The sequence below is a fragment of the Falco biarmicus genome, chromosome 6, assembly GCF_023638135.1.
Source record: "Falco biarmicus isolate bFalBia1 chromosome 6, bFalBia1.pri, whole genome shotgun sequence".
NCBI lineage: Eukaryota > Metazoa > Chordata > Aves > Falconiformes > Falconidae > Falco > Falco biarmicus.
Genome location: NC_079293.1, coordinates 9,080,223 through 9,368,580, shown reverse-complemented (window position 1 = coordinate 9,368,580; position 288,358 = coordinate 9,080,223). Strand labels below are relative to the sequence as shown.

At 40.0% G+C, this 288,358-nt stretch overlaps 4 protein-coding genes and 1 long non-coding RNA gene across 23 annotated transcripts; 2 read left to right on the top strand and 3 right to left on the bottom strand.

Moving 5' to 3' along the window:
• The first annotated feature begins 74,193 nt into the window (after positions 1-74,193).
• IRAK1BP1 (interleukin 1 receptor associated kinase 1 binding protein 1) lies at positions 74,194-86,756 on the top strand. 2 transcript variants are annotated; one of them, XM_056343978.1, is made up of 4 exons: positions 74,194-74,525; positions 81,150-81,215; positions 85,299-85,429; positions 86,441-86,756. In XM_056343978.1, the coding sequence occupies exons 1-4, from the start codon at positions 74,229-74,231 to the stop codon at positions 86,709-86,711; spliced, it is 765 nt and encodes a 254-aa protein (XP_056199953.1). In that variant the 5' UTR covers positions 74,194-74,228; the 3' UTR covers positions 86,712-86,756. The 2 variants fall into 2 exon arrangements, with proteins under 2 accessions (XP_056199953.1, XP_056199954.1); XM_056343979.1 differs by lacking the exon at positions 81,150-81,215 and having other exon boundaries at positions 74,212-74,525.
• A 500-nt stretch (positions 86,757-87,256) lies between these two features.
• On the bottom strand, positions 87,257-98,478 carry LOC130151559 (uncharacterized). Of its 2 annotated transcripts, XR_008822611.1 has the most exons (4): positions 96,970-98,478; positions 92,754-92,917; positions 90,769-90,879; positions 87,257-89,902 (listed from the first exon to the last, which is right to left on the bottom strand). It is a non-coding gene; the product is annotated as an uncharacterized LOC130151559 (long non-coding RNA). The 2 variants fall into 2 exon arrangements; XR_008822610.1 differs by lacking the exon at positions 96,970-98,478 and having other exon boundaries at positions 92,754-95,600.
• Positions 98,479-108,718: 10,240 nt separating this feature from the next.
• On the bottom strand, positions 108,719-228,038 carry PHIP (pleckstrin homology domain interacting protein). Of its 4 annotated transcripts, none has more exons than XM_056343973.1 (40): positions 227,385-228,038; positions 227,188-227,246; positions 226,968-226,997; positions 226,752-226,811; positions 217,028-217,178; positions 216,825-216,923; positions 206,025-206,185; positions 193,143-193,364; positions 192,442-192,542; positions 185,521-185,591; positions 184,618-184,718; positions 184,472-184,512; positions 182,555-182,653; positions 180,350-180,503; positions 179,270-179,404; positions 163,924-164,052; positions 158,662-158,887; positions 155,515-155,652; positions 154,266-154,449; positions 153,492-153,615; positions 144,752-144,892; positions 143,786-143,862; positions 142,847-143,078; positions 139,480-139,599; positions 135,922-136,029; positions 135,405-135,529; positions 135,120-135,202; positions 130,455-130,566; positions 130,181-130,242; positions 128,469-128,624; positions 126,446-126,566; positions 124,384-124,509; positions 122,303-122,375; positions 121,854-121,904; positions 121,416-121,565; positions 120,542-120,694; positions 118,335-118,498; positions 117,575-117,855; positions 117,090-117,251; positions 108,719-115,228 (listed from the first exon to the last, which is right to left on the bottom strand). In XM_056343973.1, the coding sequence occupies exons 1-40, from the start codon at positions 227,428-227,430 to the stop codon at positions 114,585-114,587; spliced, it is 5,472 nt and encodes a 1,823-aa protein (XP_056199948.1). In that variant the 5' UTR covers positions 227,431-228,038; the 3' UTR covers positions 108,719-114,584. The 4 variants fall into 4 exon arrangements, with proteins under 4 accessions (XP_056199948.1, XP_056199949.1, XP_056199950.1 ...); XM_056343974.1 differs by having other exon boundaries at positions 108,719-115,225; XM_056343975.1 differs by lacking the exon at positions 163,924-164,052.
• LOC130151378 (collagen alpha-1(II) chain-like) lies at positions 227,977-234,720 on the top strand. Its single transcript, XM_056343549.1, has 4 exons — positions 227,977-227,998; positions 228,049-228,393; positions 228,716-228,843; positions 232,318-234,720. The coding sequence occupies exons 1-4, from the start codon at positions 227,977-227,979 to the stop codon at positions 232,327-232,329; spliced, it is 507 nt and encodes a 168-aa protein (XP_056199524.1). The 3' UTR covers positions 232,330-234,720.
• Positions 234,721-245,410: 10,690 nt separating this feature from the next.
• On the bottom strand, positions 245,411-271,246 carry HMGN3 (high mobility group nucleosomal binding domain 3). 14 transcript variants are annotated; one of them, XM_056343991.1, is made up of 7 exons: positions 270,471-270,582; positions 256,401-256,451; positions 250,360-250,389; positions 250,177-250,200; positions 249,652-249,699; positions 247,283-247,352; positions 245,411-246,729 (listed from the first exon to the last, which is right to left on the bottom strand). In XM_056343991.1, exons 1-7 carry the CDS (start codon positions 270,516-270,518, stop codon positions 246,716-246,718), a joined length of 285 nt encoding a protein of 94 aa, XP_056199966.1. In that variant the 5' UTR covers positions 270,519-270,582; the 3' UTR covers positions 245,411-246,715. The 14 variants fall into 14 exon arrangements, with proteins under 14 accessions (XP_056199966.1, XP_056199962.1, XP_056199961.1 ...); XM_056343987.1 differs by having other exon boundaries at positions 246,240-246,729; positions 247,242-247,352; positions 270,471-270,571; XM_056343986.1 differs by having other exon boundaries at positions 246,240-246,729; positions 247,242-247,355; positions 270,471-270,554.
• Positions 271,247-288,358: the final 17,112 nt, after the last annotated feature.

Below are 288,358 nucleotides of genomic sequence, written 5' to 3'. Positions count from 1 at the left end.
TAGAAATATTGTTTGAAGATGACTTAATCCAACTTCTTGCTTGAAACTGGACCATGGCCATCACTAGTTCAGGTCTGCCACATCTTCGTCCAGCCACGTCTTGCAAAGATCCAAGGTTGGAGATCTGACAGTGCCTATGAGCCACTTCACTATGCTTCTGGTGAAGCAATTTTTCTTACAGTCCAACCTGATCTTCTGAACGACAACCTATGGCTGTTTCCCCTTGCTGTACTGTCTGGAACTATTGGTAAGAGTTAATTGGTGACTGTAACATGATTTCACTTACCTATCTATTTATTGTAAGAACTAAGCAGGAGCTCTGGGCCTGGGCTTCAGAAGATGAATGGGGAAGAGATGGAGCCACGGCAGAAAAATGTGCACAAATTGGAGAAGGAGGTGCTTTGAAAAGGAGCCCAAAATACCTCACCTTCAAAAACCTCCCTCTGAAAACACCACCTAGAGTGACTGCAACCACTGGAGATTTGAATAGAGATGCCTCTCAGACTATGCTATGGTCTTCTCAAAACACACCTACAAGCCTGTCAACATATTCCTTGCCCTTCTCCCATCTTTGGTGCAGGAGGTCTTATGTCAGGAGAGAGAAGTTGGGGAAAAAAAGTTTGCCAGTATCAGAGCCAGCAACTGCAACAACTCCAGAACAAATTGCAAGCTACTGTTTAGACTGGCAAAGCTGTGCATTTGATGTTGCCCAGTAGATTTGACTGACAGATTATGGAACATTGGCAGATTATGGAGCACGACTGAGGCTGCCGTGCAAACCAATGGTGGCAAAACTATTACAAAACAGAGTGTAGTTTCGTGGCGGTCAGGTATGTCCACAGGGAGACACAAGTCAGGATGCACAGGTTTGCCAGGTTCAGGGCATAGATGGTGTTAACAGTTTCTCCATCAGTCATGGGTTTTGGCATTAACCCTTTTAGCTCAGAGCTTTTTTCATGCATATGAACTATTGCATCAAATTGACAAGATGAAGAAGAGAGGTAGGACAGAGCATGCAGTGAGAGGCTGCTGGTACACACTGTTGCACAGCGTGCCAGCATTGCTGAGAGGAAAGAATAAATCACAGTGCTGTCTGGCATGGAGCCTGCTATGGTAGAAATACTCCTTCCCTGCCATGCCGAGAGGTGAGTACCAAATGCTGAGTCAGTTCCTGGTCTTCATATTCAGCATTTTGGCTTGAAACTGTTCCAGACTCTGCGACTTCAGGTTCAGGAGTCTTGTTGCAGAATGGCTGTGTGATCATGGCCATGACTCCCTTAAAGATCTTTGTGAAACAAAGTTAGCGTAAGTTAGCTGAAGCAGGCCTTGCAGCTATGCTGAGGCATGCTGATAAGGAAGCTGAGAAAAACACTGACCTTGTGCCTAATGTTGTAAATAACTTTGAGGAATTCGCGTAGACAAGAGAGGAAAAAAAAAAATATGTAGCTAGCTATCCGCAGAAACCGCAAGTAGGAGGACGTATGAAAATGTAACCCTTTAGAGCTTAGCCAACCAGCAGATGACTAGTAGGCATAATTAACTGGAACTGTATATAAGACATAATCGCGCCGTAATAAATCGAAGCTTGCTTTATCACTCATATTGAGTCGGCCGCGTGCTTCCCCTCGCTCGTCAGAGTCTCACATGCATCTGCAGCCCTCCTCCCCATACTGAACAGGGAGTTCTCAGAGTCTGCTGGCACTGGGTGTGCCACCACCTCTCCTCTGCAGCTCCTCCTCCAAGCAAACCCAATACGCTCCAAACTGCACCAGTCCCCCCTGTGCCTCTCCACCAGTCATCATCTCAAAGAAGATTTTGACACCTTAGAACAGAGGAGGGGGAAAAAGTTGGGGGGGGGGGGGGGGGGGGGAGGTGGAACCCTGTAGAAAATAAGGGGTCAGCAAGTCAATGTTTTTAAGAGCACTGGTGAAATGTGCTGTTGCTGCTCTTCTCTGTGAGATGTTTACACTACAAAGTATCAATCGCTACTGTCAAGCCTTAGGTAAACACGTCAAATTTCCCCATATGTATATACTCACTTACTATACGAATGCACTTTGATATTGTGCAAGTCCCTCTAAATTTAGCTCAACCTGGATAATTCAAAAAATATATAACAGGAAAAGTAACATTGCATCAGCCTAAATTCCTTTAAAAAAACCCTTATATCTGCAATCTGACATTGGTGCTCTTGCTGCAAGCTAATTCTACACATCAGTCAGTTGGGCATCAGAAATAATGCCATGTGATTTGTAGAATTAAACACTATAGTACATTTCATTTTGACAATACCTTATAAATACTCTTAGAATATTTCAGGCCCAGTGGAGACTCACAAATAATCTGACAAATACAGAGGAAAGGTTCATAGGAGATTTTTTTTCCCAGCCCTTTGGGAACATAAGGAAGAGACAGCCATCAGCTTTTAACCTGAATTTACCTTGTTCTGCCCAGCCGCATCAATAAGCTACCTGATTTCAGCCCAATGCTAGCATGAATGATACCAGCCTCATATCTTGCAATAATCAGATTCACCCACAGAATGCTGAACTCAGATGACACAATACTCACAGCCATGTCTTAATCCAAAATAATTTATATTTAAAAAAAAAGAAGCTATTGGTTTGGTTTTCTTTTCTCTTATTTCTAGAAAACCTGTCCATCAAATTTCAGCTGCTGCTCAGTGTTGTCTTCACCACGGGATGAGCAGCACAACATGGGAGGTGTCATTCGTCTGTCATTTCTAGACTGTATTACAGATGTTATGTGATTACAGGAGATCAAGTGGGTGAAATCCTGTTCCATTTCCCTGGAGGCTGCGGATCATCCTTATATAAGTTGTCACAGCTTCTAAGTTCTTCTCCTGCTTCTGGCTTTCCTCCTGTGCTGTACATGAACCTTCCATGTCCCCGGGATGAGGCTGCCCAGGGGTACCTTGTGCAAGGACGCTGTACTGGCATATGTCCCCTGCAGCCATAAGACATCAGGGGGAACAATTTGTGGTTTGTGGTCCAGATTCAGATTTCAGACATCTTGCACAGTGTTTCCAACACTGCAGAAATTCAGTGAGATTCTGGTGCTCTGCAGGTTCTCAGCAAGCCTTTATTAAGCCTATTCAAAAAACACCTTTAAGCATGACAAATCTGAGCCAAGGAAAAACAAAAGCCAAACAGAAAAACTGTTTCTCCCTTCATGAGCTCTCACGAGGAGCAGTTTCAGTTGTTCATGAAGTCATCCTAACAGAAGACAGAGAACACTAAGCTTTGGAAACCGGTCCAGCTCATCGCCTGAAATCCAGATATGTCCAGTGCCCATGGCCACCTGTACAGCTCCTGGCCCTGCTCCTCAGCTCACTTTCTTTTTCCAGTTGCATGGTGTAAGCCAACAAGCAACTTAAATTGGGGTAGATGCAGGTAATAGCCTGTGTCTCCCCACAACACACTCACATGTGTTTGCCTCCTGGTAAAACTAACCTGTCCCACAGCAGGTGGCAGGGATGTGGCCCTACTTTTGGGACAGTTCTCACATTGCTGTACCTGCCCTGAGCCCAACCAGCCCTGGCAGCAGATCACTGGGACCCTTTGTGTAACTCCATCTGCATGTAAATCACAGCCACCTACTGACATCTGCCCAGCTTGAACTAGCCAAGGGCAATTAAATCTGTGCAAAAAACAGAAACAAGGAAAGAAATAACAGCCTTTAAACAAAAGAGTAAATTTGAACTTGATCAAAGAACCATTAGTATGAAATCATTTCCACAGGAGTTATCTGAATTTGGGTCTGAAAAGACAGTAGGACCATCCTGACAGACACACACTTATGAAGGATGACACCTTTTTTATATATACATATATAAATACTTATATTTAATAATTAGCATAGCACTACAGAAGCAGTCTCAAGTGGAAAGTCATCGTTTAACTAATTTCTTGAAAAAAGTCCTTTCTGAAGCATACAAAAAAACCAAGGAATACGAGGAAATGAGGAATATGGGTACTTCATATTCTTTCTCCCCCAACATCAATTAAAGGATAATCCTGCCCATTCCCTTTAGTATCTGTTATGGACCCACAGCCATATTCATTTTTGCCTAGTCCCTTTTCGAAGCTGCTGATAACTTCTGCCTGCATTAACTCCCACAGCAACGGGTTCCAGGTTACTATTCACTACATAACAACACCATTTCTCTTATGTGCTTCAAACTGGTTGCTCATCAGTTTCAATGTCTTCCCCAAGTTCTTGTATTGAAGGAGAATAACAGTTCTGCATTCACTTTAACCACCACCTCCCTGATTTTGTAAACCTCAGCCATATGCCCCAAGACCTCCCCAAACCGAAGTCACAAGCTAGTCTGCAGCTTCTTCATCCCCTTACTCATTTTAGTGACCTCCCCTGTACTTTTTTTAAAGCCCACACTGTCCTTCTGGAGATGCAAACATGAAAACTGCCCACAGTATTCAAATTGTAGGTGCTTAAAGATTCTGTATAGCTGCAAAAAGAGGGTTTTCCTTTTGGAGTCAGTACCTGATGATACTCAGTCTTTTAGGGTAAGACAGGAAGGGTCCTTTCTTCTGTCTTCATACCTACAACAGAAAACTTGAAAACAGCTCTGTAAGTCTTAATTACTCATTCTACAATTTTTTTGTGTGTGTTTCATGATCTAGAAGCACATAAGGTGTAGTGTCTTTTAGCAGTACCTGTTTGTTGCCACTTTACAGGAATCTATCCTGCTTAGGAGTTTCTGAGGAGTTTCTGAACCCCTGTCACCCTGAATCAAACTGAAGTTTGGAAATAAAGCTTGTCTTCTTGTCCTGTGTTTTCACCACATTTGTGGTTATTTAGGCTAATATGCTTGACTTTGCAAATGAAATGATCTAAGAAACATGGCTCAGTAGACAGGTGGTAGCTCAGCGTGCCTCAACAACCCAGCCCCTCTGGCTCCAAACCTGGCCACATTTGGAGAGCTTGTCAGTGACAGAGAAAAGAATTAGTCACTTGCTATGCTTTACACACAGCCCATCGTGCAAAGAAACAGTCATCTTTTGTATTTTTGGCTCTAAAATGTTCAGACTCCTTTGAGCTAAACCTAAGATTTACTGAATAAGTATTTCTAGCTGATGCCTTTGTTGCACAGGAAGAAAAATTCAAGAAAACTAAAAGCATGTCAAAAAAGATTTAAGGGGTTGTATGTATGCATATATGCATGAATATGCAAATTCAAGGGGTGCAAAACTTTGAAAATGTGGATTTTAAGACCGCGTTTTGCTTTGCAGCAAAAATATTTGTGTTTGCAGGTCCAAAAGGATGTGCATCATTGAAAGTCACAGTAGCAATGAGAAGCCTAGGATCAACAATGGATCAGCCTTGAAGGAAAATAAAGTTATTCTCAAGCAAATGAAACAGTTAAGCTAGCATTTGATGTACAAATCTTTGAAGGTGTTTTTTCTTTCCTTCAGATTCCACCATAATTGGAGAACTAGGCATTAAAACCCACAATACACATTTCTATTCCTAATTTTTTGAGAAATTAGTTAAGCAATGATGGCTTTTCACTTGAGACTGCTTCTGTAGTACTACATGAGTTATTAAATATATGTAGGCATGGAGCATTCCCCCCCATAAATATTGATACTGAAGTCAGGGTGAAAAAAAATTGCCGGTTTGTGCCTTGTGTTTCATAAACAAATGCATTCATACTTGCTTCACGATTCTTGTTTTGCACTCTGTGGCTGAAGGCCAGGTATAAATAAGTTAATCAGATTATTAACTTGGCCTGCACTATGAATTACAACTGCACACAGCAAGCAGAACATCTGAAACTTGCCCTTCTGACCTGCAGAACGGCTAGAGAATTGGCACAGAAACTCAGAGGCAGGGGTACACTTTACAAGAGCTTTGAAAGTCAGCCAACACAGCAGTGCAGAGCACATACCTGAATCCAGTCAAGTCAAAATATTTTATCAGAAGCCCCTCAGGAAAGGCCTTCACTCCTCCTCTGACCTTTATCTCTTAGATGGGAACTGTCTCCAATCACTGATCCCTTTGATCTGTAAGAAGAAGCCATGACTATCATCATAGAAATAATGGAAGTATCACCTGGTGTGTCAGATGCTTTTGGTGAAGGCAAAGGAAGGGAGGATGTTTCAGGCAATTATGCATTGTCAAAACGTAATGAACATGTTTGAAAAGCAGACCTGAAAATAAGGCACTTGAAATAAGCCTGCCAAAAGAGTCAGAGGTTTAGTCTGAATTAATCATATTTGGCATCCCAGCAGCAAGACCGGCACATGGACTTGCTCAACATGTAGCTGTGGGCTTAGTAGTGGCACCTGAACAAAAGCTGCAAGAGAATGGAGTGTGGTGCTGGGACTGACCACTCTGTCATCGTAGAGAAAATGCAACAAGTGGACTGAACAATACAGCAAAACAGTCGTGATAATACACCACCCATTCCGCAGGTGGAGAAGAAGTAATACAGAGAAGACCAAGGAAGTCCAGAGTGTTCCTTCTCAGTACTTGGTCACTGGTCAACATGCAAGAGGGCTTAGCCATAGGGTCTTCTGCATCTCCTGTCCTCCTTCCTTGCTGCAGGGTGAGTGCTGGGAAGCAGTCATGGTGCAGCAGGTGCTTGGCATATAGCTTACCACTTTGCCAGTGGAAAAGGAAGTTACAGTTTGGTCCACACTGGTGGAAGTACTTATTTGCAAAGAGGGGCGGGAGCTAAAACTGGAGTCTAGAAGCATCTCATGGAGTCCGGAGATCATTAAAGCATGAGGGAAGACAAAATGCCTGTGAAGAATAATGGAACATTATTACAGCACATTTCAGCTTATTTTGTCTTTTCTTTCTGTGTGCAAGTTCTGAAAGACTTTACACTCTATGCTAGTCAAAATCACAGGACCTTGAGTTTCTGATTTACTACAGAGCCAAAACACAAGTTCAGTAGTCTTAAATGATAACTTTCAATTAGTTTGAAACTGAGGTAGGTTAGACTCCAGCTTTAAATAGTTTGCCATATACAAGCAAATATATAAGTGATTTACTGTGTATTGCTTTTATGATATAGCACAATAGTTGTGCATAGCACTTCGATATATTAAGTGAACAGTTCCTGCCTTATAATTTCATGCTGTAAAATGAAATATGTGTATATATAAATAAATATATGTATGCGTATACTTTTAAACACATAGATTCTAGTGCTGACAGCACAGAAGTAATGAAGTTGGTTTCCCACCTGCTTAAAACAGCTGTCAGCTTTGGCTGGTCTGAAAAAATCAAGAAAAATGCTGAAAAATCAGAGGCAAATTGATGACAAACCGGAATCTACACTTGGAGGAAGCAAATATGCCAGCTGAAAAGAATAGTTTCTGAATTCTTGTGAATGAGTTGCTAAATACAGTCTTAGTCAATTAACAAGCCATTCTTCAGTTGCACAACAGAGAGCACAGTCACAGCTTGCCTTGGCCCTCACATTACGGTGCAGTCTGTTTCCCAACACACTGCACGTGCAAACACACATGGGTTCTATCAGCTGCCTTCACTAAATGAATACAAATAGGCAAAGACACCAAAAAGGCCAGGGGAACCTGATCAGAAATTAATAGCTTAGGTCAAGTTACCTTCCAGCTTTCTTTCCAACATGCAATACAGGAAATTTATGTATTCCCTCACAGAAGAAAATTGCCTTTGATGGGTGAAATACACTCTATGGCCTGGTTGATTGCCTCCTAGCTGGACTCTTATTACGCCATTGTGAAGAATACCCCAGTCCTGGGTTCCTCCTACAAGTCCCTTTGCACCAGAAGTGTGTGGTGGGCTGTTTGCCCCATTAGAACCATAGCATCATCTAGGTTGGAAAAGACCCTTAAGATCATTGAGTCCAACCATTAACCTAACACTGCCAAGTCCACCACTAAACCAAGTCCCCTTGCAAACTCCCAGAGTAGCTGCACCTCCTCTGACACCACAAAATGGGCAGACCTACAATCAGTATTTCTTCTGGGATGAGAACATTTGTGGTAGTTCATGTCCTCCTTCTAATGTATGAGCAAACTTCACACCACTCACCCAGGCCAGTCCTTCAGGGAGCAGCTCAGATCCTTTCTCTGGATCACAATATCCCATATCCCACGATGTGACTGTGTCTCTATCCTGGTATGTTCCCAAGGGACAAGCTTAGCAAGCCCACTGCAAGGGCCAGGGAGAGCAAGACTTCTTTAGAGAGTCTTCTCAGAGTTTTCAAGGTTTTGGCCAGAGGTAGGACCCTCTGCTGTTCACAGTCTGGTAGAGCAAAGGAAAGATCAAACTAAAGTAGATTTGCCCTCTATCAGCTGTCAGACTTTTCAACATCTCCAAGCTATGCAGCAGTTGAACAGAAGTTTTCAGAAGGCTAGTAATGGATGTAAACATCTAATTATGATCAACACTTCTGAGCATTTCATCTCTGTATCCTCAGATCACATTCTTATTTCAGAGAGGTATGTGCTAGGTTTCACAACAAACAAACTGATGTCTAGTAGGAACTTTTCTTTTAAAATTAAGAACTCATGAAAGGAGGAGGACATGGCATAAACAGTTTAGTAGCAACAAAGGAGTAAAGAGAATAAAAATTAAAAGTTCTGTTCAAGGTTCTTATCCTGCAGACCTGTACAAATGTAAACAACAAGCAACCTGAATCAAAATTAATTCCAGACTTATTGAAGGCCAGCACCTGGGCAGTCCTCAGAAGATGCCATTTAGAGGAAAATGTAACATTCAGGAAATGTTAGTCTTTTCAAAGGAAGACTTCATCTCCCACCTAGCCTAACATTAATTGGACTTTCCTAATGAGGTCATGCCCAACAGTCCATAACCTTCTATCTTCAATATAGTTTAAACGTTCATTTGTATTTCAGTTCTGGCAGTGCCACAGAAACTTCTGCAAGCCTTTAACACAAACTTGTGAACAGTTTTAGAGTATAATTGTACCCATATGTTGTTCAGAACATGCCGGTAATACTTTTAAAACAAAATATGGAGTCCATACAGTTTTTGACATAGTATGTGGCTATGCAACAGGCAATGTACAAGTTCCAAACTTCTGTCTGCTGGATTTTTAAGAGATAGAGAAGGAAGAAGAGGAAAGAGAAGAAAGCTAATAGATATGTATTTTAGGTTTTAAAAGGACTCCAATTCATAGACACATGAGAGAGGAGTTCAGGATTGCAGAATGGAAAAGAAATGTAAGTTCTGCCAGATTCCCTTAATGTAAGTAAAAACTAAATATCCTTTTGAAGACTAGAGGACTTCCCTGCCCTCTGGATGCCTAACTACAAAAGAGTTTGGTTAATCAGTTATGTTGCACTTTTCTACTCAGCTGCATAATGATTCCTGTGCTTAGCAGAACAAATGGAGTATTTGCACTGCTTGAGACAGCACAAGCAGCAGGCTCACAAGCATGCGGGACTGATCCCTGTCTTACATATTCCTGTCACTATATGTAACATATATTGTTACATATAAAAAAAAGATGCAGGAGAGACCCTGCACACTGAACTTACTGCTTTGACATCATTTCTTATTCAGCAACTCTTGTAAGGTATATGAAGTGAGTTCCAGTAACTCACTTCCCTCTGATTCCTGAGCTTTTCCAAACCAGCCTTTTCAACAGGTTTTTCTCAGCAGCAAATCTGGATTTAGGCTTAGAAAATTAATTTAGTACCTGAATTATGAATGACAAGGCCAAGGATTACTGCATTAGCAGCAGTTCTAGCAGACAGTCTACCTACGAAGAAAGCATGTTGACATAAAGGGGAGAAAGGCACAGTTCCTAACCTGCAGCTTCCCACTGAGGTTGAAGGCTAGTTAAGGCAAAGCTTAGGCTAAGTTTCTTCTACAGGTGCTTCTGAATGATGATTCAGAGAACCTAAATTAGGCTCCAGGTTTGAATTACCTTCAGAGGATGCTCATTTCTCCACCTAACACAGCTGGAGTTTTGGGAGACTGTCCTCCTAAATCTCACACCTGGGCATGACTCCTCAGTCTGGTACTTGTAAAGAGCTCCAGCAGTTTCAATCATTCTCCACATGCGCTTTGCTTGGGTCTAGGGCAGTACTGTACTCGTACTACAGACAGTACTCCTTTCTCTAATGTGGGGAAGGAAACCACCCTTTGGCTCAGTAATTTGGACCCATGTATTTTATGCTGTTCATAATCTCTCTTGCCTCCCCGGAAACAGTGGAATTCCAAAGAAACTGAACTTCATTAATAAAGCCAGAATATTTTTTTCAGAACTGTCACCGAAGTGCATGCAGTAGGAATTGCAAATCATCTGTTACATGTCAGGAGATCTTGCCAAAATATTTTCAAAAATAATCATTTCATGGTGCCTGATTAAGGAACACAGTTTGAACATCCCTTTCCAAACACATGCTGTGCCTTTTTAGATATATTTTTTCAGCCAACTGACACAAGCTCCTCAGCTCTTCTAAGAAACTTCTCTACACAAAATTATCCACCCTTTCTTCATTGGTCATGTGCACTTATTGCGTACGTATTAGCTCTACCAATATGTGTGCATGACGCAATGCAGTGCCACACAGAGCAACCCAGACCAGTTCCAAAGAAATCGGAGAGATGCCCAGAGCTGCAATAGCTTGTTCTTTCCTCAAGATTAAGGCATGCAGCCTTGCAAGTGTCCTCAACGCTTTGCACCAGGGCTGCCACTCTGGCTGTGGTTCCCAAAGTAGATTATTCATTAAATCCTGTTGCATACATACCCTCTCCCCCTAAATTTCAAAGCAATGTTTTTTCTTGGGTGGAAACAAAATAGGTGGGAGCTGCCAGAATTCTGCAAAAAATATTAGGCCGATACTCATTTTGAGAAAGTGGTGAGACAAGAAATCCCATGGAAACAGCCTCCATTTAAATGTGGTAACTGGTGTCTTTATGCCCCTGGGGTAGTGAAAGCTTCTTCCTTTCCCACATTTAGAGGCTCAGATGAGGGAGCCAGACAGTGACATGATACTTGGAGCTGTGCTGCAAGAAGGAAATGTGACAGTGAGGCATAAATTAACACTAGAGTGAATAACATTAAATTATATCGAGAAATACTAACTTTAGCAGGCTGAAAGTTTAAGGCTGACATTTAGTCTAAGCTAGGAAGCTCCCTCTTACGCAGGGACAGTTGGGTTCCTTAAAGCTTAATACTCATCTCAAAGTAAGTTTCTAAAGTAAATGCAATGAATCACTGCCTATCTCTACATCAGCTAGAAAAAGAGCCTAGAAGCTACCAAAGCTGGTAGCAGATGTCTAAGGGGCTGGAGTCACGCAAGATGGACATACTGGGGGAGACAAGCTCCATAGATCGACTATTCTCTTTTTCTTCCCTGATAAGGACTGCCACATCTTTCAGATCTCTATAACATGGGTTCTCCTCTAAGACCCAAGACAGAGAAAAAGTCTGCCTACAGGTACCCTTCTGCACTGGAAAGCATCACACCTAAAGTCACTTCTTATGCAAAAGCCTTTCACTGAAGCTTCCTTCTGTCTTCTCTCAAGATGTGGACTGGACAAAGATTATATTTTATTTTCTATTTGCTTCCACCTGATTTCTATTCCCCACTGGTAAAATTTTACAACAAGGCCATTAATCAAATCAAAATTTAAATAAAAATCCAATTGCATTATCTTTTATTGTTTGTACTATTGCTCTCATAATGCTGAATAACTTTAATGATGTGCTTGTGTGCCACCAAAGGATACATTAAAAAACATCTCATGCGTGGAACTTCTTGTTTCACATTGAGCCTAGGACAGATTTTGCTGGATTAGGTATGGCCTGGTCTATTTTATTGCAGAATATTTCAATTTTTTTTTTTTTTTATTTGCTAGAAACGTTACTGATAAACAATTATTTTATGCAGAATACCAAACAACTATAGCCTTATACGTATCTATATAACCCAGTTATTAACACATTCATGAGGCAGGTAGAACACTTATGCATATCAATCTTTTTGCCAGCAATTTATACATTTTGAACAGCAGTGTTGCATTTTTCAATGCGAAGTCTAATTCTAAGGACTAACATCTTGTATCAGTGCAGTCAGAATTTTGCCAGTCTGGTCCTTTTACCTCTTTGCTTTCATCCACTTCTACATTCCTTTTGTCTTTCTGTTTGATACTATTAGCACTGAGATCAATCACAAAATTCCTGCTGAGAGCAGAAGGAGATGCTATCTTTGTGATGTCTAAATCCAATATTTGTCACCATTCTTCTCTAGACACCAGATGCAAGGAGGTGTCTGCTCTTCTAACTTGTCACTTTTAGACCTTTCACTGTTTAGGTCTTTTCATCTTTTCAAACAAAGAAGATAAGAATATAAACATGAAAAACTTTTCAAATAATGCTAACTTTTATTAATACCCTAGAATTTTTGTACAGTTTCTTTTTTACTCCAGATGTGTACATACAAGGTCGCATTATCGGTTTAGCTACACTAACTCCACAAGACAGAAGGTTAATTTCTCTATGGTTTTCACAAGAGCTGAGCAAGCAAAGTTCATGTTCCCTGGATATCTGTGGGTTTTCAGAGCGTATAAAATGCATCAACATAAAAATACATCAATATGGCTATAAAAAGATATCCAATTTCAACCCCTCAGTTGAGGAAAACCAACTTGAAGATTTGCAGATTTTAATTTGGTCTATCTCAAAACTCTTTTTGCCAAACAGCTCCTTTGTTACGATACTATGATGATTCCTCTTGAGAAACAGATTTCTCATAGTCTTCACACAGGACAGAAAAAATTACATTTTTTTCCTTTTAATACCAGCTCACTAGTAAAAGGGAAGTAATTAACAATCATGTATTCTTATACCATTTTTTACTGTTAAAGATGGCATGGTACACGTACAATTGCTTATCTCACTAAACACACTTGGAAAATCATTTTAATAATGAATACTTGCCACTGGGAGTTGGTTTTAACCCAGTTAAGAATGATAGTGGATGAAAGAGCAGCAATGTAAATACCATTTTAATCAAAACAACAGTTATAACTGACCTCTGCTATTTCACTGCTGCCATCCTCTTCCATGATATAGAAAAATAAGACTATTTCTCTGGTATTCTCACACCTAAATTTCAAGACCATCACTTCTAAAAGATAAAACAGAAATCTTTTCATTTGCTATTTTTTAAGTCAGCATTAACTCTCATTGTAAAACTGATGCTGCAGGAAATATGAAATTTTAAGCTGTCTTTTCTGTTGAACTAGTAAATTCGCACACAGTCCACTGAAGTCTTAAGTTCCTATGTTACCAGAGTTTAAGATACTTCTGAACATGGCAATCCATTCGTATGCATACAAACAGCCCCATCTTCCAGGTACATAATCTCATTTTGCAGAGTTAAACAGAGGTTTTCTACAGATTTTGTTAGGTTTACTTAGACCAGGACTTCTGTTGCATCCAAACAAATGTCAGAGAACCAGCCATGAAGCTGGTCGATGGATATGAATTTGATATAATTTGGATCACTGGAGGACTTTCCAGGAGACTGGAAAATTGCTAAGTGTACACCATTATCCCAAAGAGTAATCAGAAATAGAGGAATAATGTGATACTCAGCAAAAAGATGGGATCATTTAGGAATATATCAAACAACCTAAAACTAGAAGCAGAAGTAATGCCCATCAAGATGGTTTTAAGGTAAACAGCTCTTTATTAAAACCAGTTTTACTTCTCTGATGACTTACAAGATTGTAGATAGAAGTAATTACATAGACACAATATGTTTACATTTTATTATTGTCTGTGATTTACTATTATCTTCAGAGGGGAAAAAAAACCACCCAGATTCAGAGGGTCACTTACAACTCATTCACAAAGTCCAAGCACAGAAGATAAAGAAAGAGAAGACTGAAAGAGACTTTAAGATGTCATTTAGTCCACCCCCTGCCCGAATGCTTTGCTGTCCCAAAGTCTTTCCTGAAAGAGGTTTGTCAAACTTGTTTTTAAAACCTTTCACGATGGAGATTCCTTCAGATCTTCCATGTCATTTCTATCCAAGTATTCTCAGTCTTTTCCACAAGAGCAGATATCACCACTCTTCACCTCAGAGATCTTTTCAGTCTGTACATTTCTTTTTCTTGAATCTGGAACTTCAGCCATGTGAAATGAAACCACAGGGTTACACCAGACACAGTGTGCTTCCCTAGGAGGGACAGATGGATGAGGGGGCTAAAACGAAGACCACAATCCACAGGGAGTGTGTGGCTTTGTGTAGCACTGTCCTATCAAGATCAGCTTTATCAATCACAAATGTTCAAAGACCATAAGGCACACAAAAGACCTTATTTTATAAGTTGTCTTGGAATTCGGGCCTTAAAAAAATTAAACACTGGATTATTTTTGCTTACATTCTAATTTACCTTTGGAGTAAATCTGAGTCATGACTTCGAGTTTTTCACTGCAACCACTAAAACTAATAACTGCTTGTGGGTTGTTTTTTTTCTTTCTAAAATAAGGGAGTCATCCCCTGTAATGACTTTTTTCCAGGAGCAAAGGCTTTGACTGAAAAACCACTGCATAATTTGAAAACTATTGCTCCTCATGAAAGAGCTACCGATTTTGAAATGCAGTGCAGCTTTCCAGAAATAAGTGGGAAGCTGGAACTACATGGACATTTTATCAGACAGCATGAAAGAAAACAATAGCATCTCACACTTCTTAGCAGACGTGGGGGAGCACAGGCATCACTTGGCAACTGAGGGACTGAAACAGCTTCTGCGTTTCAGGGCTATCCGTTGCCTGGAGCTGCTCCAAATGTCACGGTTATTCACCAGCAGTGTGGGACCTGAGGATTTTCTAATATATCCTGGCCACCAGAAATCCAGGAACAAAGATGTGGACAGAGAGAGCCAATATCTCAGAAACAAGGGTGTATATTAAGCTCTCATCTCTATGCCTAGGGATCTGAGAAAGAGTTGGATTAAAAACAAATGGGAAGACCTCAGGAGCTCCTGCGGAAACACACAACATTTCAAAGCTTATAAAAAAGAAGACATTTAGTTGGCTGTCTATATTACTAGTTACATGTTCATACCCCTTCAAAAGAAACCAACCTCTAAACCTAACCTAATGGTCTTTTTAGTATACATAGTTTCTGAGTGTTTCTATTGTCTTACTAAATGAAACATGAGGTTTGACCAAAGCAATGGGGGGTACTGCATGAGAGTGGGGGCGTTGTACAATTGTCACCTCCTGTGGTGATGCATCTCGCTACCTTCCCTGGGGGCTTTATGATCTCAGGAATTCCTGTTAGGCCTTAGCCTCCACGTAATGAGTTGGGCAGTTAGGTGTCCCTTGACCAGCCTAGCAGCTCTCACACAGCTGAAGTGGGCAACTGCACTGGCTATACCAGAAACATCCCTCATCTGTGCAATAACAACACCTGCTAGCCTTGGAGGATTCCTTATCTGGAATATAACACCTCTTACAAGCCTGAAAATGCTCTTCATTATGGCTCCAAGTGGTACAGTACCAGTGTCAGTGGAATTCTGAGAAAAAAAATCATTAATTACTAACTCAGATTGCAGCCAAGACATAAAATTGCTGATGACTAAGGAGACAATCGTCTCCAAACATATAAATGAAGGTCCTAAGTGAGGCCCTTGGATCTCTCCTAGACCGCAGCGAGCTGTGAAGAGCATCTCCCTCTGAGTGGGACACCTCTCAGAACTTGCAGACTCCCAAGTTTGCAATACTAGGGGGACTGCCACCAAAAGCTGATGACAGGACCTGGGCTGATTTTCCTGCTTCTCGAGGCTCAATGCTCTGCCTATTAAGAAATTCAAAGACATGCTATGTGACTACTTCACTGAAGTCGAGGTGAATTTTTAATATGTATACCTTTGTAAATATACCTCTACACTTCTATTCCTTTGTGTCTGCATGTATGTGTGTGTGAACTGATTTAGTAACTTCATAATAAGTATATTACCAATTTTGAATCCATAGTTAAGCCACTTTTATAAGTTAAGTAAATTTTATTTGAATCCCTTTGTAAATGATAAATTAGTCAATGATTTAAGTGCTGCTGAAATTCTATGATCAGCCGTAAACTGTGAATATTCCTTATATCCTTTAAATATAAACCGTTGTCCAAATCTGAAACTAAGACTGGATCTAGCCATATCTAAGCGCTATTAAGAGTTCAGGAAGCAAAGGGGTCCATTCTGAACCTTTTGACTCAATGAGAGGGTATCCCTTACTCTTTTACATTTTTTAGTCTCTATGTAAATTATTTCAGCTTAATTTTAATTTGATTCTTCTTTGTGTGATTTGTCTATGTAGTAAGTAATAGAGTGAACTTTGCCATTGAAGTCCCACAAATTCTGATTAAAACTTTTGCACTCATACCTTTAACAAGTACTCTGAAAGCAACTTACCCTAAGCTACTCATTCATAACAGCCCCCAGCAGCTCTACAGCACTGAGTTTCATACAAAGTCACCACGTGGGACGACTAGGAAGAGGGCAGTCATTGAGCTATTACATTGTGGCTGTGCATGGTTTAATACAGTTTGACTGCCACATCAAAAATGCAGCTCATGAGAGATGCTAATGACAGGCTTATGCAATTCAATACTTTCAACTACAGTTTATTAGCTTGGATGGAATCTAGTAGGGAATAAGGCATTTTATCCTTTGGAATATATGGAAATAAAGGAGAAATACTATCAGATTGCCACCATACAGTTTTTGTGACCAGTCTGGGGAGACTCCCACCTATTTAAAATGTTAATACTTTTTTTAGAGCTCTCAGCAATGCTAGTGACCAAAATATTGGCAAATGGCTCCTAGGACATAAAAAGGGCAAGGTGGACTGGTTTGTATATTATTCCAGTGCTGTGGGCATTTAGCAGCCTCCTGAAGTAATTAATTATGATGGGGAATCACTTCCTGAAGTAATTAATTATGATGGGGAACCTCAAATTCTTAAACAAGCAAATGATTAACCTCTCATCAGCTGTCCTTGGAGTGCCAGGCTTCTCCCGGTTTTCCTATGGAGCCCCACTCTCCCAGAACACAAATACATGCACACGCTGTTAGCATGACATGATTGCCACAGAACTGATTTTAAAAAGCAACATGCAACACAGCCCACAGCAAATACTAGGAGACAGTGGGGGAAAAATCAGCCCTAGTTGAAGCCACTGATGTTAGCGAGTTCTTGATACAACACATTTGCTGAAACCGTCCACAATCAATTACCGAGACAGAAATGGGAGTGTGGAAAGCAACGGCCTTTAAATAACAGAGTGCTGATACACTTAAAACAATTCCTTACCTTTCTTCCTATGGGACAGAACCTCTTCAAAAAGGCTATATACAATTAACACTATATTTCTTATGGGATCCTGGGGGATTCTTTAACAAGCATTGATCACTTTTCATACTGTGGCAGAGTCCTGGTTAAATAAAATGTCTTTAAGGAATAGAAGGGTTGATACAAAATATACCTAACATCTCCCATTCAACAAAAAGCTTGTTTAACCAAGAACTGCTAGTGAAAGCAATGAGATGCACACAGGCAATGTCAGATTGCTCTGGCACTAACTCATATTTGCTGTGGTTCCAGCCTCAGGTAAAAGCCCTCAAGATTTAGGAGCATTATTGAGATTTTTGGAAATGCCATGCTAGCATTTCACACCAGCTTGTTTTCCCAAGTCTCATTTTCTATAGCTAAAGCCGGAGAGACTGTGAAAGAGCATATCTATCCCGGCCAGTCGTGATGCCACCTGTTGTCCAGTTCTGCCTCCATGCATGGAGTGACACCTGGCCAAGCCCCACATTTCAGCCACTCACCAGAGTATTCCCTTGGGCCTACTGACCACTGCACAACCTAGATTCACACAACTCATTTTTCTTCCCATCACACAGCTTCTGTCATGCATCAGTTGAAACCAGTGTGCAAAACAAAGACCAAAGAAAGAAAAATATTAAGGCTTAAATTTAAATCTGTAAACAATTGCCAAGAAATCAGGCTGACTATGCAGGGTGGATAACCTTAGAAGTATGATGCCTTGTGTTCACTTCTTTGAGTTACATCTTGCTTTAATAACCTGGCAAACCAAAATATGAAGGAGATACTGGCAAATTAACAGGTTATTTAATATTAAATTAACTGATAATTAATATGATAACTGCTCCTTTTCAGATACTACTTCTCTTTATAAGCAAATTCTTTGAATTTTCAGAATATATGATATTTCCAACCCTAAACAGTTCTCTTTCATCATTCAGCAGACAGGCCAAGTGCCTTGGAGCACAAGAGCAGGAAACCAGCACTACAGAATTCCCTCTCAGAAGACATTTAAATTTTATGTAATAAGCAAGGCCTATGACAAAAGTAAGTGTAATGTAATGTAATTGTATCATTTCTCAAAGTTTTGCATAATGACTTTCTGTTTCTAAATAATACTTCATTATTGGGAGTAGGAGAATGTAATTGTTCTCTGGGTGCTGCTGTTAGCTCCTAAGGGTACGATCAATCCTGCCGAGACATATAATTCATGCACTGTTTGCTTCTGATGCAGCTACATTTACGAAGGCAATGTAGTGATTAGACTCCTCCAGAATAAATGTGTCTATAAATCCCTGTATTGCAAATATTCACAACAGCTACATCCAGTAAAGGACCTGGGCCACTGGCATGAGGCTGAGGCAGAACTAACAGACCTCCAACCAAACCACATTTAAAATATAAAGAATAAAATCCCTTCCCAGCTATTGCTTAACCCTGGACACATTTATAAGCACAAGGCGCCCTCCTATCTAACTCTAGTCCATTCAATGCCTGAGGTGCTGCTCTGGCTCCTGCTCAGCAGGAACTGTCTGAACTTCTCGAACCCTCTTCCCACTTGAGGAAAACCAGAGTCACGACGTTAAATATCCTCTGCCATGATTCTGGAAAGATAGAATCTGATAAGCATTTAACACAGCATGAGCAGAGTTAGATGCCTTCACAAAAAGCAGCCGATGACACTCATAAAAAAACCTGGCTATTTTAGCAGTCAGCAGGTGCTCATGAGGGAAGATCACTCTCTGCAGCACTTGAAGCCAGAGAGGAATAGTGCCCTCAGCTACCTCAGGCTAAACATGATCCTAAGTAATGATCCAGGTACAAACAGAAATTACACAAACTGAACAAAGGGTAAGATTCATCTCTCCAAATTAAGACATCTGCATTGGGGCTAGCTGGAGAAAGATGAGTGTTTCAGGGCATAATTAATCTCATTTAAGGAATGTACCTAAAACTCATTATGTGCATCACTCCTTGGGATTGTTTTTCCCACACTGACTATAAAGGGAGAACTAAAAAGCTAAATCAGATACAAATGTATGCACTGCAGACTGCTAAATTTAGCTGAAATCAGTCTTGCACCAAACGTTTATTAATAATTTAACTAACAGAAACATGGATAAAAGTGAGTCAGTGCATTGTTTTAATATTATTTATGTTAGGTTGGACTGTGCAGAGAGCAGAAAGATTAAACAGAGATTGAAAAGGCATAAATCTTTCCTAACCATGGAGAAAATCTTATTTATGTATGTCCTTGTACACAATAATACCATCTTGATTTTCATCACATAAACCATTAATATACAGAAACTAAATTCTGAAGTCAGTAACTTAAAGAGAGTGGGAGCTTTGACAAATCTATAGGACTCCTGTAACAGTCCAAAGAGATTTTCACACGTGGCTCTGTAACCACTACAATTTTTATTGGGTTCCATGAACACTGTGAAGGAAACTTCCCAGGACATGAAGTTTGTTTCAGTACATTTCCAGATCAGTCTTGAAGAAGACTGGTATTATTTAGCTTACAGAAAGGCTGATTCTCGGAGCTTTCTTCCCATTTGCAGCCAAGGGGTATAGCGCTTACAACCATACTGAGTCGCTCTTTCCACAATGGCCTGTTTCCGACATGTACATGATTTAAGAAAAGGCGGCATATTTCCAGTATTCATGCAGTATCTAGTAGCACGGAACCTCAATCCCACATTCTCAGAACTGAAACTTAAATTTTCTGTTGGATGTTGTGGGAATTTTATACTTCAAAAGCAAATGAGAACAACATATCTACTTTAAAGAAGCACAGTATCGTTGTCCCATACACAACTCCTTGTTGACAGCAGTCTTCAATTTGGAATATGTCCTCACCCACCCCATGAGTCTCACTAATACATCTTTTGCCGTCTTTGGCACATGGTCTGCCTTCTAGGAAAGCATCACTGTCTTCTGAGTGTTCAATGAGCTGATACCTCAGACAGGCACATGTTGTAATTTTCATCCAAATGACCTATTTAAGGAGAGCCAAAGATGATAACAACCACAATGTCCCAGAGAAAAAAAGGCAAGAGAAACAGCAAAAATCAAGGGAAACAGTCAGTAAATACCCAACTGGGTTTTGCAGTACTTATTAGAAGAAATAAAGAAATCCTTAATTGAAAGAAAGCAAAACTCAGAGACCAGCACTCAGTTCATCTGTTTCATCTCTGCTTTTTCCCTGAGCACAAGCCAGCGTGACATAACTAATGTTGACTGTGTTGCCTATGGTCTTTTTTAATTACTCATATTTTAAGATTCATCTTTTCATTACCTATTTTCCCATATTAACCACAGTTTTCTACCTGGTTTTTTTTTTTTACTTTCATCTGCTATCTCCTCTTAAATTTAATTTTGTTAGTGGTTTTTTTTTCCTGCTCCAGCTAAGCACCACTTCATTTAGGTGTGTGCTCTTACATGTGCCCACAGCCCAAGTGGTCTCTCCAGCATGAGAAGAATTTGATTTCACAGCAGAGGCAGACCAGGTTCACTGTTGGTGGAAAAATGGGAGATGTCAGCAGCAAGAATAAGCCTGTGGGCTTCAGGCAAGACCTTGGCACCTCTCAAAAAGCAGGAGTAGACGACTGTCCGAGCAGGAGGTGGGAATAAGCTAAAAAAACTAGTCATAGAATCATAGAATCATTCAGGTCAAAGGTCAAAAGACCTTTGAGATCATCAAGTCTAGCCATTAAATTAGCACTGCCAAGTCCACCACTAAACTGTGTCACTAAGCACTGCATCTACACATTTTTAAACACCTCCAGGGATGGTGACTCAACCACCTCCCTGGGCAGCCTGTCCCAGTGCTTGACCACCCTTTCCATGAAGAATTTTTTCATAATACCCAATCTAAACCTCTCCTGGCACAATCTGAGGCTGTTTCGCCTTGTCCTGTCACTTGTTACTTGGGAGAAGAGACTGACACCCACCTGCCCACAGCCTCCTGTCAGGTTGTTGTAGAGAGCAACAAGGTCCCCCCTGAGCTGCCTCCTCTCCAGACTAAACACCCCCAGTTCCCTCAGCTGCTCCCCATAGAACTTGTGCTCCAGACCCTTCCCCAGCTCCGTTGCCCTTCTCTGGACACGCTCCAGCACCTCAATGTCTGTCTGGTAGTGAGGGGCCCAAACCTGAACCCAGGGTTCGAGGGGCGGCCTCACCAGTGCCCAGTACAGGGGGACAGTCACTGCCCTGGTCCTGCTGGCCACACTGTTGCTGATACAAGCCAGGATGCTGTTGGTTCCTTGGCCACCTGGGCACACTGATGGCTCATGTTCAGCTGGCTGACAGCCAGCACCCCCAGGTCATTTTCTGCCAGCCTAGTCCTACCTAGAAAGGCATAGACAGAGCAGGCATCTTGCCTATCCACCGTCAGACAAGATCTTCTCTTTCTGCTTGCTGTCCCTTTGCCTTTCCTGCCCCCTGAGGGTGCACCACCAGCTGAATCTCTCTGGTAGGGTCACCAAGAACACTACCTTCTCCCTAATCACAGCTGTCAAGTGCCACACTGAGCTTTGCTCTCCATTTCCCACACTCACGGCCACGTAGGGCACTACCTTGGGCCCCACACCAGCCCACCCTGGGGTAGGTAGGGTATAGGAGGTATATAGTCAGCCCCCATGCCACCTTGGGAATAATGAGGCACAAGGCACCTGAGGAGCCGGCACAGCCAGCTCAGCTATTCATTTCACAGGAGGGTGGGATGCTCCTGTGCAGCCTTCAGTGCTGTTATGGCCCTGATGCATATCAAGACTTCTCCCCTTCTCCTCTTGATGTCTCACAGCCACTCTAGCTTTAAACTAAACTCCTCCACACCCAGCCATAACCTTCTCCCAGCTCCAAACGTCAGTGGCACATTTGCAAAAAATTACCCAGGGAGGAGGAGGACTTAATGTATTTGACTCCCAGTTTGGCAAACTGGGCCCACTCAAAGCTCTGAGAAGTTTGCAGTAGTTATGTTGAGAGTCACCACCCACCAGCAGAAATGTAAACAAACACACTTATACAGCACTCGATAATCAAATGGCGGTAATAATTGCTCTCACCCAGCAGACAATAAAAACTAAAGATCTTGGGGGAAGACTTGTGATCCCCCAAGCTGTACTCAGTGGCGTACCCTCAAGCCTCTCGCAAACGCAACCACAGGAAGGGTAATTGCGCTGTGCTTGTCCAGATAAACGTGCTGCAGCCCCAAGCAGCACTCTGAAGACTTAGCCTCTGAGCTCCCAGGCAGTTATTGTCACTCCCCTGAAGGACAGGGAAAAGTCACGCTGGTGTCTGCAGTCCTTCCACTATCAGCAATGTACAGCAACTCCAGTACCACACCAGATGCAGACAGGGTATTTAATATAAATAAGAACCACAAAGAGACATGAAACTTTGTCAGCCTTCCCTGTCTCTCTGTATTGTGGGACTGCAGCTGAAGGAAGCTGAGGGTTTAACTACAGCAGGCCAGGCCCAGCCTTGAAGAAGACAGGCCAGGAGCCTTCCCCAGGTCCCTTCCATCCCTGTTTCCTATGATGGCTGACTGGCCAAAGTACAGCAACTCCTAAATGCATGTCTAACTTCAGACTCTAACCTCTAAAAAAGCCCAATTTAAAGTAGATAAGGAAATAATATTTATTAGCCTTCCTGTTAACTGGAGTATGTCCCCCACTTTAAAAAGAAGAAAAGATCTATTCACTTAACACTTCAGTGACATTCCTAAGCCAAGTTCAGACGCTACATGAGTTCCACTGTTTCCTTAAAAGTTATAGCGCTCGTACTTTTCACTAAAAATTGGTATTACTTTGTATATTCACTGGGATTTTTTATTTCTAGATCTCAAGGCCCTTGGCAAAGGTAAATAACTGCAAAATAAACCTTTGAAGGAGCTCAGTCCTAGCAGCTATGTGTTGTATGAGAAATTGGTTATGAATGTATAATTTAGGGCTTCAAGCAAAATTTTAAAGCCAGGTATAAATTAAGGATCTAGTACTGCTCTCACTGAAGTCTGTTAGAACATGACTGGACTCTAAATGACCACTGGAGGTTACTGTTTCCCCACAGAAATTCAGTGAGTCAAGCATTATGCTAATTCTTTTCAATTATTGAAGACAGGCTTCCTTAATATCAACATCTGCAAATTGCTCCCACGTATGGCAAGCTGTGTTGAGTACATTTTGGGGTGGCAGAAAGTCGGGGGCAGGAGTGGAGGGTATTTGATCATGCAAGCATAGAGATGCAGTTGGTGAAAGATTTCTTGCTGATTATTATTGTTGTTATTAGTATATGTATTATCCCAGGACCTAGAAACCCAGCGCTGACTAAGTTTCTGCCGTGTGAAGTGCTCTACAGATTGGAAATGCTGCTGTAGCCACCCACAGCCTTAGCAAAGAGGCAACAGGCCATTACAGGCAGATAAGAACCCATCAGACAATATTGATTGGTGTGATAGACAACAGCATCCACACACCAGCAACCTCATCATCGCCACATCCTAGCAGAAATTACAGACATGGAGGGCTATTTTAAGGGTAGATCCAAGGGAAGGTAATAAAGCTGTTTTGCACATGTTTACACAAGTTACTCTGCAGTGCGTTGGACAGCATGGGCTTTGTTGGTATACCCCTGAAAACCAGTCAGCAGGTAATCTTGACTTTCTGGGCATCTGGGGGTGGTGACCAACATCTTTAATATGAATGAGAGATGCCAGGCTGGCTAATATGACTGATTAACTCTGTTTTCAGATGTTAGTCACTGCGGGTACCTTGTATTACTGCTTTAATATGCCGCTTCATCTCAGAGGTTGTGAGAAGGTGGTTATTTTATGATAGATGTAGCATCAGTCTCCTTCACCCATATGACTTCTGTTCAGAGCTTGCTCAAATTCTTCTGTGCAGCACTGAAGAGCTTTAAATACTTGATCCAAATTGGGGACAATAACTGCTTTTTTCTGCCTCAATTGTTCAAAGGCAAGCTCTGGGAGTCAGGTGCTGCCTTTTAATATCCATTTGTGCAACATCAGTATGACAGATCTGGACAAAGGCCCCTAGAGACTTAGTACAAGTAGTAGAAACAATAATGAGGTGATTCTACCTCTCAAAATATCTTCAAACTGTAGACACAGACCATAATATTATAAGTTGTGTCAGGAAGAGCCTAATGGCGGTTTACCTACAAAAACCTGATCTTCTTCCTTAATATTGGCAGCCAGAGGCATCTAATGACATGTTAGAGGCAGCGCAACGAAAGAAGATCAATGTGACACAAAAAGGAAAAAAAAACAACCCAGTGGTGTGTGGAGAAAGTGTTCAGTCAAGCACAGGGGAAGCAGCTGCTTTGTCATCTGTAAGACTCTGTAAAATACCACAATCTGAAAAGAATAAAATAATTATAAAAATAGCACTCCATTTTCCTTTCTGTAAAGATTTGTCACCCTCACCATTTTCTCTTCTGCAAAGTTCTCCTTAACATCAAAGCCTTTTAACTTTAATATTAAAGTGACATATCACTTTTTTCCGCTTTCCTTCTGTTTGAGGAGGTGGGAGGTGTGGGTATCTGAACATTTTCTTTCATTGTTGGATTTATTTTCTTCAGTCTAAAACTGGTTTTGAAATTGTAAGCAGGTTTATAAGCTCTGGTACAATTTCAACAATGTTCTGTTTATTTAATAAAAATTAAAAATTCTGTGATTTAAATCTCTGTCATACTGTGCAAGGGCATTAACATACTATTCACAGCCGTTTCATTGAAAGCCTTTCTGCAGGTAAAGCAGGACTAGGCACAAAAGGAAGCTCACCTTCCAAGGTGTTGGGACTGGTTGTCTCCCAGACACCTTCCCCCAGCACGGACTGACATCCTCAGTTTGGTAGTAGGATACAGAGAATATTTCTCCTTCTAGTTGTCACTTTGAATCTGGGTGAGTTTGGCAGTCAGTAGTAACCATCACCTCTTAAACAGGTACTGGTCTAACACTGAAGGCCAGACTCTGCTTCGTATGAACCATTTTGTAAATCTTCTACCAGGACCTGAGTGGAAACCGTAACAGGTGAGTTCATATTTAAGGTCAATTCACCACTAAAGCACCGTTCAAGTCCTCACCCAGAAACCAAGGAAAATTATCCTGATGCAATGAGCAGTGTAAATGGCCCAGTGAATAAACTGTCCCCACTGGCAAATAGAAAACAAATGGCTTAACGAGGAGTATTTTTTATTAAAGGCAGAAAGACCAAATGCCTCTAACTGGCAGATAAACAGGGTAAAAATAAGTCATTCTCAAAGCATAAGTGTGATTTATAGTCTTTTCTTTCAGGGAGAGAACAGGCATGCCAGCTGGCTGCCTTTCCCCTTCTCTGCCAGCATTCACCGATAATGTGAGATATTACAGCTTTTCAATACCCCATCTCAGCTGAGCAGGCTGGTTGCACGTGGCTCCATCATCCACCACCTCCCATCAGTACTTTCCACTCCACAACCATGCGAGTGTGTTACCTGCACAGCATGGGGACACCTCTCCTCCTGCTTTTCTGGGTGGTAAAAAGGACTCGGCTTGAAGATGCCAGTTCTGCTTGCTCCTTTCTGAGCAGCCCATGAAATAAAGCAGATGTCACCCACCTCTGAGAGCAAAGACAGCTGGCAAATGGCCCTCAGAGCGGTAGGACATGCTGATGGCTTTCCCATGTCTCAAGAAAAGCAACCTCTGGGAGGGAGGCGAAGAGGAAGCAGGTGGGGGTGAAGGGAGAAATGGCACGTGGGAGTCAGTCCCCTGGCAGGAGTGAGAACAAACAATCACATCCAGATGCCCAAGCAGAGTCACGATGCTGAAACTTGAAAGGAAACAAGAAAACTCAATTAGTGTCATACTTTTTCATTTTTGCAGGTCTGGGAGTTCCCAGGGGAGTGAAAATGCAGCCTACACAAAGCCTAAACAATATTGTGTTTTATCAAGGGCAGAATAAAAAATAATTTAAGGATTCCTTGTTTCCAATGGGAAAATCATCCCTCCCTGGTACTACAAGTACATCTCAATAAAAAATGCTGCAACCGATAAAAGCTCATGCAAAATTTTGAAGAAATGATCCCCAAGATCCTTAAATATTGACTTTATAGGACTTAGTTCATTTATTTGCTGCAGAGAAATGTAAGGCTGATGGAGACAGGACTGGCAGGTTCTGAACCAGCTCTTGTAACACTGAAGAGTTCTCCAGAGTAAATAGCATCATTATCAATAAAAATGACATTTCATTTACTGCAGTTTTTGTAAGAACACCTATTCTGTTCACAGAAATTTGTTGTTGATTGGAAAAGCCAGCAGTTTTCAAAGTAGGAACAGAAATTACTTGCCCTTCTCTGTCCCTAGCATTTACTTGCCCCCTTTCATTTAGCTGCCTTGATAGCAAAATTGATTTAACCAAATTACTGTGCCTGCTCAGGCAGACACAGTAATAATATATTTATACGTGATATCAACTAATACATCTTGTATGTGCTTATACAGATTTAAATACATTTATACTTCTCCCACAATCACTGAGTAGAGGCAAGACTTCTGAATAAACAATAGCTATAGAAAGCATGCAAAATAGTTGGTAAACTTTCGTATCAGCTTCATTTTGTTGTTAAAGTTCAGATGAAAAACGTCTTCCAGGCTAATAACAGCCAGAAAAGATTTTAAGGTAAAAAATGGTGTTTTGATGATGGATTTATTTTAACTCCAGAGCTAGACAAATTTCAGAGTTCCAAAATGACACATTCAGTGGTTCCACTTTGACTGCAACCATTACAACATTGCTTGATCCTGTCTCTCTTCTTCTAGAGATAATTTCTTTTTTTTTTCCCCAAGCAGAACAAAAAAAAAAAAGTCTGTCTGCCTTTTTGTTCCACCTTCAGACAGCACTAAGGCAGTGGGGAATTGGCTTACAATGATGTGAAATAATCAATACACAGATTAATATATTACAGCAGAGCTGGCAATTATCAGTTGATAATGAAACTGTCAAGGGTTATCTAAGACATGTCCGGCCAGGCAGTCCAGAGTAATCCATAACTTTTGATTATCTTGTCACCAAAGAGTTTAACATGTATCCAATATCACATTAAACTTAGATTGTAAAACAGAGGCCATATGTCAAAGCCTCCTTAAAAAATTTCGTATTGAAATTTTTATAACATCTTGACAAATTATGCAGTTAATTTGGTCATATTTTCTTAAAACTGACAGCAGTGGCTGTTTGAAGCTCTAAGCGTGGAGTAACCATTCTGATCAAGATGAAAGGAGGAGCAGAGAACACAACTCACCCATTCCAGAGAATGGTTTTTCCAATTGCAATCAAAGATATCTAAGACTTCTTTGTAAAGCAGGTGAGAAACTTTTCAATTAATGGTTCCCACCTACCCAGTGGCAAATCTTGACTTGCTAAAACCTTTTGTAGAAAAGACTTAGCTCTGATATATTTCTTCATATTAAAAAAAAAAAAAAGGAAATGCAAGTTTTCAAACTGTACAGTTTTATTTGAGAAAAAAGTAACAATTTGTGTATTCAAAGTATATTGTTTTGAAAACTAAGCAAAAAAAAGAAAAATGTTTTCACCTGAGTTATGTGTTCTAAAGATTTGTAATCACAAACATTTGAAATTTTAATTTTGCATTGTAACCAAAGGGAATATTTTTGAAACTTGAAAATTCTCCCACTTGCCTTTTCCTTTTTTTTCCCACTCTGTCAATTAAGTTTTGAATAGTTTGGTTCAATGGGCATAGAAGTCACAGGTGGAGACCACTGTCAGTGTGATGGTTCAACACAGTCTCATCTTTTTTCTCCAAAATGAGTTTTCAGCAAAATAAATAAAATTTCAAAAGACAGTGAAGCTCTGCCATCTATTTTTTCTCATCAGCTTTGAACATGTTTTTTACCTTTTCTTCCACTAACATACGGCCTGTTTCCTATCTCTATTTTGATCTCTTCAGGTTTGTTAAAAAAGCTTGGCTATAAAAATACTACATGAGAAAAGTCAAATATCTGAGTAAAAGCTAAACTCAGCTCACCAGTAAGTTGCTGTGCAGAAGGAGTCACAATGCCCCTCTTGCTGAATCATTTCCATGAGCAACATATTGCAAACTTACCATTAATATCTTGAGACAGAAGAAAGTAATTACGGTAGCATTTTAAAGACACAAAACTTTATGGAAATTGTAGATATTAAATGTTATTATCTTACTAAATCTGAGAGCATGCAGGTTTAAGGTTTGTCCAGTGAGAACCAGAGACGTGTCCCCATAAACCTGATATAGTACAGCTTTACTGCCACCTTTTTCCAAAGTTAGGAATCTTATTACAGGAAGCACGTAAATTCATAGCTTCCTTCACTCACTTATCAAAGAATAAAGCAAGTCTTACTCTTTAACATCTTCTGCCATTTGGGAGAACACTGACAGCCAGTAGATTTTAATCTGGGTTTTCCAGTAAGAAGACACCTACTTGATCTCTTTTGATACAGCTTTTAGTGGAAATAGATGTTATGACAACAAAATCACTTGGTTTTATCTTCGAATGATGCCTTGAAAAAGATGTGATGTTAAAGTTTTATTTCTTAGCTGAGAGGAAAAAAAACAAAAATTAATGGGACTATTATTCCATAGTCAATCTGAGTCTAACTGTTACCTTCCTCTCTGGGTTATGACTTTCAGTTCTACCACCAATAAATTTCAGGTTTATTGTGGTTACAGTTGGGAACCTCAACCCTGTTATGGCTATTATCTCAATCTCACAATCCATTTGATACAACCTAATCCATTAGTAGTTATTTTCCCACTTAGGGCCACAGCCATTATTCCCCCCCTAATATGAGAACAGACATAAAAACAGACAGCAAAGAAAACTCAGGCGATAGACTCCACATTGCAGAGGTCATAGTCAGAAGTTTTCTATGCAATAAGTAGCATCAACAAAACCTAAATTAATCATTACTGACAGTGCAATAAATAAATACAAGGTTCAAACACAACAATGACAAACTGGGAGTAAAGAATAGTTCAATGTTTCTCCAGGGAGTGAGAAATTAAATGCCTAGCTCTGTGTGCAGCACAGCTGATGAAACTTGGTTTCCTGCAGATCCGTATCTCAGGACTGTGCTCTCCTCTGGACTCTCTGATGTCTAAGCAACATGATTCCACATCAGCTTCTGCCCTGACGGGCATGAACCTTCTGCCTTCTCTGCCTGACCAACTACCTTCACAAAGCTTGTAGGGGTTTATTATTTTTCTTATATTTTTACCTTTCTGACAAACTTGGATGAAATCAGCTCACGTGTTCAAAAGTTTGGGGCCAGTGTTGCCAGCACTGTGGACAACTGATCAACAGCCAGACAGACAAATGCACCATGTTTTCAGAATTCTCATTCACTCAGAAAAAAACAAGCTAAAACAAAAACCTGTCCTTGAATCAAAAATTGGACACATCTGTTACTTGCAGCATTAAATAAAGAGGAGGGCTGGGGGAAGAGACAAGCAATGAAGTGGGACTACACATAAAATGATCAAGAAGGGTCTCAAAGAGAGACAAAGACTGATAGAGATGCGATAGAGATTAGATACAGATATGGAAAAAGGGAACTAAATTCTGAGAAGACAAAGGTTGCAGTAGGAGAGGAAGAGGGTGACGAGGAAGGTAAGCTGGCTGATAAGGAGCTCAGGACCCTGTCTGGCCATCCTTGTCACAGCCTCCATCACGCCACCTTTCTTCTGATTTGACTTCAGTGCTACAAAGAGGCTACAAACCTGTCAATATCCAGAAAACAGAGCTCACAGATATCACTATACGGAACCCAGTGTGGGTCAGAAAATTACCCAAGGACAGACCGAAGCTCAAAATTGAGATATGGGAAGGGTCGTAGGAGTTATTTGTTTTTCCTGTTGTTTGCACCTGACACCTTCCAACTCGTGCTGCTTTTGATCTATTTGTGGGATGGGGAATGACTTACATGTCAGAGAAAGAGGTGAGGGAGGGAAATCCTCCACTTTCTTAAAAAACTGCAGAGCAGGAACAGCATGCCTGCGGAGGCAGAGAGCAGGAGAGCTGCTTAGCTGTGTGACATGCCATAGGAGGATACTGAGAGGGGACGGCCAGAAAACAGCAAGGGAACCACACCTGAGAGTTGGAAAAGAGGAAAAGTCCTACATCTAACAGAAAAAAAGCCCTGCCATGAGAAAACCCATTCCTTGGAAATGACAGCAGGAGTCTGCTTTCCAGCAGCCTGAAAGCAAAACTCTGACACGTTCACCCCAGAAATGGTCTGAATCACATTTGCTGAGAGCAAAGGAAGAAGTCTCAGGCACAATAGGTGCTGCTTATCCCTGAGCTCTTCTGTGACTCATCTCTTGGTACAATTTTTATCTGAATGATTCTCAGAAAACTTCTGAAGCTCACTAATGAAAAAAAAAAACCAACATGAAAAGAAGCAATGGCATTTGCCATTCAAATAACATCTCTCTTTCTTTGAGCTATTCCATGCAAGAAAAGACAGAGTGAGCTATCCACTTTCACTTACTGATAAACTAATATGAGTGAAGAAAGTAACAAATTATTTTTATAAACATCCATTCATTTGGAGTAATGGACTTTCTATGCAGGATATAAGTGTGTTTGAATGCTACCACGACTCACAGTGAGGTTAGAAGCACTGCCTCCCAGGCTGTGGTCCTCCAGAGTTTCTCTCTGGCTACTGCACTGTTCTTACCTGTGTTTGTTGCACTTGAATCAGAACAAAAGGGGAAAGTTGTGGAGGACTGGTAAATGACTGCCTCAAATCTAGCTTGTGTTAGTGTCCAACTGCTGGCCTGTATGAAATTAATTTATCTACATAACATCTCATTATCTCTTTAATACTTAAGCTCAATCTTGTCTAGCTGGGTGTTTGAATAACATGTAAATCAGAGTACCACCCTCGTTAGAAATGGGTCAAACTAATGCCAAATTCTGTATCACATTAAGTTTTCAGCAGGTTGAATTTTACGGCACAAATCTAGACTGGCTTCATTAGTACTTTGTAGCAGATGAGTAATTCTCTTCTACAGTAAGTCCTGATAAGCCACATCCAAATATAGGAGCCCCATTTCCACTCAGACAGAAATGTTGAATTCAGCCTGTTCTCCCATGGAGGGGGAGCATAAGAAAAAGCCCCTGCTTTCACTGTGTGATTGCTGTGGTGACAAAAAAACCGTCCATAAACCCTTCAGCAGCCTCAGCAGACACAGGTGAAGGTAAAAAAGGCTAGAAGTGAGCTCAAGCAGATCTCCTGGCTTTGCTCACAGAAAGGAATGAATGCAGTACTTACATCTGTGTCCTCAATGATAGGTAGGCACCTGCCTTGAACTGGACTCAGCAGAAGCTACGCAGATATCTATTTACCTTTGAGACTCTAACCCCTAAAGCTGTACTCAAGAGATCCTGTAAATCAGATAAAAACACAAACCCTATTTAAAACAAACAAACAAAAAAAAACCAACCCCCCCCCCCAAAAAAAAACCACCAAACTCCTACCTGTTCCATCCATCTGTAACCAAAATTCACTACCCTTGACCTTAAAGTCAAGGCTTTAACAGGGATTTGTAGATTGAACTAAATTAACTTTTCTTCTTCTGATGTAATCCAATGAGAACGGTGTCATTTGGTTCTGTGCAGCACACACGTACTCCGAAAGAGTTTTTAACAGAGCTGAGAAATCAGGCTTAGCCACACAATGTTTTCCCCTCTTAAAGTACATAAAAACCTTTGGCCTGGGTTGAGGCTTGGTGAGCTGCTGCAGACTTGCACCTCCTCAGTCCTCTGCTTGCCAGGACTGACAGCACCAACCTCCCCAGGTCACTCCTCCAACTGCAACCTGCCCCACATTATCCTGAAAAACATTCCCAGGACACGCGCTGAGCAGGGAATTGTATTGCACAGTCATGTCTCGTTTACACACAGCAGCTGTCCAGAAAACTTGAGGCAACTTCTGGAGGAGTGAGCCCTTTTGTGTTTGGGGGTATGACAAACCTCTCAAGCTTTAATTTCATCCTGCTCCCAGTGCTGTGAGGCTCTGAACTTCATCAGAAAATATGCTTATTAATGACTCAGCTTTGGGAACTCCAACTGATTTAAAGGAGAAAATGTACCCTTTGAAAAAGATCTGATGGGAATCTTCTCTTTCAAATCTCTCCTCAAGGCCTGCTTTTGCTGTGACATCCATCAGCTAAATAATGATCCTTCCACGTTAACAGCAGTCAGGGACAATCCACATTCCTCATTAAAGGTGTTCCCTAATGATTCAGAAACAGCATGCTGGGCCCACAGATAATTTATATCATCTTGTGATATCATCCTCACCTTCTTTTCTTCCTTACTGCCTCCTTCCTCTTTAAACTTCTTTGTTATATTTTTTACAAGATCCTGTCCTCCTCTAGTGCTAGGGCAGCATGAGATGCTAGTCAGATGGCACTAATCCGGCAACTGAAATTCTGCATTGATATCTTTGGAGGTATCTATATATACATACTTATATGCACGTGTAAATGCTCACAGGCAAGTGTGTATATATATATTCATATATGTATGTACACACACCTCCACACATACCCACTCCGTTCTCAGAAAAATTACCTGGAGCTTCCTACAGCAGAGCTTCCAAACACAAAATGATTCACACTTAATTTACATTTTAAAATCTTAAAAATCAAAAGTAAACAAGCCAAAATTCTCTTAAGTAAATTTTTAATGCCTGATGGGAAGAATATTTGGTTTTCAAAGGATATGAATTAGTTCCCTTAAATATATGTAATTACACTACTTGAGAAATGAAATATACTTAGCAGGATCAAATAAGAGATTACATCTGTCAGAAGAGCTCTCTTTAAGGAAAATGTTCAAACCCAAAACTTTTAATACTTTTTTCTATTGGAAGTCATACAAGATAAAACCCAACGTGTCATTGTTCTAAGTGAATTTTAAGTTACAGAATCACTTCTTGTTTTACTACCTCTACATACATTGAAGAATTGCTTACAACATGAAAGATGTTTTCCAATAAAGTGGTAGGTAAAGCTTGACAAGCTAAGCTGAAAATTGCTTTGGGCTATTAGTGCTAGGGACAGGGGTTGTTTATTGCTGTGGATGACAGCTAGCCCTCTTTAAAATCAGTTAGAGCTCAGCAACCATGACTTCATCCAGGCCACCATGCTGGGACACAAACTGGGGTCTCTGATTATGTGGCTTGAGTACTTCAACCAGTAACTGGTGCATAGAAAAATTAAACATAAGCAACAGTGAAATATCTGCTCATTACCACATTTGGGACAGAAATCTTTTGGTGTCCAGGCAAGTTCGCATGAGCAGGTATGGATGGATTCTGGCCTCATTGATACAGGTGACTCTAATAAAGGCACTGGTGTAGCTGAGAGCAGCTTTACTGGTTACGCAGCAGCTCTCAGTTCACTCACGAGCACAACACGCTGTTCCACTGGCTGCTTCCTACATAGAACCCAATGCAGCTGAGACTACAAACTTCTCCATTTGGATGCCCAACTTCACATGCTTCTTTAAGAGGCTGTCAGTGACTTTTCTCCGGTGCTGAGTAACATCTGCTGAGATTCATGCTTTGGCCACGAACAGAAAGGACAGAGCAGTGCAGCCCCAGCCCCATTAAGACCCCAGGTGGCTGCTCCCTAGGCTCCTGGTCCCAGCTTTGAACGCAGTACCACTCTTCCTCCCCACATGAAAGCTTTTTAGAGCTTTCACATCCAGCTGAATGCTACACCGATGGCAGATTATTTAGTAAGAGCAGCGGAGTGTGCCTGAGAAGCATACAGTCTGGGGGTTACAACAGAGATTTAGAAAGTCTTTCCAACTGCCTGCTCACAGCCCGGCACATGTTAGAGAAGCCTTACTGCTCACCACTTCCAAAGCCACCCCGGCACCCAGGGACTTTGCCCACCTATAGCACTTTCAGCCACCTGCCAGAAACCAGGAGGGAGGTAAAAGTAGGTGCAGTGGTTTGATACTATATGGAAGTTCCCTCAACAAAGCTGAATTCCCTAAAGCCTGAAAAAAACCCCACAAGTGAATTTCACACTGTGCAGATAACATGAAGCTGTCTCCTACAGGACAGACCTCTGTTCTGTGCTGCTCCTCAGACTCCTGAATAGCATTTCCCAAGGTCAGCAACAGCCTCTTTGTAAAGCTGAGTTATCTTAAACAGAATACTATGCCATAAATCAGAATATTATACTAAAATCTTTGCTGCTGGAAAGCACCCAGACATCTTACTATATACATCAGATCTCAGAACTGATCTGAAGGTGAGGATTACTCATCATCTTCTGTAAATCAGTTTAAAAAATCAGTTGTACCCAGTAAAAGGGCTTTTTTATTAGAAGACCTCGATTGTCACATAGATGGAGCAGGTGCTCAGGAGATGGTAGTTAAGCTGCCGTAGCTGAGACAATGTCATTGTCAGCTCCTGTTTCAAGCCATTAGTGGTATTCTGGAAACCACTATCAAAAGTACATAGCAGAAATTGTTGCAATATATTCAAAGATAAATAAAAACTGGAACAGCTGCACCAAGCTGATGATTTAAAAGGTGTGGTGACACAGGTTGAGGCGGACGCGAAAACACTATAGCCCCATGGCTGGGTTCAAACAAAATGGCCAAAGTGGCATTTATTATTTTTACATATTGCTTATGTATCTTAGATAGTACATGTGTCAGATGCTGATAGGCTTTCTGTCTTCTTCTTCTTCTTGCTTGCTATTTGCTGTTGCTGTATGTGCCCTATGCTGTGGTTCTAAGTTCCAGTTTTTCACATCTTGTTTACATACTTGACATTTCTGTGGCTGTCTTAAAGGTACACAACTAAGTCTTTAAAGTCAACTAACTCATTTTCAGACCCCTACAAAAAATATATAAAAGCTATAGAAATCAAGTGTTAGGGAGTTAAAGTCTGGGGAGAAGCTTGCAAAAGCTGCATAGAGAAAGGTCAAAGCTCACTTCTTTCCATCTGCCTTTATTCTAGTTGTCTACTTGCTTCTTAGGCCAGGCAGTGTATTTGTGGCTGAATCTCCTGGCTAAGCTGTGGATTTTCTTAAAGAAAATTTCCCTGAATAAAATCTGAGCTGGCATCTTGGACTTCCTGCACCATAAGTCACCCAAATGCCCATTTCCATCTCTAATGACACAGAAAATAGATGCTATCCAGTAAACTAGTTACCACTGTTGCTGAACTGCAGACCAACTCCAAGTTTACATGCCTGTACTAAATATTTTGAAAAATAAAAGAGTTCAAATACTCTGTTATAATATAGTAGAAAAGCTCCTGACCAGAATTTAGACAAGCTCATTAAACCAGACTTGACATGCCTCCAGAACAACATAAACCAAGTGATATTACAAAATATGTTCTGAAAAATCACTAACAGAAATTACTTCAAAATTACATTATCAGTGCATTTAGGTTGTAACTCTACTCAAACTAAATTAGGTCCCATTGAACAGAATGGCATAGATTCACCACCTTCATCTTTTATTTGCTATCTGCTAGAGTTTGGGTATTTATTTTTAATAATCTACAGAAGGGGGCAGATGTTAGTACTGGTAACTAGCAGGCTTTCCATATATCCTAACGCCCATAATTCAGCTTCAGTACTGCTTAAGTATTGCTTATACTGTCAAAAAAACCCCCAACTAACCAAACAAATAAACTGCCTCTGTTCTACGAACAAGTTCACCTGTGGGTGTGCCAGCTTCCAACTCTTTACACCGTAAGGAGGAAGAACCATCTCCTGGTCACTCAAAAGGAAAACCTCAAAGATTCTCCTTTGCCAGAGGGGAATTTGATTGGTATTAGGCATTCATGAGTCACACAGACTCTCACAAAATTCTTTCACTACTATCTTGCAGTAAAGCTACGTCCCCAGAGTGCATCTGCCTGCCAAAGGAGTAAGCCATAGGAAAAGGATTTATTTTATCTCCATTTAAATACTCATGTACAATTAAATAAATATGTGCCAAGCTCTGCCGCAACCGAGTACGCAGGAAAAGCAGCACAGTGCTCCCTGGGCACATATTGCTACAGAGATGGTGAAGAGCAAGCCAGAGCTGGGTTCACCGAAGTCCCTTAAACTGGGACAGGGATGAACCTGAAGTGTCCTGAAGAAGTCCCTGGGGTTCACCAGTCACCACCCTGGCTATCCTTTGTGTAGCTTATTTCACAAGGTATTGGGGGGGGGGGGGGGGGGGGGGGGGGGGGGAGGGAGGGGGAGGGAATCTATCAACTTGCAAAATCTGATTAAAGAAATCTAAAGAAAACTAAAGTTTCCATGTACCCTCCCTAAGAAAAAAAAATGCAATAAACGCCTACCATTTGGTGCAATGCAGTGTAATCCAAGGGCAAGAACTTTTGTTCTTCCGAATTATTTTTATAATGTCCCCTCTGCCAGGAATGATTTAAGAGCTTTCAGATAAAGGGATGAATTTAATCAGAGGCAGAGAGATCACCTCGAGTCTCCCTTTAGCTTCTTGAATAAAACACTCTCCCCAGCGCTCTCCAGTCTCTCACTGCTACACTCCGAAGTGTGACTTTAAAGCAAAGAAAATAATTTGTGTCTTAGTCTGAAGAATGTCTTTTAAAAATCAGGAGAGTAAACATAATTCCATTCAGTAGAGATGAGTTTGTCGACTAAGCTTTTGACAGCTTTAAAAGTGAAACTACCTTACAACAAGTGTATCCAATCTACTCCTCTGAACAGCTATTACTACATAGCACCACCATGCCAGCGGCAAGTGAGAACAAATAGTACCCCACATTTCAAAAATTGAAGTCTGTCATATCATTTTAGGTGGTTTGCATGTAGGAATTGCTACTTGCCATTGCCAATGGCTAATTGCAATTCGTATTTGCATGTAGGAATCCTCTCTCTAAAACTAACTAACACTTCTTCCAAGGCTAGATACAGAAGAGTATAACCTAAAAACTTAAACAAAGCCAATTTCAAAGGGATTTCAACACAAATTTCCCTCTCTGGATAGGGGAGATTCCTGCCAAGTCTCACCCACCAGGCAATTCCTTCTCCAGTTCTCGTAAACTCAAACTTGGTAAATCTATCAGTTCTTATTAAACTCAAATAAATAGGCAAAGGAGAACTGGAGCTCAGAAATCATCTGCAATTCCCTCCTTCAGCCAACAGAAGCAGCTGCTACAAGCGTATGTGAATGGGATCTTCTCTCATTGTAACGCTTCTGCATAGTTCCAGTAAGCAAAAGGAATCCTAAATATTGCAGGCTCCCAGCCATGAGTCACCCAAAAAAGCACTATGCTGGGTGGCCAGGGGCTGGGCGTGCACAGATCCCTTGGATAAGAGCAAGGATGAACGTGATGTGTCTGTCCTGTGCAAGTTCCTGGGGTTCATCGCACCTCTAGCTATTCTTCATGTAGCTTATTTTGAACACTGAGGTATTCTTTTCTGATCTACCAGGATTTTTTCACTCGGAGGTGCTTGATCTGGAAGGATATTTTGTACAAGTCTCCATAGTCATCCTACTTCTTACATACAAACAGCAGAGGAGCAGCATTGTTGGGTTAAGCTCTGATAAGGAAGGCCTCCGTTCACACAGCACTTATGTTTCCTGACAGTTTACGTTAAAGAGAGAGGAACTCGGACTGGCACGTGTTCAGGAAGTACTGGCCGGAGGACTGGAGAAATGGAGATTCATCTTATAAGGGGACCCTGTGACAGGACGTGATTGTGCTACAAATACTCCAGAGAGAAGACACAAGAGAAGAATTTTCCAAGCTCACAGACAGTGTTGGCATATGAAGAAAATGGTTACTAAGAAATGAGATTTCCAGCCATCTGGAGACCAAAGTTCTGGCACAGATTTCCAGGAAAAAAATACTAGGAACAAAATGAAAACCAAGTTTCCAAGATAGGGCTGGATGTATTTACAAAAGGGGATTATTTGGCATGGTTTCTCAGAAGAAAATCCACTTCAGTGCTATACCTGCTGCTCCCAAGTTAGGAACAACCTACAAACATTTCCAGGGAATCAGAGCACCTAAAGGTTGCTCAAGTAAACTGTTGGTCATGTCAGCCTTCTCCTATGAGGTGCAATAAAGCATTATATGCAAACAGTGCAACATACTTAAGAAAAAAATGTATCTGAACTATTTAAGCATGAAGAAGCAGACAAAATGAAATCTTCAAATGTTCTTTTAGGGAAAAGAGCTATCTACAGTGCACAGCACACTGAAGGGCAAGGAATGCAATTAGTGTTTGCTGCTGTATTTCAGAAGTCCTCAGCCATTTCTTCTTAGCGTGTAATTTACATATTAGTACTGGAAATGCCCTTTGTTTGTCCATTGCATTATCGCTCTTCACTAAGCAGGTGTCATTAATACATATAAATAAGGAGCTTCCACCTGTCTGCTGGGAAACACAGCCAGAAATTATTTACTAAGGGGTCATATTCAGTCTGTTTCATACTATAATGACATCTTTCCTTCCTCTGCCAAGCAGGCAGAAAAAATCCTGACAGCAGAGCTTGTACTGCTTACTGCATGCTGGGTAATAAAACACAAGACTTTTTGCTACGAGACCAACATACAGATATGCTGGAATTGTGCCCATGTGCCTCCTCAAGACATCACCTTGTACTTATGTTCTTTAGAAAGAACAAAAGTTAAAACTCAGCTTTTAAGAAAATCAAGGTTTGGGGGGCAAAAAGAAAGTCCAAGACAGTGACAGAAGCAGAAGCAGTGGCGAAGCCTGATGGCAAGGTTGGGCGATGGCTCAGCAGAGCCACAACCTCCTGCTGGCAGAAGATCTGAGTCACAGCAGCCACCTGAGTCCTTGGCACAGGCCAGGCTTTGGTCACTCAGTCAACAGTGAAGAACAGGATTAACTCCATGTAATCAACAGAGTGGATATAAGCATGAAGATTTTAAGACACTTGTCAGACTAAAGGTCCATTTGTGCCCGTAGCCAGTCTCTGGCAGAATCTATCAGCAGATGCTACTGCCAGGAAACATGGCACACAAAGCCCTGTTGACCACAGCTGATCTTCCCAGCAAGCAGGTGTTTGAGGCTGCTCTCTGCCAGAGTTTGTTCTTGATGGCCTTTCTTCTCCAAATCCATCTAATTCGCTCAACACATTTCTACTTTCACATCTGACACATCATACAGCAATGAGTTCCAGAGCTGTATTACAGGCTGTGTGGAAAAGTAATTTTTCTTGCTTGTTTTAAGCCAGATGTCGAACAGCACCATTACACTGCCCATGCTGCACAGGCTGTGAGAGACAGGGAGTGATCATCCCCAACTGAACTGCACCCGGTGCATCTCAGTAGTCTCTTTCCCAGGCTAAAAGCCATTACTCATTTGATCTCTCCACATGCAGAAGCCATTTCGGGTCTCTGGTTAACCTTATTGTCCCTCTATATCTTTTCTAGCTCTACCGTATCTTTTTGAGATTAAGGGATCAAAAATGAGCTCCCTATTCAACATCCCATATATGTAACAGTGACAAAGTGATGATTTATCATTCATTCCTTTCCTTATAACTTCTAACATCCTATTTGCCTTTCAATTATCATCAATCATTATAATGGGTTTTTTTAAAGAAAATTATGTATAACTTCGAATTGTTATGGCTAGTAGGAAAATTATCATTTTGCACGTATATTTGGGATTGGCTTTCCCAGGTACATTACATAAAGTATATGGTCCCCAGACTTCATCTGCTGTCTTTATTGTACAGTCAATTAATACCAAGAAATCCTACTAAAGCTCTTTGCAGCTGGTCTGAGTTCTGGCTATTCTGAAATATTCTGTCCCATCAAGGAGCAGTTGTCACCACATCACACACTCCCTTTCTCAGATCATTTATGAATATGCTAAACAGCATAGAGTCTGGGACTGCGGACGCTCCTCTCTGTTGTGAAATACAGGTCATTTACTTGTACCCTGTGGCTTCTTTCATGTAACCAATTATTGTTAGGTGACACCTTAATCTCACCAAGAGCTTTTGGTGAAAAGTATTGTTGAAAGTTGTTTGGAGATTTGTTAACTGCATCGCCCTTACTCACATGTTCTTCAAAGAACTAGAATAAATTTGGGAGGAACAGCTTCAGTCTAGGAAATCTTCTCTGACTCTTCTCCCTTATGTTGTATTTCACTTCTCTACTCTTTTCTGTCATTTGTTACAACTTCCAATAATTTGTCCAGTACAAAAGTAGGAGCTACCGTCCTGTGGTTCCTTGAATTCTCTCTGAAGCCTTTTGATAAAAACTGGTGTTACATTTGCCACTTCCCAACCATCGGAAAAAAAATATTTAAGCAACGGGGTGGAAGCAACAATTAATTTTTCAGCAAATTCAGCCCTGAATTCAATGGGTACATTCCGGGCTCATGCTGCCTGATGTCATCAGTCTGATTCTGCTCTTTCCACTGCCTTCTGTAAACACTCTTCTGGTGTCAGTTTATATTGAGCGAGTTCCTCAGACGTGCTTCCTACAAAGGAAGGCTTTATGATAGGACATCTTTCCCAATGAATGTCAATTAAAAGAATTCCTTTTAAGCTTAGTCCCCTGTTTTCACTGGGTTCCCTGTAATTCCCTTCTGCTGAGTTTGAGATGACAGTATCTTCATTTAAAATCAGCTACTCTAGTTCATACCTCTTCGTTTTTAGAGTTCTATTACTGGTAGAAAAGTACTTATATTCATATGGGGTTTTCCAGTACATATGAAACAGATTGAGCTGCCTATTCCTGTGTCTTATGCTTAAATATATTTTAATTCTTTTAATAATAAGCAGTGAAAACAAGGTTCTTACTTGGCCACACATGATCAGTTACACAGCCTCATGTTTTACAGTGTCCTATACCTAAGTGTAGGAAATACTCCATCACAGATCTTACAACCTCAGTGACAAAAGATAACAGCACAAAGAATAAATTCAAGACAGTTAGCACTTTTACCCTTCTGTAAATTAGTTGCTCCCCCCTCCAAAATAAACTGAATTTAAATTAGAAGGCTAGACTACATTATTTAGGCACAGTCTTAAATGCGGAAGGAAGATTTATGCTCCTGCTCTGGGTTTATCTTAGGTCTCTGAACACACAGCACATGTTCAATGTTGTATTTATATTGCCACATGCTGTGATTTGTCCTGCCTGAGAGACTTCAGGGAATATGCCCTCTGCTCATCTGCTCATCTGCAGTATTTAAGCTGCCATTTGTACAGTGAATCAGTAGAAGGGAATGAAAGCAATAAACCATCCTTTCCTTCTAAAACCACACCAAACACCTTGGCTGAAATTAACACCACCATTTCAGTGCTCACTTACATAAAGGAAACACAGCGTTATTTCTCTCCAATGGTACTTTTTCTTTCACAGATATCAACATCGGATATTGCTTTGATGATGAAGCTGACAAATGATCTCTATTCACAATTCAGCATCCCCAAATATTTGTCAGCAGCACTTCCTTCTCATTACTTGTAAGTAATTATTCTCCAGCAGCATTATGTCTAGACCTATTAACTCTAACGTCAATCTTATCCAGGCCTTTAAAAAAAACATGATGATGAGCTTTTCAGACGTATTTACGAGTATCTGTTGAGAAACTTCTGGATCTAAACAGGCCTACATTGATATATTGCTGTATAATACAAAGCATTTTTAATGTCCCCCACAAGAAGTCCATGTGGGACTGTTGATTCCGAGCTGCCTGCGGCACACAACCACCAAGCTGCTTAACCACCTGGGCACCACCCAGGTATCAACAACCCACAACTACTGTTCTGCTCCTCTCTTACCCTGCACACACCCAAGCAACTGACAACAGCAGTGGGGAAAAAAAGCCTGTATAGACACACATATATATACATGTATATGTATATGGCTCTTGCAACCCAACAACTAACATGCTGCTTGCAGGTTTGGCCTGAGCTGAATGAAGCCCTGAAGAAGATTTTCTCGATTATTAACAGAGAAAACCTCTCTTGAAAGCAAGCACGGTTTGGTCACCACTAATATCTAGTGTGTGCCTGCGTGCTTCCCAGGCAGCTCACAGGAAAAACCACAAAACAGCAGCACAACGCCAACATGAACGTCAGCAAGTTTATATAGAAAGAGTGCAGTCACTTGGCATCATGGGGACACAGGTTCAAGTGCTCACTTCGCCTGATGTGGGTCAAGACGTGCCGTGGGCCATACACATACCATGGTATAGTGGGCACCTCTGCTACCCAGCTGCTGGTATTTGGGAAGGAGAATCTCCTTTGCTTTATGAAGAACGCTGGTGTAACCGAGATAAACCTCCATGGGAAAGGCCAAAGGTGGGGAGAAGAAGGGCACCCATTCTCAGGGTCCCATCCCGCAGCAGCACAGGCCGACAACTGAGCTTACAAAGTTTTGAGAGGCCACAAAGTTACCACACTGACCAGCGCTGGCGAAGCAGCAGTACCAAGATGTCACACTTCAGTAAATTCTCCTGCAGATGTGGACACCTTTTTGTGACTTACCACAGTACAAAAGCTGCCAAAATCTATGAATCTTTCCAGCTATTCATCCCAGTGGAACTACTTAACACAATTAAAGACTAATTGCATGAGAATAGATTGCTTGATGAGGTTCTTAGACTAGCATGTTTCTGGTCAAGTCATCAACTGATGTAAATTAGCACAGCTTCAAAGAAATTAATTAAGTGATGCTGAAGGTCTGGCTCCTACTGTTTGTGTGTTTTAGAGGGAAGGTAATACAGGAAAAGAGATTTTGTATGAGAAAAATCTATCTCTACTAATATATTAGAATTCTTGTCAGCAGACTAATAGGTAAAGTAGGCTAGCAAGGTATAATTTATTTGGATTTTCATTAAATTATTTTTAAGGCTATTAAGGAAACTAATTAGTCATGGGTTAAATGTCAAACCTCTGTCCTGTGATTTGAAACTGATTAAAAGATACAAAGGTAGATAATTTAGGCATGAAAATGGTGAGAATTTAAAAGTAGCTGTAGAGGGGCAGCATTTAAGTTATTACTAAACAATCAGGAGATTATTTGGATGACACAAAAATGTTGCATCAAGTCTGAAAGAGGTTTGAGGAATTAAAAAGGATGCAAGTAAATAAGCAGATAGTTATCATTTCTAAGACAAGGCGACACTGGAACACCCTACTCTTAGCATGAGCAAGCACTGTTACCAGCTGTTCTGTTGTTAATATACCTGAAGAGCAGCTTAAGCAATTTAAAACGAGACTCAGCTGCAAAGTAGGAGAAGCCCATCTCCTTTCACAGAAAACATCAGTTTGTGTGGTCACTGCTAAAGCACAAGTCAACACTAGAATATCTCTTCTATGAAGAAAGGCTGACAGAGCTGGCGTTGTTCAGCCTGGAGAAGAGAAGGCTCTGGGGAGACCTTATTGCAGCCTTTCAGCACTTAAAGGAGGCACTTAAAGGAGGCTTATATAAAAGATGGAGAAAGACTTTTTACCAGGGCCTGTAGTGATAGGACAAGAGGTAATGGGTTTAAACTGAAAGAGGGTAGGTTTAGATTGGTTATAAGGAAGAAATTTTGTCCAATGAGGGTGGTGAGGCACTAGAACAGGTTGCCCAGAGAAGTTGTGGATGCCCCATCCCTGGAAGTACTTAAGGTCAGGTTGGATGGGGCTTTGAGCAACCTGATGTAGTGAAAGATGTCCCTGCCCATGGCAAGGGGGGTGGATCTTTAAGGTCCCAACAAACCTCACAACAAAGAGTGATGCTATAAACACTGTCATCTTGGCTTGTTTTACTTTTTAATACACAGCTGCTACCCAGGTGTTTATTCTGATAGTGTTATGTCATTATTATGCCTCTGCAGTGGTACCCTGCTGGCAAGCAGCAAAGAGACGAGTTCGCAGGGAACCATCTGAGCTAGGAGTCAGGAACGGGTCCTGTGGCACACTGACTGCAGTGCATAGTGATTTCCACACAGGGGACAGCCAGGTGCTTGGGTCAGAAGGAAGTCACAGTACCTTCTAGCCAGGTCCTCATGATATGGAGAAATAGTGCAAAATAGGGACAATAAACACCGATTGTGATTGTATATGTCTGCTAAAGGAGTGTAGGTGTGGTGATTGGTCACGTAACCATATAATTTTAAGGAAATACCTACTCTTCTTCATCTAACAAAGGGGCTATTTATAAAAAGGATGAAAAACATTCCAATGTTATCTAGAGATCTCCTCGCTAAAAAAAAACAGATGCTCGACAAGGACATGAATTAGCTGCAAACTTGCAAGACCAGCACATTCCAGGCAAAGGACTGATAAGCTAATTAACATACAAAGTGAGAGTATGCGGGGGGGGGGGGGGGGGGGGGGGGGGGGGGGGGGGGGTTAGGTAATGAATATGTATAGGCGTCAGTTGAACATTCATTTGTTTTAGTGTATAAATATGAGATGGTTCCTCACTTCGGACATGCGCGCTTGTGGTGGAGCGATCCCCCGTGCATCTGTGCGCAATAAACATACCTACTTTATAACTTTCGAGTTATAGAGTTTAATTCCGTACGTCACTCAGACTGAAGATACAGGAGGCCCAAATGCATGTCCCAAAAGTAATAGTGCAAAAGGCAGTACTGGACATATCACAGATAAGCTATTGTGGGAAAAGCTACAGAACTTAAATTATACATGAGTTACAAGGACGAAACCCTAAGTTTCTCCTTTATTTATAACTGAGCTGTAGGTAAGGATCAGGCTGTGCCTGTATGCCCACCCAGTCATGCCCAGAAGTATGCATTTGGTCACTGACTTCCTGGGTGGTCCATGAACTTCCCAGGTAGTCATCCACATAGATGAGATACTGGACTGGCTTTAGACAAGGGACTGACTTGAAACTGGGTGACTGACTGAACTCCCAGCACCTTCACAGTTAGGTGTTCAAGTTAGTGCTGCAGAAGCCCTCCAGCTGGGGCTTTTGGACACTTCTAGAAGCAGAACTGCAAGTTCCAGGCAGCTCCTGCTCTGCCTAGTCCAATCTGTGTGCTTAATTGGACTTAAAACACTTAAAATTGTTGCTTAGTCTCCTGGATGGGGTGGCTCCATGACTACCAGGCTGTTCCTGATGCAGAGGGATTGTGCTGTCCATATGGTGAGTAATTAATAAAAACTGTTCCTGCGGATGCAGAAATGGTTAAATAGGACAGTCTCCTGTACATTGTTAAGATAACAGTGATGGATGATGCATGTGCTGGAGTGGTCATGTAGGACCGTGGCCAGCTGGGTTAGAAGAACTGAGCCGAACTGCAGTCCAGAGAGTCTCACCCCATCCAGCTGAAGGCACTGTTGCAAAGACCTTTGCAGCACAGATCCCTGTCACCACTGGGCAACAACCAGCTCCTGTTTGAGAGACATCATTCTCCGCGACAGCATTACCCTAATGCAAGATCCCGATAAATTAGGGAACTTTTTAACCAACTCTGTGAGTGTCTGTGCAACACAACAATACTGCTTGTCATGTTGACACCTTTTTTGCAGCTATTTATACACCAACTATAACCTTGCTCATTAATTCAGAGGTGACAACTCAATCAAATGGATTGGCCACTAAAAGTTTCAGCTTATTCTATTTACGCTGGGCCACACTGTAACAGTATTTTCAACTCCTCACATTTTGCTTTATTTTTTTCCCTTCCAGGAACTGGTATCTCCCACTCTTACAAGAGGTAGAATACTCCAGAAAAAAAGTTGGTTTAGTTTGGTTCCAAAACCATAAATATAATAAAATTGACTGCCACATCCCAAATATATCATTAGAGCTAATGCAAGCCCACCACCAGGACACCCACAACTCCTATCTGAGACTATTGTTAAGTCTTGCCAGTGTTTTCCAGAGGAACATTCCCAGCATTGCTGCTGAGAGCTTCACGTGGCCTCAGCTAGAAAAAAGAAGCAAAGTTACAAGCCAAGGGCTTGTTTCAAATCAGCCCTTGTGTAGGTCTTGAGTTTTTCTTTCCTTCCTTCCTTCCTTTTTTTCTTTTTCTTTCTTTCCTTCTTCCTTTCTTCCCTTTCTTGCTTTTCTTTCATTTCTTTCCTTTCTTTCCTTCTTTCTTCCTTTTTTGCCCTTTCTTCCCTTCCTCCCTTCTTCCTTCCTCCCTTCCTCTACCTCTCTCTGCTATAAAATCTCTGTGGCCTGAACCAGAACCATTGTGCATCAGTTCAGGGAAACCCTTTGCAGCTGCAGGTGTTGATCTGGGAGAAGCAGTTGAGTGTAAAGGCAAACAATAGTTCTTTCAGCAAATTTTCTCATCACTATTTTACTCTTTGGGCACAATGGCTTCAGAAGATGGAGTCTTGCATACCAGCACTTACACACAAAAATTTGCTCCCATTGACCTTGAGGCATGTATATCTGCAGGACATGTATGGCATATAATAGCAGCAGTGCTGGGGGAAGTTCAGTTCAGCCAGTCACAGCTTACACATAGGTAAATGCATTTTATTAACTGTAAGTTTTCATTTTCTCTCATGGGTTCACAGGAGTCTCATATGACATTTTTCTAAGGAGAAAATGGAACTGAATAATCTTTAAAGAAAGGAACACCATATAGCTCACGATTAATTCGACTCTATAATATGCAGAACACAGGCCTGAAAGCCAATTTAAAATCTTCAACATAAGATCAAAAACCACTACAAAAGGATGCAAGTATTTTTAAAGAGGAATGTTCTCTTCAGGAGTCAAACTACTTCACAAGTTGACAGCTTTCTCTGTTCATACCCAGTAGCTTCTCTTTGAAGCAACTTTTCACATTGAGATCTGATGGAATAACTCAACATTACAAAACAGGAAAGCACTATTAATTACGCTTATTATCTTGAGGGTTACAAAAATACTGTCACAGACACAGATCTCAAGATATGCAAAACCTAAAAAAAATTACTAGTCCCTGACTTACAGAGATTACAGCTGATATATAAGAGAGCAAGTGGACAAAAATACACAGGAAAACAATGGAATAATAAGGGAAAAAATCTATTAATTAGCATCCTGTTTCATGGCGTCATATATAAAGAAATAGCAGGTCAACCAAGTATTTGTAAAATTTCCCTCTGAAACCAAAGTGTGGTTACATTTGGGCAGGGACATTGGAAATGGGATGCATGTGCTGTCAGTGCCTGCCAAATGCAGCCTCATCATCTGGGAACAGCTGAAGATGGAGAAGGAAGTAAAATCCCAAATTTAATCAACATCTACAAAACAAAAAGCACTGGTAAGTAAATCAGATGACTGAACCATGTGAGTGTAAACATACAGTCAGCCAGTGAGGGATATCAGCAGAAGAAAACTCTTTGGCGTTTTAACATTACTGTAATCTTGCATGCATTAGGTGTATTAACTTAGCTACACTGGAAATTGCAAACACATAGCAAACCGAAAGCTCAAGTTCTCCCTAAAATCAGATAAGAAGCAGTGTTTAGACTTCTCATTAGGCTGCCACACAGAAGTGAATTCATACAAAATTTATATCACATCCACGTATACATTTCTCTTGCTTGTTTGTATCCACTGCAGAGCACTCTGTGTATGACAGAACTTCCCAAGCAACAGGTGCTTTGCAGCCAACTCACAAAATACGATCCTAAGTTTGTGCAGAATGTGTGGTGAAATCATGGTCTTATTTCTTCGGTATTAGTTAACAACTGTCTAGAACAAAACACATGCTTGTGGTTGTTCATGACATCTATCATATCATAAGCCCTGCTCTGTGGATAAGTCAAAGGCACGAAGTCATCAAGAGACCCGTAGCAGCTATTTAGGTGTTGGATAAGAAAATTTTCACGCTCATCAGTTAAAAATATAAAGACAAAAATGTAAAGGAAGAGTAGTTTTTTTGACAGATAAAAAGAATGGAAACAATTGTCTGAACTTTACTTTTGTTTGTAGCACTTCTTCCTTTAGTTAAACATTAGGCTTGCAAATTTATTTTATTTTTTTTTTTAAAGGGTGCTGGTGCTTCAGAATAAAGGCATGATCTGGGGCTATCTCCATGACTCATTTGGTGGTTGGAACTGAACCTTATCAGATCAGCTGCCCAGACATGGCCTTGGAAATATGGGTCCTGCAAAAGACAGCATACCTTTATCCAGGTCCAATGGCATGATTTATTTGCTGCTTGGAAGGAAGGAATTGTTCAGTGACACTATTGCAGTCTGACTGTGTGACACCACGTGGTACTAGGAATAAATAGAGATGAAAAACAGCACCATGAATGGAAGAACAGCTAAAAGCTTCAGCAGACACACTGAAAAAAGAGGGAGAAAAGATGTGGAAGACATCTATATAGCATCTATCTCCAAGTAACATGTGCCAGAAGAATGGAAGGATTGTCAAAGGAGAAGTTTCATTCTGGCAGTCTTCAGTTGTGAAGTAGTGGAAGTGTTCCACAAGTTTTCAGTTCATTTCAGCAGATGAAACTACAGTGCGAAGGAACTCTGCCTTCTGTGCAAAAGTGACACTCCTGGCTGGCTGGCCCCAGGCTGGACACCCCAGGGGTGGGCAAGCTGGTTTGCTCTTTCCCAGGACCCCTGTCCTACAGAAACGTCTTAATGATTAAGTCAGTCCAATTCAATTTCAGACAACCTTTAAAAGAAATGTAAATAGCAGCCTTTTTCCTTCTGCCCCTCTGCCTTCTCCTCCCTTTCTTTCACATGTGCCAGAGCACGGATGCCTTGCTGTCTGGGACACTCACCTATGCGGTGGGAGGTGGTTTGAAGGTTTGAATCCTTTCAGGCGGAGAAGGGAATGGAGTTGCATCCCACGCAGAGTACTCTGCCCCCCTCAGAATTACACAATAAAGATTATATGTAAAGAAGACACTACTTTTTTTTTTTTTTTTTTTTCTGGTTATGTCTTACAGGAGATGACTGCTGCTGCACTTCTGAAGAAAATTTCTGCGGCAAACACCTTACTCCAGCCTGTCTGGAGGGAGGCACCTTCCTGGAGGCACAGGTCAGATGGCTGTGAGTCCAGGCAAGGATGAGGATGTGAGACAGAAGCTTATATTCCCAGTTGCTCCTCATAGTGATTAGAGACAACTTTCCCCTCCGAGTGCTGACCCTGGATCCCTCGTGAGGCATCCACCCCCTGGGAGGCAGAGGACCGGCACTGTAAGGCCCTCCAGTGCGGATCCCTGTGTGGCAGTAGGAACCTTAAAGCTGTGCTATACACAGAGACACTCGGCTCTCCAGCACCCAGATCTGTTGAGGGACCAAGGCTCATGTCACTGCATTGTGTCCCCTGGAGAACCCCTCAGGCTGGCACTGACAGACGAGCAGAGCATACAGAAACCTACGTTACTGCTGCTGGTGCCACATGGGGATTGACAGGATTTCCGTCACCGCTGGGGCCAAGCAGTTTAACATTCTTTGTGAGGTCTGTGTTTTCTTTCTTAAAAAATATTAGGATACTGACATTTGATGCTCCCTGATTTGCATAGAACTAAACTACATTGTGTGGTAATTTTTGCTTTGTTTTCTTACATATTATCTCTGTTGTTGCCCTAGTCTTTTGAGCTTTTCCATCTGTGCCCTGAGCATTAAAGAACTCACTGGGGTGCCACTTATCTTCATCTTTTTTTGACATTTTTTATATACGAAGTTCCCTGCATAGTAACAGGTTCAGTATTGTTAAAAAACAGCAGGAGAAAAACCCAATTAAATTTGCAGTTTTCCATAGAGCATAGCACAGACACAACATGCCTGCCAGTTGACTTGCTCTGTCCCAGCCTGTACAGGACATATCTATGAGATTTATCCCTGTGAGTACAACATCTCCCATTCCCTAAAATTCTGCTACCTTTCTGCAGAGAAATCTAAATAAAACATATCCATAATGGCTTTCTTCACCTCAAATATATATACTGAATTTACATGAAGGTCTAACGCTTCAGAAGGGTTTCCAGATTTCTGAAAGACACATATGCTTTCCATTGCAGCTTTGTTGTACATACACAGTCACTGCTTACCACATTGTTCAGGCTATTTCTCTGTGTAACTCCTCCATACATACGTAATCATTTTATTTTCACACATGCAGGAGGAAGACTGGACAGACATTTATTTTCACAGAACTGCACTCCTCCTTTGAGATCCCATCTGCACTTCAAAATCAATTATATTAAGTAACTACTAGTGTGATTTACAGCGAACCCAAACTGATTTATAGCAGGCCTAGAGTGCAATATGTTTCCCACCACTTCAGCTGTCCACAAGCTCAACACAGGGTAAGGAAGTCTTCTGCATTCCCTCCATACTCAAAAGAGTATTTCTTCATATAGGTGTCTTTCTGTTCAGTGATTCATCAGCATCTCCTGTTTCAGGATGGGCTGAGTCATTTTCTGGCTGTCTCTCTGTCCACTGATTAACAACCTAGATCACTTTCTTACTAAACAGCTAACTTCAAAGCAAATAACATTAGGACAGATTAATCTCACCCCCAATTAAATCATTGTTCTTCAATTCAGGTACTGTTTCTGTGTCAGGAATCACACTACAACATAAATCCTAGGGAACCTGAGTAAAGCAATACTCCTCTGAGAGTCAAGAGTCCAAGTCCTAGGTGTTAAACTGTATTCCGACAATATTTATGCACTGATAACTAGAAAGCAATTAGATGAAATGCATAAATAGTGATAGCAGTGACACCTTTCTGCGAGACTGTGGTTCTTACCACTACCCCACAGTGTCACGTCCTTTTTCCCTCGTGTCCCTGGAAGCTTCCATTCCAGTGGTCCAGCTGCAATGGAACAACTGCAGACAGCATTTGCTTAGAGTGGTTACTGACCCAGCAGAAAGGCACCTTCCATTTTGCCTAGCTGAGAGATGAATTATTATAAAAAGGAAAAGCATCTCTAATTACTCACCAATAAGAATATTAGTTTCCTATCCAAAGGCTCATTACCTGGTATCCATGAAATAGTTTTAGGCGGCAAATCCCACTTTCATCTAAGCATCAAGAGGATAGGGACACAGTGAGCCAGTTCTCTTTGCACAGGCTGTTTCACTGTATCCCCATGGGCCGTCTATTGCTAACACCAACCCTAGACGTCTAAGGGTTCCTATTACATTCAGAAGGAAATTAAGTACTTGCCATGAGCTTACAAACTGTATTTCCGGAACAGATGCTTAACATTGGGTCCAGTGTAAACATAATACAGAATCTGGGTGCTTGGCCTGTTCCTGAATTGCTGAATATCACTTCCCTAGGAGTCTGGAGACACCTTGTGTGGAGATCACAGATAGGTACTGATGATCCCTTTTGCAGACAGTAATTGCAAAATCCATGAAGGAAGCCATAGCAACCATATTTTCAATGGATTGACTTTTATTGTTAGATACAACATTCCTTTAGATGCATTATCATGTAGGCAACTTACTGATCCTTGGATTTTTAAAGAGAAATTTCCTTTGGCCACGCTGAAGAAAAAGCATAGGCATCCAAATTGATATGGATTTGCTCACTGCCCTGCAATAGATTCATAACATATAAGTGAATTTCTTTGCTTTTTAACTTAGCATCACTATTAGAAAAGGAGTTTGGAGGGTCTGTTGACTGGAGATCTGTTGGCAGAGGGAGGAAAAATCATTTTAATCCCTCCTTCAGACAGCCTACAGGCAAAGATTCATGAGAGAGACTTAGAAAATGGTGGTAATAAACCCTCCCAACAACCAGGTGTTAGCTCATTGCAGTACAAAGGGAGATTAAGGCATAAAATAACCTTTAATATGGGTAACATCCGAGGATCCTGCTGCATCAGACACAAGGTTTTCCTCCACTCTGCCTGGTAGGCAGCACCATTCAGCACAGTGGTACCTATAGCATCAGCCTAGCCTGTTCACTGGAAACAGCGAGATCATATCATCATTACCATAACCTAGATATTCTGCTCCTCAGCAAAAGCGGCTCCTGCATCGTCCCAGCTATTCTGCTCAGGAAACTGCAATCTTTCACCCAGGCTATCTAGCACATCACTGTTTTGTGCCCCGCGCACAGACCCTGAGCGTTGTGGGACATACAGGCAGTCATAACGGAAGGAGAAAGGACACCATCCCAGAACAAGCTGTCAGCCCACCACAAAATCTCTTAGCCAACAGAAGAGAACAAGAAGTCCTGAAAAAGCTGTGCATACAAGAAAATCTTCCTGGAGGTATCTCCTGAACAGGCAAAGGCAGAACCAGCCAGGATTGCTTGCTGTAAATGACACAGTGCCTTACCAAGTTTTCCTTACTTGGACTTCCTCTTGCTCCTGCAAACTTGATATAATATCACCTTTATTAACCCACAGCAGAGCTCAAGAGTGATGAATAAAATAGACCAAACACATAAACCTTTATTCAAACATCTGAATTTGACAATCTACAAATGAATACCATAAAGTATCTGAAATCAGGCACACCCACGTGGACATCGAGAAATCCCCACAGAGCAGCATTCCTCAACCTACAGTCTAGAAAGGTAAAATATACATTACCAAAGAAAAAAGGATGTTTTTCATATTATGGATTCAAAAGATGAGAATTGCGTTTCAAAGGCCTGAATGCGCTCCTAGCACAAGGGAACACAGCTCCTCTCACCTTCAGAAAGTGAAACATGCATTTATGCCGAAACCTTTCTTCTATGAAGCTGCTGCTGGAGTTATATCATTTGACTAAGGACACGAAAGCACATGAACCCCCATTCAATATTTGGGTGATGATGTGTGCTCACACAAATTATCCAGCAAACTCACTCCCAGCTTTTTTAAATGACAAGAAAAATGATGTGTGTGTGGGAATTTTATAACTTTAATATTCAGAAACCTTGTTTTGCAACTTTTACTCCCAGTTATTAACCCTTACAAACCAGGTGTATTTGCATTAGTCTGAGATCCAAAATTGAGCCACCAGAGCTGGTCTTATATCTACCTCACCTGCATTAAACCACATTGCACCTGCATTAAACTAATGCCTCAGCATAACAGAGGGCCTAAAATTCTGAACAGATCAAAATTATATATATAATAGATTTTTTTAACGTATATATTCATATTTAATAACATAGTTACTGAGATTAATGAACAGCACACTTTATTTAACATGTTTGCTGAGTTACTGGGGTTTATAAACCATCCAGGATCAGTTTCACTCTGTGTATTCACATTATTATTAAACTACGCAACTGCATTTCCCTTTGTGCTGGGGGTATGTGCGAGGTCTACGTTTGAATCACGTTGTATTTGTGGTTCAAATCCGTGAAGACACAGACACAAAGACAACCAGCCACAGTCGTTCTCCTTCAAACTATTTAAATCCTTTCACTGGGCACAACATGAACTACAGATTGTAGCTATACCAAAGGTAGTGTGGCAAAACCGCCCAGGAATAGATATAATTGTTTTACATACAATTATTTCTAGCTTCTTTATTAAACCTAAGGAAGAAAATGTGTATGTAATTTGCAGAGTTAAGTTTCAGAAATATGTTCTTTTTTCCTTTATATTTCTCAAGTCTCAGAAAGTGCATGGATTACGGGAAACGCCTGCTCACTGAGGTGAATCGGTAGCGAAAACCAACTTAAGAGAGAAGGGAAAAGATTATTTCTTCTTAATGACACATGAAACAGGATTTTAATTTTTCTCTGGCATTCTTGCTTTTGGCTGTTTCATTGTTGTACACAGATATCTTTATAAGCAACAAAGAATCATGTCAAGTTTATTCAGAACTGAGTTTATTATTCAAGCTAATCTTAAAGCTTTGGAGGTATCGGTGCAAGGATTCAAAAAGGATAATGAAAAACTGTTTTGATGATTGCCAGTCAAAATATCTTTGAAGACCAAAAATCTAGGCATTTTCTTAAGACAACAAAACAGATACAGAAAAATTTACCTTAATAAATTTTAACACTAAAGCATTCCCACAAATGCTTAAAATTCTGGCTAACCCAACAGAGAATTTCACTGAAAAGAAACGAACTTATTTTTATATTTGGCAAATGTTTTCACTAATAAGCATTTTGATTAATTAATAATAATATTTTTAAATATTTTAAAATACACTCTGGACTATTTTATTGTTATATGTATTTTGTTTTCACACTTTGCTGACAGTCCATATCAACTTCAGGAAGAAGCATGGCTTCTCATGGCTTCAACAGGCATACTCTGTGCTGGGTAAAAGTCTGGCTGGATGGCTGAGCCCAAAGAGTGGTGGTGAACGGAGTTACCTCCAGCTGGCGGCTGGTCACAAGCGGTGTTCCCCAGGGCTCAGCACTGGGGCCAGTCCTGTCTGATGTCTTCATCGATGATCTGGGCAAGGGAATCGAGTGCACCCTCAGTGAGTTTGCAGATGACACCAAGTTGGGGGGGAATGTTGATCTGCTTGAGGGCAGGAAGGCTCTGCAGGGGGGTCTGGACAGGCTGGATCAATGGGCCAAGGCCAGTTGCATGAGGTTCAGCAAGGCTCAGGGCCAGGTCCTGCACCTGGGTCACCACAACCCCACACAGCGCTACAGGCTTGGGGAAGAGCGGCTGGAAAGCTGCCTGGTGGGAAAGGACCTGGGGGTGCTGGTCAACAGCCGGCTGAACATGAGCCATCGGTGTGCCCAGGTGGCCAGGAGGCCAACAGCATCCTGGCTTGTATCAGCAACAGTGTGGCCAGCAGGACCAGGGCAGTGACTGTCCCCCTGTACTGGGCACTGGTGAGGCCGCCCCTCGAACCCTGGGTTCAGGTTTGGGCCCCTCACTACCAGACAGACATTGAGGTGCTGGAGCGTGTCCAGAGAAGGGCAACGGAGCTGGGGAAGGGGCTGGAGCACAAGGTCTATGGGGAGCAGCTGAGGGAACTGGGGGTGTTTAGCCTGGAGAGGAGGAGGCTCAGGAGAGACCTTGTTGCTCTCTACAACTACTTGACAGGAGGCTGTGGGTAGGTGGGGGTTGGTCTCTTCTCCCAAGTAGCAAGTGACAGACAGCACACGAGGAAACAGCCTCAAATTGTGCCACGGAGGTTTAGATTGGGTATTAGGAAAAATTTCTGCCCTGAAAGGGTGGTCAAGCATTGGGACAGGCTGCCCAGGGAGGTGGTGAAATCACCACCCCTGGCAGTGTTTAAAAAACACGTAGATGCAGTGCTTAGGGACATGGTTTAGTGGCGGACTTGGCAGTCCTGGGTTAACGGTCGGACTTGATGATTTCAAAGGTCTTTTCCAACCTCAGTGATTCTATGATTCTGTGATTCTATGTCTGTACAATCGTACCAAATGCCTTACTGTATTTTTTTAAAATACCCATAATTGCAGAATCAAACATTAAACATGTAACTAAAATAAAAGTAATATTTCTCTTTGTCACAGAGCTGGCCTTTTCTTAATAGATAGTACAGGTAGAATTTAATTTCACTTTCTACAACAAAAGAGACTTTAATTTACATATCTGATTCTCGAGAAGAATCTGTCTCCATATATATTTAAACAGCTGCCGACTTCAACCTACATTATGTCCCACCATAATGTTCACAGTATTTCATGAGCAGTTCTATTTTATTTTTTTTTTTGCAGTGATTTCTTCTCTTTTCTTGCCTCACTGTAACACTTTGTTCTCTCTCGGAGGGGGGTGGGGAAGACAGAGAGAAAAAAGTAGCTAAACCAAAGTCTGTATGTCAAGTGATGATCATTCCCAAAACAGATCATGTATGTCTTATCAGAGATGACTCCATTTGGACTGCTAATTTCATGAGAATTTTTGTTTGCAGTGAACCAGAATGTGTCACTTGAATGAAAAGATATGGTCCACTAAAAAGAACAGAATTTCTATTCTGATCAAATAACTTTATTTCGAAACTGTGTACAAAATCATAAATTAATTCAATACCCAAGTCTAAATTTTCAAAAGCATCTAAAGACTAACTATCTTAGTAGCCTAAATATATTTTCTAATTAAATTTATAAGCTTAAATGTCACAGACTACCAATGAGACCGAGGGTCCAGTATGAAGATTTTGGTCCTTAAAAATGCAGTATTATGGAAAACCTCACTATGTAACTGCACATATTTTTAGAAGCCAAGTATTTTTAATAATCCAGCTGGTAGTAAAAAAATCTTCTTTGAAAATGTGAGAAAAATTAACTCAGACAAACTTAGTAACCAAGCTGTCTGAACAAATTAGGTCCCAGTTTTTCTTCATCATGCAGTAAATAGAGGGTATGTTTTGTTTTGAAGTGCCTTCCTTCAGCATGAATGACATAACTATACCCTGTTCTTTACAATAATATGAGGAAAGAAATTAAATTATTTCTGTATGTATTCTCCTGAATAAACATTGGGCCAGATTTCTAAAGATTTTCTAATTTCTAATTTAGAAATAAAAAGATTTCTAAAACTTTGTCAGCCTTTTATTTCAACAGGAATGCATTACTTGGACACCACCTTTAATCCCGTCTCAAGAGCAACAGATGTGATATAGGAAAATCATATCTGAATTCATGCTAACTTATTGTTAGAAGGGGTGGAAGGAATAATACGAGATATTTAAACTATTCAGGAGGAAAACAGAGGTGCTGTTGACCTTTGAGCTGTATTCTCACTGCAAGTAATCTGACTAAGGATTTTATTCAGCTGGAGTTATTACTCTTGAATCAGAAAATCCTGATTTTTCAGAGAAAGGAGAATGTATCTCAGGTAAAATTAACAGCTACCTGTTTCCTAGCTTAGACTTTCTAGAAGCATAGTATAGACATACTAGAGTACCAGAAGGTGCCTTTTCAAGCCGGCAGACCTACCTGCAATACTGTCTTAATGGTTAGGAGGAGGAAAAGGGACAGACCAAGAAGGAGCAGTAGCAACAGCTACTTCTACAGATTCCCTTGACAGGGGTTTTCTGACTTTATCATCTAGAAGTCAGCTGCCTAAATGGCAGCTAGTCCCCTGGGCTCCTTTGTAGTCAAAGGAGAGAAAGGCACCTCCAGAAGGCAATTCAACTCATCCTGAAGTAGATATCTAAGACAGGTTCAATGAATCACAATCTCATTTCTTTCTTATTCCATGAAGGGAATGTGACAAGTAACTTTCAGATGCCCGAGTTTGGCAGGATGAATCCTGCCCTACTGTCATTTTTTCATTCCACTCTGAAACTTCAATTGTGGATTTTCTTCACCTTTGTGGTCTTTGGTTCTTGGTTCCCTTTCTTGACACTGCTGCCAGCCTTCACGATGCCTGACCTGACCTCACTCACTGGCCTGAGCTAAACCCACTGGAAGATCCTCCTTGCTGTGAATGATCTTTGGATCAGACCTTAAGGGAAAAGTAGTACAAGAGCAAAGGTGCTCATGAAGATTATTACAAAACAGCCAGCTGGTTTATTCCACTCTCTGAGGGAAAAGTTCTCCCTCAAATCTCCAATGTATTGATTAGCCCACTTCAGAAGGTTAGCAGCTTTTTGATCTCATACATAAAGATGTGTCGTCATAAATAATTTGATAAACTGCACCAAAATTGCTCCACTTGGCTGTCATTCACCTCTAGCCAGTAGAAAGACCAAGGAGAGAGAGGTGCAAGACTCTCAGAAATTTGAATTGCAAGAGTCTTTCTGCAACAGTCGGATGAAAAATGGACTTTCAGCCTGAATTCTAGAATTCCCTCTATACTGGAATTAATTAGGATTTTATTAGATTTGGGAAATATGTAAAGATGTTGTTGTTTGAATGTGTCCTTACTTGTCATCGAGGCAAAATCATATGACTAATTAAGTGATATTTTTCCCCTCTCCTGACAAGAGCATCAGCTGAGCATACAGACAGTCAACTGTTTCTATTATCACACAAAAATATCATAAGAAAGCAACTGTAGCAGAGGCTGTGTTCAGTGTCAATGTATGAAAATTTTCTCAAATTTTCCACCCTAAGATTAATGGCAAAGATTCCTTACTGAAATAAAAAATAGTTTGTGCTGTGCATCAAAATAACTCGTATCGTTCAGAACTGTGGGGAAGAGAAGCCTGAAGATAAAACAATCTGGAAAACCTGCTATCACCAAACAGAAGCTGTCAATCATGGTGCTGTACTAAACATTACAAAAAAGGCAAAAAATTGGACCCTTTGAGAGACCATCCGTTCTCTCTGCATATATGAGAAAAACAAAGCCGTTATACAGATAATTTACAATTTCCTTTTATTAACAGAATTATCATCGGAAGGCAGCTTTTATCAGAACATGAATCTGAAATCTGGAAATTTGTAGGTTATGGTCAAAAGTGGCCCACAGCTGAAGTGAATGGGTAAAGATGGGTAAACAATAAAATCCTAAAAAACTATGGAAGCCAACCTGAGAGCGTCCAACTCTGCAGATTCAAAAGGCTAAGAATAGGAATAAAAGGGTTTTATTGCACTTGAATTTGCAAAAACTTACCATATCAATAATAATAATAATAATTTTGTGTAGAAAACCCATCTACAGTTTAAAATAATTTCTAAGCAGACTGAAGGAAAAAAAATCACACTTTTAGTTCAGGTATATCTATCTACCAATGCATACGCTCCTATCCATCTATCTATATGAATGTATGTGAGTTAATCACACCAAGGTGAACTTCATTAAATCAAATTTTGATGTTCTTTACATAATTGAATCAAAACCCAGGGGTCTTTATCACTTTCTTATCAGAATTAACAGGATACAGCCACAGTAAAATGTACCATTATTGTAATTTTGTTATTATGCAGTGCCATGTGTTTATTATTATAATGTAAAATACCATAAATATGCAAATTTCTCAGTCCAACATGGCATTTAACACCAAATAAAAAATATTAGCAAAAGGAACTGGAAGTAATAAGTTACTTCTAAAGTTACTTTGTCTTTCTCACAAATGCAAAGTAAATGGATGATTTTAAATCTCAGACTGGACTCCATTTTTTCTACCAGTACTCTTGTAATGAATGTTTAAGTTTTAAACCTAGTCAAATAACTGTGAAGTATTTCTTTTGGTGTATTCATTGCCTTTAATTTTCTACTAATACATGTATAACTGTTAGACTACTCAGTTGCATTTTTAATACGAAGGTTCATTTTTTAGTGCAATATTGTGTCACTCCACGACATGTAGTTGAGTTTAAAAAGTCGTGTGGCTTTTCTCAGTAGAATAGTCCATGTCCTTTACAATAGATTCCGTCATCCCAGGACAGTTCATCTAGTCTGAATCCGTGTCTCCAACTATGTCCCATAGCAACTGTTTAGAGAAAAGACAAAAATACAGGGCATTAATAGAGTGATTTCTCCATGCTACACCTCCCAAGCAACCAGCAGAGTGCTTGCAACTCTGCAGGAGGTCATATCCAGACCCTGTCCTCCATTAATTTATCATAAAAGGAGTTATTAACCAATTTATTAATCCATTTAACCTAGTGTAAATGTAGATAACAGGTGTGATGGATTCCATATGTTTTGTTCAACATACACTTAATTCATGTTAATACGGCACACCTCTAGAGAATGACTGGGTCACATGAATTTGTTTGGAGAGGGAGACTGATCCAGCACTGGTATGACACTGAGGGGCAGTAGACTGCAGCATGGAAGAACATGAAAGAAGAAAGGAGAAAGGAGGAGAAGGAGGAGGAGGAGAAGGAGAATGAGAATGAAAACGAGAACAAGAATGAGAATGAGACAAGACCAAGAAGGAACAAGAGAATAATGCTCAGGAAGGGAAGCGTACCGCACAGCCGAAAGACTCAGGGCAAGTCTATGTTAGGGTGTTAATTTAGGCAGGAGTGTGCTTTTGAAGAAAATCTCAATTGTCACCACCTGGTATGCTTTGGTTTGCATCGTGGAGTGGTCTCCAAGCATATTAACTAGATTCCTTTTGGGTAAAGATAAATTGGAAGATGCCCTCCAATACGTCAAAACCCAACCTCAAAGCAGTATTCAACCTAGAGGACCACACCAGACTTAGTTCAAAGTACCGATACATAGTGTGGGCAGAAGGTCCTCAGCAGCAACTGCTCTGCTCCACAAATGCAGCTAGTAGCTCCCACCACTTGCCTATAAAGATGTAGCCTGAAAAACACCCCAGTGAAGCAGAGGCTGGCACAGCCACCCCTCAAAAGTGACAGTGACCAGAAAGGGCTCTACAGACTGTGCTACAACCCGTTATGCCTCTGAGTTGACTGAAACTGTGCTTGGAAGCCAGAACCTACCTTCAACACCTCATTGGGCAAGGGGAGATTTTTTTCTTAAGATATTTTTCTACTCTGCTTCACCTAGTCACTTTATTTTTATTTTTATTTTTTTTAAAAGACCAGTTCATCTACTTTTATTCTCAAAAAACTGTCTTTTTTAAGCTTACTATACGGAAATATTCTCAGCAGATCCCTTCTGGATCTCTGGCCAGTTTCAGATCCCACTACAAAAAATTACAAAGATACTTTCAAATAACGGATCATACAGGCCAATACTGATAATATTTATGACTGCAATCCCAAGCATACAGGAGCTGAAGCCCTCCTTTTTATCACTGAAATGAGAGTATAACCCATGCTTACACTTGGCCTGTGGATTGTTGCTAGTCTTCCCTCAGGACACTGGGATGACGCTTACTACAGCCATACACGTGACTGGCATTACTGATACAGAGCCCACAGATGGTGCATCATGGTCTACAATGCAGAGAAGCTGTCTGTGCCACACATGATCAAACACTGTACTGAAAAACATACAATAAAAGACCCACTTGACCTTCCCAGAAACATCATTGTTCAAAAAATGTTGCAATAATACCAATGGACTTTTGCTTTTTATTTCCTGAAACGTTAAACTCTTGACTGGAAGGAATCAGGTACATATGTATCACAGTGAAACAAAATCTTATACTTCAAAGATGAAAATATTCGTATCCGATGGTAATCGGCCTCCAGGCTTACGCACCAAGGCCTTCAGGGAGCAAGACAAGTCCACATCATCTTTCTAAATGCCAATTTTGTGGTTTGACCTCTGGCTTAGCTATCAGATAAAAATCACACGTAACCACCTAACTCCACAGCAATTACATTAGCACAGATGCTGAAAAGAAGCATTCTGTTGTGTGTAAGTCACCATGAAGTTAGAGAAACACAAAAACTTCTTACACATTCACTCTTCCCTGCTAAAACAAAGCTTAGGTAATATATTGCCAGTCACTTTAGAAACTATTTCTTGCTCATTGTTATTTTATGTTCATTTGTTTGATCACATAAAGCCTTTTTTGGTAAGTGATAAGTGCATTTATAAGGCACTTTCAGATCTAAGGATGAAAAGCACTAGCTAAAAACACTATCATCATTTCCACTGCAAAGGATTCAGAAAATCTTTTTTGTTTGAGAGGAACGTGAAGCGTACGCTGGGGCTATAGAACGTAGCTTTAAATACTAACATAAAGTAATTACTGAAAATGTCAACACAGATCTAATGAAATCATTGACACTGAGAAATTACACACCTAATATTTTGTAAGTAGCCCATACAGTCTCTTTTTTTAGCAATGCTTAAATTGGAGAAAACCTAAGACTCCAGAAATACAGGCCTCTCTTTTCCTCTAGCTTCTTTTCACATAGTTATCACAAACAGCAATTATATTCATATTCAAAACTCATTTCTCTGGCCAAGAAAAGGCAGCCATGTGTCTTCAGGTCATAACCCTGGCCTGAAAGGTTATGAGAAGACCCTAGAGCCTAAGTGCCACCGGAGCACCTAACAAAACTCTCCCCAGAGCTTACCAGCTCTACCCTCCTCGGGCTAAGCACAGCACCTAGGCTTTGGCTAGATCTGCCACCACAGGTCTAGGCCCACTATCACCAGTCCTCCGTGCTGGAGTTTAGCAGTGGATGATCTTAACAGCCTCTTGTTCACATTGCCTATGCTCCTCTAGGAAGGCTGTGAAGTTGTGTGTGCATTTACTGACGTGGTTGTTTCAAACTACTCTGTTCCTGTCAGCACATGATGCCATATTTGGCTAAATTTGCTAAATTTGGCTAAATTAGCTAAAATGCTAAATTTGGAGACATTCTCATACAGCACAGGTTAAAAAAGTATGAGCAGTGAATTTCAAGCACTTTCACACAGATGGCAATGCAGCGCAAAATACTATTTCATTTTCCCACACTCAGATAAGAAAGTATAAATGTCAAATAAACTGGAGGTTTTCCTCTGAGGAAAAGAAAAAAGCAAAAAAAAAAAAAAAAAGTTAGAAACTAGTACCTAGATGGAGCTCAGCAACCCCCATTTTGTCACTTGTTATACAATCGTTGTATTGCAAGCCAGTGGGTTGATTCACTGGAATGTGCCACTCCAAACCACGTTATTTTGCAATCTCTTACTGCCATCTTATGCCACTTTTGGTCACTGCACAACCCACAACATACTAAAAATTATCAGAGAAATGCTTCCCCACATAGAGCACTTCCTTTTGTGTTTGTCATCGTATCAGCTCATTATCACCTGGCCCTCATTTCTGTGCCTCCTGAACACTGAATTCTCTTTGAAGTTGATGAGAACTGAGAACCCTCAGCACCTTTGAGGATTGTGTTAGAAAGGCTAATAAGAACCTCTCCCCTTCAAAACTATTTCTTCAGTTGCTCATTGCTTTTCAAACATGTGGCTTGATTCTCATTTGCACTGATTGACTCCACGTTTCCCATTCCAGTACTGTGCAGGGACTACAAAGTAAATGTAGATAGGCCTGTAGTTTTTCTTCTGTAAAAGAGATGCCCATAAATGGTGGAAACGAATTCACAGTATATATACATTATTCACGCAAAAATAATTTGCAAAAATTGCTGATTTAAACAGCATTAAATGACGGAACACCAAAGGGAGTGAGGCACAGGAAAAAAATAGTGGTCCATAATGAGCTTTACTTTTAAAATGGGATGGGAAGGGTGGGGAGGAGGGTATCTTGCAAAAACTACTCTAAATAACATTTTGGACTTCTATGGGCGTCTTCTTTCTTGAATTCCACATCAAATTTCCCATTTATGAGTAAATGAACACTGCTGGGAACCTTACCACCTTACCAGCAAAGCATGAAAATTCAACCTAAACTCTAAGAGTTAAAGTGTTTTTTCTCCTTTTTTGGTCCCATCAACTCTAACAAATTTTCCACTAGCCGAGACATTTCCCCAGCACTGTCTGTGACAACCACTCCATTTCAGTTCTGCTCTAGACATTGATGAGAGTTTAGTAAAGTATCTTGTGGCTGACATATTAGAGCAAACAGATTAATCTCTCTTCCATTCCCTTCTCCCACTCAGTTGTGGTTTTGCTGTTCTTGTTGCTGCACTGATGAAAATTAAAATAGAGCTCAGCTTCTCAATACAGCCAACATAAACAAACCTTCCAAATTCTCCAAACCAGCAAATTCTACAATCACATTTTATGCCACATAAACTCTGTTTTCGTAACGTTCATTGATTTCAACCATTCCCATCTATTGTAGTTCCAAAGCACAATGTTGCAAGACAACTAATGTATCGATTTTTCAATATGTGCTACAATAACTGCTTTTAAACACACTTCAGCGATCACTCCCAATGACAATGCAATCAAATGAGAGTAACGTATACACTGCAAAGCATTTCATTGTTTGGCTTTCCGCAGTGCTGGAGCAATTCCTGTATCTCAATAATACATTTACAGGAGAATCAACTAACGCAGTGAACCCTACCATCAAAAGGTAGAATTATCTTCTATGCTCAGTTTCCTAAGAGACTAATGTTACCCAAAAAAGGACAAATTGATGTGATGTTCTCCACTCTCAGATGTCATTTGGTCCTTGTCACAACCCTCTGCTCTGTGGCATGCTCCAGTGTGGGAGATTCTAAAGAGTTATAAGTCACCGCTTTCTGCTTACTTGCAAGCGGAATGAGTGCAGAATCTAACCTTGAAAACTCCCAAAACATGCCAGATTGGTGTAAACAGAACCATATGGTTAATTTTACAATTATCTATTTTCCTTAGTGTTTGTATAACTCCCTGTGGTCTGTAATTTTAAACATAAGAGACCTAATTCACCATTTCAGGTGCAAAACATGGCCCCCACTGTAAAAAAGGGATACTAGAGTCATACTCAAGGTCACTAAAAATATTGGTGCCTTTTTTTTTTTTCCAAACCTAAACCTAGCTAATTTAAGATCTTATTACTAGAAAATATTTTTTTTAAAATATATTTTTATATATTTATTTATTTTATTATTTATTTTTAAAAGAGGAAGAGTAAATATAGAGAAAAGTGGTGTGGATTAACAAGGCCAACCTGTTTCTCACTGATAACACTGGTCTCCTGAAAACTGCAGGTAAGTACAGTTAGCAGATGCTAAGTTCAGCTAATATGAAATTAGAAAAAAATACCTAAATTTTTATGCAAAATGTGGTATCATAGTATCATAAAACCATAGAATGGTTTGGGTTAGAAGGAACCTTTAAAGGTCATCTAGTCCAACCCCCCAGCAATGAGCAGGAACATCTTCAAGTAGATCAGGTTGCTCAGAGCCCCGTCCAGCCTGACCTTGAATGTTTCCGGGGATGGGTTATCTATCAGTGTTTCACCACCTTCATTGTAAAAAATTCTTTTTTTTAGGTCTAGTCTGAAGCTACCCTCCTTTAGTTTAAAACCATTACCCCTTGTCCTGTCACTACAGACCCTACTAAAAAGTCTGTCCTCATCTTTCTTATAAGCCCCCTTTAAGTACTGGGAGGCTGCTGTAAGGTCTCCCCGGAGCCTTCTCTTCTCCAGGCTGAACAACCCCAACTCTCTCAGCCTGATATGACATATATGACATATTTATATGTGCTGCAGGGACAGAGATTATACTGAGGGGAATTGAACTTCAAGCTAGGTCCTAAAACATTACAGTACAGAGACCTACAATAAAATAACTTTCCAGCTTAACTTCAATAGCAAGCAAACACATACTTTAAATCACAGATGATGCATTTGTAAGGCTGAAGAGTATTCTACACATCCCTACGTATGTGTAAGTGCCCATGGAAATTTTTGATTAAAAAGTTTCATAGTACAGAGGGAAAAAAAAAAAAGTCTCTCTATTGCACTTTAAAAAATACAATTTTATTTTTTGGGAAAAAAAAAAACCCAAACCCAAACACTCAAGTCTTTTCCTATGACCTTGCAAGGCTTTTGAATTGATCCTGAATATTTGTTATTTTACATAAGAGTTTTTAAATGTTAGTCCTTAAGGGCTACTAACTACAATGCCAGTCTGCTCCACTTCACAGCTACTTCACAACTCCTTAAAAGTTTCTTTACAAATCAGTTGCCTCTACTTCTGAACTAATGTTACACTTAATAGTAACATTGCACATCTCCAGATGTCCAAGCATGCTCACAAATGTTCTCCTGAGATACAGTTTTCAGATAAAAGACCTCTATCTTGCTAGAACTATTGCCATTATACCATCTGCTTTGACAGCTCTTCTGTCATCCCTTCTTCTGGCAGTTGCTATGCATTGTCCTACCGTCTCTGCAGGTCTTCCCTGTTCCAATTTTTTCTCTGGCACTCAGCCTTTTTTGATTAGGGAGCCTCCAGAGCTCTTCAAAAGCATTTTTATAGGCAATTTTTCCTGTGAACGTCTCTTGGCTGACCTTTGAACTGTGATTTGGCTTTTCTCCTTCTGTATCACTTACATTTCCTCTAACCCAGTTGCTGCTGCAATTGCAGTGGCTATTCTAAGACTATGTTATTGAAATATAATTTCTTTAAATCTCAGTTACTAAGCAATCTACTCTGTGCATTTAGTTACTCATTCCCAAGTCACATTACACTACTTCTTCTGTTTCAAACCCTAGAAAAGTCTTTTCCACTAACCAAAAATAAGATCAGGAGACATAGTTCCCAACTTTTCCCCCCATTGACAGTTGCATGGTTTGAGGACTGGTCAGTAGGCTGCCTGATCAAGGTGTTCCAGTGACAGTAACTGCTGTAACAAGCATTTGCACTTGGGAGCAACCCAAGTGTCTGCCTGTGCCAAAAGTCTGCTGTGGACTTAGGAACAAAAAGACACCTTAGACACCCTTTGACAACAGGAACACCGTCACCTCTTCATTCGCGTTGTGTAGGGTGGTACTTGGGGCAGATGCTCAGGCCGGGAGCTGTGGTCACTTGCAGAGAGCCTGTCAGTTCAGGGAGAAAAGCTTTTGGTGGCAGGCACCTAACCCCTGCATTTAGAAACCATGCTGAACTGTCTTTTCTGCCAAAGAAATCGCCTCCAACAATATATACAAAAAACATACAGGAAGATAAGTATTAGGCAGTGAACACTGGTATTATCACTCTACAGCGTTTCATTCCAAACTGCGCCACTGGATATAGTCTGAGCACTATTCTAAGTCTTTAACACTCGGCTTAACTTTTCATAGGGAACAGGGTTAGGGTTTCTAGGGAAACCTCTTTTGCGGAAGGACATGAAGAAGAGAGTGGTAACATGGCAAATTTAGTCCTCCAAGATATTCCAGAAATGTGGGGGGAATCTGTAAAAGGTAGAGGTGAAAAAACACATCAGTTGGATTGAGTAGAGTGAGCTGGGAAGCAAACCCCACAGGATATGGTCAAAACCCAGGGTCTTCAAAGGCAAGAATTTGAACTCTCATCATGGAAAATCTGAGGGATAACAAATGAAAGCTTGCCAAAAATAGAAAGAAAACAACAATTTCTGTTGACAGTTCCAGTAACAACTTATGTATGGGGAAAAAAGCCTTGGGGAAAAGTTAGGGAGACATTTCTAACAGTTTCACTTACCCTTTTAAGGTTGTCAGTGTGTCACTATCTGCTTCTTTCTAACGTTCATTCCCCTGAGTACATGAAAGCACATGCTTGCTGTCAGCTGCCCTGGTCTGAGCCTCCCACCTCTGCTTCTTCTCATCCAAATTCTTGCATGTCACATTTCAGCTAGTTTCTGAATTAGCTACTCCCATAGCTATGCTTACCTCTCTTGCTTCCAGCATCTGCAGCTTAATCTTTGGATGCGTACATTTAAAACAAGTATCTGTTACATGCACCTTTACAGTTGTTTTGTATATTCATCGTTTCAGATCAATGGACATAATTAACAACAAAGTCATTAAGAAGATCCATAACAAAACCAAAGTTGCACCTTGCTGCAAATATTTAAATGATGCAATGTCACATACTGCAATTTTTTTTCTTTTAAAGATGAAGATCATCCAATGACCGGCCTAGGTTTACAGTGATCAGTTCTTTACCTTTTCCTCCACCAACTGTGTAATAGAAAGATCTCATCTATGAAAAACTATTAATTGATAGTTTGGGAATGAAAGGCTAAGGAAAGGAAATCTTCAGTCTGTGTATAGTCAAACTATTGATTTCCTTGATACAGGAGATTCAAATTATACAGTCAAGTCTAATAATAACCGCCTGGGTAACGTTATGAAAGCTAACATTTGTTGCATTGCATACCCGATTGACCTTGTGCTTCGAGACATTAAACTGTAATTTGCCCTGTTGAAAACTCCATGTCATGTTGTGACACTGGGATAGGTTCAGTATAGTTAAATAAATAAATAACATCTAAGGGAAAGAGTATTTTATAATTTTTTTAAAAAAATTCTAATTCAAGCTTAGACAGACATTTTTTAAGCATTGATTTTTCAGTCATCTATTTTCCATTGTGTAATTTCCATTACATTAACAAAAATGCGAGCAAGCAGACAAATTCCAGGAATAGGATGGATAAAAGCTGCCCTGGGGAAAAAACAGCCCTGGGCCCACACACTTGAGAGTTTAAGGCTTATTGACAAATCAGATCATACCCACAAGCAAAGAATAGGGTCTAAGAACCTAGCCCCAGAAAGAAATCCACTTGGAATGAAAACTCCTTTCCATGGCATTTTGAAGCTGGGACAATGGTCTCTGCAATCGGTTGTGAGAGAGGGAAGTGAAAGAGGTGGCGCATGGGGAACCTCGTCTGAAATTAAGGGACCGTTCATTAGCAGTTCCTAAGCACAGCTCCTTATGCTTGGGGAAAGAGGGAGACCACAGTCTCTTAAAGCAGTGTTTCTCCGTTGTTGCTGATTATAATTAAGTCTGCATCAGTGCATTCCTTGAATCTGCTGACAAAAAGGATATAAGCAAACAAGAGACACTGAGGACAGCTAAGGCACCGGGAAGTGAAAAATATCTCTAATATCAGAGGGTCTTTTTATAAGTGGGTAGCCTAAAATCTGCTAAGGACTGCTTGAAAAAAATAGACTTCTTAATTTCTAGCCTCTTCTAATCTGCATTCTCTGGTAATCTAGGTGGCATGTAAATTCACCTTTGTTTTACCAGTTGGAATAATTAATAAATAGCTGCCCAAGAACAGCAAGAGGCTCTCCATAACAAAGTCTTTCCAGCAAGACAACACAGTCTTTTAAAACTCTCTCAACTTCTAAACTCTGAAAGTTGTATGGCCTCTTATGGAGGTCAGGACACAGGGATTTCTTTTGGTAGTAAAATCCAGTATTCTGTAATTCTCCCCAATTATACGGCTGCCTCCACAAAGCTCCTTTAAAGTGTTCCTGATGAACATGTAATTGCTGTAATTGCCAGGTTCCTGGTGGTGAAATTACAGAGGTATACTGCCTTGTTAAAGAGGAGTATTTGTGGCCAGTCAACATTAAGATGTTTAACAGTGCTTATATATGAGAAGTATACATCTGTGTTCATTCACAGTTATTGTGAACTTCTAAGAAAATATAAAATTATAGACCGGAGAAAATATATATTATTTCCTTCATAACTCATGAAAGCTCAGATGACATTTTAAATAACAAATGGAGACTTAGTATTAAAATTGTTAAGCATGTAAATTTTAATTAAGAGATGCTTATAGTATCTTAAATTACGCCTTAATTATCAGATTCTACAGAATTATGATCTTTAAGCTATGAATTTATTTATAATTTATTTTTCATATATTGCTTCTTTCAACACATATTTTTTTAGCAAAGATTTACTGCTTACAGAGAATAATTCCAGGCCATTTCCTCACAAATGCAATACTGAAGACTACTTCAAGGACTCATTTAGCTTTTCTGTAATGTTCGTACTCTTGAACAGGGACTGTGACTTTTTTCACTTTTAGGTGCTGCTGAGCTCAGAACATGAGATATTTCAGTGACATCTAGCACAGAAACCAGTTTTAAATCTTATTTCTACTAGTCTTAACCTAACTTTCTCTCTGACAGCTTTATTAATAGCAGTATGTTCCGTGATTCAGTTGTGAAGAACCACAGAATCTTAACTAATTTCAGTAGCAACTGTATTAAGTTCTTTACAGTTTTACAAAAATGGTCAATAACAATGTTCTGATGGTTTTTGTACTGTTGGCTTTCAACCAGTACATTAAATCAACATCAACAGGTAGCTGCAGTCAGAGAACGATTTCATTGCTCACATTATATGTTAAAGTTGACTTAGAAGAACAGAGTAAAAAAATCTCCACTTTTATTAACAGGACCAATTTAAAACTAGAAGTCAGATCACATCTGCACCCAGCCAGAGTCAGTGGTTTTGTACAGTTACCTCTAACATCACTCTATCTTGTTCAGGAGGAAGCCTGAGAGGAAAAGAATCTGTGAGATGCTGAGCTGTTTAAAGGAAAATAAGATGTGATGAATCCATCCATATTCTCCAGCAATACTGCCACTTCCCGTACTTGGGCTGCAAATTCTGCTCATTGGAGTGTGTCTTTCAGCAAGCAATATCTAGAGCAGAGACTCACTGATTAACCTCCTGAGCTATGGAAATTGTTAACAGCCCTTGGAAATTCTGCAGGCAAGGTCAGAGTGAGAAGACTGGAGACATTGCTCTTTCTCTATAGACCTCTATGTTGTTACAGGGAAAACCTCGTTTTTGCTTTAAAATTCTCATCAATCTCACCTTCTGTGAGCTCTAGTATGTTCCCCTCAAGCTTCAGCAAGTCTCAGTTATTCTTACCAGTCCATGAGTGGAAAAAAGCCTCCTAAGGACACATATTTCCTTAAAACAGACTTCACAGAAATCATTTAAGTTCCACATTAGCTCCACCTTACCCAGTAAATTTTGACCTTGTAAATAAAATACCAGCAAGGGCAGGGCTACTAGATTTGTTCTCTCTTTCTTCCATGCATGTTTCTTCTTAAAAAATTTTAAAAATTCAAGTAAAACTTTAGAACTCCTTGGTGATCATTATTAAGAATTCAGTAATTTAGAACTCTGACAAATTAGGTTTAGATTTTGAGAGGGATTTTCTATTTGCTCAGCTAACCTTCTCAATTTCGAGTCTCATATGGGTTCGAAAAGGTAGCAAATCTGGCTTATGGTGGGTATTTATTTGCCCTACAGAGTGGTTGTGAATGCCATGCAAGAAGTGGGTGACTGACCGACTTTGCCTAACAACGTTGTAAGGAATAACCAGGCAATACATAGATATGAATAGGGCGTCCATTCATTAAATGTTTTACAGTACGTCAGCATCTGAGACACATGACAGAAAGACACCAGTCACTATGGCTACTGCTAATTGTCCTTTCACAAAAAAGAAGCTTTAACAGATTTCTGCCTCACACACGTTCCAAACCTCAAAAATCTTACCTCGCTAAATAAATCCAGCTCCATTGCTACAAATCATAAGCAATGTAGCACTTTACTGCTACCAAACAGAAATAGAACCAAACATAAAACCATCTGTTTCCTAAGGAAAAAAAAAAAAACAACCAACAAATCCCACACACAATTTAGCACCTTCTCCATCTCTTTGCAGTCTGTAGTTAAGTCTTCAATGTTTTAATTCAGCTGTAAGTTAGCAGAATGATATTCACAATTGAATTAGCTTTTCCAACTCTGAAACAGCAGTTTATTCCACCATTTTAAAAAATACCTCCTGGTCAAACTGCAAGTCAGAAAAAGCTTATTTTGGCTTTATATTCAAATTCTGAGTGACAGACTCTCGATATACTTAAACTGGAGCTTTGCAAAGTGCCCTTAAAGAGTGCAAAGTAAATTCAATAACTTTAGCTATTTTTTATCCTTAGTGTATGATGTTCTTATAGCACATGCTAATTACTCAATAACATTTGACCTTGTTTCACAGAGAAGTATTTTTCCATTGATTAATTTGCGTCTAAGGTAATTTTATAACTGGCCTTAGAAAAGGTCTTCCCGGATTCACCCAATTAAGCTCATAATTATGATATCTTTTTGAAATATTTCTGTTTCACTGTTCCCAGAAAGTCAAAGATCATAAAGCATTGATTCATGAAGTGTATAACACATAGGAGATTTCATTGTATTTACATATATACATGTAGCCACTCCAACAGATTTTGTTTGATACAGGCTGTCTTTCATTAAAAGGCAAATCACTTTTAATAAACAGCTAAATCAGAATAGTCTTGAACAAACAAAAACAACCTGGAGAGTACACAATTTGGCTTCATTACATTATCCAACACTTTAAAAGTTGTATTGATGACCTCCTGACAAGCAGCATTAAAAATGTGGAGGGTCTCTATTAATACTGTTACATATTTAAGGAAATACTCTATAAACATATTGGCTAAACTAAAAAGAGTACATACTGCTGCAACAGACTACTTTCAAAAGCATCTTTAACTCCCTATTTACTGAAAAAAAATATTTCTGAGGAATATACATTTATAATTGCCTCTACTAATTTTCCTTTTATATTTTATTTCCTAAAGTCAGCAGTGCCCAGAGTTCATTCATGTAAGCTCTCAAATTGATTTACGTTAAGTGAATAAGCACCAATATTTCTGGATTCTGTTACAAGCTTCTTCTGTGTCTTCTCATATCACTTTGATCAGTTACACTCAAAATTTTAGGTGTCTCTACTTTTGGTTATTCATGCTGAGAAACACGGAGTGTCATCTCCAGAGGTAATGAATACCTATCAGGTTCAATCCATTTAATTTGAAGCTTTAAGTATTCAACAAATATGGAGAGAAAAACAGATTCAAAGGCAGAAGCCTCAAAAAGTCATGAGGCATGCAGAAGTCATAGATACCTCTTAAGGCAGATGCGATATTAATGATGGGAAAGCAAGTTTGTACAGAAACTCACTAATGATGGGACATGAAGCATGCATCACACCAAGCAGATTAATGAGGGGGAAAAAAGACAGGGCTTCAAATCACTTAATGTTTCTTTTTCCTGCCACCTCCAAGGAATTTGCATCTGACTTGTAAAATCAGGTCTTGATGTCTTTACGTGTCATGTTTTTACCTAGAAGGAGATATAGCAGTATTTATCTGTACCATGTCACGCAGACTTTCTGATGGCTGCAACATGAATTCTGAAGGCTGCAAGACCTTGTATAAGCATACAGTATCATCAGCTTCCAGCCTCAGTGCCAGATTCCGGATTTCAGGTAATCAAAACATGTAACTGCTGTAACATGTTTACAAAACATGTAAACAGTGATGATGTATCCAGAGTCCTTTCCAAAAATCCTCATACAAATGAGACCTGACATACAGAGCTAGTTCACTGAGCTAGCCATTTCAGTCACTTGGACAGGCTGGAGAACTGAACGGAGAGGCATCTCGTGAAGTTCAGCAAGTGGAAATGCCAGACCCTGTGTCTGGAGAGGAACAACCCCGTGCACTAGTGCACGCTATGGCCTGACTGGCTAGGAAGCAGAAAAGGACTTTGGGGTACTGACAAACAACAAGCAGATCATGCACCCACATGGCAAAGCTGGCCAACAGCATCCTGGCCTGGATTAGAAGCGTTGCCAGCAGGTCAAGGGAGGTGATCCTTCCCCTTCTTTCAGCACTGGTGAGGCACACCTAGAGTGCTGTGTCCTGTTCTGGGCTTCCCAGTACACAGGAGATATGGACATACTGGAGAGAGTTCAACAAAAGGCCATACAGATGATGAAGGGACCAAGGCATCTCTCCTGTGAGGATGGGCTGAGAGAGCTGGGACTATATAGCCTGGAGAAAAGAAGGCTTAGGGGGAACCTTATCAAGGTATATAAATGCCCGATGGGAAGGAAAGAAGACAGGGGAGTCAGGCTCTTCTCAGTGGTGCCCAGTGACAGGATAGGACACAGACTAAAACACATGATAACTCCATATGAACAGAACAAAACTTTTACTGTGAGTGCAGTCAAACACTGGCATGGGCTGCCCAGAGAAGTTCTGGAGTCTCCATCCTTTGAAACATCAAAACTCAAGCAAACATGGTCCTGGGCAATCTGCTCTGGCTGACCCTGCTTGGGCCAGGAGCTGGAGCCCCTCTCAAGAGGTCTCCTCTCACCTCAAGCAACCTGTGATTCCCAGAGAAGCCGAACTGCAACCCTCTGCAGAGGGCATCGTTAGCAGGACCTGGCCAGCAGACATTAGCAAAGCCGCCATGAGTGCTCCAAGACCCCCCCACAGAGGACCAGCAGCACTGACCTTAGAATGGGTTTTAACCACCCCTGCCACCAGCAGAAGCCATGCTGCAGCACCCCACCGCCCAGCCCTCCCTCCGGAGCCAGCCACTACAGCCCTCCTCCTCACACCCGCAAGTTGGGCCAGACGTTAACATAATGGAAAGATATGATAATAGGTCAAAAACGGTAGAAAAGGGACTGCTTTTCCTCAGAGGACGCGCACCCACACCTCGCCTGGCCCAGCCGCCCGCCCCAGCCCCGTTCCGGCGCCGCCGCAGCCGCGCCCTCGGAGCCCGCCACGGCCGCGAGCAGCCTCGCTCTGGCAGCCGGGCGGTGGCGGTAGGGAGCTGAAGGGGGGCGTCACGTGGGCGCCTCCCAGGGTGCAACGGGCGCGCCGGCGTTGGTTGCCATGGTGCCCGAGGGGCCCGCCGCCATGGCGCTGCCCGCGCCGCCCCCCGCCCGCGTCTTCGCGGAGCTCGTCCCGGCCCCGGCAGAGGCCCCGGCCCCGGCGGGACGCAGCGGCCCCCCGGCGCTGTCCGGGCGGGAGGTGCACGTAAGCGGCAGCGCGGAGCTGAGCGCCGGGCCGGACCGGGCGCGGGTGTCGCTGCGGCTGGGCAGCCGGAAAGGGGCGGCCGGGGCGGCGCGGAGCAGCGTGGCCCGCCGGCTGGAGTACATCGCCCAGAGCGCCCGCCAGCGCGGCGTCCCGGTGAGAGCCGCTGCCCCGCCTGCAGCGCCGGGCGCGGGGTCCTCTGTGGGGCCGGGCGCCGAGCGGGAAGGCGAGCGGAGGAGCGGGCGGGGCAGCTCCCCTCAGCTGCGGGGGGCGGCCGGCACCGCCCGGTCGGCGGGGGGCGGCCTGCGGGGTGAGGTGCCTTCCTGCGGCCGCGGGAGCAGGGGCGGCCGGGCGGGGGCCGCCCGAGGGGACGGGCGCCCGCAGAGGGGCCCCGGCACCGCTGCGAAGGGCGCTGCGTCCCCCGGCCGGGCCGGCGGGAGGCAGGAGTGACGGGGTTTGGGCCTCCGGGCCTCCGCCCTGGGAATGCAGCGGCCGCTGCGGCACCGCTGTGGAACCCTGCCTGACTTGGGGAGGTTGCGGCTTTGCCAGCCTTGGCAGAAAAGGTGGAATGGAGTTCCTCGGGCTGACCCAAGGGTTGCTTGTTTTGCGTCTGAAAACCATTCTGCTTCGACTGTTTCAACTGTTCATGTAATACAGCATCCTCACGTGATGGAACTGAGCAGGGGTACACAGCAGCATAACTTAACCTATACATGTGTGTGTCAGTATAACTATGTCCTTACCATAGCTTAGTGACAAATGCCAACAGATCTTCTTCCTCTCTTTTTTTTCTTGTTCCACTTGGAGAGGTATGAAAAAACGTAAGATGTGATCAAGATAGCTGAAGTGATGGGAGCCCCTTGTGGCCTCAGAAAGTTCCTTTACCATAACAAGGTTTTTTTGGCCTCAAGAAGTCATTTTATGATGGTGAGAAAGGCATTGTCCTACCTTTAAGGCCTTGTCTACATTGTAAATGCTCCATAAGGGTGATACTTCTTCTAGCAATTGTTCTGCTGATGCTTTTTGGATTTTATAAAACAGTTTTAGACGGCGTTCCACACCTAGGACTCTTGAAGAGACCAAAGCTGATCTTTGGTGGAATAAGTGGTTGCTTTTGAAAAGTTACTTACCATTGAAGTTCCCCTGAAGTTTGTGCCTTTTTAGTGTGTTCACAAATGAGCTGGAAAGAAGGGAGATGACGGAGTTTGCTGTCAACACCAAATTACTCAATGTAGTAAAAAAGGAGGAACTGCAGAAGGGTTTCATGATACTGCATGATGTTACAGTGCAATTCAGTGTTAGTAAGTGCAAAGTAAGAAAGTAAGCTACTTGGCGTAAACAGTAATGTGGGCATGCAACATCACTGTAAGCACATCTGAAATGCTGCATGCATTTGAAGATAGGTGCTGACTCCAACTTTTTTTTCCCCCCACAAAATAGGATGTACGGTTTTCTTCTAGAACTGATAGTGATGATATCTCTGTTTCTGTAGTAGCTAAATAAAGCATTTGTTCAGGAATAAAGAAGGCAATAAAAAAGACCCCTTAACCCCTGGTTTAAAGTCTCGTATTGCAGTTATGGGACTAGATGGCAAGGACACATGGAGGCTGCTGGATATGTGGGCTAGGTCCATGATCCTGCTCCCTATGTTTTTCCTGAATGCATGGCTGGGTGTGTGTTTGTCACAGGGAGCACGATTCCATGGCCATCAGAATGACTTGTTCAGTCAGAAATGGTGCATTTTTGTATGGGATTACAGGTTGAATGCCTTCAGTTTCTATTAAGTGAGTTAACAGGATTTTAAAGTCTTGTGAATTTTAAGAGGAGGAACGGGAGAAGAGAAGGCAACTGCTCATACATTTATTTTTATTAGTAGAGGAGACAATAAGCTTTGTACCCAATATTATGGTGAGCTATCATATCAGGGGGTATTTTCATCCTGACTACAATTAAATAGCTCTTCAGAATGTGGATAGATTAGATAAGGTAGTTACAGATATTTACCCTACTGTGAATCTGAATAACCAACTTCCAGTTTTAGCATGAGCCTTATTGAATTAGGATAGTATGGAGCATTTGACATGGTGATGGCACACAAAAGGAGTAGGCAGGATGTTAAGTAAGTGAGCATGTGTTAGATGGGCTGTGCACGCTGCTCCAGGGTAGAAAAAATAATTGCAAAATGAAGTATGACCTGGACAGACAAATGGTTTTATTTGGCTATATGCAGCTGGTTCTGAACTGTAATGGGAGCAAGTAAGCGGCGGTGGTGTAACCTAGGCGGAGAGTGGACTGTCTTTATGATGTGAGAGCATTCAGTGTCTTATTATAATAATTTCATAGTAATCTTTTGCTGTTTCAGAGGTGCCGTGCATTAGAGAATGGAGATGTTCTTTCTACTTATTTGAGGGACTGTGAAAAGCTGCTTAAGTGGTGGGTTTCTCAGTGTTAGCAAAGTGTTAGCTCTGGGGAACTCTGAGAAAAACAACATGAAGTTACTTTTTTTTTTTCCAGAGTAGTTCCCTGTGGTATAATTTTTAGTGCTTTGTTCCATCCAATTTTAAATCACTCCACTGCTGGAGCTTTTATTTGCCTTGTGGCTTTTCTACTAACAACTCTCACTGCTGACAATTTGTTCTTAACTGCATTTGCTAACATCACTTGTAGCTAATACCATTCTAGGCCACTGTAAAATTAATAACTCTTCACAATCTCCATATGGTTCTAGTTGTTGCAAGCTTATCTAAGGCCTCTTTAGAAATCAGCTGCCTAGTCTATATATTTATTTTTAATTAATCTGTAGAATAATTTCCTTAACGCTTGTTGTTGCTATTGTAGGAAGTCTGTGAGATCAGAAGTGCGTAACCTCTGCAGCAGCAGGAGCTTGCATTAGCAGCTTGTCAGGATGCCTGGGGGCAACACCTAATTTCCATATATATTTACACAGGATTTTAATCAGAAATAGATGCACATAGTAGCATTTATTTATAGAGTGCTGTAAGTATATGCAGCACTTCAGAGCACAGACTCTGCTTTGAAGGCTGCAGGGAAAGTAAAAGCAATGGGGAAACCAATCTCTTACTTGGTCCAGCTGCTCAAAAGTAATGTTTTTTCTTTTTCTCTAGAAGAAAACTGGCTTTATATTTACCACCCATGATTTATTTGGGGAGTGGTGTGATGATGACACTTGTTTTCTTTAATCACTGTATCTAACAATTGGCATTGGCCATCTTGTTTAAAAATAACTGATAATATTTGTCATACTGATCAGCGTGTCATTTAACAAACTATATCCAGTGATCTCTGGCTTAAGAGTTTGTACTGGGATATGTAATTTGATATATGTGCAAGATTCTCCATAATTCAAAACTGTTATTTAGGAGTCACAGTTATGGATGCATATCCATACAGTTGGTGAAAAAGAGATTTTTACGTTTTGCTCACTCAGTTGCAAAATCTTGCAATTTCAATATATCCTTGAATAAGAAAGGTAGAAACCTGCGTAAGTCCTCATGGTTTTTAGACTGCCACATATTTTAAGAAATACCCCCAAAGCATCCTTACAGTTGCTGAGTACAAATCTGCTTTTTACCTTTCTTAAAATAACTGTTATGTATACTTCTGTTATTTCTTGAATGTATGTTAAGCAGCAGAAACTTCCTTGCTGTAGATTTTTAGGTCGTCATTCTGTTCCTCTCATACCAAACAGAACAGGCAGAGTGAGGCGATGAAAGGCTGGAGCAGAGGTACCCGATGCCCAGCTGGGGTGTGCACTGACGGTAGGTGCTGATCATCCTTAACTGTCTGGGGATGCTACGATGGATAGACTGTTAGGAGATATGACCATATACCAAGACTCTCATTAACCATTTATTTAGTACTAAGAACAAAAAAGCTATATTCAGGTGGAAGAAGCTAATTCTTTTTGTTGTTGGAATATATTTTTCTTAATGTGAAGCTATATTGGCTATATCAGTGCAAATGTACTGCAAAAGTAAATAGTAAGGTAGGTTTCCAGGTGTCTCCAGATTTTTTTATTTGTAACTACACATACCAGTGTAACTTATGACAACAGTGCATAAGTGTACATTTCCAAACTATAAACGCTTTCCCTTACTAAGGCTGGTCTGGTGTTGCATAAAAAGGTCTCAGTTTTGTTAACCGCGTAACCAGGAGCAGAACATACAACTTTATCGGCAGATAGGCTTTTCTCATACCTTATTGTTGTATAGCTGTCTCCTTGAAGTGTGCTTTTGCAACTTATCTCTTTAGTTTTCTCCCTATTCTCTTCTGGGGAAAGCAGCAGTCACTCCTGTAAACAGTGATGGTGTTGTGAGGGTGGCCACAACGGTTCTGTGAAGATATGGTTCAGGAGTAGTAGATAGGTAGGAGGAAGGGATATATTGTTGAAAAGAAGGAAAATATAAGGCAAAGCACAGTTCTAGACTTGATATTATAAGCCCAATGAGATATTGATTGTCTTTTGCATTTATTTTTTTTTAGAGTACCTGCAGCAGTGATCGATGGTTTATGTCACTGTTGGCTCAGAAAATAGGCTATATAAGCAGAATGGAAGTGCGATTCTGTTAACTGCTCAATGGCTTCTGGAGTAATTGAGTTATCACATAATGATAATATTATTTTCATTTAATTTTCCTACTGTGATTCTTGGCCCACAGATTTAGAAAGTGGAGACTTCTATTCTATTCCAGAAGTCCAGAATACCTGACATATCAGAAGTGTAGCTTTGCTGAAGTCACACTTGAAACTATTTTTCCTGTGGATATTGCAATCAAATGGATAGTTCCTCAGCCAAAATATGAACGCTAGACATACACAGTAGGAAAAAAAGACTTTTGCTTTTGATGTAATTGAAGTCTGGATTCCAGTTTAAAATTCTCTTGTCACCTACCTGTTTTTTCCATTATCTTTGTCTAAACACACTCCCAAACAGGAACAAAGTTTCTAACAGAAGATGTATCACAGGAGGCCACCTTGTTATGAATTCAGCAATTATTTCGTCCATTTATCTTCAATAACACATACAGCTACTGTCAAATCTGGTGAGATAAAAATCGGCTATGAGGGAAATTTTAGAATATGTGGCACAAAATGACCTTTCACTCCTATTGCATTGATCTTGCAATAGCTCCCGGAGCCACTGGGTGGCACTGTCCTTAAATACACAGGCACCTTGTGGAGGGCAAAATCAAATCGGAATACTTGGATCCACTCGGCATGAAAGAGAACTTTTTTAAAAAGGATTCACGAGTGGGGACAAGGGAAAGCAAACACATTTTTTCTATGTTTACTCTAAAGCATAGTTATTTCTGTAAAATATGAATTGTAGAAGAAAGCTTTTCTGTGTGGTTATTTCTATAAGATATGTAAGAGCTCTAGAAAAAAAAAATCTTTCTTGTCAGTTGTAATTGGATTCTATCATAAATAGTAAGATTTGCTCCATTTTGTAAATTAAATGAGTTGCTGTTGCTGGACTGACTTGATCACTCTTTGGCAAACCTCAGCCACCCATGCTGCTGAAGTACCTCAAACCTATGACTGTAAAAGGGGAAATACAGGTTTTAGTGACTAACTGGCCCTGGTCCTCACACTTACTAGAAGAGATTATCCAAAAATAGGACTGTTGTGCTTGAATTTGAGTACTGCCAATCAATCATAAAATTGAAATGTCAAAATTTGTTTCTTGTAGCCTGCTGTGCAATGGTAATTATGGATCTAATTTCCATATGATATTTTAAAAGGAAAATGCTTCTCATGATTAATGTAATTTATATAAAACTGATGCATGCGTGCTACATGATAAACTTGGAGATTTCAGTCTCTGTAGGAAATATTCTGACCTAAAGCATCTTTTGAAATGTGTCAATACTGAAGGAAAATACTGTTTTCTGATGCAAATAAATTTAGTAAATAAAAAACTCTTTCAGTAATTATAGAAGGGTTAGTATGTGCTTCCCTACAGTTTTTGTGTATTAAATGAAAAGATACATTTACAGTTGTAAACTCTGTGTGTGTGTGTGTGTGTGTGTTGTGTTATAGTACTTTTGCAATAAATTGTTAATCCAAATTGTTTACCAAAGAGGGGAAGTGGGTGAAAGAAATGTGGTTGTTAGACTGCTAGCAAGCTGGTCAAATATTCAGATGTAACTGGAGTTATTCTGTATCTTAGTTCAGTAGCTTATATACCAGTCTTACAGGATTTGCTAGTGCTCTGTGTAGCCATATGTTGAATAATGTAGCTGCTGTTAATGCAACAGTGTCACTGGTGGCATAGCCTCTTTTAAGGGTCACCATTGTGCCAGAACAACCACTGCTCAGTCATTGTTCACATCACCTTGCTACAAGCCACTACTGTCGAAATATCTTAACATAAGGGCCTGAAAAGCACTTTTCACATACTAACTTTCTGGAAACAATTGAAGCATCTAGTTTTTTGAACCAGGTGAATTTACAGTTACACACTGAGACACACAGCTTCTAGCTAGCAGTCACTTGTAAGACCTAATTGTTCTCTTCAAGTGAATAGCAGTGAAATTACATTATAGAACTACTGTATAATTTACTTTAAAAAATGTCAAGAATTCTTCAACATCCAGCTAGTTTTTAACTGAAGAGGTTAGCTTAGAAAATTCCTAATTTCTGTTGCTAAGTCATAAGTAATAAGCCAAAACAGTTCAACTTTCACAGGACAAAATGTACATACATTTCCAACAGATGTTTAATTTCTGTCTTTTAAGATATTCTTGTACTTTGTTTTAGGAAGAAAATATGACTGTAACAGAGGATTTTAGTAGAGTAGAAAATACTTACCAAATGGAAGCAGAGGTATGTATTCAACTTAACCAAAAATAATAATAAATAAAAAAAACCCAAGAAATGTAGCGAGGACCAATGAAAATCTGCATACTCTCTTTCCTCCTGCTGAGGAGTAGGTGCTCTCTTCATTAAAGGCAGCATAGTCCAAAGAAACTATTGGAGGACTGCAGTTTAAAGCAGAGTTCAGCAGCAGTCTTCTGTTGTGTGCAGATCTTGTGTTCTGCTACTGTAATATAGAAAGAATTCTTTTCTTCTAAGATGGATGTGTGCTTTTTAAATGTCACACGATGCTGCGGAAGGCAATACTTGGTTCTGGAGCTCCTCAGTTGTCATTCTGTGGCAGTATAAGCAAGCCCAAGATTCTGCACTCTCCTGCACCCGTAACCCTTCCTGTCTTCTTGCAAGGAGTTGTACTTAGGTGGATAGGTCAGTTCAGAAAGCTGCTCCAGTTAATAACTTCTTGTCTTTCCAGATTAGCTTTTATTTTTTCCATTATTTTAGCTCCTTGAACTGGAGGCAATGCAAGGCAGAGGACAAGACTGGATGGGAGACAACAGTGCTGTGGCAGCCCTAATCTAGATCTGCTTAAGCCACAGCTGAACAGCACCTGGACTTTGGTCTATTCTACATGACTCTGCCATCAGCTTGCTGCAAGTAAAGCAAAGCTAATTGTTTCCTAGGTAATTGACTTGGACTTCTGTAGGTAAAAAGTGCTGCTAAATAATGTGGGAATAATCCTATTTACTTCAGAAGCAGCTTAAGGGAGTATATTTTTGCACCTTTGTGCTATAGTAGGAAATAAATGTGCTGGAAACATTCACTGAGGGAAATGTTGTGTTTTCAGCCAGTGGATCTTTTTAGAGCATCAAACTTTAATCACTACCCAGCAAATTTACAGATTCTTACTAAGTAAACTTGGAAGCCTGTCATAAAATGGTAACTGTTTCATAGAACTGTTATTTACAGTCTCCTAAAACAGGGTTCAGCCTCTTTAGTTTGCTTGTTTTAAGGCATATTCTGATCTAAATAAAACTAATAAATACAGGAATAATTCCGAATTTGGAGAACAAAATTTTGGGTTTCAAAATGAGTCTTAAAATACTTAAATAGTATGTATCAATGTCATGTTTTGAGTGACTTTAACTTCGTAATGTAGACGCCTACTACCATGAGAGCTTAAATAACCATGTTTTTTAGATGAGCTGCACTTAACAATTAATAAAATTATATTGAATTATCATTTAGGCTACAGACAAGCTTAAGGTTACAACTTCAGTCTTAAGTGGTAACTTAACCAATCATCTCCCTTCTGCTATTAATTTCAACGTACAACGTTGAAAGCTAATTACATAGATTTAGTGTTCATTTGTAGGCAGCTTGGACCAGCTGTAATTGCTGTTTAAAAACGGTATGGTTGCCTAGGACCTGAGTGTCAGAACTTGAAAAATCTAGCCATAGTACTGCTGTTTTGGCTGCCCTGTGCACTTAAGTTGGTTGCTCTTTATGCAGAGATTAGTTTCTCCTTGCTTCTCCCTTTATGTATGTACTTGTTTCATTAGTGCAGCTTCATAAACCAATGAAGTTCCATTGACCAGCATGTTTGCATACTTCAGCAATATAAATTAATTTAAAATTAACTTCTGCTTACTTCTTCACTAAAGAATTTGCCGTTATATTTGTATTATATATGAAATCATGGAAGTAATGCATTATTTCATTCTGCAAACTCTTTGTACCATTTGTGTACTGTAAGAGTTTTTAGAGAACAGAAGAAATTCCCAGACAAATAGCTATTTTGAAGGTATAATTAAGAATTCAGGATATGCTTTCAGCTGTAAGGAGATAAACTTTAATTCATTTTATAACAAAGGAAAACATGCAGAAGAAGGAAGTTGTGTATGAGATCACAAAGCTCTAATATCTTAATCATAATAAGTCATTTATTGCATGACTGTTTCATGGGATGAAGATTATGTTGGTTTTGTGTATTTCTTAATACACCTGCCTCCTTATAAAGCATAACTTCTTGTCCTTTACAGCCTTATTCAAACCTCGTAATGTCCATAAGTGGTTTTGTATACCCACATATTACTTTTTCCACACTTTTTAAACCTTAATCATAATTGAAGAAATTGAAACACAGCTTTGCATTTTAATGCTCAGGTATCCTCTGTAAATGTAAGTGGAATTTATTGGATAGCTCTCTAAATGAAGACTGATTTTTAGGAGGAAAATTCAAAGTTAGTTGTTTTTTGCCCCTGAGGGTACCTGATTACTTGCTGCTGCTTTAACAAAGTTCCTGAGTGCCCAGAACTGCCCCAGCCAGAGCAGCTTATCTCTTGCTTAAGACCCACAGTTCTTTTGTTTGGTCATTCTTTTGTTTCATCCCCTTGGGGGAGGTAATCTTGTAAACACAGCAATCTGGAAAACACTATGACAGTGCTCATAGTGAGACTTTCAACTTTCCACAAAATACAACTATGACAGTTTCCTGGCAAAACAGCACAAGAAGATGTATGCTTTTTATATATGGCAAGAACTCCCACTGAAGAAAGAAATCTAGGTTTAGTTTCATCTTCAGTCTTTCAGAAAGTGATCCAGTCCCCAAGTTACCGGTAAAGGGCATGCACCTGAGATGAAGATGCAGACTTGGTAGAGTTTTGCACAACAGGTATGACCTTTTGTCCGTGTAGAAGATGGAATTGCCCTGCCACTCCATCTCGGTTAGTTTTGAAGGCCTTAAGCCCAGTTTTGGCTCAGCTGTGTGAAGAGCTACTGAGTCAGTGCAAGGATTCAAGCCAGGATGAGGTACATGTACTGCCTGAGAGGCTACCAAGGGTAGCAAGGCGTGGGCGTTAATTGCTCTGTGATAACTGTCAATATCCATTTTTTTTGCCTTACCCTGTGTATGAAGTAGCCCCCTCATCTCTCACTGAGAGATTCAACTTCCTTGAATTATCTCATTTTCCACAAGGTAACTCTATAGTATGCACAGAGGAAGCTACTGCACTGCAGCTGACGTGCACTAACTTGGATTTCTGTACCATATACCTTCACTCGGATGGATTGCTGCATGGACCGCAGCAATCACAGGGCTGACTGAAGGTCACAGGGGTTGGCAGTGGAATTTTCTTTACCACAGTTTTTTTAATTCCCTTCCTATTGAACCTGTATTATTTTGCAAAAAGAAAAGAGTCAGGGATAGGCGAGAAGGGGAGCCTGACTTGGTGATGGCACTGTACGAGGAAGTGAAGATGAGGGTTTAGTTCTTCTAGAAAGGATTTAGGACCCAAGATTCCTGATTCCTGAATGCTGCAGCAGCTCGGCATCATTGCTTCATTCCTGGCAGCTGCACTATGCCACAGAAAAAGACTGGCTCCTGCCTGGAAAGCTGCTGCCTGGCTGGGGAAGGCCCTAGGGCTCTGGATCCAGGGCTGATAGTGATGCCTGCTTTGTAGCACTTGGGAAAGCACTTGAAAACCTGATGCATCTCTATTTAATGCTTATTGCCAGAGCCACAGACAACTAGATGTTCAAATCGTTTTTAATCCAAGTCTGAAGTGACCAGTTCTCTGTAGGCACTGAAGTCAATCTGTTCAGCCCACTGCAAGCTGGACTGGGCTAGGCTTCATTTAATCTAATAGTTTAGGTTTCTTGAACCTGATATTTGGAATTAAAATATAATTTTCCTTCCTGCACAACGTTTCCCACATAATTTTGCTTGGTCTTATGCATAATTAACATCTAGTAATCTAAAAAAGGAAAAACGAGGATGCATCTAGTCACATGTTCCAAAGAGCACATTCATTCTTCAAATTGCCTACATACCAAGAATGCTGAACTTCCTCACAAAAGAGCATTTCTTAATCCTCAATTTTAAACCATTTTTGTGAACTTCTGTTGCAAACCTAATGATAGTCTCTAGGGCTATATAAAAGTGTTCTAAGTAAATAAATGTTGGAATTATATACAGGACTAGTAAGTTTTATGAGCTTGTACGTTATCTGGCTTTATACTGATCTAAATACAAGTGTTGAATCATAGGGGGAAAATGAAAAAAATTACCTGTGTGATGTCTGTGTTCACTCCCAGGTCTGTATTGTATTCAGCGATTTTGGAAAAATGCAGAATGTTTGCAATCTACTCATTGAAAAGTTAGGAACCTCTGTTACCATCAGTCCACCTCATTTCTACCATACACCAGAAGCCATAGACACCCTTCGGTAAGTTCTCTCGCACCACAAATTTTACAGCCTCAGATAACAGTTGATATAAATACATTATTTATACTGTTTGTAATGGGAGCAAATAGGTTTTTTCATACCTATTAAAATTCATGTTCAAAGATTTCAGTATTTGTTTTAAATATAAATTAACGCTGTTCAGCCCAGAAGATAGAGCTTGTGTCCCTGTGCAGAATGTAATAAAAAATATTTTCCCAGTGATTTCGATTGGAAGTATAATTTGCTGTGAATGTTAGGTCAACAGAATTTGACTTTGGTTACATCAGCACATGTAGATTTAATTTGTATTTATTCATGCAGGTACAAGCGTGTTACCTAAGTACCCTTGCCAATTCCCATTACTCTTAGCTGCTGACATGATCTGAAAAGAACCACGTACAGTGCTTGCTCAGCATTGAAACATGCTGCTTTGAAGTTCACAGTCTTGATATTTTAGGCATTAGCTATTCAAAGTCCTGCTTTTCCCATTGACATTAGTGGAAGGAAGAGGGAAATCTAGTCTTGGCTTGGGTTTTGCCTCTTTAAAGGAAAGAATTATGCCTGGTCCAAGAAACAAGCTCAACTAGCTGCTGCTAACAGTTCTAGAGATGTCAGAAGTGTATCTCCAAGGTATCTATGCAGGAGTCTGGAAATCAGACCAGTGATTTCCAGTGATCAGACCAGGTTGAACAGGTGCCAGTATGCTTTACAGCTGGGCCACCCAAATGCCTGGAGCAGAGGGTGAACTCTGGCTCAGCATCACATGCCAGATGCCTGCAACATGTAGGTGTTAGCAATGCTTGGTCGTAGCTGATGAGGATGCTGACATTTTTTCCACACGCTCCCCCCTCAAACTCCTAAACAATCACTCAGCAACTGGGGGAAGGCGATGTGCCTCACAGCTACGCAGTTACAAAAGCTGAGGCATTAAAAAAAAAACCCCGCTTGGCAGGGAATACTTGTACATCAGTTGGCCCTGCTTGTTATTGTGCTGCTGTTTCTACCTCTCAGCCGTCGAGTATGTGTCGCTGCTGTTGGAAACACGCGGCAGAAAGCTCAAGAAGTCTGTCGACTGTTTGGCCAGTCATTGGGAAAACCTTTATTAATAAGAGAAGAAGAAACAAAAGAATGGGGAGGCCACATAGACAGTCATCTGGTGAGCTCCCCAGATTCAATGACTCTGCAGGAAAGAATCCAGAATGCTACTGCTTATGCTTCTTGTAAAGTGTTTGCTGTCTTTGAGATAAAGGGAAAAGAAAACAGAAGAAACAAGTTCTTGTAGAAACTCTCAAATCCTACACATTTTCTTAATAAAGTTTTTATGCCTCCTTTGGGTTTTTTTTTTTTGTTGTTGTTTTTACTTTATTCTTATGGTAGCAAGTAGAGTTAAGAGAGAACATTAAGAATGAAATTCGTAGTGAGCCAAAGTAGGTTTCTTGACGTATCTGTCCATATGCAAAAATCTAGATTAACTCTTCCTTTGCATGTATCATGTGAAAGCAGTGCAATGCGTGTTTTTGTAGAGACAGCTATCAAAGTATTGAAGGATTTATTTATAACAGCTCTCCCCAGAAATATTTTGGTTCCTGTTGGCCTTTATTTAGCTCTATTCCCTAAAATTAAGGTTACCATTAATTGTAAGTACAGTTCTTAACTGTTTAGTTTCTTCCTCTGCCCTCTGTAAAAGGGCAAGATGTTTGATGTGCAGAACCTTTGCTATTCCTTGCTGAAGCCAGGCTATATTTAAACCAAATGTGGAAGGAATTTAATGCCTGCCCTGAGTTACAGTAAACTGAACATGCAGTATGTTTGCTTATAATGAAATTAATTACTCAAAACATGCTTAGCAATGTTTTATTTCATCATAGGAAAAAAGGTACATGAGTTTTATCCTGGTATCTGTTTGCTCAAGTTTAAAAAGGAAGTATGTTTTCTAAATGTACTTTACATGTACAAACACTTAAGTACATCAATCATGAGGCTAGATTTTTTTCCCAGCCATGGCTGCATAATGTATTTTGATCCACCATATCCACTGAAATAGGCTTTCCTATCGGGGTGATGCACCTGAGACAGTATTTCAAGTTGAATAAGCACCAGAATTAGCAATTAATACAAACTGATATTTAAAAGAATCATTAACTGTAGTGACTTTTAATTTTTTGAAAGCTCCTGATTAGTTTTTAAGAGCATTTTATACATAGGGATACTTCAGTGGGATTTTCTATGTACCTTAACCTAATTTATGTCAGCAGAACAGTGCTTCCTCAAAGTACTCCACAAATGTTGAACATACCTCATGAGGTATGACACACTAGATCTATACTGGCATTGATGTTTTAAAATCAGCACTGTTTCTTACTGAAGTACTTGCCACCCATTTGTTGCTGATAGACCTTTTTTTTTTTTCCAACTGGATCAGTTACCTAATCCAATTAGGCAGCAGGAACAGTAAAGAAGCAGTCAGAGAAATGGTGAAGACACACAAAGTTGATGGCCTTAGGTACCACAACGTTCAGCTTGAAGATGCAGATCCACAAAGGGCAGTCCCACTTACGTGCCTTGTCATGATGCAGAAAGCCTGCAGTGAGTGGGTTAGAACTGGCAACTGTGAAAGGGTTAGGACAAGTGTAAACATTTTCTCATCAGTCTCAACTCTTCAGGAAATTACTTTGCCTATTGTGATATAGGAAAGGCTGAGTGAAGGCAATCCACAGACCTTCTTTTGATCTTGAGGTATAGGCATGACTCACCCTTTGTAACTAATCTCAACTAGACAGTTTTCAAATACCTGATTGTGTGAGCCTGTAACCATCAGTTCCCCTAATAAACTGCGGGGAGAATACCAGAAGCAAACTGGTATCTAAAAGGCTAGTTTACACAACGTAAATGTTTAAGGTGAGGTATCTGTTTCTCCCCATGGACTATAAAGGTAACTGTAGGTAGCCAGCTGACTGACATAGTAGAAGGCGCATTTTTCAGACACATAAGTTAGAGTGGTCAAAATCCAATTTTAAATAGTTGTGATGCTTATCTGGGACAGCGTAGTTCCTGCTCCTAGGTTCAGGCACATTAGCACATTTTGTATTACAACCAGTGGCTAAAACAGAAACAAGGACTGGAACTAAGGCTTCTCCCAGAGAAAAGAGGTAAGGGTGTCATACTGTTCGGCCCCACTGATTGAGAGGATCCTTTATGTGCAATGGCACAGTTCCAAGAGAGAGCATGGAGAGTCTTCAAGCCAGCCTAACTTAGACAAGTCCTCGTGGGGTTCTCCTGAAAGGCAAAAGATGCCAATTGAATCTCCTCTGTTTGACTAGACCAAGCATCTCCTGTTAGATGAACGGTTCAGCTACTTGCTGTTACTTTCAATACAGATACTGCCACTATCCACAATTTAAAAGGCATCCACAATAGAATCATAGAATCATTTAGGTTGCAAAGGACCTTTGACATCAAGTCCAACCATTAACCCAGGACTGCCAAACCCACCACTAAACCACATCGCTAAGCACCACATCTACACATCTTTTAAACAGCTCCAGGCATGGTGATTCCACCACCTCCCTGGGCAGCCCGTTACAAGTGAAGGACCTGGCACTGAACCTTGTCGAACCTCATACAGTTGGCTTGGCCCATCAGTCCAGCCTGACCAAATCCTTCTGCAGAGCCTTCCTGCCCTCAAGCAGATCGATAACTGCCCTCCAGCTTGCTGTCGTCTGCAAACTCACTGAGGGTGCACTCAATCCCCTCGTCCAGATCATTGATAAGGACATTGAACAGGACTGGCCCCAGTGCTGAGCCCTGGGGAACACCGCTTGTGACCGGCCACCAACTGGACGTAACTCCATTTACTACCACTCTTTGGGCATCCATCCAGCTTTTAATGCAGTGTAGAGCAGTACTGTCCAAGCCATGAGCAGCCAGTTTTTCCAGGAGAATGCTGTGGGAGATGGTGTCAAAGGCTTTACTAAGGTCCAGGTAGACAACATCCACAGCCTTTCCCTCATCCACTAAGCAGGTCACCTTGTTTTAGAAGATCATGTCAGTCAAGCAGGACCTGCCTTTCATAAACCCCTGCTGGCTGGGCCTGATCCCCTGGCTGTCCTGCACGTGCTGTGTGATGGCACTCAGGATGATCTGCTCCATAACCTTCCCCAGCACCGAGGTCAGCCTGACAGGGCTGTAGGTCCCTGGATCCTGCCCTTCTTGTAGATGGATGTCAGTCTGCTGGGACCTCCCTCGTTAGCCAGGACTGTTTGTAAATGATGGGGAATGGCTTGGTGAGCTCTTCCACCAGCTCTCTCAGTACCTTTGGGTGGATCCTATCCGGTCCCATAGACTTGTGCATGTCTTAAGTGGAGCAGCAGGTTTCCTCCTGGACTGTGGGGTCTTCGTCCTGCTCCTCCTTGTCACTGTCTTCCAGCTCAGGGGGCTGAGTACCCTGAGGGTAACTGGTCTTGCTGGTAAAGACTGAAGCAAAGAAGGCAATAAGTACCTGTCTTTTCCTCATCCTTTGTGGCAATGTTCCCCCACCCCCCTATCCAATAAAGAATGGAGATCGTCCTTGGCCCTCCTTTTGCTTCTGATATATTTGTTAAAACATTTTTTGTTACCTCTGAAGGCAATGGCCAACTTAAGTTCTAGGTGCACTTTTGCCTTTCTAATTTCCTCACTGCATAACCTCACTACATCCTTATAGTCCCCCTGAGTTGGAGGACAGTACAATAGCACTGGATCCCTTGCAGAAAGCCATTTGTATGTGGCATATATGCTTGAAGGCTGTTTTCTGGATTAGTCTCTGTCTAGTTTAAGAATGAGGTGCACCTTGCATAAACTAGAAGTCAAAAGCTACCCAGACCATGATAAGCACATCAGAATTTTTGGCTCCCACAGAGTTCCGTCTCCAGAGAGGAGACATTCAGTCTGGGCAGCAGCTGAGCAGGAGCTGTTTGAAACGCAGGTTTTTCAGAGTGGAATTGAAAAACCAATACACTTTGCTAGATTCAGCAGAAAGAGATTAAATGACTTGGATAGGCCAGTGAAATCCTAAAACAAAAGTCCATGTCTGCAACAGCCTGCACGTAACAGATGCCAAGTCTCTAAAACACTTACGAAATTAGGCAGTTGGATATTCTGAAGTAGGCAGTGCCTGGGTTTGGTCATTTACTGTCTTCCAAAACACATACTTGGAAGTGCAGCAGTAATTTGTTTATCTGCTTTCTCTACTAGTTTTCACTAACTTTGCAAAATAGATGGTATCTATTAAGTCAAAGGTCAGCTAACTTCTAAATACAGGATAACAAACAAGTTGCAACTGAATCAAAAATAAATACTACCTCTAATCCCATAATAATTGCTATCTTTTCCTCAGGAATGTAAGCTGTAGATTTGCCAAATCCATTTGCTTTGTTAATTAGAATTCCACAGCTAAGACTGTCTTTTAGACCCTGCAAAAAGAGAAGGAAAATAAATAGCCTCAAGGGGGGATGATGACTAAAGATTACATTATATAATCAGTTAACTCTCACTAGGCTTAGAGAACCTAAATGCACTCAATCTACACATACAGCAAGTTCATTTTTATGATCTTACCAACATCAGTTTGGAAAATTAAATATAAAGCAATCAAAACTGTAACACATGAAGTTCTTGGCATATCTGAAACATTTTTTGAGAGTCACGATTTTAATTAACCTTTTCTCCCATAGATCTTGCACAAAACATGACTTGGAATATCCCTGCTTCTTGTATAGAGGTTCCACAACAATTTGTTAGTCACCCTTCTTCCGTCAGAAGCAGCAACAGAACACCAGAGAGAAACAGGCAAATTCAGAACACAATACCACCTCTGACAATCTTGGTCTCGATCCTGGACAGAGCTAAGGCAACTTTTATGTATATATAAAAATCTTCCAGCCAAGAAAGAAGTGTAGCTTCTTTTTTACAGTGCCTGTCAAAACAAATCATGGTCCAGGGTTCTGCCATGCTCACTATTATCCATAAACATTCCTGGCCAAGGTAGCCCACAATCTAAACACAAAGAAGTGATGGATGGATGAATACAGACAGATAACTGGAGTTTATGAAGCAGTTAGTATTGATCAATGTGACAGGCAGTGGCCTCTGCTCAGCAATTTAGTAAAGAACTGAAAGTCAGAGAAAGGCAAGGAAAAGTTGGGCTGAAAGCCTGGCTAATGCTGAGAGAGAATTTGCAAGGACCAAGCTTAGTAATTGCCTTGTAAAGGTCAGAAGGCATTTTGCATAGCTGACACATGTAACATGATAAGCAAAGGCAAGTTAAAAAAAAAAAAACAAAAAACAAAAGACAGACACTTAAACCACATGTCATCACTATTGAAATTAGAATAATAAAGATGAACACAAGGTCACTAGGAGAACAGAACAATATACGGTACATAAAAAGAATCAGAATGCCTGATGGGAAATTCATGGGTGTTCAGTTGGTGACAATACTGAGAGGAGAAAAGCAAGCAAGGATGCAGGTGTTTTAGAAGCTGAAGCTGAGTGGCAGGTGGATAAAATTACAGCGGGGAAGGAACAAAATGCACAAAACAGGACTGAATGTCTGCTCACAGCTGAACATGAATTCTCTGCTACAGGCAGAGTTTCTAATTTTTTCTCATTTTCAGTCCTCTTTGACTAAACGATTAGTGCCTTCCTGCCACTTAAGCAGCATGTCAGCAGCCAACCCACAGGGTATGCAGCACTGTATTATCAGACCAGCACTGTCAACAAAGATTTAGCATCTGATTTTTACATACAAGGATTTAGGCTAGAGAATTTCAAATCTTCAAGAATTCTAACTAAAATATGTTTTTAAATAGATTTACATTCCAGGTATACAGACGCCCCAAAACATTGCTTTCTAACGGAAACTGATTAAACACAGAGGATTACTTGCATTTCTTAGGTGCAATGAAGATTATACCATTTATGGATGATCAAAGATTTAACAGCCTCTCACCTTTACTAACACAGCACGACAAATCCATTCAAACAGTACAGGTTGACCCTGCTACTTTAAATACAACACTGCGTATTAAAAGTGAGTAATTTTAATTCGAGACATGTCTGGTACAACCCTGACCAGCGAAGCTTAATCAGTGGTGCAAAAACAAAGCTCTGCTGGGAGAGCAGCACAGAAACAAAGGAGGTACCACTCAGCTGCACAGGTGATACGGGATTCTTCAGTATTTTCCATTAGGTTAGCAGGCAGTCTGTCTGTAGTGTTTCTGAGGGGTTTTTAACCTGAGTTATTCTGTGTATGTATTAATAAAGCAAGATTATAATAAATTCAAACCTGGTTTGCTGGAGGATATTTGTGTTGTAGCCATTTTTCTGGAGAGTTAGCTTTGATGTCCCATCCAACAATGATTCCTGCATAGCCAAATCTTTTGTTACCTATTACTTGTCCCACACTGATCTGAATATATTCAGGCTCTGGACTGTGAACATGAATTGATTCTAAAAGAAAGAGACTTAGCAAAGTGTTTGATCAAGTGCATTAAATGTTTAAACAGAAAACCTTCTGACTTCTGGTAGGAGAGAACTGGCAGTTAGATTAACAGGTGTGAAGTAAACAAGGGAACAGGTACTTTGCTTTTTCCCTCAGAATATTACTATGATCTCTGACAAAGCAGCATCCACTAAGGAAGGCATTTTTCTCTTTGTATGCCTTCGATATGACATAGAGGTCTTAACAGAGTTTTGGAAAGCACAAACACATGTACGTACTGACAATTACTTAAGGCTTACATACAGTATTTTACAGTGCTTAAATATGCTAACTGATTTTGCCAACAGTTTTTTCCAGTTTAGGTCACAGAATTCTTCTATTCAGTCTGATTGCAGGGAAATTTTTTCCAGGAGCAGACTGAAAAACTCTTGCTTTCTCCTTTTAACAAGTTGATCTACGTCAGTTCATTTGAATCAGGTAAAAGCCATATGACTGTTTCATATAGCATAGGCACTCAGATCTATTCAATAAAATAGATACACACATACAGTATATCATATTGATACTGTTACACAACACAGGGTGAAAAGGTCTTGGGTTTTACATTTTCTGTTTTGCTTACTGAACATTATCAATAATGTTGAGAAAGCAGGAAAAAAAAAAGACTACCATTTACAAAGTAAGTATGGAAATCCACTATGAAAGACCTTCTGACCTTATAGGCAACAATATCACAAGCAAAATCCAAAAGGATTGCAAAGACTAACACCTGCAAAACAAAAATGGGTTTCTGCTTCACTGTTGCCACTTGGAATTTTCTCTGTCGAAGCAATTCCTAAAACGTAAAAGTAATAACCCGAGATTCAAACAAGTTCTTTAGAAACTAAGTTTTAGGATAACTGACCTTCTGATTACTACTATTTTAAGCATTCGTATGAAAAGAGGGATACTGCAAAGCTTTTGATACAAAATTCTTCAAAATTTGAAGCCCAGATAAGAGGTTTCCATTAAAAGCACTTTTAAGGTATACACAAGACAAAGGGATTTGTTCCAACAGAAGAGTGTGAATCTAATTTCTTTGGATGTGTAACTCTACAGTTGCATTAGAATTTTTATATCAGAGGAAACCTATTTATTTTATACAGGTGAGCAAATATTATTCTGAACTCTAACAGAGTGATTCTTCAGTATCTTTTGTAAAATCCTTACATATTGGTTAACACTGGTATGGCCAAGGTATCTGGCAATGAGTCCCAGCTTAAAGCTGCAGTAAGTATAGCTTTTCCTTCTGCACTGCACTGAATTTCATCTGAATGTAAAGGGTGAAGGCTAGGAGAAGGACATCTTTAGAAAGGGGAAATGGCCTCTGTTTTTCATTGCTCTTGCAAATATGTGTAAAGAAACTAAGCAAACCAAACATTTACTGGGGGCGAGGTTTCAGATATTCCTTCTGCTGGCAACGTAACAGGAGTAGTCTATGAACAGATGTATTTGGGTTAACATTCTCCATCCATACCAGTCAGCGGCCCATTGATGCCAAAGAACTATAGGTTGGCCTAGTCTCCTTCCTCTTTTATGGTGTTCACCACCTTCCCTCTTTGAGTCTTACTCCCTTCAGCCTGCCTGGAAGAAAGTAAGAGCAGGTTCCACAGCTGTGCAAAGAATACTTCTTTAACAGCTCTTGGTTTTGCTCAAGTCTGTAGGAAGACTTAAGGCTGCCAGATACCTTTTAATGCAAACAGGAATGGGCAAATATCCTGACTTGTCAGACTACATTGTTGAAAACAGCAGCTAATAATGGTAGGTTTGGAAGCTCTCAAATGTCACTGTATTTTTAGGATAACCAATTCTTTATAGTATAAGAAACTCAGAAGACATATCAGCTCAAACTATATACAGATAATCAAAGGATCGTTTGGTCTTTGAAGGGTTTATCTTTAGATATTCCTGGAGCTTTCCACAAAGCTGCAAAGCAATTTATAGTGAGTCTGAGAAAGGCAGTTTCTGTTTCCCTTCATACACCATTACCCTGGGTTTTCTTGGGGGCAAAACTAAGTCTGAACCTTCCACAGTTCAGAGGGCCTGAGACCCTCAGTTGTTGTACATGGATCAACAATAAAGGATATTTGAAGGTCCAGACAAGGTAAAACCTTTGCAGTATTTCTACTGTACAAGAATTAAATCTCACAAACAAGCCCTTTAACCTTCCCAAACAAGTCCAAGCAACAGTCTTCTTAAATTGTCATATATGTAAATGGGTGTAATTTTACCTTTTCTAGACCAACTCATTGTCAAATGTTCAATAATCAAGTTTTCCCTTCTTCCTAAACCCGCAAGTTTCCTGTCTGTGTTTTCCAGTTCAAGTTTTCTTGAACTACCACAGACAGCGTAAGATGTCCATCCCATGTTGTAGGATCTGATCCCACAAACATGTAGCTCCTCACAATCATTAATATGGTGAATTGTCCTGACTTCACAATCAGATAAATTTGAAGTAGAGGATAACATGTATAGAATTACTGCCATGATTTACATTTAGTTTTGCATGGAGTTCAAATTGCATGTTTGTGTAGAATATAGGCACACGGTTTTCTTAAAACTGGTAGAAAGTCCCAAATAATTCTCAACAAGCAAATGAGAGACACTTCATTACTTATTGTACCCCTACAGCATACCTTCCTGTTAAGAATAAATTTCAGACACGGCCTCCTCTTAAGTGTAGACAGTATGTAACACCCTGCCTTGTCTTTGATAGCCACAGCTTTAAACGATCTGCACACGCATCCAGACTCAAGTAAGATTTCGTAAAGCTGCTCCAAGAGGCAATTATTCATTAGTAGTAAAAATGATCATCGCGTTGTTTTAAAAACCTTCTCTAGTATTTTTATATTCTTTTTATTATTTAAAACTTTAAGGCTTTGCTTCTGTAGCGAACAGGAAAAAAGAGTCAGTGACCAAGAACAAGTTCTCACGATTAATATCAAGACTGCAAATGAATATTCTTTCAATCATCGCTTGTACCAGCAAACTGTATGTAACTTTTGGAAAATGTCATTTTTCATTACAAGGTTGCTTACTTTCTGTATTCAGACCATAGGAATTGCTAAATTGCAACAGATTCTGCAGTTTCAACTGTTACTTGAGAATAGCGAGCATGAGATGTCAAAAACGGTGCATGTAATCAAAAGACTACAGCCTAAACATTGCTGCATAACTCTAAACAGTTAGTAGTTGACTCATACCATGAAACCTGAAAATTATTTAAATCTGGGTCTTTATGCACAAAGTCAGACTTAGCTCTGTTTTCATCAGGCCAGTCTTTTGCTCTCATTACGTCACGTATTTGAGATCTACAGATGAACCATACAACCAACATGCTACACAGGCTGCACTGCTAAAACAGCCACCAAAGTCTCTCTTCGCATGGTTCACCTTCAAGATACCAACATTTGGCAATGGTTACCACTATCAAACATTTAGACCTGATGCAGTATTCTCCACTTTAGATTTGGAATAGATGCGTGCAACCCTGTCAATACATAACTTTTTAATTCAGATAAAAAACAGCACTACTTACTTCATTTTGTGACTGCCTTAAGTGATTTACTAGTAATGAATCTTTGTTGGTTAAGAACTCTGTACTGACTCACACTATGCAAAAAAAAATAAATCTATCTCAACAGCAAGTGTCAAAAGGTAATGGAAAGTTAGAAATAATCTTACTAATCAAACATTTCATTTCTCCCTTTTTAAAGGGACATAACCCATAGCAACATATATCATAATGTCCAAAAGCAGAATGAAATTAAGGCAAAGTGGAGCCCTCATGCAGATTATACACAGGTTTTTATGTGAAGAAAACAATGGTGGTTGTTCAAATTTTGAAGGACATCTTTAAACGACTAAATACAGTCACATTAAGGCACAAAAAAGGTATGTTGTTTTCATGTAGGAATGGCCAACGCGTCCCACCCACACTCCATCTTTCCAGGACAACGTGTTGTTGCAGATGAGAATGAACTCCCTTATCAATAAATACAGCAGGGAAGCAGAGACTTACAACTTTCCTGTTATTTGGATGCACTGCGCAGAGTCTGTTCCGTACCACTGGGATATGAAATATTGTGCAGGAAGCACAGACAGCAGCACGCAAATCCGCAGAGCTGCAGCTGCATTGATGTGAGGCATTCCAACAGGTTTCTTCAAAGAAACTTCCCGCTCTCCACTCTGAAAATAGGAAGAAAAGAAAAAAAGGAGAGACAAAAACCATGGCCATCAACTTGGCTAGCCGTGTAGTACTTAAAAGCTTCCTTCAGATTGTTCTGTTGGTTCACAAGACGACATACGATCTGTACACGCACATTTCAGTTACAGCCAGAGCACACGTAAATTAGGCCAAACTGCATTAAATTTGAGCATACTTACGCAAACTAATAGAATACTAAAGAAGGCAGCTTCACAAGACAAAACAAAAACCTGGATAAGTGTTATACAGACATCTCTTTCATCTGGAAATAAAAAAAAAAAAAAAAAAAAAAGGAGGAAGCAGGAAGTTGTATGGGTCCAATTTGCAATAAAATGCTGCTTTCCATGAACAAAATTCATCATGCTGCTTTATTGTGCAATTAAGCTTATTAAACATGTCTAACGTATCAGATGGATATCTATTTAGATTCGGTGATTATTGCACATATGAGAGGACTGAAGGATTTTTCTTTCAGACCAAAGGTACGCGTAACATCATACTAAGGCAATAACAAAGTGTGCCACAGTCCCACCACTAGACTAGAAGAGGATTTGACTCCACCATTCATTCCGACAGGCACCTGCCATACCTGACCAATGCATCAAGATATTAATTCCTCTTCCCTCCTTGACCATCAAATTAAGATACTCACCTTCAGCAAAGGAGCACACTGACTGTCTTTCTACATCTACAAGGGTTTTTCAAAACAGAACTAAGACCTGCTGAAATTTGAGAGTTGTATCTTTTACACAAACACCCTCAGAGCGTACAGGGTTACTGCAGCGTGCAGCCAGTCACCTACAGCCACCCCTCTCCGTCCTGTAGCAGCTACTACAGCCACTGCTCTCTAGTAGAGCACTCAGCTTGCAAGCACAAGCAATCGTCTCCATTGTTTCTGAATCCCTTCTAGCTCCTGCTATCCTAGTTTACATAGTTTACAACGTAACTTGGGTGATGTAATAAATACAGTACCTGTGTACGCAGTAAATTAATTTGTGAAAACTGCCTGGCAAAGGTAGCAGAGATCACAAGGCAGTGCTGAAGGAGGCCCGAAGAATATTGCCAGGAATATGAAAAAATCTGTGTGTGCAACGAAGCATTAACACAAGCTCCATTTCTCCCTTCTGCGTTACCTGCTTTAGAGCCAACAGCAAAGAAAAAACCCTCCTCCCGATTTTAAACGTTATCAGTAGCTGTACACCAAGAGTGCTTGCTTTTTACCCCTGCATAACGTGGGGTCAGGTACCAGTCCGACACAGCAGCCATCCGCACCCGGCGGGGCTGGGGAGCGGGGCGGCCCCGCGGAGCGATGCGCTGTGCCCCAGGCCAGCCCTGACCCCGGCCCAGACCCCAAACCGGCCCTGAGCCCAGCCCTGAGCCCAGCCCAGCCCCCACCCCAGCCCCGAGCCCAGCCTGGCGCGCGTCCCTCCTGCTTCCGAGCGCGCCGCTGCGCGCAGCGCGCCGGGAGGATGCGGCAGCCTGGGTAGATGAGACAGCCTGGATCAAAGCTGAACCCCACGGAATCAAAATACTTTTGCGCATACGCTGAAGTACCCGCAAACCCCTCAGAAAGGGGCTGCGCCTTCACCCCCGCCGGGAGCCGAGCGCACGGCCGAGCCGCAGCCCCCCCCGTGCCGGCAGCGCCCATCGCAGCCGGGGGAAGCCGCCGAGCCCGCGGGGCGGTAATCCCAGCACAGAGCCGGGGGCGCGAAGCCGACCGGCGGGCAGGTGAGGCGGCGGGGCGGGCTGCCCGCTCCCAGGGGTCGGCGCGGCCCGGGACAGCCCCGCAGCCCTCCCGCCCTCAGCCCTCGCCCCGGCGCCGCCACACTCCCTGCCCCGCCGCACCGCGCGGGCAGCCCCTCGGCGGGGCGGCGCGTCCCGCTCCCCGGGCGGCGGCGGGCGGGGGCGGGGCCGAGCGCGGGGGGCGGCGCGGGGGGCGGGGCGGGGGGCGGGGCGCCGGCAGGTAGCCGGGCCGGCGGCCATCTTGTGGCGCTGAGGGGAGCGGCGGGACGGGCTGCGGGCGGCAGCAGCGCCGTAACGCCTCAAACCGGGCCCAGGGCGCCGAGCCTGCCGCCCGGGGCGGGGGTACCCCCCCCTTCAGCCCGACTGGGGGCCGTCCTCCCCGTCCGTGGGTGGGGGCAGGCGTTCTCATTCTCAAAACAAAACGAAAGAAACACCTGGGTGGACCTCGCACCCTTATCCTTTTAAAGGAGATTATCAAGAAAGAGACAAGAGGTGTGTGTGCTCGCAGGTTAAGTAAATGATATTTGAAACTCCCTTACTTATGTCTTTTTTTTTTTTTTCCTCTGAAGATGGTCAAGCACCTTTGACCTAATTCTCTAGTGCGAAGTTCACAGAAAAGGCATCACATTTTAACATAAACTCTTAACCCAGCCTCACAGCTTACCTCTAGCCACCCAGCTGGTATTTCAGAGAGCGCTTACGAGTGGTCCCTGGGTCTGGTTTTGTCCCAGATGGATGAAGGTGTAGCTGAAACAACAGGCCCCTGCGTAGTTTTGAGAGCAGAGCCCTCCCTCTGGGCCTGTGGCTGCCCACCTGTTGCACCAGGGTCGAAGCCTGTCAGTGAGTCTCCTCTTTGCCAGGGATTTCTTTGGTGTAAATTCAAGGGCAATCAGATTTGTTGATGACACCCAAGCCGGAGCGGGAGCAGGCAGGAGAGGCTCGAACTGCAAACGACCCAGAGACGTTAAAGCAATAGCAACGTTACAGGCAACAAGAGAAACTCAGCAGCAGCAAGACGTTGAGTCCTACTGAGCAACAGGAGATGTTCTAGCGTCTCTTCTCAATTATCAAGCACATCTCTGTAAAGGGCAGTACCATGGGGGAAAAAAAAGGGGAAATGTTACTCAACAAGGTATGGTTCAATAGCGTTGCTTATTTTTCATTGTTTTTTTTCAGTAACATGTCAATAGTTACACTTTTCAAATGGAAAACTTCAGAAAATACTTTCTCCTGTAGGCACAAGCCAAAAGCAAAAATGGCTCAGAAATAATTTGAAAAATGCAGGAACTACAGCATGTGATGATACAGACTGAATACCTCCTGCTTTCTGCTGTGGATAAAATCAACAACATACAGGACAAATAGCGGCCCACTATGCAATATTATTAGCCAGCTAACAAGTCATTATGTCTCTTCTTCATTGACAAAGCCTGTAGTGATAGACAAGGGGTAAACTAAAAGAGGGTAGATTTAGTCTACATATAAGGAAAACATTATTTTTTTTTTGCGATGGGGGTGGTGAAGCACTGGAACAGGTTGCCCAGGCAGGTGATAGATGCCCCATCCCTGGAAATGTTCAATTCAGGTTGGACGGGGCTCTGAGCAACCTGATCTAGTTGAAGATGTCCCGGCTCATTGCAGGGGGGGTTGGACTAGACAACCTGTAAAGGTCCAAAGGTCCCTTCCAACCCAAACCATCGTATTATTCTGTAGTCAAGGAAAATCATGTAGCATCTCCTACACTTGTGTCAGACAGCAGAGGAGTGGAGTGGTGTTGGCTTTTAAGCCGAGCACGTTGGCTGGAATACTTTGACTTGTTGCTTGAGAGCTGTCTCGAGCAGTGGTTTTGAGCCCGGGGCCCATGAAAAGCAAGCATATCAGGAGTTTACATGCAGCATCCTGGGGCACGCAGGGAGACAAGGATAATCCATTTTTCTAGTGCATAAAGTACTTTGAAATCCTGTGCCTTGGCTAGGCAGAAGCTAAAGAAAAAACATCAGGATCTGGCACTACTGCTTTCCCTTCTCCATTGCTTGTGTTGCCACTTGATGTTCTTCCTTTCTCCTGTCATCTCAGGGTCTCCCCGGTGCCCTTTTTGCCCTGGGGACTGACTGACTTTGTCAATTTTAAGGCTGTACAAAGTTGATGAGGGGTTGGCAAAAATTACAGTAGCGATTTCAAGACAGCACTGGTGGAAAATAAATCATGTGGGAACTAAGCAGCCAGGCTTGAGGTTTTGTTTGTTTGTTGAAGGATTTAAACCTGTGCAACATGTCAGGTATGCCCAGTTGAAAATTCACATAACTACTGACCTAGACAAGAAATACAAATTTAATCTAAGAAAAAGATATTTTTAAAACTTAACTAATCAAGTTGTTTCTCTATAGATAAAATATAGTAGAAATATAGTAGGAATAGCTTTAGTTGGTAATTTAACTGTTATTCTTCAACCCAATTAAAATTTCATTATAGGGGGAACATAACAGGTTGTGTTTTCTGAAGGTGTTTAGGAATAGCCTGTCACAAAGGCCTCACAAACCATGGCCACGTCAATCCAAGAGAAGGTGCCTGTTTATCCCCTACCTTGCCACTGCGATAACAGAAGAATAACTTTAGGACCTAAATAGGAAAAATGGAAAGAATTTATTTTTTCTAGGAGCCCCACTTCCCTTCCAGCCCAGACAGCATCAAAAGGCAAAGCAACTTTGAATAATAGAAATGAAAGACAGAGGGACAGAAAAGCACTTGGTGTCTGGAGAGCCTTCCTTCAAGTAAGTGCTTGGTGCCCAGACTGTAGTGAACAAAGTTTCTAGCATTTAAATGGGCTAGCTAGGTCTGAAGGTAACAACTCCTTGAGGAAGAAGCAATAGAGGGGTTGAGGTGGTACTTTGGCCGTTACTTGAATAGAGAGAATTTCCTGCAAGACAGCATATTCCTACCTGGTGGTAGAAAGGTTATCTGTGCAGTGGGAAAGTCTCTCCATACATTCATTACATGAAAAAAGTTTAAAGTTATCAGTGAGCTGGTGAGGAAGTTCCTCAAAAAGGAGCATTTGCAATTACTTTGCACGTCTATCTGGCTCACATTCGAATTCTCTGCAGTCACCTTCTGGGCAATGAGGGCCTGTCCAGCAGGGAAGGAGCAAGGCTCCCACTATACATATGCTTATCGACTTTTTCCCTTAAGGAACAGGCACATCACCTCATGTCATGGGCTGAACTGTGAAAAAACACCTGTGACCTGACAGCGTCAGTGGGGTGTCAGGTGGTTGGAAAGCAACGTAAATCCACACACTTTTCTGGGAATGTTACATGAAGTGGTGCTGAACTAGGTTTTTCTCTCTCAAGTCTTTATCTGTTCTGGGCAATGGTATGTTAAGATTGCTAAAGTCAACCTTTTTATTGTCCTGGACTAAATATGTAACTTCTCAAAAATTAGAAAACTTTTTCTTACCTTCCCCCCCCGCCTCCCCCATCATGGGGACAAAACACATCCTGTACCATCATAAAGATCAGATGCTGTTTTGCAGGATTCTTGTGCAGAGAAAGACTGAGGAAAACAAAATTAGAATAATTTGCTGAAATAGAAACCAATCAAGTTAAAAAAAAAAATGGCAAACCAAAACCCACCAAACCCAAACTTGTGACTCAGTGACAGCAATTCCAGCCTTACCGTTCTGGAGGCACCAGAAGCCAAGCCAGTATTGCATTTACCGTCCCTCCAGTCTCGCTTCTCTGCTGCCTGCAGTTCACAGTTGCAATTCCTGGCCAAGTTTTACAGGTTAGGCACGATACCAATTGAGCAGCAAAACAGTTTTTATGAAGACAGAGCTACAGCTTTTCTGGTGGAAGATCAAGTTCCAAAAACAGGAAGAGATATTTAAAGTATGCATTCCACACAGGCTTAGCCCCAGTAGAACAACAGTTGTCTAAAAATGCTCCAGCTGCAGCACGTAGGGAAGCTAAATCAGGGCGGATGGACAGAGCCGTGGCTGCAGCTGGAGATGAGCCTTTAGGCTTGGCTGCTGTCTCACCTTGAGTGCCTCCGTTCAGCTCTACTTCATGTAATTTTTCACCCATAAGAAGACACAAGCCAGGTAGTAAAGGAGCAGAGGCTTAAGGATGCTCTTTGCATTAGTAGAATTGAAATCACATGTGCCAGAAATGTCTGGGTAATGTAATTGCTAGCGGGCCTGGCACTCAGCTGTGTCCCAAGATGTTGGCAGTTTGCTGGATTGTCATTACAGCGACACAAAGCGCAAGCTTAATGTGCTTACTCTTCACCTTTTCTTCAGCCAGCCCCGTCCCTACATCTGCCGCTTTCCCTTTTTTGTCCCGCTAGCTGGTAGGGCTGGTCTGAAGCGCTTGCCCACTGACCTGAGTTGCAACCATTCTGAGATGCAGTCAATGCTGTGATTTGGTCATCTGTCAACCTTAAGATAAAAATATTCCTGCATCCTGTCTTGCCTCTTTCTTCCTCACCTCTAGGGTTTGCATCTCAAAAAATGGTTAGCTCAGATTTAAAACTCAGATATAACGTTAAGCCACGCTGAGACACTTGGATTTCTGTGGTGCCTAAGTGGGTATGAGGAATTAAGACCACTTAGAAAAATGAGCGTCAGCACCAGAGAGCTTTCAGACTGGAGCTGGATCTCTGTTAGCTTAAGGTATGCGAAGTAAGGAACCTTTCTAGATGCCTTGTGGTCCACAGCAATTTCCTATTTGCCCCACACAGCCCAGCACAAGGAGAACGGATTCTTTGCGGCCACCGTGGCTGCTTTTGCATCTCACCAGCCCCGGCTGCAGTGGAGGGACCTAACCACTCACTCCTTTGGGTGAAACCTTGGGAGCCACATAAATAGCTGGTCTCAAGGTGCGACTCAAGCAACTTACTACTGAACATTAAGACATCTTCCAGAAATACAAAGTAAATCAAATGGCAAGATGCTTCTGTTACAAAGCAGGTTGCTCCCCATGTGCTTGAGCGGAGGTTTGTGGTTCAAGACCCAGACAGGAACCAACCCTGTGTGCTCTGCTGTGACAGAGCAGGTGGGCAGAGGAAAGGCTGAGATCCTCCTCATTCACTGGAGAAGCACGAGGCCTTGGTACTGGTCTGACTAAACGGATCTTCACGGTCTGATTTGCACTGGGATTCTCGACAGGATCGCAGTGGTTTCCCTTTTTACCAGGCAGCGGTTACTGCAGCGGGAGCGCTCCCCAACTCTCATGCCACAGCCGGGCCGCCATGCAGCCAGTCACGCAAGAGCCCCAGGCAGGGCAAGCCCGGGCCACGAGGCAGCCCGAACGCAACCCTGTGGTTAGTGCAGCCTGCTGGGGGGGAGAGACCTCTTCCCAAACCACTTCTGTTTCATCCTGGAGAAGCCAACACAAAATGTGTGAAGAAGTTTTGAGCACCAGCTTCACCTGCCACTAACTGGTAACTGAGACAAACACCTCTGAGGGCTGCAGTGGTTAAATATTAAATGTCTCACATTTTCCCAAGGAAAGCACGTTCTTAAAAATTCAAGGTGGAGAAGCCTGTGCAGTACAGTCTGGATAAGATCTTCCCAAAGATAAATGCCGGATGTTTTTCAAGCCCAGGGTTTTCACTGTCGCTCTGTCCCTGAAGAACTCTGGAGTTCTGTGCTGCTGAATTTCATGCAAGTTTAACCAGACACACTTGCATATCACAGCACATACCAGCCCCAGAGACTTTGTACAGACTCTTCTCTCCCCCAGAAGAGAGGCACACACAACACACCCGCTCTGCAAGGTCAGGAAGGCGTCGGCGGTCAGAACTGCTTCTGGCTTGAGCAGGCTCAAGCTGAGCTCAGTGCTCCACAGAAGACCGCAAAAGTGGGGCTGCGAGTGCCCTAAAAAGCGAGGGCAGCTTCAGTCTTTGCTAAAGCAGGTTGTGTCAGTGGTGTAAGAAACTCGTACAAAAATGACTTTGCCCCATTGCCTAATGACATTTTGGGTCCCAGAGTCCTGGACTTGGATGGGACCAGCTGCAACACTGCTGTACTGTGATCTCTTTAAGGAAGGAAAAGTCCTTTAAAGGTCTTTTAGTTCCTAAAGGTTTTGATGTATTAGAGTACCAGAGAAGAGAAAAGAAAAATCAGAAGTTTTCCTGATGTGTAAAGGGACCCTCAGGCCAACTGCTCACGAAGCAGATGGGTTTTGGATGACAGATGACAGCTAGGGGTAGAACGACAGATGTCAAGAGCTACCATCCGTTCGGGGTGCTTGGAGTTGGGGGCAGATCCCAAGTTTAGGAAACTATTTATTAAATAGATGCAGAAATTTTCTTGCATGCGAAGAGTCACATGTTTTCCACCATTCTTTTTTTCCATGCAGAAACAAGAACTTCCAGACGTGCAAAAGATCCAAATTTCTCTTCCTTGGTAAGACAGGCGTATTTTCACAGAGCTGTGAAACGGGGATTACCAAGCTGTAGAGAACTAGGAAAACTGGTTTCTGTCCTTTAAAAATTCTAAAGAGCCTCTTTTATGAAGATGGATTTCTCCATAGACCTGAAAGAATCAAATCACATGCACAGAGGGAAACTGGAATTCTCAACAGGTCTGTGAAACCTGAATAAGGGAAACGTTACTCAGCGCACTGTGTTTCTGCCATGAGTCTTCCCTGACAGTAACAGTTGCCGAAGGAGGAGAGAGGAGGCTTAACAGGGAGTCAAGGGCACCAAGACAAGTGCAAAATTAAGGTCCAAAGCTCACAAGAAGTTTTGTAAGAATCTAAGTTTTGTAAAAAGGCTAGTGACAATGCTACGCAGACTGAAGCATTTTCTTGGGACACTTACAAAGCCAGAGAATTACAACTTGATAAATTAGCGTGTAAGAAAAAAAACCAAAACACCACCCTGTCCGAAAGACAATTTCAGGTGATCTACCTTTCTTAAGACAAAGCTTCTATGACTTTTCTAATCACTTTTCTAAATAATTAAACCTCTTATTTCCCTTATAACTTTATCAGAAGAGGTTAGTATTAACACACATTTTACAACCTCAAACCCTTAACAACCACTTAAACAGAACAAAAGTTCTGAATTCTAGATTTTTAATCCTTCCCAAAGTACTTGTACTTGTTCAGATTAACCGATGTCAGTGAAAGACGGCAACAGTAGAGTGCACGTACACTCAACTTTTCGTGTTGAGATTCTAGTTGGGTAAAAAATACGCAGTGTATTGAAAGGTGCTGGCATGATCACTGAAGTGTGACTCTTAAGTAATTTTGTTCTGTGAACGTTCTCAAGTTAAAACCTTGGTGAATGGGAAGGTTTTGACAGCTGTGTTCCATTTCTGAGCAGTTCACAGAAGCTTACACCGCACTCCTTAATAATAAAGAGAATTCAAATTTTGAATCAGGGTGCTTGAATATGAAAAAAATAACCCCACTAGACTTCTCCTCTGTAGAATGTAAATAAAGTAATTCTTTCTAGTGTTTTAGCCATATTCTAACTAGTTTTGCATTTTAAGTTACAGTCTTTACTATTTTGAATATCCTTGTTCAAAGTAAAATTCAGAGACCTGCGACAAAGCACAAGTTAAGTTAATGTTAACTTCACTTGTTAACTTGTTAACTTGATAAGGCTGGCAGGCCCTTGAATATTAACATTCAGTTTGAACTCCTGCCTTCAGGAATACGCCTCTGCAGAAATTCCGTGCTGAACGATTACTTGCCCTTGCACTTGTTTCCTCTTTCTCCTGTGTTTGTGGTTTGTCTGGTTTTGGTTTTCCCCCCACCGATGTGCCTACAAGCTAAAGTCAAGTGAGAGGCAGAGGGGACCAAGTTTAGGTAAAAACTGTCCATTTCTGAGGCAAGACAAGGAAGCACAAAGGAAGTCTGCATGGCTGATACCAGATTGGAAACAGCATTCCTGAATTCTCTGCCCTCTCCTCCTTTCAGGACACACAGATAACTTCAGTGGGCGAGAGAGGATTTGTAAATCCTCACTACACTCCTATAAGAGAGTCAGTTAAGCCTGTTGTGAATATTATCTAACACAAGATTTCTGTGAGCTAGAAAAACCATCTGACATTTTGGGCTTTGAGTTTCCTGCCCACATTAGTAAAACCCTCAAAAATTCTATTTTGCATACCAATTTTGCATACAAAACCTCACTTATCATTGTTTAAACTCCAGTCACCTTCTATGTTGCTTTGCTTGTGTTAGTTCTCTGGCACTTGCTTTATTTTTCACATGTACTTCAAACAGAAACAGTGATTAATTTTTAAAGCCATTACAGTTTGCTCAAGTCTTTGGGAAAAACGACAAATGCTCTTTTGCAAAGCTCACATCGACTACCAGAGCAGGAAAGAACACAGGTTTTGGTACAAGAACTTTTCATTTTGAAAACAAAATGGCCACCTTCAGCCGTCATACATAATTTCCTTCATTTAACGAGCACTATGAACTAACAGGAGTAAATGGTATTAACAAGGTAACGAAGCAGTAGTCCTGGCACAGTCAGCATCTGCCAGACACCAACATTTCACAGCATCTGTCAATCCCAAGCAGTTCCTACTCAAAGTACAATAACCCCAGTAGGCCTCAAAAAGGCACCTGTCACACGAGTGAGAACCGCCATACAACGGCACTTTAAGGATCCTGTACAAAGTTCCACAGAAAAAGATCTTTTCAAAACAAAAGCGATCATGAACTGCTTAAGACTATTCACAGTAACAAAAATAAAACCCCGGACCTGGGGTGGCTCGTTTTTGGAAGAGCGCACCATTACTGCTAGAGTACTGTAATACTGAAGATGCATGTGCAAACAGAACTACCACCTCTAGTACTACGCAGAAACAGGGAAGGAAACGCGTTGCATTTCGAGTATTTTAGAATTATTTCTCTCCAAGCAAACACGCCGATTACTAGAACTCACACAGATACTCTTGACACAACGGATTTTTCCTCGTATGCCAAAACAAGTCTTGCTTTTGCCAGACTCCGTAGGGGACATGTCTGGAAAGCTACTGGGAACTCAATTTGTTCTGCTATGACCGTTTCCCGATCCCACTACTCAGCAGCACACATACCTGCATCTGTGAGGTGAGTTAAGGGTTTCTTCTCTCTCTCCCCTGTGATTTCAGGTAAGGTGCGTAAGGAGGAAAAGATCATCTGATAAAGCAAGTAACACATGAAATTAAACAGGATCGACACGGTGCAGTATTTGAAACAGCAAACACTTCTTTTGTTTTCTATCTATTGAGCAGAAACACGTAGATATAAGCAAACCAAACGCACACCACTGGGAAAACACATCCCGTCACTGCCTTTTCTGTGCATCACCCATTCAGGGCAACCAGAGTGCAGACCTGTACCGCTACATGCAGGGAGGCGGGGGGCTTCGCTCGGCTTAGCTGCTTTTAGCTTCTGCTAGAGTTGTTGGGAAGCAGAGATTTCCACGTAAACTGGACGTAGCTCTGGTCCAAACAGCTGTCACCTGAACAGGGGTGGCTCCTTGGAGGATGAGGAGCACCCTGCTGCACAGGTGACAGTGAGCCAAGAGGACTGGCAACGTGGCGTCTTCAGTGCCACATGCCAGTGCCTTTACACTGCCTCCAGAACTGCGGGTTTCTGTGAAAAACCCTACAAAATAGCAGATTTTGAGCTCTATCAAGCTGTGATATCAAGCTTGTAGTTTCGCCTGTTCCCTCGTAATACACTATATACCATACTACCACGTAAAGCTATACCATATTCCACGAGGAATCAAAATGAGCCGATTTTAGGCTGTTTCGAAGAACGCATTAGCACTTGTCCCATAAACCGGTACATTACTAGATAGAAACACACACTGTTGGACAGCTTAGAAAAACATGTTTTCTATTTATTTAAAAATAAGTTTGTAGTTACTACATTGCAGTGACAGTAATTCTTACACATACATTCTAGTTTGTATAAAAGGATTCAAAGTATTATGCATCAAAACTAACATAGAAAGTGTCCACATAACAGTAAAGAAATTTCCAATCCATATGTACAAAAAGAAAGGGCACTGTTATCCTGGTGAGATACTTCAGGTTATAACATGATAATCTAGATTTCTGGAAGGAAAAAAACCTTGATAAAGCTAAAGAATTATAGTTTTCAAAACTGTTACTCATTACATACAACAGATTCGTGTTTTACATAATTCTGTACAAAATAAGCGTAATTTTAAATCTGAAAATGTGTCAGTTTCAAAATTAACCTTTCTAGGTCATTTCCTTGAAGTTGAGCTCCGTTCTATACATATTTAAACATTATGACAGAATTTAATTCACACAAGATCATTATCCAGTTGTCCACCACACTTCTGCAGTTTCAGTATGGTCCAAAAATGTAACTTCTGTACGGTCTCCGTGTATTAGCAAACCAACACACACAGCTGTAAGCACAGAGCAGGACACGTACGTCATACAGGCATGTGTACACGATAGGTACTCCAGATTTCTTTCTACTCCTAATTTGTACGACCTCATTCTTGGTTCTTTCAGGGTAGAAATTCATAGTATAGTACTACCTTCCCTCCCTAAAATATATTGTTTGCATTATTTGAAGTTAATTTCCTGATGTATTTATCTGCATTAAAAGGATCCAAATGACTACTTGCCTCACTACCTACCGCCTAAAAGCTAAATTTATTCACCTTTATTTTATTGCAGCATATAAGGTTTCTCTATAGATGCCTCGAGGCTGTTATAACCTTGGGAAAAGGAGAGGAAAAAAAAAGCAGCTAATAATTTTTTTTCTGCCATTTAAGATGTCTTTTAATCTAGTCTTTCTGGTGTGTTTCCTCCTCTAACACACCGTAAAAATGACACAGTGAATTCCCACATTAAAATTAGCAAAAATGCAAGTGCACCTAGAGATTAGCTCTAGTTTAAAAGCTACCTGTTATTTCCTCCAGACACAGCAGAAAGTGTACAAGCCGTATTCCCGATTCAAAACCAGGAAACTCTGTAAGCTGTCAATACCAGATTTGTTATTGGAAACACATTGTCAAGCCTTGGCCAATTTTATGAAATTTAATACACTTTCCTCTGCATATGAACAAGGATGTATATACAGCAATTTACAGCGGAAAACTAACAGCCCTTTTATCGGTTGAATACCTAGGTCCCCTTGGAAACCAATCTGTTACAAGTACTGCAGGGATAAAAGAAAATATATAATAATTTTACACAGTTAATTTGTCTTCATTAGGTAGTAAACAGAAAATGAGCTTTTGCTGTTTCTAAGGTGACTCTACCATCTGTATCACAGCACATCTGTAGCACTGTTCCAGTTGTATTTCACTTCTTGTTAAACACTCAGCTCTTAAACAACAACAAACCAACCCACACCCACCCCCCTCAAAAAAAAAACCCAAAACCCCAAACCTTTGAAAAAACACTGTGGATAAAATATACTACTTCAGAGTAAGGTAAGGACTTGGGACACAGTGTAACTATTGTGGTATGGCTGTATCTTGATTGACCAACAATATGTTAAAATTATCTCAGCAAGATCTGCATGCTTCAAATCAAATGCGAACGCTGATGAAAGCGAGCTTAGGAACTTCTAACCTCCCATCTACTACGAAGTGCAGGGTGAAAGGGTCCCGTCCAGTTAAGCCTATTGCTTTTATAGAACCAGCCAACCATTTAACGTGTGCCTAAATTCAAATTACACGCTAAAGCATTTACTTGTAGTCCTTGATCCGACAAATGTGAGCAAAAAGATTTAACAATGTGGTGTAAAAATTGTAACAAGCTTGAAGTTACTGAATGGACAGACTATTTTTTGTTTTACGTAGTCGTTTTTTTGGTAAGACAAAAGCCTCTGGGCACAGAATCAGAACTGGTCCTTGAAAAAATATTTGTACAGCAATACAGTAAGTTGTCTCTATACTACAATTTATTTTTTTATAGATATTAATATTATCCTACGTGCTGCATCAGGGTCCTTTATCAATTAAGAGTTTTACAAATATTAAGCCATAGTAATATTTAACTCAACCAACTCAATCTTACAAGTCTATCAACAGACTGGTCACATGTACAAACCGGACACTGTACAAATAAACATATGTAAATCTATATCACAGCAGTCAAATCACTGGAGGAAGACATTTTTCCGTAAAGTTGTATCACTGGTCATTGCCGAGTGACAAAGAGCTCTAGTTCAATATTGACAATAATGAACACTACAGTGGTAAAATTGAAGTTCAGTTCCCAGGGAACACACTAACAACAGAAACAAAGCGGTTAGAGCGTTGTTAAGTATGTAGGCACAGGTACAATGATTTCCGTCAAACATTTAGAGCACACTGGTATCACAGAAACAGAACTTATTTCCTCATCGGCAGTTAGGGAACACACTGCTATTAAGATACCACTCAGCGGTATATACCAATTTTAACGTTTCCCAGTATAGAGTAGAAATACCAGAACCATATCCTCATATCCACGTCAAATAGAAATGAAGTTAATGACTTAAACTGTGTTAATTGCTGCCAGGTCTGTAAGATCGTTTGCGTGTATGTGACTATGAACCTATGTTATTTACAATGCAAATGTGAAACAAGCACATGAGATTTTGATACTCCATTTTCTGAACCAGTTGTTAGGTATTTGCGATGGCATTATAAAACATGCATGTAACTACAGTTCTTAAATTATTTCAGAACACTGACCAATAGTTTATTGCTCACATTAAAAAACTTAAGACTTTGTAATCAAAAGCTCCTTTTCTGTGTTGATACAGTATATTACAACAACCTCTAATAACACCTTTTTCCCCGACCAAAATGCACAGTCTGATGGTGACTAAAGTCTCATAAATAAAGTTTGCAACCTAGTGAAATTAAATTATAAAAATATAACTTTTAAATAAATCTGGTATTCATTTCTAATAATTTTCTAGCGTTGCTTCTATAAAAAAATTTGACCCAAATTATCCACTATTTATTTTAAAAGGAAAAACATTGATGTGTCTAATACGAATTAAAAAATTACTGGCTAAAGTCACCGATATTACTGGGTGGGAAGCAGTACCCATGTTCTGCAAGTAAGGCCTTCTATTCTCATAAAATTAAGATGTACAATTTTCTACTTACTGTTAAGGGAACACATATTATTTCAGGCTCCGAAACTTACATACAAGGTATTTTTGATATATAAATATATACACAAACATGCCATATAAAACATTATTACAAATGGAGTAAATACAGAAGTTCAATTTTAGATATAATCTATTTCATATATTACAATGCAGATAACATCAGGAAATTACACATTTTCAAATGATTGCCTTCATCAGTGAGACTTGACAAAATTAACAAGTAGAATCAATTAGCTGTGAATTGTGAAGCTGCATTGCAACTGCACAACCATAGCTTGTTATCTTATCTCATGTTTAGTGACACTGTTTTAACTGAATGATAAAGAAGTATTTGTTAGAAAAAAATAAATATATCAACAAATGAAATGCAAACTAATCCCTGCTCCCCAAATTCATATCCATAACAATTCAAAGAGGATCTGGAAAACATTTTCATCATTTTTTGTAGCAAAATGCATAATGAAAACTAGGTATGGTGGATACTAATTTGCTCTCCACAGTAGCATATTTTTATTCCCCTTGGTGCCAAATACCAACGTTCTGTGTTCAAAAATTTAAGCTTTTTTTGGTAACAGAAAATAGAAGTGTGAAGAATCAGACTTCAAATAAGTATACAGAATCTGTGCAAATTTAAGGTCTTAATTCTGTATGCCCTCCCTTCCAGATATTGCAGATGATGTTTGTAAAAAAAAAAAAAAAAAAAAAATCAAACACAAAACCAAAAAACAAACAAACACCACCCCACCCCACCCCAGAGTTATTATTAACTAAGGGTGTACAGATTTGAGGTTTCATTTCAGGTTTATTTTTTCAACTAAGTTAGATCACACACACACACACACACACACAAAACCAAACCAAAAAAAAACCCCCCAAAAAAAAACCCAAACCCACAGAACTTTCACACTATCCAAACCTGCAAAATAATGTAAACCCAGAAAATTTTGGTTACATTTTTGTACCATACCAGATCTCAGAAAATATGACTACTTCCGTATTTTTTTCCTTAAAACTGGACAATACTTTTTTTTAAGTGATAGAAAATGGTATTAAAGTTTGTTTGCAAAGGTATAAAATAACTAAATGTACCATAAACAAATAAATAACTGCTTTTCTTTTCCAGAGCAGTACATATAACAATACATTCCCCTAAGTCATATAGTTATCATTTACAATAGACAACTTAATTTTACTAAGGATGCAAGAAATAATAGAATACAAGGCACAATCATTAAATGGAATTTTTCTTTAGGGTGTATATTGACTTATGTCAGCGTGATATACCATAAAAAGTGCAGAAAAACACAATGTGCAATGAGACCACTGTATAAAACATGATTGCATAAAAAGTGATTTGGCCTTTTAACCTTAATAATTGAAAATAACCAATCTTCCCCTTAAAATTAAACTATAAAGTATGACATTTTAAAATTTATTTTCAATTCTAGTGCTATCTAAAAAATCCTGAAAAAAATTTATACCTGGGTAATATTTTATATGTATGTGTTTATGTATATACTAATATATACACATACACTCTTCTTTGTAGGTCATTTTAGCCTCTTAAGCATGTCTAAAGTTGTAGAAACAACAATCAATCTGGATCAGAAAGTAAACATCATCATTCCATACCTGTCCTGTAATTTCCTTGAATCCTTTAACCAATTATACATTTTGTCTAAAACATCTCTGTCAAAGGACCCCACCAGTGCATTATTTTCTACCAAAAGTACCAAAAAGGATACATTTCAGAACAATGTTAACAACTTACTATTTAAAACAATACACAGCTTTTATCACTGCAAATGGTATGCTGTACTGACACTCAAAAAGAAAAAAAGGCTTTCCACTGCACTGATTCTCAGTCTTTGGCACAATAAACAGAGATTTAGTGATTGATACAAGAATCAAGGTCTGAAAAATTAGACATTAGTCAAACTTTTTCCAATGTGGATATATATATATATTTTGTTTACATTTTTGCTATGTTTGGCAGAACTTGGATAAACCAACAGCCTGTGCTAGGCTCCTTTTGCAGTTGAATGTTCCATCACAACTGAAATTAAGCGTTTTGAGATTTAAGTTTGGTATTTCTGTATTTAACAGAAATGTAAGTGAATTACTGCCACTGTTTGCCAAAATCTGCCTTCCTAGGCAAGTTGACTTTACAATCAAAGTGTACCTTGCTTGGTCAAAAATAAGACTTCCGTTTTCAGTTTGTGGCATTAAAAGTTCTATCACCTTTTTTTTAATTGTGTAGAGATACTACGCGCTACTAAAACAGAGTAGTTCTCAACTCTGTACGTCAGTCAGAAATTGCTTCAATTACTCTCAACTGTGAACAAAATGACTGTTGAAATGCATAACCTATTTGGAGGGCAATAAATAGCAAAAGTTTAAAATATATATTTCTTTCAAAGAATGTTCTTTCAGTTTATTTTTTGCTAGATTTTTCTCCCCAAATCAGAACATGTTCTTCTAACCCATAATAGCAGCAGGGAAGCAGAAGTCTGTTCTGCTGTTCCTTAACTGTACCTGCTTCATAGCATTCTGAAGTAAAACCCTTGGTAAAAATCACCAACCGATTAAATTAGCTTTTGCTTTTTCAGTCAACTTTCGGACTCTGCCTCGGCTAGATGTTCCAAAAGTTAAGGAGGTGTCTTCGAACAATAGCTGCCGTTGCTCTTCCTCAGAGTCATCTTCATTGTAAAAGGCTGTCCTCCTACCCTGGTTTCTAGTTCTCATGTGAGGCTCAGAATCTTTAAGCTCTTCAGAGCCCTCCTCCATAGGCTCATCTATCTTTTTCCTCCTGCTTCTCGTTTGCATTTTTACATTTGCAGGAACTAAGAGGTCCGAGCCTGGCTGATGGGTCTTTATCTTCCTTTTTGGCTTTCTACCCCCACGGCCTTTTTTTTGTAACAAGTCTTCCTTCATATTATTTTCAGAAAGAGAATTGCATGCGGTAGAAGCAGAGGCTTCTTCTGGTATATCCCTTGCAGTCTGGATTGTATTCTGCTCTGCAACCTTTTGCTGTTCAACAATTTGTAGCTTTTTTGGTTTTCGGCCTCTTTTCTTGTGCACCACTTCACAGCTACTGTTAGTCGTCTCCACCTTCGGTTTCCGTCCGGGACCTCTTTTAACCGGAGGTTTCAAAGGCTGTCCTCCATGTCCGTTTACCTGGACGCTTCCTGATGCCAAAGCGTTATTCTTGCAATCTGCTGTAAAGAAATGAGAATAGATACCACGTAACAGATTTGCATTTACATTAATTTTCACACTGCCTTAATAAAACTCTCACTAAAATATCTGAACGGATTCACAGTGATTGCCAACCTGTCAAAATCTAAGAAGCCCAAAGTAGAGCTCAAAAAGCTTCATTCCAGTGTGCAATAAGGACTAACTTCTAGTTGAGTTTAGCTCAAGGTAGCTTGAAGGGGGGTTGGGGGGGTGGGAGAAAAAAGAAAAAAAAAAAAAGAAGAGGAGGCAGGGGAAAAGAAAGAAGAGAGGGAAAAAGGGAAGAGCTCAAGTGTTTTTATTCACTTATATGCCACCAGTGGACAAAACCTCCCATTTGGTAGCAGCAGCAGCAAAAAGTTGCTCAAGAAGCACTGCTGCAAGGATCAGGAATGCTTCACAGCAGGTCTTCTCTGGAGAAATCAAAAAGTTTCTTTCAGCCTGAGGTCACATCCCTTATAGCTAGTTCATTAGACCGCGGTTGTTTCAACAGTAAGTGAGGAAAAGGGTAGAAATGTGGGAGACTTTAACAACAAAGTCTGCCGTTTGCACACGCTCTGACATAACAGATGCAGGATACGAGGTATTTGCTTGGAGACTTTTACGGGCTAAGCGAGAGGTACTCAACTGCCTCCGTGGGACACGCCACATGGAGATGTTCTGACACCACAGCCCTGGCCTAAAACGTGACCAGTAAGAGACTCTTAGCCAGCTCGATAGTCCATCCAGTCCTTTGACGGAACATTCATGGACAGCTCCTGCTGCGTTCAAGTGTGCCCTATCGCGCACTACAAGCACAGGCCTCTACTGTCGTGTCACTGGACGTGCAGGAGAGACGGGATCACGTCAACAACCCTCAGATACCCCTGACATGACCAAACATCCAGTTTGTGGATTTTACATGTTACATTTTATGTAACAGGTGCATATTTAGCCATGTAATGTGGTAACAGCTGAGAAAAGCTTGAAAGGAATGGACAGATGACTTAATTTATTAGACCACAAGGTGCTTTTTCAGAAGTGAGAGAGCACAAATAATCCTCAAGGAGATGAGAAGTACAAGCAAGGAGTAGCCCGATTAATTATGTGAGGCCCAATTTGCAGACCACTGTTTCTCCACCTTCATAGAAAAGATGTTTAGCGGATCTAGCTGCTTCACAGCAGCTTCGCAACAGTTCAAAGCTCCTTCATAAACAGGAAAGCGTTTATGACTAGATCTTATTTCAGTCTCCACAGAAGCTTTGAGTTTTAAGGCATCCAGGCATCAAAACACCAGGCAAGTTCCCGTCAGAAGATTATGTGGAACTAGGTCTGGTCAATCCATACAAATATACTAAAGACAAACCGTAAACACTGCACAGTTCTATTTTGCTGAGGCAAAAAATGAAAGAACAAAAGGCGCAGCTGGGATGCTCTGATCTTTATGCTCATGGTTGTGCAGAGTGTCATTACACTCAGCATTCACTGACCCAAATATAACCCACATCAGTTTTATTAGGTAAATCCCACAGGGTTTGAAGTGTGACCCCGCAGAAGTCTATACTGGAATCTGAGCACTCATAACATGACCCTTGTAATAATTTAAATGAAGGTACAGATACGTTAACGTATCAAAATTGGCTAGACAACGCAGTTATCACCCCATGGAGATGGTGATAAAAGAATACTCAAAACAATTTATCAAGAAGGAAACTAACTGTGACTGAGCTGTTCCGTTAGCCTTCCCTATTCCACTAAATCACACTGCATACCGTTTCCCCACTCCCAAATTATGACAACTGAAGTGCAACACAACAGCCACAACACCAGTAACTGGGGGTAGGAAGTTCCAAAGAAACTCTGTACCTTGTTGATTAACAGTGGAAGATTTTACTTTGCGCTTGATTTGTTTCTCTTTCTCAGGATTTTCTCTTGTGGAGTTATTCCTAGTGTTATGACTGTAATCAGACTGACTAGGGATTGACACAATATTCTGGTTCTTGGAATGTTTGGTTGAATTCTCCAGTACTAGAAGGACAAAAAGGAAAAAAAAAAAAATCAAGTTAAATACTTTATACCACATTCAATCTTATCTGGCTAAAAAGGAAGTCACGTTCTACTATAAACAATCAATTTAAATCAGCGATCTAGAGTGAGAAAGCTTCCTGGATAAAACAACATAGCCTGACTTGTTCAGTTTTCCTCTGAGAACCTCAATGGCACAGCAGCTTGAACACAGAACCAGTCTTAACTGAGACAAGTTTGTTCAGATTTCCAGAAAGCTGGTTTTATGTTTAAAAACATTCACAGCTTAAAAAAAAACCAAAACCAATGAAAAATCCCCAACTTGCCTGACTTTCCTGACCCTGCAGTAGTAGTAGACTTTGTAATTAAAGGCTTTATTGTTAAAGGCTTTGCTCCTGAAGAAGTAGATGGTTGCTCTGTAACAGCCACATCTGTTACCCCCCTATTGCTTCTAGTCCGCACAAGGGAAGAGGTTTCAGCTGCTTTTCCATTCATCTGAGGTGGAGCGTGTCTCGGCGCTGTTGACCGTGCAGGTGCAGAACATGAAGAGGTGGCAGAAGTTTCTGCCTTCAGATGAGGTTTTATTAATCTCCTCTTCCTTTCAGGGCTGCAAAAGGAGTAACAATTTGCATCCTGGAATGCCACTTTTTAATTGTACAAGAATAAATAAAATTAAATGCTAGCGTCTGAGACCGGGGGAGTAAAACTATCATCTCTGCATGAAGTATGTTAAAAATACGACATTTGCTGTGGAAATTCATCTAGTTGTGAGCCTCTGAGAAGTGAAACTTCACAATCAATGCTACAGTTATTTGACAAAGCGTGATGCAATCACTATCCTAACGATGCTGTTTTACTGTACATGTTCAAGAGTTATTTGAATTTTAAGCACTTACACTAGGACAGCTCTAAGTAAAGTTTAAAACTCTTCCACATCATAGGAACTTGCATGTCAAAGCTATATCACTCTGCAATATAGGGAATAGTAAAGGAAGTATTAAGAAAAAAAACCACACTACGTTCTGCTGTTTAGGTATGTCAAACTTACGCAGCATTTCAAGAATACTGTAAAGGAATTAAATGTACCTGGATGCCACACTACTGGAAACTGAGCTGCTTCTACTTCTTTTTTTCCTTCGTTTCTTTATTGTATTTCTTTTATGAAAGCGTAGGGCAGATTTATAATCCGATAAAATAGAACTTATGTGTTCTTCAAAGAAAGCAGAAAGGCGCAAGCTCATGCTGTAAATCTAAAAAACACACACAAATTTTATATTTTTCCAAAGCATCATTTTTACTTATCATTGAACAACAGCTAGAGAAGTAAGGACAGTCTGCCTCAACAAATTTCCACTAATCCGATGTGTAGGTTTACTTTTAACTATTTTCATGGTTTTGAAAAGTTTATATGCAACCTTCAGTTGTAATATAAGGAAAAAAATAGAAAAGCCACCTAAGGTCAAGAAATAGAATTTACTTCTGTATTAAGTTGCATTCTTACATCTTATATTTGAACACCAGTCTATTCCTCTTATGGATGAACCGATACTACTGTTAAATTGGTTGCAATAGGTACAATAAATGTACCAGAATTATGCAGGTGCACTTCCCCTCCCCCTGCCCCTCTAGCCTTGGATGATTTATAGAGACTCCGCCTCAGTTTAGATGACAACTAGTTACCTCAGCACAGTTGCTATTAATTCCGGAAACAAAAAACACAGAAGTGAACTGTCTATAGATACTTTCAGAGGGGACACAGCACCTTCTTAGTGTATGAAATACAAAGACAATATTAAACAGTTTAAACTGTCAGAGTGCCACAACAAACAGTGTTACAGATTCCGCATGCATTACTCAAGAGGACATCCAAAGAAATTTCACAAGAAAAATATGTAAAAAGCTATATAAAAATATATGTCTAATGTGCCAAGGAAAAAACAAGCTGACAGGTTTAGGATTAATCTTCAAGTAAGCATCAGTGATGTAAAGTAAGATGCTAAATATATCACTGAATGACAAGTCAGAGTAAAAACATCAACGTTCAACAGCTCTGCTTTACATGCACTGAAAGTACATAGGTTTCGGGGTATTAAAATTCTTCATGCCAGAACCTTCCACTTCTACGTAAAATAAAAGAGATCTACAAGTTTACTACTATACCAGCACATTTGGAAGAAACATGAAAAATTACAAAAATGACAGAAGAATCTGTGAAATCAATCACACAGAGCGAAGATACTCTCAAGCATTCCATCTTGGTTTGAGGAATCACATCAAACCATGGAATGGGTTGGGTTGGAAGGGATTTTCAGGATCATCTAGTTCCAACCCCCCTGCCATGGACAGGGACACAGAGATCAAGAAGAGAAAGAAGAACCACAGGAGAATCCAGACCTGCCCAAAAAGCCCTGCCCTTTGATGCAACTGAAAGACGAGAGACTGATTCTTAGGTAGCCCCAAAAGGTAGTGGGACAGTCTATTACTGACCGAGGAGAGATCAATCACTGGTCAGTCCTTCTTGCTAGTCACCTACTAAGGAATTTGGCTGTATGTTTTAAGACAGTAAAGTCCTGATGATTAATTTGCTACTTAGAACAGCCAAACATAAAAGCTATTAATAATTCGAGTCTAACAACTTACGAACGAAAAGCTACGCAGAAGCCTTGAACACGCTTAAGTATACGTTTATAACTTTCACTGCTAACAGATACTGCGCCTGCAAGTCAATTTGAGAGAAAATATTATTAACTCTAAACCACTGGCAGGGCGTTTCAGTAGGAGCTCAGTAAGAATGGCTTTGCAGGCTCGTGCTTCACGTAAACAGTTCTGTTGCTCAGAAATCCCAAATGCTTCATTACAATCTCACTGCATACTGGTGAACAGCACAGAATTTCATTACCCTCTGCTCTCTCCACCTTGGTATTTCAGCTTTGGGCAACCTTCAGAGTGGAAGTGTGTTGTGTTGTGTGTGTGTTTGAAAATCTAGTTTCTCAGTTAAATTCCACTATTGTACCCACAATCATGCTTCTACAGATGTCTCCTTTAACGTGGCTCTCCCTTTAGGTCCGCTTTCAAATATTATCTTTGAAACACACTTGCTGAACATCAGACCTTTAGGCATTTAAACAGCATACATTCCTTTCCTTTAAAATACAAAGCTATACTACTTTCTCAGAAATATTAATATTTGAATATAAGAAATATTTTTAAGTAATCAATCACACGGTTTCTGTCCTTTATTTTCCAGATATAAGTATTCTTTCAGATAACAAGAAGAAGAAACTAAGTCTTACCCTTGATCTTTTACTTGGTGTATAGGCCTTGGAATTGCTGAAAATAAGTCTCACATCCTTACATAACTCCATCGGTGACTCATAGTTGCCAGCTTCCAGTGTTTCTCTAACAGTAGCAAAATCCATAGGAGTGTCAATAATATCTCTATAATCCTGTTAAGAAATAGCAAAGCAACGTATTACAGATCTTTTTCCCAAGTCTTAATGTAACATTTTCATTAGGATGCATTTGAAAAACCTGTTTAAACCAAATGCCCTCTTTAAATAGGTATGGAAGACTGCTTAAGACATTTTGCTTTTTTCTACTCATACATGACAACTCCTCATAGACATAGTCAACAGGACTGAAGTTCGAAAGTAAGTGATACAAGATTTAATTCATTTTCTAAATAGATTTACTGAAATACAGAGTTCAAAATTTTGTGTCCTAAGGGTTTTATTACTGACACACTGTCATGAAGATAACCATGATAAGAAAGTGTGACTACAAGCTTTCTGGGTGACTTAACAGCTCAAACTTGTTACTAAGACTAATAATGATTTTACAAATTAGCTTTAAATTATGAAGTTTGGGTATTTGAATATGATGAAAGGCTTAGCACATCCCTGATGAAACTTGAGCAGTTTCCCAAACGGACGTCTGACAATTTAGGGAAGTAATATTAAAATAATCAAAACTCCACAGGCTTCAACAGGACCCTGTTCAAGCCCATGACAGTACTTTTTTTCTAGGCTATGGAAAAAACAGAGGAAGTTCTGCTGCCTGAAGTTTCAATTAAAAGAGTTGGAAAAATGGTCACAGTTAAAAAAAAAAAAAAAAGCCAACCACTTAAGAACTAGATTATAACTGGCCTTCCCGTTCCAAAATACTCACTGGATATTCAAGTAGGTCCACTGGTTGTCGGAACGGTTCTGAGTCTTCGCACTGAAAAATGAGATTTAGCAGCTCCTGACATTGCTTCTTCCATGACTGAATGTCATATGACTGAGCTCTATTACGTAGCCGCCGCTTTGGCTGATGATCCTGAAATGACAATATTGTCTGTCAGCAAAAAAACTAGCTGTTTTTACAGAATCTACTGGAAAAGGGACCCTGCAGGATATAAATTCTAATTAATGAATTCAGAACATGCAGCAGCACACATAAATGCTTTTACCTTGAAGAGCTCAATAGAACACATCACTAAGTTCAAAACTTGCCAAAAGCTGACATTACAGGATTAATAAAAACAATTTTCAGTTTTACATTCCTTTGTTTACAAATGCATTTCCAAGTATTTATAGCATTATAAACCATTAAAAAAAAAATTACCTTTCTTTTTCTAGTGGAAGTTCCTGGCACGTTTGTATCTTTCTCTTCTTCCTTTGAGCAAGATAATGAGTCGCATAAAAAGGTTAAAAAAATATAAGCATACATGAGTAGGTGAGTTCTTTTACACTTCACTTATAAGTTGAGTCTTTACAGTTCTATCCCTGTCCCTCTGGGAAGCATTTCAAGTGACAGTCGGTTTTGAGAACCTCTCAGAAGTTTAAGAAGTTATCTAAATTCTCCAGCAAACAGTTAAAGCTCACTGCACTGAAGGGGAAGAGGCTGGATTTTTACCCAGTTTCCCAGCTGACAAAAAGAAACATCTCATTGACAGAAAAGTACACCCTGCTCCCTTACAGTGACTGAAAACAGCACTTTCGTATCTAGCAGGACAGACAGAGGTCCTCTTTCCCCAGCCTATCAATCCCAGTATCCAAGACACAACCACTTACCTCCTCAGAGTCAGACAACACTTTCTTCTTCATTGCGTTGTATAACGGGATTATGTCATAGCAACTCTGGTCTCTGTGTAAGAAGAAACACACGCTAACATTTATTTTCCATCTTCACCTATGGAATCAACTATTATTTTTCCAAGGATAAGGAAAATGTTTATGAAACCATTCCCAAATAAAACAATAAAGTGTTTAGTTCTATATGAATGCTAAAAGGATGGTAGTAATAAGAAAAGCTAATCTTCTGTTCACAAAGCTGTAGAAATATTATCTGCACTCTGTAAAATATAGAGCATTTAATAGCGTCACTGTTTTAAAATTAAAAATTATAATCTTTTACTACGAATTTATTAGCATTAGAAAAATCTAATACTATACCACATAAAGGGTTCTGGGGCCCATCTAGCTCTGTAAGAAGCACTTAGTGGATTTAGTGTACAAGAAAGCGATTTAATACATTAGTACCCACAACGTAAGACACTTGAAATGTAACGTTTATTTGTGTAAGGGCTAACACTGTTGTTGTATAAACCTACACAAGTATATCTGCAAAATAAACACCGATTTTCAATTGTATAACACAGCAAACCCCTACACAAAAGGAAGTCCAAAGGTTTTCTACTATGTAGCAATGCGAACCACCAGAAAAAAGGAATAAAGACTCAGCAACTCTACAGTGGAATTGTAATCCATAAATAACAGGCTACTGTGCTTATCACTGGAGCAGCTGGGGGGGAAGGTAAGACAAGGTCAAGCAACACACACCCCACCCCTCATTTTCTGCTTTTTAGAAGACTGAGGTAATTTAGGTAACTAAAGGCTCAGTCGTCTCTTTCTGAGCCTTAGATTCTCAGAGGCATCTAGATACTTCACTCTTGCTAGAACCATGAAGTTTGCCTTCCATGGTCTAGGTCTTCTACCCTGCAGTTAGAACCCTAAAAATCCCAAAGCCAAAAAACCAAGCCCCATCAAAACCCTCTGGGATTTATATGCATTCCTAGTTCACTTAAGTGAGTATATTAATAGACACAAGCTATAGGCCATTATTAAATAAGAATATCCATGTGTTGCGCTAATTTAGCTAAGCCAATTAAAAACAGACACTTTGAAAAACCCTGAGCTGCTTAATTAATCAGAAAAAGAAACACGCAGGACAAAGATGTTAAAGAACAGTTAGTAACGGAGAAGCCCCTTTAGATACATGCCTGTTCCTAAAGGTATATTTCACCAAAACTTTTAACATCTGAAGAAGTTAAGTATTTTTCACTGTCCAGCCAGTACCAGCAATCACAGGTACTGAAGGTATCAAAGACTTAGGTGTGGAGTCAAAGTCCTAGATTTCCAAATACATAATGCAATGCCAACGTGCTTAAGAATACACAAAATAAAAAACAAGATTCAATTCAACACTAAATTAGAGAAACTAAATCACTAAAAATGTTATTTTTGTTAAACTAATGAAGTACCTTGCTGTTTCTAAAAGGTGGGAACAGCAGCATTCCCTGTGTACAAGTAAATCAAAGTAATGGACATAGTAAAGTCTTTGTACAAACTTTGGGTCTGCAGATGTGTCAACTGACTCAAATCTGAAACATTTCTCACTGACTTTTTCTACAGACAATAATAAAAAAGAACATTTGAAAGACAACTACTGTTTCTGTCAGCCACAAAGCTTCCGGTTTAGATTTTGCATTTTCAATCACATTATAAAGACTTCGGAATTAAATGCCCACAATTATGTTAACACAGGCAGTATTCAAACTCAGAATTAGAACTCCTAACTTACCTATAAATATATCTATCACTTCATGAAGATACTCAGACCCATTTTTATCATTTAGCAGAAAGTCTCTAAATAAAATGCCATGCCAATCTATGCCAATCAACATATTGTAAAATTTCATCTTGTTTTGCAAACTTATTTCTTCATCAATATTAGCTTTCTTCCTTTCTGCCCCAACAGCAGACAGCAGGTTTATTCAAGCTGCAAAACTACGTCACTTGAAAATTCAGATCTGAAAAGGCTTAAATACCTTGGTAAGAGACAGGAATAACAACAGACCTACTAAGCAACTCACTTTATGAAGTGTAGCAGAAGATCTGTGACAAATTTGGCAGATTTGACAATAGGACTTCCAGGTTCATTAAATGTGCGAGTATTATGTTCTATGTACCGGACTTCCCACATTAATGAAGAAAGGCGCCTGTATATGAAAGGAGGGACGGGGGGGGAGAACACGACTTCATTTCCAGCAATGTCTATGAAACAGGAGAAAAAGCCTTACATTCTTCTTCCAATGTACTACCCCATTGACCGTTTTTTTACATCACATCAGAAAACATGCACACTTCAATATGTTGCCCTACGCGACCAGCAGAAGGGAGCTTCCTTGGGCTTCCTGCTCTTACGTCCTGCAGGAACTTACACAAAAGGATTTAAGGATACACAGCTGACACTCCTTGGGATAATCCAGCTGTGACACTTCAGCTTTTATTATTCCTTAACCCACCCTGTACCACCTCTGAAGTTACAGCTGAGGATTAACAAAATAGTTATAAAGATTCATTAAAAGTATACATTTTTCTGACAGATAGACAACGACCAGATTTCCTCACACAGGTCTGATTTAATGACCTAACTATAGAATAGTCACATTATGAAAAATTACGCACAAAAGCTAAAATAACTGAAAAAATCAGATCCAGATCTTAAAAAAAAAAAAAAAAAAAAAAGAGATAAAGATAATAAATACTATTTCATATAAAAACTCTGACAGCACAGAAGTCACAAATATATGCAGTCTTTCATTTTCCTACCAGCAAAACATGATGTACAAATGTTTTGCAAAGTTAAGCCGGGGATCATTTTAACAAGTGTAGTGTAGAATAACTGTTTAGATGCAATTTAATCATGTTTATGGCCCCAGCATTTAGATCTATACAATGCCAGCGGTGACTGGGAACGCCCATACTTTTTGTCTTGTTTTGCATATTTTAAAAACACACAGGAGGCATGCTAAGACTCCTGGTTCAGAAGAGAAAAAAAGTATGTTTTAAGGTAAGCCTCATGAAAAGCTACCAAAATCACAAGTGATCTGAACAATCTTTCCTGCAGGAGGTAAAAAAAAAATTTCACTGGAAACCACAACACAAAGTGGCTGCTTATTACCTAACCAGGCCTTGGCAATACCACAAACTAATAAAACCAGGTTTACTGAAAAAGTATACTGATTATCTAAAATAACCGCCTAACTTTTTTAACAAGAGAAACAATCCAGCAAAACATCCTCATCACTTCTGATTGCAAAGCAGTACATTACAGAAGTGAAAGCTGGTTTAACTTTTATCACACAATAAACATTGGAACAATAAATGTGCATTACTGCATTATGATGTATAAATGGCTTTTTTGAAAATGAAAAAGTGATTTTTCATTTAGAATTCAGTCTTCAGTTAGTACGCATAAAGTCCTACAAATTAACTTTGAAATTTGGCCCAGAACAAAACGTTAGCCATGTTTATTCAAAAGAAGTAGAAGTAATTTAAAGGAGCATAATACTCCTAACACTGATATTTACTGCAAAAAAATACAGCAATTAGAATCATAGTTTAGGAAAATGTCGGAACAGTGTCAAAAAGTTTAAACTTATCTTTATTGCTATCCAACAATTTAGAATTTCAAGACCAGTAATTTTAGAAACTCTCTTCTGTGTAGCTTCTGAAGTGATAATGCAAAATTTATTTATTTTTTAAAAGCACAGTAGGATAAATACACTCAATATATTTCTAAGGTTCCTCTTACTAAAAAAAAAAAGATTTAAAAAAAGAAAATAAGTGGAAACTTAATCCTTTTGACTAAGAGTCATTTTACTGACCTAGTCTCTGGTCCTGCAGTTTGAATCTCACATGGAACAAGCCATTTGCATAAGCAGGAATCTGAATGCCGCGTAATTCTAAAATACATTTTGGAGATGTTCAATCCTTTTAAAAGTTTTATAAAAAGGAAGCCTAGCTCAAGGATAGAAGATGAGAGCACACACCTGTACCCATCTCCTAACTGGGTATTTATTACAAGACAAAGAGCTACCAAAAACTACGGTCAGCAGTATTTCACAGCAGGAACTGAGACTTGGATCTAACCTGTAAAATCTGCTTTCCAGTCTTTGTTTAATGGTACTGAGGTCTGTGGGATACGCCACAACAGTGCAATACATGGGGTAAGCCTGAAGATCCACAGGTGCCACGAATGCAGAAGCAATATCTAGACAGAATGAAAAAAAACCCCAAAATCAGTTATATACCACAAAAGCCCCTTAGCAGTTTCAAGATTCATCCCCTGCAACATATGCTCATGTTTGAAACGCATAGCACCTTCCCAAAACCACCACCAACTAGATATTCCAAACAATTTGTGATACTCTACATATAGAAGTGCTTGCTGAGTTGCAAGTACAGTCACTGCAGCAACTACCCATTCTGATGCGCATGAAACACCACATTCCTCAGATATGCAAAATATACACCTTTGAAAAGCAGATTCAAATGTATGAATTATACATATATGAAGACGTGCAATTCAGTATCGTTATTTACAACACAGGCTCATTTAATTTGGTTTTGTACTGCCACTCTCCCATCTTCAAACAAAGCAATGCGTTAAAATTCTTACCACGTAAGTTACAGGACTATTTCAATCTCATTAAGATATGGGGAAAGCCCACACTCCAAATAAAAGTGAAACACAATCTCCTGTCCCTACCGAACTGTAAAGGAGCCTTCTAAGACCAATCCACCATAATGTTAGAAGACTGCTGAGCAACTTAAATCTCTGTACCTGCACAAACTTGTTTTTGTTTTTTTTTTCCTTCCTGTGCTTAGAAGTCTGAGTGCTTAGGCACATCATTCTAACATTTCATAACTCAGGGGAAAATACTGGAATACAAAAAGACAAAAAAACCCTTTAATGTCTCTCTCAAAAGCTTTTAAGAACAGGAAATATGCTGTTGCTAAACAGACTGCTCCTCTTCTAAAAGCTGTTTACTTATGAATGTTCCAGCAACTGCTACTTTGTACCGATACGCACGACATATGCTCTAGTTAAATCCCAAACTAAGCAGTATGCCATACAACATAATGCAAAATGTAAAACCATTACTCTTAGACAACACAGTGAAAATAACTAAAATTTCATTTCCTCACAAGCTTTTTAAAATGTAATTCTGTAAGCTGGATTACTGAACTGTATAGATACTTCCTTCCTTCTGGAAGCAATAGGAAGCTGCTTACGCAGCATGACACTGAAGAAGCCATAATGTGGGACACGTCAGTACCAGAAATATTTCGAGTGTTAAAGAGTTTTCTGGCTTTTTAAAAATGTGTCTTACCTTGCTTTATTTAAAAAAAATCAGTTAAAAAAAAACCAACAACTGTCTGTGACAAATTATATATATAATTTATGACCATTGTTACCCCAGAATTTGAGTGCTGACTTAACACAGTTTGCTCATCACAAAATATACAAAAGACTTGAGATTCAGCTTGCGTTTCACTGATGGACCTCCACCTCAGACACTCATCTTTGATCATGTAAATGTGGCAGTGATGTGTTAAACGTTTTAACAATTACCTTTTCAGAAGCTGCCTGTGAAGAGTAATTGCTCTACAACCAAATAGCAAGTGCCTTTTCATACGTTAACAAACTACTTTTTCCTCAGTATTTTGCACAACTATGGCAATGTGGGGGAGAAAAGGAGAATTAGAAAAGGGGAAATCTACACATAGTTATCCATTCTCTAAGTATGTAAGATGCCCCCCTCCATCGGCCTGTAATATACTTAATATTCTGTTCATCATAACGTTTGCAGTTTTAGCCCCCACAAGTCATTCTGGGGGCTAAAGTAAAAAATTAAGTACTTGGTTTTAGCATGTAAAACACAAACCCCTAGCACATATATGTCAAATTATCTACCAAAACTCAACAGTTACCTTTGAGAACAGGAGAAAATTTAGGTTTTATATGTACTCACTGAGAAAGTTTTGTTCCAGCTAATCAAAAGGTAAAAGATGTGTTTTATCACATTCGGTTTTGTAATTTCAGAAGTACAGATGAGCATAGTCGGAAAAATATAACAGGAAAACATTTCCCATATTATTCAGGATTTACCTAGAGTCATGAGCTGGTTTATCCCTGCAATAACTCTGTCACACTCCTCGTCTCGGGTCCTGGAACCCCACTCTCCATCCAGAGGTTTGTAGAGCAGCGTTCTACGTTCGTCATCTGTTAAAGGAACACTAGTTCCCAGTTCTTCTGGAAATACAGCTAGAATGTAACACGAAAACTAAATAAAACATAAATCTTTGTATCTTGTGTAATACATATACCCGTAATTCAAAGATGTGTAACATCATTTTACTAACCAAAACAAATGCGTAGTTCTTGATTTGCTCAAAGACATTTTGGACACATCCAGTATCATTTCTGTATATTGTTATATGTTAAATTTAAATCCTCACAATGTAGTTTGGTGTACAAGTCTTCCAAGAAACAAGATTTACCTTCTTCCGAATAGCTAATTGTAGAATTTATTTTAGAACCAACCAAGACACTCCTTTACCCCAGTTAGTTTGTGTTTTGTTTTGGGGTGGTTTAGTTGGGTTTTTTTTGTTTATTTGTTCTTGGCTTTTTGTGTGTGTGATTGTGGTTTTGGTGGTTGCCTTTTTTGTTTTTTTTTTTTTTTTTTAAAAAAACCCAAATTCTTATATAGTTTTGGTAACGGATGGTCAATGATTTTCAGATGGAGCTTAAATGACTTTGATATTGATGCTAAAACACTCTCCAGGCAGTGGTTCCGTCTTGTCACGGTTTGTGACACGTGAGGTCAAATGCCAAAACCAGAGCTCCTGAGCAAGCAAATTAAAAGTGCCGTCACCCTAACATTCTTCAGGACCAAGCAATTTTGCCAATTTGTAATGTAACAGCAGATTTTCAGTGTACAATGCAAAATGCTCCTCTTAAACTTTTTTTTTTAAAGGAAAGTGTAAAAGAAGTTAGTATTTGTGGATACAGCAAAAAAATAAAAGCCACAGGTTCAAGTTTGGTTACCTACCTATTTTAATTATTTTAGTCATGTTATCACTTTAGTGTCCGTATTTTACTTATGAAGAGATACCCATTAAAAGATGGGTTGAACTGAACTGAAATGTTGAAATGAACACACTTACAACTTAAAAGAATTAAGAATGATACATGGTTACTTATGAGTGACAATGTTACTGAGCGTTTCCTAGAAAACACAAGGAAAAAATGCTGGTTCTACTTCAAAAAAAACACCTAAGTGAGACCAGAAGAAATACCGCATTCTTGTCTATGAACCGTGCCCAAGCTTTGCTGTCCACTCTGCAGCAGGTCTATCTGCCACACGTGCTGGGCCAGACACGGAGTAAATCCTACTATTACCAAACTATCTCACAGGCACATGTTGCATCTTCAATGCACCGAACACCTGCAGGCGTGCTGACAGGGCTCAGAGCAGCCAGCTTCCTCAGGCTGAGGTTTATCCTCAATCCTCCCGAACTGTACAAAAAGTTAACTTTAACTGTACAGCATCTGTTACAAGTTTTTCTAACACTTCTGCCTACTTCTAACGTACACTTAGTTTGTCTAAGTATACTGCACGTTTTTCACAGTTCTTTTATCTTGATCTGCTTTTAGTTTAATAATTGATTTTAAAGTGTTCTTCAAATGCAACTGGTTTGTGGGCCTTTCCCCTATTCCCCAAGAGAAGCAGGATTATTTAAGGTAAAACCATACAACTTTTTCTTTTTTCCTTCTGTAAATATAATCTTAAAGCAAATTATGTTATTAATGTACCATACCATTACTTGGTATCAGCTCCATGTCCCAAGGGCTCATCTTCTCAGTATCACCGTTGTCCCAGCTTAAAAATAACCACATTTAAATTATCTACTAATACTGCTTCAACCACGTGATTATTTAATGTTTGTAACACAACATAACTTATATACCACACAGTATTATAATAAACTGGACAGTGAGATGCATGACTGAATTTAATGAAAGCAAATTGCTCAGTCATACTTCAAATGAAATAACTAATGAAAATAAAAGATTGAAGATAAATTTGCTAACCAGACATTGTAGCACTGAAATAAGCTATCAGGATAATCAGGCTGAAGAGGTTCCTGGCTTTCAATTGTTCCAAACCACCAAGCATCATCTATCACTGACCTGAAACGATCACCTAGGTGAGAACATAAAATAATTTTGTCAATACAAGGCACCTTACTCCTCTCAAGAAAAGCAGATTTTACATACCTTTGGCTTGATCTTGAATACAGAAATCCTTTTGAACACTTGTAGCATCAACAGGCAAACATGAGTCATACTCAGTTTAAAAAAAATATTATTAAATTATTTCTGAAGGCTGCTTTTGAACCAAAATAAAAGTTAACATGGCATTAAAAAAAATTATCAATGCTTTCCAAATCTATCTATATATTCTTTATATATGAGTTTATTTCTTAATTTCACATGAAGGGTAAGACACTTCAATGTTACAACATTAGGATTCAAATCTGCTTGCATTAAACACTACATGCTACCTTAAAACAACTGAGCACCATGACACTTTTGTATGGAGGGTATTTTACATGCTGCTGAGCTCCTCCTCCTTAGTTTCTGAGGGGCTTTCTCAGCTACCCAAATGTAACTCAGAGGCTCATTCCCTTTACTATGCATGCAATCTGACTGATAAAAGAATAAAATTTATTAAAGCTTCTTCAAAAGGTTAGCAAAGTAATTTACTATGCCTTTAAATAGTTCCACTACTGCTAAGTGTTCACCTAGCTGAGAAAAAAGGTCAGAAGCATTATTAAAAATAAATTACACGTGAGAATATGTGTATTACATGCCACCATAAAGTCTAACATTTTCGGTAACATGCCACAGAATTTAGAAACAATTTTTAGTGGAGTATTCAGGTCACTCAATACAAGAAAAAATGTAACTTAAGTCTGATATTCCAAGAACTGCATGTTTTTGCTTTCATGGGATTTGAATATACACACACTTTCTCAACTGCTGCAATGTTTGTTCTATTTCAATATATCCACATTCTGGCCAAATGCTTCCTGCAGTTGTCTGAATTAATAGGAAGTAAATACATTCTCAAAAATGTTCTGCTTTCCTTACTGCACTTTTTTTTAAAAAAGTTAACGGATTGCAAGTAATTCCAGCACAATTACTTCTAGCACAAAAACTTCCATTAATAATCCTAATTGTGTTGAACGTAATTGAACCAAGTATACAATAAATATCTGAAATACAAGTCCAAAAATGTAAATAAGGGCCAATACTTTATTTTAAAGGACTAAATTATCCTGAAGCGCTCTTAAAGCACAGTCTCCCAGTATGGCATTCCCAAGTGATCAGTTTTACAAGGGTATGTGAGTGGGTACAAATGTGAGTGACTTCATGGGCTGAACATTAAGCAGATCAAAACCACTTAAAGGAGCGTATACTGGCAGCCACTTCCAATTTCTCAAGAGCCACAGTGTTCCTATGGACAGAATGCTAAAGCCGAAAACATTATTGAAAAAGCCCACAGAACACTTGCCTGAACCACCCTTTTCTAATGTGCTCTGTTACTTCATCTATGCAGACAGTAGACCAAAAATTCTTAGAGAAGGATTTAGCATAATTTTCTAGAACTGTGCATCACCAGATAACACTAGCTTGATGAAAATGTAAAATGTATGTTGAACTTGAAGTGGCTGCTGTGTAAGAGACAGGTATGTGCACCTAAGACATACAGCTAAAGCTGCAGGAATCCCACTGGAATAGCTTTTAGCCCAAGTATTAATTTTGTAGCTGAACTGTAAGACAAAAATATGCAATAAATAGTATCAGAGTAGAAATAAGAATCTGTCACTTCTCAAACTTTATAAATTTGTTCTTTCTGAAAGGATTCATATATTAATATACATTTAACATGAAGTGATGCAAATATCATAGATAAGTAACTTCCCTAAAACAAAAAACCTGAACCAAACAACAAAAACTCCAAAAAAACCCCATGAAAACACCAAGGATTGTTATTGGTTAAAAGATCAATGTTTTAATGATTTAAAGTGGAGTCAGAAAATTTAATATCCAGTAGCTCTCCAAATAGTAGCTATAAAAATATTGATTTGTAGGCTAAGTGCCAGAAATCACAAAGGAATAAAAAAAAATAAAATAGTAACAGTAGTCCTGAGAAGACAAACCAGCAACTGCATGACATGAAAAAATATACCAGCTTGTTGTTGATGAAGAGCTATGGTGAAAGCTCAGACGACCTGAGCATGTCAGATAAATCTTGGGGATTTCAGATTCATATGGTTAAATACTCAGGAACAGTTTCATGTACAGTTTCTAAGGCATTTCTCCTGACCCTGGCAGAAAATATGATCTATTTTCAAAGAACACTGTTATATTGTGATCCCCATTGCAACAAAACTGTGCATGACTTGTCCCAAGTACCTAAGCATACACCAGTAATATATCCAAAGTATCAACTTAGCGGGGTAGCACTCTGGCAGGCACCTGGAAGAGCTGTTAAGAGCTCCAAAAGCAGTGTCTCTGCTATTTCTGCTGTAGCATCTCATGCAGTCCCAAAGGAGGACAGTGTTTCACCATCCAAAAGAGGAACTGAAGAATGAAGTCTAACACACACTTGTCAGTTACAGGCTGGCATTAGACACTATTGGCCTGAAACTCACATTATTTACATTGAAGGCTTGATAAAAGGTTCTGGCTCTTTCAACACCTTTTGCGTAGCTCCGACTCTTTCCACACTGCAAGTTTCTCAAAGTACAGTTACCAGCCCAGGAAGGAGATGATACCTGTGCTCAGTCTTAAAAGCAGCGAGGGTAACATTACAAAGTCCCTCTACTCCTGGATCTCTGTCATGATGGCTGACAGACGACTTCTGGCTAGGCTGTTCACGGACAAGGTACAGCAGTCATTCTGCTGCCGTGATCTTGTAGGAAAACATGTTTGGCATGGCAAAGGAGGACAAGACCACAGATCCATAACTACCAGGAAGGAGCAAAGCTTGGTGACATATTAGTAGATGTGGACTAATCTTGTCTCTTAAGGAATCTTTAAACTGAAATCACCTTTAAAGAAGAAATGGAGGTTTACATTTCCTATTGAATCAGAAGCCTAAGGTCTTTACCGAATTCCCTACAGAATTGAAGACTAGCTGTCTTTTTGGACAACATAACAAAGTACGATATCAAACTTATTAATTTATACATCTACTGTTAAGGCACACATCCCAAGCAAGGGTATCATGATACATCAAAGGACAGGAAACCAACTCATCTTTCCTGGCAGAAAAATCAGGTAAGAAACAATAAACATGGTTTTTAACATCCAGCTGTGCTACTTCTTCAGGTGACTTAGTTACAATGAACTTAGGAGAGGACAGCACTTTGAAAGCAACAAATACAGACTAAGGAGGCAGTATATTTGCAGAAATGTATGTTGTATCGGTTGTTTCCTCAAGGCAATCAGATACACATCATGTTTTTGCATTAAAATCCTCCATTCTCCTATATGCCTGAAGTGGCAAGAAATGCTGGCAAGTCAACTGTGTACATGCGAGCCACAGCTCCTGATGGAAGAACCGCAGGAATCGAGCTGGTACAGTTAATCACTGTTACATTACAGAAAGAGTATTTAACATTGAGACATGCTTAAAAAAAAAAAAAAAAAAAAAAAAAAAAAAAAAGGAAGGCTATCCATTTCATTTTCGGGAGCATGTCACTTCACAAAACCCACTGAGATACTGGAAAGGACTTAATGGTGCCTATCATTCTGCAAACATGGCATCACATACCAATTTCTCTCTTAGGGGAACAGTGCTCATCCTGAATTCTGAAGCATCAGTAACACTTGCTTAATCTTCTAAGTTTCAGGGACGATCTAAGGCTGTTCTTATGAATGAGAACATATGTATTTCTTGACCTCTTGAAACAAACCACCATATTAGAGGATCATTTTGTCATAATGCAGCTTTCTCTCCCCCTAATAAGATTTCATTGCTGAGAGGCAATCGTTGTTATCATATGGAAAACATGACTAGGAAATAGATCTGACTGGAGGACATTCCTGTCATGGACACTCTCCGATATCCAGAATTTCGAAATAAGTAAGCACAGGGCAAAGTAAAATGAATCAGAAAACACTTCCACATCATGCAGCAGTGAATTATAATTATATACACTTCAATGAAGGTAAACCATATGGGGTTTAGAACAGAATTCAAACAAGTCTAAAGAGATGGGAAGGACATTCTCTTGGTACAATCCAGAGATCAAAAATTTCAAATGGCGGGGAAAGTTCTTCCTTATTTCCAGCAGAAATTCATGGGAAAAAAATCTAGTAGCAATGCAGTTGTAAGAGGGCCTTCAGTCAAAAAAAAAAAAAAAAAAAAGAAAAAGACAAGCAATATATAGGCTACAATAAGTTATCAGTTACCAATAAACACCGTATTTCTAAAAGTATTCTTTTCCTCTCTGCAAACATATAACTGAGAATTTTCTTTGCACTTTTTTTTACAGATAACATTGTTTGCTGGCTGTAGCTTCAAAGCAGAACTCCACATCCAGTGGACAGAGGTTATGATCAGATTTCAGCATAGCATTAGGATTTATTTACCGTAACCTATTCTTAGTAAGTTCTCATGAAAATAAGTAGACACTTAAACAACAAAAAAACCACACCACCACGCCCCCTGCCACAACTCACCTATATTCCATCGTCTATGTTTTGCATCATCAAACTGCTGCCTCAAAACTAGGAAATCTATGACATCTGGCATATCATGGTACCTAATTACAACAGAACACACAACTATTAAGCGGTAAAACAGCAAAAGCATAAAGTTGAGCACTTACATAAAAAAATTAACACTCCGAATTCAACACTTCAAAAGCAAAACCTCAAATCATGACATTAATGGGATTTTTTAAACTTTCAACCTCACCCCCTGCAAGGAAGCCCCCAATTTGAATATAATATTGATTTCCTTACTTCATGGTGAATGATCCTCCAGTTAGTTTACCCGTATCAGGGTCAAGAAAAGCTAGTTTAAGACAGCAGAGAGTAGGCAATCCTACTTCATACTTAATCCCAACAATTTTCATTAGCTCTTGCTCCTGGAATAAACAAAACGTTATATACCACCACTGAAGTTAAGCTGATAATAACAACTTTCTAAAACATGAAAATATGGATATACTGAAAAGACATGTCTAAGTTCAGTACCCAAAAATTAATCTTTCAAAACAAGCTATTATTTCACAATGTAACTTGTCTGAAAAATATTTTTCTATGAACTGTAACCACCTCACCTGCTCAAGCAGATGCAAAAAGGAGTACAGTTTAAGGTCTGATTTCATTTGACTGTTACACTAAGTTAATATTTTAAGATCAGAAGGAAAAACTAAGAGCACAACATTAGAAACATACTGTATCAAGAATCTTCTTTCAGTTTAGTTTTCAAATTTTCGGTATTAAGGTATAAACAAAAATGAGAAAGAAGTCATACCCGTAATTCCATTTTATGCCATGGTTGTTTCTTGGGATTAATACTATATATTTTGTTCTTCTTGGCCATTACCACATATGCTTCATGACCTTGTCGGAAATAGTAGACCTAAAAGTGAAATGTGACAGTTAGAGACTTCAATGAGCTGTAATGCTAGCATATCACCACCATGCAGTGTATGTCCTTTCTATTTTATCATTAACTTTTGCCCACTCTTAAGAACCTGTTACTTTTGCAGGAAACCAAAAATTAAACAGTGAACAGTTAAAGCAGGTATAATAGAAACATTTCCAGAAAAAGTAGGAAAGATTTAGAACAATTTTCCCTATGAGCAAAATATCCTAAATCACTCATATGAGACCAAAATCAGATCAGTAATAACATCTACTTATCATCACACTATAGAACAATTCAATGTTCTCCACATATATATACACACGCACATCTATACAGTAACATGAATTCCACTAATACACCTGGTTATTCATCACTATAGGACAGACCTAAAAAGACAATGAAGTTTATCTCTAAATTCTCTGACTTATCATATCTTTTTGGAACAAGAAATCCATTCTAAAGGAAAATTCAGCTGTTGTTACTGTCCTGGTAAGTTCTTGGTGTTCGGTCCCACACCACCAAACAAACAGTCTAACAGACATGAGCAAACTGCAAATAGACATTTCAAGTGCTTATTAAAAATTTTCAAATCCTTCCACTATAAATTCCCATGGTTCAGACATCTAGAGTCTATTAGTTTTATTTTAATCCTGTTGTATATGATACCATGTGGATGAATGGTTTTGTTATAAACCATCACCGTAATGAAGTAGTAAGCCGAAAACCTTAAACATATATTCAAGGAATGCATCTGAAATGTGAAACATTCCTTGAACTAATCAGAACAAAGACCTGATAAACAGCTGTATTCTAGGTATGACGCATTCCAAATAAATGAACCCTCTTAAAAGCGCCCCAAGCAGTAAACATGGGGTTTCCATCAAGTAGGATGAGGGAACAACAGCTTAAATATAAAGGCCTAGCAAAAAAAGCAGAGTGAAAAGCCCTCAGTAAGTTTTAAAATACATTTATAAAATTAAACACACTAATATTTATATTTCCACATGCTTTCCAAAACCATTGTTTTTATAAAATATTATGAACAAATGTCTGTCAAATTTCTACATTAACAGTTACTGAGCTTTCTTAATGTCACATGGCAATTATTTTATTTTTAAATGAAGGACTCAGTACCATAATTTTTTTATGTTTAGGCTACCGAGAGACAGATCTAAAATAATGCAAGTTTAAATTACACTTGCGACGTTGTCATAATTGTTTCCTGTGCCTTCCAGTGAATCAAAACAAAAGAATCCACTCAGTGACACAGGCTACACAATTCCTCCTACGCTAACTGCTTCTGCTGAACCTCTGTGTAAACTCAACCCACTGTTTACAGACGTGAAACATTTTTATTTTGTAAATGGCTCTAAGCATTGCATCTTGTCAGAAGAACAAATTAGAAAGATATATGTGGAAAAAATAATTTATGCCTTTTCCCAGGAAATTATATTTTTAATCTTGATAAATTCCTGCTTCTGCATGTTGTAGTTAGTACCCAGACAAAAACTGTTCTTTATTGTCTTAATGGCAGAATACTCCAATGAGTATGTACTGTATTTTGATAATCAGACAGGGAAGTTGCAGTCCCATCTCTCTGGTATGTTTCCACTGTTCCTCAAGACGCATAACAAAGGTCTGTAAATAGCAGTATTCAGAAAGGGAAAAGGGATGGTATGTGCTATTCTTATGCACCGAGTGTAACTAAATAGAACACTACTGTTTCTTCTTGTTTGCACAGCTGTAAGAGAACAAATTTGAAATATCTCTCCTCCCAAATCTTTATAAAACGTACCAACCATCCACCAAAATGTCCAAAGGCCACACAAGACCTCTTCTCATCACACTTTTCTAATTAAACTGATCTATTTCTGTGGGTCTCAAAAGTAACTTTCTAAATGAACAGGTTCTTTTCACATCTTAAGCAAATCTGGGGAGGGCAAGTATCAGAGATGGAATTTTTAGACAGAGCAGTGTGATTACAAACGTACTCTCTATTGGTGCAACTACTCCTGCCTTCTAGGCACAGGACAGAAAATTTCCTCTTCACCAATATAAAAAAAGCATTTTTCACAAAAGGATACAGCCTACTTAGATATTCCTAGTACACACTGCACATGCTATTCAGCAGGTGCCAAATCAAATACACCAGTTTATCTTACTAAACTGACACAATGTTAAAGTCTCCTGAGCAATATGGTAGAGATAAATCCTTGGCTGCTTCACTGTATCCAGATGGTATCAGGCACCAAATATATTTATTTGGACTTGATCTTTTGAACAGTATCCAAAACATGCTTTCTGGAGGGTATAAATACCTAACCATTTTCTCCAGTTGCAACTCTCATCTTGAAGTGCTCCTTCCCTCCCTCATGAGCAATGCTGATGTCATTTTTGCATAGCTGTGCTGTGAACTGCATCAGCGAAGTGATCCAGTAAAAACAGAACTGCTTGCACACGCAACCTCTGCTCCTGATCAAGTTTTGAAGGTGGTGCCTACAAAAAGCTCTAGCTCAGGTCCAAATTTAATCAACTTTGCCACCATATCAAGGATTTCTCCAACTGCATTCTGAAGGTATGAGCAACACGCTGCTCCCTGAAGAGCCAACAGACTGCACGTTACAGCATAAGCCAGCTATTTCCTCTTATTTAACCTGAGGAGATTTTAGGAAACATGCACAGACTCTCATTTTCAAGACTGCCTTCTATCTGATACTCCGTATTCATACAATTCACTGTAACGTTCACATGCTATATATTCCAAAGTAGGAACTGGTGGGTGTTCTTTTGTTATTGTATTTCAAGACATCTGGGCCACGTTTCCAGAGTGTTTACAGTCTAGTTCATATAAAATACACATATGCAAAACTTCTCATTGTTTCCCGTTGTGAGAGATCAGCAGAAGTTTTCTGACATCAGAAACACAAGTGAAAAGGACAGTTCTTCTTCAGAACAAATAAGTTTCAAAAAACCCAAAAACCAAACACACACAAAAAACACTCTCTCCCCCCAAGCTTTAATTCCTGGATTTTACTTCAACCTCCAAACTGAAGTTTTGCAAACAACTTAAATTCATATTTGATTTCTTACCTATTCTTCAGCGTACAAGATGCTCTACAACTAAGGACTATTTTCACTAGATAAAGTGTCTCACACGGCTTGTGTACACATGTCATAAGGAAATTAACAAAACAAACGTAGTACAAGAAGGAACGTTACTGCAACAACATGGAATTAAAAGGAAGTCAAAGCAACACTGTGCAGAATATTTTTTAAGTATGGGAAAGGCTAAAGGAAGTGAAAGCAAATTTTAGCCAGATCAATATTTTGAAGAAAATGCAACATATTCTGCTACTAAATCTCTGGGAAAAAAATGCACAGATGAAAAAAGGCAAAAACAAGCTGAAAGAAGCAAGAACGCAGAGGGAAAAGCTACAATACCTCATCCCCCATCTGTGGCACAAATGGGCACCGACGAGGAACAGTGTCTGTAATCCATGCTGAAGGCAGCCATTCTTCCAGTGTCAAACCATTTTCTGCCAGAACTCCTACAGCCAGCCTCTGAAGAAAATACATACAGAAGATTAATAGGAATAAACTAACATGTGAGTAAGTCTTGTATTTCGGGAAGTGTTTTATCAAAATCAATTGCCATTTCTTAAGTATATTTAATGTAAAAAGGAAATTATTACTAGTGTGAAGATAAATCTTACTTAACTGCTCACAGTAACACCAAGAACAAAACCATTAATAATCTGAAAAGCTAAGTGTTTTTTTTAGTTTGATGGGTTTTTTTTTAGTTTGTTGGTTTGGGGGTGTGTGTGCATGTCTTCTAAGAAAGACTGAATTTATTAACACACTAATAACTACGCCTCATGCCCAAAAAGATAAAACTGAAATATGCCGTTTGATTTAACCAAATTCACATGGTTGCCTCGGCCCAAAGACACTACAACTATACAGCTGCCTCCAACCAAGGAATGCCACAAAATGAGGGGGAAGAGATTAACAAACATAAACAGAGGTAAAGCACGTGGAAATGACCTGGACTGGGTACGTCCAGGTTACCTACTTTTGCATTTACTATAACTTGCTGTGGAACTGCATTTGCAGACTGCACATCCACATCACGTATTTGTAAGTAACAAAGCTCACTGCAGTTGCTGGTCTTAGGTGCATCACTGCATGTTTGTGTCTAATACGACAGATAAAGCTGGCTTCTGTACAACCACTCAAGCAAGGTTGCTTTGAAATTATCACCAGAATCTTGCGCACGTACAGAAAGCAACTCGACAGTTGTACAGAAATCCACTCCATATAGCCACTGATGGAAAAGACTCTGCATCCCGAGACTGCAAATGGGATGCTCCAAGTGTAAAGCCATTGTACAAATTCAACTTTGTTTCTGCTTTTTTTCAAAAATGGGAACTACTTTGAGCGCACCACTGGAGCACCAGTGGGCACCGCACGAAAAAGCACACACACAGTTAAGAACAAAGAAACAAACAAAGAAAAAAAAATTGAAACAGAATCTCTCCATTGCAATAAATCACTAACACAGAAGTACCTTGTGGATTCTGAGGTTCAAGCAGGTCTGTCTTGTGAAAAACTGATGCACTGCATCAGAGCAAAATCTGTCTAGCTTATCGGTGAATTATGGGAAGGTAGGAAGAAACAGCCTTTAAAAAGAAAATCTTCCCTTCTGTAACTTCACACGTTAATCATCAGTTTAAGACCCTCTGGAAGCCAAGCCTGAACTCAGCTGATCGTCAGGATGAGACTAGTCCCAGTGACCTTGTCTAGCCATTTCTGAAACTCTACTAAACCCTTTAGTAATTAGTTCCACAACCTGATCACATGCTCAGGCGGTTTGGGGTTATTGTTTGCTTTCAGAGGGTGGGGGTGGAATGCAGAAAGGGCTTTTTTTGGAGCTTTGTCAGTGTCATTGGGTGTTAGAACTCACCATAACAAAGTAAGGAAAGGAATCATTCTGCATTTATTCATTTTTCTAAAACATTCATAGTTTTATAAAAGCTTTTTTATGATACCTCCTCCAAACTCTCTCTCTTTTAAGAATCAGCTTCTTTGTGTCTGCCCCAAAGAAAATATTCTGTACCCTTTGATCTTCCTGGCTGCTCCTTTCTTGCCCTTCTTCACTGCTGTACCATTTTTTAGATTGATTTTTTGGTGGAGGAGGGTTAGAAACGTAAGTACTGTTAAAGATCTTGACAGCCTATGCATTAATAGAGAAGAATGAAATTCTTTCTCTGCTCCCTTAATTCCTTAGGTTCTGTGCCTGGCTACAAAGATCGTCAAAACATCTTTTCTCAATGGAAAGCCATAATTTTCATTCAGGTTCAGAAATCAGGAAGAACTTTTTACCAGTAAGGACTGAAGCTCTCTGCCCAGTAAGGAAGTAGAATCTCCACCACAATAAACACCAAAGACAAACATGTCAAGAATGACAGGTATAATTAATCCTACCTAGGCGCAGAGGGAGGATGGATGATTTTCTGACATGCCTTCCAGCCCAATATTTTCTTGTGATTCAAGAAAGGAACAGGTCATCTTTAAAATCTGAAATATCTAAATCTGCTATTTTTGTAATTGAAGATCTCCTGCACCTTGATAACTGAAACCAAAATGGATGCAAGATTCCCAAAACACTCAGTGCAGCTTTAATCTAAGTGGAAATACTAGACTATCAGCCAGTCTTATATTTTATAATAAAAAGCTAATGATAAAAAGCTAATGTAGAGATTTCAACCGCTGAAACCTCCTCCACCATTTATCTTCCTGATTTCATACCTTATTCTGGTTTAAAGCTGTGTAAACACCAAGACACTATTAGTACTGACACTACAACCAATGACTGCCTACAACAAACAAAATGCCTAATCAAAGCGTAAACACTACCACCTAACATCCTGCATATTATAGCAAAGATTCACAGCAAAGCTGATACTATGCCAACCTGCACATTAAAACAGCTATTTTGTCAGTCTACCTTCTAATGAGAGCCAAAACACTGAAATAACAAGCTTAAGAAATGCTGAAGACTTCTGATCTTATAAATAAAACAAATACAGTTATTTAGTTACTTAGATGGTACTGCAAAAATAGAAGCTATGAGCTTATAAACACAATCTATCAGATAGACTGCTTCTGGTCTCTGTAAAGAAAGAATGAAGAAACAAAAGTTCTCTGATCTAACACTTAATTAAAAACAAAACCAAACCAAACCCCCCAAACCACACTGAAAATAACAGAAGTCACTGAAAATTTCCATGTACTGATCTAAACTGGAATAACATGGTTATATTAGAAAGCAAATAAAACACAGACAACAACAAAACCCTGATCAAGCGAAATTCCCCTTGATGGAAGTATAGCAGCAAGCATAATGCAAATATACACATGGAACTGATACAAATGAACGACACGATTGTGCAGACCTAAACGAAACTGCAATTAAGCAGGGAGACAGTACAGCTGAAGAAATACAGGCATGTGTTATACCAACACTCAACACACATTCATAGAAGGGAAGTTTCTGGTCTGAGAAAAGATGGGTGTTAATGGCATTAAAAGTGTTCCTTAAGAGAAACACATCTTATTTAGAATGCGTATCATTACAGCAATCTATTATTTGACTTACAAGAGTCAGTAATTACCATTTATGATGAGTAAAAGTCATGATGTTTTCAAATTAGACAACATTAAGTTGCATACGCAACTGAATCATTCATCTAAATCTTTCTAAGACAGCAGGAGGGAGCATTCCTGCAATAGACAAGGAACATCTAACCTTTTGTTTTCTCTCTTTGGGTTTCCTCTTCTTTGGTGATGTTGATGGTCCATCTTTCTCCTCCATCCCTTTCTTCTTTTCCTTTTTAATCTGCTTCTTTTGTTTTTCAGGTCCTTCTTCATCCTCTGAACTACTTTCTGCTTTCTTTGTTTTAATTTTAGGAATTTTCTTTGGTGGTTGCAAATTGATTCCTGCATCTGCCGTCCAGTCAGAATAATCACTAGAGTAGTCACTACACAGGATGTAACAACGAAAAAAGAAATTCAAAACCAAAAGTTAATAAGCAATTCAGATTTAATTGGATTATATAATACAACCCAATACAAGATTACAGTCCAGATGACTACAATACTTTAATAGTTAAAACCAATGCCTAAAACCCTATATTCTATCTACAATTTAAATGGTATTAAAACAAAAGCCTTGGTATCACCCAGTTTAGCAAGAAGCTTAACTCCTAGCATCACCAGAAGTAAATACACTGTTCACTTAGTCAATTCCAGATGTGAAACTAACATTAAGAGTCTGGATACTGTTCTCAGGGCTTCTGGTTTTGAACAGCTTTGAAGAAAAGTTAGCAACGAAAAAAATCTGCTAAAGAAACAAAGGATGGGTTGAAGCTACCTCAATCTTTGCTCTCTAATTTCAAACCAAGGGTCAGCAGAGACAATCACACAGCTCAGACTGACAGTCACAATAAACTGCCACCACATGCCTATAAGCGTGCACGTGCCTGTAAAACCGAATCGGAAACAATTCTGCTTCCAGCAAACAAGGATGAAACCTTCCCTAAATTTCAATTAGTAAGGTAGCTGAAAATTAACTTCCATCTCTTCTTCTAAACATGTACAAATTTTAATTATTCATTAACTGTTTATGGAGAAGATTGTTTACGATTTATCAGCAGGACTTTTCTTTGTAAGCTATACTGTCACTTACCTAGAACTGCCATCACTGTGCCATGCTCTTTCGTCATCTTCTGACGTTCCACCACTGGCAACAACTACTTCCCCTTCCTAACAAGGCAGGTGGGCAGGGGTGGTGTGCAGAGGGGGAGGCAGGGAAAAAGAAAGCATTTTCTTTGGAACTCAAAAAAGTTATAATAAATGATAACGATTCTTCTAGGCTTTGTATGTGTTATAAACATTTAGCACTATGAAAGCTTTATATTATTAAAAAGGCATTTTAGTTTGCAGATACTTTAATGGACTTAATTAAATGAAAAGAAGTAAGAAAACACTATGCATGGACAGATGCACAGTGTAGAGCAGTATTTTTATAACATATAGCCAGGGGAGACTTAAGTGCTTCTCAACCTCCATGTAAAAAGGCTAGCTTATCTTTTGAAAATTATTTCCAGTCCTTTTAATGTAGTATTCCCATATCTTTTAAATCAATATGAAACAAAACCCCAGTACAAACTTCATATACTCTTACTAATCTTTACTGTAGCTACAGAAGCACAGAACGGTTGAGGGTGGAAGGGACCTCTGGAGATCGTATTATCCAACCTCCCTGGTCAGGCAGGGCCACCTAGAACCAGTGACCAAACTGCTACGCCATGTCAACCATACTGATTAGGCTGGTAAATATAGGGCAGATTTATGCAGATTTATTTAGATACTGCACACACATACTTTGCAAAATGCCCTTACAAACGAGCATTTCTCCCTCTTATCAATTACTTTTTAGTCAAAACTAAACACATAAACAGCATGTCAAAATCTAATTCGACATCATTTTTTTAAAGAGGTGAAAGAAAAACCACAACAAAAAATGCAACATGAGTTTCTCCTAGAAAGAATGTTCAATTAGCTGACTAGAAACAATGTTCATTTAGCTGAAGCAGGAGCTTAGCAAGTAGAAACGGAATGTATAAGATTGCCTCATGAATAAGGATCTTACATCTGAGGAACTATGTCCATTTTCTAACTCCTCAGCAGGCCTTGCTGTTTCTTCTACTGCATATCTCGTACGGTAGTTGTGCTGATTAGCTTGCTGTTTTCTTGAGTCGCTAGTGTCTAGTAAATGATCGTGAGAATGATTCTGCAAAGACACAACAGTCAAAATACATCATTTTTTAGTATACGTTTTGTTAATACACAGACAACATTTTCTTTAATAACAGACTTCAGGAAGCAATTTTTGCAGTAGCAAAAAGATGCAAGTTTCAACATCACAAAATTCAAAACAGGCCGCAAGTCCAAAACTAAAAGAGTTGCTGAAGAAAACACTCCACATGCATAGTTGAATATATGGACCAAGCAGTTCAGTATATTCTGAAAACAAATAAAAAATCTTTCTGGATATAACAATTTGTTTAATCTTTGACTATTTAAACTCTTAATTCTCTACAAGGTACACATCAGTTAACTACTGATAGGCTGCCAAGAGCTTGTAACAGCTCAAAATTACACTAAACATGGCCATCAGAGGAAAGGGGACTCTTACAGAGAACGCCAGACTGTGATATTTTGGGACTGAGGGGTCAGATCTGTTAGAAGAGAGATCCATACAGTAATATATCCCTTAGCATACTGAGATGACTGTCTCCATAAAGCCCTTTAAATGGTACAATGATGCACAAAGAGTTCAAATGAATGAGTCAGTTGGAAAGAATGTGAGTTCTTGTGACGCTCAGGAGAATGAAGTCTGCAATTAAGAAACACTTCACACTCCAGCATTAAGACATTTTGTTCCTCCTGTAGAATATACATAATGCAAACATTTTCTCTCAACACGAAGTGTCTAATCCTGTATTAGTCCCCAGCCCCCAGCAAAAAATCAAGAGCTATGATCTCAATTTTCTGTGTTTTGTGCTAATTTTTCTGGTTTGCATATTCAAACTTTAGCCTAGCTCAGATCCCATGAAATAGTTTCTGGACACATTCGCAGGTGCCACAGAAAGAGGTACACTTCCCCAGTGCTCTCTTTTTTCCATAAAGGAAACCTCAGATATCTAATAGCTGCTGATACGGTTGAAGAAACAGTCTGGGAGATGAAGAAAGCAGAACTGGAACAAACCACAGAAAAATATTAATATTATCAGAGCCTTCTAGTAGGGCAGACTGCTTGTACCTATTCCTCTTGGATTTTCTTCCTTTGCAGGAAAGAGATGATCTTTCCTGTCATGTATAATGAAAGTTGGTTCATGGGGTTAGATTTTTTCTCATTAAGGAAAAAAACCCCAACACAACACACTTTTTGGTGGAAACTGCTAAAACTTGGCTAAGCAGCAGTAGGCAAGATTTGGTTTTCCTTACCACAATTTTCCTTAAAGTGCAGAACTCTGATAGCTAGAGCTTTTCTCCTATCCTGCCTGTTAGAAAAAACACACCTTTTTCAGCCGTGACTGCAACGGTTCAGTAGGGCAGGCCAGCACGCTGCTCTGTACAACTGCATTACAGTTCTCACCAAAGCACACAGGACCAACACGAACTGCTCTATGCTCTGTCTAGTAAGCGTTGTGTTTCTGTTGTTCTGACCAGTCATTTCAAGGTGGGGAAGCTACCACTGACAGTACTGCTACCAGAGAAACCTCTCGGGGAACTGCTCAGCAACTGGTAGCTTAACATTACCCAAGGCTTTTGAGACCTGAGGCATTCCTTCCTCTGGATTCAAACTGGCAGCACATACCGGACCTCAAGCTGCTCTGACCTGACCAGAACAGCTCTGAGGCAGCCCTAAGACTAGCAGCTGAGCCCGGCACATAGCCTTCTGGGGCTGCTCGCTTCTGGTCAAGCTCTCAAGATTCATTGCTGAAGCAGAGAGGTCACAAAAGCCAGCATTACAGCAACTCTTCTGCTACTGAAACGCGACTTTCTTGTAAAGCCCATCTGCCTCTTAGCATCATACGAAACATGGTATGAGGAAGCACGGACAACAGAATGGAAACACGTAAGCCCAGTGAAACAAATTTGTCAAATACCCTTCACAATAATGAGGATGTATTTTGCAGAAGCTATATTACAGTCCAACTGTAATGCTCGTGTCTTTTCTCTATAAACAGAAGTCCTAAAAATTCACATCCCCATTTCTACTCAGAGATGAGATTTCTCAAATGGTTATTATAAATGTAGCTTTTCCCTATTTACACCAGAACTTTGAGCAATCTGGTCTAGTGGAAGGTATCCCTGCCCATCGCAGGGGGTTGGAACTAAATGATCTTTAAGGCCCCTTCCAACCCAAACCGTTCTATGATTACTAAGGATCCTTAGAAAACTGAAGGGCTTTGCATTACTCTTTGGGTTTGGAAAGTGTTAACTCTCTTTTGGCAGTTCAAAGCTTGTGAACAAAAAACACCCCGCGACCACCACAGCCACCACTCATTCCCCTCCAAAACAAAATTTTTTTTTCACAGAAGCAAGGAACACCACTGTAAAACTACTGGGCCATAGTACTGCCAAAGGGTAACAAACTACTTTGGGAAAGATGCAATGCCAAAACAAGAATGAAGGGAAAAAAGCCAAAAACAAAATCACAAGTAGTTATCCGTAAGTAACAGAATGACAGAATGATTAGAGTTGGAAGGGACCTCTGGATGTCATCTCTGACCTCACTGCTCAAGCAGGGACCAGAAAATGGACCATGAGGTATGTATCTTCCAGATCTTGCAAAAAAAATATATTTTATCATCACTCCTATTCAACACAGCTTTGCCAAAATCTGATGAGAAGCTGCAGGTCGGGCAGATCTTTATTTACCTGGGGCGGGGTGGAGTCAAGTGTGAAGGTTTGACTAAAAAGATGAAGTATTATAAACTTTTTCTGACAGAGTGGAATCTATCACCAACATGTTCAACAACAACTGAGAAACACAGCTGATGGTCTTTGTCCCCATCCCCAACATATATCCCTAAAGAAAGAGCTTGAAATCGGACTCTCAGCTGTAATGGGAGGCTTAGAAATAAAGCCGAGATAACCTATGGTTTGATGTTCAATCCTCACTTTCTCTCTTTCTTGATACACTTTGATGAACAGTCACGTATGCTGACAAGTGCCTTGTACCATATCTACAGCTTCCAGTTAGTATCAGCACATCTATAGATACATTAGAAATTACAGCTGCTGTCACAGAACAGTTTTTCTGCAAAATACAAATAATGGCATTTCCTGCATTTGAGAGGAATAGATACAAACACGTAATACGGACACTGCTGAGGGTCTTTGTAACACCATTTGTGAAAGATGAAGTGGAAACTCAGGGGTATCCTGACAACTCAGACCACTGCATTCTGCTGTCTTTATGACCCTGACTTCACTGGGAAGCACAACTTTGCTGTGCTTTCACACAGGACAGCAGCAATTTTGGAAAGCTTTGGCTGTAGAAATTTCATAGGATTTCTTCATCAGCAGCATCTACTCTTTATCTGAACATGGTTCCTCCTTCCTTAAGGTAACAGAAATTAGCCTCTACTACAAAGTTAAACAGGGGCAGGACACAAGCATACACCTAGTATCACAACCCCAACATTAAACAGATGCTCACAGCTTCTTTAAAGACAAAGAAAGGAAAATTTGGCTTTTTTGTCTGCACATGCTTTTCACAACATTACATTTGAAATGTTATGCTGAAAAAAATCAATCTGTCAAGTAGCCTATAACTGTTTTTATTCTTGAGTAGATACACTATTTAAATTCTTCAGCCCAATATTTACCTCTGAACTTAAGCCTGTCCTTATTCAATTTCAGTCCTTATTTTTCTGGAGGGAAACTTTTGCCTTACCAAGGTCATTAATACATGCCTTTGTCCAAATTTAATGTTCTCCAATGACCATGAGTTCTCCCCAGACATAAGTACAACACATCCCCCAAGCTGCTAGTGCATAACACAGTTTTTATTTCACGGACTGGCTGAAGTTGGAAGGGACCTCTGGAAGTCATCTTGTCCAACCCTCTGCTCAAGCAGGGCCACCTAGAGCCAGCTGCCCAGGACCATACCCAGACAACTTCTGAGTATCTCCAAGGTTGGAGACTCCACAGCCTGAGCACCCTGTGCCAGTGCTCAGTCACCCTCACAGTGAAGTACTTCTTTACGTTCAGGCAAAACCTCCTTTGTTTCAGCAGTTTGTGTCCACTGCCTCTAGTCTTGTCATTTTCTCTTTGAGTAAAGAGCATCCTTCCATATTCTTCTCAAGTCTGGAGCAGTGCTTGTCATTACTGTTTTTACTCTTACCACACACAAACACACAGATTTAAGATATGAGTGAGAACTGTTCCAAAAGCAGTGAAGATAACGGACACTAAGTACTCAGTACTAGTCTCTCGGGGTTTAGATTATTTTCCTCTTAACATCTTGCCAATTTACCTGGAAGTAGCATTTAAGTAACACGTAAGTGGAAAAATTACTAATTTTGAGGAACACAATGAAGCTACCTTCAAAAAAACCCAATGCACACATTTCTTCTCACTGGTTTCTGTTAGTTTACAATACAGTCGCACCTGTCCCAACAGAGGCCTATGCTTACTTTTGTCCATTGATAACAATCTCCAATCTTAACTCTTTGAAATTTCTGCTTATAATTTTCACTTAACAGTAATTAGAAATATTTCCGGTTTTGTCTTTTTCTTTTTTACTAGATCACACACCACTTTAACCCTCTAGCATACAGAAATTTCACACTATTTAATATTTATTAAAATACTCTGTAATCCCAGTAGTTTAATAAACTAATACTCTAATTACTTGGACAGGGAACATTTATCTAAACATGTTGTTTATCTCACTTCTCATCTCTGGCACGCTCCTGAAACAAAAACCATTTGAAATACACTTCCACTTTGAACATTCAAAAATTACAATGCCACAGTCTATTCTTTGTCACTGAGGTTTTTTGTTTGTTTGTTGTGGGTTTTTTTTAAGGATTTCTGTTTAATAATCAGAGAAAACCCTATCCCTCACTAATGACTTTGAAAGTCAAACTGAGGTCTTCATTTGACATGCAGACCAGCGATACTGAATACTATTCAGGTCAAAATACCCAAGCTTTTGGGTTCTCCCACACAACTCTGTTAGCCCCTCAAGCAATCATGGACAAACACTTCTCAGTATGACCTGTGTCAAATAAATGTAGGTTTCCTAACTTTAAATATCAGAATGCTTACATGACTTCTTCCATCTAAGTTGCAGATATTGTTAAAGAAAAGACTGAGCTGTAATAATTCTGTACTACTTTTAACACACCCTGTAATGACCATGGACTAAAAATTAGTAACAGCACTTTGGAATCTCCTCAAAAAGTAATTACAGGTGCCCTGTCTTCTTCCTTACCAACCTACACTTTATTTAGCTTGTAATCCAAAATGCTAACATTTGCTCCTGCCCTCCTTTTCATTTTAATTCTGTATTTTTGACTCTTTTCAGTTAGAACAGAACAGAAGAAAATATTATCGTTATTATATGATCAGAAGTGATAAATTTCAGAAGTTTATACAAAAATTAGCATTTCCTACTGTTATGAATAAAACTGAATTTGCATATGAGGAAAAGGTTTTAATACAAGCCCTGTTTACTCCGTTTCCAGACCAGCTGACAGTAGAGTACAATGACACACTTTCTAGAATTCTTGATGCTTTAATCTTAGGTCTACAGATCACTAGAAGACAAAGTTTTCCCCTGTATTTTGTTTGAGGATTTCCCCATCTCCTCTAGATCATAAATTCTCTCATTAAACCCTTAAGACTTCACTATACAACACAAAATAACTGCATTCTCACAACACTACTGTAACATAAATTACAAGGTATCAGTATCAAAACCAATTACATGCACTCAAGAAAAGGAAGTTTTACACAGTACTTTCCAGTTCTATCTTCAACTGAACACAGCTTGTGTTTAAAGCCACACAGTCACTATAAAGAACCGCAACAGAAGAGCTGCTATAATTCAGTTACTAATTTCTATTTTAAAAACCACTAAATTTATCACACAACAGTTTCTGGAATGCAGTCAGCCTTACTTCTCTTCCCAGGCATTTATTTGATTTTATTATGGACACTACAGAAGATGACAATTCCAACTCACCATTCTTATTGCTCAGACACTACTGAACAAAAGTGTTGCTGATGCTAACCATAAGCAACAACAAAAATCTCTGCAATCTGAGCAGTTTATTTAACTGGCAGATTCAATCACTTGGGATCAAGCACCCTTTTCTTCTTGCAAATTTGCTTATTTAAAGCCCATTTGATACCTACTCATTTTTTAAACCCTCTGAGATTTATCTCAAGGTATTTGAATTAATGTACTTCTCAACAACCCAAGTACTTAAAAAAGAGACACACATATGGAAGAATATGAGGTTTTTGTGCCGAGATGACATAAAAAAGTATCCTGTCGGGTTTAAGAAGGATTTATTTAAATGTTCTGAAAGCATTACTGAATTCAGCAGTGATTTCTATTGGAAGTTTAACTGACATACTCAAGTGCAGAGACCATGACTGTCTGCTTTTGCTGTATTTCATTGGGATGAAGGTGGGAAATAACTAAAGGATTTACCAAGTTACCTCTCCCTCACATTCTGGGCATCAGAATCCATATCACAGACCCTCGATGGACTGAGATAAACAAAGGACACATTCTCTGGGTAAATAGGAAAATCTTTCTTCAGTTTCATATAAGCTAGCTGTTGATCTGAAGGATTTTAAGAGCATAAAATCCACAATGAAAATATGAGTCTCAAAAGGATCCAGTGCTACCTGTAAAGTTTGAAGACTAAAAATTCCTCCGAGAAAAATTTTCGAAAACATCCGTATTAAGTTTCTTTGTTCAAAGATGTAATAAAAGTAATTGCTGAAACCAAAATGCTGGACCAACTAGCCTACTCTGCTAGTTTTATGTCCTAGTGGTATTTTAGGAAAACTGTAACCCAATTAGAAATGTAAGGGTAAATTGGTAGGAACTCACATTTTCAGGAAGGATGCTTTGACAAGGCTGTAGCTAAAGGAAACCTCTGCCCCCTACACCCTCAAAACAAAAAAAGAACCCTTGAGCAGTGCATTTAATTAAAGTAAATGAAAGTCTATAATTCAACACTAAAATATATCCTCCCAAGACAAGAAATGTTAACATCTGAATTTGTGAGGCCCATCTTCTATTATTCCCAAGAGAAAAATAGGAGTTACCAAGATTTCTGATGTCCTGGTTATTTCATTAATAAGCCCTGTCATGACCATCTCCAAAACTCTAAGTGGCAGAGAGTTTCTTCCCTCTATGTACGAGAACTGGAGATATACTGAAAAAATACTTGTTCACTTTATCTGGGCAAACATACTTGATGTTGGTGACTGCAGCATTGAAATTAGCATTCCAGTACCATTTCTTAAGATAGCAATGCACACAATTTCAAGACAAGAAATTAATTTAAAAAAAACCCTAAGAAATTTAATAAAGAAATTGAAAATTATTAGGGAACTGTTTGGGGGTGGGGGAGCATTTACCTCCCTTCTTTTGAAAGTGTTACTTTGCTCGAGTATAAAAAAAGAAGCAAAACAGAAACCTTCAATTTAGTATCAAACAGAAACTTGCCTATCTCAAATGTATTCTTCCTACTGCATATAAATTAATTAATCATTATTAAAAATACACAAGCACTACTAAGCACCTGAAGTTTACTTATTTCAGATTGCTTTCGATCTTTGTTCCCTTCCTCCACAAGAAAGTAAATAATAAACAGCACAGGCATTAAGTATGGTATTCTGATAAAGTTAATAACTGCAGTCTTTTGTACCCTTTTTCTTAATACTTCATTTTTTCATTTTTCCACCTTGAACCTCATAAGTGATTCTTACTTTAGTGGACAGTTTGCCGGCATTCTTGAAGGCCTGTTACTTTACTAAGCTTCTGATTGAGGGTCGAACAGTCTCATCTAGAATAAGCATACTGCAAAACCCAAAGCATGGGTTCTCCTCTACAGTTGCTTAAAATTTACTTCCTTTATTACAAATTATAGTTATTTAGCTAGAAAAGCACAGATGAGCATGTGAGATGCATAGACAAAACTGATTTCTAACACGCAAGATATAACCCAATTTTTTTAAATACAGAATATGCAACCTTCACATTTTCTTACCAGGAAACATCAAGTCAATTATGACAATTTCATTACAACCATTCCATTCCCTTCTTCTTCACCTACCCTGTTTTATTCTTTTCTGGAATATGTACTTCAGCTCTAGCAAAAAGCATGACTTAAAAATGCCCCATACAAAACCACAGTATGATTATTAGGGTACCATAAGAGAAAATACCCAATTCTGTATTTGGAGATTGATTTAAACATGTTAAAGTTAATAACTGTGACTTGAGTTTTAACTGACCCTTTCCACGGAATAGTATATCAAACAGCAGACAGGAGTAGCAGGATGTATTGATAAACAATGACAGGCTCCCTACAACTAATCGTGTTCCTAACACCAGATTTGCAGGGCTTCTCACTTAGCGGATTCTAAAACCAATCTCCATTGTTTATTCAGAACACCGTGAAACATCGGTACAGACACGCTTCCTCGTTCTGGAGAGGTAAACAATTCCTGTACCCCTGGTTTTAAAATTCAAAACTGAGAAAAGGAATGTAGATTTACAGGGCCTAACACACTGAGTTAAATTTTACACTTCTTTGTGTGATAAGATGTAAGTGACTATTTACCTTAGCGAAAGTAGGTATTTTGTTTTCTCTTTGAATGTGACTCGTTACATGTTTTCTTTTCTCTTCTGATCGATACACCCTTACTTCTTCTTCTCCCTTTGCTGTTCTCCATTCTTCCTGCCTACTGAAAAAACGAAAATTGAAATGTTAACCTTAAAGCAAAATACAACTGAGAAGATTTATTCCAAATCAAGGAATAAATGTTCAACAATTATAACATTCTTTGAAGAACAGTTCTTCTCTTTACAGTCTAAGATTACAAACTAAGATTTCCATCTTATTTCAGAAAGCTGGAGGAGTTAATGTTTGATTGTGGCTAGTAGGGTTTTTTGACTTATGGATGTAAATATTCATCACAGGAGTCAATTACTGAACAAAATAAAGTTCCAGTTTGGAAATCAAAATTCATCTCAGGTACCTAATAGATTAGGTCAGTGTCCCAGCCATAAAAGGCCATATAATGGCAAGAACAAATGGACTTAAAACACACTGTAACTCTTATCCTGCAAGCCAGAAAACACTGAGGCAGCTAGATCCCATTGCATATACAAGTCAAATGGTCAGGTTTTATTCACAATACTTCTGTAATTCCAAGATTTTTCAAGTTACATGCAAACAGCTGATTTCAAACTGAAACTGATATTTACAAGAAATTGAGACCACAGTATAGATAAATACCACACAAATAGTTCTATGACAGTATAAATTCCAAACCAGTTCAATTTAAATAAGTTCACCAAACTAAAATTCACTGTAAACTTGGCCTATGTTTACCTGGCCACACCAGAAGACAGTTCAGGCACTACAACTCTTCGACTCCAAGCCACAAGGTCCCGTTCAGTGGCTATTTCACTTCTTGGTGCGTTGCTATGCATCTGACGCACACCTTCAATTTGTCCACTACGTCTTAATCCTATATTTGGTGGTGAATGTACTTCTGAGGTAGAACTTACAGATCCTAAAAAGTCAAAAAGTAGTATTTGTACTTGATCTGAAATTCTAAGGGAACCATTCAAAAAGAAGAACTCAAAATGAAAGGAAACTAAGGAAAAAAAATTTACTTAACCTATTACTTCAAAAGAAATCAAATATTAACTGAATTTAACTACTCCAGCAGCTTCTGTAGTCACCACAACACACACTTAAACAGCTACTGGGATGCAGTACTGTTTAAAAATTCACATTGAAAAAGAGCAGATGTATCAACAATCTGAAGTGAAGCAAATGTTTCACTGGTTTGCTTTTCTTTAAAAATGCATTTGAAAATATTTATGCGAAGCTGACTTGCTGCTGCATTCCAGATCCGTATTATAAAACAGTGAGCAATCTCACTGAACCAGTGTATTCCTTGAACAGTCTTCTACCTTGAAAAAAAAGTGAAGCCACAACACTGGAAATTGGGAATCCAAGCTGTGAAATTTACAGACAAGAACCTGAAATGGTCAAAAGATTAAGAACCTGAAACGGTCAAAAGATTAAAAAACCCAAACAAACCAAAGCAAACCCACACACACTCAACAGCTTTCAAACACCTACACCGTAGCAAAATTTCAACATTTTTCCACATCTTTCCACATACAAACTATTCTTGCTTACCCAGGTGGATTTGCAACCATGACTTTTTAAGTGTTGAAAGCTACTGTGTAATCTAGAACAAGATACTGAAATAGCTGGACTGAGAAATAAGCAACTCCTTCCTCTTTTCTTCCTCCCATTTCCTCATTTGACACAATTCAGATTTCAACCAAACAGATGGCCAACTGCAGACTAAACAGTAGGGCAGTTACTTCTAAGGGAACACAGTTGCTACAAGTTCCCTGACTGAGCAGACAATAACTTTAATAGATAAATTTGTAATGTCAAGAATCCTGAGATTTCGCAGAAAGATAAAGAGATGAGAAAGCTCTATTATGTTCTGTAGTTTCACATCTCCTTTTTAATAGTTCAACAAAATGCACAAATCATGCACAACAATGTGAGTTTTCCAAGTCTTGGCTACAATGCCCATTGCCCAGTAACTTACCTCTGCTTATCCGGGTGGTACTACTGGTTCCCGCCTCCCCAGAACGTCTCTGGTCCTGCTCTTGCTGAAGTCTTTGAATCATGCTATCCAACGGACTGATCTCTTGATTTGCTTGTTGACTAAGAACTTGATTCAATCCTGTGAAGTGAAATATACAAGAGAACAACACACAAACGTTGATTTGAAGAATCAGATGTTACAAAGAGTTCACTGAAGTTTTAGCTTTGAAATTTAAAAATACAGCATAAACACATGTGTAAGCATGGGCTAATGCGTATTTTTGTAACAGCCATTTTTTAAACAGGATTTTTTCTTCTTAATATCTTGAGAGCATTGTATTCGCTGGAGCAGGGTCAAGATGATTACACGTCACTCCTAATAAAAGTTTACATTTGATTAAGTGTCGGCAAGTCACACAAGCATGATACAACTGCTGTTTGTCAGCTCAGTCAATGTAAATTGTTCAAATGCATGCTTAGCCTGCCCCAAATACATTACAAAATACTTTAGCATAAGCGCCAACAGAAGAACTACATCAAGAAGGTCTAACTGAATTAGAAAAGCATTATCTATACTGAAGAACACTAAGCAGCAAAAATGCTTGATGGAGCTCCATGTAGGCATCAAGATGACAAAGGTTAAGTAATGCTAATTTTCTTTGGTATGTAAAACAGCCAAGAAACCCCCTCTGGGTAGGTCTCTTGAACGAAAGACAGGAAATATTTCACCGAAGTGACTGTAAGGTGACAGTGTTTCTGTGCAGCACGCAAAATACACAGCATGTAAGCATGAGCAACACAAAACCTCTTTTCATACTCACAATGGTCACAAAAAAATAAGAGATGTATGGAGAAAAAGGCAAGGGTTACAGGACTGGTTTGAAAAAGAAGTCAGGTACCTCCACATGGAATAGTTAGATGGTGGAGTGGTGGGAAGCTCTGATCAAGAGAAGCAGAACTTGCAAAACTTTGTAACGAGGGATGACAATGTTCAAAGAAACAAGCTACAGAAATAATTTTTCCAGCATGATTCCAAAGAGATATCACAGTATAAACTGCACTTTGCAAGATCAAAGAGAAGATATTACAGTAATTGTGCTATGAAATGAAGAGCTTTGATTATGTGGCTAGACGGAAGCAGCTCTCTTAATAGATGATGGCATGCAGAAAGAGCATAAAAGATTTAAGATAGTGCTCTCAGGGTTTCAAGGTTATTGTAGTCAAAGTCAACTTCGCTAAAGCAGCAGAAGCTTCAAATCATGGTATGAGCTCTGGTATAACCACAGCTGGATGTTTTCTGACTCATGTAGTGAGACAGTCCAGATTTGTTTGGTGACCTCACGAGCAGACATACTGCCTACTGAAAACAATGAGAAATACTACAAATAACCCAAGAATGATCTTAAATAAGGAGATTGCTACCTAAACAAAATGAATGGGGTTTTATGTATCTAGATTGTGACATTTTGCCTTGGCAAGTAAGAGCAAGATTTTTAAACAACGAAATAATAAAGACACTGGTATGTATTTGATTTTTGCAAAATATCTGGTTTAAAGGAGCTTCATGTACACCTAAGCAGTAAACCAAGCATGACTATCTGTATTTCCCCTACTCTTATAAGCCCCTACAGAAAACTTGACAAAAAATAAACTGTCAGTTCTCTGAGGGAGATCTATCAAATCCCACAATAAAGTTTCAGAAAGAAATGGAGCTTCCTTAGTGGAAGGGAACACAAATACATGACCACAGTTTAGCTCTGCATAAGACTGAATATATTGTTCCTAAACTGTAAAGAGGTAGAAAAATATCTTCCCTCTATAATCTCTCTGGCTCTCTGCCAGCCTGGTTGATGGCTTCCTGCTATTAAACAAAATGCTATAGACATCATCTTCCTACAGGTAATCATGTGTCATGCAGCCACACCATTAAACTAAATATTGTTGGGTCTGTGTGCAGAGTCTGACTTGTTGCAAGATATTATATTGGAGAATATTCCAGGACATTTTCTAATTTGGAGAATTTCATAATGTCATAGATCCATGCTGTAACTGCAACAACAAAGTAAAATCGCATCCTTCCTTGGAAACTGAATTTAGCTTCAAGCCACTAACTAGAAAGTTAAAGATAAAGCACAGTATACATTCACCAGAAAGATTTTTCTTCTTCCTACAGTTCCTTCTCAGGTAGCATTTCTTCCTACAATTTTGGAGGAAATATAGAAATGCTCCTTACAAATTATTGTGTAAGTATTTGGTGGCTGATAATCCTCAGGTCTACAAATGAGGATAAAGAGATCTACTGGTAACTGCACTGTCAGTTAACCCTATTGGAACATCTGACACATCACAGGCTTAAGTATGGCGTACGTATAAGCTACCGTTCACAGGCACAGTCGGTTTTTCCCGGTTTTCAAGAATATCCAAATACTTAACAATGCTTATCTTGAAATCATTTAAAGCTACTATCACCAGTCACTGTTTGCTCATTTATACTAATATTGAACTAGTGACACAAAACAAGTAGGCATCGTTTTTACACCCCCACCCACGGTGGGCCACATCCAGGCAGCTCCCAACAGCCTACCATTAGCCCAACATACGCACATTCCTCCCATGTTGTAAGCATGGAGAACACAACTTTCAAGGAACTTCCTAGATTTTGCATCCTCAGCAACTCTTTAGAGTTCTCTAATCAAACTATCAAAGCTTAAGCTGAATGACTGCTTTCACTTAAATAGGAAGAGGATTTTGCATGTTCCAGGCGTCCTCCCATTTTGCTCTTCTTGTAGGTATTACACGTTCCAAGTGATCTGTGGAAGAACAGTCTGTTTCCTAGGTTTTCTGAAGTAGGAAGTCTCACTCCAAAGAGATCACCCGAAAGCTCACTCAGCATCATACACTGTTCCAATAATTAAATGAGCTCCAAGCCAACTGGTATTGTTGCACCAACTAGTACTAATTTGGTCAATGACAATACTGTTAAGTGAAAACGTCACAATCAATCAGTGCCAAGGACATCCCAATTCTTCCACACTACATGAACTACTATGCCCAGAAATGAAGAAAAAGGACGAAGCAAGAGGGAAAGTGTAGAACACCTGGAAGTAACTAGATAGGCTACTGTGTAGTGAAGTGAAATTTTCCATACCTGAAGATGTCACTCCCATCTGAGGAATAAGCTGTTCCTCCCTGCAGTTCTCACGACCAGGAACTAGTCTTTGATACCTTGCAGGATGAGGGTTGCCATCCACATCAACCAAAAATGGGGGAGGCATAAGGTGTGGAGCCTGCTGTGTCTGTTCATCCAGGACAAAGTTGTTGGCATCACGGATAAGGGGCCGATAATCACTATGAAAGAACATCTGATCTGCTATCTGTAAACAAAGTTATTTTGTAATTTTTTTAAGAACCTATTACAAAAAAGCATACAGAAGATAACTGCCAAAAGTACTTTTAACAATGTTACTTGTGGTCACTTTTGCAAAAACAAGGTTATAAAGTGATCTGTTTACCTCAGTTTAATGGGGAAAATTTAATGACTATGATTTTTTTTTTTTCCCCAGTACTACTTTTCTTTATTATAGCGCAAGGAGAATAATCCACATGTTTGAGGGTCGGGAGCATTTAAAGACCAGGGGAATAGGGCAATATTTAATTACTTGCAGACATTTGACCAAACACAGCATGGGCTTATTAAATAATTCACAAATTTTCTTCTATACTCTGAATATATTAATATATATTCTGGTAACAAAAACTGTGTCACAGACTTATGAGCTATGGGTGCAGGAACAAGAGGAGTAGAAAATATTTATCGCAGAATGTTATTGCCAAATGTTTTAACAGCAGCAGCCAAACTTATATATTCCTATTACAATGCTAGATACATGAAAAAGTTCCAGTAGATAAAATAAAGCTGATCTAAAGTTGAATTCTTCAGGCTTAAAGTTGTCTTTATTATTTCAGTCCACCTGCTCGTAATTTATTCTAGATGACTTTCCACAGACGCTCAAGACTGAGGATTTCCTTTATCCAAATAGTACGTGAAAGGGCTTAAGTTCCATCTCTCACTGGCACATGCACCTCAGTGTCATGCAATCAGAAAGGTACTGAACCGCAAGGCAAAAAAGAGAAAGAGAACCAAAGACAAGCTGACATGACTACTACACATCCCAACACTACCTACTTACTGGCAAGCAAACCCTTTGGCAGCTCATCTACTCAGTTTAACTTTGAACTGAAAATATAGTCATAAAATCATCATTCATGCAAATTAGATTTCCAGTGCAATATAAAAACAATTAAACAACTAACTCAAGGCATAGATATCTCCAAAAAGTCTTAGGTGTTAAGAGACAGGTATCAGGAGCACGGACAGAGGAATGCCCAAGTTGTAGAATTTACATTTCTGAAGAGCATGCTCTAACATGACCAATCCGTAACATAGTTTGCAGTAACTTGTGATGCAGAAATCAGTAAGGCAGAGGTTATACCACCTACTCAGAGGCCTGGGCTCTCAGTGACAAAGGTCTCCTGTCCTGGACGTGAGAATAGGAAGGAAAGATGACAGCAAACATCTATCAATTACAATATCACAAAGTGCCTACATGCGGCCACATGAGGTAGATAATTTTTTTTTTAAAAAAAATACTAGGTAACATGGTATCTGTACCACAGAAAAATTCAGAGAAGTAACAACTGCAAGAAATTGGAAAGATGCATGGAAAGATGCAATAGCAATGATTTAACTCCAGGGATTCAAGTGGTTACCCTTACGAAGTATGTATGGACAAGGTCACGTCCCACTGCAGTAAGAAACCCCGACTGGGTAAAGTCTTGTTGCCAGATTCTCTGTTAAGAGAGGCTGAATGAGAAAGATAAAAGTACTTTCGTGTGTCTGAATGACAGAATCAACACCTGTTCAGCAACTTTGACCCTTCAGCTCAAATAGCTCAAAATGATAAAGGCATAGGTCCTAGAAGGACTTAAAATTTTCCCTAGAATCGTAACAGTAGAGTGTCCAGTACTTTCTTTCACCTAGTGTCAATTTTCCTATTAAGTATTTCTCACACTAAGAAGATATTTCAACAGCATGATCATACAGACTCTGAGTTTTAATGTGCTGTGATTTGGTTGTATGGTTTTGTCTGCATCCCAGGTTTTGTAAGCAAAGGGAACATCTGAAAATTCTTTTTGAGATTCACTGACCTCTACCAGAATAGTCTCTGGTGCAGTATCATGATGGAGTGTGCAATTACCCTTTTTGTACTCTGTACTGCAATCAGACGTGGTAGAGAGAATAAACAACAATTTTCTACTCCACAAGGGAGGAATGGCATTTCGTGGAAAACCCAGGCTCAGACCAGCTCTCAGATACAAGACTGGAATGTCCCTACTGGAACCTGGGGGTAGCAGCCTTGTCCTCAGGCTACTGCAAGTCCTGAGAAAAATCAGAAGATTAGATGTTTCAAAGAACCTTAAATGGTTATGTTCAGTAGACACCCAGTTACAAGTAGTAACAACCAGACCTACTTCTTGATATACTATTAGAGATCAGTTTCATGACAACAAGAAGATACGACACCACCATGAAGATGTGAGTCCTCTGAACACATGGCTTCACAAACCCAGCCGGCAAAAGCTGTCCACAGGATCTGAGCTCTACAAATAACACTCTCCTTCAGTAACTACACTGCACATTCAAAATCCTCAGTTTCTCCGAAGGGGCACACCTACACAAATGCAGAGATTTTTCCCCACTACTGCACTAATCCACCACACAAGAGCTGTGAACTTGCAACAAAGAGCTGTGGTTTGGGCAGTTCTCAGGGACAAAAGCCTTTGCAAACTCAGAGATCTGGTCCAATCTAAGAAATACAATCAACAGAAAGGTACCCTCACGCTTTAGGACAGTTAGGCATTCCTGGACAAGTTTCCACCTAAGCATGAACTTCTGAAATGCACAAGCACTGTTGACAGTGAGCTCAGCTCATCTCCAATGGTCTTCACACACACAGAAATTTCAGCTGAGCTTGGCTCAAGGCCCCCTTAACTGGGTCAAATAACAAAGGAGCCCTAAAAAAGCAGCAAATGTAGTCTTCCCCCACACACACTGAAGAATTACTTCAGAAAAACATTTATCATCAAAAAAAGAAAGAAAGAAAAAAAAAAGAAAACAAACCAAACACACCCCATCACCTTCATTGTGGCCAAGATCACACTGGGGAAAGAAAAGCCTGCCCAGTGGTTCCAGTCAAGCAGGAAATACAGATACTACCTGAACAAAACATGCAAACCATACACGTGGAAAACCAAGAGCTTGCTCTCTCAGCACATCTAACACCATCTCAAGCTGTAATCATTGTCCTGACTGCAATTCACAAATACAGCAATACAGGACAGGTTACCATACCCCTTTTTCCTGTACAAGTAATTCCCTGAGACAGATGGAAACCACTTTAAAGCCAAAAAACTGCAGCTCCTACCAGAGCATATTCTCGCAAGGTGTCTGAAAATAAACCCAAGTATTAGGGCAGTGGTGGTGGGGAAGGACAGAAAAAAAGAACACCTATTCTCCAGCACCTACCTACCTACCTACCTGTAGTTACATTCTTCTATAGATCAGGTCAGACAAAAATAAAAGAAGAGATGGAACCAGACAAGAAAGAGATCAGAAACTTCCAGACTGAGTTTTCTGAGAGCTGAAGACTGAGATTAAAGAGGTAACAAATGCAAATCCTAATTGCTCCCATTTCTTCTATGGTCAAGAATGCCAAGATTACCACTGGCACAGTAACTGCTGGAGAGGATCATTTTAAATCACCCAGTAAGTGACTAATTTTAAACATAATCTTTTCTCAGAGGCTGCAGCAACAATCCCAAGAGAACAAAGGGTCTGTAGTTTTCATTCTTCAAACAGATCTAATCCTTCACAAGGTAAATTATCAAATGGCAGCGTATAAGAAACTCCTGGTGTATCACAGTAAAGAGGGGAAGGCTCAACATTTCTGAGTGGCAGAGGTCTATACACTTCCAAAATGACTGGAGAAATAAAACCTGGATTAATCAATGGACACAGTGAGAAAAATGTTTCTATTACAAAAGACTTTAAGGTCTGGAATACTAAAAAACTCTGAAAGTCAAAGACCTTTAAAATTATCTAATAATCCTGGTTTTCCTTGTTGCGGTGCCTCTGCTCATTTGTTTTCTTTGGAATGAAAGGGGAAATGCACAGCTAGCAATAGCTGCAGGACAGCAACAGCAGCCAAGTACCAAGTACTTCAAATCATAGTTGAGAGACAAGGAGAAAAATATAATCCTCAATATGCAAATACTGCTGTAACTAGCATCAAAAAAAGAGCTGGAAGACTAAAAAAAAAATAATATTTAAACTCCTTTTGCTCTCCCTCCTTCAGGACCCTCTGTGTTGCTATTTGCCAAAATGCTTTCAAGACCAGCTTGAGTCCAAAGATCCAAAGCAGGAGGCAAGATCCAAGCACTTCACCAATAAACTTCCAGTATCAGCTAACAGAAGCAGAAAAGAAAATCCTGGAGAAGATATGTCTGCTTAAGTCTTAGAAAGAGGGAGAAGAGACACACCACACCTCCTGCCTCGGTGGTAAAAGAACTAGGACCTTGTGGGCACTCCAAACCTGATAACCTGTATAGTTCATAGGGCATGTTCCTCCACAGAGAACAAACATAACACCACATATCTATACACTCATGAGGGTCTGTGGCAAGACAACCATGCTTAGAATACATAACGTAGACTATGACATTAGAATAAAGATGTAATATTTTAATCACCCAATATTGGTGGAACATTGCTGTGTAAGCACCACAGCATCCGTGACAGGAGAACTTCATTAGCAGACATAAAATCGTACCACTAGAACATACAGTACATTTGTTGCAAATGTCTCCCAGACTATGCATTGTTTAAAAGCAGATAGCAGGAATTAGGTTTTATTACACCTCTCCCACTCTTTTTTTGGTCTTAGTCAGAAACCAGAAAAAATTTTAAACCAAAATGTTTAACTCTTGTTTCAGTTCCACTGCAGTTTATTCACATTATTCATGTGGACCCATTAGTAGACACTTTCAGCCTTGTCACTTAAGAAAATAGACAGTGACTGGGTAACTTTTTAAATGTTTTGGGTGCTTTGTTTTGTTTTTCTTAAGGTTGTTTTTAACTTCCCATTTAGACAGTACCTTAATAGCATGTTTCCATAGTTTAAAACAATACAGTGAAAGTAAGCTCAATGTCAACAACAAGAATCTGAGACATTTCATATTAATGGCTCAATATTGTGTTAAGACACACCCTCTTGAAATGAAGCTCTGAAGGAAAGTTTGCATGAATGCATTCAACACAGACAAACATTTTGATTTTCATCTTGCACTGTACCTTGTCATATTTGCTACTGGAACCAAAGCCAAAAATCAGAAGGTGACCGTGAGAATCAGTACATGCAAAATGCTGTCCATCAGGAGAGCACTTGCAGTCAAAAACTGCACCATGTCCTTGTCCTTCAATCTGAAATACATCAACATACAAAATAATTAAGTTACCAGAAATAAATAAATTTCAATTATGATTCTCAAAACTGTGGTGCTGATGTTGAAATTTATTGTAAAATCTGTAAGACAGTATACTGCTAGATGGAAGTTACTTTAAAACAGTTTACTTTTTAGCTATTCACTTCTCAGTGAATTTTGTAATAATGCTCATGAAAGATGCCAAATTGATAGTAGAAACTGACAGACTTTATCCACAAAGCAGGCACAGTATAGGAAGTGAAAATAAAAGCTTCCCCTTGAACGACCTGCTAATGAGCCTAACCAGAGAGCTGGGTCCAGTTCAGGGCTTAGTCACTACACCCTTTCAATCCTCTGCCTTTTTGCTAAGCTAGCCCAGTAGCATTGGCTGCTGTGGTGTTTCAGAACACCTGCCTGCTAGAAAACGCACTGACATAAGGCAACCCACATTACACAACTTAGCAACTGCCTGTTTCTGTAATTCCTACTCCTAATTTATTGGAGTGGGGGAGGTGTAGATTTGTGTAAAAACTCCACTTTTTAAAGGAGAACTGCAAAGATTTTAAAAAAGGAATTTTTACCTGATACTCATTTTCTGTTTTCCAGTTCCATTAAGCCAGAACAAATGGGTTTTTGTTTTTCCCTGCAACCTGTCAATCAAGCAGAGGTGACCAATCACCACTCTGAATTTTCACGTCTTCAGCACCTCTTCAGAAAGCCCCTTTCTATTCTCCCCAGCAAAGCACTTTTGCATTTTCTTTAAAGAGACACCAAACAAAATTCTTCCCCTAGCTGTGGCAGGCCTATATACCGCCAGAAAAAACAATGGTATTCAGCCTGCAGACAGTAGCACTATGCACTTCTGCAGCACCTTCCAGAGGCCATCAGCATTATTTTAAAATGTTAACGAACCAAGCCTCAAAAAAACTGTGAAGTAGGTACTGTTCTCACTATCTTACAGGCTGAGCCAAAGGCAAGAAGTCTAAATCTTTTGCCCACGGTCTTACAACACACCCGCACCCCTGCACACACCCCCCAGTGGTAGAGGCTGCTACACCTATTACCATGCTCTCAGGTATTTGATAAAGGTCTTTCTTACTGCAAGTACTTTCCATAAAAGTCAAATGAGTTTCTGGGTTAGCAAAAGAGGAACATAAACGAATCCAAGTTTTATGTTCTATTTTGACCATCACTCCAGAAGAAATGAACAGAAGCATCCTATAGAAAGAGATGGAAAATAAAAACAGAGCTTCAAGCGAGTGGCACTAACATCACAACAGCTAGGAATGCAGAATTAATTTTGGCTAAGCAAGATCCAACAACCAAGGCAAAGTTACAACTTTGTGCTGCTTTTTTTAATGTAGAAGGCTCACCGTATTAAAGGGAGACAGTTTGGGGAGGTAGGTGGAAAGGGGAAGGAAATTCAGCCCAAGAATAAGCTTTGCAGATGTGTAATAAAAACCTGGAAAAGGAGTATTTACACAGAGATTTCTAGTCCCTTTCCCTTTTTCCAACAAAGGAAACATTAAAGTATCAAGCTTCCTAACATCCAAGTCCTTCATAAATAGAATTTCTGGGTTCTACTAGACCCTAAGATTTGAAGACTTTTTGTTTTACAAGGAAAACAAGCCATGTCGTAGGAAGAACTATTTGCTAACCATGGCGAGAGGGGAAAAAAATGAACAGAAGGAAAAAAATTAAGACTAATAAGATGATGGTTTTTTTTAATCTTTCCCAGCAAGAAATGGTTTGGATGGACTATTTTTAAGAATCCCCTGGGAATTACAAGGGTCAGTTGGATGACACTCCCTTCTTATGTAAAGGAAACAAATAGTGATTGATTATTCAGTGACTAATGCGGTGCAAATAGTTTTACTCTGTAAGTGGCCAGAAACTGGTCTAGAAAATGCTTTTGGAAAGGACAGCAATAAGGCCTTTTACTACAGCCCCTCAAGTCCTACATACAATTACTAGGAAATAAAGATCCTTAATATTCTAAGAACAAAAATTACTGTTGGGGATAAGCTTCCAAAATATAATTACTATTACAAATTAAAGAGCAAAGCCTGCCAGAGTGTGCTATACCCAGTAGACTTTTTCTTTAAACAAAAATATTTTGGGATTAATGAATGACACTTTACAATGGAATTTCCTCAATAATAAAGCTAACACTGAGGAGTTGGTCATTTGGAACAGAAACTTAAGATGCAAAAGGGGAAGCGGCAGTAAATCCGTGAAGCGTAACTTCAGAAAGCTAGATAAAGGACTTGAGCAAGAAGGAAGCTGCTTTCCCCACCCCATCCCTTTTAAATCGAAGATGCAAGAAATATATGAAGACCGTACCCCAAAGAAGATAAAATGGTTACTTTGTCTGGAACCTTCCCCTGCTGAATAATGGGATACCAATGGTGAAGAGACATTCACGAGAACAGAAGAGGTACTGGTCAATTAAGAGCTGTCCCAACAAAGGGCCGCAAAGAGTGAACATACTAAGACACTGCTGGTAGCAAAGCAAGTAGCAAGGATTCTTTGACCACAAACAGGGAAGAACCAGTGATGCTATACAATGAGGACTAAGTTAAGATTACTTTCAGCCTCAACCCCAAGAATTAAGCTATTTGCCCATATTTTCACTAGCAAGGGAACAGGTGGACATTGTACATCACAAAGGGAGGAATGTTGATAAAACAGAATGAAAAAGGGAAGTTACTCTTTTCCTCTCAGTTTTGAAGACAGCTTATTGTTCTCCCCCAAACCAGGGAGAACAGAGCTGTGAAACTAGTACACAAAGTAACATGTCTTAGATCCATACAAAAACAGAGTAGTACCACCTACAGAGAGAGAACTAAATAGTAAGCCTTTCTGACCTGTTCTCAATAGGTAGCGTAAAAGACTTAAACCCTAGTTTTTAAGAAAAGTAAAGGACACGGGAGAGAAAAAAAAAAAGGGGGTGGGGGTGGGAAATCAAGTAAAATGAAAACTAATCAAGAGTAGAGAGTACCAGACAAACTCAGCAACTTTCCTCAGTAAAGTAACTGGTTTTTTTATACCAAGAAAATAATAGTTCATTCAAACTAGCTAGATTTCATAGCCATGACATGGCACGGAAAACAGTTCAAATGGAACAGACTGTGATTACTAGGAGAAAATGCAGAGTAGGTACACTTGCTAAGCGGAGGATTAACAGTTACTGGTTTGGGGAAGACATACAGAGTTAAAAGGATGTTACCAGTGAAGTTCCTCAAGCCAGGCCTTTCTGTTAGTGACATCAGGGAAAAAAAAAAAAAAAAAAAGAGCCCATTGATGAAATGAACATTAGGAAATCATCCACTGAAAACAGATTTGGAACACAGCACAAATTATATTGACTGAAGCAATTAAAAGCCAACAGGACGAAATGCAATAGCCCGTGAATCTAGTAAGATTATTAGAAAAAACTTACTAACACACTTACTGCCAGAAAAAATAATGGAACTCAAGTCTACACACAGTAACACTGTGCATTTCTATCACGCCTTCCAACACAAGTTGTCAGCACTGTTTAAAAAGACAATGAACTAAGTCTCTACTAGCCTGAGGTAGGTAACATTCTCTCTCATCCTTCACATTAAGGGACTGAGGCATTAGTTGCAAACACAGGAAGAAAGATCACTGTGTATTCATTGCAATGCGTCACATGTAATGCAACAACAACAACAAAAACTATAATCCTAAAATATACCAGAAGTTTATCCAGAAGAGAAAGAGAAAGCACATACATGCTAGGCAAACAGACAACAGTAAGAACAAACTCTTCCAAAGCAATACACCGTATTTTTTGCTTCCCACCTTCAAGATAAGTAAATGCTAACTGGAACAGCTAACAGAGAAATGTTTCCACTCATCATCATAATGGAAAACCTAAGAACTCTGGTTCTTCACATGGACACTAAGGGAAGAGGACTACTTTGCACACCTATACAGAAAAGACCTTTAGCAGGAAGAGAACTACTTTACTTTTAAATGCATAGGGACAAACAAAAATTAGTTACAAGCAACATTCAAGTCTGAAAACTAAAATTTAATGCTATCAATCACAACAATGGTATGCTAGAACAACCTTCTAAAACTAGCAAAAAAGCAAAGTTAATTAGCTGTTACTACAACATTTAACCTTTTTCACAAGTGAGGAAACTACATCATAGCTGCTTAAATCAGTCTCCAAGTATTCTGAAATTCCTTTGCAGGTTTATGTTCTCCTTTGCTTTAAGGAACAATCTCCAATGACAGCCTGCTTCCATGGTAAGTCAAAAAATATCTACAGACCTTCTGCAAAGTTAGAAGGGGTTGCTGCAGATTTGTAGGAGTGGAAAGAACACTTGAATTTTTAAGCCAGTTTAAAAAAAAAAAGAAAAAAAAAATCAAAAGGCTTCTACACTGCTTCCAGAACAGTAACAAAGGATCAAGTGGTGGGAAGAGGACAAGAAGTAATTACATTAAGAGTAAATACTAAAAATGTTTCTATCTTCTCACCACCCAAGTAAGTTATCCATTCAGGAATGTTGTACTTGCCTTGAAAAATAAACGTATCAATGAAAAGATCTGACAGATCACCCACCCTACAGATGCCTGAAGGCTATATAAAAAGCATTTACAGATTTTTTTTAAGATTTTTTTTTTTCTTAATTAACAACCTGCGAACTCAGTACTTGGCCTACTAGAGCGTTATGCTGGCTTTGCTTTTCAGGATCTGCTCTTCTATACTATTCAAAGGCGGAACCTCTCAAAAATTTCAAAAACATTTCAGTAGGGCTACACACTGACTGATTAAAAAATAACACCTCTATAATCTTATTCTAAGTCATTCTGTATTCAGATGACTACAAAACCTGATCTAAAAATACAATCCCATACGATCCCAGCAAAACTGTAAGTCTCTTCAGACTTTATTAAACGCCACAACATAAGAAATAAAAGTTTTTAAATCTTTAGTTAATACTGGAGATGACAATACTTTGTCCATATGAGCAATCAGTATGCCTTTTGGACTTTAGTCAAAAAAAAAATCACCTCATATGGCAGAAAATCCATGCACAGAGCATTCTGCTGATCTGTCCTAGACTGAGTCTGATCTTCCATGTACTTCTTACAGGGATTCCAATTTTTTGTCATGTCATTAAAACTAATCAAGTAGTTGCCAACAAAGATCTAGGTAAGCCATGCAGGTTTATTGATTAACAAAAAGAAAATAATGTTTTAAGCAATATGGTATCAATGTTTTAAGCAATATGATAATGCCGTTAGAGCTTCAGAGTTTGTAAGTTTGCATTGGAAACAGAAGTAGCATTAGAAAGTAAGGAACTGCATCACACACATCAGTGAAAGACCTGACCTCTGAAAATGGGGCAAGAAAAACATTAAGATACACAGACATAAGGAGGCATCAGCATAGGAATTGCCTGTAATGAAGTGTCCAGTCAAAGGTAAAAATTAAGGCCAGAGTAAACAACCAGCTCTCTGAAGGAGCAGGAGAACACAGAAAAATCCCGACTACAACTTAGTAGCCTCTGCTTGATTGACAATTTGCAGGAAGAAACCCTTTTGACCTGAATCAGTTGATGCTGTGACACTGACAGTAAATTCTAAGCAAAATAAGGACTAAACTGTACTAAAAAACATTCAAACAGTTATTAACAAGGGATGTGTGTCCCCAGATTCATAAAACCTAGACATCATTGCCATTACAAAATACATTACTACTATAACCTCCATGGGGATTCCCAATTTTTCTCACTGATTTACATAAAAACCTAAGATGTAGGAAGAGGGCAGAGAGACGGGGCAAGGAAACAACCAATATCACCGCATCCAGGTGGTCCGATTCTTGAACTGCAGTGCAGACTCTCCATTAACTTCAAGTAGGGTCACCATTACACTGTACAATTTCCACTGTAGAAATCAGGAAAATTCTTACGCGCTGCCTGAAGTTGACCTTTTTATGGTCAAGTTTTGTATATGACAATTTTAGTCACCGCTTATGCTAATTGCTTCAAATAAATCTACAATATATCCAAGGCTCACAAACCTAAGACAGTGTTTCTATAAAAAAATTTTTCAAGAGATACATTGTCAGAAAGTTGTGTGAAATGTCTAAGCTTGAAAGAGGACCATGCAATGCAACGACCACATACCCTATAAAAATAAATAAGGGCCCACGTGGAAAAAAAGGCATAGAACCAGGAATAGTACCAGATAGTTTTACATTAATGAGACAAGCAGCTAGCTACAAGACTTGGGGACATAACAAGCAGTTTCAGCAATCTTGTCCTTATATCTCAATGACTATGTGGCTTGAACTTTCAACCTTAACATCAACATGTGGGTTTTGAGTTGTTTGCTTTTTTGTTTGGCGGTTTTGGTGCTTTTTCTAACATAAAACATGTATCATCATTTACACAGATTAACTAGTATTTGGCTATGAAAAGGCATATATTCACCATGGTAACTTCACACAGCGAATGTAAAAAAAATAGTATGAAAATATCTACTTGCTTCAAGCTTTCTCACTGGATGTGTGACAGGTTTTTTATTTCAAAAACAAGCTTAACGTTTTAATGTAACTACTGCTTTGTTGTGATACATATCACTACATTTCCAAGAAGCATAACCTGTTTCATTAAGACACCTATTTGAAATAGCAGCACTGCTTTAGAGCTATACAACTATAACCATACCAGAAGAGGGTGACCTTACAAGGTAGGTTAGTATCTGCTTCTTGACTCTCTCTGCTACTCCGTTTGGTTTTCAAAGACAATCAAATGAAATAAAGGAATTTCAGAGAGCGCCTTCAAAACAAGCCTATCACATCCACTTTTTGTATCCTCAGCCCAAGGCTTCTCAAGAAAGAAGCAACCTGAAAAAGAAAACTAAGGACCGAAAAGAGTCACTTTTTTTTTCTTTACTATAGCACCCTTGTAAGAGCTTGGGTCTGAACTTTTAAGACTGGTCAGAATACCAAGAGACCAAAAAATAAGTTTGTGAGTATTCACAAACACATTCTATTCTTTTGATCACATGAAAGCATTACGTGCTTTTTCACTGTATGAAAAGTCGTAACACAGACTAATGAAAGTTACTGCAGCAGAGTAAGTAAATAAGGTTTTAATGATCATCACATGATCCTTCCAACACATCTTTTCTTCTGCCTAGTTCTTCTAGTGGAAACGTAGAAATATGGTCATGCTGTAATCCTTGAAGTCTGAAAAGCAGATGCTGGACTCTATCTTCTCAAGTACAGAGACAGAGATCTTTCAGTGAAGTAAAATTTTTGTTCTTCAGAATACCTAGACATAACCACTACAGCTTTTCAAAAATGTCTGTTAATCTTCATTTTCATGACTGCCTTGCTTCAGGTACCTAATACAGATAGATGTACAGAGATCTAAAATTAAGGAAATCTAAAATTAACTGATAACAAATTTTAAAGTAACAATATATAGTCCTTTCTCCAAAAATAAAGTAACACTGAGAAAAGCATCATATGTGCTTGAAAACGACGTAAACAAGCTGTGGTATTTCTTCCCTTTTCAGATATTTTCTCTTTAATTTGTGGTTAAAATTAAGTTGTTTGCTAAGTAGCTGGTCTCAACTCTTGCTAAGAAATTCTGGCCAGCTTTGTCAAGTACAGTTCTGCATTTTTATATTTCAGATAAAAGCCCTGTCCCATCAATTTTGAAAATTCATTAGAGGAGCCAACCCAAGCTCCTGGTCAAGTTAGTAAGACAGTGTAAGACATTCAATGCTGTGCAAAAGAAGTCATCAATTCTACAGCTAAAACGTTTGCAATTTGATTAACATTTTTACCCTCCTGCAAGGCTACAAGTTTGGGATTTTTTTTTCTTTTGAAGATTATTAACTTCTGCAGTATTTTGCTAAGTCCAACCAAGAATACATAAGCAAAAGATCAGCCCACAGGTTTGTTAGCTACACTGTTAAAATAGCTTATGCCTGCTGGTACTATACATTCAACAACACTTTATACTCAAGGACTTCGAAAAGTTTTTCAATATAAAAAACTTTAAAATTGCTGTTCTCCTGTTAAGGTTTACATTTAAGTTTTGATGTCCAATATAATTTTGCACATATTGCAATCTGATGCAGTATAATGCTAAGCCAAAAAAACTTCATCTTGCTGAAAAGTTCCTTAACTATTTACATAAGGTTCCAGGTAAGATGTCCTTTAATCTCTGAACTCCAAAAAGTTTTGTCCCTGTTTTTCTTTTAGCTGTCACAAATTTTCTTTAGAAGAAAAAAGAACAAAAAAGGAAATATGACTTTGTTTATGCAGTGAAATCCAGACTTGATCTTAGAATCTTAAGTAATTTGCTTCTGGGCTGACAATTTTAAATTAAGTTGGACAAAATCACGTAATACTAAATTCTTATTTAAGTTGCAACTGCAGACCTTTAAATTATTAGAAAATTGACGCTTTTCAGTTCAGCTGCTTACACTGTACCTGTTTGAATGTATGGTTTTTAAAACAGATGGAAGAAACCAGGCTCATGACACTAGCTAAATCTTTTAAAAAGCTACTTAACATTTTGTGAAATAAACAGAGAAGTGTTTAAGTTCTTAGTGCATTTACAAATTCATATTTATATTCATATTTTAAAAGTTCACATTTAAGGTCTACGTTTCATCATCTGTTGCTAATTAACTAGCATATTGGAAAGAACACATGCAAGTTACAAGCTTCCTAGTTCTGGATACCATGCTTATTTACATAAACTGTAAGTAATGTATTTTACATGACAGTGTGGGACTATTCATCATGAGCTTCCAAGTGTCTAGAACTAAAGCAAACAGGTAGGATTCTGGTACAGAGATCTAAATGAAAATATGCCTCAGTTTAAAAAAAAAAAAAAAAAAAAAAAATCACAGTTTTTTTCTAGTACACCTGAAAATCTGTAAGAAGCCTCATCCTACCTTACAGCAAGCAACTATCAAAGCAAACAGCTATCAAAGATGATGTTGTCCTTCCAGGTCACAATGAAAAAGCATGTCTTAGCCCCAGGATGAGAGTTTTTTTAAAAAAACAAGTGAAGAAATGAAACCATACCCCGTAACTTCTCCAACACCAATGCAACAGGCAGGCCAGCTTCTCCTTCAGGCTTTGCAGACTTTTTAAAGGTGCTTTATGGGGTTTTGTTTTTCTCTTTTTTTCTGATGGTTCCATAAAAGTGGGACAGAGGGCTTAAGAACAATACACACCAATTCAAGCAGTAACAGTTACACTGCTATCAGAAATCATCCATTATTTTTGAAGTACCAATCTGGTTTCCAGGGCAAGCAACATTTACTCAGTGACACAGATGAGAACAATGGTGTTTCTGAAAGAGATTAAAGCTTTTCCTTCACAAAGGTAACACAGTTGTCATTTCAAAGGAAGATGAAGGTGGGAGAGGAGGAGAACAGGTTTGGTGAGGAATTTTTTTTTTCTTCCTCCCCCTCCAAAAGAATCAGAGGGTTGCTTCAAATCACTAGTTTACAGAGCTTGAGTTGTAAAGAATTTCTGAAATATGCTCATGGTATTTCTATATGCTCTGATGAAATGTGCTTTGGCATTTAGGAAAAGACTCATCATCAAATTCACAACTGCTGGAGATATATAATGTGACCTTTAAGCGTCAAAGGCTTAGGTGGCTTAGCCTTTCAGCAAGTCAGATAAAGTCACAAAGGTAGGAGGATTTTGAGGTATTCAGATCTGTGAATTTAATACAAGATCGTAAAAACATTCTTTTTGTATCAGTATTTCAAAGCATTCTTCAGAATATGATGAAAGGACTAAGGCCACCTTTGCACTGAGTTCAAAGTGGGCTCCAGAACTGCCACCCACCCACAGCATGTTGAAAAGAATGCTGCAGTGCGTGACAGTGCTCTGAAAGGCTGTCTTAGCACTAAGGTAACGTCACAAATGAACTCTTCACAACCACTAGGAGGAACACACTAAGATTACAAGTAAGCAGAAGTCTGACCTTAACAGGCATTCAGGCACACAGGAGACCCCTGAAGCGCATGAATCCCGTCAGACCTAAGAAAGCCTAATCCTGGCTACAGCAAAGCCTGACTTTCAAAAGATGCAACTTGCAATTGACAGTCAATCCGGTAAAACTTAAGAGCAACACCTAGTTGTGAAAGATCTATTGTTCTTCGTTTTCTTTGGGTTTGTTTTTTTTTTTTAAATCTGTCGACCAGAACCATTTTTTTCTTTAAAGGCATCAGTATTCCTACTTGATTAATTTCTACATTACAGAAGAATTTCTTAAATGCCGTACAGGCTAGTCTTTATCAACTAATACACAAGCCTCCCAGTGCAACAACTTCAGTGTCTACTTATAAAATCTGCTGAGTCAGGTATCAGATTCAGGCAAAGCAGTTACATTCAAAGATACACTACAAAAATCCAATATTCTACAGTGACAAAGATTGTAAAAATGCTTGTTCTCCCCTGGTCTTTCATTCTTACTACTGTAGTACAGTCTTCATACTTTCAATGGCATACTTTTAAGAAAACGAACTCACTGTATGTTCCTGCAACTGTTCATAAAGCTATGCTGTAAACCAGAAGAGAGAGAGTGCACACACAGAGCTACAGGCCTGTACATATCCTGAAATCTTTTAGGAAACTTTTTAAAATTTTCTTCTACAGGGCAGCAACATTCATACTGCAACATTAGCTTTACCACAGGAGAAATCTATACTCTTAAGGCTCCAGGCAGCATGCCTTTTGCAGTCTGAATCAGCAGAGCTCAGCCATATGAGGCACTACTCAAAGGAAAGCATGACTAAAATAAACTACCTAAGTCCCGAAAATAAAAATCAACGGCAGCACCATTATACCACAAACATGTTTGGGGTCAGACCTGAGGAACACCAGTAGTTAATGTCCAAATTGCAACAAAACAAAAAACCAATCACCAATCCAAGCCAAACCCCATGCATCCACCTAACATTACCAGACACCTCCTTTTTGATCTGCAAGATTCTCAAGTGTCTGTATTTTTCTTTTACCCTTCAAACATTCTCAGAATTGAGAAACTTCTGCTTAAAGCCTACAGGAACCATAAGTGTAAGGCTAAGCTGCAGCACATACCATCCAAGCGTCAATGCTGGCATTCCTAACAAACCAAGTGTCAGGTCATTAAGTAGAAACGTTGTGAGAACACCTGAAAGAAAACAGATCCTATGACAACAACTGAGTGGGGTACAGTCTTATAACCTAAGAAAGTACTAATTCTGCAAGTTCAAGAGCTTGCCTGAAGCTTGAAACCCAAGGTCATTTCTACAACTTTCTGATTTACCTAAAACATTATTTCCATACCCAAGAAAACCAGCCTAGCACGAGAGCCTAAAACCATAGGATACAGATGCATGCCTCTTCACAGTGGCATAACTTCATGAGAAAGTTGGGGAAAGGTCCTGTCTAAACATTTATAGCTAGGATGCCCTCCTGGTTAAGCGGCAGATGTTGAACTGAACACCTCGCCACTGAGGGAAGAACAGAATCTAGGTCTTGTATTCCCAGCTCAATATTAGTTAAAGCAATCCCAAAAGATAAGCTCCACCTGCTCCTGAGTTGTCCTTTTAGGAAAGCAGGGACCAACCTCAGTTACAAAGTGCCTTACCACACAAGGGATGCAGACTGCAAAGCCTCATTGCAGCTTCGAGTAAGAAACTGCATTTCAAATATATCTCTATGTACATTATCATACAGTGGCTTTCACTGGACAGCCCACCAGGTTTTTTTCCCTGGATCACCCACTAAGACACTTTAATCTCATACACTGCTCAGTAAATTGAGGATTTAGTAGGATACTGCATTCTATGTTGGAAACTAAGGACTTTGGTCCCCAATAACTGAGGTGTCACAACAGCCAAGTCCTTTGGTGAATCTAGGCCCTGCGTAATGAACCACAATTTAAAAATTTACAAGGGTTTGTGCCATCTTTCTGTAGCAAAACCGCTATTTTTGTGAAATATGTAAGATCTGAAACAGTTGGCTGCAGCAACCAGGTTTATTACCCTGTTTCTTCAGAAGTTTGCTAAACGCTTATTTGTACCTGGGAAACACAGCATGTGAAACTGCCCTGGTATTACAACACCAAAGCCACAACCTCACTGATTCCTTGAGAAAACAGATACAAAAATACACTGAAAACATTTTTTCATTAGCAGCTGTGTAAAGACAGGACTGGCAGGGATATTACACAAAACAAATACCTTTATTTGCACATGCAATTTAAAACCATGTAAAGACTTATTTGCTGCATCTCAAAACTGCCTAAAAAGCTTTAACCCTCTCACACTCTTGATAGTTCTGTGGCACATTTCACCCTCTGGGGTAGTGAGTCTAGCTGACTCTAGTCACTGAATTCAGTCACTAAACACAAACCAGTTCTGAATGCCCATGAACTCAGACACTGAGATATGCAATACTTACAGGACCAGATCAAATGAAGTGAAGACTCCAGGTGAAAACATGAAATATATACAATATATACCTACTTACTGAGATTAAGCCCATGTGTGTAGACAGTCACTTACGGGACTAAGTTTACTATTGATTATAAAGACCAAAATCTGGCACACAGACCAAAGATGCTTCAAATTTTGACTGTGCCAACCGATTTAATAGTAAATCTTAAGTTTAAAAACATGGGAGAGAATGTTCTACGGGACCACCAGAGTCTTCTAGTGGCACCTATCTGTAACCAGCAAGGCACAAATAAACTGATTCCTCTATTTACATTAAATACATACCAAAAAGTGTATTTGGTTACTACAGCTTGGCAATTTCACATTCACTGACTGGATTAAAGGAATTAAGTTGCAAACTGACTGACACTGTTTGCATCTCTCAAAATATGTATGTGTGTGTGTGTACATATTTGATTTTTTTTTTATGCTGACAACAAAGGAATTGGGGGGGCAGGGGGGAATAACTTAAAGATAACCAACTCTACCTTACAGATTGGCCACAAGGCTTTAGATGTACCAAGCACTGCATCTAGGATGGAAATACCTGACTGGACTATTATTAAGCTAAGAGTCGTCTAAGATTTTGCTAATTCAACCAACAACCCCAAGGTCTGCTATTTTTTTAAGAAGCTTTTGTTACAACAAAGTCATCCACTGCTAGTTCTGGTACCATAGACACTGTTTTGTCAGACAACAACAGCAGGAGGCTCTTGAATGGTAAAGCACACCTGTCATGTCATTCAACTCTCAGGTTTGGTTCCTCCAGATGATGTTTTCTGTCTGATCCAAAAGAACCCAATCTGTAAACATTTCCCCATCCACTGAATACAAATACAAATACTGTTTTTCAGAAGTATGAGATGACATGTTAAGCAAGTCAATGAAGGTAACAGCAGTTACCAGAATTTAATAGTAGCTAACCTAATGATGTTCCCAGTTGATATGCCAGTTAGGAAACTGGGAGAAGACTAGCTCTGTATGTATTCATGCCCTCCCATAGTAAACCAGAACACTTAACATTTGCAGCTGTGCAGAGGTGCCTACGCCATCAACTCTCATGGTCTAGAAGCATCTCCCCCCACCTCCCCTCAAGTCATTTAAGAAAACTTGTAATTTCCACCCATGTCATTTGAAGCATCAGACATCGAAGACTGGCTGGTGAAATATTCAGAGACTGTAGAGAGATGCCTCTCTTGCATACCTGGCTCATGACTTATTCATTGGTTTGAGACAAACTGATTGCCAGATTTACAATTCTCCTCACCTCACACAGCAGGCAGACTTTCTCACATTTTTCTAGCATGAAACACTAGCTGCTGAGATCTTCTGTCTACACATTTCTCTGACTCCAAAGATCTTAAAAAATGTGATTTTTACCCTTTTTAGGTGTTTGTGTTGCCTTGCGCTCTTGAAATAAATATTTAAGTCTTTCAGGGGGCTGCCTGACATCACAGGCATCCATAGTTGAGATTCTGATAGCCCTTAAATGGACTTGCCTTAAAAAGAGCAGATGAGCTCAGTCTCTTCTGACCTTAAATTCCATGAAAACTATCAAACATCCATAGTAAGTAGGACTGGCAAAGACAACCTAACCATGCAAGCAGAACATACACCTCAACTGGTACAGTGAATAGCACTGTGTGACAAAGATTTGTACTCATAGCCCCAAGATGATTGTCTCAGATTCTTCATAAGTTCAGTTACAGAAATCAATGCAGAGGGAACAATACAGAACCTACGTCAGTGCTGAAGGAATCTAGGCTGCTCTCTTCCCCCATTAAGCTTGCCATAATTTCCTCAGAGACTTTATGAGCTGTATGGTACACTGCACATCTCAAAATCCATCTTTAGGTTCAGAGTGACCTTTCTGGCTTGACTTCATTTCCAAATGCCCTTTTTTTTGTGAGTACGTCTATAGCAGGTCTCCACTTCAGATGATCTTCTTTATGCTGCTCTCCAAGACTGCCATTCCACTATGGCTTAAAGTCTGGATGAAGCCCATATGCCTACTCTCTGCATTCTCAATGATTCTTCATATTCTACAAAGACTTTTGTAATTTTCTCCAGGAGACAAAGTCTGAATTGCACAACACATTATTAATTTTTTGAGGAAAAAGATACGTACAAAGACCCACTTAATATTAAGAAACAGATGGAAATACCTGTTGCATCCATCTTCCAGAAGAATTAGTTTAGTGCAGAACAGACCAAATTTGAAACCTGCATGTGGAGAAGCTCTACACAGAAAGGCTGACAGTATGGGCCAAGGCAGCATACAACATTGCATGAGATCAGGTGACTCCTGAAGAGCTTTAGCCAGATTAAGAATTAGTAATGCAAAAATTAACCAAGTTCCACCTTGGCTCCCCAGGCAGGAAACAGAGCACTAAAGGAGGGTCTCTGTCACCCTGTCTCTTACGCATGATCTCTGACAATGTAAATTAACACTCCAATTTCATGTCAATGAAGCATATAGAAAGATGACACTATGAAATACAGCCAAAGAAACAACTTTTTACATTTTACAGATTTAATCTTTGCCCCACTAAACTGAATAGGAATTTCTCTTGACTTCACTGGATGCAGGATCTTGCCCTACACACATATGCATGCTTCAAGATGGCCTACATAAGAAGGTACTAAAAGCAAAAAGTTTAGAAAGATTGCTTTGGCTTATCTGCATAAAGCACAATAATTACCATGTTGAAGTAAGACCGGATTTTGACCCCTCTTGCCAAATCCCAAACTATGACATTTCCATCATGTCCAGCAGAGAAAAGAACTCTTGGATCAAATGGATGCGGTTCAAGTACAAACACTTCATCTTCATGTCCCTGAAATTAAAGATATAGCCAGATGAACCAGAGGACTGTCTGAAATACTTACCCAGGAATTCAATATGGTAACACTAGCAACTGTAACTTTAACCTACGAAAGTGTCCAGCCAAGAACAATCCCTTTGACCACATTTCCTTTTTTTTTTTTTTTTTTGCAGCAGTGTGTTATGCTTTTCTCTTTTCAGTTGCAATTTTAGCTTCCTAAGAAGTATGTCAAGTATGTCACCTTCACAAATATGTCCCAATACTTTCGCCATGATTTCAAAAGATCAGAGTCTACAACATTCAGTGGTTTCGGTCTTAATGCTCCACAGATTTAAATTTATTTAGGTGGAATAGCAGTTAGGGATTTAATTTAGACTCATAAAGAATCAAATATATAACTAAAAGTTAGATATCATCTCCAAAATTAATCCTACATTTTAAAGTTTTGCATGAAACATTTCCGTATCTAGCAGAGCATCTAGCTGCCTAGAGTTACCTATTCTCAGTTAAAAAAAAGTATCAGACATTAGTAAAAAACGTTGTTTGATTTATTCTACCTAGAAGACTATTTTTTTTTGTACTCATGGCATGACTAGGTTGCAGAACTGTCTATCTGTGCCTGTTTAAAACAGAGCACATTTATCCACTGATGATATTTCAAAACATTTCTCACATTAAATAAAGGTAAAAAGAAACAACTGTTTCCTTCTCTCCTTCAAGGAAGCACTTTATGGAAAAGAAAGGCCAAAATTAGTTTCAGACATCTTGAACAGCAATGCTTATTTGCAACTTTAAAGCTTTGTTTGCTAATAAGCAGCTGTCAAGACATCTCTATTACAGTTCAATTATCCAGAAACGTTTATTAAGGGAGTTTTCAGACAGAAAAAAAACATGTAAGGAAGAATGTATACGTGAATTCTGCATTCAGGTTTGATAAATGAAGATGGAACACCTTACCATGAGAATATGAATGAGCTGGCCAGTGAAAGAATTCCAAACTTTCAGAGTCATATTATTTACTGCAGTTATAACAGAGTTGTCATGGCGGTCCCATGCCACCATGGTCACTTTCAGCTTTGTGATTTTATCTTCAACTCCTTGTAAACTTTGTCTAAAACAAAAGAGTGAAAAGTTTCAAAGCAATCCTAATTTGCCAAAACATCTTTATGTCCCTAACAAGTGAAAACACTTTTGTATTTTGCTTTATTATCAAAAATAGAAGCATCAAGTCTTCAATAAACTAGAGCAAAAAAAGATGTTTTCCACTATGTTCACATACAACCACAAAAGAACTGTAGATACTTAAACAATGACTATAGGGTCCTCCTAATATCTTAAAAAATAGGCTGATCAGATCTTTTTCCAAAAAATGCCCTCTGATACATGGTCTAACCCAATTAAATTTGATAGCTACAGTATTTCTTGTGACACCTGAAGAGCAAAAATTGAAACTAGTCATTCAGTGAACAGTAATTTGTCCTGGAGAACATTTGCAATGAGTAGTTATAAAAATGGAGAGAAGTATTTTGATACATTTAAATGAGTTAAATTCTCAGGCTATATTTAGTACTATACCACCACTCTTTCCCATCACTAATAATAATAGTGCTTAATTTTGCATGTATTTTATGTTTATCCCTATGAAACCCAAAACCTAGCCATCTGTATTATTATCTATCCAAATACTCCAAAAATTACATTTTTGTCAGCGTGGTTTAAAGATGAGCCACCATTGAATTCTCTAGCACACCAATTTCTGGGGAAACATCAACCAAATGCAACAGTAGTATGTTACCACTACGTAGGCAGACAATACAGAATCTTCTACACAGTAAGCACTACAATACATTACACAATAGTATATATTGTACAGCCCAATAATAGAAAATGTAGTTATAGCCAGATTCATTTCTAGATTCAATGCAGAACCCAGGAGGCTTTGTAAGCCGAATTCACTCTTTCCTTTCAGTGCAGCGATTTCATTTTCTTTGATAAAAATTGTGCTTGCGCAGAAAAGATCAAATTTGGAACTGCACTTATCCCTCTAGTCAAAATGACAAAACAGAATTCAGCTAAGGTGCTTTACTGAAATGAGCAGTTCAGTTTCTCAAAGAAGCTCAGCATTTGTGACCACAATTGAGAAGAATCCATTCCTGTTCTTTCCCAGAATGAGTTCAAACGAACAGTTTTTACAGGGGGCATTTTCATGGGAGAGTAACTGAGCATTCTCAAAAGTATCAGTGTTTTATACACTCTTGTCCAACAGTTCTATATTCATGTTTTGTTGAATCTGCCCATAACTGGCAAGATACTCTCTGATCTAACTAATTTACAGTTTATTTAGTCTTCTCTTCCATTCGTCTCTTGATCTTTCAGACATCTGTCCACAGGATTACTCCTGAAATAATTTTTTTTTCCTATTAAATAACATCCTTCAAACCACTCAGTATGATCAATACAGGGAAAAAGGTTTATCCTTTACACCCATTATAAATCTTTCTAATGTACGTCAGTTGGAAAACATCTCCTCTGTGCCAAAATAAAAAGGTGCAAAAGCCACAATTCCTACCAAGTCATTCTCCACCTTCAAGCTTCTTTTGTTGCTTGTTTTAGTGTACAGAAGTTCCTCATACCTACAAGATCTTTGTAAACTCTGAGGTTGTTTTAACAAATGAGAACCAGTTACAGAGCATGTGATTTATTTGCTCTGGCATGTGGTTTAAAAGAACCTAATAACACTTTTCTGGGCATGAAGATTCCACAATATCTTTAAGTATTACTAAAATGCAAATAGTCTCAAGAACAGACCTGACCTGGTTTTCCTGCTCCAGAAATAAATACCTATGTAAAAAGCCACATAAATTTGACCTTTAATGTGTTTGGAGTATCTTTTATTCTTTTAATCTAATCAAAATACTAGTGGAGATATTACCAGGACAAGCTAGTTTTGCCCGCTGAATATGTAGTCAAATATTTGTTTTCATTGGACTTCAAAAGCTAGACAAGCATATTGTGCATTTAAGCAATAATAATTTAAGAAGGCCTTTTCCCCACGCCTTATTTTTCCTTTTTTTTTTATTTTATTTATTTTTAATAAGTCAGCAAATGGTATCTATAGCCTTCAAGTATCTATTTGACAGCAGAATATTTTACATCACTTACCCTGCTGGGCGAGTAGCCATATCTAACAAAATGCTTTTCCATTCCCTTCGCTTAAATTGCCAGATTCGTGCTGTTCCATCACGGCTTCCACTCACAAATCTAACAAAAGGGGAAAAAAGTTACTCAGAGAGCAAAGGCAAATCTGTACAGAAAAGATACTTGAAAATTGAAGTTCCAGAATTTAGAACTCAAAATAATAGGAAGTTAGAAGAAACAGTGTCAGAATGCTGTATGACTGGTTTGAGGTGAAAAACACTTCTCATAACAGGCCTGCAAAAAGTGGAACCTGCTTCCCTATCCTGAGCCCCTTCCAAACTAACTGTACTTTGATCTTTGGTGCACCTTGCTGAGTTATGACACTGCTCTGGCACAGGGACACCGTAACCCAATGAGCACTCTAAGAAACTCAATAATTCTATTGAGAGCAGCCCTGAGGAGATGGACATAGGGGTGCTGGTGGACAAGAAGCTCAACATGACCCTGCAACATGCGTTTGCAGCCCATGATGTATCCTGGGTTGCATCAAAAGCATGGCCAGCAGGTTGTGAGAGATGATTCTCCCCCTCCACTCCACTCTTGTGAGACCCCACCTGGAGTGCTCCATCCAGCTCTGGCGCCCCCAACAGAAGAAGGACATGGACCTGTTGGACTGACTCCAGAGGAGGGCCACAAAGATGATCAGAGGGCTGGAGCACCTCTCCTGTGAAGACAGGCTGAGAGAGGGTTTTCAGCCTGGAGAAGAGAAGGCTCCAGGGAGACTTCATAGCCGCCTTCCAGTACCTCACGGGGGCCTACAGGAAACCTGGAGAGGGACTTTTACAAGGGCATGTAGCGATACGACAAGGGGGAATGGCTTTAAACTGAAAGAGGGTAGACTTAGATTAGGTATTAGGAGAAATTCTTCCCTGTGAGGGTGGTGAGGCACTGGCACAGGCTGCCCAGAGCAGCTGCGGATGCCCCATCCCTGGGAGTGCTCAGGGCCAGGCTGGATGGGGCTTGGAGCAACCTGGTCTGGTGGAAGGTATCCCTGCCCATGGCAGGGGGTTGGAACTAGATAATCTTTAAGGTCCCTTCCAACCCAAACCATTCTGTAATTCTATGAAACTAACCCTGTCATGCCAGGTAAAGCTAGGGAAGAAATTTAAGGAGTAAAAATAGCTTGAAGGGCCAGCAGAGCCCTGCAAGAAGTACAGACATGATTTTAAAAAAACAAAACCTACTCCCAATAAGCTAGCGCTGTCATGACGCTTATCTGGAGAAGTGTTTCCCAGCTTGAGATTCTCCCCCACCTTTTTCTTCCCCCTTTTTGGGATGCAGGTGTAGAAGGAGGAGAAAGAGGTAGGTGGAGCACAATGAAGCATGGCTAACAACTATTTGTATCATAATAAGTGTACATTAGAACATCAATTAAATGAAGTGTCAGAAACATCACAATAAACTGTTTTCTTTAGCACCCTTCAGATCCAACATCCACAACTTAAAGTGGAACATTAAAAAAAAAATAGGCCAAACAAAATATTGTTAGATCTAGTCAGGTAAGTTTTCCTGTATCCAGCAGACACTTCATTTAATTGAAAAAAGGTTTTAAGTGTTTAAATGTATCTAAAAATGCACATATTTTATATGTGTATATATATTCACATATATTTCTTAAGAAGAAATTTCAAGTATTTTTATGCTCCTTGATTTTGGCAAATTGAAGATACTTTAATCATCCATTACACTGAAAACAACTGTAAGACTGAAGAAGCAGTATTATTAAAAAAAAAACCAGTGAGAATCCAACAGTTATACATGACTTTACTGCATGAACCTCAAAAGAGAAAGCATTTTTTTTTTTTATGTAACTAATACCAGAAACTGGTATTTAAAAAAATTCAGAAGTCAAAAATTAGCTCTGAATAATTAAGTGCTTACCTGCTACTACTATTAGAAAACTGAATGCTGTCAACTTTGTCCTATATAAAACAGTAGAAAAAGAAAAAAAAAAATCAAATATGATTCCAAATTATCTGAATTATTATTTTAATCAAATACATATGTAATTTTTAAAAAGTATTTACAGTATGAAACTCCAACTCTGATATCTTCTCTGGCTGACCTGATCCAAAGAAATAAACCCTAATGATGTGATCTGTACTCCCAGTGGCCAAAAACATTCCACCTAAGAAAAACAAACAGGTAAGACTTAAGAAAAAAAGGACAATCAAATGTTATTACAGTATTTTTAAATGGCTGTAACATCAAATACTTAAATTTATTTCCTTAAATTTATAGCTGTAACTCATGTCAGCTATGACTGTAACTGACCTTTAAGTAAAAAACAAGATTAAGAAACTTGAAAGTTTAACTGGACTTGAATTACCTCACATTTGCTGTCAGATAAATATGCTTCTGCAGACATACCTCAAAGATTAGCTAACTACAGTAATTTGTTTGTGATTAAGTCCTTGGAAGGGGCTCAATCTTAACAAAACCTGAATGGAACTAGGACTCCAGTACACTTTCTGAAAATAAGTTTCGGTCATTTTGACATTTCATCCCATTATTTATGTTACATTCTTCAATTGTCAACTCTGGAATCAACGAAATTCAGACCATGAAAACCTAGCAATGAACGCCTTGTCCCAATTCCTATAAATTCCACCTCAGATAAAGCTGACTCTCAGAATCACTCTGAGAAAAAGGTATACATCATGTTTTATAAGACATGCAGTCACAAGAGACACACTTTCAACATTTTATATTTAATTCTTTTAAAGAATTGCCGTATCACCAAGTGTTAATGTACAGATTCTGAATTTCTATTTTAAGTATTTGGGGGGTTTTAATAGCTACTTTACCTCAATTACATCTTATTAACAAGAAACATGCTATAGTAACTGCATCACACTTCATTTTACTCTCCAAATGACTTCTTACGTTGATACAAGGGAGAAAAAGGGGGCGGGGGGGGTAAGACGTACCAGCACTAAAAGAAGAACAGATCATTTGGACTCCAGGCCGAGGGCGTTCTGTAAACTTCGCTGGCCTTGGACTACAAATAAAGAAACAGTTAAAATTACTTCCTAATAGGGCTTAAAAAAAAAAGTATCTTAGAAATAAAGCACAGAAGGACAAAATTAATATGAAGGAACAGATGGTTGCCCATCCATAAACAATTTTATGTGACTATGCTTCATGATCTGATCTTTAGGAAACTAAGACATCCAGATGGACTAAGTAATCCATGTATCAAGGAGAGTTGCATCACAACTTAAATCCCATTCCTCTCTCCCCTCTAACTTTGCTACATAAAACAACTCTCCTTAAGTCACTGGCAAAGCAGAACAGAAGACACTAGAGGCAGTTGCCCATGATGTTCAGTTTTAAACCACTGGGTGTACTGGAACTCTGGCTTTCTCCTGCAGCACACAGCTGCTTTTACAAGAGAGAAACAGAGCTTGGTGCTCTTTATAGAGCACGATACAAAAGAAAATTAAATAAATTCAGAGTTCTTCACAATATTAGAATATACTGGTTTCTTCAGAAGACACGTATTCTTTGTGGGCTCATTTCAAATAGTACCCAAAGAATGTCAGAACAATAGCTAGAAGACTAAGGAATTTTACTTTATGGCCTGTGCTTTCTTTTAAGCATTTCAAAAATTGATGTGCAAGCAGAACTAAAGCTTCAACAGATTTGGCACTTTAGAAGTGCATAAAACCAAAACATATCAGTTCTGGTTCTTCAATTATTACTTCAACTCTGCTCATGCACTGCAGCAACCTCAAACCAGTAGGTGGTCTTGCATAGTATGCCATCTGCAATCTTCACTCAAAGAATAAACTTACTAGAGAACAGCAGCATTACACCCACAAGTGTGATCACTAAAGATGTGTTTTAACATAGAAGAATGCATATTCATAAAGTCTCCAAAATTTTCTCTTTTAAAAGCAAAATGGTCCATAGAATTCATTTCAGCTGAAGGCAGATGAGTAAGAGACCTTTCTTCACTTATCAGCTATTGCTATCTCAAAGAAAGCAGTAAGTATTAAACCTTAGTGGTGCCTATGCAAAGAATACCAGTTAGAAATCTTTCTCCAAATGGCCCTTTCAGTATAGGCTGCCTCTGTGAACTTTCCTCTACCAGTTTTAAGGTAACTCCCTGCAGACTCATGACAAGAAAACTTCACCACAGCATACACTAAACAAGACAAAGATCTAGTCTACGAAACAGTTGTAACCCTTTCTTAACTGAGATACTAACATAAAAAGAACTATCAGATTATTCAATATACAGCTTACATAATTTGGAGAAAGTGTAAATAGATAAATAGGCTGCTGTTTTCTTCCACTGTGGTTTGTGAACTCTGCCTTTGGAGTTAGGACAGCTGCAAAACAGAGCAAGTATGCACTTACATTCTAGTTTGGATAAAGTTAAATTCTCCAACTTATGTCTCTCTAATGTGTGTTATTGTAGGCATTAGGAGACATAAGATTACGGCACTCTTTTACAATACAGCAGACTCTGGTCTTTACAGAATTACCTGGGCAATCAGTATTTCTGGGAAGCAAGGAAAGGGGACAAAAAGCATAAGTTCTTGCAACATACAGAAACCAAGCTAATTGCTTCACTTTACAAACACTCTCAATCCAGTTACAACGTGGCTGGAAGGCACAAGGATACCTTCACAAGTATTCCACAGAGAGGTCCAGAAAAGCCCTGGTACACAATTTTCCTCCTGGAGGAGACCTGTGTTAAGTTCAACACGAAACCAGAAATGAGAGGGGCTGCAATCAAAAAATAACCTGCACTCTAAGCAGCAGACAAAGAAGCAAGTTGGTCTATGCACCCCTACTAAGGGACACACTCACCCATATAAACATCTCAAGTTCATCTTCTTCCAAATGCAGCAACAGTGCAGGAATGGTTACCTAATCCAAGCCCTGCAGACTGACCTCACTCTAGACATGTAGTGGACTCACGTGAAACTTCTTCCCAGAAAACATGATGTGATATAACCTTTCCAAATTAAGTCTTTGTTCACAAGCTAATGGACAAGGTCCAGCATATCTGAATTCTGACATATAACCAGCCCCTTGAACATCAAGTGCCTTCTGCTTAAGAAAACAGGTGGGAAGTATCACACCACAGTGATGCTAATTGAGAAAGCAACATCTTGTCCAAAACAGGATTGTCAAAATCACCAGCATGTGGTTTTCCTATGTTTCTTTCCTCCTTTTAAAATTATGAGGGAAAAAATAGAAAAGAAGAAAAGCAGTGTAGTAAGCTCCTCTACACAAATCTGTGAGACTGTTCTGCTGCCTTGTTCATATGGTCTGCCAGTAACAGACTAACACTGGAAGCCTATGATCCAAACACGGCAGAAGAATAACAAGAAAACTCAACATCTTTCTCAGAGAAGATAAATAGACAAATATTTCCCACTGCAACTAATTTAACTTTGATGCATCAATCACTTATAATTTCTCCTCTAAACTTAAATTCTTCAATTTCTGATCAACCAAGGCCGATCTTGTCCCTTCTCCCTACTGTCAATGGATACAGAATCTGACTCTTGCATCTTCTCTCACCATCCAGAACAGTAACAGGAGACTAAGGGGAAAGTCCTGATTGCCTAAATTTCTAATTGCTTTCCCATCTTGTGGGCCACATTCCTTGACTTCCTTGCCTGCAGCAACAACCAACCTTACTGTTCATCTAATTAGAAACCAAATTAACCTACCTGGAATGTTACTGCTTTTAGTCATACATGGTAACTGCCTGGTCAGAAATCTTTTCACTGAAAGAAGAACAGCACACAGAAGGCTCTTCTAGTACTGAAGAACATGCTTCCACACTAGTCACAGAAGCGCGTGAACAAGGCTGATTTGAACTACTCTCCTTTGAACAGTATGAGAAATTTGAGGTCAGCAGTGTCAATGTCTGTGTTGCATCCTATAGCACCAGATCTACTGTAATGTGTCCTTTTGCAGTTTTATCAAAACAGAGCTCTTATCACCAAGCATCTCCTGTCTGGGCCGTATGCATGACCCAGACAGTGAACATGCCTCAATTACAAGGTTATCAAAAAATTGGGAAACTAATGTGGGAAGCCTCTAATTTCAGAGATACTATTAATATTGCAGCAGAGCTGCTGGCAAAGCTGAATACAAGGATTTTTGCGATCTAAGAATGAAGCTAACATTTGCAGAGAGAAAAAAACCAAACAGAAAACAGGACTGGGATAGGGCACTAGACATTAGAAGGCTTAAAGGATGTCAAAGTCCATTTGAATGACAAATAACTACAGTTTTCAGGTAGCGAGTTTTCCAATTTTTCATGATCTGCTGAGATAAATAAATTGCTCTGTCATATTTTGATCTTGTAAGTGGGGAATAAAGAACATTTTCAAGTTTCCTCATCTCCCAAAGATGATGACAGGGAAAGATTCTCTTCAGAGGCAGTTCATCCCAGGAGGGACTAAGTCCAACTTCAGTTAAAGACAAGGAGTTGATTCAGTAGCCTTAACCATCCAAGCTGGGTTCCATGAAAACAGTTTGCAGTGTAGTTAAGAACAAAACTATTTTTAATTTGAGAGCACACTGAACACAGTAGTGTATCCAAACATTGCCTTTCCCATATTTCATGAAAAAGTTCAGCAAAGTACTTACTGCTGGCACTGCCAATCATCTTGAAACTACAATCAACCACATGATCATCATGAGGCTGCCCAACAGCTCATAATCTTAACTCAGTGCCAGACGATTCAAGTAGTGCCAAGTATAAAAAGTAGGGGGTGGGGTACAAACACGGGGCTTTTTTCTTCTTTTAAGCAGCTGACATTTCAAGACTTCACTACCGGTTTCCATTTAAAGTATTGGATGATTTAGTAACACACTTTCATCGCTGATGGCAATTGTATTCTTGAAGGGCAGGCTGCAGTCAAGCTCAGGAGAGTCAACTCTTAACTTAAGCATGTGACAGCACCCTTCACCTGTAACTACTGGGATCTTTGGATCTTGAAAGCTCCCATTTCTCCTTCTTGGGGAGTGATGCCAGTAACCAAGATGTAGTGCAGCAAGGTCAGACCCTAAGTATCTGTGGTAAGAGATCTTTTCTCTGCAGCTTTGCTCCACTTCAGAGTTACTGAACAGAAGCAAGCCTGTATTTTTTACTATAGTGATAAAAGTTCAAACTTCCCACCCCACCAAGTTATTCTCTTTTCCAGATGGCCTACACAACATGTTTTTGAAAACAAAACCTCACAAAGGCCTTAAGAAAAAAATTAACAGGAATCTTTCTTTCCTTCGATGCTGTTATATCGCTGACACTCCTTTTCCTCCAGCACATTACTGAATGGATGTGGAGGGAATCTGTCATGTTTCCATAGTTCTGGAAGCAGATCTAAAGGTATAAGGAAGCACAATCACCTCACCAAAAACTGTTACGACAATGTACACCAAGAAGCACTGTCCATACAACGCAGCCTCCCTGTGTATTATTACACTGGACTCTTAGTTTCCCATTAAACTTTTCCAGTAAACTAAAAGTTTACTGGAATAAGCAAGACAATCTCAGTCAGAAAAGTTTACAGTTCAACACATGAAGTAAAATTTCCTGTAACTAACAAATTCCCCTGAATTAGTATACTGTTCCATTCAGGAAGAGCTACATTAAGGCTTTTCTGGCTGTCCAACTATTTTGATATCCTAAGTGGCATACAGTTACGTTCCAGTCCCAAAAGACATACCTGTTTATTTACACTTTGCCAGATTTTTATCAAGTTTTAGCTTATATCAAAAAGCATCAGTTACTTCTAACACCTAACAGCATTACTAAGATCAAACAAAAATTTAAGACCAGTATCTTGCCTCCAAAGTAGCTAAAACTGGTTGTGTAAGAGCAGAAACTGTACACCGTAATGCCTTTTAGTATCTTCATATAATGCATAATACCCTGTGGCATGGAGTTTCATAACTTAACTGCGTGTTTTGCAAAGAACCATCTCCTTCCAATTTGGAATTGGCTACTGAATACCCAACAAGCAATTACTCATTATACGCCCTCCTCAAGACACTCATGACTGTACATGTCTTATCTTCATGCATTCGTCTTTTTCCAGACTGAAGAAACGCAGCATAAAGGGTTCCTCTGTCTTCTCAAACACAACATATAAAATCCTTCCAGAAGGGAAAGTAAGGATGGTACAAATTCCAGTTCAAAATTTACTCTGCACTCCATCATTAAGCAGCACTGGCATGACTTGGGTTACCAGACCACTTCCTTGCTATGCTGCATGAGACAGCTGAGCTAACCTGTTTTCTCTGCACCACTATCTGATCACATCTGCTGTGACTACTTATATATTGAAAGCATTACTCAAAAAACTTTTAAAAATTTAATATTTGGTGAGTGTATCTTACTGAAAATTTTTATTCTACATTTACATATCACCATGGAAAGGAATTAGTTGAAAATCCCCTACCATAACTGATGCCAACTTTCTCAGTCCCTAAATTTTACTTCAAGACAAATCCCCTCCAACTCCATGATTCATCCAATCATTCATGACTTCTAAACACTGATCTCCCAACCTTATATAGTATAACTCACTTAACTCTCATGGATTCCACTATTCTCCAATGGCAGAATTTGCTTCAAAATTCCATTCCATAAACTCAATCTTTATTTAGGAAAGTGGGGGAAAAAAAAGAAAGGAAAAAAGTGAAAGAGAAACATTGTGGGCTCAAAAGTTTTACAACTTGGGCAGATTAAGATTTCACCTTGTCAACAAGAGCTCAGACTTAGAGACCTTATGAAAAATAAGGTGGTGGCAACTCCACTCCTTCACACATTAAAAGTAAGCATGTAAGCCATCTCCCCCTTTTCTCAGCAAGGAGGAGTCCTACTTTGATTACAGCAAGCACCAGGCAGCAGAGGATTAACAGCCTGAGAAGCAGCTTCATCTACAGTATCAAGAAAGAGCCAAAATGCCCAGAGACCACCACAACAGCTAAGGTCCAGACAACCAGAGAAGTACCTAGGCAAACCCAAGCCCTGCATAACCCTGGCACACTGCAAGGAAGAGGTTCTAACAGCAATTACCAAAACTACAAGAAAACAGAAACCTACCTGGCCAGGAGAATATATCCATAAGAACACATCTCATCCCCAGAGTGAAACCGCTAATGATTACTGAAACAACTATTTCCAATATTAAGCTACAGCTGTTTTGTGATAAAGGAAAAGAAGGAGCAAAAAGCATTTGAAAGCTATTGAACAAGTTCATTTTTAAAAAAACTTCTATTTGAGGGCACTGACAACATTTTTAATATCTTATACTTTGAAGGCAGTACTTCAGGCTCAACTTCAGCCACCGATACACAGCTCCCCAAGAATTCCGCCTCCTACCACATTACAGTAAAGAGCAACTACGAAAAGGTAATACAGACAAGGAAAATCATCAAAACCACCCTATTCTAATTTATACTAGGACATTACCATATCCTAAAACCCCCTGGATCTTCATGTCTAAATTACAATCATTTTATCAACATAAATTTTATTTCATTTGGGACTAAGAGATGAGAAGAGAACCAAAAAGCACCAACTTTGACATTATATTTTTTTAAAAAATAACTTTTTTACTAAATTAACAGAACTGCAACAAAACTAGGTATACAGTTACTTGCTTCAACCCACAAAATGTTGTATTATCAACTCAGTCTTTAAAAGATAAGCAAGCAAGCTATGGCTACATCAGAAATAGATCACACCCAATAATCACACAGCGAACCAGCCAGTGAGAAGTTTTGTCTTAGTCAAATTTTTCTCCAACATTTGTACATCATTCTCAATTACAAAAAAATTTATAAAATTAACAAATAAAATAGCAACCAACTTTATTTTAAGGGTGCCAGCATCCCACAGCCAAAAGCATATTGTTCCATCTGCCCCGGTTGAAGATAAGTATCTCTTTGAGCCACTGCACAGTGGAGAGAACTGGGGTGGGGAAGAGAAAAAAGAAAAGCTCTGCTGTTAATCTGTTCCAGATGTGCTAAGAAGTTCCTCAAGTCATTGACTTCTCACAAAAAAAAAAATAAATCAAGTATCGAACCATACTTAAGAAAACTAAATTGTAATGAAGACCAAAATAACACAATGCTGCTCAGAGTCACTCTCTTCCTTCAGAACAACCCTCCTGGGTTACTTGGCAAAGCACTCTGGATTCTCCCTCCCCACAACCCAAGTTGTGCAACAGCATGCAACTTGAAACAAAAATAAACCAAAGTATTCAGCAGTGACTGCAGTTCTTGCTCAGTGGACCTGCAGTCAGAATCACAGCCTGGAAAGGAACGATACTTCAAAACAGAACTGCCCACGTGCATCATGCAATTTTTTTGAACAAGGATTATGTCTGGCATGTTTCAAGGGTCATGCATTTTGACAATAAACACGTGTTATTTCACAATGCATACTGTGAAAATTCCTTCTCACTTCACAGGCACGCAATTTTATTACACAGAACATTCCTGGGTGGTTCCTTTTTCAGTCAAATTATGTACTTTATTGCTCAGGTGAGCTTGCAAAGCAAAAACCTACCTGCAATGATGTTATAGATGCACTGTGGCCCTGCAGAACTGCTAAGGGTGCACAAGTTCGAAGGCACCAAACTCTGATCATTTTATCACAGCTTCCAGCAGCTATCATGGTGTTTTCGTAGTTCACTGCCATGTCAGATATTTCAGCTGCATGCCCTCTCAGGGTAGCCAACAACCTTCCATCATCTGTTGCCCAGATTTTTACAAGGCAATCATCTGATCCCTGGAAGGTAGAAATTTCAACCATACCATTAGCTGTTGATGTTACAGTTAACTAACACAACGAACTGAAAAACAGAACTAGTAGCATGTGCAGGTAAGTATCATATGACGTGCCCTCCCGCCCCCGGCTTTTAACACTTTTCCACACTGCATTCAAAACACAGGATTACATTAATTCTCAACAGTATATACAAAGCATGATGTGTTTGTAACACAGATCACAAATCCTACAGCCAAGTTGGATTTATGCTCTTCAGTAAGACGCTTTTCCCAAAAACTCTAGCACAAACCAGAGTTGCAACATTAAAATGAAAATTTACATTAAACATTAAAATGAATCATGAATTGGTACAGTGTTTGCCATTTAGCATTATACCCACTTACGTTCCTTATCTTCGTGCCCTATCAGCATTAGCAGTATACTTACCACAGTAACAATGAGGTAAAGAGCCTGCATGAACAGCTATTCCGTTAAGTCGAAGTACTATAAATCTGCTTTGATACTCACATGAACAATCACCAAAATGATCACTCTTTCTCAACAAACCTCAGAGGCTTCACCTATTCATATTCAACTCACATTTAGCTGGTCTTCCCACATCACTGTAACAGCTGCTTGCCTGTATACAACAAACTCACAGCCCTAGCAAAAATTTCCAGACTCAGTCCTTCATTTTTCATTGCATTCCTGCGCGTCCCTGAAAGTCTGAATATCTTTGCACCTCACTCAGCACAATAATATCTGAACACTGCACAAAGGCACTGACAGCTGAGATTTGCTGGAAATATTTCATTAATTTGCTTAGGTTCAGAAGCAATACAAAGCTGGATGTTGGATTTTAACATCTGGAGCACTGATCTGCTCTGGACACATAGAGGTGCTGCAGCAAGTTACAAAGTGACACCACTGTTATAAAATTTCATCCGTTTTTTCCTCTTTCATCTATTTACAGTGTCTTTGCACAAGTTTCTTAGCATTTATTCTTTGAAGACAGTCAGAAGGCAGGGCAATACTTTCCTCCACCTTTTATAAAAATGGTATCCATTCGGTACAGGCACAAACAGCCAGATTTTTAAAAGACTGGTAAGCATTCAGTGAACGTAAGCATCTAACAACCAAAAGTCTCAAAAAATATTTAGAGGCTACCACTACTATTTTCAACATCGCAGCTTTTGTAAACAAGTGACGCATATTTTCCCTACTTAGTACACTCCTTAGTCTACATTCACATAACTATAGAAATCCCACACTGCCACAGCTCCATTCAGCTACTGTTCTGGGCAGCCCAGTCCCAGGACTCCAACACCCAGCTTGGGAAGTGCTCACTGACACACACACTATATGTGACATAGAGCTGTCCCACCAGTGCTAGGCAAATGCTCCAGGAAACACTTTCAAAAGAAACCCAGATACATACTGCAGCTATTGGAATGCATAAAATGATTCAGAAAGCTTTTTTTTTCCTCTCCTTTTTTTAATAAATACTGACTAGCCTGTTCACATTATGTTAATACTGATGAACAATTTATTTTCTTAACTTCTTTTATGTTACTGCTATAAAAAAAAAAAACCAACCAACAGTCCTCTAATTTAAAAGGTAGCTAAATTTTACTCATTACATTAGTTCAGATTTAAAGCTAGTACCCGGGAAGAGGGGAACAGCATACCTGCAGTTACCTAACAATTATACACCCATTCTCATTTGTAACAACACCCTGCAAACCAGTCAACTTTCTCAGGCTTATTTGTTGTTTAGTGAACAAGTTGTTTATGGCTCACAGCCAGTTACGCACAGCAGTTTCACTCTTCCTTTATTATTTATATCAATTCTGACAAGACACTTATCTCTTTAACACAAGAGACAACTATAGCCCCAGTTTTTTAAACACTAAAAAGAAAGCTGACTGTATTTACATACATTGACAGGGCACATGTTTCTACAGATCACAAATGCAGGTTGCTTCTCTACAGAAGCAACACATCTTCAGCATCAGTAAAAAGGCTACTTTGGAGCATTAGTAACATTTTAACCCAGCAGAACATTTTGCAGGGGGACTCCAGACATGTGAAATCAAGGTAACTTAAAACTTTACTGTGTCATTGATTTCTGGAGTACCTTGGTAGGTAATTTTGATTTACCAGTTACCATGCTTTTGCTTTTCCTCAGGTGGGCATGACTTTAAGGCCATAACTTGTCTTTCTTCCCAACCCTTCAACAGGTGCAGCCATGAATGCAAAGATGTGGGCAAGACAACTTCTCCCATGCTTCCACCTCAGAATAAACTTCCGAGCCTCCAATTAAGATTGTCAAACAAATTCTGACATTGCATACTCATTTTAAACAAGTACTTCTATTAAGAGAAGGTCCCTCTTCCCTCAAACAGAAAAGTACAATTTGAGATTTCAGATTTCTCTTTGGTCCTCCATGGACACCAAGTGTGAGCAATCAGCGTTACAGAAGAGCACAGCTCTTAAATATTTAGCCTCAATACTCAACAAAGGACTGCTCCCTTGTGCAGTCTTGGTTAGTTATAGCAAGCCAACAGCTAGTTTCTACTTCAAAAACTTGGTCATAAGAGTGTCTGTTGCAGGGACATGTCTATTTGACAAAAGAGATAGTAAGGGAGCTTGTTAATAATTGTATTTTCTGCCTCTTGGGTAAGGAGAGCAATGGTACATATACTATCTCTACTTATACATAAAACTTCCATGCTGAGATTCTGTGGTACATGCCTACCTTCTCTTAGCTGCTAAACTGCTACAGTGCCAGCCCAGGGAAAACCACCGAAGCATGCAGAGTTGAACGGCGACAGACAGAACCAGAGAATCACTGAGGTGGGAAGGGACCTCTGGAGATCGCCTAGTCCACTCCCCCTGCTCAAGTAGGGTCAGCTAGACTAGGTCACACAGGATGATGTATCAACAATGCCTGTAACCTTTTGTATATTTACTGAAGGTACTCAATGTCCCATCACCAAGGACCTTACGGAGAACATTAAAAAGTACTGGCTTCAGCACCACACCCTGTGGTACCCCTAGTGACTGGCCTCCAGCTGGGCTCTGTGCTGCTAATCACAACCCTTCAAACCTGGCCATCTTCACTCTCACTGTCCACTTATGCAACCTGTACTTCATCAGTTTGCCAGTAAGGATGCTATGGGAGACAGCACTGAAAGCCTTGCTGCAGTCAGGAAAAACAACATCTACTGCTGTCCCTCATCCAATTAGTCATTTGATCATATAAGGTTATCAAGTTGGACAGGAACGACTTCCCCTTCGTAGATCAATGCTGATCATGTTCTTACTGTTAATATGGTTGGAAATAGCTTTAAGGAGGGTTTACTCCATCACCTTCTTAGGTGACAGATGAAAATGAATGGTCTGTACTTCCCTGGAACAACCCTCTTGCCCTTCCTGAAGACAGGAGTGACATTTACTCTCTTCCAGTCCACAGGAACCTCTCCTGATCATCATGGCCTCTCAAAGATAATTGAGAATGGCCTCACAGTGTCACCTGCCAGTGTCTCTCATCAGGTCCCAACATGGTGTCATGGTTTAACGCCAGCCAGCAACTAAGCACCACTTGGCTGCTCACTTACTCCCCCCCCCCGTGGTGGGGTAGGGGAGAGAATCAGAAGAGTAAAAGTGAGAAGACTCATGGGTTGAGATAAAAGACAATTTAATAAAATAAAGCAAAAGCCACACATGCAAGCAAAGCAAAACAAGGAATTCTTTCACTAGTTCCCATGGGCAGGCAGGTGTTCAGCCATCTCCAGGAAAGCAGGGCTCCATCACACATGACAATTACTTGGGAAGACAAATGGCATCACTGTGAATGTCCCCCCTTTCCTCCTCCTTCCCCCAGCTTTATATGCTCAACATGACATCCTGTGGTATGGAATATCCCTTTGGTCAGCTGGGATCAGCTGTCCCAGCTCTGTTCCCTCCAAACTCCTTATGCATCCCCGCAGCCTCACTCACTGGTGGGATGCGGTGAGAAGTAGAAAAGGCCTCGACACCATGTAAGTGCTGCTCACCAGTAATGAAAACAGCCCCTGTATTATCAACACTGCTTCCAGAACAAATCCAAAACATAGCCCTCCATACTAGCTACTACAAAGACAATTAAATCTATCCCAGCCCAAATCAGCGCACATGGATATGCGGATGGCTAGTTCATTTAAATATTCCCTAGCCTGATTCCCCTCCACCAAGGACAAGTCTTCCTTGCTCCACACTTTCCCTCTGGTCTCAAGGACTTGGGACTCCTTAAGACAAGTCCAGCACTAAAGACCGAGGCAAAGATGACAGTCAAGCATCTCATCTTTTTCCGTGTCCTCTGTCACCAGGTCTCCTGCCCCACTCATCAGCAGGACCACATTTTCCATAGTCTTCCCTTTGCTGCCCATATACTTCCAGCAGCCATTTGTGTTGCTCTTCACAACCCTTGACAGATTCAATTCCAGGCTGTCTTCAGCTTTCCTAACCCCATCGCTGAACTTCCAGAGAGTGGCTCTGTATTTCTCCCAAGTTATTTGTCCCTGCTTTCACCTCTTGCATGCTTCTTTTTTGTGTTTGAGTTTTGTCAGGACCTCACTGCTTATCCACACAGGCCCCCTGCCACCTCTGCTTGCTTTCCTGCACATTAGGATGGATCATTCTTCAGTCTGGAAGAGATGATACTTAAAAACAGCCAACTGTCCTGGACCCCTCCTCTCTCCCCCCAACCATATCCCACAGGATTCTTCCAAGCAGGTCCTCAGACAGGTCAAAATCTGCTCCTCTGAAGTCCAGGGTTGTGATCCTGCTTTTTGCCTCAATCCTTCCTCACAGGATCCTGTCCTCAGTCACCTCATGGTCACTGTAGCCAAGACAGCCCTTGGCTTTTACATCCAAAAACAATTCTTCAGTTTGTAACTAACAGATCCAGCGAGTGTCTTTTGTTGTCAGCTCCCCAGTGACCTGTGCCAGGAAGCTGTCATCAGGGCATGACTGCAGAAACTTCCTGGATTGCCTGCATGCTGCCGCATTCCCCATCTAGCAGATACCAGGGTGGTTCCAAGTCCACCAGGAGGACTAGCAGAGGCTTTTGCCAGTTGCCTGAAGAAGGCCTCATCTACTTCTTCCTGATCAGGAAACCTGTAGCAGACAGCCACCCCAATGTCACCCACATCGATGGGCCCTTTAACCCACCCATGAGCTCTCAGCTGGCTCATCACCTGTCCCCAGGCAGAGCTCCATGCATTCCTGCTACTCTCCCACATGAAGGACAACTCCCACTCCTTGCCATCCTGGCCAGCCCCTCCTAAAGAGTCTGTATCCATCCACAGCAGCACCCCAGTCCTGTGAGCTATCCAATGCCACTTCACTTCTTTGATCCCAGTAAGACTGTACCCCTGCAACTACCCACAGAATTCCAATTTCTCCTGCTTTTCTCCACATAGTCAGGCTGATTTCTCAAAGCGTGAAAGCCTTCCCCATAATACACTCCACGATCTATGTGCATACACTTTGGGGTGGGCCCTCTTCAGCCCTTTTTGTTGTTTTCAGGGGTTTTACCATCTATATCGCCTCACATTCTTTGCTTACCCACCTGGTCCACTGCTTCTTCATGTGACTGTGACTTCTTGTCTCCCTCCCACATCTCTCCTACTCTAACACTCTCCTCACCAGGCTGGTCACCCTGTTGAGAAAGTTTACCCCGTATTTGCTTCTTATTCTCCTTTTCACAACCCACAGTATCCATAACAAAAAAAACCTTCCCTCTGCCCTGCCCTCTCTTAGCACCTCGACAAGTCAGAAACCACCAAAGCCCTTGATAAAGTGGTTCTAATGGTAAGTTACTCTGTTAATGCAGTTAAAGGATCCAAAGAAAAAAAGTACTCCATAGACAAAACTGCATGATAATTGGATCCCCCCTTTGTTTTTACACCAGAAGTTCTAAACCTCAAGCATGCCATTGCACCTTACTAACAGGCATCACTCTCCAAAGCTCTGGACAGCACCACAACTCTTTCCTGAGCATTAATCTTCAATTTTTCCAATTTCCTTGGGGAGTTTCCATAAAAATAAATAAATTGGAGCATTCTAGCAGCAAGTATGAAACAGATTCTGTAATTTCTCTTGAATTCATCTAAGCTAGGACTTTGGTAGTCATTTTAACCACAACACAGCAACGTAAGTATGTATTAATCCAATTATTCAGCTTGAACCTCAGAAGTCCTCCTGAATTACCTTAGAACTTCTTCAAAGTGTATCCTCGCAAACTAATAAGCATGCGCAGTCTTTGGTCTTTGCCCCGTCATTTTAGACTGCATGAATATGAAAACCAAGTGTTCGATACTCTAACTTCTGTTATTCTTTTTCTATTAAAAATTTTATCAAACCCTTGAAATGACCATTTCCTTCTAGATCTTTTTTTTTCTTTCAGACCCATTGAACTAAGACTCATTAAATGAATAACAATATTAAACAAATAACGCAGTGTTATTTGTTAAAAAGAAGTTTAAATTATTAGCTCAGTCACTGAATGTTTTTGACAGTCATACACACACAGGCTAGTTTCACTTATAGCTTGATTTAATTCACTTCTACTAAGTTGCTGAGAAGCTAAAGGAAAAAGAAAGGAAAAAAAGTAGTTTCATTAAATGAAACTACTATGCATCTTAACTCTACTTTTAGCTCAGCTCAAATACCTGTATGAAAAGAAAGTAAACCACCTTCAGGAACAGGTTTTAATTAATAGGTACAACTTGGGGCCTTCCAGTAAGACGCTTACCTACCCAGAACTTCTACAGGAAAGAAGAAGATTCAAGGACCTCTTAAATTTAGTGGTTTGACTGCATTTAAATATAGTTGTTAGCATTTAATGCTTTTGAAAAGGCTGCAAATCTCACTCATATTGAATACCTTGAAAGACGCAGTGTTATTTGTTAAAAAAAAGTTTAAATTATTAGCTCAGTCACTGAATGTTTTTGACAGTCATACACACACAGGCTAGTTTTACTTATAGCTTGATTTAATTCACTTCTACTAAGTTGCTGAGAAGCTAAAGGAAAAAGAAAGGAAAAAAATTTGGTAAACAAATTCTGTAATGCGTACTTTCAAATCAATTCCAATGAACAAGTTAACATGGCTTTTCAACAGAACTAGCAAACTTGCTGTTTAGGGCTTTATAAGCAGTTTAGAGAAAAAAAGGGTCCCTTTTTTCTTCTAAACTTTGCTTATAAAGTTCTAAGCAGATTCCATTTTAATCTCTTTGCTTCCTTAAACATACAAGCACTGTATAAAGCGCTCAGATTTGGGTTCCCCCCCCCCATGTTAACTCAGTAAATTTCACTAACTGTTCCTGTGTTTCCAGATTCAAATTTGCACTTGTGTTACCTAACGCATCAAAAAGGTTCAAACTCTACATCTACTTGATACAATTTCTATCTGAATAACAGTATCAGCTCATTCCATCCTACTGTTGCCACAATGCGAGACTTAAAAGTATGAAGAAGCTTGTGCATTCTCCTCAAAAGTGCAGTTGCCACCAAAAAAACCCCAAGCAGCACATAGGGCGGGCGGCGCATGCGTGTGTGAAACAGAATTGCTCAAAAAGAGACACCTGAAAGTAGAAGGGAATAGGGAACCCAGAACTTCCAAAATACTAGAGGGTTGAAATCGCTCAAATGTGGATTAATCTCTTTCTCAAAGCAGTACACACATGAGAATAGAACTAAGCCATTAATATTAATTGCATCACAGTTGAGAAACATCAAACCCATTTTTCTTGGAGTTGCACAACTTAAAAAACCCCCAAAACCAACTCTGTCTACAGAGCTATACATATGACACAAAACATGCTTCTGCAATTCTCACGTTGTACAAATCAATATTATGAATAGGCTACTGACTTCTCAGTAAGCTTACAGCCTGCAGCCATTTTACTGGATGAACAGATAGTTCAAAGCATTTAAAAAAAAAAAAAAAAAAAAAAAAGAAAGAAAAAAAAGTAGTTGTCAACCAATAAACCAAACCCTGCATTATGAGACCCCTAAAATGCTGTTTCAGAATGTAACTGATGGAGAGCAACCTGCTCATAGACAACTAAAAGGTGTAAAATGGTCAGAAAGAGAAGAACAGCTAGTTCTGGAACCTAATGCCACCTGGTGGGTTTAGTAACAGCAAACCAAGGGAAGATGATCACCAAAAAACAAGCCTGCTCCCTACCAGTTGTCTACAATACCACTATAGAGGCATGTGTTGTACCTCTCCATTGCAGAAAAAAATTAAGACTGTTAGCAAATCTCAACAAGGAAAAAAGGAAGAGAAAAAAAAGGAAAAAGAAAAGACTAAGTTAAAACTGTAAATTCTGTAGCATCTTGGCAAGATAACAGTATTAAAATCCAAATAAATTCATGGAATTCTATCTGAACTGAATGTGACAATTCACAACTCTTAAAATACTCTTGCAGTTCTGCTAGCAAAGGCACCAGCTTATACCGCAGCTCATGTTTTCAAGGTTGCATCTACAACTGCTATGAATTATGTGCCTATAAAAAAGCATTTTCTCAAAAGTGAATCCCAGAACAAGTTCAGCACCAAGACAGAACTGATGTCAGCATTGCCAAGGTAGAGTAAAAGTGCTTCACTTTCCTACAATTACACACATTTGTGGGCTGAAGTGAAACTGCAAAGAAATTTACCAATTAATCTTGGGTGGGAAATCTTACGCAGAGTACTACACAACACTTCATTATTCCCTAGAAGGAGTAATGTCAGAGAAGACAGGAAGATAAAGGTGGGGGACACGGAGTTGGCCATCCTCCTTTGCAGTCAGAAAGGTAAGCAGTGCAGGAACCAGAGAAGACAACGCTTTTTTCTATTACTCTGTGTGGGTTCTGCAAGTCACATTTTTCAAGAGATCCAGAATACAGTCTCAAAAATAATTAGGTTTTCTTCAATGATGGCCAATAGGCTGTGTCTTTGCAAGTAAAGATGCCTTTAATTGTAATTAATTAAAAAAATCCAAATTACCAAGAAAACACAATTTGTGTATTAAAATATTTTTATATATCTGGGGGGAAAAAAAAGGGTAAGAGGTTGATCTTCAGAAATCTCTTGTGAAATCCGTAAAACGATACAAATAGAATCAGTCATTGCATGACCTTGTGGTGGACTGACCCTGGCTGGATGCCAGGTGCCCAAAGCCAGACAGGCAACAGATAACATAATGAAAGGTTTGTGGGTCAAGATAAGGACAGGGAGAGATCACTCACCAATTACTGTCATGGGCAAAACAGGCTCAACTTGGGGAAATTAGTTTATTACCAATCAAATCAAACTAGTGGAGTGAGAAAAACACTCACCTAAATCTTAAAACACCTCCCCCCACCTCTCCCTTCTTCCTGGACTTAACTTCACTCCTGATTATCTCCACCCCACCACCACCCCAGCAGCACAGGGGGACACGGAATAACGGGGCGTTTCATTCAGTTCATCACACATTGTCTCTGCCATTCTTTTGCCCTCAGGGGGAGGACGTTTCACAATCTTCCCCTGCTCCAGTGTGGGGTCCTTCCCACAGGAAAGAGTCCTTCATAAACTGCTCCAGTGTCAGTCCCTTCCATGGGGTGCAGACCTTCAGGAACAGACTGCTCCAGCACGGGGTCACAGGTCCTGTCAGCAAACCTGCTCCCGCGCGGGCTCCTCTCCATGGTCCTGCCAGGAGCCTGCTCCAGCACAGACTTCTCATGGGGTCACAGCCTCCTTCAGGCACATCCATGTGCTCTGGTGTGGGGTCCTCCACAGGCTGCACGTGGATATCTGCTCCACCATGGATTTCCACGGGCTGCAGGGGACAGCCTGTCTCACCATGGTCTTCACCATGGGCTGCAGAGAATTCTGCTCCAGCAACTGGAACATCTCCTCCCCCTCCTTCCTCACTGACCTTGGTGTCTGCAGACTTGTTGGTCTCACATAGTCTTGCTCCTCTCTTCAGCTGCAACTGCTGTTACACAGCAACTACTTCCCCTTCTTAAGTATGTTATCCCAGAGGTGCTACCAGCATTCACTGATGGGCTTAGACTTGGCCAGTGACAGGTTCATCTTGGAGCCGGCTGGCATTAGCTTCATCGGACATGGGGGAAGCTTCTAGCAGCTTCTCATAAAAGCCACCCCTGTAGCCACCCCCGCTACCAAAACCTGGCCATGCAAACCCAATACAGATCTACTAACTAGCTAGCAGGAAAACTGCATAACATCCTGTTTTCACTGCCTTTAGGCAAACTTCTTCCGAAAAGCATCTTCTTCCTAGCAAAGATAACATCTTCCAGAAGAAAATGACTCAAAAATGTGCTGAGACCACTTTCTTTTCCTTTTAATTTGAAGCAGAACATAAACAGAACTTGAATTTAGAGGCTTTCAATCCTTCAAGGGTCAGGAGGAAAAGGAAACAGTTACAATGCATCTTCTAGAACCAATTTTAAACCTAAACCAACCTCTTACCTAGCTAATGTCACAGAATGCTGGAGGCTGTAGAGTAAAAACAGAACAAGAATGATTCCCTATCGATGCATGCAAATTTACATGCCGGCAACAGATGTGTCTGGAATGAAGTTTTTTATCAGGAATTCTTAGTTCTATTTACTACACTAGAGACTTTAGAAATTGCAGTGGTCTAGATTGAAAAGAATTGGCACCATTTCATTATACAGACACAACTGCAAGGCAGTTCATGACTGTTTATCCACTGACTACATCACACCACCTACAGCAACTTGGGATTTTACTGGAATGTGGAATACAACCCATTGGTTTTCCATTTGCCAACAACCACTGAAACATCTAAACAAACAACACTGGATTTACCTGAGAATGCAGAGGTAAGAAGCTCTGCCCCAGGCTCCCCAAAATGAAAATTCACTAGTCACAATTAATTTATATGGCCACTCTATTTAACACTAGTTTGAAGTAACCATGATCTCAACTGAGACCTTCTTCAAGCAATCATACCAGGACACCAGTGCATCTGTCAGCAAAGGACTGCCAACAAAGCCCTGGGGTTGCAGAAGCAGTGTTGCTCCCCCCATTTTAATTCAGGTTCTTCTGCTTTTCTTTTGGAAACAAACTGCTGCTACTGTCAAGACAATTCATCTCTTTACTCATTTTTAAAATCAGACTGCAAAAAGCAAGCAAATGTGCAAAAAGGAGTGATCACTGCAGATGCACCCAAGAGGAAGTTTAGTTAACCTCTGGAAAAGGAAAGGTTTTAGGAACATGGGAAAGTTTTAGGAAAATGAATAATCGGGAGACCTTAACAAGGAGTTCTACACACTTCATCTACAAAGCACAAACAAGTTTTTACTTAGAGGTGAACAGGGTGAGCACAGGTGATTTTTATACTTGGTACACATAAACATCTCTAATCCATTCTGCTGTATCACATATAGAACAAACTCACAAGAGAGCTCTTTTCCTGATAGGTTAATCATGCATAAACTACAGGTCATAAGAATTTAATGCCTATGACTGTTGAGGGACTTTGCTTGTCAATGATGGCTAAAGAAGTACAAAAGAAGTCTGCTATGCCTGAAGTAAACAGGTGTTCAAAACGCTACAAGTGCCCCATTCCTACAACCACACATGCTTCCATGCAACAAAGCAAAACGTATGTGAGTGAAAGGGCAAATTATATTTACAACCACATTGAAAGAACTTTACAAGTTAGGATTGCAATACATGAAGTAGAACTGAACCATAATTCAAGCAATGCAGGTAGAAGTATCTACCATGTCAGAAAGGACACAGCCAAGCTCCTGGATCCACAAAGGTATCAATTACATCCAGTATTTGTGGCAAGGAAATAAATGCAGCCAAACTGTCCCAGACTGGCATGAGGTATGTATTCATGAGATGTTTGGCTCTACTAAAATTGACTACTTGCCAAGGAATTGAAATTACACTCACATCTATCTGGTTTTATCATTCCCATTCCTTGGGAAACCTGCAATTTCAGTCCTGACTTCAGACACCTATCCAACATTACTTTTTTAACAACAAAACAAAGGCAAATAGTTAAAAACATTAAGAACACCGGTACAGAAACATTCCTGGGAACTCATGAAGACAATTCCTTGTGACCCAACATATATTACAATACATAACGTGAATTTTCAGCTAATTCCTTCAACATGATGTACCAAATCTAAGTGTATCATCAGGCTGTTAAACTTAGTAGTCATGCTTTAAATTTTAAAAAAGTTAAGAGAAAATAGTCAAATAATCTTTAATTACACATTGATTGTCCTGCCCGACTTCCTAATGAAATTCTGTGTTGGTGGTCCATTCTTTTACTTATGTTTTTTCTAGAAAACACAAGTCCAGAGGAAAGAATCTACATAGGGCAATTCCCTTCGACTGAAAATAACCTCAGTTTTCTGACTGAACCACATAGACCAGCAATCACCATCACATCCAGCCTTAAGCCATGTAAGCCAAAACTATTTTAACATGCAAACCAGCATGGTTATTAAAAAGCACATGAGCATTAACAGTAATAAAGCATGTATGTCCTCTTGATACATAAGATCAGTATATTTAGTTTTTAGAAACAATTAGGTGACTTGCTATCTATACTTAAAAAAAAAATAAAAAAAATAAAGATTTTGTACTTACAGTAAATATTCGCCTGCCAGTCCGATCAAAAGTTACACAGTATACAGAAGACAAGTGTCCTAAAATTCGTTTGTGCATCTTCATGTGTTGATAGACTGCAGTTGGAACAAGGCGTTCAAGTCTGTACTTTCCATTTAGTTTTCTTGAAAATAGGGTATCCACTACCAAACAGGGAAAGAAAAAAGGAGACACGGCATTTATATTGGGTTCATAAACTAAAACACTTCTCCAAGATGGAAAGTTTATGTCAATACTGTACCACCTGCTATATGAAAAACTTACTATAGTAATTGCCTCATTTTGCCGTAAATTAGGGAAAAATACATACAAAAGTAGCCTACAATATAGATGAGCAAAAATATGTCAAACTAAAGCAGAGCAAAAAGATGCAATACAACTTTCAAGCCCAAATGTATGCTTCTCACTTTATACCTAGTGAGAGAAATTCAGGAAGACTGAGGCAGCTTCCATGGAGGACTAAACTACCTCACATTTAACAAGCATTGCTATTAACTGAAGAGCAGCAAACATACAAACCTTCTCCAATGCAACTTGGTTTTTTGTAGTCTACAGTTAAACATTTATCCACCACTTGCAAGACAGTAGTATTTTTAAGGATATTGCTACCCACTACAGCTAAACAAACAAAAAAATGCCAAACAAAAATTTACATACAAATTTACCCAAATCTTACAGAAAATTCTGAATTTGACTAACAGAATCTTGTTCAAAGAGTCTGCAGTAATTTTTTTCCAAGTTTAAAAGACAAGAAGGTCCAGGAGCAGAAATCTACTTTGTTTTAATAAAATGGATATCTTTCATCAAGAACTAAAGCTCCATGTTAATAATTTTAACCTGCTACTCATGCAACAATAAAGCAACAGAGTATAATGCTTACATGCATGGATACATAGACATTAGTCAAACAGTTCCACATATCATTATTAGATCAAAGAATGGCAACAGTGATACATTTTATATTTCACAGAATTGTGATAAAACAGGTAATATAATCAGATTTCAAATTTCTGAATACATGAAAAGTAAAACCTTAGATGCCCAGCAATGCCCAGAGCACTACATACACATGAAAACCAAGAACTATCAGTACCAAAAGAGGCAGTTAATACTTTCATTACTACTCTGGTTAACCATTCTTTATATGTGACCAAGGTTACATCTGTACTAGTGAATTGAGCAGGACCAGGGCAGGGGTCTGGGCACTAAATCACAATCACTCCTTGGCATCAACCGTGAAACAGCTACAAATGTCTCCAATTGCTTGGGTTTGGCCCAGACCAATCAGACACTGGCTCACAAGTCAGTACAGGTCAAACTACATTAAATATGCAAACTGGTTTGTAGCTACTCTATAAGGAGCAAAAGTACTCAGTGGTATGGATAAATGCCAAGCCCACTGGCCTCAGGCCGTAAGAACAGCCCTGAAACTTTTCAGTTAACTGCCTATGCAGCCCAAGGATTCAAGGAAATTTTCCCAGGTCAAGATTCTTTGTGAACGAGCAGGACCATCAGCTGTGGAGTGAGGCACTTGTAGTCAGTTCACCACTACTGCCTTAAGGCTCTGCCATATCCTCTTCACCCTACTGTTACACAAGAAAAAGAGGCAGTTGCATGTGCTTTATGACAAAGATTTTCCTTGCCAACAGTCTACTTTAGAACCACAGGAAACCAAGACTAGTTCAGTCACAAGATAAATCTAGTTTTGGTTTCTGACAGATCACTCTACAGTTAAAAAAACACCAAAAAAACCCAACCAAAAAAAAAATTCTCAAAAAAACCAAACCACCCCCCCTCCCACCACCAAAAAAACCCAACAAACCAAACACACGCATACACACAAACAGAGTAAGGAAGGTCTTTGTCACAACAATAAAGTGAGCTTGCACGATATCTCAACCTACCCAGAAGTTACCTTTTGTTTGATCTTAATGTAAGATGGAAATGGTAGTTGGAAATCAGCTTCTAGCAATGCCTTCACATGAAACCACAGCTCACAAAAAGGGGAAAAAAGCTTAACAACAAAGTTTACTTTGCAAAGATGTTCTGTCAATATATCAAAACTGTAAGCAGACTCTTCAGGATAAAACAACTGATAACTTCATATAAGCATGTAATTTTTAATATACATCTGAATTTATGAAAATTTTTGAAGTACTTTTAAAGTACTTGAAAGAAATTTCAAGTTTGGGATTTATTATTTGAGTTTTGGGTTGTTTTTTTTTAAATCACTGAAGAAGGGTAAGTTTACCAGAATCTAAGACAGTATTTCTGATGATACTTTTGCTGATGTGTAGTAGTAATGGGCAACTTGCTCCTAGTTCACACATCCCTGGGAAACTCAGCAGGTGAAATGCCCCTTGTCCAGTAACAATCAACCTACTGAAGGAAATAAGAGGCAACGCTGTGATACTGGAAACAAGACGACTGGGATCTATTGCACTCTTTGGCCTTGATTAAAATTTGAAACATAAAAAAAAATAATTCTAAAACTGGTAAAAAAAGAAGGTGACTTAAGTGATTTGACATGGAAAAAAACAGCATTATAAATTGACATTATAAGGGAAGAAAATTTTTAACTAAGATCATGCAATGCGGAGGGGGAGAATCAACCTCCCACAGGTTTGAACACTGTCCATAAACACAAAATTTTTAAAAGATTTCTTCAAAATGTTTTTCTTGTTGGTTTTAAACAAAATTTTCACATCCACCAGTTCTTCAGTATATCCTTCTATTTAACTACATTTCTATTTACTCTCATTGACTTTGCCCAGTGATCCAGCTTGATTTCTCCAGCTGACCTATTCCCACTTTTTATTCCAAACACTGAAAACTCCAATGTGTCACCTGCACACTTTGCTAGCACAATAGCCTTCATTTTTTCCTCCAGAGTACAGGTAAAAATCAAAAATAGCTGTGTCTCAAAAATAAATTCCTGCAGCTGAACAATAAAATTGTTTTTTCTGGTGCAAGCCAAGGTGAGAAAGGCTACCAACTGTTAATAATAATGACATTGTACTAATTATAGGTCTTTGCTTTTGTAACAATTGTTAGCCATACCTATCTTCAACACTTGTCAGGCCTTATGTGGTCTCTAATCTATTTTTGCTTGGTTTTAACTGGATTTGGGGAAAAAGTGAATTTAGATCCCCTCTGACACCAAGTCTAACATCTCTCCTTTTAGACATACTAGCGGTTTTCTGTCTCTCGTTAAATTTTGCTTGGCCTCACACGAATGAGTCAGTATGAGCAAAGGTGTTAATCACAGGACGTGTGATAAGGTGTAACAGTTAAACAGCTGCAGTGGGAGCCACAAACCATACATAATATGCAAGGGAAGAAGGATGAGACTATCTCAGGAAGGGTTAGAGAGCACTGGCTGGGCCTTACAGCAAGTCAACCAACAAGAAGAGAAGAAAGTTTGGAAAGAGGAGAACAACAGAATAGAGGTTGCCTGCTCCTTGCTGGAAGGGCAATGTGAAGTCGACACTACACAGGAAGAACTCCCATCCAGTGCCTGGCCAACTAAGGATATTGCTATTTACTTACACTTTACATGCCTGTCTACTACTCACACTTAAGTTCCTGCTTTAAAAATAATTAAAAAAAAATTAAAACAAACATAAAAAGCAGATGTTACTAAATGGCTGTTGTGCAACACAGGATGACAATTTACCACTTCCAAATGACATTTTGGTTTCAAAATCAGCGTTCTTCGTATTTAATGAAGCTAACTGATCAGCAGAAACCAATGCCTGAGAAAGGCGCCTACTTTGTTGATGAACATTGAAAAAAACTCTTTGCCACAAATTTTAAGTTGCTATCAATTGTTTACCAGCTGGTTCCAAACAAAATTAATCAGCTTCTGTTTTTTAGATAACTGGGCTCATCTTCATACAACACGACCAGCCTCAAAGATTGAAACGGTCTGCTATCACAGAATGGTTCAAGTGGGAAGGAACCTCCAGGGATCAGCTAGTCCAGCCCCCCTGCTCAAGCAGGGTCAGCTACAGCAGGTTACTCAGGGCTATGGCCAGCGAGGACAGAAAATTCACAACCTCTCTGGGCAACCCATGGCAGTGCTTTAATCACCTCTAAAAAGTGTTTTCTTCCATTTAAACTGAAGATCCTCTATTAAAGTTTGTGTTCGTGGCCTCTGTCCTGTCAGGAGGTACCAAAGAGAAGAGCCTGCCTGCCTCCATCACACCCTCCCATTTATACCCATTGATAACACGCCCCCGTGCTTTCTCTTCTGAAACCTAAACAATCCCAGTGCTTTTGTATTCTCCTCGTATGACAAGATACCTCAACCCCTGCATCATTTTACTAGTCCTCTGCTAAACTAGTTCCAGTCTGTTCATGTCTGTCTTGTTCTAAGGAGCCCAGAGCCAGACCCAGCGCTCCAGGTGTGATCTCACCTGCACTGAGGGGAAGGAGCATCTTTGACTTAGTGACAATGCACTGCCTCCAGCAGCCCAGGATGCTGCTTGGTTTGTGTGTGCAAGGGCACATAGCAGACTCGAACATCTGACATGTTCAACACCAGAACAGCCAGCTTGTTCTCTGCAAAGCTGCTTTCCAGCCCATCAGTCCCCAGTGTCCACTGGTGCATGAGGTTATTCTTCCCCAGGGGCAAGACTTTTGCACTTTTCATTGTGGAAATTTATTAGATTCCTGTTAACCCGTTTCTCCAGCCTGTCGAGGTCCCCCTGAATGGCAGCACAGACCATGTGATCTATCAATCACTCCCAGTTTTGCATTGTCTGCAAAACTTGGTGTTTCATCATCCAAGTTACTAATGAAGATGTTGAATAATACTGGCTCTAGTATCAGCCCCTGGAGTACACCATTAGTGACTGGCCCTCATGCCAGTCCCTGGAATTCATTCTGCTGGTCACAAGCCTTTGAGCCCAGCACTTCTGCCCATACCAGTTTGTTAGTGAGAATGTTACGGGAGCCATATTACAAAGCCTTGCTGAAGTGAACAACATTTACTACTGTCCCCCCATCCTCCAAGCCACTCATCTCATTTAAATGGCTGCCAGGCTAGTCAGGCATGACTTCTTCATAGATCGATACCAGCTATTCTCAGCCACATTCTTGCCCTTCATGTTGGTTTTCAGGAGTACTTGCTTCATCACTTGCCCAAGGACTGAGGTGAGGAGGGCCCATCTCTAGTTCAGCAGTCTCCTTGTTGCCCTGCTTCAAGACAGGAATGACATTTGTTCTCTTCCAGTCCTCAAGAAGCTCCCCTGACCACCATGAACATTTCAACAATAATCGAGTGAGCTTGCAATGACATCAGCCAGCACCCTCAGCACCCAGCAGTAAATCCTACCAGGGTCTATGGACTTCGGTGTGTAGTTTGTTCGAACATTCCCTGACCTAATCCTCCTCCATCAAGGGAAAAGTCTTCCTTGCCCCAAACCTGGTCCCTGGTCACCAGGGCCTGAAATTTTTGAAGGCTGGTATTACCAGCCAAGACCTAGGCCAAGAGGGCATTGAATACCTCAGCTTTTCCAGGTCTTTTGTCACCAGGTCCCCTGCCCCATTCAGCAGCAGGCCCTATTGTTCCTTATGCTGCTGACAGCCATGTAAAAGCCCTTTTTGTGTTCCTTCATGTTCCTCACTAGATTTAATGCCAGAAGAACTCTGAAGTTTGTTACTGCAGAATCACAGAATGGTTGCAGCTGGAAGGGACCTCTGAAAATTACCTAGTCTAATAATCCTCCTTTGAAAGCAGGGTCAAATATAACAACTTGCTCAGGACCTTTTACTAGAGTTAAGAAAAAAGAAATAAAGAAAGTGGGGTAGGGTGAGAAACATGGGATTCTTTACCCAAACCTTAAGCTCTAAAGGTAAGAGTTTAATTCATTTTTCTGTAAAGGCCACTCAGGAACCTACACTGTGAATCGAGAGTTGGGCTTTTAAGACAACTTGATGAAATGGAACTGTTAAAACCTTAATCTGGAAAAACATACATCTCTGAGTCAAGATCACTCTATTTGTTTGGCTTCCTTCAGAACAATTTAAAAATCAAATACATATGTAAAGCTGATGAAGGTAAAGGGGTTGGAGTTTTCAGCAGAACTTAAAGAATACAGATTTTCTCACACTCAAAAAGAATGCAACAGGCATCAACAGAATGCCTTCAAAGTTTTAGAATGTCTCTCACCCCCCACCCAAAACGGAACAAGCAGTTCGAAGAAAAACAGCAATGTGTAAAATGGAGACAAATTTTGGGGTCTGAAACACATGGCAGTATTAGCTATGATGATCATCCTCCCCCCCTCCCCGGCCTTGGCTTTCTTATTTTAGTTTTATCAAAGCGACCAATGCCATCACGTTACTGACATGGTCCTGGAATGTGAAATATACCTTAAAGATGGGGGATAGTAATCTACTTTATCCACTAGTCAGTGATAAATCTGATTTAATTTTGTACCAATTTTAAGTTACAATTTAAAAAAGCACATGTAAAAATCATTATGGCTTATCTTTCATTTTATTCCTTTCTGGAGTCATGTTTAACTCATGGAAGTTCTATTCTGAAGAACAGATTCCACCTTTGTTCCCCTTCCATTCACACAAAATAAAGCCAGATTTAGAAGACACCTGGAAGGACACCTAATGAATATACTTCACTTACGACTCTTACCCATACTGAATCAAGTTTTATTAACTTGAAAGGCTAGAAATGCCTTTAATGAGTGCCAAGGCATTCAGAGCTGTAAAAAATAAGCTTTTTGAATAAAAAGAGACTGCTAGACTCCTTTCACTCCTCAAGCTAGTACAACTAAATGTATCAAGCACTCAGTTTTAGGTTGTTGAGGGCTTTTTCCCTTTCTGTAATGATGTCCAAGATCAAAAAAAGCAACTTCAATTTACTTCTACCTTCCTACCATTTTTCTGTTCAACTTCTGAACATTGTGCAGTACTTCAAGTCTTCTGGCTTACAGATGACTGTCAACCAAGTGAGTGGTTAAGCTAGCAATTGGACCAACCCAGAACTTGCCTCTAGGCATTTAATGAAAGTAAATGTATACTGACTTCTTACTGGAGCATTTCTGAAAATATAAAAATTCTATGTACATCTATAACTTCACATATAATATTAATTTGCCCAATGAAACTAACTGCCAACCCTAACAAATTCACAGAGATTGGAGGCGAGATGTTTCTAGAGGTAGAAGGTAAAAACAAATGAAACTATACAATCTCAAGCATTTCCAAACTGTTCCCTGACTTCAATGCAATCCCACCTGCTTCCACTATATATTTACTCAGTTTGTATTTTATTCAAAGTGTAAGTTCTGTAAGACTTCTATAGCTCACTTGCTCTTGCATAGCAAGTCATTTACTTTAGTATAATTCGCTTTAGACTTGAATAAACATGTAAAACAAGATGTTACTTTTACACAGTTCCTTTAACACAAGGTGGTCTTTCAGGTTTTTTACTACAATTAGCAGATAATAGTTTGACAAAGTACTCTTAGGTTAGCTTTTAGGCCTAAAGTACTTACTATATTCCTAAAAAGGGACATCTACACCACTGTCAGAACCCCAAGTTCTCTCTACAGCCAAACCCGCAGCATCATTTAATAAAGAAGTTGTGAGAGAGGTGCAAAAAGCCTCAGAACTTTTCTCCAAGCAGACTACTGAGCAAGACCGTGAAATACTATTTTTGAAAGGCAGATATACACACTGCCCAGGAAAAACATTCTTTGTCGCCAGGGGCAAACAGCCAGTCCCACCTCAGGTCGCCACACCTGAGCGGTCAGCCTCCCTGAGAGCTTTGAGCTCAAAGCTCCCAAAGCTTTATGCTTTGCTTCTGTGCTTCTTTTAGCAATTCCTGAAAATTACTGAGAGTTGTTCTTCTGTTTCTGCATCCAAGAAGACCTTTAGCAAAACAAATTAGCATATGACATAGCTCTTTTTGTTTTTAATTAAGCACTCTGCAACATTTTATACGATATGTTGCACAAGTGAGAGCAATTGGGGAAAGATTATACTGTATTCAAGGTTTTTTTTCCTCTTTATTACGTTCTACAGATATTCTGTAGTTTTCTGGAAAAGTACATATTTGTACAGATGTATTTTAATTGTCATAAACCAGCTATGTCGAAGGCTGTTGGCACAACATACACAAAAACTTAACTCTAAGGAATATCTCATCAGCATCATAATAGCACTGATTCATCAGGCTAGGAAATTAAAGAATATTCCTGTACGTTCACTGAAAGGTAAATTATGTTTTGCTGCACACAATAGAAAGACTTCAGAACCTTTTCTGTTCCTCAAGCATTAGTGGGTTCTCTACCTGAAGTAGATACAGGCTGAAGAATAATATGTTCCAATTTGTTTTTGTTGGGCAAATACAGCCTTCCCAGGGGAAAAAATGGAAAAGTTATTTAAAGAAAGGAAACAAAATCTTCTAGTTGAATTTATAAAAGTAGTGTAATTCCAGTTCATGATTTCACTGAGAGGATTAGACTAGAATAAATCAAAAACAAATGATTTAAACACACAGCTCTGAAACAGATATCAAAAAAATCCAAATACACCTCACAGCTGAAAACATTCAGCTACCAGCACTTATCTCAATGTTTGGAAAAGGAAATTATTGGTCATGAAAAAAAGTGGTATGTTGAAATAACTGTAATTTTGCAAACATTCAGAGCTCTGCAAAAGATTCAATAAAAACATTTATTTAGAAAGCCTTACTTGTTCTTCCCTAAAACGAGTCTGAAAGTTATTTTTCTTAACATTTAATTCCACTACCATGGCAACTCTACAACTTTCTTTGAACTCCAGCTGCCACAGATTTCATACACTGCGGTCTTTCCCTTTAAAAAGTATACACATGGAGCAAGCTACAGTACGATGCAGAACAGTCCTCTTCCATTCTGATTTGCCTAGCATGTTTTAAAATGTATTCCCAAGTAAATAAAAGGTAAGGCAACTAAAGAAATCTTAGCTATTAGAAAGCTCAGTCCTCCAGCCACCTTGCTGAAACAGCTGCTAATCTAGCCCATGATTTTCCAAGTTTACAGTCCTCAAGCGAATGCACAGCCACTCAAGAAGAATTATTCTATTCAGCAACAGGCATATTCTCCCTCACATCTAGAGCACAACACAGAAACAACTCCCGACACAAATACCAAAATAGCAGCTCTAACCAAAAACCACACTGAATGAATATAGGTGATACATGAGGATTTAAGTGAACCACCTCTGACCAATACACATACTACCTGAGGAGGTTCTGAAAAACTTAGCTCTAAACACCCAGCAAGACCTTCCTATATTCCACACATCTACAGAAATACCATGGAAAGGGTGCAAACTGTGCTTTAAAATGAAAGAACTACTACTACAACACCAAATACTTTGCCATCTGACCAAGTCAAAATTGGCTGTACTCAATGTAAGAGCTTCTTAGCTGCAGCATGCTTCTGCTTCAGCTGTTAAGAGAACTCTCTGGGTGAAGTGTAGTGGTATGCACTTTGAGATTTGATTCTGAGTTTCTTCAACATTAGAAATAATATAAATAGCCCAAATTAAGCTCTCTCAATTATGTATTCTATGTATATTTACATATATATCTATCTGCCAATTCATGCTAAACTTACAGGCTACCAACGGTCTCCAAAAGGAGTTTAAGAGATTGAAAAACTGTAATGGCAAATTACCACATTAAAAATGCCTCTGTCCCAAAAAGCACCTGCCTATATATTTGTACATTGTTACTCACTAGTTCCCCAATGTATCTTCAGTCTTTTTTTTTTTTTTTTTTTGTCAAGACAGAAGCAGCTGCACCTGATCAGGAGCCAATCAATTGGATATTCCCTGCCCACTGTCAACCAACACTTCGCATCTATCTGCAACTACCATACTGGTATAAACCACTACTGGTTTGGTATAATCCACAGTGGTAATTTTAATCATTCATCCTTCTTTGGACACCAGCAGAGAAAGATGAAAAGACAAGTGATTTTGCACATTTTCCGATCCATAATGAAAGAAAAAGGGTAGTCCTTCGTAAAGGATCTCCTGAAGTATCACACATGTCTATTCTTCTAGCAATTAAAAAACCCATGTATCTTCTTGTTAAAAGGTTGAGAAACAAAGAACATGTTTTTGTGGCCATACAAGTGCTTTAAAGTAACAAAGAAAATAAAAAGAAAATAAGAAAAAGAACACCTCTGACCTCCAGCTTCTCAGTTTTTCAATGGTACAGAAAGCACATGCATGCTTCATGATACAGCACAGCAAACTAAAGCACAGCTACAAAATTAGTGAATGAACCAGAGAGCAGAAAGAGTAACTTCTACAAGACACTCAAATCTTTCCAAACAAAACTATTACCAGGCTATGTGACTTACTCTCCCCAACAATGGCTGCATGCCATGCTGTCCTGGTGTGAAGTTATTACATAGGACTAATTATTTATCTACTGACAGCTTTATTACCTCTTTAAGAAAAAAGATGTTTTATTTGAATGTATTCACTGTTGAAATATATTTTATTCCATTTCATACTTCAGAGACAAAATTAGCTTCAGAACAGAATTAGTGCATGAATTTACAATACACATTTTTTTCCCCACACACAAACTGGTAAATATGACAACAAAACATCTTAATGAAAATAAAGGTAAGGTATATGACACAAACAAGGACAAATATAACCAGAACCGCTACTTAGCTCTCATCATCACAATAATCCATCACCCTGGAAGTTGGGTATTACAATGGCAATGCCAGAATAAAATTGACTTACCTATACTAGGTGGACTACCATAATTTACAGGGGACTCTGGAGGCCTCCCACAATGTAGTGCAGCAAGAGCAGATCCCTTCCATACAACATGTTTGCAACCTGTTTTAAAAAAATTACACAAAAATTGTAGGCAAGCATTTTTTCATGTGAAAACACAAAAAAGGCATATCAAGAACTCTAAAATTATTACAAAATGTTCATACTTTTGTTTGTACGAAGCAAAGACTGTCTGCCAGCTCCTAATAAGGTCTGCACTCCAGGGACACTTTGGGGAATTTCTTGCTCTAGAAGTGGTCCAAGTCGATGGCATATTTGAAGCAAGTGATCAGGTGCCAAGTGTCTGTAGTATTTCACCTATTATACGAAGAGAGCAAACAAAATAAAGAACATAATATTTCTGAAGAAGTACTGGTTTAATTTTTTTCCCCCAGATCGTTACACAAATTCGGAAGAAAACCATACTATATTAATGATAAAAACAAATCATGACCTTTAAGTACAATAATTCATTCCAGCTGTTCCTAATTAAGTATTCTATTCAGCACATGCCATTTTGTACAAAGAACGTTTTAAAATAATAAATTAAAAGGGAGGATAGAAACTGTTTTCTTCAGTTCTTGTACAGGATTTAGCATGTAGTACTTTCATCCTTCACAGAACCTGAAATAAGTCTTCACAGTTTAACTTTGCAGAATTAAAAAAAAAAAAAAAAAGTACTGCAGTAAAAGCTTGTGATGTTTTGTTATTCCGCAACTAGAGAAGGTTGGAACTGACATTTTAGACAGAATGATGCTTCTGTATTACACCCAATTAACAAGAATATATACCTCTTCCTTCATCAAACATGCTCCTATCTTGCTGACACACCGTAATCACTTCATGTATTCTAGCAGTTTGCTAACATAAAGAGCGCTGCTGTCTGAAACCAAGGCTCTGGAAAAGCCTTGCTTACACCATTAATTCCCACCACCACTCACACAATCTTCTAGTGAAGGAGGAAAAATTTTCTCTTTTGCCTCTGTCATGGTTTGACCCTGGCCAGCAGCTCAGCACCACACAGCCGCTCACTCAGTGGGATGGAGGAAAAAACCAGAAGGATAAAAAAGCAAAAACTTGTGGGTTGAAATAAAGCCAGTTTAATAGGTAAAGCGAAAGCTGCAAGGCAAACTAAGCAAATTAAGGCATTCATTCACTGATTCCCATCAACAGGCAAACGTTTAGCTGTCTCCAGGAAAGCAGGGCTTTCCTTCTGTGAATTAGGCTACATTTGTAGGCGGCCTTGCAGGCTCTATGGATTTGACTGCCTAAAAGTTAAATTTCTTATAAAATTCACACAAGTTAAACAAATGCTTTTCTTTTTAAAAATATTAAAATCTGTTGGTTTTTTAATAGTTACAGTTGATTGTACAGATCAACCAATTTAAAATTACTAAATCAAATGTCATCAGATAGGCACCCTGTTAGAAGAGTAGCAAAAAATAATCTGCTGAATTCAGAACTTGCTATTCTGATTCATTTTTCTTATCAGTAACATGCAAACAAAATTTGCTTTTTTCTATTTAAAAATCACAGTCAAAGTATGTCCTTGAGAGCCCTAAAATATCAGAACAGCCGTAAGAAGCGACAAAGCTATGTAGTTTCTGCCATCAACAGCCCTGATCCCTTTCCTTAGCTTTTGTTCTCCACTTCTGTCAACAGCAGTGTAAAAACTTAACAAATACCACAATCCGTATAATTCTATCTCAAACCAGACTTCACATCTGCAGAATCTGAACTTGTGTCTCAAAGGTTAATAATCACTGGGGGTTTTTTGTTTAACCCCAAGAACTACATGCGCAATAGTTGTCATTTTCTCCTGCTCAAGACCCTTCAGTTTTACAAATCCTCACAAACGCACAAAATCTAAAGTAAATGAAGCAAATCAGCTTTGACACATTACAAAACTACAGCTAGCTGACATCTTGAGTCATACTCCTGATGATTTGTCATAAGCCATGTGTTCACTTTTTTATTTTAGCAGAAATTAGGTAGACTGAATTCCTCATGCAGTTTTTTTAAGCAAACGTTTTGAAAAAGTAGATCTGTTTGTAATATTCTTGATCATACCTATTAAAGATCTTATCTTAATTAATACCAGACACCCATACTATAGTCTTTCCTCATTTAAGTCCATTTGTGCAAAACCAGCTATTTATGACCAGTTATGCCATAGTTTTGTGATGCTTCTGTACAGCATTTGTCTGAATAATCATTGTTTGGAGCTAAGCAGCATTCGCAAGCAGCTCATTAACAAACTGGTTCAACAACACTAAGTGAGCTGTATGCTTAAAAATAAAAAAAAAAAATAAAAAAAAAAGGTGACAGTGGCCATCTAAACACTTGTCAGTTCCAGGAAGTTTATTAAAACTATTTCACAAAACATACACAGTCAACATTTGGCTCTCATTTTCCTATATAAGGCTAAAGCGCACACAAGAAACTTTTAAAAATGAAAAAATTAAGCTTCATTTCACCGTAAATATAGGGAAAACCCTCTCATTTTATTATAGATTGTATTTGGACTCACTTCTCTTTTCATCCTTCTATAAAGAAATAAATGGTGGAATTTAAATAATTTGCTAAAACCAAGCTATTTAAGTTTTCTCCAGGTGAAGTACTTTCTCCTCTATCAGAAAAAATAAAATTATTTCAATAATATTGATAGAATAGTTCCGGTTGAAAGGGACCTACAACAATCACCTGATTTAGTCCAACTGCCTGACCGCTTCAGGGCTGACCAGAAGTTAAAGCATGGTATTAACGGCATTGCCCAAATGCCTCAAACACTGACAGGCTCAGAAACAAAGAAAGTAATAGAAATTCACCTTAGTCCCGAATCCTCCCTTTTGAAAAGGCGGGGGGGGGGCGGGAATAAATAAAATTTGAATTTGCAGAAAAGAGAACCAATGTGTTGGCAACAACTCAAGAAAGGACGAGGTAAGAAAGATTATTTAATACATCAAACAACAGAGTGGCTTGAAAGCTAAAATTATTCAGATTGTTCTAAGATGCAGTCTACCAGGGGACAATTCTTGCCCTGACAAACTGTAAAAAGAAGCTAAAAATAACATCAAATATACCTACCACCCTGTGTCTTCCTCCTAAAATGAATAATAACAAAATAAACCCTGTCATGAGTACAGGGCTCAAGTCAGATTTAAGTGTCAATTGAAAAAAGTATTTTTTTTTAAAGGACACTTCACAAGTTTTGTCAGAAACAGAAAAGCTCATGACAACTCAACAGAATGATAGAAATTTGTCTTGCCATCAAGAGGAAAGTAAGAGCAAAAGGAAAAAAAAAACCCCACAAACCAGCCCCAAACATGTATAGGTATTTAAAATTCAACCAGCTCTCAAAGAAAAGTGAAAACTGGACTCTACAAACAGCAATTTTAAAATTTCATGTCAAAACTGTGACGTCAAACTATATAAACAGCACAGATTTTTTTCCTCTGCCAGTCTCACCTAGCTGAAATTCTAGCTGGTTTCTTTCCTCCTCCTATTAGGCTTCCTTTGCAACATCTAATTCTGCTCTTTTCTTCCAACAGAAATGCACAGAAAATACACTTTAAGTATAATAATGAACTCTCTTTTTGCTCTAATAGACTTTTCACATTAAGACAAGTTAATAACATTTCTTAAACATTACTGTAATAAAAATCAGAAGTCTCTTAGCAAGTACAAAATTTTCAGATCTTAAGCAAGAATAATATTTTCTAGAAAATAAGCAGCAGTACTACCTTCAACTTCACCCTTTACCTACTACACCCAACTTTACTTACTCCAAACAAACAGCATGGGAATATAAAAAATGCAGCTACACAGCTAATTTGGACTAACATTCAAATCTTTATTACCTCTGAAATAGACCTGAAGTGCTTATATTTTCATTCTGCATGACTCTGCAGAATAATTCAGCATCAGAATCACAACGAATGCATCAACAGAATTATGATTTGACCTAGACTCTTTAGTTAAATCTGTAATACATAATGCAGTTATTTGCTGCCAGTGTTTTAGACATCAAGTAAAATATGACCCTATTCCAGATTCTGCTCTAAGCACTATGCATACTGAAATGTTCTCCGAAGTATTGTTGTTAGTGGGTTTTTTTCCCCCCATGCTAACAGTTAACATGCTTAACTGTAAGTTTGCCTGTAAATATCTTTCCAAAAAATACATTTCCACACAAGGACATTTATCAACAAAATCTAAGCTACCTACATTTCAAGATGCAAGAGCTCAATCCTACTACCCAGCAACTATCCCAGCTTTAACTATTCTGCTACATAACGTATTACCCAAAACAAGCTCCAAATTGAATTACAGTAACTGTAACCCTCAGTCTAACCGAGTACACTGTTCCACCAGCCACTGCCTGATCACTTTAAAATTAGGAATTGCAATGAAGTGCAATTACTTTTCTCTAAAGCAGTTTTTTTTGGGGGGGTGGGCGGGTGGGTTTGTGCATGTGATGAACAACAGGGAGCAGAGAACCAAAGAATTAACAATTTTTCCTAAGCATGTTTATTTCTCACGTACGTTCTAATTATGCTCGAGCTAAAATTATACAGATACTTAGCCACTATTTTCTATAGGAATCCTTACTATTTTGACGTAAGATTACTTTTGCTGTAGTGAAATAGACCTAAATCAACCACCCCAAGAACATACTAGTTTTTCAACTACCTAATGTTTTTAATAGGTGTGAGGCCAGAGCAGATAAACCTTAGTATCAGACTGCTGCAAGCTTACTACTTAACTTACCACATGAGAAGGTATGAATAGCATTTTCAGCCTTATGGACCAACACATTCAACTGTTACTATTGCTGTTAGATTACCTGTACCTATTTGCCTATCTTAAACTCATTCGTAATTTTTTTTTTTTTTTTTTTTGGGGGGGGGGGGGGGGGTGTCTTGTTTTGGGGTTTTTTTTTTCCATATAAAAGGTACACCCTAGAAACTTGATACTGCTATTTAGCCCATCACTCATCAGTGTTTTTTAGTCTCAGTTTGAAAGAACTAGCACAAAACAGTTGACTTAGCCAATCCTCTAGATTATCCATGGAACAAACAAAAGGTGTGGTACTTCACACAATGAAGAAGAGTCCCTCCTCATCAAAATATCATAGTTTGAACAGAGAGGCTCTAACATCAACTAAGTTCCCAGCTATGGGAATAATCTGTAGAAAACAAATGCTCATCTTTTAGAATTAAAAGGAAATCATTTAAGTTGACACACGTCCAATAGAAGCACTGATAATGAGACCGAAAAGACGGCTAAGGATTCACAATCATTTCACAGGTTTTCTCATCTCCAGTGCCAAGTCTTTCAGACTCCCTTCCAAACAACTGCAGAGACTTTTCCCAAAATACCGTTAAGAAAAACTAGATAATGATGCAGCTCTCAGATTCAAAACAAGTTTTATTTTTGCTCCCTATTTCTTTAAATACCTTTACAGCACAAGAACCCCTGAAGAAACAAACCACTCATCTGGTTACTTATTAAGAAACAGAATTATTAAACAGTAACCACAATCCTGCCAAAAAAACTTTACTATGTTAGGTATTGTAGAACAACGAGATACAGCGTCAGTGTACTTAGTGTCCCAGTCCCACAAGATATTCTTTGTAACTTTGGTTATACAAAGCTACATGAAAAGAAAGAACAGTGGAATGGCCTGAACATAGTGTTTCATCATTTTCACTTTAAATCAATCCCATTTAATAACTGTGGACAGGGGAAGAGGAAGGGACAAATGTTAGCAAAATAGTAATAAACAGTTCCTGAGAACAAGGCATACTGTCTACTAAACCAATTACACCATCCCCCTATTTGATGTGAACCCCCTGCCTTCTCTCTCCTCAACCACCATCAACATGAATAAAAATCTATTTCACCAGAAAATGGTAGTTACGTGAATATTTTGGATAAGAAAGAAAATTAACACAATGGCTCTGATCATATACACTATGATGCCTGCACCCTGGAAGACTTCTAAAAAACCCCAAAACAACCCCATACCTAAAAAAAACCCCCAAAACTAATCAAACAAAAAAAAAATCCCAACCACCCTCTACGTTGGCTTTAAATTGGTGTGATGAATCTTAACAGTTGGCTTCATCCAGTTCAAGTACACTTTGCTCCCAAAAGGGGCAACCCCAACACGTTTCCCCAAGACCTCCATGTGCACTCCCATCGTCTCCCTCATGGTAGTGGCAAGACGCATGTTGCTGCACACAGAAGGATAACTAAACCTTCTGAAAATTATTTCTGTACTGTTCATTTTTCAGACAGTTCAGCTCCCTTACCCAACTAACCACGCATTTGTTTGAGCACTTGTGCTTACACAAAGGATGCAGCAGAAATGCATAGCTTTCATCCACAGCATACAATTAGCGCAGCTACACAGAGAGTGAAACTGCAGCATGAAAAAAACAATTACCCTGGAGTCAAATGATGCACTATAGCTTATTTGTGCATCAAGGCCCTAACAAAGGTGTTTTAAAGCCTAACTACACAATACTTAAACATCTTTAACTACAAACAATTCACAGGGCTGCCCTGCTCTTCTAAAGGGATCTGTTAAAATTTAATTTCTGTCCATCATGAGAAACCCTGTCTTTCAAGAAGAGAAAAATAGAAGACTTACAATTAATAAGCTTTCACAACTAATGCAAATGAATACAAAACATCCTAAGATCTGTTACTGAAAATTCCCACAATCCTTGGCACAACTAGGCTGAAGGTGGCCTAGCAGGAACTTGATTCTCAAACAGTCTTTGGTTATAGCACCAACAAAAATCTTAATACCGATGATATAAAACTGGGATTGGCATTCTGAAATGAATCTTCCTTTGGGAGTGTACCCTTTTAAATGGTTTATACCACAAATGGTGACTGTAGAAAAACGTAATATAGAAATATTTGAATTTAAAAAAAAAAAAATCACTTAAGAATATAAAACATAGTATAATAGCATTTCTGAACTCATGTTTTTTTCCTGTAACATCACAAGCATACACAGCACGGTGCTCATAAGAAAATGAAGCATTTACTTTTACTGACCAAACACAAAAATGAAAGTAATTTACAACATGAAAAATCACATCTGATTTAACATTATTTGCACAAACCAAGTTACAGAAATAAAAAATGTAAGGTTGTGAATTTTGGTCTAATAACAGAAACCCTAATAAGAATTCCTAAACAGATGTTTTCAAAACGAGGACAAAACCAGGAACACCATCATCTCTTGAAAAGATACCTGTCTAAACAGATATATAATAAAATGCATGATTTTGCCAACAACAGAACAGAAGCCTAGGATTAAATTCCATCCTGTTACACAGAGCCTTTAGTCCCTCCTAGAGTAGCAGTCAGATATATAACACTGCATTTACTGGTATTTTTATTTCTTAGCTTTTCTCCTTTCAGTCCCTTCTGTGAAGTTTAGTGAAAGCTCAAGGCATTCAAGTCTGAGAAGTGGCACCAAAACATGGCAAAACACGCAGTCTTCAGAAAGAAGAGTCAGCATCCTAAAGCTAGGATATTTTTTTAAATTAAAAAAAATAATAAAAAAACAACAAAGAAACAGAAAGCTAGCCCGTCACTGGCCTCTATCTTAAAACCCAGAGGTTCTTTGGTTCGAGATACATGAGTTTTTGCCTAATGAAACAAGACATTGTGAAAAACACCTTTCCTATGAAATGTAACTGTCACCCTGCCATGCCAGCTTTCACAGGCCTAAAATGTCAAGCAATACAAAGTTCACAGATCTTTGACAACTGAAGCAAGAACAGAGAGAATGGAGAGAAACATCAAGACCAAAGTAACCAGTTTTTTCCCCCTCTCCCCCCCCCCCAACACCTAGGTAAGGACAAAGTGGAAAAGGGCATATAAGCATTTATCAGCAAGTCTAAGAAAAGGAACAAGAGAGACTAGGAAAAGAGAAAGGACCTAGTCAGACATCTCATCTCCAAATATACACATCCAGGATCAAGTCCAAATTCTGAGGAAGTACATCTTATGTCATTACATACCTATTCTGACTAAATTAGTCTTTACCTGCATTCCAACAAAAAAAAGTACTTCTTGGAAAGAAGGGTCTGAACAAACTTACTTCTTATCAAGCCTTCATACTTCAGCCTTTAAAAATGTCTTTTTCCTCACCTTCTCTCTCTTCACATCCTTGTATATCCTATGTAGAAGAAACCCAAATCCATTCTACACTAAAACTGCACCTCCAATTCTTTATAGTTTATAGGACAAATGAGAAAGGTTTGTGGTTTTACCAAGTAACTTCTGACCACTGAAACAGTTAATACAGATGTAACATATCATGCAAAAACATCAGCACTTTGAAATTCCCAGCTGAATTTCTTGATGATCTTTGATTTCAGGAAAATTGAAAGTATTGGTATGTATGAGTATGCTTTCAACAAGTCAACTGTTACCAACTCTTCCACGCCACATGCATTAAAATGTCTGGGCCAATCCACCTCTTGATCCAGAGAAAATCAAAGCAGTAAGTACTACAATAAATACCTAAGCTTCATACTATAATATTAACAATGTAACTAAAACAATGTATCTATCAACAAACTTAATTGGACACATTACAGATTGGAACTGTTCCATCTTCTTTTGTGTGAGCTCAAACGTTATCCACATTTCTAAGTCTCAGAAGTACTGGAGTTCAGAAATACTGTAACCAACCAGAAAGCCTGAAAGGAAATCTCACTTTTATGAACATTACAAGCAGGGCTCACTCTTCCTCTGAAATCCTATTCAGAAATTCAGACTAAATTATACAACACTATATATATATATAAACAATGCTAGCAACAAGTTGCTAACAGACAGAATTCAGACATCTTAATTGCTGTTTTCCCAACTACTGTAGTTCACAACATATTAAGAAAAAAAAAAAAAAAAATCCTGGCCCCTCTCTGCTAGCAAGAGCCACACCACAGCAACTAATACTTTTTTAAATCACTGATATACACCATCTACACCCGAGATGAAAAGCATGCCCGGGGAGATTTAAAAAGAGGGCAAAAAAACCCCAAAAAAACACATAACTGAATTTTATTACATGAAATTGACAAGTCCAGTTATCCCCACACCCCAGATACGTTGTATATAAAAACCGCCAAGCCACATACCGCACCTTCCCAACACACACGGGCACACATCGACCCAGGAAGGCCACCCCAAACCAAACCCCAAACCCTCCATCCAGATCCCAACCCAGGCTAACAGCACGGCGAGGAGAGAACCGCCTCAGCACAGCGACCAAGGGCCCGATCTCCCGGTCACCCACGCCCGCTGCCCCACAGCCGGCCACCGCCGGGCCACCGCGGGCGGGCAGCGGGAGCCACCGGGGGCCGGCGCAGCGCGGAGCGGGGCCATTGTGTGCGCGGGCGGCGCGGCAGAGAGCGCCCCCGCCCGGCCGGCTCCGCAGCCGCCTGCCTGCCGCCCGCGCTGGCCCCGCCCCGCGCTGCTCCCGCCCGCCCGCACCACGGCCATGACGTACCTCAGCTCCCAGCCCGGCGAGGCCGGGGCTCTCGCATTAGGGCGCTTGTTGTTATTTACCCCGCGCCGCCGGCCCCGCTCCGGTGGCACCGGCGAGCCCCGCGTCTGCCCTCAGGGCCGAGAGCGGGATGGAGGAGGAAGGCGCCGAGATGGCTGTGTTTTTTTAAAAACATAAAAATAATCGCCAAAGGGTGGGTGGTTTTTTTTTTTTTTTCTCCTTAAGTTGGCTTTTTTTTTTTTTTTGCGGGAAATTCAATTTTTTTATTGGGCTGCTCAGGGAGAGTGAGGAGAAAAAAAAACAAAAACTTTGCCCGGCACACCGCGGTCGGCCCCGGCCGCCCGTCTTACCAGGTTCTCGTAGCTCCGGGGATGCTCCTTGCCCGTCCAGTCCGTACGCTTGGGCAGCAGCTAAGGGAGGGAAGAGAGGGCACCCCGTGAGCGGCTCCCCTCCCCCGAAGAGCCCCCCAGCAGCGCCCGGGATGGGGCGGGGGAAGCGGGAGAGAGCGAGGGAAGGGGGAGGGAGGCCGCAGGCGGGGCGAGCGCCGGGTGCGCGGCGCCGCTTACCTCTTTCTCCGCCACTTCTCGGATCAGGACCTGCAGCAACAACAAAAGGGGGGGTGGGTATGAGACGGGGGCCGGTTTAAAAAGAAAAAAAAAAAAAAAAAAAAAAAAAAGGCGAAAGGGAGAGAGAGGGGACAAGGCTGCGAGCTTGCCGCCCGATCCGCCGCCCTGCCCGGCCGCCCCCTCCCCGCCAGGCCCGGCGGCGCCATCCATCCATCCCTACCTGAGCCGCTTGCTGGCAGGGTCCGTCCTCCAAAAAGCGAGCGATGAGGAAGTAGAGCTCTGAGGGGAAAGGAGAGGCGGTGAGGGCTGGCGCTCGCCCCTTCCCCGCGGGCTTTTCTTTCTTCCCCCTCCCCGCCGCCCCTCTCCGGCTCCCGCCCGGCTTCCGCCGCCCCGCACGGCGGCTCCCCCGGCACTCACCCGCTCGCAGCTCCGCCGTGTGCCTGCTGCCGCCGTCCCCGGACATGGCGAGGCGAAAAACGAGGAGGGGAGGGGGGGGAAGGGGGGGGGGGGCTCGGGCCGCGCTCCGCGGCAGCGTCGGGTCCCAGCGAAACGCGTCCGCCCGCCCGGTAGCTGTCACTGTTCGTTCACCAGGAAGAGTCTCGGCTCCACCATTCAACCCACGGGCAGGAGGAGGAAACAACAACTCACAGCAACCCGCCGCCAACGCCGCCGCTGCCGCCGCCGCCGCCGCCGCCAGCCAGCGCGAGCGAGCGCGATCCCTCCGCCCGGAGAAAGAGTCCCCTCCTCCTCCTCCGCGCCCCCCTCCTCAGCCCTCCCGGCCCCTCGCGCCGCGCGCCGCCCCTCCCCCCCCCCTCCCCTCCCGCGCCCCTCAGTCCCCGGCGCCCGGCGGCGAGGGCGGCCAGGCGGGGAAAGGGGGGAGCCGCGTTCTCCTGCCCCCTCTCCCGCCCCGCCGCCGCCGCGGCAGCCCCTGGCGCTGCCCAGCCGAGGGGAGAAGGGACGAGGGCGAGCACTACGTGTTTATTAGCGGGCGGGCGGGCTCAGGCAGAAGATGTCGGAGCGGCAGAGGCGGGGTGGGCGGGAAGGCGGCGGGCTGGCGGCTGAAAGGCGCTTTCTCTGCGAGGTGCGGGCGGCCGGAGCGCGGAGGGATACGACGCACGGGGAGGAGGGGCTGCGGCGGGGCAGCGGCTATTCGCGGCGGCGGCGGCGGGGAGGCTGGAAGTTACCGAGTTTCAGTGTCGCAGAAATGGGAAGCGAGCGAAGCCAAAATGCCCCCGGGGAGCGCGGTCCCGCTGGGGAGGCGGGCTGACGAAGCCCGGCCCTCCCCCTTTCCCTCCCTCCCTCGGCCGCTCGCCGCGGCTCCCCCATCCCCCGTGGGCAGGCCCCTCCCGGGCGCGGGGCTCCGGCGGCCCCGGACTCCCTCAGACCCCGTCGGGGGCCTCGGGGCGCCGCGGCTCTGGCTCTGCGCGTAAGTGCCGCTGTCGGGCGCTGGTGGCTCTTTCTCGTGTCGCACCGTGCCCGGGTTCCTGCCGGGGGTTTGGAGCCGGGAGGAAGCCCCAGGGAACCCCAAACAACGCGAAACGCGCTGTTCTTCGCTGTCTGGCCGGGCTGCCTCGGCAGCTCCGCCTGGGTCTGCCTGGCTGCTTGTAGCCGTCGCCACGGGGGCGGAGGGCGAAGGGCTTGCAGGGTGCGCGGCTTGAGAACTTTCCTTTAAAAAAAAAAAACCAAAAAAAACCCACCACAAACCCAACCCAAACATCTAATAACGATTTTATTCATTGTTCTTGCAGCCAAGCACATCAGACAAGCGGGACTGACGAATCTTCCGGCTTCTGAGCGCGATGGCAAGAGGAGGAGTGTTGTCAACGCGAGGACAAGCGAGGGATGGCGATGCCTGCAACCTATGGCTGAACCGCAGGTAATTCACTAGCGGATCAATAACGTACCGAAGGTTCCTGAAAGGCTGCGACATTGTACGGAGTCTGATTAGCGGTTAAATAACTTATTTATTTAATATTTACTAGCTCGACGGTACCGAATAAACGTGCTAGTTTGTGCTGTAACTGTTTATTGTGCTGCTTACAGTAAAAAAAGGCAAAGAAAATAAAACCAAAGCAAACGTCCACTGATAAATGCCTTTTAAAAAAATCTATCCGATGAGGAAGGGGTTTAAAAGGGCATAAGTACTTGTCTAAACACTGGTTTGCAGTGCATCTGTGCTTTTTCAGGTCGAGTTGGGGCCTTGCAAGAACAAACATGTTTCTGGACAATAAGAATGAATTTAGCAGGGATCGAAGTAAGAGGGGGAAGCTGTCATTTTTTAATACTTAACGTTGCCCCAATTATTAACTAGTGTAACTTGTGAGCAAAACCAAAAGTATGTTTGCAATGATATAGAAACTAGACAAAGAATGTGTAGTGTGTAAAGACCCTGAAGCTCTCAACTATATAACTTCTAACAAAATTCAATTTAAACCATATTTCTGTGCAGCTGAGGGGAGGCTGAGTTGAGCATTTTTATACGTATGTTTCCAAGGCCCGTGAGCTTGGTGTACAAGCCTCCTGCTTGAGCTTTGTGCTTGACAGGGTGAGAAAGCTTGCTGCAGCCACCCTTCTGCTTTATTGCATAAACGTAACCATGAAAGGTTAGAGAACGGAGGCTAAAATGTCATGTATTTCCATAAAGTCATATTACAAAAAGTGATAAAAATTAGGTTTATATAGCAGACAGCTAGTTGCTATGCATTTTGACATACAATTATCAAATGTCCTAAAAAAATCATTAAAATCATAATCTAGCAAGTGGTGTGTAATCAATCATTAGGGTAAATGTATTTTGTAGTATAGATTTTTTTCGAAGTAATAAAATTGTCCATACTAGATTTGATCACTTAATCTGTAGCTGTGCTCACTTTATATATTTAAAAATGTACGGGTGTCTCCCTTTTCCCAGTTTTTAGAACAATAACCACTCTGTTTCAGCTTTATTTTAAATCCATGCTTCACATAACTGAAATGGCAATGAAATCATATCTACCATCTAATAAAGATTTTTAAAGTAAAGTGACTTGAGTCTTTTCTTAGCAATGTAAAGTATGTATTGTAATATCTCTCGTAGGTGGTTCTCACAACAAAGGGCTACATGGATAATGTGATTAACGTTTTACTTTCCCTTGATGTTTACATAAAGGAAAGTATACTTATGTATGATATCACTAAATCTTTAAAGCAAGGAATAGAGAAATTTTAACAGTTAAAGAGTCTGAAAGTAGAGGAAAACTCTCCTGAATATATTGAACTTCCCCATCCTTTTGGCAACTCATAACTTTTTCTGGTGCGGTTTAAAATACAGCCCACAGAATCAAAATATTTTGGTGTTTTGACGGTAAAATAAAGATAGTGTTTTATTCAATTTTTGTAGAGCACCAAGCAAAATGGAATCCCAGTCTGTGACTTGAGCCTGAGCATCACAGCACTGCAAATAATATTTAATAAACAGCTTTTACAAACATACATTCCACTTGTTTTTACAGATGAAATCCGATGGGGCTTCTTGTTTATTTGTGGCTTAAGGTGGAAGTCACACGAGCCACAAGATGCAGAATTATTATTGTTTGGTGATGCATGTTAGAATGAGTCTTAAGAATTCCTGCAGCAGTAAACAAATACTCCAGTAATTCTTCAGAGATATTCTAACAGTGGTTTTTTTCCCTATTGCAGTTAAATTGAGGATGTGTTTGTTACGTACACAAGTGGAGAAGAATATCCTCGTCTCTGAATTTTTACTGTCTTGATTGTTTTGCTTTCAAATAATTCCTTTTCTTTCGTGTGATCTTGTCATCTTACATTATCCTTAAGTAAAAAAATACATCAGTTCTGCTTTGTCGCTGAGATTTAATGTTTTTTAGGAGGTATTTCTACTCTGAAAGGTCTGCGTTTAAAAAAAAAAAAGTAGCAATGAAATTATTTTCCTTTTTCAGCTCTAATAACTGTTAGAGTTAAAAAGAAAATCTCCGATTATTTTAATCCAGTGATTTTACTGTTTTAACATCTGACAGCTTTACGTATTCTTTTTGCAGATAATGGGTCCTGTTATTTTATTTTGTGACTTTCAAAAGTGAACATTCATACATGTTCACTAAAATAATTTTATAAAAAATCAAGAACAAAGTTTACTAGATTTTGCTGTTAATGAAGTTGATACGTAAAACTTAGTCAGCTATGGACTGATCCCAAGGGTTGATTGGTTTGGGGTTCTTTCCCCGCCCCCCCCATACCTTGGCCTTATATGTAAAGATATGTTCGAATTCTCTTGAACTACTCGTTACTTTTGACAAGACAAGGATGTAGTATCTTTGGTTTCTTCGTGGTTTTTCTGTATCTTAATAGTTTGGGAGTTTTTTTACTGATCTTTTTTCCTGTCATAATTGTTCATATCAGTTATCAGTGTGGTTTAATAGCCTGCAACCAGAAAATGTGTTACTTGAAACTTAATGGTGGCAGTTCCTAACATGAAAGTCCTTTCTGCTTCTTGTGAAATTTGCTCTTTTCCTTTTCTTTCTAGACAAAGGAAAGCATTTAGGGTTTGTAAATTGTCGAGCTGAACAATGTAGCTAAATATTTGAAGCACGATGTTGGCGGAGGGAGGTTGGTTGAGAGCACCATAAAGCATCAGCTAAGCTTTCCTCAGGTTTTGTTGCTTGGTTGGGATTTTGGTTTAGTTTTTCTTTTTTGGTGGAGTTTTGTCACCTCAAGTGAGAATTATCACCACCAGTTCCTTGCCTTTTTGTGACTGTTGATTCTTACTCTTGAAACCAACCACTAATCTTAAAAGGGCAAGAAGTGAGCAATGGTACTTAGGAGGCCAGCCAACTTTTTTTATTATTACCATGGTTCTTTCTGCAGATACTTAATATACAAGTGTGCCAAAATCCAATAGTACTATGAGTAAATTCCTTCTGCAGTTTTAAACAATAACATAAAATGTTAACTAAGTGGCTTCACATCAGAATTCTTCTAAATACTCGTTCATGCCTCGTGCCAGGAATAGATCCTTTCTGCACCCTGAACTTTCAACTAAGGAGTTCCTTACAGAGTGCTTAGCCGCTGTGCATTCTGCCCGCATCAGATATAAAATAGTGGACTGCATGTTCTTTTCTTTACCGTTATTTCCTTTTTCAGTGCATGAATTACCATAGAAGATGGATGTCTGCCCACTCCAACCAAAACACACTATTTCACCTTTTGCTTCCTTCTTCCTGTTGGTGAAAAGTAGCATAGAATTAGTTATCTGTATTACGCAAACCACCATCAGCACTGACAGATTAACTTTTCATAAAAGCACACAAATACATTAACCTGATAAGCATGTTTTACGTGTTCTCTCGTGCAGCTAGAAGAGTAAAGCAAAATCAAGTCACTTATGAAGACATCATTCATTTTTGTCTAAAAAGAAACAGTGAATCTACTGTCGAGCTTCTGAAAGTAGATCTATATGTCATTTATATTTTGAGCAGTAAATGGGTTTGAATTTCATCCAGTGACCCTAAAAAACTCTTTAGGGTTGTTACCTAAATAAATATGAATTACACCAACCATGACATTCTTCCAGTTTCACTATTCTATCTTTTGAGTACAAAAAACTTCCCTTATGAAGAGAAACTAGGAATTAGGCCTACGTAATTCCTACTGAATAAATGAATTCTCCTGTTTTATGGTGGGGGTTTGTTTGGGTTTGGCTTTGTTTTGTTTTAAAGCAATTTAATTTGTGCTCCTGTATTTTATAAAAGACCTTCCATTTTTACTGGATCAGTTTGACAGTACAACTTTCTATGCTGAATACATTCCCTAATTATCCAGAGAATTTTGAGAAAATGATTAAACTGCTGTACTTAATTGTTTGCTATTGGGCTTTTCTTCACGGAGAATCTTGGATAATTGCCATGTTCAGTTTCACGTCCATTTGATGTCTCCAAAGTTTTCTGAGAATTGTAAGGATTACGGGGAGAGGGGGTGGGGGTGGTTAAGTGGAGCTTTCAATAAAATGAATGCACAGGGTGTATTTTAGAGGAGAGCTGCTCCATAATGAAAGTAGGAGTAGGAAAAAAAAAAAGTTTACTGCATTGCTTTGTATATTGACAATTATTTTCTTAGATTATTGCTTTGAGAAAACTTTTGAAAATGTTTGCTGCTACTATACTTACTAGAAAGGTATTCAATATGCTAAGGCAATTTTTGTTGAGCAGGACTCTTAAAATAAGGTGTAGCATTGATTTGTATCACTGGTTTCATATTAGCGTTCTAAGTCTAAAGTGATGGATTTTATTTGTGTTGATAAATTATTAAGTTTATTAAGACATGATTTAAGTGTCCTTCAGTGACTATTTATCTTTCTGTTTCTCTAAATGAGAATCTAGATTTCTGTTTAACCGAGTTTGAGGGCCATTTGTGATTAGGGTTTTGGATTTGATTTTTTTTTAATTACAATAGTAGCCTGTTAGAAATGCAACATTTTAAAATACAGATGAGGGGTTCTTTGACTCTTCAGAATGCAGCTGGTTATCAGCAGCTTTGGTATAGACTTGGAACTCCCCTGAAGTTAATACAGTGGACTATTAAAGATTTACATCTGTGTAATAACTTGAGAGATTCTGTCACATTGTTATCCTTATGGGCTCCTAAACCAATATAAGAATAAAAAAGCTCTATTTGATAGCTGGTAGTAAATCTTTTTTAGAAAAACAAAACCCCAAACATTCTATTTATTACATATTCAACATTGAGAATATGGTATTTTTTTTCTAGAACTCTTAATATGAAGCCAGTGAAACAAAACAATGACACATCTTTTGTTGGAATACTGCACTGACTCTTTCATCTTACCTCCAAAGATCTAGAGTTCAGAGATATATGAGGAAAATAGTTAGGGTGAAGAAAAAATACTCTAGGAAAAGGATTAAAGACCAAGGTAAGGGAATAAAATATTTGGAGGAGGCAATACTTAAGTATGGCATACAAAATTTCTCTGTTTCAGAGAAGATAAAGCAGGATCTTCTTTAAATTCTAGGACATAGTTCAAGAACTGAAATAGTTGAAAGATTTCAAATTAAAAATTATGGTTTTCCCCATAAGGAAATATAGCCATCCTTCACTTTTGCCTCAGAAATTGCTAAAGCAAGGATTTTAGCAGTCTTCAGAAGAGCTGAACACTTCTATAGGTAACATCATCCAGTGACAGTATACATATGTAATTAGAAAGATCATCGGTGTGATCCAACACAGCTGCGCTATGTTGCTAGCTTTAAGACAATCCTTAGTTTTTCCTGAGTGTTTCCTTCTAGTGTTGTTTGATTTCATTTAGAGCTGCAAAGTATTTTTATTTCTACATAGCTGAAATACCTGCTTTCCCAAAAATAGTAATGATGTAGTGCAAGAAGTACCAATATTTGCACTTAGAGTAAAGATTTTAGTGCTGTTAGCATTGAACCATTTGGCTGACAGTGCCTACTTTGTGTAGCATATGTGATTTGTCAATCATCCGTGAAACACACATCACTGAGATTCTGATCTCCATTTATTGTTCAGTCTTCTGAGAAAATACTGGGCTGCTGATCCCAATTTCTCAATATTTTGTATTCATCTATAGCATCTACTTAGTGCCTTGAAAGGATTATTTTATATTTTTCATTTGCCCAGATAAACTGTAGAAGAGTTTTGGTGTGCCAGGTAGGCATGGTGTACTAATTGAGATATTAATTGGGTAAGGTAAACTGCTAATTGACTCAATCTCTTGATTTTACAGGTTTTAAGAGTACCAGAGACAGGAATTGTGATTGGACCACAAATGACCCTTGCATATACGTGATGCTGGTTAAGGGGTTTTTTGTTTGCTTCCTTGTTTTTAACGCAATACTAATGTAAGATGGAGATTGGCACGTGTGCTTCCCTTTTCCCAGGTGAGGACCTACCACAAGATTAAAAGATTGTGATCACTGTAGCTCAACTAATGTGCAGTTTTCCCATGCAAAGTGGAGCAGCTTATTTAACAGGGGCTAAGAAGAACCCTCTTTCAAGGATATTTACCAAGGTGGCTAGCTCGTTCTCTTCAGAAGTACAAAATACTATTTTCTCTTCCCTGTGGAAGAGTTTTAATGGAAGTTGGATCCCCTTGTGCACCAGAGCAGATGAAAGCTATGAAGTCGTTGGATGGAAGGCAGAACCACCACTCTGGTTGGGACCTAGTCTGGTAAGCATGCTCTGGGAATGCTCCTTGAACGGGGTGTGCAAGCGAGACAAGGAGATTTGTGGATTATGGGCTAATCACAGCAGGCAGCTTTGGGCATACTCAGAAGTCTTTTAGATGCCCAGAAACTTCTACTGTTGGAGAATTAAATATCTACATTTTTAATAGTAAAATAATGTGAATGTTATTTTATAATTACTGTTACACACATTCTCACCCAGCTTTGGGTCAGCTCATCACTAATGGGTGTTCTTGCAACAAGCTGTGGAGCGTTAACACACTACTAGTTTCTGCACGCGTGCATTTTATTAATGCTCAGACTTCCAAGATCAAATAAAAATTTGAATTTGATCTTTCAGATCAAGTTTACTACTAATTGCCTCTTGGCAGGCCCTTCAGCACTGAGTAACACTAAAACTTAATCAACTAATGTAAAGAAAAATGATGTCTTACAAAGGTGAGATTGAGCATTTAAAGAAATACACAGGTATTTATTTTTTAACATAGTTCGAATTTTAGAGTTGTTTATTCTGGTTATAATAAAGCTATGTTTATTTAGTCCATATAGTCAGGTTTTTTTGTATATATGTTTGAAAGTGCTGTAAAAGAGAAATGACTCTGTAGGATTCATTGACCTTTTCACCTAAATACAACTACAGTTTGAATCACCTAGTTAAAATATAAGTCACGACAAACCTGTATGTCAGCATTTGAGGAGTTGGGACCCTTCAAAATCCTTCTGTAAAAATACCAAGGTTCTTTTTGTTTGTATGCAAGTTATTTTTGTTCTTAAGAAGCAGTTTGAGACATGTTTTAAGTTTTATCTGTTAGAAATGGAAGCTAAGGTTTTCACACTTTACTTTCTTCTAAATCTGAGCAATAAAGAACAATACCAAATTCCCACACTTTGAGAAATAAAAATAGAAAACATTATTTCTCCCATGTAGTCTAATACAATTCATAAAAATCATAGGGTTTGAAAAGAACAAGGGCAGTTTCTGTGGAGCTGCAAGAGGAATTATCCACACGAAATCTAGGTAACATTGAAAATAAAATACCGAGGTTTTAAAAGAAATGATCACATGGATCCTGTTAATCACAATTTCATCGGGACTTAATCTTTGTATCTCAAAGCTCAAATTTCAGGATGTAGTTACATTTCAGAGAATTCGAGAAAATCTGTTTTGTACGAACAGAAAAGAGAGTTGCATAATGAATTACCAAACATGCTTCCTGCAGAGCCTGCTGGTTGTCAGGTGTTTCTAGTTTTCGTTTTGCTGTTTTAAGGGATGAACAAGGAGTGTAGAGAGAAAATGAGAAAGTAGCAGACGAACTAGCGGAAGTCCGGGGTAAGTCACCTATGCTAAAGGAAAGCCATTTAAAATTGGAAAAAATAAAAAAATTGGACAGTCCCTTAGGAAAATGTTAGGTCAGCTGTCTATTCTTCAGCTAAATGCCCCAGTTAAGGAAGGATGGATTTATACCAGAGTTCTGAGTCAGTAACTTAAAATCACAGAGGTTCCCCCTGAACTTCTAGTATTGACCTTTCTGGTTACCATAAACATTACAGCAGGTTCTCAAACCCCAGCAGGACATTCCTTTTGCCAGATCGGCAAACTGGTAAGAACAGGCAAGGAGAAGGCTGAGGCACTCAACGTTTTTGCCTCGGTCTTCCCTGGCTTCCTCTCTTCCTACACCCCTCAATTGGATGGACTGCAAGATGGGGACTAGGGGAGCGAAGTCACTTCCACTGTAAGAGAAGATTAGGTATGTGACCACCTGAGGAAGTTGAACATACTCTGTTCTATTGAGACCCCCGCCTGCAGTACTGCATTCAGCTCTGGAGTCCTCAGCACAGGAAAGACACGGACCTGTTGGAGAGGGTCCAGAGGAGGGCCACAGAGATGATCAGAGGGATGGAGCACTGCGCCTGTAAGGACAGACGGAGAGCTGCGTTTGTTCAGCCTGGAGAAGAGAAGGTTCTGAGGAGACATTACAGTCTTTCAATACTTAAAGGGAGCTTTAAGTCTGTCGGGGACAGACTTTTTAGTAGGGCCTGCTGCGATAGGACAAGGGCTAATGGCTTTAAACTGAAAGAGGGTAGGTTTAGACTAGATAAAAGGAAGAGATTATTTTTTTTTACGATGAGGGTGGTGAAACACTGGAACAGGTTGCCCAGAGAGGTGGTAGGTGTCCCGTCCCCGGAAACATTCAAGGTCAGGCTCGATGGGGCTCTGAGCAACCTGGTCTAGTTGAAGACGTTCCTGCTTGTTGCAGAGGGGTTGGACTAGATGACCTTTAGAAACCCCTTCCAGCCCAAACCACTCTATGATGATTCTACGATGATGGTGGTGCTCTTCCTCAGACCCTGCACAGCAGTTGCTCACAGTCTTAACAACATAGGCAGCTGATTTCTAATGCCCAGACCTGAGCCCTGGTGCTGCTTAAGTTGTTACTTAAAACTTATTTTCGAAGTAATCAGGAAGTAATTCACCTACCTACCTCATCCCATTTAAAAACAAAACACTACATGCTGCTTAAATTCTAACAGCATAGTGGCACCTCTGCTTTGTTTTTTCCATTCAAAGTCCTTTTCTTTTGAAGTCCTCTACAAGTGCTAGCGAAACAGTCCAAATTATAAGTCCTAAGTCCCCTTTATTTGGGTCTTTTAATCTAAACTAAGTAATTAACATTCAAGTAAAATTAGAAAAACACTCAACTGAAACTCTGATTTACAATCTGCCACTCCCTGTGCATCCAAGATTTCATCAGATCGAGTCTAGCTCTGAAATGTGTTGTTCCCATATACTCCCAACCCTGATTTTTGACTTGAAATTTTTCAGCAGCCAGCGTCCTTGAATTTTTCTCCTTCCAGGAGAGTGATGTGTATGCCTCTCGGTTCACTCGCTGTTGGGTGTTTCTAATAGCGTAGGACTCTCTGTAGGAGGCCAGGTCACGGCATACTTGGAGGCAACAAAATTTTGAATTCCAGTATACAGAAGGTAAGGAGTACTTGTATTCCTCAGTTTCGAATGTTACCCATACTAGTAAACTGAAGATTAGCAGTGCCCACTCTATTTCTGAGGCCAACTGCCTCATGCTGATGGCCATATCCATATTATTAAACTCTTTTAACCACCAAAACAGGATGGCTGGACCTGCATTGTCAGCTGGGGTTGAGCTAACCCCTGACCCATGCCAAGGGTTGCTTGGGAGAGCGCTGCTTGGCCTGCACCGGGTGCAGGGACCCTGCTGACCACAGTCTAACAGCGTAAGCAGTGGGCTTCAAGCCCTCAGCTCTGCACCCTGGCACCTTTTAATTTGTTAGCATAGTCACAGCCTTTGCAACAAACAAAACCACAGGCTGCCATTGTGCTTTACTTCTAAAAAAATCAGATGTCTTTTTAGTGAAGTATAGTATATGAAATATGGCGTATGTCCAATGCAGATATCCTTTGTTAGGAAGTTCTAGAGGCCAAGATAAATCCTATCTGGTTTGTAACAAACCCTAATACATCTCCATTTTTGCTCAGCCTTGGAATTATTTGATTTTTCATTCTGTCCAGCAAATAACGATAAAACTCTGAAATGCTTATAATGATCATAAAAGCTTCTCAGGGCCACATGAAAGACCACTTAAGGAAGAGCTGATGTGGAAAGAACACCTGGAAAATAGAAAGTCCAAAGTTGCTGAGAAGTTGAAACAATGTAATATTAAATGGCGGTAAACATACATTAACACCTGTCAGGGAGATCCAGGGTTTGTCTCAAACATCTACAGTGTTCTAAACTCTAACCAATCGTTAGAGGTAGTCAAGAGCCGGTTGCAGTTGTTTGCAACAAATGTATTTAAAAGTGCTTGAGGGATACTGCCATCAAAGAATTTGTCAGACTGTACTAGGAACAGGAAGGCTCGTGCATGAGAAGCACCGAAAAGAATCCTGAAATGGGATTTGGGCGTAAAGCTTCTTGCTATCTTGTTCTTACCTGGTGAAAATAGGGCTACTGGGAGGGGAAGGGGGATCACCCAGTTTTGAAAAAAAATAATATATAACTGAGCCCTTTATTCACGGTCCAATAACATAAAAGGTGTCAATCTGCTAAACATGACAGATGCACCGTTGTAAAGAGATATGTGATACCAAACACATTGTCTGCTTCCCAAAATAAAGGAGACAGTTGGTATCTTCCATGCTTGTTGATATAAAACAAGGCTATTTTTATCAGTGATAAACTGAATCAGTCATGGCATTTTGTAAGAATGCAACATTTGTGCTGCTGGCTGCTTTCTACATGTTATTTCATGTGTTTCAAGATCTATAGACCTCAAGCACCAACCAATGCTAATACCGAAGCATTCATCAGATCAGTGTTACGGTTTTCACTTAAAAGACCCAGCATTTAAAAAATAAGTTGACACCCCTGTGATCATGCAAGTGTGAATGGGACAGCGGCTTGAGAGCCAGAGGAACCTAGTATCAGCTGCTTAAAACTTGTGCGGCAGCGATCCCCCTTGCAGTTTCATCACAGAGGGTGACATCTGCTTGTAAATACCATTTCAGTTTTTGCTAGCCTTTGGGATACCTTTACAACTATATTCAACTGCTGCTGTAATTGGCACTTGCAACTCGACGATTAAAGTCAGCTTCATACACTTCCCATAGTCCTAACAGCATCTCTACTACCAGAGAGCCAACCGCCTCTTGTAATTAATCCCTATTAACATTATCCACATCCACTATCTTTGACTAATTATTGCCAGCTTTCTGACTCACTGTGGTCGTTGAACAGAACCAGCTGCCAGAAGTCACAACCAAATCTATCCTCTTGGAAGCACGCCCTTTCTCTGCTACTCGGCGTGGGAATAACCTGCAGCAGTCACATCGTTCCCTGCGATGAACTACCGCTAACGCACGTGTTGTGAATTCATGGCCTACACCTCACCTCTGGCTGCTGAGGCCAAGCAACCCTCATCTGGTGCGTGGCCACTCTACAAAGAAGTCTCACAGTAGTAGTAGAGGTGCCGAGCTCATGAGGCCTTCTCCTGGCTCTCTACCTTGATGTGCAATCTTCCATCTCACCTCAGAGGTTGGTTCTGCTGTCACTGAGGTGGACACTAGACTTCTCAGCAGCATCTTGATGCCAGACTGCTTATCCCATCTGATCACCTCCATGGCAAAAAGAAAGGCATCAAAATTTTTATCTTCTACCCTCATTTTAAGATGAGCTGAAACATTGATGTAGACTTTAATTCCCATCATGGAGGATGCTCTCTTGCTGGCTTTGGAAGGGAGTCTCAGCTCACTGAACCCTCTCACCATGAATGCCACACTTGGCTGGAGACTCACAAAAGTTATTTTTGAATTGGTTATAATACATTTATAAATCCGTGTAATATGCTGTGGTAAACTTTTAATAAAAAGGTTCTGGACTCTGTCTCGCAGAATTACCATAGTTTAAATTTTCATATACCTAGTTTCCTTGGGAGGTGAAGCAGGCAAAGCTTCCGCAAAAACTCCGTAAACTCATCAACACAACTTGTAGTTATCCTACAGGTGGAAATTTGGCACTGATACATAAATGATACTTAAGGGCAAAAATGCCCTCAAGGAAGTAGATGAGAAATGTATCCCAGAGGGGGAAAAAAAAAAAAAGTACCTTCAGTAACTCATACCAACTTTTGTTGATAAAAGACCTGGGGAGGCCCCGTGAAATACTCTAGTGACATTCAAGGCTCGCTTACACATGCAAAGAATTTTACTATGTTTCTGTCTTGTACCTGTTCCCAGAAAAATGTTTCTCCCATGTTATGCAAGATCTCTTACTCCACACCCACCCAGGTTACAGGGGCAGACTTCTTCCCCTCTTACCATTTCCCCCTCTCCCAGCTTGTCTTCAACAGAACATTGCTTTGAAATCACCGCAGAGTGCTCACACATCTCCTCTCCCACACCCAGCCACGAGGGGCCCTTCTTCCAACCCCATCCTGGGACAAGCCACAGCTACCACAGTAGAACCACTCCCCTGCTTTGGGGAATAATGTGCAGCCATCTTTAAATCGACTGTGAACAGAATCACAACAATTCTCCAGACCCACCACTCCTTATTCTCAATTATTCTACGTTCCACTGACATACATACATCAGTTTCTTAGTCTACAATAGAAATGAATCCCTTAATGTTAAAGAGTTCACATCTTATTTTTTATTCACATCTTATTCACATCAACCTTCTTATAGAGTATTCCTGATATCTGTAACATCAGAAATCAGGAGGGGGTTGGTTTGAAGAAATTGGCCCTCATATTTTATTCCGATTCTTCTATAGAAATCTTTCCCCCTGTACTGGGCACTGGTGAGGCCGCCCCTCGAACCCTGGGTTCAGGTTTGGGCCCCTCACTGCCAGACAGACACTGAGGTGCTGGAGCGTGTCCAGAGCAGGGCAACGGAGCTGGGGAAGGGTCTGGAGCACAAGTTCTATGGGGAGCAGCTGAGGGAACTGGGGGTGTTTAGCGTGGAGGAGACTTGGGGGGAAAGCTTATCGCTCTCTACAACACCCTGACAGGAGGCTGTGGGCAGACGGGTGTCAGTCTTTTCTCCCCAGTAACAAGCAACAGGACAAAAGGAAACAGCCTCAAGTTACACCAGAGCAGGCTTAGATTGGGTATTAGGAAAAATTTCTTCTCAGAAAGGGTGGTCAAACGTTAGAACAGGCTGCCCAGGGAGGTGGTGGAATCACCATCCCTGGCAGTGTTTTAAGAACCCATAGATGCAGTGCTTAGGGACACAGTGTAACGACGGACTTGGCAGTCCTGGGTTTATGGTTTGGACCTGCTGATCTCAAAGGTCTTTTCCAACCTAAATAATTCCATTCTATTCTCTGTAAGGCATTCCAGACAAAAGTTCTCGTTCTACAACCTTTATTTTGTGAGGAACTAGTGACATTTTATATTCATTTTGGAAATAAGACTGAGGACTTTGACAAGATCACTACTTCCAGGTGCTGTATTGTCATCTTACATTGCTTTCCACAAAATTGTTCATTTTTAGAAGATTCGTATCAGACAGCTCAGTACCTGAAATCCTCCAATACAAATTAAGTTTTTAGAGGCCCCAAGTCTGAAATCTGTTTCTAAATGAGAATCAAAACAGTGATAAAACAATTCCTACAAGTTATACTACTGTAACTTAAATGCAGTACTAAAATCAAGCACAATGGCCTCATGCACTCAAGTTTCTTTTTTAAGCATGAATTCTAATTATTAGCTTTGTCCTTATCTTAGCAGGCATGCAAATATGCTTTTCCATTCACATCTGGAAAAATTAAAAATTAGTATCAATAGACAAATTTAAAGTGCAATGTTAGTTAAGTCATTTTTCACCAGAAACCATTTATAGCAGCTTTGAAAGTGCTTACAGGAATTTTGCGGCACCAGTCAAAACACTTGTTAGTCTCTCCCTGTTACATACTAACTACTTTGTTGCTAATACCATGGTTCATCACAAAGGGAGCCATGTATCAAAGTACTCTACTTTGATCTCCATTTTCTATACGAAAGCTGTAATTATTTCATTCTGATTATAAATACAGAATTGGACCTTACAGAAGGCAATTGGTGGCAATTTGGCAAGGCAATCTGGCTATACCTAGCCAACTAACAGCTTTACAGTAAGTTCAGAGTTTCTGAATAAAACAAAAAGTATGCTTATTACAGAGAACAGCATTAGAAAATCCTTACCTTTACAAAAAAATAATGGCACTGAACATTCTGGTACATCTCCTAATCATCATGTATGCAGCAATTTAACCAGCAGTGAAAGCATTCAAGTTTTCCTACAAACAGAATAATAATAAAACCTTAAGCTAGGAAGAAGAGAGAGCTCTTGCCACTGAACTTGCTCACAGACGAGTCTCCTGTATCTTTTCATGCTTTGGTCCAAGTGTAAAAGTTTACTTATTAAATTTAAATTGACATAGTGGGCTAAAGTGTTGCTTTAAATCTGGTACCAGTCAGCTGCCCAACACTATTCCAGATACAATGGCAGAAGTGAAAATACTAGTCTAGCAAGGCAGCCAGGTCAAAAGCAATTTATTCAGAAGAGACAGACTCCTTCACATTTCATGTTATTTCGCCCTTTCTCATTTGATGACACCTAACCTTTACAGAATCCAGAGTGGCCACTCATTTCGCATGTATAATCTCCTTAGGGTTATATAAATTTTGTATAATTTCAGTAGAAATTTCATCAACATTTTGGCTGTTGAGACTTGCTCTCATGATGTATACCTTAGGATTGCAGAACTGCTTTGATTTAAAACCACATTCTCCCTTGAACTTTTAAGTGATCTTATTTTCCCCTTCTAAAACTACATTAAAAAAAATAATCACAAAACTGAACATACAAAAAACCAAAAAAAAAATTCTCCTATTCCACTAGAAATTTAATTCTTACATGTTTGTTATTTATTCTAATAAGGGATCTTTATTTGCTTGATATTCCTTTCCCCTTTCCCCCCCCCATTTATCAACAGACTGAATAACTCTCAGACTTTCAAGAGTTGAGCATAATGTAGCAAAACAACTTAATCTTCACTGCTGTTTAGCATTAAGGATTAATTTACCATTAGTATTCCCCTTAAATGCCTGCGTCTCATCTGCATGGTTCTCCATTCAGAAAAAGCTGCCTTTGCCATCTGAAGAGACAAAATACCAAGTGTAACCTCGTGCTGGCGTATGCAATTAGCCCAAGGTCAGTCAAGGATAGGGAATCAGCAGGAAGTAACAACCCAGAGAAGTTACAGAAAGCTAAGGGAATGTGGACCTTTAACTACCCCAGTGACTTTTTTTGATGATTCATTGTCTTGTTTCTGAGGTACCTGCCTTATTTAAACTTACAAACAGTCCACCCTTCCCAATTGTTTGGTTTTTGGTTTGGTTGTGTTTGGGTTTTTTCAAATGTACCTTGAACTGCCCATCTGTTACATCCCATAAATGACAAATACCATTTTCGGGGATCTCTGCAAACCTCGTGTTCCAAGTGGGAAGCAGCCAGTCATTAAATACTGATGATGCAAGTTTCTTCATGGCTGAGATGCAGCACTGGCACTGTCAAGTGCCACTTCAATATGAAAATACTTACATACTTCCTGAAGGTGCTCTGCAGATCACCAGCTGTCCACCAAGACTAGCTACGTATGTCTGAATGCGCAACCATCTGAACTTTAAAAGGTGTTCTACAACTTGATACAGTGCTTTGAAAATTTCTCGGAAAACATGACACAGGAAAACCATCGGAAAGCATCACATGTACAAAGCACTTTTGAAAAAACAGAAATGTTAAGCGAATCAGCAGGACGGTGTGTTTCACTAAGCTTCACCCAAGCAGATTTTACGTTGTTAAATGCTTCTAACAGAATTCTGGCACTGAGCTGAATCTCCTAATCTGGTCAAGCCAACAGAAGAGTTTTGTGCCAAAATTACTAGTTTTGGGATACTGTGCGATTAGTGTAAGGACCGAACTTCTGCTCACCTTTTAGGCATTTAGTAAAAGGAGCTCTCTGAATATAAGCCTGTTCAGAGACATGTCAGTGTCTTGTGATGCTCATGCCCAAGTTAAATCTAAGTTAAAAGGGTCATCTCAAGAACTCCAACTGTCTATATGGGATTAGGGAACTAATCTCTCAGTTATCCACACAAAATGATAAGAGTACTCAAAATCCCAACTTACAGGAACGATAAACCCGTAAATTGACAAACGCTTAAAAATAGAGACGATCCTGTGAAAAAGTTCAGACTGTTAAGTTCTGCAAGACCATAGCGTCTAAATTAAACTTCCAACAAGGCCCATCAGAAAGCAAATCAGAAGTACTGTGCAGGAGGACTACCAAGTACATATCACTGAGTAACAACAGATTACAAGTTTTACTGTTTAACAATAGCAACAAGTTTTGTTACATCCCTCTGCCTTCCATCACCAAAAGCAGAGAATGAGTTTAAATTTTCTTCCAAAACTCGGCTCGTGATGCAGAGAGAGAGAACAGCCGCCTCTTATTTGGCTGTAGCAAGCCTATCACGAGAGCACGAGTGGCATTTATGTCAATGCAGGTCTTAACTACTTTTCTAGTTAGCATATAGGGTTTTGGTAATCAATCTTCAATTTTTAAATATAGAGAGGCTTGGCTTCTTTTCTAATTTAAAAAGGCAACTAAGGATTTCTTCCCAAAGAATAAATAGAAGGCTAGGTCAGGCAATAGTAATTTTTTTATTGACTTAAACAAGCAAAAGATATCCTGAGACACGATGGCCGCCACTTGAGCAATACAAATCAATGGTACTGAAGAACAGGAAACATCTTTTCTCTCACCCCTCCCATCCCAGAAGTAACTACAGAAATACCAGGGCCCCTAGAGAAAAGAGGAGAAAAAAATTATAAAAGGTGCTCAGAATGAGCTCCAGAGTTGAATCATGGACGCTAAAAAAAATCATTAGGTAATCTACCATATCACCACAATCACCCCAAAAATAACTTTTATCGTTCCATTTCTACTGGGTACCAAATATAGCGCTGTTTAACAGCAATTTCAATGTATTAACAACTGTCCTCGGCTGAAGCAGAACAGCAATTACTATTTATATTAAATCTGAGGCTGCAGATAGAAAGAAAGGTTTCCACGGAGTACAACGCAAGTTAATGAAAAGGGAGCGTATCCTTGAGAAACAAGGCTACTTTTAAGTTACTGTACGTCTCTATCAATCAAGCAATTAATTCTTTATTGATAGCTCATTACAGATACAATATCCTCATATATTATGGCAACTCTACTCACCCTGTGACAGTCTATCTGAAGATTGTTATCTATGAAGAATGTATCTATAAGTTCCTCAAGTTGTGGGCCACTGAAAATCCCAGCCTGCTACTCCTGTGTGTGTATTTTTTGATCAGACATCAGCAAAAAAGCAAACAGACTGCATGCAAAATAACAGTTGTTAAATCATTTACTCTTCCCTGTAATAGTTGAAAATATGAGTAAGGCATTCCTTGAGAGTCAGAGAAAACATTAGGAGGCTGTAGTTTTGCAGGCAAGGAGACCTTTTATTTTAATCCATTAAAAGAACCCAAAATAGTCAGCAGGTGGCCACATCTATCCATGTTTCATTAAAATCACATAAACCCTAAGTACAAAAGCACCACTGATTATTGCTCTAGAAAAACTGCATGGAAAATGCAAATACGCACAGTAAAAACATCACTATATGCACAAGACTTAATTTCTTAAAGCAAGTGTATGGAATGCTGATCCAATTTTACACATACCTTGCAATATTAACTTGGTATTTATATTACTTGGCAACAATGGGAATTTCTAAAAGCACTGTTATGAGAAGGGAAATGTTCATATACAGTTTAATATGTCAACTATCATAGTCCTAAAAAAATTAGCATTTACAAAATACTTGATAAAAATATCTTTTAAAACTTGTCCAAGAGGTACATAAAATCAACCCAAAATTTTCATGATATTTCATTCATTCTTGTCACCTACAGATTCAGTTTTCTGAGCCTGTGGAGAAGAAAGAAATAAATTAATTACTATAGTAAATTGCCATTACATACCTAAATACCCGTACTACCCCCTTAATCCTTTGATTTCTTATTTGCAACAGCTCAGTTCCAAACCTACATCCTTATTATATTTACGCAACCAAAACAGGTACATTCACACACTTTCCTTAAATTATTGGTCCCAGCTTTCCAAAAGCAATACAAGCCTTACCTGTCAGCTTCCATTGTTCATACTGAAAAGCACCACATTACTATCTGTTTCTATTCACTGCACACATGCTGAATGCTCTACCGTACCCTTAACTTTCACTGTTTCAATCTGCCCTTTTACTGACAGTGTGCTGGGTGGGGCACCTCTGGATGTTGAAACACTAACAGTTGAGCGAGAGATGCGAATCTGCAATAACATTATGGGCAATAAAAAGAAACATTATGAACATGCTATCAATGTCTGAAAGGCTGAATAATTAAACACTGATTTAATCAGCAGGAGGTATGTGTGGAAAGTACCTCTTCAGCTTTATTTTCACCATTTTCAGATGGTGTAGTACCTTCCTTTGCAGCTTCTTGCTTTTCATCCTTCTTCCCTTTAGCACCTTTGTTGGCCTTTGTTCCAGGTTCCTTCTGACAGAAGATTAAGAACACAGGCATAGACACTGTATGAGTAGCCAGCACCCTACATCTTTATCAAAAAACCTTCATGTGAACTAAAAAACACACCTTGTCATGTGCTGCACTGAAACAGAAGACGAGCTAAAGGCTACCTGGAAAATGTATACCCACAAAAGTTATACAGGGAATCTCAATTTCTAGAAAATGCTGATGTCTGCTTCTTTATTGTTTCTGCTATTTTACAGGGATACAAAAACCTCAGACTATTCTGGTAGAGCTGAGCTGTATTATACAGAGGTACACACAAGATATCTGTATGAACAAATCCAATTACACTATATTGAAAGCTTATTCAGCCCAGCACAAACAACACACTGTTTGTGTAACAGCACTACACTTTCGATTAACATTAAATATTAAATTAGATTTAAAAAATTAAGCATTTTTGCTGGCTGTCCTTTCGTTAGTTTGATAACATCTGTGATGTTCATTCCATGTCAATGAAAGAATCAACCAACACACTAGGGAGGCAAACGCTGATAAAATTCCATCTGCAACAACACAAAGCAGCGAATTTATCAAAAGGAACTATTCTAACAGCTACAGTTCCATCTGGAGACTTGCTCTTAAACAATTCATGTGTTGAAGTCTACCCTTTTTTTTTTTTTATAATCCTTGCTCTACCTACATATTTCTATTTGTGATCTAAGGCTAGTAGAGACATAGGTTAAGAATTTTAAGTGCCATAGGATAAAAAATGTAAATGGTATTTAATTGAATATTCTACATTCGTATTTAAAGTAGTTCTGATAAATACTGTGATCTTCCATGTGATCATTTGCTCCAAATTCTCCATACAAAATGGCAATAGCGGCTGTGAACAGGGACATGGCAGTCAGACCCCCTTCACTACCTTTGGGCAGCAATCCCCCTGCAGGCGCAGGGCAGTGAGGAAGGAGTGCCAGCAACCCTAGTTCCAGGGCAGCCTGAACTACTCCCTGCACCCTTCAGCTTCAATGCTACACAGCAGCTGCAGTGCTTAACTGAGAAGCTTATTGGTGGTGCGAGTATAGTCCCAACTCCTCACCTCACAGGAAGCAGCTAAGGACTTAGTAAATCCACAATCTGCAAGCTTTTAGCACGAAAAATTATCTCAAAACTGTACCAACTTTGGTTGTTTACTAGCAGGTTCAGAGTACTTGCTTGCTGTTTGCTGTTTATAAGACCAAGATTAATATACTCCTTAAAATGTGATTCAGTTAGTTTGGAAAAAAGCAGACTCCTGTATCACAAAGTTACTTAGAATAATGTTGTAAAGCCTTCTAGGTTGCTGGAAATAAGCTTCAAACACCTCTCATGCAGCTTAGACTGACTCCATAACAATGAGCTCATTTCACATGTACGTGAAGCTATAGAAGCTACCATATTCCCTTCTTTATTAATACTCTTTTTAGGAGAGGAGCAAGATGGACTCAGCAAGACTTCATTGGTAATTTCATTCAATAAATCATAAAGTGTTCAAAGTCATAGATTTTTACTTTCACACACGCAGTCCTTGTGTCCTGATACTTGCCCAACTGAGGTATCAATAAAAGGACTTGAAAAATGTAAGCACGAGGAGTGCTAGATTCAGTTTCCAGCATGAGTTTTTTTTCCGATAAAGCAAATGGTCTTATTTAACATTCCCCTTGGGCACAAATACATCTACAGTTTCTGAAGTACATTATTTATATGCAGAAATCCTGAAAAGGTATTTCAGACACTAATAAGATTTTAATTTGACTGTAACTGGCCTAGAAAACCCAAACCATTCAATTTAAATATATTTAATTTCACCTTTAATTATAATTGTGCATTGTCAGCAACAGCCAGTATTCAAGAACAGATAAGAGTTTCTCACTATGAAATGAAGACACGGAAACAGGATGGCACAGAGTAATCTCAAATCCTACTGTAGAAATTGCTAGGTCTCAGCTAGAGCTTACTCAACCAAACCTGTACATTTCAGGAAAGGTGCAGGAAAGGTAAAGGTTCTTCTTAAACTAGGAATCTACTACAAACTTAACATGGTCTGCATATCAAACAGGCAAGACATTTTGTTTGGGCCAGTAATGAGGCCAAGACAGGGTGGAACAGAGAGAAAAGAATGATCTAATTTGTTTTTTTTCCAGGGGGGTGGGGTGGCATGGAGCTGCAGGGAGGACAGGGGAGCCAACGCGCTGTGAACTGAACTGTTTGCAAGGCAAAGGAGGAGTATACTTGCTTACTATTGGCTACAATGATGGCAACTAAAAAGAAGAGTATTTACCTTCGTGGTTTTCCTTGGTTTGGGTTCAGGTTTTGGTGGAGCAGGTTTCTATAAAACATTTTTAGTTGCATAATGTGTTAGACATAATACCAGAAGCCAGGCAGCCACCTCCACACCCCAGCTTTCCCAGACCCCACACTTTCCCTTACTTCCAGCTTGTAAGCATGCACCTAGAAAAAGACTGAAAAACCTTAATGCACAAATGCACCCCACCATTGTACACACCCATTTTCATTAGCTCAATCATCTAGCAGTCAAAGCAATTTGGGGGTCATTCTAAGAGTTAAACACGGAGATCAGCAGTAACTTAAAAAAAAAAAAAAAAAAAAAAGCCAGACTTTCTAACAGAGAAAAGGAACTAAAAACCAAATACTAGTAGTGGCATCAAATGAAGTCCTTGAAGGACAGCTCGTTCTCCTTCCCAGAGTACTTGCATTTCCACAACTAACATCAGCCTGCAAAATGATACAAAGTCAATACTACACAAAACAGCTTTGAACTGAGGTGGGGAAATACATCTTTTACCAGAACAACCTGAAACCCGAAAACCTGAAACCAAGAAAACATAGATAACTTTAGCTCTAGAGTTCTTAAATATCCCTCAGCAAGAATAAAAATTGAATCAAGTGAAATATAACAAAACTGTTCGGTGTGAGAAACTGTATGTGTCTAGAAAAGTATATACCAGGAGGTGTTACACATACTTACAGCTGACAATCTTGCTGATCGTCTTGTGGGCTACAGAAGAAGAAAAAAAAAAAGGAGAAAAAATTTTATAGGCTTACAGCAAACAGTATCCAAAGCAACATAACATCAGTCATTTCATGGCAAGAGCATAAAATATGCCCCTACCAAAATACATCTCTACTGCCAAATACAATTCACATCTTCCTCACCTTGGACAATCAAACTTTTAAAGGGACAAAGTGATGTGAAAATTAGTAATACAAACTCTTCAGGAATTGTAACATCTAAATCTTCATATGGTTAAATGTTTTGTTGGGGTTTTTTTCCCCCCACTATTTTACAAGTACTTCTGAGTCCCTTGCTGCTGTATGAAATGTTCACAAATACAACAAGCTTGACTACCTGTGTACAGGACACTGAACCTTTCTCATAAATACTTAGAAAGATGTTTCTATAATCTAGCAGATGCTATAGCAGGTAAAACACCATCTGTTTAACAGCAGAATAAAGCTAACATCCTTCCCTAGAGAATATCAGTGCTAGAATTCCAAAACGTGAAACTAAGTCCTTCTACTTCCTCAGTTCCCCACACGCTTAATCCAAGAGTCACAGGTGCACAAAGACTGCTGCAGGACGAGAGGGAAAAATTATTTCTTCTATTTAAACACAATTGTCAAAAAGGAAAGAAGAAAGTCTGATATTCTGCTTTCCTCTACCTTTACTGCTTCAGCACACCTTCCTTATTAAATTTCATTTCACTCTGGTTTTTGTCATAAATTTATTACTGAAGCTAAGTCTTAGAAATAGTTATAAGCTCATTAGTATGTTCGGAATATTTTCGTATTCATCAAAACAGATGAACCCATGACTCAGTAACACAGCATGGTTATCAAACAGAGTTAAAGTTTGGTCTAGGTCTTAAAACTGGAATCACACTTGTAGCCAAAATAAAGGAACAACTCAACTGCAACAAATATCTAATGCAACACAGCTTAAAAAGTGAATCAAAAATGCCTTCTTAATGAGATAGTAAGCATTTAACTTGAGCTGAAAAAACATGGCTCCACACATCTTGCAACAGGAAAAAGCTGTTGATAGTATCTGAAGAATGCAGCGATTTGTATTCATTGGAGCAATTTAAGTATTCTTAGTGGAAAGCAGCAGTGTTCAGAGCTGCACCCAGCAAAATAGAAGTCTTGTCAAAAATCACCTAAAGACATTTTCAGCTGTCAAATATTTATGCATCATAAAAAAAAAAAAGTAAACCTCTTTTCCTGGCGATTTAGAATATCAACTGCTTGTTAAGCAGCCTCGCACTATTCTGCAACAGGTTAAATAAAGCATTTCACTTGGTCAAACAACTCCTACCTCAAGATACCTTCTTTTACAAATCTATTTCCTTAACTGATTCTTTCTATCCCTCAGCATTTGGGAATGGGAATGTTTTGTTAGCATCTACTTTTTGAAGGATAGTATGTTGGTTTAAATAAATTATAATTCTCTCCCACATACCCCAACTGTTCCTGTTACATGACTGGTTTCATAGAAGGCTTATATTCCCATAAGAAAGTCAGCACAAACCCTCAGCTCTTTAAAATGCCTGATGCTTAAGTCATTTCAATTCTCATTCAGAGTTTGTATGTATTTTGTGTTATCTGATTATTAGGAGGCAACTGCAGTCAAGTCAATAAAGGCCACATTTTAATGTCCTTTTGGAACCTCTGTCCCTCTCCAAACAGCTGTACGAACCCAAAAGCTAGCAGCTCACCACCAGCCTATTTGACACCAGCCCACTAGCAAACATACATGGAAAGAGTCTACGAAACAGAGCAGACACAGAACAACACTGCACTTTTCTACCATACCAGCTTCTGGCAATTTGAAGTTACAAACTTTCCAACCTGGATATTATATCCATATCACGTGTTTAATAGTCCCCAAGGGTCATTTTCGCCATAAATCTGTCCAATAGCCTAGTGAACCCATTTACACTTTCAGTTTCCGTAACATCCTGTGGCAATGAGTTCCATAATGTAGTGTGGAAAAGAAAAAGCAAACCCTTTCCCCCGCTGTCTTTCCTTTAAACTTCTTGCCTCTTACAAGATTCCTCGTTTTCAGGTTTCACAAGTAATAATTATCTAACAGCCTTTCACTGTGTTATGAATGTTTTTATCACACTTGTTATATTAAAAGTCAAGAATCCTAGAAAATCTGGGTGGTTTGGGGCTTTTTTGGTTTTGTTTTTTTTTTTAAGCTGCTTTGCATCCTCTGTTTGTCCCACTATACTTGGTATCCTTTTAATTCTGTCGTGGCCACTTTGAGGAAGAGCCAGGAAAACTTCATTCAGTAGTCCCACATCTGGGAGAACTAAAAATTAATCTTGTGATACACTGATGTTTCACACAGTCCTCTAGTATTTCTTCCTATATATATTCTAGTTACCTTTTGGTTAGAACTGACATATTCTAGTAACTAATCACTGTGATTTCACAATCTCTCCCCTGATTAACAGTTTGGTGACCATCACTGCATCTTCCCCTCCAACATGTGTATTAATTTGCATTTCTCCATACTGAATTTCTATTGATATTGTATCACCTAGTTATCAGTTACTTACCAGCTTTCTCAGTCTCTCTCACTTCTGACTACCCTGACATTTTTTTGTAAACTTCAGCAAACTGTCGTTTCTCTAGTACCAAATCATTAATGAACACATTCAGCAACACAAGCCCAAACACAAATCCTTCCAATACTCCGCTGTTAAATCTCCTCCACTGAGATTTAATAAGAAAATTAACTACTTCTTCCCCTTCTTCGATGTTTATCTGTTACGAAATCTTAGGAAGATCTCCCATTTGATCCATGGTAGCTTAGTTTCTTTACAAACCTGTTTGGGGAGCCTTACAAAAAATGTGTTCTTTACATGCAAGTACACCTGTTGTCTTGTACAAATTGCTGGAAGTATGGCTTCTGTCTGCAAAATCCATGTTGACTCTCCCATTAGACATTTATCCATATATACTTTTAAAAAAAAATTTTAGAAAAACCAACCCTACTTTTGCAAGTTAGACTCACAGGCTTTATTTTCCAGAATCTTTTATCTAAAGTCCTGGGAGCATTTCATCACCTTCAGTTACTCTGGCACTGAGGCCAATGCAGTAAATTACAGTTTGGCAACTGCTGGTGAATACTGTCTTCTAGTTCTCGCTCACAGTCAATTAAAGAATTTCCTCCAGACTCTACACCCCATGAGAAAAGGCTACACTCTGAGAACCTTCCTCAGAATTCTCTATAGCAGGAGTTTCATTACTGGTTTTCAGTCTTACATTTGCCATGCTGAAGGTTTTGTTCCTTTCCTCATTATTTTCCACCCATATAAAAAACACCTTTCAAAAATAAAACATTTACCTTATTTTGCTGTTATGCCATTCCATTTTGGTGTTATGGCGGGTTTTATTTGGGGTTTTTTTGTTTCATTTTGGGGTGTTGTTTGGTGTTTTGGTGGGGTTTTTGGGGGGTGAGGGGTTGCAGGGAAGTGGGAGCTTTTGAAAAATAATATGCATTTCTGCTAGCCTCTAGCATGGTGTACCACAAAGCCTCTCTGCCACCTGAAACCTTTAAAACGTTTAGATGCTGCCTTCAATAGGCTCCTTTTTTAAAATAAAATCCCTTTCTTGGTATCAGATCTTACCATAGCAGAGTTTATTTGGACTTGCACTCCTGCAAGGATGATGAACCTGATTATAGCCACAATACAGACCAGTTCTCTGACAACTGTCTTTTTAACTAGCTCCTACATACTACTGAGCACCAAATAAAGAGCTGATTATCCTTTTACTGGTCCTTTGATTTACTCCTCCAGGAAGCAAGCATTTATAGTTTTAACTTTTTTGTCTTTGTAATGCCGTCCTGTGCCTTTTACCAAATCTCTGAAGGGTAACTGAAATCTCCGTTAACACCATTTCTATCCTCAGATCCTCTCTGATCTCCCTTAACATCCATTGCCACTTTTATTATTGTGGTCAGATGATACCTGGCACAATTTCTACACTATGTATTTCCCATTTACACATGGCTTGGCAATCCATAAAGGATTCTGCTGTACTTATTGATACAATTAATCTAGAGAAATATTAAAAGATACATAACAGAAAGCCATTCAACCACTAATGCAACTTAGCTGTCAATGCTGCATAATTTGTGCCTCAGTGTCACAGTGTCCCAAAAAGTTTCTGAGTCACCCGTTATAAAAATGTCCTCATTTAAAGCCAGATAGTCTAAGTTGCCCAAATTTAGATTTGCAGGTTTGGTATTTTGGCTTGACCGCCTGTTTTCATAGGCATGAATTTAACAGGCCTTTATTTCTGAAGACTGCTCTTTTTACCTTCTCAGATGCAAATTTTTATGGCTTCTGTGCTAGCTCCCACCCTCCACCCCCATAGGGAGCTCTGACTTCACCCTGTGTACTCTCAAGAAATACTTGCCGGTCTCCCCTCTGATCCTCTGATGATGTCGCGGTTTAACCCCAGCCAGCTTGTACCACACAGTTGCTTGCTCACTTCTCCCTGCCTTCAAAACTCCCAGCCAAACCCGCGACAGGTGTTTAGTTTAGAGTAATTCAGAAGATTTCTGGAATGCCATCCACATAAGCCTGTTTCAGTTCAGACTGAAGCTACCCTTCCTATGTAAGTTCTACTTATTCCAAGAGTTCCCACAGTTTCTAATCTAACCCTACAACTATTTTCCTCATTCACACACTAAGAGCTACAGGTGTATCCAATGAGATAATTTTAATTTGCTGTTTTGGTTGGTGTTTTTTTCCCTGTACCATCAACAGCCACTATTATCTCACCTTTACTGAAGCCTACTCTAAGAGCTCTCATATTTGAGTCAGGGGGCTCGCTCCTGAGAGCCTATGTATTTCTGTAAGCTTCTTGGTCTTTCTTCTTTATTCAAGGAATCAGGTCTCAAAATTTTTAGGGAAAGGAACTTTTACTTTTCTGGCTCTTGAAGAAATAATATTTGAGATAAAAACATTCACTCAGAGCAAAGGTGATTACATTTTTACTATGATTTAGTCAGCCTTTTCATACGTCATGAAAAAAACTAATTTGTCTTCTAGGAAATTCCATAGGAAGATAGTGAAGTACCAAAATCTATTCCTCTCAGACCCCCTCTTTACCAGTTTTTTTCAAGAGCTTATTGTAAACTTTACCAGTTTGAAATATTTTGACATTTCCAGTGTACCATCTTTTTCTCAAACACTGAGCAATCAGCTTCTCAATTCAGAAAGAGTAAAAATTCATTAGACTATTTTTCCTGTTCAAATATGCTCAAAGATTTACAAGAGCAGCAATTAATTGTTAATTCATTTGAATATTCACCCATTCTTTTCAAGGTCCTGATTTAACTCTGTCTGCCACAAAAGATGACAATCTAAAAAAATGAATCCTCATAATTCGCTACCTGTTTTTAAAATTCACATTAAGGGCTGTGACAAACAAACTAGCACACTTTACTGCAGAGGTCAAGGTATCACCAGCTGTCTCTTTTTGCCTTCTCTGACAGAAGTTACTGTGCCCTTAAAACAAATGCAGACAATGGAAACACACAAATGTGTCAGCTGCTCCATTTTAGAGCCTGGTATCTTAATTCAAGACACCCTTCCATCAGTCACTTAAGCTAAGAATAGTTTTGAAGTAGACTGGCTGAGGTGTGCACATTAACCCTCTTCTGCCAACCTGCTAGAGACAGAGCAACAGTTTTAGGCAGTAACAACCTACACTGTTGCTACAAGACTCACCAGAGCTTGTCTATCAAAGCCCTAAGTTTTTCTGAAATTTATTTTGCATACTAGTAAGTTGTATGAATCCTTAGCACACCAAAAACAAATTATGCCCGATAAGCTACAGATGTGGTTTACTGTCATTACTCCCACTGAAAACACCTCGCTAGACGTGCCAGAACAATGCATAGTCTTTTGATATGCAGGACTGCAGATTGCCAGCAATTATTTATAATTACATGCCAAAATAAATTTTAAAATAAAATAAAATACTTGCCTCTTGTTTAGTTACTTTTGCTGCATCCTTGCCTTCAGCACCCTCTGGAGACTGAAAGAAAATATCAAGTCAGTGTTTTTATTACAGACTTAAAAGCATCCAGGCAACAGCAAAGCAAGGATTATGGTGAAGATTCTTCTTTCCATACATTGCTGCAATTTAAAGAAGCCTGGCAAATTTATGTTAATATTTACAAGCAGCATTATACCAAAGCCATTCTAGATTTTCTAAGGAAGAACACAAGGACTGATCATCACCAGGTACATACATATCGCAGCATCCCTCCCGTGGTCCCTCTAGCCAATTAAGTAAAGCATCCGCAGACACCGGTGGGAGCTCCATCTAAGCAGCAGCTGGTAGCACAACAGTATGAACTGGAAATTTGAGGTTTGTTCTACCAGGGCTTTTGAAATCCCTGAGAAATTTAACACGTTTCTTCCCAAACATGAACTTAACAAGTAATGAGATGTGATAAGGATGAACCAAAAAGCATGCCATTACTGAAATGAGTGATTTCTTTACCTCATTTACTCCTTTTGTGCCTCAGGCTCACTCAGCTGGAAGCTTTAATGGTATCTTTCCCTCACCTCTATCTCCTCCATCAAAACAGCAAAAATCAGTAAAACACCAAGACATTGACAAGGAAGCTAGGGACAAACAAGTTTCTTCACAACAACTAAGTATCAACCTGATTACTCTAACACTGGTCTTCCAGAGGTACTAGAGAAAGGTTAGTTAAACCAGTGGGAGGGGGGAGTGGAACATGGGCAGGTGAGTAAAATAAAAAAGTCAAGCTTCTGTCTTTTGTTTACAACTCAGGATGTATTACTTCAAATTTTGAAAATTCTTGGGCTTTCACCTAGGAGCAAGGGATTCATGGAAAAACAGTGAGCAGCAGCAGTTAGAGGAGAACTACAAGAACAACATGTGTTTCAAAAAGGCATTTAAACAGGCAGCAGCGAAGGCAAATCACTAAAGAGGCAGACTAGTTATCGTTTCCCTTTCTATTTCAGTCCTAACACAATCCTCCCCCCAGATTTTGACACTGAATATCTCCAAGTTATACAGTTATGGACTGGAGCAGAGAGAAAGACCACCTAGTTAGCAGCAGTTGATCACTACCGTCTCCTGGCATGGGGCTCTAACGTACTTACAGAAAGACACCTCCCAGCAGAGAATAAAACGTGGCTTGTTACTGTGCAATCTTCTGACAGAAAGGAAGCATGCCACAGAAGCAGGTGGTTTAAAAAGCAGGTGAGGACTGATCATCTAGGTAGCTAGAAAAGAGCAGGAAGTTAAGCAGCACCGCCCAGCACAGATAGAGCAACTCGGAATACCAAGTCAGGCATCCAAAATGGAGTCTGACTACTCCCTATGTCACTGCAGCCCCACCAGCTGCCTGCAGGATTGATTCAGGTTTGCACTCCTAAAAGCCTTTCAGTTTGGTTACTGAAGAGTTGCTACAGCATCATGGTGTGATGCTGGGAGCATCACAAAAACAAGTAGTTCCATCGTCACTGTCAGTAATGAAGTCTTGTTTCCTATGGCTTCCCTCTTCAGCTCACAACACAGTATATGCTCTGGGTATATCTGGGTATAGCTCTTCTGTAGTCCATGAATTCGTAACATCTGTTTCTCATATATGAATTTTCTCAAGTGTAACAAACTTGCACTGCACCCTTTCCCTGGGAGGCAACTCAAAATAGCATCCTTCTTGTCCTGGGCAACTATTTATATGGAAGTTCTCTCAGATTTTGTAATCTTTTCCTCACAGTGGCCATGAGGCTCAAGATTTACAGGGCAAGGTCAGAAAGTTGGCATGATTCATTGCTTTCAAAAGCCAGGCTAAAAATCTCACGATAAACTAAATGAAGTTGACTGACTGACACTCCACAATCGGGCTGTTTTACCCTGCTTCACTTTCAGGAACCACAAAGCTTTGAAAAAGGACTAAATCATATCATAAGATGGCACTGCCACATGCCAACAGCCTCACAGTAACTGCCCAGGAGCAAACTCTCACCCTTCAATACTGCACAATTAACGCACAGTAGTTTACCCCACTCTCTTTAGCGCTAATGAAACACAAGTCACCTGCATTTCTGATAGACAGGGCAGCCTGATTTTACATGCCAACGTTATTGCTTGACAACAGATTTTAAAAACTGCTCACAAGGCTAACCGCAGGGGGGGAAAATTACATTATAGTACTCTTAATGCAACCACAACTACTATATACTACTATAATATATTACACAACATACTTCAATCAAGTTAGCTAATTAGGCCAGCATTCCCTCTCAAGTTAGAAAATCCAACAGCAATTCTGAAGGCCACAGAACTTTCTCCATGGAGGGACACGCATGGTAATAATCTCAGAGGTGTGAATAAGCAGCAAAGGGTTCTGACATGCTCTCATTTCCATTTCAGACCTGCTCCCTCCTCTGCAATCACTGCAAGTCCAGGCATTTGGAGTCTGCCCTCAGCAGCCTCCCAGGGCCTTGGCTCCCCGGTACGCTGGCAGAGCTGCGTGGGAGGCCACGTCATGAATAAGGTAATTGATCCAGCTGAAAAATAGCCTGCTGCTTAAACAAATTTATAATTATAAATATAAATACAAATTATATAGTCTTCCCTGCTCCAGCAGAATCACTTCACCGCACAGCTGCACAAACAATTCAGCCAGTACAACAGACAATACTAAAGTGGCATGGGCCAGTTGCAAGCAGCCTGGGACTCTAAGCTGACAGACACACCAGAAAAATGTGTATGTCAGATATGGCCACAGTTAAAAGAGGAACAGAAACTTATTTCCCCCTCTGTGAGTCCTGCTCAGGCGTTCCACTGAGTCCAGGCTGATGTGAATCTTCATGCATCAAGTTTTTGCAGCACTTTTTTTCCTAGGGACCAGAGAGATGCGTACATGAATGGATCTGAGCCAAGCACAGTTCCCAAGAACTCGGCATGCCACAAACAGTGACTGTCTGTACTAGTATCTGGAAGTTACAGGACTTCTACGTAGATACCACCAAAACCTTAAAGTCCTTGTCCCTAACTCTTCCACAGGAACCCTTCCCCCATCTTTTGTTCTGGTGACAAACTACTGAAGGACCTCTGGTTTCAGAGCAACCAAATGTACTAAGTAACCCATCCCCTTGGCACATTCTTCCACATGATGTAATGCTATGGCTCACCATATTGCACATGACACCCCAGCCACATTAAAATGCACCCTGGATACTGTGCCTTGTATCGTAAGCTAGTCAGGAGCAGGACTGTCCATACTGCAAGTTTTGTGCAGCAAAATCAAAGATCACTGCAAGGACTGAATCACTTGACAAGGGCAGTACTCCAATTTCAGTAATTCTTCAACAGTACTCCATCATATGCCTATATTATACTCATAAAGTAGTCCCTATAGGCCTGCTGTGCCTGATTCTGTATGGATGCCTACAAGTGACAAGACAGATAAAATAAAAAAAACAAAGAAGGAAACAGATAATAGTGGTTGTGGGTTTTTTCCCCGATCACACAGAGGTACACAGAAGGAAAGAAGCTGACTAGCTAACTAAGTATGCTTTTGACATTTAAACGAATAACAAGTTTTAGGTTCAGATGACCCCACGCTGCATCTCATCGCAAGTAGCCCTACATACTGGCAATAAGATTAAGCTGTAAATTAAGCTGTAGCTAGGCTTTGTAAGATCCATCAGAGCTGCATAACTTTCATACTACAAGATTAACCTGAAAGGTTCCATGCAAGGTTCCCTGTGTCTACTGGCAATCAGCTATTTTAAAATTTGCATTTTCCCCACCCCTTTTTAATGACAACCTAGAAAATTATTTTGAGAGGACTGGAAAAGACAAAGTAATATTAACAGATAATAGAAAACAAAAAAAAAATCAAAGTAATATTAAAATTGTATACACAGTTCTTGCATTGCACCAGTTGTGAAGTATATGTAAGAACTGGTGTTCCCACACACCAGGACAGTATTGCAGTTACTATTAAGTTGGAAACAGAAAACTAGGTAACTAATGTTTTAAGGAAACATTTAATAGAACATACAGGCAAATTTCCTCTTTTTATTGTTCTTAAAGCTGAGTTACCTGGTAGAGATGTACCACAAAAGAAAATTAAAAGCTTCAACTTTTCTAATCAAAACCCTGCAACATAAGCAGGATGTAATGAATGCAGTAACACAAAGTAGTGAAGTTATTGATATCAATTTGAAACATCCAGAGGCACGTGTTAACCAGAAGCAGCAGCGACCAGCTTCTGCGTAAGTATTTTATTTGTACTTAAATGAATGGATTGTAATATTACACAGGAGTACATTAAAAAGCATGAAGAATGAGAAAACACGTATGTGAGAAATAGCAGTCAGTACAGAAGGTTGCTTGTAAAATCAAATGGATTGTTCATTCTCTGAAGGATCTTATTACCAGCTGAAACTCAACACCTTGGCTCTGATGCGACAGAAGTTAATCCTTTCATACCCACGTGAAAAAAAAAACAAACAAAAACAAACCAACCAACAACCAACCAAAAAAGCAGATGCCAAATTCATTTTAACCACCATGTTAAGAAAGGCAGGAAGCCTTAACTGCCCCAGCACTTGCGCATTCTCTATAGCATTTCCTCCCTTCTTTGCAAGCTGTTTTGCTCAGCCACATCTTGATACGCTGCCTGCAATGGGATTTGCCTGTAGATACTTTCCTGGCTCACTGTTCTAGCTGCAGTTTCCCTGATGTAATGCTTTGGTCATTCCTCCAACAACTTTCTTTTTTCATCAACCAAAATATGATAAAAGCTTGCAATAAAACCAGAGCACAAGAAAAGATGTATCACGTCCTAAGCCTTTTTCAGGGTTTACTGCACTATTCCTAAAATTTTTCCTCTCCTCATTTCCCTTTGAGTAGGACTCTGCATTAGACTAAATTTAATTCAAGAAATTGTTTCCCCACACATGCTAGATCTTCTAATTATTTGTCTTCAGAGCAGCTCTGAATTTTGTGACAGTTCATAAATGTAATTAGAATACTGTTTATTTCTTGTTTTACATTAATGAAGACTATGTGTTGAGTAATTTAACACCAACCAACTCCTGCAACAACCTTCTAACCATTGTTTCCTCATTTAGCTCCTCCAGCATCTTTTGTTAATCTTTGTTTATAGCTGCTACTTTGATCTGTTTTCAGCAGATAGAACAGTGCTCAGTGCCAAGCCAATGTGAATGAACTTTACAAGTAAAATTAATTCTCCCTAATACAAACTTTAAGAAATCATGTATTCCTACTATTACCCTCCATTTCTTTTTTTCTACCAAAAGCCTGATCCTGGATGGGGGAAAAACATATACATGCCACTAATTTAAAAAACAAGTGATTCTGCCAGGACCATCAATGAAGTGCAGAATAAATCTGGAGAGTGGCTGTATTTTTTTAATACTTATCCAAAATTATATCTGTCTTGCTCTCTTCCAAAAAATCCAAGGGCGTGGGGTGGGGTTTTTTGTATATACTCTGTGTGTGTGTGTATATATATATATATATACACATGTACATATATTTTTCACAAAAAAAACCCAAAACAAAATACCCAACCAAAAAACCCACACCTGCTTAAATATTTTAATCTTTTCTGTTAAGAATTACTACAATGAAATATTATACAATCTCATTTTTAGAACTTAAATCCCTTCACCTTACATCTATTAAGAGCAGAATATTTAATGTTCTAATTCTTTGGGGGAGAATGTCAAGATCATAAAGTTCTGAAAAGACAAATAGTACTGAAAAGTTTATATCTAAAGACAAGCATTACAATCCCCTGGTATTAATATGCAATTGGGTGGGTGGGGGAATAATCAGGGAAAACACTTCCTAATCAAAGTCTCCATTTCTGCTTAGAGATTCAAGCCAAACAGAGCAATTGGTTAACATCCACTGCATTTTCAAGGAATATATAAGAAAAGAATACAAACACCCTGGTTATAAAAAAAACAAACACACACAGAAGGTTCAGAAAATGCATTTTATTAAATTCCTTAACACGTAACTTCTGTGAGCTTTATGCTCTTCCAGACAAGACAGAAGAGACAGAAACCAAGTTAGGCCTGGGGTATTTCTAGATAACCAAAACCAGACAGAATAAACGCTTTTCCAAAAGAGGAAATTCCTTCATTGTAGATTGAGGTTTTGCTATTCCCACTGAAAAGAGGTCAAAGATTGACCAATATAATTTAAAACACGTTTATATTTGATGGAACATGTTAAAAGTCTCACAACTGGTTTGGCTTTTATTTTTCCTTTCAAGTTTGTCTTCCCTGTAGTCAGTTTTTTTAACATGACATCTTCTACCTATACCAGAGTGAAGAAGGAAGAGCAGTTTCTAGCGGCTCTGATTTAAAAAAAACAGCATTGTAATTTAAAATTAGGCAGACGGTTCCTTTTTCAGACAGTGAAGTAATCAGCTGCATTTTGAAAAATCCAGATCAGCCATAGGAGCAGTAAGCACAACACATCTGAAATTTTTCAGTTTCCCCTGAACACCAAACATGAGAATTCAACTAGGAAGTAAGGCAATTCTTGCCTCAATATTTGCTTAACAATTTTACTGCCACCATAAAATAAAAAGGCAGATTCAAAAAATACAATGGATGAAATCCAATCCCCAATAACATTATTTCTCTGACCTTTCAAAGCTGATGCAAGTTCTGCAAGTGAGATGAAGCTGATCCAACTCCTCCAAGTCTACATTCAGAGGCAGTTTTTAAAACCTCAAAGATTAAGTTCCAAAATATGTATCTAAATAGAACTGATCAGATCTGCAAGCAAAATTAGCACAAAGTACTTCTGAAAGAAATATGGAAAAAAATTATCTACTTAGAGATTAAATTTAGACAACTACTTTCTGTAACGACTAATTCCTGAAAATAGCCACCTCTGACAAAGAAAAGTACTTTGAATGACTGAAAAAAGGTGTATAATTCCTCCCTTCCCTGAGGATGTAACTGTGATAAAGCCACAATAATCTAGAAAAAAATCTTTTTTATTGTTGTTTCAACTAACTGGTGCTACAGAACACCAGACCTCTGAGATGATGATAGCAGGTCCACGAGTAAGAGGTAGGTACCAAAAGCACTACTGGTACAAATGCCTTAGATACACCAACCTCTTACATCCTGGTAATAATTCCAGTTGGACTTAACAGGAGTATTGCTCTACAACAATAACCAGAACACAGAGCTTCATAGTCAACATAAATGCAGTTTCAAGAGAAGAAAAAAAGTAAAATGTCTCCAAGAGGGTGCAGGTGGGATAAGGAAGAAATGATGCAGCAGAGATAAAGGATGTTTTCCTACTGGGAACAGAGCACCGACACTTCTCAACTCTGCTTGAGAGGAACAAAACGCTACCGAGGTAAAAATGTCATTAGACACTTGATTTCCAACTATGGAAGCACTCTGCTACTACTAACTGTGCTAGCATTAGGACAACAGAGAAAGCTAGGTGGGAAGAGCAAACACACCCAACAGCCCCAACAAAGCCGGGGTTGATGGGTACATATGCGAATTCTTTTGTGCAGACAGATCCCAACATTCCTAGGGACACAGCATTTCATATTTGCAGCTTTCACTGTTACTGAGCACACCCACTCTTCACTACGGGAAGACAGGAGCTGTATCTCCAAGTTACGGGAATAATTAATTGAAAATTGGTAATTTCCAAAGACACCAAGGGGAAAAAAAGCAAAACAAAAAAACCCAAGTTGAATGCCTCCCCCTCCCCGTCATGGTGCAAAGACACAATTTGACCACTGACTTGTTCTGATTATTCTAACGAAGTAAAGAATCTCCTCTATACACTCTAAGTTAGGGACAATCAAACAAAGGCTGACTAAGGCTGCCATCTGATGAATGCCTGGCTGCCAAAAGGAGTTCTGCCCTTCCCCACCGTACCATTCTTGCCAATAAGCCAGCTTAACTCTTTGTGCCAAGGTATGGGAAACTAGATCATCAGACAGGTCTGGCCAAAAACTACCTCAAACATGTCTGATATCCAACAGGTTAAATGACAGTAACGTCAGGAATGAGTATCCGGAATTGCTTCTTTTGGCCTGTCATGTCAGCTTGAAGTATCTGTTGAATGACTGTCCAAACTGAAGTCCCACACTGCCAATTTGGCCAACAATAAAACTGGTATAAGAGCATCTTACTTCTGCATACAGCCAGTTGCTCATTTGCAACTCATACACCCTTCTAACAGGTTACCACACATTCATTCTGCCACTGTGCAGCATCTCTAAATTGTATTGGTAAAATTATCCAGTATGTATATATTAAAAAAGTTTCAAAAGCACGATAAAACCTGCTAAGTAAAAAAGCATTAAGAGGATTATGGCCTGAAATGTAAGTCCAGCACATGACAACACCTTTTTGGCTACTGGACCATGGGATAAACCACTGTGCTAGCATACTGCAGGTAAACCCAGAAAACAGATGGTGGCCATCACGATCCTGTGATGTGCTAATTACCAAAAGAAACCTCTGGATCTGGTTTACTTACAGTCTGCACAGAAGACAATATTACAATCAAGTCAAGCAAAATTCAGTTTCACACAATTTCTCTGAAACAATACAACTTGGAACATGCCAACTGCTCAGGTATAAAACAGCAGAGAAAGTGAAGTTTTTCAGATAAGAAAAAAAGGAGCCTTAAACCAAAAAGCATGTACCTGGTACATTCCATTTACACACAGGACTTTTTTATTTTTTTAAACTTAACAACACTGATCCTCTTGAATACAAAATATTGTTACTCCCATTGGAGTGCTGAACTACTGTAAATAAAAAGATTACCAGCACTTGGTTAGTTTTGAACTCAGAGGTGATGACTTACAAAGGAGGTTGTATTACTGCCTACACCTCATCAGATATCATGCTTTAATGTGCCCAAGAAGCATTAAGAATTATTTTTAATTAACAATTCAGTTAAAACCTAAGAATTTTCAGATTACCCATTCATTAAGTGCAACTGTATTTCAGTGTGGTCTAAGAAGACCATCAATTGCTAATGGGTCAGATTTTTACAGACTTGTATAAAATGACCAGAAACATTTTAGATCTATAAATCCTTGGTCAACAAGCTTTTAATCTCCATAACTCTAAAAAACAGTCGTAGCTAAAATTATGTAATTCACTCTAAGCTATTTTAAAGTGTATCTTCAATATAAAACATGAACAAATATTTGTTGTGTGTATTTAATACCCGTGTAAACATAATTTACAGCAACACAGCACAGCAGCATTATTCAGGCATGTTTTTTCTTTTGTGTCACTCAGTGCTGCTACACTATATAATATCTAAGTGTACCACACACAGATAAAAAATTGTGATCTTTTCTGCTTAATTTTTCTATGATAGATGTAGAACCTTTGAGTCTGTCAGGTCACAAATATGTGCAATAGGCCAATTAAGCAGTTTTCAATTGCTTTAAATACGTCAAGGTTTAAAGTTCTCAACAGTTACAAATTCAGTACAAGTGGTACAGTTTCTAAAATTGCTAAGCGACAAAACATCCTTTTCCCTTGTATTAAGAGATTCCTGCAATCTTTTAAGATACTCTTGCACCTCTTTTGTTTGCCTTGCTTGAATGTTAAGAGCATCTCCACATAGCAATCATTTTACCCGTCCCTGCAAAGGATGCTGAAAGTGGAAGTCCACCTGGGAACTCTGCTTGCACGTTAGGCAGGAGTTCGTCAAAATCAGGGGTACCTCAGTGACACAGATGCAAAGGACATCTTCTGCTGTTGCCTAGCCTGTCTTCCAGTAGTTACTGAATAGTCTAGGATTGAACTATCGGGAAAAGCTGCAAGAAAAACTACCTGTTCAGAGCCCTGACTATTGGTTTTAGTCCTCATCTAGCCTGAAAGGCAGAAGTCTGAAGAGAGGAGTGGGACAGAATGGGAGCGGGGAGAGGGCAGCAGCCAAGTCATCTTCATCTGGTACTGACCCTTCTAATCTATAATCACCTTCAGAGTATGAAATAAAATACAGAACCTCCACCATTTCTACATCCCACTGCTAACAGAGTGTGCCCTGTTATTTGTGTTCTAGGATAAAGTGAGGAGTGCCTCTGCTACAGACCAAGAGCTTCCAACCCCAGTGATGACACAAGCTATGGGGAAGGTGCAGGTCCTCACAACGATGTTGGAGCTTCTCTCCTGCCAAGTAGCTTCAAAATGAAGATAACCTAGCAGAACCACAGTTACATATGGTATGTTGAATTGACACGGACTGATACACAGGGGAAGTACCAAAAGATGGAAAGGGACATGAAGTGGAACTGAACAGCACTAGAGGTACTTCATACAGCTGCATTATGAACACAGACCTGCCCCTCTGCACAAGATCTGCACCTCATTCCACAGACCAAAGAGCAACAGTGGGATCACTCAGAACCACAGCAAGCTGAGCTGTCATCTGCAAGACCCCCAGCTTCATTAGTTGATTGGTGTTTGATCACATACAAGTCGCTCCAACAAAATTTTGGAGAACTGGTTACTATTGCAAGTTCCTCAGTCTCTACGTATGTGCCAAAAAGCAAGCAGACAAATTTCAAGAAGTAACAACAAATATGCCACTCAAGAGTGCAGGAGGTGCTTATTAGGGGGAATTAAAAAAAAAAAAAAAGAAAAATATATCAGGACAGATGTCTTAGCCTGAGAATCCAAGATGAAGGCACCATTCCTACAACTCAGTCATTTATTTCTGTGCCCCATTTCCCTACCAGGGGATGAGGAACAACATTCCTCTTTGAATATTCATGACACTTCAGAAATGCCAAGTAAAAAACAGAATTCCACAAAGAGAACTGAGTTTAGGTCCTGACAAAAAAACGTAAGTAGAATTCAACAGCTCTAGGTCAGTACATGTAAGAACATGCATTTAACCCCTACGATTAGAAAATACATTGATATCTGGTTGGCAAAATAACTAGTAAGGTAAAAGTTCTACAAAAAACCTACCATGTGATCAGGTAACTAAATGCACTATGATAGGACAACACTGGAATATGGCACCTTCTGACTTCCGCTAAGAGAGCAGCATTCCAAGCAATATTCAGAGAGTTTGTTTTCCTGTAGTAAATATAACCAACTAGTCCCTCTGACTTTGAAGAAAGTGAATTTGCATAACGGAACAGGAACCTGCCACACATGTTCTCTATTACGTTTTCTTCACAGCATCAACTGTACTTCAGAAATTAACATTCCTGACTACAAGGTGGCAAATACCCTACTGAAATGGCTAATTAGACCATGATATTTTTATTTGCTCTGAAGCAACAGCAATATTCAAAGATGTTACACTTGGGGGGGGGGGGGGGGTGCAGGGGGGAACATAACCCCAACAAAAAAAGAAGAAAAAGATGCATTTAGTTCTCACATGTGATTCAACTCAAAGTATTTACAAAACAAAACGCGAGGTGCGGGTCACCTTGCATAGAGTCAGATTAAAGAATGAGTTGGGTCATTCTGGAGCACAAACCCAACTAAATGACAGGCCTCCCATCCATTAGTGGGCAAGTCACCACTTGACCTATAAATATCCCTCAGAGATGGCTCACATTCTACTTAAAGGGGCACTGTTCATCTTTATGACAATCACATTAAAGCTGATATACGTATGCTTATACACATGGGTGTATGTGACTACACCATGATTCGCCTTGTCATCAGGTACGTACAGAACGGTTCTTCATCCTTTTACAACTAACATTGAGACATTTTTATTGGAGCTGCTTCAAGGTCAAAGAGTTTTCCAATACGACCCAAGAGCTAATTCCACCAAGACAAACAACAAAACAAAACATCCCAATCCATTTCCAGGCATTCATTGCTATCAATACCACAACAAGCATTCTGGTTTATTCCACATTGGCATGCCATTCTTCTTGTGAAAGGCCATGTTCACACTGCAACACATTATTACAACAGACAAAGGGTGCAGAAATCTGACAGGAATCCAGAGGTCAACTCTTTTGTGGTTTTTGCACAGTATTTTACACCATCTCAACACAGTAAGTTTTTCCTTTTCCCCACAACCCTCAAGCAGCGAGCACCGATATCCCACACCTTCGGCCACAGCCCTCTAAAGAAGGGAAGAGAGCCTATTTTTTTTTCCCATAGTGTTCATAACGAACATCAAGGCCAGGGACTCATCAACTGACTTCGGTTTACTTTGAAATAAAAAATATCAGGGATTAAAAGAAAAGCAAACAAAAAGGACCAGTCGGTTTAGATAACCAAGGCATACAGAAAAACAGGTACAGGTGAATACATGCTCTTTTCTATAATATTATCTATATACTTACCCCTATAACTGTGAAAAATTCTCATTTTGACTTTTTACGTTTATTTTCTTATAAAACTTTCAGTGTTAGCAGCCTTTTTGTAAGTTAGAAATGTTAATAGAAGAATTGACTATTAGCTTCACGTGATGATTTTGTCTCCACGTGTAAGCCAACTGCATAATTATTCAGCTACTGCTGTACCACTAACTTCTCACTCTGTGGATGTTATTCTGGAATAAAATTGACTGTTGTAGACTACTTATGGCAAATCCACTTTTCTCAAAAAGCAAAGCCATTAATCACACACTTTTCCTGGAACCTGTGCTTCCCAAAACCCACACTTCATATATAATCTTAAGATTTAAATGTTTACCCATACAATGCTAAGTAAACTAAACTGTGCCATTAAAATTCATGTCCATTGCTTTGATCCCATACGCAATGTTTTTATTACTTTTTTTATAATCTTCTAGAACGAAGACATGTTCTTGCGGACTTACTACTCAAGAGACAGTTTCTCTTAAACATTTTACAGCAGACCACAAAAACCTACAGGAGTGACTTTAACTCTACCACTCTGCAGAAGGACAGCCTGAAACACCCATATGTAATAACACAGAAGGGCAAAGGAAGCCGTGTAGGAAGTCTGCGAGGTTTCAAAAGTTGTGGAGAGTCCTACGGGTACAGGATAATTTTCAACTTTTTTCTGATGATAAGCAATGGCACTAAAAAAGCAGAGGCATGAGGCATACACAAGGGTGCAATGACAGATGAGCAAAAGGAAAAACTGCCCAACATTCACTAACTTCAAGCCGTGTTATCCCAATAAAGGCAATCGACCCCACAGCTGTATCCATTTTTGGAACTGGTATCAGGATCTTAACTATGAATTAAATAATTCGGTAGCATACTTGACAATTTGACGTTCTGATACGTCCCATAATGGATAGGGAAAGGACAACAACTGAACACGCAACTACCTGGAAGTCATCACCAACCCGCAACTTTATTAGAACAGATGTGAGCCCCAGCGCAGATATGGTGTATCAGGAGGTCACAGGTGACAGCTGGGAAATCCCCCAAAACAGAAACCGCTTTGCTCTGGTTGACCTAGTTAAAATTAAAGGACTGCAGCTATGATTTTTTTGTCATAGCACGTATCAGCGTCGAGTCCCTCGTTACACTCAACGAGCGCCCGCGGAAGGCTGCCAGCAGGTTCTCGCCGAGGACCCCCCGCAGGGCCTCGCCGGCCGCCCCCCCGCCGGGCCCGGGCGGGCGCCCCCTCCGCCCCGCACCTCCCAGGGGAGGGGGCCGGCTGCCACCGGCCGCCCCACGCCGCCTTCTGCCAGCGCCGCAAGCGCCGCCCGCGGCCAGCACGCAGCCGGGGCTCCGGGTTCAAGCGGGAAACCGACGGGCAGGAAAAAAACCAGCGCTGCAGCACCGAGCCCGGCCGCCCAAGGGCCGCCCAAGTTTCTGTCCCTTGGGGGACGCGGTCTCGCAACCGGCCCCCGCCGGCGGCTCCCCCTCGAAGCGGCTGCCCGCCCCGAGAGCAAAAACCGGGCGGCGGCGGCGGCGGCCCCTCGCCCCCGCCATGGCTCCGGCGGGGGGCGGCGGGGGCTGCGCGCGCTCCCTCAGGAGGCGCCTCCCCGCCCCGGCGCCCGCCCCCCGCCCCCGGGGGCCCTGCCCGGATGGGCGCCGGAGTTGGTACATACGGGTCTGCCGCGGGAGGCGAGGAGAAGGGTGTAGTTTGTTTTAAACATGGCTTGCCTCTCCCCTCCTCCCTGTTACCTCGGAGCCATCACCCGGGCACGGCGGGAGGTGGCGGCGGCGGGATCCGGCTGCCCCGGGCGGGGGCTGCCCCCTCCCCACCGCTCCCCCCGCGGCGGCGGCGGCGCCGGAGTTTGCAAGCAGGAAACTCCTCCCGCCGGGGGCCAGGGGCGAAGCCGCAGCTGCTGCAGCGCTTCTCCCCGGCGGCGGCGGCAGGAGTAGGAGGGAAGCGGAGTTGTGATAGCGACTTCACCCCCGGGAACGGGGGCGACGCCGCCCCGCGCGGCACCGGGAAAGTAAACAGGGGGCGGCGGCGGGGAGGGGTGGAGGGGGCTTGCAACAGGCAGCAAAATACCCGGGCTCGGGAGCGATCCGGCGGCTGCGGAATGGCACGGCGGCGGGAGAGCGGCAGGCGCTCCCGGCCCCCCAGCGCGCGTTTCACCCGCCGGCCGCCGCTCGGGCCCCCACCCCTGCCCGGGGGCGGCGCGGAGGCAGGACGCGCCGCACGCCCAGGGCGCCTTACCTTTCTCTTCGGCATAATGTCCCTGCTCCGGGCCGCGAAAGTAAAGCGACGAAGGAAGCTCCGGCAGAAGCGCGGATCCGCCCGGTGGTGGCGGCGGCGGCGGCGACACCGGCGTCGCTGGTGCCCGCAGCTCTGCCCGCGCCCGGTGCCCGCCGCGCCGCCCCCGGCGCCCCGGCAGCCCCCACCGCCAGCGCCCGCCTCGCCGACGGGGTGGGCAGAGCGGGGCAGCCCCGGCTCCTGATTGGCTGCCCGGCTGCGTCGCGCCCCCCTCTCCGACGGGAGCGGGCTAATCAGGGGCAGCCCGCGTGGGTCAGAGGCCGGGCGTGCGGGGCGAGGCGGGCGCGCGCGGGGACCGTTGGGGCCGGCGGCGGCCCCGGGCCTTGCGGGGAGCGGAGGCAGAGCTCGCCGCCCCGCACCCGGAGGGGGGGCCGCGGCCTGGCGGCGGGCGGCCCGCCCGCCGCCCCGTCCCGCCGCGCCGAGGGTCTTCCTTAACGGCTGGGAAGGCGAACCGGCGGTCTGGGCGCGTCGCGCGAGTTGCGTGCAGCGGACAGCATCCGCTCGAAAAGAACGCTCCAGCGCCCGGTGTACGGCTGAATTGTTCCAACCTGTTCAAGTTTCCCCTCATTTTCTCCTCCCACCAGTTCCGGTTTCTCCTCCTCGGCTGAAATCCGCTGCAGCCTTTCCCCATCGCGGCCGTTCTCCCTTCCCAGAGCCGGGGGTCTGTTTAGCCGGGTGAATCCGTTCATCCCCCGGTCATCTTCAACGTCAGGAAGCTGGTTTTCTTCAGGTCTCCTCTTCACGTACCCTGTTAAACCACTAGCAAGACAAACCCGTGCTGCTGAGAAAAGCTCCATTACAAGGCGGTGTAATCGGTTCTTCAGTGGAGTTCAAATGCCAGCAAATACCCTTCTTTAAGATTTTAATGAGAAAAATAAAAGCGATCGACTTACCAGCTTGAAAATAAATAATCCTTCTTGAGCACCTGCGGAAGAAACAGAACTGAAACCAGCGGTTTGCCAAGGGGTTGGCCACCTGCCTTTTAGCCAAGAGCTAGGCAGCTTAAGATGCACGCAAGGATGTGGCAGCCATAAGCCTGGTTTTCCTCTTTGTGTGAGGGTACTTGAACTTGTACCTCTCCTTCTCCCGTAGTGTTGTTTTGACAACAAACTACAGCACCTCTGAAGCAGGAGAGGTTACATTCTTCTTGATAGTGTTTCAACAGCTTTGTTGAATTTATATTAATTAATTTGTACTAATAATTCACCAGGGCAGGAACTCAGCTGGGTTTGCTCCCAGTTGTGTGTAAACCACCAAACTAGGAGTCACACCCACTTGTTTGCATGCTATTTCTGTACATTTAAGTAGTTTATACAAAGCGGTACAGTTCTACACAGAAAGGCTGAGAAACATGCACATCAGCAGGAGGTGCCTGTGCTAATCAAAAATTTAGTCCCACCTGACATAGTGTAATGCCTAGGTATTGATTAACATGGGAAGGAAAGAAATTAGAATTACTCTATAGCTTAACCCTTCCCCATGTCTTTTTTCACCTGTTCCCCAGCATTTCTCCCACATGTCCTTAATCATCTATGGATGATGGCAGCAACCCTTACAGCTTCACTGTGGGCTGTCCACACAGGAAGAGAAAGCAGAGCTAGGCCTCCATTAATACAGATCACAGCATGGTCAGGGTTGGAAGGGACCTCTGGAGATCATCTAGTCCCACCCCCTGCTAGAGCAGGTGGCACAGAAATGCATCCAGGCAGGTTTTGAATGTCTCCAGAGAATGAGACTCCACAATGTCTCTGGGCAGCCTGTTCCAGTGCTCTGTCACCCTCAGAAGTTTTTCCTCATATTCAGACGGTACTTCTTGCATTGCAGTTTGTACCTGTTGCCCCTTGTCCTGTCACTGGACACCACTGAAAGGAGCCTGGCCCCATCCTCTTGACACTCGCCCTTAAGATATTTATAGAGGGGGTCTTATCAATGTCTCAGTCTTCTCCAGGCTAAACAGGCTCGCTCAGCCTTTCCTCACAAGGGAGATGCTCCAGTCCCCTCAGCATCCTCATAGCCCCCCGCTGGGCCCTCTCCAGCAGTTCCCTGTCTCCCATGAACTGGGGAGCCCAGAACTGGACACAGCACCCCAGGTGTGGCCTCACCAGGGCAGAGCAGAGGGGGAGGATCACCTCCCTCAACCTGCTGGCCACACTGCTCCTGATGCCCCCCAGGGTACTACTGGACTTCCTGGTGCCACAGACACACAGCTGGCTCGTGGGCAGCTTGCTGTCCCCCAGAACCCCCAGGCCCTTCTCCGCAGAGCTGCCTTCCAGCAGGTCACCCCTGGCCTGTGCTGGTGCATGGGGTTGTCCCTCCCCAGGTGCAGGACCTTACACTTGCCTAACTTCGTTGGGGTCCTCCCCTCCCAGCTCTCCAGCTTGTCCAGGTCCTGCTGAATGGCAGTGCAGCCTGCTAGTGTATCAGCCACTCCTCCCAGTATCATATCATCAGATAAATACTGTTGAGAGAAACAGCACACAACTGCAGTGATTTCTTCCTATGCCACCCAAAAATTTGCGTTAAGCCCACATCTAATTCCAAACAAAACTGTCGAGATGTGCAGCACAACATATTTAAAGTTCATATTAGCTCTATGACTACCTTCCTCCTCATTCTATTATATTCCCGTTTCATCTTGTCCCTCTACTTTTAGACTTGTAGGATAATTCAGGTTAAGAGAGACCTCAAGAAGTCACCAAATACAACCCTCTGCTCAGTTAACAGCAAGCACCTGAGGGCCTTGTCAAGTTCAGAATATCTCTGCAAACAGAGATTCCATGATCTCCCCAGGCACCCTATGCCAACTCTTTGGTTCTTTCCCTGCTTATGCATCAGTTCAATTCTAAAACTGTCCCCACCTTCTTTCCATGGTCACTCCAGCTTCTTTAAACTCTCAGCTAGAAGGCAGCGACAACAGTTCTATGACAGCAGTAGGAGCCTGGGAACAGGCAGAGAGAAAGTTCAGTAGACTTGAAGCAGTAGTTTTTCCTGGCCTTGCAGGAAAGGGAGAAGCAATCCTGTTGACATTTCACTTCTAATTAGCTAAAACTAATGAGCAGTGCTATGGAAAAGCAAAATTTTAGCAGCATGATACTGGGAGAAAAAACTGGTGGAGCTGGTCAAGTTATTTGCAGATGCCTTTTCTTCTCCATTGAACCAAACTCAGGTTCAATGGAAACATTGTACCTCAGGATGAAATCACTCAGAAAAGTTGCTGCTCTGTAGAACAGTCCAGCTGGTGGCTTTCTCCACTCCCTCAGTATTTTCTGGGTCAGTACAGAATCGTTTTAGTCACTTATTGTCACTGCAAGTCCTGTCAGGTCTCTGGACAGTGGCAAGTTGTAGGGCAAATTCACCAAAACATGACAATAGCAGTAAGTTATTCTTCTATTACGCACATACTCAGCCCTCCTGTATCTGCTTTACACCCTCTCTGTAACAGAATTTGCGTTCAGACTGGCTGGCCTGCGGCTGCAGCCCTCAGTTAAAAAGCATGGTAACTGGTAGTTTCTACAGCTGTTGTCTTTTTCCGTCATACCTGACCTGCTGGTGGTGAAAGATGCCTCGTCTGAAAAACTCTGCCACTAACAAGTAAAATGCTGATCTGTAGGTTTCCAAATAGAAAATGCAAAAATGCTCTCTTCCAATATATGACAAAAAACTTCTGGACCATGTTTATTTGAACTTCACAACTGTTTCTATTTATAAGTAAATAGGGGATGCAAGTGTAACAGTACCACTTTTCTATAGTAACATTTAGGAATTACATGGATCAAAGTAATGATGCCCTATATCACCTCTCATGTCCAAGAGATGACACTTGTAATATGGAGCCACCCAAACAGATAGCCTTGGAATTGTCAAAAGAGACATTATTGTGATCAGTTCCTTATAAAGGAATATGTGGCTATAGACCAATAATTCAAAGTGGTGGCAGTAAGGGGTTATGGATATACAAACTAGGAAATCAACACACTTCTAGTTAGTTCCAGTCTTTCAAACATAGGCATTCCAAAGTCTGGCAATTATTTTATAGTCATTATTGATATCTGGTGCTGTTTAGAAATTTGTTACTCCAGAACTGTTACTTGTAAGCAAAAATAATCTATGGCAGTTACCTTTGAAAAGAAAACTGTCAAGCCGTTCAATCTGTATAAAGGAACTCCCATAACATTTTAATTTCAGAACAGCCTTATTGTTTATCTCCAAATAAGAAAAAAGTTCAAGCACTCCATAGTCACCACATTACTACCAAGGTGGTTTCCAAGCTACCAAGCTTCTGTAACATGTCAGAGTTCTCAGCAAAGCTCCTCCTACCATTGTTTCAGGAACCTTGAACCACTACAACCACTTTAAACCTCCTGAACCTTCATTCAGTAGGGCTCTGCACAAATACTGTGGGGCACAGCACAAGACAGAGACATTTAGTAGCTAGCTACAACAAAACAGAAAGCAATGTCAACTTTGCTACCACACTAATAAATAAAAATGCAATCAGTTCCACATGCATATTAGAAAGGCAGTGGAATTTGGAAATCTAACAATTCTCTCTTTTTTTTGCCATAAATATCTCCTGATTATTTGCAGAAATAGAGCAGCTGGTATACAGAGTTTCTGTAACAGTCAAAAGGAACACCACCAATGAAGTTTGGAGCAAAATTTGGCTAATACCATATACCTCGGAGAACTTGGACTACTTCTGACACTTCCGTGCTATGATCAGCCTATGAGTTGTTAATATTTAAGATAACAGAATCACAGAAAGGTTAAAGCGGGAAGGGACCTCTGAAGATAATTTAGTCCACCCTCTGCTCAAAGCAGGGTCGGCTACAGGAAGTGGCTTAGAGCTGTGTCCAATTGGGTTTTGGATATCTTCAAGGATGGAGACTCCACAACCTCCCCGAGCAACCTGTTCCAGCTACTGAGCACCTTCACAGTAAGTGTTTTCCTACATTCAGAGGGAATTTCATGTAGTTCAGTTTGTGCCCATTGCCTCTTGTCCTGCCACTATCACTGGAAAGACCCTGGGTCCAGCTTCTTTACCCACGTGTACGTATGCCTGATGGGAAGGACTAAGATCCTCCTGAGGCTTCTCTTCCCCCAACTGAACAGTCCCAGCCCCCTCAGCCTCACTGTGTACATCAGATGCTCCAGTCCCTTAACCATCTTCACGGACCTTTGCTGGACTCTCTGGTATGTCCATGTTTCTCTTGCACTGGATAGCCCAGAACTGGACATGGCATTCCAGGTACATCTCACCAGGGCTGAGTAGAGACAAATCACCTCCCTTGACCTGTTGGCAACACTCTTCCTAATGCAGCCTTGGACACCATTGACCACAAGGACACAACGCTGCTTGTGTCTGACTTCTTGAACAACAAGACTCCAGGGACTTTTTCTGCCAAGATGCTTTCCAGTCCATTAGCTGCCAGCATCTACTGGTACACGGAGTTATTCCTCCTCAGCGGCAGGATTTGGATTTCCCTTTGTGGAATTTCTGTCTGGTCATTTCCTCAGCTGTCGAGGTCATCTTTCAGAAGTGGCAGCACACCCATCTGGTCCCAGTTGTATCTTCTGCAAACCTCCTGAAAGAACATATCAAGAATGTATCATCTAGGTCATAAAATAAAGATGTTAAACATTAGTTGCTCCAGTATTGCCCCCTGGGGTACATCAGTAGTGACTAGTCTCCAGAAAGACTTCATGCCATTAAACGTGCCCCTGTGACCACACATTGCCAGGCTTTGGCCTAGTAGTTCAACCAGTTTTCAGTCCATCTTATTGCCCTCTTACTTACCTAACCAATACGTCATCAGTTTGTCAATAAGGCTGTCATGGGAGCATGTCAAAAGCTTTGCTAAAGTCAGGATAAACAACATCCACCACTCTCCCCACCAGTTATCTCTACCATAGAAGACTATCAAGTTGGACGGAAGTGATTTCCCCTTCGTAAGTTTGTGCTGACTCCTCCAAATCATCTTCTTGTCCTTAATACAATTATGGAAATGTTTCCAAATATTTTCTCCTTCACGTTCCCAGGGATCAAGGTAAGGCTGACCAGCCTGTAATTCCTCTTTCTTGAAGACAAAAGTGACATTTGCTCTCTTCCAGTCCTCAAGAGCCTCTCCTGATCATCATGGCCTTTCAAAGACAAATCTCCCTTTTTCTTGCTGAGCATGAAGTTATATGGCATTGAATAGCTATTTAGTTATTTTAGGTCATCTGCCTGGTTCTGTCCCCTCCAAATCTATTTGGGGTGGGGAAGCAGAGTAAGAAACAGAGAAGGCCTTGACTCTTTCCAAACACTGCTCAGCAATAGCTAAAACAGTGTGTCACCAGCATTGTTGTGGTCACAAATCTAAACCACAGCACCATATGAAGAAAGTTAATTCCATCCCAGCCAGACCCAGTACAGGAACTATCAGATCCAGCTAAGCCCCTGTGGTTGTCAGCTCTCCACAAAACCTCCTGGATTGCCTGCACCCTGCTGGGTTCCCCCTCTAGTAGATATGGTGTGGTTCAAGTCTGCCAGGAGGACCTGGCCCTGCGAATGTGAGGCTTCTTCCTGCTGTCCAAAGAGGGTCTCATCTATTTCTTCCTGATCACACAGCCTGCAGCAAACACCCACCCCAATGTCACCCACATTGGTTTGCCCTTTAACCCACCCATGAGCTCTCAGCTGGCCCCAGGCAGAGCTCCATGCATTCCTGAGATCTCTCACACAAAGGGCAACTCCCACTCCTTATCATCCCTGCCTGCCCCTCCCGTGTCCTTCCACGGCAGCACCCCAGTCCTGTAAGTTCTCAAAATATCCAAGCAAAGCAAGTCTGTTTGGAAACTTCTTTGGAGTCTTCTAGCACCACTTTGGTTCCAGAGAATGAAGAACAAATAAATGAGAAGAAAAAAGAAAAAGAAAAAAAGAAAAAAGAACCCTTTAAGACAGAAATTCTTGAAGGCTTGTTCAGCAAATAAAACAACTCTTTTCAGGTATCAGAGACTGCTGTGAGAAAAGTCTTATCAGATACGTATGTCCAACATTCACTGTGACTTATAAAAAGAAATTAAGACTTCAGGAAATGAAATTATAAAAAGCTGAGGAGAATCAGGGTTCTAGGACTAACAAGTCTGTTAAGCCGTGATGTAGTAGTAGCACAGTAAAAACGCTCATCCTGGAGAGGTGACTGCCTGTTGAAGTTAAATGAGAAGCACACCACGTGGTTATCCAGCCCATTGCCAAAGTAAGGCAACCACCTGCCGTTCTAGCTTTCTCACTCTATTACATAAATCTATGAGGCAGCTTATGACCCATTTATACAAGTGCATTTTTTTGCATGACTTGCTGAAGTAAGAGCAGCGGCCTTCATCTATCTCAGGGTCAGCCACACCCCCAGCCATGATGCCTTCTAAATAACATCATAGACACTAAATTGTCACAACTAACAATAGTCTTACAATATTTTTTCTCTCCCTTGTCTCAGCTTCTTGCCTTCTAATCTCCTTGCATACAAAAGCTGGGCCAAGAAAGATGCCACCTTCTAAGATAAAGTAGTATTAAAAGTAGTAAATCTTGAATTAATCCGCACAGCCAGGGGAACAGCCTTTCTGATCCCAGACAAGAATTCCACAGAAGTGATTCCCTAACCTTAAACCTTCTCCTGAGTCATTCTACTTGCAGTAGCCCTATCTTCAGAACTCTGCTTTTAATTCTAAACCAGCCCTTTCTAAAAGCACCCACAAACACATACTTCCACTTGATATTAATATCTGCTTTCTGAATGCAAGAGCCTTACCTTGAATACACTGCTTTCCACATTTATTCTTAGCATGTCTAAGCTCTTCTAGAATGAAGTGGCTAATAAATGAGAACAGAGAAGCACCCTGAAGTGCTTTCCACATTATGGTATGCATCAAACAGGCAAAAGTAGACCTGACTCCTCTTCAAAAAGCTTTAACAAAGGTTTTATATGCTGTTCCACCTACCACAGAACCAGGTGAAGCTAGAGATTCCTCTCAGGTCTGTCAATATATCAATTTATGTGGCCACACCTTAGTTCGCTACTTATCAAGGTGGTTGGTTTAGAAACACAAGTATTTAGAGGTATTTAATTAATCAAACCATTTAATAGACCTGAGTCTGACAACAATCACAGATACAGTGTGGGGTTTGGGTAAATGCTGACCTCCAGTTATTGCAGCAGGGCAATGATCTGTAGCTGGGGGCAACAGACTTCATTTAGCTACTGCTGGAACAGCAGTTGTGCTGCAGCATTTTAGCCTTCATACAATTAACTGGGGTGATGCCCCGTTTCAGTTGCAGCTTTGCTAGGTTGAGGGATCCCTCCACCCCCTTAACCATAAAAATCCTCTGAAAGCTGCTGCCCTCAGTTCTGCTGGCCAAGTCTTTCAGTCAGTCACTCTCTGTTTCAGTTTGGGCAGACCAAGATGGATCTGCAAAGACCTGTCATTGAAAGTGAGTGGGCCTGGCTCATTTCAACACAGGTTGGGGAGCAAACAGACAAGTTACACTGGCAGAACCTGGGAGGTGAAAAACTATGGTGGGGGTGGTAATGAGCAGCTGGGGGTGCCCCAAGTGTTCTTCACTCAGCCTAGCTACAGCCAGCTGTGTGAACAACAGAAAACCAGCTGCCCTGAGCATCTTTTTTAATTGATGGAGAGAGCTGAGCAGCTACAAGAGGTACTTAATCCTGCTAAGGCTCTGAATCAGTCTTTGAAATTGAAAAACCCACATAAATATTGGGAGGACTTTCATAAATCTGGATTGATATTTTCCTGGTAGTACAGAATAGCAGTTGCATCACTATCATGCTTCTCTGAGCTACCCTAGCTGATTGACAAAAACAGGGAAGAGTTTCTTTTAAACTTTAAAATCAAGTTCAATTTTAAGGTAAGCGATAGGTCCTCTGTTAACATACAATGAGGGAAAAGAAAAATCTCAAAAGCTACTGACTGATTTTTGTTCCATAGCACTAAGCCCCGCTGTCAATAATCGGTAAGAATTTAACTGTAGGGAATATTGTAAAGGACCTAATTGGATCAGGTAAAACTTAATGGTTATTTTAAAAAATTCTCTAAATGTGCTGAGTATACCTTTATTTACTTTGTTAAAAGGTAGGTGGGTGTATTTTTTGGTGTAGATGTTGTATAAAGTTCATCCTAGATGAAGATGTGATGAGACCACCTTGACTAATGACAAAATGCTGCTACAACACAGGAACAATAATATTTTTCAGCTTGTTATTTAATGTTACTTTGAACAGGTCAAGCCAGTGCTCTTAATGTTCTGTTGAAATTCTGGACCAGCTTAACAGAGCAAGTGCTTTCTCCGCACCCCCCTGTTACTGCTCTTTTCAGTTTTTGCTTAGAGTTTCTCTGCAATCAATTCATCTGCCTCAAACTGGAAAGGTAGCAAGCATGAAAGCAAACACAAACTGTAGCTGCAGTGGTCTGGCATAGAGTGGCTGAGACTACAGCAATGAGATCGCTCTCCTCAACTTCACGCTGAGGGTGCATCCGCTGCTGGGTAAGAGTCTGCTGGTAGATGTTAAGTATGAATCAGTATTCTGTAGGTTTGCACTAGGGGTGTAGAGGTTGCTTTACTAGCTATTTTGTAGCAAGGAAGTAGTATAAATATATGTTAATTATTTCCATCTTCCTTCAATATGTTTTCCTGGGCTAACTGTGCTTGTCCCTTTTTGTGTATATTTCATGATAAATATGTCAATAAATAATTGATTGAGCTGACAAGAAGAAAAAGACAATGCAGTGGAAACCTTGTCAAAGAAGGCCTTTAAATAGCCAGTGTAATTTAAATGGGAAATCCTAAATCAACTGCTAGATAATGTAGTAAGTAAACATATTAACCACTAAGTAAACTTATTAACCAGCCTCAAAGTCATAAATTATGTTTGTTGCTATATCAAAGTCTAGTCATAGCAGCCAACAAAGGCATGAGGAATAGTTAATGAAACTCAGGAAATAAAGATAGTTTATCATTTTATGGACTGTTTAAATTAAACTTCTAAACACTTTTTAAAAAAAATGTTTCCAGAGTGCTGCTTTAGAATCATTGTTGAAAAGTATGTTTTGTCCTCCTTTAGACATAACCACTTAGGAGATTTAGAGGCATTAACACTCACAGAATGCTTAAAGTTCAGTAATGCATGATAGAACTGTTAATGGAAGAGTGCTTGGTTCTGTACAGTAAACAGTATATGGTCCTTGTACGAAAAAAAGCATTAATTGGTGAAATTTTGTCACTATTAAAAAAAAAAACCACAAAACCTGTATATGTATGCAAGCATGGTATGTTCTAATAAGATATGTTTATGAAAATTTTGGTGTGTTAGATATGGCTGTATTTATAAAACTCTTATTGTCTTTACAGCATGCTTGCACCCATTCTGTTTTTTGTCATCGCACGCAGACCTTCCCCCCGCCCCCCCCAATTAATCTTGTACTTATCCCCTCTAGTAAAGACAGATACGAGAATATAACTAGTCCACCTGTTTCTGCTACAAGATGGCTGCTAACTTCCCAAGATACGTAAAACCACACAAAAATAAAAGAAGCACCACCACCCCCCAAACCCACAAAACTTTACATCATACATCCTCTTCAAGCTGAGGAGATGTCATTGGTGGAATTTCTCAAAGGTTTGCTGTCAGCTGTCCACTTCCACTGAAAACAATGAAACCCTTGTCTTTGATCGAAGCAAAGTTAGGCTTGAAGCTAAGCGCTTCTACAAATGCTTTCCCTGTCAACTGCAAAGATGAAAAACATTTGAAAATATGTATTATACTTAAAATGTTTGCAAACCTGTATGACTAACTCTGTAAATGCCTTGTTACAAACTGAACTAAAAATAAACGAGTCTTCCTGAAAACTCATATTGCTGCTTCTAATCCCCAAATGATAAATGATTAGCTATAGCACACATTGTTATCTTAGGGGGGCCTGTACAGCTGGGTGGACGGTGGAAGTCAGCAAATACAGTAACAAGTGTTTTCAGTGAGGAGCTGAAGGGATCTCATAGCTGCTGATTTAGGCATTTCGAATTTAAATAGTGGAGAACTGTAGAGAGAAGAGAGTTAGCTGGAGTTGACTGAAGATCTCTTTTTCTTTGTTTGGTTTTGTTTAACAAAGCTATTTGCAGCTGAGGCTATGCACCTGACATAGCCTTTAAACTTCAGAGGTCTACAACATACATCAAACATACTGCCACTTTATAAATTTTTTTCCAGTATGGTGATGATGTAAAGCCTTAAGAGATGTTTCTGGTATGCTCTAGTAGGTGAGGCAATCACCCCCATGGGGATCAGCTTTATACGCACAACTAGCGCGTCTCCTGGGTTTAATTTTCTTCATCCTAATTGCCAGCAGAAGTTGTGATGATTGGTTTTTGAGGGTTACACAGTGCTATCTCCAACAAAGATATTAAAGTATTAAAAGATGGTAAGCTGAGCCTAGATGTACTGATTAAGTGAATTTCTTAACTCCTGTGAGAAGAAATCAAAGCTGCTGAAGCACAGTATGCTAATGTACTCTGAAAGCACTTCTACATCATACTTTGTAGAGCTAAACTGCCTCAGTATTTTGCTACAGTATCTCTATATGCCAGAAACATACAGAGACATACCTTTGAAGGGGAGAAGTGAGGTTGTTCTGCTATACAGAGTGAAATTTATCTTTATATCTTTCTTAATTTAAGAAGTAAACTCTGTTTTATATTTATACATATATATATATACACATCTGCAAAATGTATAAATAGGCATGGAATATAACATGTAATAGAAAATATAAGACAATATCTATTACCTCATATATATTGTAATGTGTTGCATATGACATGTTGTATTTTATATACAGAATAAGATATACATTCAGAAGTTATGTTGTTGATTTAAGGTTTTTCTAGCTTCTTCACTGGAAGTTTGTCTTGGTCTTTTCCTTAGAGAGGAAATGAATGAGATCACAGCCTCAAGCCCACCTCTGCAATTTCATACATCTGCTGTTCATCTGCCTCTTTGTTTCCCTTTAAATACCTTATCTAAAAATATGTGTTCAGCTAGATGATGAGAAAGGAATTTTCTAGAACTGCTGTTACCTTCTAATGCAGATGTCATACCTCTGCTGCGGAATCTGTGCCTGAATGATGCTGTAACACGCAGCGTGTACTTCATGTTCCAGTGTGAAGCATCCAGCTTTCGGCTCTGTTTGGTAGCCCTCTGAACACTCTTCATTACGTAGTACAGACATGCTCTCCACTGCCAACTAAAATCATTGCCAGGTTTGACCGTCGTGCTGTGAGACAGAGATGTGTATGAAGAATGAAATTCTATCTTTATTGAAACTAAGGGAAAAAACACCCCAGACCTTTCACTGAATTACTTAGGTTCAGCGTTTCAAAACACAAGATACAGAATTATTATCCTTTTGCCCTTGGAGAAGACTGTGGCAGCGTAGAGTTCAGACACACGCATTGGGCATAACAAGACATGAAAAGGCCTGGAGTGGTTGCCCTTGAAATGATACGTATCCTTAAGATAAACACAATACAACCACCATATCTGAGGAATCAGTATCTTTCTTGGAAGCTTGCACCTATATCTAAATGTGAACATCATAGCGGTGAAAGTTGCAATCCCTTTGATATGGTGCAGGATTTATGAAATATCTATTTAGAGTCAGCTCAGGTCCCTCAGGCAGCAATGTCTTTTTAAGAATAGGAGCAGATCTACAAACTTGACATCAGTGGTCTTTTGGCTAGGATTTCTGGACACCTGCAGCCTGGTGGAGCTGCAACTGCCAATAATCTATCAGTACCAGAGGAATGAAAAAAGTCTTTGAGTTCCACCCAGCGGAAAAGAGGATGTGATCCCAGGCTTCTCAGCCTTAGGGCCTTTACCCACGAGGGGAGAGATCTATTTTTTAGGTTTTGCTCCAAGAACTGTTAATGAATTTTCATCACTGACTGTTTCTTATAAAATGCAGAGATTGTCAAAGCAGAGCTCAGATCCCAGATGTTCTTTTGAGGCCAACCAGGCTTCCTGAATATATTCCCTCTTTCTTCTCAGGGAGATAGAGGAATGTCATGGTTTTGCTGCCTCAGCTGGTGCAGGTGTGAGGTAGGTGCTGAGGTGATTCACAAACACATTCAGAAGAAAGTTGAGAGATTTGTTCAGAATGCGCAGATATTATCAGCTTGTAATTGATAATTTTTTTAATGTGCATATCAGTATTTGATTTGATGCCTATCAGCTGGATTTAGCCAATGTTGCAGAATAGGGGAGAGATGGCAGAGAACAGAAAAATGAGACAAACACCATCTCAGAGCTGAAAGCTGAAGTCAGCAAAACTTTTAATAGCAATAAGAATTAGCACACTTACAGAGCAGGTAACTGGAGAGTGTCCTCCAGTTTCAAAATTAAGAACAGAAGTTTTGCCAGAAACTATGTGTAGCCCAGTGCTAAATTACTGCATTGGATCACAAGGACTGCAAGACGAATTCCCACAGCTCAGTGCTAATATTAATTTAGACTTTTATGGGGAGCGCCCTGCTGCAAATCTAAGACCTAGACACTTTTCTGAGGAGACGCAGCTTGCTTATTCTGCCTGTGCCTGGAATTGTTTTTCTGGTCTCTTCTGTTTTTAACTGCGCAGTTGTGAGCCTTTACTCTGGATGGGCATGAGTCAGCTCCAAACCATAAACAGTGTAGCCATGGTTAGTAAGCCTGTGCTACTAAACCTTTGCTGATAGCGTGGGCACAAGTTGTGTCTGCTTGGAGCATAACCAAAGCAACCTTCATCTGCTTGGGGGGGGGGGGGGGGGGGGGCGTGTAAACATACTCTCTCTGTTCTTTTCCTGCTTCCTCCCCCTGCCTTTCTACTCCCCTCTCACTTTTGCTTTTTCCCTGTCCCACCCACACACATCCACAAGAACATTCACAGAAACCCCACCTATCTAAGCCCTCCGCCCAGATACTTCAAATTCCTGAGTGGGATCTCACAGGGCACACATTTGTTTGGAGTGGTAACAAGTGGCTGTGTTTTGGTATGAGGCCCCTCGTGCAGTTCCTTACAATGGATTTGAACAAAGAGCAGTTGTTACGTTCATGTGTTTCAACAAGGTTTTACTCAACCTAAGAAGCGTTCATTTCTGCCTGCTACAGCTGACTGAACCCGGCAAACGGTAATACAGATCACGGGTGGGAAGCCACTACGCTGAGCTCCAAAGGCTTTGTGGGGAGTTCCCCATTCAGAGGGGGCAGACTCACCATAAATTTCACTAAACCCAGTACGGCCGGGTGTCGGTGCCCTGCAGCTCACAGCACAGATGCTGGCTGCAGAAATACCAATAGCAGCCTTGCTTTGTTGTTGACAGTGGCAGCTGATGACATTATGAATTTTGAGTGATTTTTCATGTGGCTGCAAGATCCAGGTTCCATGGGGTTTTCTCATGCACAGGATAAGACACGGGTTATTCTTTCCCTAAATTTTCTTTTAATCTGTCTTTTCTTCTGCTAGCTAGACACTAATTATGTTGTATATCATCTTCTGCCATTTTTCTGGCTTGAGCAGCATGCTGGCACAAGTCAGTGGAAATTCAACAGTCATTAAGGTTAGACTGTTATTTCCTGTGCATCTCCTCTGTCATCCATCCATACCCCACCCCACCCCCCCGATGATCACTTACAAGAATGAGACTAACAATTTCACTGCAGAAAGCTCTCCATTTTAGACAGCAAAGCTACATAAGCTGCATCTTGACTATCATTGCCTCAATGCCTGACATTTAGTTTTTCTGAGATTTGGGAATTTTTACCGGTAGGTTTTGGAAATCATCAACCACCCTAGTCACCTACATGCTTGCACAAGGACTGTGTCCTCAAAGAAGCATTACTTTGACTGAACAGCTATGAAAAATTCTGAGAAGTAAAAGGATCATCACAGAACACATTCCTTTCTCTTTTTAAAATGTATAATCCTTACAGGAGATTACTGATGGATGAATATTAGAGTTGGTCTGCCTTTTACCTTGAAAGCTTGTTTCTGAGGGAAAGCTATTTTCTGGCAAATTAAAGGAAATGGAATTTCTTAGGATCCCATTTCCCCCTGCACAGGAGAAACTCATATAAAAGAAAGGAAGCTCACTTATTCCTGTGAATTCTTCCTCTCTGTGTGTGTGTTTGTGTGTAATACTTTTATCCCAGTGGCAAAACCCAAATACCTCAGGAGCAGACCCTGGCATTTGCTTTTCTTATATTATCTACATCTCAAGGAAACATCAGGAAGCTAGAGAAATATGGCTGTCCCTCTGTCACTTGTGCTTGATACCTGCTGGATGCCACAGGACCTGCAGGTTCATCCACATGCTCTATACCTTGGTTAAATATGGGAGGAATATTAGCATCACTGTTCTAGTTGGAAGATGCTTACATAGTTCCACTATTATAGTGTAGTCATAAGCTTTAACATATATATCTTCCATAAATCCATTGCAATCAGAGTAGTACTGGTTTACCCACTTAAAAAAGGGAACAGAGAAAGAAAGTGTAAATGACTTGCCCAGCGTTATATATATCCATGGTCACACAAAATCACATTTTTTCCCTGGCAGAGCGAGGCTTGATTTGTTTCACAAGTCAGAATAGTGCATTAATCTGTTTAACAAATTCAAAATAGTGCCTTAACCCTTTCATTTCTAGATTGGTACCTTGTTATGGTGGAATGAGGCATTGTATAGTACCTCAGACAGATACAGATTTCTCACATCTGCCAAGTATATACAGAATTTTCACATTATTTGGGCTAAATGGGACAGTCAGGGATAGCAGATGGAGTGCAGAGCTCTGCACTTTCAAAACAGGTTTTGGGGCTTGGAAAGGCCGGTCAAAAAAACCATCAAGTCCCACGTGATCTTACCTGCTGGAGAAGGTGAGAATTCCATTCCTATATCTTCTGCAAGTTAATTTCCTGTTCCTGTGTGAGATCCTAAACTTTCACAGCCTGCTCTAGGGCTATGCTATGCTATGGGGAGGGAGAATCCAATTAATTATGTCCTACCTTGCATTTAGCTTTCAGCAAGCACCTACTAGACAAAACCTGGTTGAGGCCCTTATTTGATTTAGGAGGCTTGTGTGTCTTGGCATTCATCAGGATTTACTGATGTTGATAAATTGCTCTTCTCTGTCATGGCTCTAAATAGATATATATCAGGTTTGTCCAAGACTCGTTGCCGAGCCTTGATCTAAATGGTTTTTCATCTAAGAGTATGGAGCAGTTGTTCTTTTATCTGGAACTGCGATGTGGAGGTCAGAAGTAATGAAACTGGCATTTGTCTAATTACAAATTCCATTGTTATTTTCTATCCTCAAACAGCTGGAGGTAAATCCACATGAGTCTGCTTCAGTAAAGCTTTCCTGAACTAGCATGGTGAGATAAATTAAAAGTAGCCCGAGCCAACTATGTCCTAGGATATCTTTACAGGCAGTATCTAAGAGAGCCCAGGTTGCATTCTGCAGACACGCAGTTGCTAAATCCAGTGCAACAGAACTGGATGAAGACTCTGGGATGCTGCCTCCTTCCCCCATCCAGCACCTGTGTGTGTTAGCTGCTCTTTGAAGAGTGGCTGGAGGACTAAGATGCAGACAGATGAATATAGGGCAGTATGCATGGAGCTGCCTGGTGGTACAGCATGAACTAATTGTACTAAGTTTGGTTTAGTTAAATTTCAAGATAATCGATAGGGTGCTCAGAGCTCTGGGGCATTTCTACTACATTTTAAGCCAAAGGAAAACCACAGAAAGAGGAAAATAATGATAATAAAATAATTTATTTTTCCTTCCGCTCAGCCTCATGTGTTCTTAACCGGGAGCTCTGTAAAGTACTTTAACTTGTTTTTCAGTTTAGTTCGTGAGATCAGAGCCTCAATGGGCAGGAGTCTGCTCTTTCTCACACATGTACTGAACTGGAATTACTTGGGGTTTTTTTCCTCCTAAATTCATTCTGAGTCCTTGTGAGTCACTATATTACTTGACAGCTGAATTTAATGCATCTGATTGTTAAGTTCTCTAGCTGCTAATGTTCAGAGATCACTTATTGGCAAATACCATGTAATGTCTGTAATAGAAATGCTGCATGTGTATGTTCAATAGCTTCTGAGTTTTGTTTATTAATGACAGGTAATTCAAGCTAGGATCCTTTTTCATATAACCAAATATAAAATCTAAT

Coding starts and splice junctions, on each gene's coding strand:
- IRAK1BP1 (XM_056343978.1), top strand. CDS start 74,229: ATGGTGCCCGAGGGGCCCGCCGCCATGGCGCTGCCCGCGCCGCCCCCC. Junction 81,216..85,298: donor CTTACCAAATGGAAGCAGAG/GTATGTATTCAA, acceptor GTTCACTCCCAG/GTCTGTATTGTATTCAGCGA. Junction 85,430..86,440: donor GAAGCCATAGACACCCTTCG/GTAAGTTCTCTC, acceptor TCTACCTCTCAG/CCGTCGAGTATGTGTCGCTG.
- PHIP (XM_056343973.1), bottom strand. CDS start 227,430: ATGTCCGGGGACGGCGGCAGCAGGCACACGGCGGAGCTGCGAGCGG. Junction 143,079..143,785: donor CACAGTGATGGCAGTTCTAG/GTAAGTGACAGT, acceptor CATCCTGTGTAG/TGACTACTCTAGTGATTATT. Junction 135,203..135,404: donor GGAGGATCATTCACCATGAA/GTAAGGAAATCA, acceptor TGTTGTAATTAG/GTACCATGATATGCCAGATG.
- LOC130151378 (XM_056343549.1), top strand. CDS start 227,977: ATGTCGGAGCGGCAGAGGCGGG. Junction 227,999..228,048: donor GTCGGAGCGGCAGAGGCGGG/GTGGGCGGGAAG, acceptor TTTCTCTGCGAG/GTGCGGGCGGCCGGAGCGCG. Junction 228,394..228,715: donor CCGCGGCTCTGGCTCTGCGC/GTAAGTGCCGCT, acceptor TTGTTCTTGCAG/CCAAGCACATCAGACAAGCG.
- HMGN3 (XM_056343980.1), bottom strand. CDS start 270,518: ATGTTTAAAACAAACTACACCCTTCTCCTCGCCTCCCGCGGCAGACCC. Junction 250,201..250,359: donor GATCAGCAAGATTGTCAGCT/GTAAGTATGTGT, acceptor TCTTGGTTTCAG/GTTTTCGGGTTTCAGGTTGT. Junction 249,700..250,176: donor TCGGGTTTCAGGTTGTTCTG/GTAAAAGATGTA, acceptor AATGTTTTATAG/AAACCTGCTCCACCAAAACC.